Source organism: Amblyraja radiata, chromosome 13 (genome assembly GCF_010909765.2).
Source record: "Amblyraja radiata isolate CabotCenter1 chromosome 13, sAmbRad1.1.pri, whole genome shotgun sequence".
In the NCBI taxonomy this organism is placed as follows: Eukaryota; Metazoa; Chordata; class Chondrichthyes; order Rajiformes; family Rajidae; genus Amblyraja; species Amblyraja radiata.
Window position 1 is genome coordinate 55,788,279 of NC_045968.1, and position 217,708 is coordinate 56,005,986.

General features: G+C 41.6%; 4 protein-coding genes and 1 long non-coding RNA gene across 13 annotated transcripts; 3 read left to right on the top strand and 2 right to left on the bottom strand.

The window, feature by feature from the left end:
- Positions 1-6,502: 6,502 nt before the first annotated feature.
- Positions 6,503-56,606, top strand: prss56 (serine protease 56). The gene is made up of 17 exons (XM_033031017.1): positions 6,503-6,593; positions 9,640-9,798; positions 11,648-11,848; positions 13,566-13,619; positions 15,585-15,771; positions 16,651-16,759; positions 22,543-22,702; positions 23,772-23,914; positions 27,122-27,281; positions 29,521-29,709; positions 32,745-32,912; positions 39,063-39,156; positions 41,564-41,741; positions 46,999-47,152; positions 50,587-50,676; positions 53,388-53,494; positions 56,416-56,606. The coding sequence occupies exons 1-17, from the start codon at positions 6,503-6,505 to the stop codon at positions 56,587-56,589; spliced, it is 2,418 nt and encodes an 805-aa protein (XP_032886908.1). The 3' UTR covers positions 56,590-56,606.
- A 10,409-nt stretch (positions 56,607-67,015) lies between these two features.
- chrnd (cholinergic receptor nicotinic delta subunit) lies at positions 67,016-110,088 on the top strand. 2 transcript variants are annotated; one of them, XM_033032128.1, is made up of 12 exons: positions 67,016-67,574; positions 78,417-78,562; positions 80,424-80,468; positions 81,958-82,067; positions 82,769-82,924; positions 84,348-84,457; positions 88,044-88,244; positions 90,883-90,994; positions 99,340-99,454; positions 99,926-100,142; positions 106,628-106,752; positions 107,168-110,088. In XM_033032128.1, the coding sequence occupies exons 1-12, from the start codon at positions 67,523-67,525 to the stop codon at positions 107,348-107,350; spliced, it is 1,572 nt and encodes a 523-aa protein (XP_032888019.1). In that variant the 5' UTR covers positions 67,016-67,522; the 3' UTR covers positions 107,351-110,088. The 2 variants fall into 2 exon arrangements, with proteins under 2 accessions (XP_032888019.1, XP_032888018.1); XM_033032127.1 differs by having other exon boundaries at positions 67,018-67,574; positions 106,625-106,752.
- Positions 108,619-160,106, bottom strand: eif4e2 (eukaryotic translation initiation factor 4E family member 2). 7 transcript variants are annotated; one of them, XR_004413842.1, is made up of 9 exons: positions 159,987-160,102; positions 154,410-154,524; positions 150,947-151,081; positions 146,839-146,943; positions 144,525-144,677; positions 139,278-139,414; positions 127,760-127,834; positions 124,224-124,278; positions 121,420-122,016 (listed from the first exon to the last, which is right to left on the bottom strand). XR_004413842.1 is itself a non-coding variant. In XM_033032130.1 (9 exons), exons 1-8 carry the CDS (start codon positions 160,004-160,006, stop codon positions 134,179-134,181), a joined length of 759 nt encoding a protein of 252 aa, XP_032888021.1. In that variant the 5' UTR covers positions 160,007-160,102; the 3' UTR covers positions 128,142-129,620; positions 134,176-134,178. The 7 variants fall into 7 exon arrangements, 6 of the variants coding, with proteins under 6 accessions (XP_032888023.1, XP_032888025.1, XP_032888024.1 ...); XM_033032130.1 differs by lacking the exons at positions 121,420-122,016; positions 124,224-124,278; positions 127,760-127,834 and adding exons at positions 128,142-129,620; positions 134,176-134,232; positions 134,369-134,408; XM_033032132.1 differs by lacking the exons at positions 124,224-124,278; positions 127,760-127,834 and adding an exon at positions 108,619-108,737 and having other exon boundaries at positions 121,944-122,016.
- An 8,514-nt stretch (positions 160,107-168,620) lies between these two features.
- capn10 (calpain 10) lies at positions 168,621-211,928 on the bottom strand. 2 transcript variants are annotated; one of them, XM_033032125.1, is made up of 14 exons: positions 211,801-211,910; positions 206,796-206,848; positions 206,430-206,647; positions 205,072-205,203; positions 199,873-200,060; positions 198,243-198,451; positions 197,957-198,098; positions 194,281-194,447; positions 186,042-186,256; positions 183,669-183,871; positions 183,026-183,278; positions 180,890-181,086; positions 178,625-178,670; positions 174,226-174,992 (listed from the first exon to the last, which is right to left on the bottom strand). In XM_033032125.1, exons 3-14 carry the CDS (start codon positions 206,568-206,570, stop codon positions 174,912-174,914), a joined length of 1,974 nt encoding a protein of 657 aa, XP_032888016.1. In that variant the 5' UTR covers positions 206,571-206,647; positions 206,796-206,848; positions 211,801-211,910; the 3' UTR covers positions 174,226-174,911. The 2 variants fall into 2 exon arrangements, with proteins under 2 accessions (XP_032888017.1, XP_032888016.1); XM_033032126.1 differs by lacking the exons at positions 174,226-174,992; positions 206,796-206,848 and adding an exon at positions 168,621-171,870 and having other exon boundaries at positions 211,801-211,928.
- Positions 179,066-181,089, top strand: LOC116980057. The gene is made up of 2 exons (XR_004413844.1): positions 179,066-179,155; positions 180,068-181,089. It is a non-coding gene; the product is annotated as an uncharacterized LOC116980057 (long non-coding RNA).
- Positions 211,929-217,708: the final 5,780 nt, after the last annotated feature.

The window sequence follows — 217,708 nt, forward strand, 5'->3', positions numbered from 1 at the left end:
TCATAGACCCTTCATCAATGTTTGAAGTTGCAGAGAGAGATATTGGGCAATGGGAATCTCTCTTATAGAATGAGGCCAGGTCAGCTGTGCTGTTGTGCTGTCTGCCATTGTTCTGCTGTGTAAAAGTTCCACATGTGCATGGGGTCTGTTCCCGTGTAATTAATTTCCAATGTTAATTTCTTATGTTTTAAATCATCTGAACACGTCCAACACTCACCAGGTGCACACGTTTCAGTGCTCATTTCTTCCATGGCCGTTTTTATTGCCCATATATTCTCACAGCAATGAGAGCTTAGCATTGTAGGTCAACCACCTTGCTTAGTTTTTGTGGTTTCTGTCACTGCTTTCATTTCACTGATCCTTTTGACAATAATCAAGTGGCCAAACTTCCCAGAAAAAGCAATGAAATTACAAACTTTTGTTTCATATAATTAAAGTTATAGGAGTTGCAATTCAAATGATCCATTGTTTTGTAGATTCTCTCTAAATGCATGACCACTCATAGCATTTTGTGATTCGATTTTCCATTCTACTCAGCTCCAGTACCCTGGTCTTGAATATTTTAATGAATAATCTGCCAAAGATGTTGCCCTTGATAGAGTACAGTACCATCACATATAAACAAGTTAGCATCAACTGCCTTCCTTCAAAAGTATGTTGGAGCACATTTTTTTTTTCAAATCATTTATCTATATTGTGCTTGGTTCTGAGCTTCTGTTCTCTTTATCTATTTCTTTCTCATTTCAATAACACCTGACCTTTTGTTGAGGTTTCTAAAAATGTCAGTGCATTGAAAAACGTTCTTCCTGTCAGGTACCATTGTAATTAGAATCTCCAGTAGTTGCTATTGTGGAAACATAGAAGCAAATCCTCTAGTTATTGGATTATTTTATGAAATAGCTGTTTCACTCAAGCACCTTTTCATGAATCATCGTAATTATTTTTTAAAATATCTTTGCATCAGTTTTCACAATTATATATAAATTGATAATATTTTCATTTTTTCCCCCCTGCATCTCAGGGAATTTGTTTTTGGCTATCAAACCTGAAGAAGGGTCTCGACCCGAAACGTCACCCATTCCTTCTCTCGAGAGATGCTGCCTGTCCCGCTGAGTTACTCCAAATTTTTGTGTCTATCTTTGGTTTAACCCAGCATCTGCCGTTCCTTCTTATACAGCTTTCATTTGAGATCAGGTTGCTGCTTATCATTGCTTTGGATCAGAAAAGATTTTTGCCTTTCATTTACAAGTTGGGATAGAATGAAAATGTAAACATTTTTTAAAAAGCAGGCAATTTGCTACGATACATTTCTGTCCAAACAAGATGTTATTCTATCAACTCATTCAGTCTGAAAATATATATATCAAACCTGTACAATAATTATTAAGAGTACAAATGATCACTTTCCACCAAACCAACTAAAAAGAAAAATCTACTGAGAAAAGGATGAGGTGAATATTCATTATGATAAGAATTCTGTATTTTGCTAATGAAAAATAAGTTTGAACTGTAAGATACTTTCCAGCAACATCATCATAAAAATAACTTTTGAATAGAGTTTTTAACTGGGCCACAATGACGGTAAAAATATGATTCACATTTTTTTGCTGTCGTTAGTGCGGTAGGTTAGCGATGAATTGTTGATTGAAACCGTGGCACAGACTGGACAAAATAAGATTTTAATTATGTAACCAGGTGCTGCTTAGCAACAAAATAAATCCAAGAAACACAAAGAATTTTCCAAATAGGAAGAAACCCCAGCATGAAACAGTTTTTCACAATAGGGTCGATGTTAAAATGAATGCCCACACAAGGAGATTTTCACTGTGGGAGTAGGAGTGAACATTTTGGCTTCAGGGACTGGACCTCCTCCGTGCTTTTTAGTCCGTTGAAGGGAGTAGGGTGCTTTGAATTCCCTATGTAGTCCCTAGTCACGCTGCTACCTTGCAAAATATACCCAAATAACCAAAACACGCTTCTGCTTAGCTTTACAACATAGTTTCGTGTTTGTATTGTTGCATAGTATTTGCATTGTGGCACGGCAATATTTGGGGCAAATCTTGCAACTCTGCCCTACAGCATGCTTTGCCCTCATAGTGTTTCCATTTTGAGCATGTGCTGGTGCTCTGTTTATCCTGATCTAACTACAAATAAAGGAGCTTTCCAACTGGTTAATGTAATAGCTGCCCATACAATTAGCAAGAGTTTTGAATCACTCTGCTTACCAGCATTATTTATAATTCCAGCTTGGAATGAAAATACTGGCGACTGGTATGAATATAAATACACACAACCTGTCTGAGAAAAATGTTATATTAATCAGATAGACTTGCAGACTGAACAAAGAGTAACTTTATTATTCATAAGACTAACAAGCAAGAAAATCAATATTTTGGATATATAATAAATATAACTTCAAAGAAAGGAAAGTGCAATCCGTTACAGGCCATTTCGTAAATTCTGAACTTAAATTTCATGCTCTTAGTCTTTCATATCAGCTGTGTTTATATTTGCCTTAAATAAAAACTGCAAGTGCCGTAAGTACTTTGCAGAACAAGAAGCATCCGTGGAAAAATAAAAAAAAGTTAATCTTTCAAGTTGATGACCTCCATCAGATATATATCTGTGTTCTAATTAGGCAGGATGGCAATTCAAATATTCCATATTGTCTTCTTTAACAATGCAAATCAAAGCTGTAGTGCACGCCATTCACCAGCATCAACATACATTCCATAGTTAATAACAATAATATGTTTTGTTATAACTGAAAGTGCTTGCTTTTATGGTGAACTTGTGATGTGCAATTTGTTTCAATGTCTTTAGAACTAGCCAGGTGGGTGAAATTTTCCACCAGTTTACTTAGTGATCAACATTCATAAAATCCTTTGGGGTGGGAGATTGCAACCTTCACGTGGTCCACCCTGTTTCGACTAATGCAATCAACCCGACGTGCACAAACCAACAGATATAATAGAACAAGATGACCTCCAACTTTAGGCTGTGCACGCCATACGCAAGAAGAAGAAGATTGAAACCTTTGACTTGAAACCATTACTTGGGCACCAGACTTTGTGAAAGCAAAGCCATCAGGCTATTAAACCTGGCTCGGACAAAACTCTGATTATTAATAACCCATTATCTGTTATTTGCACTTTATCAGTTTATTTATTCATGTGTGTATGTATTTATATTATGGTATATGGACACACTGATCTGTTTTGTAGTAAATGCCTACTATGTTCTGTGTGCTGAAGCAAAGCAAGAATTTCATTGTCCTATCAGGGACACATGACAATAAACTCACTTGAACTTGAACTTGAAGCAAATATCTCAAAATCTTTTCTACATCTTATATACAGGGACATGAAATAAATATTTTCTCCAACAAGCAAATGGATGCTTGTTAACTTTTCATTTCTGGAACATGACTCACAGAAACTGAAGGGTCTTCATTGCATGAAAATGGAAATGTTTTGGGAGTGAAATTAATAAGAAATTAATATGATTCACCATATCATCCAATCTCTTCCAATGAGAAAAGAGAGGTCTGTTATTTTATGCAGGTGATGGTTGACAAGAATATACAAACTATTCTGATGATCTAAATGTAATTGGGACTGATGCTACATTTCAGCAAGGAATCACATATCATTCAGACTGGGGAGAGATATTAAATGAGTTGCAACTCTTATTCATGCCTTTGCATTGGCAAGGTAACGGAGTGGATCCTAGTAGACCCAGGGGAAATAGCCACAATCTGACAAATTATGCTCAACAACGAATTGTAGCATTTTGGTAATGCGGTACTGGATACATTTTGTTGCAAAATAATAGGGATTGAAAGAATTAACGGAAGCCACAATGACTTAGAAATTGGATGGGAAGGATATAGGGCTGTTTACCAATTTATAGTAGGCCCCTCTCGGTCATGATTGACCATGGGTGATGCATCCTGGTCGGATGCAAGCCTGGGCGATCTCATATGGAGGACAGGCTGTTGCCCATGCAGCACGTCCCCCCTCTCCACATCGCTGATCGATCCAAAGGAACAGCAGGGCCGTTACAGTTTGGCACCAGCGCCGTCGCAGGAGCTGCCAGAGCGAGGTTGTAGACAACGGTGAACTGCCTTAGGGGCTCCGACTCCGGATTTTCTTGAGGTTTACTCCTGGAGCCTTTTCCATGACTGGATATGGCCACAAGGCAGTGGAGGTTTTAAATCAGAGTTTTCCCTCTCCTAGATGGACTGCCTTCCCAGGCTGACGAGCCCCGACTGCCTGAGACTCGTGAGGACGGGAGCGTCTACCTTCCGGTGCAGGTCTACAGCACCTGCCCACTGCCCAAACCAATTTATAACTCCTTTACAAGTTGCATTAGTGGACATCAAGATTATGATTGTTGTAACTAATCAAATTGAAAATGAAGCATTTTAAACTTGCTGCAAATGATGAGGATGATTAATAATATCCAAGCGAGCTTAAAAATCATTTTCTTCTGTCTGGCAAATTATCCAGCTGAAACTTAGTGGAAAAGACTGATCCATTTAATGACTCTCTCTGGAAAATAGTCTGGTTCAACTAAGTTAAATATCCTGGTTGGACTCCAAGAGCCATACATTTTTCAACTGGTAATTTGCCATTGCAGAGAAAATTTACATGGAATATCATTCCTACGGCAGCTGAATATAAACCTGCCATCAGAAATCTTTGTTTTTTGGGGATATCTGACGCACTAGCTTTGATGAAATTTGATGATGAATTGCACAAAAATATTTCCGGGATGTAGACAATCTACTTTACATTCCACTTGGTGCCAGCAACTAAAGCTTTGCTCATTTCTCCAGTAATGTATTGTTTTAATCTTCAACCAAAATTGGCTTTTTTTAAATTGTACTCTCCTTTTAACAACCTGATACGTCACTCACTTTACACTTAAAACTCCTCTTACAAGTTGGATTGGTGGAGATCATGATCATAATTATTGTAAATATATAGATAGAAAATAAAGCATAAGTTCATAAGTTCATAGGTTCTAGAAGCAGAATTCGGCCATTCAGCCCATCAAGTCTACTCTGCCATTCAATCATGGCTGATCTATCTTTCCCTCTCAACCCCATTCTCCTGTCTTCTCCCCATAACCCCTGATACAGGCACTAATCAAGAAATTGGTTTAGAAATCTAATCAACTAATCAAGAAATACTTCACTGAAGTATACATATTAGAGCCGATTTGTGAAATTCTGGTGCAAATGGTTTGTGGATGGTTTTAGGGCAAACTATTCTCACATTAGTTAAATGTTGCAACATTGGCTTTGAAGAAATTTGGGACCTGTGTCAGCAGGTTGATCAAGCTTGATGGCATAGACCTGCTTTTGTGGTTGAAGATGACACAGTGTATCACGAGGGATGTCAAGTCCGTGTAGGAATAATTATATTATCTTTTGACAGCAAACATACAAGTCAAAGGACAAAAGCTGTCAATAGCCTAATTCTTTGTTTTTGGTCATGCATCTATTGAGTTTTATCCATTCTGTTAGGAACAACATATAACAACAGTGAGGTCCTAGAAGCTGACACTATCAGTTGTGTTTACAAATGTATTCATTTGTGCATGGAAGGTTATTATGCATAACACTACCATATGTGAGTTCTGTTTAACTTACACCAGTAAATTAAGCCCCAAATATCGCAAAGTAGCAAACCTTTATGTAGTATTTTGTTCAAAAATTCTTCAAAAATGTGTGAGGTATATGAGACTAAAAGCTTTTCCCTTAAAGAGAATTAATGATTCGGTTAAGTTGGCTTCTTGAAAGTTTAAACTTAAGAGAATCAATCACAACATTATTTCATCAAAACATTCCATATAAATCATTATAACCTCCATATAAATCATTCTGGTGACCAACTAGTCATTCCGTTAGCTCTTGGTGATTATGTAAAGTTTGGAATATAAAATGTTTCTAGTGTTCATTTGAAGTGCCTCTTTAAAGATGTTGAGCCGCAAGTAATTCATTATATATGTGTGCTTCAGATCAGGCGAGCATTGCTTAATGATTTGTTCGCCTTTTTCCTGACAAAATATTCCCTTGGACAAAAGTGATGCAAACTGACAATATTTTATTCTCAAAAACAAAAGGGTGAAAATGATCAATGTGAGCGCCCGGGCTCTTGATCATTAGTTTAGCTTTGATGCTGCCGTTTGGGCCGTGTTCAGAGCACAATGCAGCTATTCAGAGGCGGACAGACACCCCACAATCAGCCAGGTCTACTAACTGCAGTAATGAATTCAACTGTTTGTCTGTAATTCATGGGAAACTCCTGCTCCCCCTCAGCCTATATGTATAAAACTCTGCACTGCTCACACTGTCATCTCCAGCCCAAAGGGAACGTCAGCACAGCAACTAAAAATAAGACTCCCTTCTCAGCAGAAAGCAGCCTGTGTCTCAAAAGCTTGTTTTAAAAAGGAGTCTGAAAGAAGTTTTGAATCAGACTTGACACTGAGGAGGATGTTGCTGTATTTCTTATTAGCTGTGGACATCAGCTTGGCAGTTCCACTGAGCAGAGATGTATACAGACTGCCATCCAGTGCCTTGGAAGGTGAGACCATCCTTCATTATATATTGCTATGCACACTCACTGGTCTAAACTAACCTGTGCATTCATAGAAAAATTATTTACAGCTTGTGCATGTGTCGTTGCATGGAGATTATTTGTGCATGTGTCTGCGTGTGCATTCATTTCTTCTGACAACCAGGACTAAACCAATATTTTCCACCCAACAGAGAGTTGGGAAGATGCATATTATTAACGGCTGTCTGTGCTGATACACAAACTGTTCAAACCATGTTAGTTACTACTTTAAATGTGGCGAGCCGACTGACATTTCAAAGCACTTACCCTAACCATATGCAGATGTGCATGCAGCAGGTGTAAGTAAACATTGTATACCAACGTGCCAACACCCAGAGAGTAGCTGCTGGGCTTGGAATCACGTGGGCTTCCTCCTTCAGCAAATCAGTCAAATACGCAGACGCTTGCAGCACCTTGTAATGGCAGTGATTTCAGGCAGATAGGTTGCAAAGGAATCAAGCAGATTAGTTAAATTCTTGAAGGTTGAATAATTAGCGTCTTGGAACCGAAGAGAGTTTACTGCCACTTCAGAGAACATCAAGAGGCCACAGAACACTCTGCAAAGGCTGCAACCCGTAAACTGAGTGAGATATCTGAGAAGTGAGAAGGAACCATGGTATTGTGTAGGAAGGAACTGCAGTTGCTGGTGTACACCAAAGAGGGACACAAAATGCTGGAGTAATATCACAGAGGGGGACCATGGTATTGTTTGATCTTTGAGTCAAACGTTCTTACTGACTGAGATTTGGCACCGTTAATACGTAATAACTACCATCATGGGGAGATTTTAAATGGTTGTCCTTTATAGGTATGTTTTACGATCAAAAGTACACTATATATTTTATCCCAATCCTTCACAGCTAATGTGTAAGAAGGAACTGCAGATGCTGGTTTAAACCGAAGATAGACACAAAAAGCTGGAGTAACTCAGCGGGACAGGCAGCATCTCTGGAGAGGAATGGGCGAAGTTTGGGTCAAGTCCCATCTTCAGACTGAAGAAGGGTCTCGACCCGAAACGTCCCCCATTCCTTCTCTCCAGAGATGCAGCCGGTCCCGCTGAGTTACTCCAGCTTTTTGTGTCTACCCTTATAGCTAATGTTGGAATAACTGTGATTGGGCTGGTTGCAATATGTTTGTGGATCACGTGGATTACCAATAGATGTTGACCACATTTCCAGCTGGGTGGTGACATTTGTTCATCCAAAAATATCTGTTTTTTACTAGTTTGGGATAAAGCTATTTAAATGTGGTTTCATGCATTGATGCATGACAGCATGTTCAACCATTAAGCTGATAAAACATATGACACAAATTGACATTAATTGGTGCTTCTTTGGAAAGGTTTTAATTTGTCAAGCCTAATTTTGATTGCCATGTCAAAACAGAAGGGTCACTACATCTTGATTTATCATCAATATTGTCATTTTTAGCTGATTCATTACATGTCTGATTACAAATGAAGATTAAATGCAAATAAGGAAGGAAAATAAGATAGTTCCACCGACCTATTATGCCGACACGCAAAGTGAAAATCATTCACGTCTCTCCCGTGTTGGTCATCTGTTTGAAATTCACCCGGCCAGTGATGCTAATTGTATTAAGATGCGCTGACGTGTCTCACACCACCAATAGGGCTACATGTTAAGGCAGTTACATCTGCTAAGAGGCCATAGTAAAGATGTAGTGGAAGGAAATCAGAAGAAATTAGCAATGAGGTGAGTGAGGTTAGAGTAACTGCCTTTTTTCATTCCTAACATAAGAGATTCGATCCAGGTTTTCAAAGGATGAGGGGATTATGTTTTATGTAATATAGAAGTTTAAAAAAAATGGAATGGGTGATGTTTTGGGTCAAGACCCTTCTTCAACTGACCCGAAACATCACCATTCCTTCTCTCCAGAGAGGCTGCCTGTCCCGCTGAGTTACTCCAGCATTCTGTGTCTACCTTCGATTTAAACCAGCTTCTGCAGTTCTTTCCTACACAGAGTGAGAGTTATAGCATATAATCCTTTACATTGATTCTATATCAATCATTCGAGGTCTAAAAGGTAAGCTATGATAAAGCGTTCAGATTTTCTGATGATAAACACAAAATGGTGGAGTAAATGAGCGGGACAACATCTCTGGATAGAAGGAATAGGTCACGTTTCTGGTCGAGACCCTTCTTTCAGATTTTCTAAAGGTTACGATTTACTTGGCAATGTAAATAAGGTTAATGTAATATAATCTATTGTGAGTGAAAATGGTAAGGATGATACTAGTGGTAAGTAGTATCACATCATTTCTGGGGTAAGGAGTGCAAGATCTCCGAACATGGTGAATATTCAGGTATGTTGCCCATGATGATAAAATACATAATTGTTCCTCATGAGAATATACATTTGATTAAGGGACCCAGATCCGATTGAGCACAACCTGAAGTTGAATCAATGTTGCTTTAAACACAATTATAACTGAAAATAATAAAAATATTTCAAAAATGCTGTCCATGTCCTTAATAAAATAATTAATGGAGTTAAAGGGAATCATCGCACACAATTAGAATTAAAGTGAATTTTTTCAATGTTTCAGAATAATAAAAACATATTTTCAAAGAGTTTCCAGTATTCTAAATACAAGCAAACAGCGAAAGCATAATATATTCCTTAATATGAGAGATAGGCCTTGAGGAATATTAATGCAAGGTCATTAATATTCCAGATAGATGCCATATTAATGCAGATGCATCTTCAATGGACAACAATGACTCTATAGTACTTAAAATAAGATACTGTTTTGATTGATATATTTATACTGTGGATTGTGTACGAGGTAAATTAATCTCTGCTAACTCTTGCATTTCTATAGTGCCTTTTATAACCTCAGGATGTTCCCAAACACTTTCAAATATCCTCAAAGTTTAGTTTGTATCAACATGAGTATGATTATTTCACACAGCCAGCCATGATATTTTTAAGTAATTGATGAAATTGTTCAGATTATATCGGAGTAAAAAGTTTATTTTTCTCCGTGCAGAGTTGTCAAACAAGGGTACAATCATTTTAGAAGCAGCCTCAAAGAACGCATTATTACTGCTGGATGAGGTGCTCAAGAAACGTGATCTCCACTGGAAAGAATGTAACTACTGCCCAACATGTCTGTTTAAGAACTGTGGCAACAAGACAGCTCAGTGTGGTATGTGAAACTCCCAACAATGGAATTAAACAAACTTAGCTTCTCTGGCAAGACTATGTGAGAGTGTGATTCAACCTCAAGAGAGTTTCATGATTGAAAAGTCGGCTGAAGACCTAGAATCTTTGGGCTAATACTATTATTATTATTATTATTATTATTATTATTATTATTATTATTACTATTATTGAATTCCCTGGTCTGCACTGAACTCATCTTAATTGGCTCCCAAGGGGCTCTACAACTAATATCCATGCCCAATTTCCAGAAAGATGAATTGGATAATGGCCTTTGCATATTGAGACATGCTGGAACTGATTGTAGACCGGCATTGGATAAAGTCCCATTGCTTGTGATGTTTCAAAGTGTAACTGGGTTTAACTATTTATAAGTTGCACCATAAAAGTTGGATCTCCGGCAGAGTGTAATCAATTGGTTAAAGATTCAGTGTAGTAGGATATGTCTGGGGAAGGAGGACCACAATCTGGTCATTTGAGGACAAATTGCAGCTGTGAATAAATCTGAAGATTCTGCCCAACTGCCTTGTGCTTCTCAGCCACACCATTAACATTATGGTTAACAGGCCTCATTTAATCAGAAAATGTGGACTCAATGTCACAGATACACAGATCACACACTCTACTGATGTGAGCCATGCATCATGACCAGTAGATGACCCCTAAGGCCCCTGCATTCCAGAGGACAGACCGTAGCTAGTTGCAACTCTGCATGTGTACATCATCTGGGATATTGTTGACAGTGCCCAAGCATCTGCATACACCAAAGGCTGCATACATTTTGTCTCAGCCTATGTTTCCCATGCACCAGCCATACAACGCATACAGCTCCGGAGATCCTGGTTCGATCCCGACTACAGGTGCTGTCTGTACGGAGTTTGTACGTTCTCCTCGTGACTTGCGTGAGCTTCCTCCGAGATCTTCGGTTTCCTCCCACACTCCAAAAGCGTACAGGTTGTAGGTTAATTGGCTTTGAATTTTAATTGTAAAATTGTCTCCAGTGTGTGTAGGATAGTGTTAATGTGTGGGGATCACTGGTCGGTGCGGACTCGGTGGGTTGAAGGGCCTGTTTCCTCACTATCTCTAAACTAAACCAGCCCACCACACACATCCCTAAACTATCCCTGAACTGCACACACATTCCCAATCAGAACTATTTTGAAAACTCAATTCACACAAACTTCTGAAGTCAAACTGTACATGTTTAAAACATATATCCACATTGACATCCACATATATATATATATATATATCCACATCAACTATATCCACATTTCCTTGTCATTCACTACTTTACATAATGGAATTTGATTGAGTATTTGACTCTGAAATCATCATTGGCAGAGCATTGGTAACTTGTCTACATTGTTAAATATTCCCATCTGATATATTATTGGAATCTCTGGTGGAAACCAGGTTAGTACACGAATGAGACATTCACTGCAAACGATGCTCAGGGTGGCAGTACTGGTGTTTAAAATAGGCTTCTAAAATATTCCTTTCTGTGTAGAATGTCCTTTAGGTTCACTGATTTTTAATTGAAATTTTATGATGTGATCAAGCTATTTCTACTATGGACGAGCATCATGTTTTATAATTCGATGCATGATATTTCTGACCAGACTATTTGCATCAGTCTATGACTATAATCCAGTGTAAGAGATGTTTGAACCGTGTCAACTGTGTTTTTGCATCTGAACGATTTCACATAGTGGACAGGTCAGTTTCATGGTCCAGTAACATCTGGGTCGCAACAATTCAAATATTGATAGTTTCCATGTCATCTCATGTAATCTTTGGCTACTGCTATGCTAATTGCTTTGATTTCATTTCAGTTTTGGGGGCGATGCCCACGTCGGAGCCCAGCTGTGATATCATTCTGAAAGCACAGTTATTGGAACCAGAGGCCGAGCGAAACTGGGAGCTGAGTAAAGCATGCTGGTATTATCGAACCTATTGTCTTGAAGAAAGGAATCTGAAGGAAAACTGTCTAGAAAAGATGGAAGAATACTGTCGTGTGAGAATACATCAATGCAGTAAGTTTAGTGCACTGGTCATGGATATCATGTATCTAATAAATGTGCCTTTTACCAAGTAATTCTGTTCTAGGTTCATCATTGTCACATAATCTGGGTGTCACATATTGTCACATTTTCTGGTGAAAAGCTTTGTTCTGCATGCTTTCCAAAAAGATCAGATATAACGTACAATCAGTTCAAACTCAAGTACATCAGAAAGAGCAAAGGGGGAAGATACAGGGTGCAGAATTTAGATCTCAGCATTGTTGCACATCGGAGTGCATCAATTACTTAGACAAAGTCCAATATCCTCAATGGGGTAGAGGTGAATCAAACAGTACTCTCGCTAATGAAAGGACCATTTAACAGAGGGGATGAAGCTATTCCTGTGTCTGGTGGCGCGCGCTTCCAAGCTTCTGTACCTTTTGCCAGATGGGAGCAAGGAGAAGAAGGAATGACCGGGGTGGGTCGAGTTTTTGATAATGCTGACTGCATTTCCAAGGCATCATGAATTGTGCATCCGGGGCATCCGGAAGTGGCGGCGCTGGGAACGGCTCGCCTGCAGTCCGTTTGTCTTTACTTTTTTATGTTGTTCTTTTTCGTTTTGTGTAGTTACGTTTTTGGTTTTTAAGTTGTGTTTATGTGGGGGGTGGGGGTGGGGGGTTGAAACGGGGCTTGCTGTCTCCCCCTTCGGGGGAATACGACTTTTTGTCGTATCCCCCTTCTCTGCCTCCGTCTGCGCTAAGGCCTAATGGCGGAGCTGGCGACCTCGAGGCTCCGGAGGCAGAGCCAGTCAGGACTTGCCCTGGGCTCGCTCCCGTGAGGGTGGCCCAGCTCGGGGCTGGAACTGCGCTCTCGTGAGGACGGCCTGGCGAGGGGCTGAGACTCTCCCGTGAGGGGCTGTGGCACTCCCGTCGGAGTGGCCCAGCCCGAGGGAAGAACGGCACTCCCGTCGGAGTGGCCCAGCCCGAGGGAGGAACGGCACTCCCGTCGGAGCGGCCCAGCTCGAGGGAGGTACCGCGCTCCCGTCAGAGTGGCCCAGCTCGAGGGAGGAACGGCACTCACGTGAGGGCGATCCGGCTCGGGGCTGGAACGGTGCTCCGGTGGCCGGGACGGCGTTCTGGCGGCGGTGGCCTGAGTCCGGGGTTGAGCCGCGCGCCAGCGGCTGCATCCGCCGGACTGGAGGGCGGCAGCTTCGACCACCCTGGGCCGCGTTGTTTGAGCCGGCCCGTTGCGGGGTTCGGTGAACCGCGGGACTGTTTGTTACATCGCCCGGTGGGGTATCGCCTCAGCGCAGAGGGAGAAGAGGAGGGAAGAGACTGCAGCCCAAAGATTTTTGCCTCCACCACAGTGAGGTGTTTGGAGGACTCATGTTAATGTTGATGTTAATTTGTGTTTATTGTTGTTACTATTGTATGATTGTATGTATGACTGCAGGCACGAAATTTCGTTCAGACCGTAAGGTCTGAATGACAATAAAGGCATTCAATTCAATTCAATTCAATTCAATAGATGTGAAGTTCTAGACACTTGAAGGTGTGGATTGTGCAGGGTATGGTAATTATTTAGCAGACAGCTATAGATCAACATTTATACTTGTGAAGTAACTTTATAAAGTTCAGTTTGGATAACTACAACAATGACAATACTCAATAGTTTAAATCAAATCTGCTTAACCTCCGGGAGCAATATTGTCCCATAAAATTTGTAATAATGCTATTGTTGCTATTTGCAGCTGGGACAAACGACCTGAAAAGTCAGAATTCTTGGATAATCTCAGAGACAAAACGTAAGTAATAAATTAATTCACCTTAAGTAACAATACAGTAATGTGGCACAAGTGGCAACCTAATCGTGAGAATAAAAAAATATTAAATGGAACTTTGCTCATTTATTAAATCATAAACTCATTGTAATCCTCTAGAGTTTGGGAAATAATTATCGTTTTGTACATTAATGTACAGAATGTAAAGTGATCACACAAAGTAATGAACAACTGAATTAAACATAGATGAAACATAGACTTAAGATAGTTTCCCTTGATAATAATTTCCCAATCACCAGAACCCCCATCCACATTAACGGGACGGTGGTGGAACGTGTTTCTAGCTTCAGGTTCCTGGGAGTCAACATCTCCGATGACCTCTCTTGGACCCACAATACCTCAACTCTGATCAAGAAGGCTCACCAGCGTCTCTTCTTCCTGAGGAGACTGAAGAAGGTCCATCTGTCTCCTCAGATCCTGGTGAACTTCTACCGCTGCACCATCGAGAGCATCCTTACCAACTGCATCACAGTATGGTATGGCAACTGCTCTGTCTCCGACCGGAAGGCATTGCAGAGGGTGGTGAAAATTGCCCAATGCATCACCGGTTCCTCGCTCCCCTCCATTGAGTCTGTCCAAAGCAAGCGTTGTCTGCGGAGGGCGCTCAGCATCGCCAAGGACTGCTCTCACCCCAACCATGGACTGTTTACCCTCCTACCATCCGGGAGGCGCTACAGGTCTCTCCGTTGCCGAACCAGCAGGTCCAGGAACAGCTTCTTCCCGGCGGCTGTCACTCTACTCAACAACGCACCTCGGTGACTGCCAATCACCCCCCCACCCCCCGGACACTTATTATCACTTATTATTATTTATTCAAATCATTTGCTATGTCGCTCTTCCAGGGAGATGCTAAATGCATTTCGTTGTCTCTGTACTGTACACTGACAATGACAATTAAAATTGAATCTGAATCTGAATCTGAATCTGAATTACAAGGAGTTTATGATTTAATATTATTTTAATAATATTTTAATATTATAATTATTTTTGCTGCTTTTATTTTTGTAAAGAATATGAGATTACAGGAACAGAAGCATTCTATGGAGCTCCATGAACTTGCTGCAGTTTTCTGTCAGATCAGAGCTCACATTTTGTTTCACTCCATTAACCAGCCTTGTTTGTGCAACTATTAGCACCCAACCAAGAAACATCAATCAGCTTGAAAGCTTTAACTCTGTACACTACTGGTGAATCTAAACTGCTATACCTAGCCTCCAAGTTGTAGGACTCCAATGAGGACTAAATGATCCTTATATCAGTGCCAGGTCACGACCTTCTCATTGCAGGCCAACCTCCATTAGCATCTTTAATTATGGGCTACTACCGCCACTCCAAATCCCTTCCAGTCATCTCTAAAGGGCCTGTCCCACGAGCATGCGACAAGTGCGACCAAACCGGAAGCGGGGGCCGCGCGGGGGTCACGCGGAGGTCGAGTGATCCCCGTACAGGGCCAGTCCCACCAGCATGCGACTGCATGCGGCGAGCGCAACCAAACCAGAAGCGGGGGCCGCGCGGAGGTCGAGTGAGTGACGTGAAGTTCGAGTGAAGCCCGCGGGAAGTTCGCGCGTGACGTACGGCGTCAAGACGCTGCGTATGCCCGTCGAGGCAGTGCGTACGGCCTCAATGCGTACGGCTGCGGGCCGGCAGGCCGTCGCCGCGCGGAATTTTTGAACACTGTCGGTTTTCCGGAGCCCCGCGCGATGTCGGGACTAGCTCCATACGGCTCCGGTGATCGAAGTGGGACCGGCCCCACGAGGCAGTACGGCTCAAGCGACCACGTTAGGTCGCGCTTGCCGCATACAGTCGCATGCTCGTGAGACAGGCCCTTTAGTTATCCATTACAGGGTTCATGGTTGGAGCTTCCTAGTGTTGTTGTGCTGAAGCATGCCACAAATTGGATACGCTGATGGAAGTGTCTTTTACTTTCAGCCGCATGCGGTCAGAGAGCAGCAGTGCCCAAAGGCACTGTGGCCATGGGGAAGATTGTTGGTGGGAACATAGCTGCTCCTGGAAGCTGGCCTTGGCTGGTGCTGTTAAAACTAAATGGGAACGTGATGTGTGGTGGTGTCCTAGTGCAGGAGTCGTGGGTCGTAACAGCAGCACATTGCTTCACAGGGTAAGAATCTTACTGATATTATTGATAACCATTGAAAGTGACAACAAAATGAATCAAAAACTAAAAATGATTGAACTTATTGCCAACTTTGTAAATATGATGGTTTAAATATTGTCATCCAGTAAAATGTCGAGGTGAATAAATATAACTGAAGAAAGAACTGCAGATGCTAGTTTGAACCGAACATAGACACAAAAAACTGGAGCAATCCAGAAGGTTAGACAGCATCTCTGGAAAAAAGGAATAGGTGACGTTTTGGGATAAGGGTCTGAAAGGTCATGAAGGTGGGCGGGATCAGGGTCTGAAGAAGGGTCTCGACCCGAAACGTCGCCTATTCCTTTTCTTCAGAGATGTTAACTGAAGAAGAGCCTGTTTGACATAAACATGGTCGAAGCAATTTTAACCATGATCATAGGAGCTGGAGTAGGCCATTCGGCCCTTCAAGCCAGCACCGCCATTCACTGTGATCAGGGCTGATCATCCACATTCAGTACCCCGTTCCTGCCTTCTCACCATATCCCCTGACTCCGCTATCTTTAAGAGCTCTATCTAACTCTCTCTTGAAAGCATCCAGATAATTGGTCTCCACTGCTTTCTGAGGCAGAGAATTCCAGATTTACAACTATCTGGGTGAAAAAGTTTTTCCTCATCTCTGTTCTAAATGGCCTACCCCTTATTCTTAAACTGTGGCCCTGGTTCTGGACTCAGAAACCCACTGTAAGAACCCACTTACATGGATGTGGCAATGCTTTGAGTTAACCTCCCACCCACCCTACTCAACCCTGTGTCAAATAGGTCTCACGTGAAATCAGCAGGCTCAGCTGGAACTTCATTGTCTGTAGAAAGACTAAAAATTACCTGTCTTATGTTTTGCTTTAGAAACAGAAATGAAAATTATTGGCGAGTGGCCGTTGGTGAATATGATTTGAGAAAACAAGATCCTGAAGAAAGAATTTTCCAAATCAATCGCATCATCATCCACACCAAGGTACAAGCATTGCATTGACTTGCTCTCTGTCTCCACAAAAACTGCATCACCTGCCTTGTATTTATAGAAATTTCTGTTTATTTTCGGTATTATCGGCATCTGTAGTATTTTATATTTCTTCAGAGTTCAAATCCACAAGTTCTGCACAGATGCAGGAGGCAACCCCGATGCAGTTGTTGATGTAGCGGGGAAAGAGTTGGAATTGGTGCCTGTGTTTGTTTGGGACATTGTCTCTTTGAGGTAACCAACAAAAAAGCAAGCATAACTGGGGCCCATATGAGTGTCCATGGCTTCACCTTTAACTTGGAGAAAATGAGAGGAGTCAAAAGAGAAGTTAGAGGGTGAGGACAAGAACCGCCAGGTGGAGGGGAGTGTTAGTAGAGGGAAATTGATTGGGTCTCTGCTCAAGGACGAATCTGAGGATCTTGGGAGGACTTGGTGGAGGATGGAGTTGTAAGGGGGTTGGACTTCCATGGTAAAGATGAAGCAATTGAGATTTAGAAATTGGAAGTTATTTAAGAGTTGAAGAGTGTGTGAGGTGTCTTGGATGAAGGTCGGAAGTGACTGAACAAAGGGGAATTGGATGGAATCAAGGTATTTGGCGATGAGTTGAGGCAGGAGCAGGCGGAAACAATGGGTCTGCTCAGGCAGTCCTGTATATGGGTTTTGGATAGGAGATATATCGTGGGCAGTGCAGTGCCGGGAATGATTAGGTTGGAGGCTGAGGAGGGGAGATGTTTTCTGTCTGAAATTGTCAAAAATACTCTTTTCCAGTAATATATAAAAGCAACAACATAATGTGCCAAAAGACTAAGGTGGGTCTCAAGGAATTTCACAGGTAAAAAATGACTAGGACTAAGGAGGAAGTTATTAAGGTGGATTTGGTCAGGAGTGTGGTGGCTACCTGCCTAGTCAGTGGTAGGTTTTAAGCACAATGGTAAGAAAATAATTTTGATGGGTAGAACCCAGATGGCTGAAGGAAAGCCATCGATGATGAGGAAAGGGGTGTGGGATTAACATAAACCTTCACAGTTGGAGATATATATATCTCCGGGAGAATTGTGGGTGTTGATAGTGTCACAGTGCTGTACAGCACAGAAAAAGGCCCTTCGGCCCAACCTATCCATGATAACGAATTAGCCTAACCGAGTGAGTCCCTCTCGCTATTGTCGGGCCAATATACCTCCAAACGTTTCCTACACATGTTGTTATCCAAGTGTCTTTTAAATGGTGTAATCGTACCCACCTCAGCCACTTCCTCTGGCAGCTCATTCCAAGCATGCACCATCTTCTGCTTGAATAAATTGCCCCTCAAGCACTTTTTAAATCTTCCCCCTTTCACCTTTAAACCTCTTCAATCTTTCCTCTTTCACCTTTGACCTCCTAGCCTGGGGGGAAAAGGACTGTGGCCATTCACCTATCTCTGCTTCTCATGATTTTTATAAAGCTCTATTATTGTGGGTTGCTGTGAGGGTTGAGAGCATGACAAATGTTGAAATGAAGAATATTAAATCTGACGAATTAGGAAGAGGGGCAACAAAGCAGATCAGCAATTATGAATTATAGGTGATGGGAATAGAATAGAGACAGGAGGATAGAAAATAACTAGTTTCCTCCAGTGACTGGCAATCTAAATAAGGAAACCATTTGAATTCCTTTTGTTTTCATAGATTCATGTTCATAAGTGATAGGAGCAGAATTAGGCCATTTGGCCCAACGTCTACTCCGCCAATCAATCATGGCTGATCTATTTCTCCCTCTCAACCGCATTCTCCTGCCTTCTCTCCATAACCCCTGACCATATAACCATATAATAACCATATAACAATTACAGCACGGAAACAGGCCATCTCGACCCTTCAAGTCCGTGCCGAACACGTATTCTCCCCTAGTCCCATATACCTGCGCTCAGACCATAACCCTCCATTCCCTTCCCGTCCATATAACTATCCAATTTATTTTTAAATGATAAAAACGAACCTGCCTCCACCACCTTCACTGGAAGCTCATTCCACACAGCCACCACTCTCTGAGTAAAGAAGTTCCCCCTCATGTTACCCCTAAACTTCAGTCCCTTAATTCTCAAGTCATGTCCCCTTGTTTGAATCTTCCCTACTCTCAGTGGGAAAAGCTTATCCACGTCAACTCTGTCTATCCCTCTCATCATTTTAAAGACCTCTATCAAGTCCCCCCTTAACCTTCTGCGCTCCAAAGAATAAAGCCCTAACTTGTTCAACCTTTCTCTGTAACTTAGTTGCAGGCAACATTCTAGTAAATCTCCTCTGTACTCTCTCTATTTTGTTGACATCCTTCCTATAATTAGGCGACCAAAATTGTACACCATACTCCAGAATTGGCCTCACCAATGCCTTGTACAATTTTAACATTACATCCCAACTTCTATACTCAATGCTCTGATTTATAAAGGCCAGCACACCAAAAGCTTTCTTTACCACCCTATCTACATGAGATTCCACTTTCAGGGAACTGTGCACAGTTATTCCCAGATCCCTCTGTTCACCTGCATTCTTCAATTCCCTACCATTTACCATGTACACCCATACTAATCAAGAATCTATCTATTTCTGCCTTAAAATATCCGTTGATGGCCTCCACAGCCTTCTCTGGCAAAGAATTCCACAGATTCACCACGCTCTTCCTTTAGTTTTCAATCAGATGTGTTTAAATAACTTGATGATACATATGATCAAGAACCACATAACTATTAAGAGATTCGCAGACCTAAATAAAGTGGAGAATTTTTCAGAATACTTCATATCTGTTTTTAATACTGAAAAATGGACTCCCAAAATGTTTGCATCATCTTTAACAGTGAAAAAGACATGCCATAAAATTAAATCTTTTGCAAGTAATCCAATAATATTGGTACTTAGGGTAATGACACATGAGATGGGATACCTAGATGGCACTCGAAGCAAAGCAAGAATTTCATTGTCCTATCAGGGACACATGACAATAAACCCTCTTGCACTCTCTTGAACTTAATACTGCAAAAAATAATTGGCCATGTTAAATGTTAGGCTATGAGCTCAGTCTGAAGGAGTGTAAGAACATCTGTTTAAGAAGGGTGTAAGCCTGAATTAGTTAGTTCAACTTCAATTTGTAATTTATTAAAAGGTTCATAAGCACATCTAGTCTATGAACGGAAGTTTGTGAAACAAAATTTTGTTTCAGATATTGGGATGGTATGTACCTATCCCAGTGTAGCTTTTAGAAATACAAAAAGCTGGAGTAATTCAGCGGGACAGGCCGCATCTCTGGAAATAAGGAATAGGTGACGTTTCGGGCGAGACCCTTCTTCAGACTGAAAGTCAGGGGAAAGGGAAAGGAGAGATATGGAAAGTACATAGGACAGATGAATGAAAGATATGCAAAAAGCAGCGGTGATCAAGGAAAGGTGGAGCCCACAATGGTCCATTGTTGGATGTGGGGTAGGTGATAACGAGTTATACAGACAGTGAAACTCAACAGGACAACAGTGAAACGACGATGACAAGGGTGGGGGAGGGACGGAGGGAGAGGGGATTCAAGGGTTATTTAGAGTTAGAGTAATCAATATTCATCCCGCTGGGGTGTAAGTTGCCCAAGTGAAATATGAGGTGCTGTTCCTCCAATTTGTGTTTGGCCTCACTCTGACAATGGAGGAGACCCAGGACAGAAATGTCAGTGTGGGATTGGGAGGGGCGTTAAAGTGTTTTGCATCCAGGAGATCATGTAGACCAAGGCGGACTGAGTGGAGGTGTTCAGTGAAACAATCACCCAGTCTGAACTTGGTCTCGCCGATATACAGGAGTCCACACCTGGAACAGCGTATACAGTAGATGACGTTGGAGGAGGTGCAAGTGAACTTCTGCCTAACCTGAAAGGTCTGTCGAGGACCCTGGACAAAGTCGAGGGGGGAGGTATAGGAACAGGTGTTACATTTCCTGCAGTTGCACGGGAGAGTACCTGGGGAGGGGATGGCTTGGGTGGGAAGGGACGCGTTAACCAAACAGTTCTGGAGGGAACGGTCTCTGCAGAAAGGGGTGGAGATGGGAAGACGTGACTAGTGATGGGATCCTGTTGGAGGTGACGAAAATGTCAGAGGATTATATGCTGTACGCGACGGCTGATGGGGTAACTGGTGAGGACTCGGGGGATTCTGTCCCTGTTGCGACTGGGGGAAGGGGGAGCAAGAGCAGAGCCACAAGGTACTGATGAGACACATGCGAGGGCCTCATCAATTATAGTAGAGGCGAACCCCCGTTCCCTAAAGAATGAGGACATCTCGGATGTCCTGGTATGGAACATCACATCTTGAGCGCAGATGCGGTGGAGACGGAGGCATAGGAAGTAGGGGATAGAGCATTTGCTGGGGGCAGGGTGGGAAGAAGTGTAGTCTAGATAGCTGTGGGAGCCACTAAGTTTGTGATAGACGTCAGTCGATAGTCTATCTCCTGTGACGGAGACGATGAGATCAAGGAAGGGGAGGGAGGTGTCGTAGATAGTCCAAGTGAATTTGAGTGCAAGATGGAAATTGGTAGTGAAGTTAATGAAGTCCATGAGTTCTGCATGTGTGCAGGCCATAGCAAATCTTTGGAATTATTTTTCCAAGTGAGTCATGGAGGCAAAGTTTGCTACAAGAAAGAGATCAGCAGATTTTTAAAAGAATCAATGGATACACGGTCAGGACAGGGAAATGGCAATGAGATAGAAAATGAATCATGATCTTATTGAATGGTAGTGCAGGGATAAATGGCTAAATAGCCACAGCCTTCTCTATTTTGAATTTATGTATTTTCTATTCATTCAATTGGTTCAACGTACAGTAAGACAATGAAACGGGGAGATCCATATGAGGATTAAGAAAGGACTTCTAGGCTGGTGTTTCATTGATGACAGTAAATGTGTAGATTTTATGATTATTTAATTACTATATTTGGCGGAGATAACTGAAACTACGTGAACACCTTGCAGGTAATCATGGGGGAATTAAAAAAAAAAAAAAATTCTCCCCCATTCTGTGCTTCTCTGTATATTTAATGATCATCCATTACACACCCTACTATTGTAATATCTTTCAAGGCACATCAAATAAAATTCCTCAGTCTTTCCCAAAGTATCAGTCATGCATTGCCATTATCCATTGTTCACTAACCGTTTTAGCATCATTTAACACAAATCAGGATAATATTGCTGGTTTATTGTTCTGCATAGAGCCAACTCGACTAAACCTTACAAATAAAATACAAAGAAGCAGGTCCTATTCTTGGTGAGAAACATTTGAAAAAAGGGAGAGGGATATGACAACACACACCTCCAGATTTAGGGACAGTTTCTTCCCAGCTATTATCAGGCAACAGAATCATCCCCCCGCAACTAGAGAGTAGTCCTGAAATTCTAGCTGCCTCATTGGTGACCCTCGGACTATCTTTTATCGGACTTTACTGGGTTTACCTTGCACTAAACGTTATTCCCTTACCATGTATCTATACACTGTAAATGGCTTGATTGTAATCATGTCTTTTTGCTGACTGGGTAGCACGAAACAAACGCTTTTCACTGTACACGTGACAATAAACTAAACTAAACTGAAGTGCGGTCTCGACCCGAGACGTCACCTATTCCTTTTCTCCAGAGATGTTGTCTGACCCGTTGGGTTACTCCAGCTTACTGTGTCTACTTTCGATCTAAACCAAACTGAAACTGAATTCAATTTGAGTAGCAACAGAACCATGTACCTTCCTTAGAATATCAAACAATAATATATCTGTTTATTTCAGTTTAATCAAAGAACATTCAATAATGACATTGCCCTCCTGGAGCTGACAGCACCTGTAGCTATATCTGAGCATTTGAACTTTGTGTGTCTGCCAGAAAGTATTGAGGAGCTGCCTGCTGGAACAGCCTGTTACATTGCTGGATGGGGTTCACTGTATGAAGGTGAGGAATATTATAAGATCAAATGACAGTCGTATTGCTCTTGAATTAAGTATTACCACATTTAAGGAGGGCTCAACCTATGTGTAAAATGGTGATGGATTTCATTTTGAAGTTCAGCTTTTTTACATAAAGTATTTTTCTAAGTAATGGTGACCTGTTCATTAATAGACACAAAAAGCTTGTCTCAGCCTGAAGAAGGGTCTCGACCCGAAGCGTCACCTATTCCTTTTCACCAGAAATGCTACCTGTCCCGCTGAGTTACTCCAGCTTTTTGTGTCTATCTTCTGAATACTATTAATATTCAATTTTGATAGTCAACAGTTTTCTAAAAATCATTCTTGCCATTTTCACCACCCCTCATGTGCTACTAACATTGACCATTTTCATCTCTGTACAATATTTCCCATTATTTACATGATGCTTCATCTGTTATTACTCTGCCCACTCCAATTTCAGACAGAAAGGAATTCTTAGTTGTGCCTTGGTGGTTTGGGATAATTTACGTAGAGACTGTTGAACTGTGACATCTCTCAAGTGCCTGATGCACCTAATGAAACATTCAACCACCTCTTTCCTCTTCATTCCCATTGGCAACAGTTTTTTTGTTTTCATTAGAAAGCTTACACACAAAAATGTCAATCTTTTTTAGATTTTAGAGACACAGCGCAGCAACAGGCCCTTCGGCCCACGAGTCTGCACCGACCGATGATTGCTGGACAATAGCCTACACATGCCAGGGCCAATTTTACATTGATACATTTATACCAAGCCAATTAACCTACAAACCTGCACTCTCTTTGGAGTGTGGGAGAAGTCAAAGATATCGGAGAAAACCCACGTAGGTCATGGGGGGACGTACAAACTCCGTACAGACAGCGCCTATAGTCAGGATCGGACCCGATTCTCTGGCGCTGTAAGGCAGTAGCTCTACCATGCTGCCCAATGTTGATATTACCAGGTCTCCAGAAGCTACATGGAAAGTGCCTTCAACTGCAGGAAGAATCGTGCGTCTGTAATAATGTAAATGGGCACATGTTGACTGGTAATTATGTTTTATTCATGTAAACAGACGGGCCAAATGCAGATGTACTAATAGAAGCAAAAGTGCCTTTGCTGGGACAGAACACATGTAAATCCGCACTTGGGAAGGAGCTAGTCACCAACCAAATGTTTTGTGCTGGTTACCTAACGGGCAATGTTGACTCCTGCCAGGTAAGGAAGGAATGATACAATCAGACTACATTTGTAGCTGTCTCAAACCTAACCAGTACATCTTATAGAGGTGTATAAGATCATGAGGAGAATTGATAGGGCAGATGCACAGTCTCAGGCTAGGACTTAACTCCTTGGAGCGTAGGAAGATGAGGGCTAATCGTATAGAAGTGTATAAGATCATGAGGGGAATAGATAGGATAGATGCACACAGTCTTTTCCCCAGAGAAGAGCAACTAAGAACCAAAGGTTTAAGGTGAGGGGAGAAATATTTAATAGGAACCTAAGGGGCACCTTCTTCATACAGAGGGTGGTAGGCACATGGAATTAACTGCCATAGAGGGTAGTTGAGCCAAATACTTTAATAACATTTAAAATACATTTTTGTCAGTACATGTATAGGAAAGGTTTTGAGGGATATGGGTCAAACACAGGCAGGTTGGATTAGTGTAGATGGGGCATCTTGGTCGGCATGGATAAGTTAGGCCAAAGGACCTGTTTCCATGCTGAATGCATTTATGACTCTATAAAGAGACAGCATGATTGTCATTCAAAGTCAATGACACAACACGGCCTAAATTTGAAGTTAACTGAAGAAAAAAATGATAATGTTATTAGCAATGAAACAAAATTACAGTTGGTAACTTTAATATGAATGTGCTAATAATGGGTCAAATATCATGTTTTACAATGTTTTCCAATAATCCACAACAGCGATCAGCTTTAATGGTTTCTTTCCCTCTGTCAGAGAACACACATGTTAATAAAATGAGGCTGATGTTGTGAAGTAATGTTCTTGGCTTTGGTTACTAGAAGGACACATAAATCAATGGTTCTGCATGATTAATGAATGATGGAAAATGATATTATCAATCTGCACACATGCAAAAATATCCATAATAGATCCTTCTTTGCTTTTAACGATTTGGCTCCCAACTTTCTTATCTGATCCAGATAAAACATATATTCCAGTAGATGTGCTCAGCAATGTTCCCAATATCGTTTCCAGCAAATAAGGCTTCTCATTAGGGAATGATTTCATGCACAGGAAATGGCTCATCTTGCCTTGATACAGCACCTCCTGGAACATATATATTTTCTTCTCTCCAGAGATGCTGTCCGACCCACTGAGTTATTTCTATCTTTGGTTTAAACCAGCATCTGCAGTTCCTTCCTACGCATATATCTTTATGTTTTATCTGGATCACAGATCAAATATAGGGGATAAATTATTTAAAACAAATACATACCGCTGACAGGATTTATTAGTCTTCCTTGTAATATTTCTCTAGTCTCAGAGAAACCTATGCCAATTTTATGTGCCCTGGTTGAGTTTAAGCAGTTACTTTATATCCTAGATCTGGGCAGTCAATCTAACACTACTAGAACATGTTACAAGGTCAGAGAGCAGTAAACTACTGCTCAACAATAAAGGTTGACAAGCAAATGTCCAGTAACAATTAACATAGCACTTCAGTGTGGTACACTGGATATTTTATATCACCTAAGAAGGGATAATTCAAACTAATACTGCTGAAAGCAGACTACTGTATCTAATGTAGGCACAAAATACTGGAGTAACTCAGCATCTCTGGAGAGAAGGAATGGGTGACGTTTCGGATTGAGACACTTCTTCTGTCTGAAGAAGGGACTCGACCCGAAACGTCACCCATTCCTTTTCTCCAGAGATGCTGCCTGTCCCGCTGAGTTACTCCAGCATTTTGTGCCCACCTTCGACTTAAACCAGCATCTGCAGTTCCTTCCTACTGTATCTTATATTTGTTTCTCTCTGTTGCTGTTTAATACATTTGGCATCTCGTATATGCTAAAATATAGCCCTTTAAGGCATTTACTTTACAACCCTCCAAAGTTATGGAGGAGTATTTAATAGCTGACAATAAAAGCAGTAAGTTAAAATGATTTTAATTATTGACTCATGGGCTAACCACAATTTGCTTAGATACTAGGCAACTTATGAGAAGCCTTAATGGCTGGAAATATATTTTGGCAATAGCATATTTCAGGATATAATATCCAAAATGTGGCAGTCTGCAATGATATGTTACTATTTGGCATTCCTGGTTCTGTCTGTGAATGTTATGGTGCAAGAAGTTCATGCAAGTCCACTCAGTTTATTTCAGGACTAGGTGTTGCCAGCATTTAGAAAGTCGTTTTAAAAGGTGGAAGCAGTTAGAAGGTCAGACAGCCTTTGTTCATAACTTCATGGAGCTGAATTAGTCCATTCGTTCCATCAAGTCTACTCCGCCATTCAATCATGGGTGATCAACGGTGTTGGCTCAAAGGGCCGAATGGCCTACTCCTGCACCTACCAATTAACCTACAAACCTGCACATCTTTGGAATGTGGGAGGAAACCGGAGAACCCAGAGAAAAACCACGCAGGTCACAGGGAGAATGTGCAAACTCTGTGCAGTCAGCACCCTTAGTCAGGATCGAACCTGGGCCTATGGCATTGTAAGGCAGCAACTCTACTGCTGCGCCACTGTGCTGCCCTCAGATTATAATATATAAGACTTTTTGAAAGGGATTATGTCCATATCTATGTGTAGGAAGGAACTGCAGATGCTGGTTTAAATCGAATTTAGACACAAAATGCTGGAGTAGCTCAGCGTGACAGGCAGCATCTCTGGAGAGAAGGAAAGGGTGGCATTTCAGGTTTGAAGAAGGGTCTCGACCCGAAACGTCACCCATTTCTTCTCTTCAGCATGTTGTGTCTATGTCCATATTTATGTCTAATTGGCTTCAACAAACCTGTCCCATGGCAAGAAATAAACCCACCAGGAATCCTTGTAACTGCTCTGCAGCTTTATGTCATGAGGTCATAAGTGATAGGGGCAGAATTAGGCCATTCGGCCCATCGTCTACTCTGCCATTCAATCGTGGCCGAGCTTTCTCTCCCTCCTAACCTCATTCTCCTGTCTTCTCCCCATAATCTCTGACACCTGTACTAATCAAAAATCTATCTGCCTTAAAAATATCCACTGACGACCTGTACAGCCGGCTGTGGCAAAGAGTTGCAAGTACGCGAATGGCTTTTATACACTCGCTGACAAGGCTGCATTATATACAAGAAATCAATGGAATTTGGACTATGTTACCTTTGTGGGATAAAGTTGGCAGAAGTAAATATTGTTACTCACAGGTGTTGGTACTTGAATGAGATGTGTGTTATCTCATCCTGTTATAGGGAGACTCTGGAGGACCATTGACCTACATGAATCCTGTGTCGAAACAGTATTATCTGTATGGAATTACCTCCTGGGGAGATGGCTGTGGCCAGCGTGGCAAACCAGGGGTGTACACCAGGGTGCCAAGTTTCATCAACTGGATTAACAATGAAATGAAAAGTAAATATATTTTGTGCTATAATCCCCATTCTTCCCCATGAAAATTATATTCCAAGCTGAGAATAAAATAATTCTGGTGAATGTTTTAGTACAGAGACTTAAGCCCCTGTTCCACTTTCCTGAGTTACTCACGAATTCTCCTGAGTTTTCCCCTTGATTCAAACTCGGGGAATGTCCGTAGCGAGTCCATCTGAGGCCGTAGGAGTCCGTAGACATTTCGTAGCAGCTCGTAATGCCAGCCATAGGTACTCGGGGCATCAGGTAAATTGGGACTTTTTTCAGCATGTTGAAAAATGTCCACGAGTAATAAAAATAGCCCCTGGCATCTCCGAGTTTGAATCAAGGGGAAATCTCAGGAGAATTCATGAGTAACTCAGGAAAGTGGGACAGAGGCTTTAGTTAGCTTATCTACAAGATGCTAACATCCAAGAGATAGGAAATATTTTCAGAACTATTGGGAAAGAACAGAGGAAAGGGATCAATTGGATAGATCTTTCATGAATTGGAACAATAGATTAAATAGGCTCTTTCGTTGCTGTCGAGTTCCAAGAGTTTCAGAGAGGATTAGTGCAACATTTTTTTTCACCCAGTCAGGTTGAAGTCAGGAACACACAGCCTGAGGCAAGTAATCTTACATCATTGATGTAGTAGCTGGATGAGCACTTGAATCAGCAAAGCAGTCAGCTACAGACCTAGTACTGATGAATGTGATTAGTACCAATAGGCACTTGATGGTCAGCATAGAAATAGTGGGCAATGGGCCTGTTTCCTCGCCCGGTAATTGAAAATCAATGTCTCAGGCCATCAGCAATCTCTGTTTAGCGGTGAACAGGAAACCCTGAAATTACGTCAGGTAGAAGCACCAGAGTTCAATTCCCGAATCGATCTATCACAGTGCACATCACAGCAGTTTATAATTCTTGTGCACTTCAAGGTAGATTTAGTGTAAACTGTAAAAATTGTCCAACTGAAATTAGCGCTGTGGTTTTACTATGTAAATGTTTTACCCTGCAAAACCTAACTAAAGTTTTCTAATTTAGTTTTCCAATTTTAGAACTGTCGGTAAAAATTACTTCTTCTTCCCACCCTGCCTCCTGTAAGGACCCATCCCCCACTCCCAATTCCTCCGCCTACGCCGCATCTGCTCCTAGGATGAGGCATTCCACACCAGGGCATCTGAAATGTCCTCATTCTTCAGGGAACGGGGATTCCCTCCTCCACCATAGATGAGGCTCGCACCAGGGTCTCTCCCATACCCCGCAACACTGCTCTCTCTCCCCATCCCCGCACTCGCAACAAGGGCAGAGTCCCCCTAGTCCTCACCTTTCACCCCACCAGCCGTCACATACAACAAATAATCCTCCGCCATTTTCGCCACCTCCAACGTGACCCCACCACTCGCCACATCTTCCCATCTCCCCCAATGTCTGCCTTCCGCAAAGACCGCTCCCTCCGCAACTCCCTTGTCAATTCTTCCCTTCCCTCCCGTACCACCCCCTCCCTGGGCACTTTCCGTTGCAACCGCAAGAAATGCAACACCTGTCCCTTTACCTCCCCCCTCGACTCCATTCAAGGACCCAAGCAGTCGTTCCAGGTGCGACAGAGGTTCACCTGTATCTCCTCCAACCTCATCTACTGCATCCGCTGCTCTAGATGTCAGCTGATCTACATCGGTGAGACTAAGCGGAGGTTGGGCGATCGTTTCGCCGAACACCTCCGCTCGGTCCACAAGAACCTACCTGACCTCCCGGTGGCTCAGCACTTCAACTCCCCCTCCCATTCCCAATCCGACCTCTCTGTCCTGGGTCTCCTCCATTGCCAGAGTGAGCAACACCGGAAATTGGAGGAACAGCACCTCATATTCCGCTTGGGGAGCCTGCATCCGGCGGGCATGAACATTGAATTCTCCCAATTTTGTTAGCCCTTGCTGTCTCCTCCCCTTCCTTAGCCCTCGAGCTGTCTCCTCCCATCCCCCAGCCCTCGGGCTCCTCCTCCTCCTTTTTCCTTCCTTCTCCCCGCCACCCCCCATCAGTCTGAAGAAGGGTTTCGGCCCGAAACGTTACCTATTTCCTTCGCTCCATAGATGCTGCTGCACCCACTGAGTTTCTCCAGCATTTTTGTGTACCTAAAAATTACTTCAATGCTGATTCTCTGTCCTGTCTAGGAACTAAGCGGTAACATTTGGAGGATGTGACAGATTCTGTGTAATATTGTTTCAGTAACCAATGTGTCTTTGCAGAATCGCCTGGAAGTCGAGAGCCAACTTGCTTTGACTTCCACAAGCTCTCAATGATGCAGGGGACACAACGAAAGACTGAGATTTCTCGACTCTGTGCATTTTATAGCAGGTTATGTTCACCACTGCTGGAAGCTTCAGGCTCCGCTCAATGCATTGAGGAAAGATGCAAAATGAGAATGAATAAATGCGGTAAGCTTACCTTGCTGAACTGTCAGTTCCACAATACAATTAATTTGCAATACAGGGGAGTTGAGAAAATCAAAAATAAGCAGAATGTCAACCTATGGAATTTGTTATTCATGGGTGAGTGGTTTGAAGGTGGGGACTTAATCGGTCATTGATGGAGGTTTCTCCCGTATTAATCTAGAACCAAGGATAGAGGTGAAAACATTTGGAACTGTGAGGAGGAAACATGTCTTCACACAGGGTGGTGAAATGTGGAATTCTCTACCTTGGAGGGCTGTGAAACCAGGTTGTTAAATAAGATCAAGAATGAGGTGGATTTCTAGAAACAAAAGGCACCAAAGGTCATGTGGGGAGAGTGGGATTATGGTATTGAGGAACAGTCATGGAAATACCAGAGGGCCCTGATGCTGGAATCTTGAGAAAAACACAAAGTGGTGGAGGAACTTAACGGGTCGGGCAGCATCTGGGGAGGAATGAACATGCAACTTTCTCGGTTTGGACCTACTACATTTCTCCAGCACGTTGTGTTTTGCTGAGGACCAGTCATGACTGTATTGAATGAAGGAGCAGGCTTGAGGAGCTGAAGGCACTAATCTGGCTCCCATTTTTCTATGTTTCTATAACCTTGGACTTTTGCAGATGTTTTGAGGTTAATGGTTACCTTTTGAGAGTGATCAGTGGACTGTTGAAATAAATCCTCAACGCATTCTAGAGTCTGCATGATTTAATTGTAGTCAAACACATTCTACTCTACCAGATAAGTGCAAAAGGGATTGCAAGTAAGAATCTGCCCCCAAATCATTATTAGAAAAGTAAACGTGATTCTGTCATAGGTGCTTCCATAGTGGACTCTTTATAAAATGTACTCTTATTAACAACAATTTTTTTTAAAACAATCCATATTTGGCTCAAATGTTGCATCATCAGTGACAGGGTGATGGCAAACTATATTTACATTGCCATACGCAACTTAATCCCCTTGGAAGACCCGAATATTCTCCTGCAGGTGACCATAGGAAAAAGGGCAAAAGGTCTCCTATAAAGCCTCACTCTGGAAATTCATTTCCTGCTTGTGGAGAAAATGGAGCTCAATGTTCCTGACTTCCTTGTCCAACCAAGTATTTCAGTCCATCTTCCAAATGAGAGCACATCAAGGGGAGAACTCAATGGTGTGATATCTGGCTGAGATCTTAATTATACTCCCTGGGTTATGTTATTTTGTTCCCTAGATATTGATTAGTTCTAAGATTTTGTGCAGACCAGTTACTTGTAACCTATTAAATTGTAACAATCCCAATAAGCAAGAGTAAAACCGGGGGGCATAAGCAGGATTGTGAACAGGCCCAGCTCTGGAGTCTCATTGCCACATACGTTGAGTGAGTCATGGGTAGCCATGGCACTGTGTAGATTGGGTGACATCCCAATGGCTCTGGTAGCATTGATAGATAACTAACTCTGAACAACCCTGAACATTGACGACTGCTTTGGTGCCACCTCCTGCACCTACACACAACTGACTGACTTCATCCACTTCACCACCAACTTCCATCCGGCACTCCAATACACCTGGACGATTTCCGACACTTCCCTACCCTTCCTTGACCTCACCATCTCCATCGCAGGGGACAGACTCCTGACCAACATACATTACAAACCCACTGACTCACATGGCTATCTGGACTACACGTCTTCCCACCCTGCCCCCTGTAAAGACTCCATCCGCTACTCCCAATTCCTCCGCCTACGCCGTATCTGTTCCCAGGATGAGACATTTCATACCAGGGCATCGGAAATGTCCTTGTTCTCAGGGAACGGGGATTCCCCTCCGCCACCATAGATGAGGCTCACACCAGGGTCTCATCCATACCCCGTAACACTGCTCTCTCTCCCCATCCCCGCTCACGCAACAAGGGCAGAGTCCCTCTGGTCCTCACCTTTCACCCCACCAGCCGGCAAATACAACACATAATCCTCCGCCATTTCCGCCACCTCCAACGTGACCCCACCACTCGCCACATCTTCCCATCTCCCCCCATGTCTGCCTTCCGCAAAGACCGCTCCCTCTGCAACTCCCTCGTCAATTCTTCCCTTCCCTCCCGCACCACCCCCTCCCCGGGCACTTTCCGTTGCAACCGCAAGAAATGCAACACCTGTCCCTTCACCTCCCCCCTCGACTCCATTCAAGGTCCCAAGCAGTCGTTCCAGGTGCGACAAAGGTTCACCTGTATCTCCTCCAACCTCATCTACTGCATCCGCTGCTCTAGATGTCAGCTGATCTACATCGGTGAGACCAAGCGTAGGTTGGGCAATCGTTTCGCCGAACACCTCCGCTCAGTCCGCAATAACCTACCTGACCTCCCGGTGGCGCAGCACTTCAACTCCCCCTCCCATTCCCAATCCGACCTCTCTGTCCTGGGTCTCCTCCATTGCCAGAGTGAGCAACAGCGGAAATTGGAGGAACAGCACCTCATATTCCGTCTGGGGACCTTGCGTCCTTATGGCATTAACATTGAATTCTCCCAATTTGGCTAGCCCTTGCTCTCTCCTCCCCTTCCTTAACCCTCTAGCTGTCTCCTCCCACCCTCCCATCCGCCCGCCCTCGGGCTCCTCCTCCTCCTCCCCTTTTCCTTCTTTCTTTCCCCCCCCCCCCACCCCCCATCAGTCTGAAGAAGGGTTTCGGCCCGAAACGTCGCCTATTTCCTTCGTTCCATAGATGCTGCTGCACCCGCTGAGTTTCCCCAGCAATTTTGTGTAACCCTGAATCACTGCTAGGATTGCAATCTTTTGTGGGTTTAATGTTTTGCTCAGCTTACAAAATAACATCAGTCAGCTTTGTCAGCTTGTACAACTGATAAGATGAATACACGTCTTATGCTATGTAGTAGATTACACGCATTTTTTTGTCACGTTTCTTCCATTTGGCCAATAATAGTGGCTTCCATGGAACAGTTATCAAATCTGCGTCAGGATTTTAAATCAAGGAATGTTAGTTAAGGGAACTATTATTGCTCACTCAATTAATTTATTTTATATTACAGAAATCACGACATTTATACAGAACCTGTTGGACTTGCTTCAGCCGGTCGAAGAGTTTATCCGCAGTAAAGTCGACTTTTCGTTTTTGACACAGACGATCCCAAAATTCGTGGAGGAAATTTACACAAATATATTCCCTTCAAAAGAGTATTTGACAAAAGATGAGAAAGGTACAATATCAACTGATGGTATTACGTGGGGCTGTTAAAGTTAGCTTATAATTTTGCATGTTCATTTTACATTCAAGCCGAACACAGTGTGGTAGAATAAGAATAATCATTGGCCATTGTTACACGCACTCAATCAGAACAACAGTAGCCAACGCGCAAAGTAGCTGTTTGTTTTTCAGGTTATCCTAAGCCTTCTTCTTGATTTCACTGTCACTCCTCACACCTAACCAGTCTGAAAAAGGGTCTCGACCCATTCCTTCTCTCCATTGATGCTGCCTGTCCTGCTGAGTTACTCCAATATTTTGTGTCTATCTTTGGTGTGTAAACCAGCATCTGCAGTTCTTTCCTAACCATTTCTCATGATCTCCACTGTCCATAAGTGCTTAATATCTGAGTCATCACTTCACACCTACTTACATCCTGACTCCAATCTGCAAAGATGGGACTCTTCCCCACCCACTCCTCCCCAATCACCACTTCATACCCACTTACAGCCTGACTCCAGTCTGCAAAGACTGGGCCCTCGTCCACTACCCACCCCCTCCTTGCTGCCCAACATCAGTCTGGCCATTTCTCCATCACTAACAATAATAATTGAGGAGGTGGAAAAGCTATTCAGGACAACAAAAAGCCAGAAATCTCCAGGACCGGACAATCTTTCCCCCTCTACCATCAATCTCTGTGCCGAACAACTGGCACCAGTCTACACAGACATTTTCAATCGGTCCCTGCAAACCTGCACTGTCCCTGTCTGCTTCAAAGTCTCCACTATTGTTCCTGTATCCAAAAAGCCTAGGATTACTGGTCTTTATGACTACTGGCCTGTCACACTGACCTCTGTAAAGACTCTGGAAAGACTTGTGCTGGCCCACCTGAAATATATCACAAACCCCCTGCTGGACCCACTGCAATTTGCATACCGGGCAAATAGATCAGTGGATGATGCAGTCAACCTAGGCCTGCACTTCATTCTCCAGCAACTTGGCCACCAGGGGACCTATGCAAGGATTTTATTTGAGGATTTTAGCTCTGCATTCAACACCATTGTGCCAGAGCTACTACACTCCAAACTTTCCCAGTTGACGTTGCCTGAACCCCTCTGTCGGTGGATCACCAACTTCCTGACAGACAGGAAGCAGCATATGAGGCTGGGAAAGCACATCTCGGACCCACAGACCCTCAGCATAGAAGCACCGCAAGGCTGTGTATTCTCCCCTCTACTTTACTCTCTCTACACCAACGACTGCACCTCCACAGACACCTCTGTCAAGCTTCTCAAGTTTGCGGATGACACAACCCTGATTGGACTGATCCAGGATGGGGAGGAATCTGCCTACAGACAGGAAGTGTCATAGCTAGTGTCCTGGTGCCATAGCAACAACCTGGAGCTCAATGCTCTTAAGACAGTGGGATTGATTGTAGACTTTAGGAGAGCCCCCCCCCCACTCACCATCAACAACACCACAGTCACAGCCAATAACCTTCCTTGGAACCATCATCTCCAGGGACCTTAAGTGGGGGGCTACCATCGACTCCACAGTCAAAAAGGCCCAACAGAGGATGTACTTCTTGCGGCAGCTGAGGAAGTACAATCTGCCACAGGCAACGATGGTCCTGTTTTATACTGCCATCATAGAGTCTGACCTCACCTTCTCCATCTTGGTCTGGTTTGGCTCAGCCACCAAGCACGACATCTGGAGGCTGCAGCGAATCGTCCAATCAGCCGAGAAGGTTGGCGGCTGCAACCTTCCCCCCATTGACAAACTGCATGGGCCAGGAAGCGAGCTGGGTAAGCTCATCTCCGACCCCTCTCACCCTGGCCACAAGCTCTTTCAATCACTTCCCTCTGGAAGGCAACTCCGACTGTCAAAGTCGCCACAGGCGCCAATGCCAGATATAAAAACAGCTTTTTTCCACGAGCAGAAGCTCTACTCAACAGCCAATAGTCTGTAGCCTCCTTGTGCTCTGGTATTTTATTTAATTTTTCACATGTTTAAGTTATAATGTTATATTTTTAATTGTCTACTGTATATCGTGTTGTTACTTGCGAGCAAAGCACCAAGGCAAATTCCTTGTATATATACATACTTGACTAATAAAATGTATTCAATTCAACATAGGAAGATCTGTCTATACCCCTCATACTTTTATGAACCTCTGTAAGGTCACCCCTTTCTTCCCTCACTCCAGGGTAAGCAGTTGCAGCCTATCCAATCAATCCTCATAATTCATATGCTCAGTCCAGACGATATCCTTGAGAATCTTTGCTGCACCCTCTCTAGATTAGTCATATGTTTCCCATAGCATGGTGACCAGAACTAGTCTTCGATTGAAAAGTCGACGATTCAGTTACCTCCACAGATGCTGCCTGACCCACTGAGTTTCACCAGCAGTTTGTCTTTTGCTCTAGATTCCAGCATCTGCAGTCCTTGTGACCCCATTAGAATCCCAGAAAGGCAGCTCCATTTTATGAATTGGCCAAAATGATTGTTGCTTGAGTGATACAATGTATCCCTCCCAACAATGTCGCAAACAAATTAGTTTGTACTGCATTGTTGGTTTTTTTTTCTCTTTTTTCGTATTCTTTATCTTTCTATCTCTCCTTCTCTTTCCAAATTCTCTGTAACCCTTTTGCTCTCCCCTTTTGCCCTTTCTCTCCTGTCTTGCTTTTTCTGTTGTCACTTTTCATTCTCCGTTACACTATTTTAATCATTTTTCTTAATCATTTTAATCTTTTCCCTTTAATCCTTTTAAAATGTTTTAATCTGTTTCTTATTGTTCTCTGCAAGAAAATAGCAGGAAATGGAAGTAGGGGATGGCCAGTTGGCCATTTGGCCACTTCAACAGTCCTTGGCTGATCCATGTTGCCACTGATCATCACATACTTTGTTTCCCAAAATATCTAACAATCCCTGGCTTGAATAGGCTTGTCAAATGCACTCTGAGATTACGGTTGCCAACTTTCTCACCCCCAAAAAAGGGACAAAGGTCAAAATACGGGACAAATTCCTGACGGTAAATTGTTGACCGACTCGGCCGTGGCTGGGTGAATGATGAGTTGGCCCGAGTGCTGAACTGCACACAAAGCCTAGCCGGCGGGCCAGCTGAGGAGTTTTGGCCTGAGCCGCGCGACATCGCACGCAAAGTCCGGCGCCCCATCCAACTCGTGAACCGGTGATTGGCCATGAGAAGGAGCAGTGGTGGTGTTGGCGGTAAGCAAAGGTCCAAAGGTCAGACAGCTGGCTGGGCTGCCGACCAACGGAACTACGGGCGAGGCGCTGCTGCTGCACTCCATGGGCTGCACTACGTCGGGACGGGTGAGGCGGGGCCAGACACGACGCACCAACCCGATAGTCCCCTCGACCCGAGTAGTAGCAGTCAAATAAGGGACAAGGGCGGTCCCGTACGGGACGAACTAATTTAGCCCAATATACGGGATGTCCCAGCTAATACGGGACAGTTGGCAACTCTATCTGAGATAGAGATTACAAAGATTTACAATTCTCCATATAAAGTTTTTCATTATTTCTGGAAATAATTGGCCCCTTGAGACTATCAGCACATTTACAGTTTTAGAATTTTTAGTTTTAGTTTTAAGATACAGCGTGGAAACAGGCCATTTGGTCGCACCAAGTCCATTACTTTACTTGTACACTAGTTCTATGTAAGTAAGTTAGTAAGTACGTTTATTGGCCGTATTCACATACAAGGAATGTGCCTTGGTGCTCCGCCCACAAGTAACAACATGACATACAGTGACAGTTGCGAATTACTCAGAAAACACTAAACATTAATAATGATAAAACATTAATGATAAAACACCATTGATCAAGCATGTGAACCAACAAAATACCAGATCAAAGGGAGGCTACAGATTTTTGACTGTTGAGTAGAGCAACTACTCGTGGATAAAAACTGTTTTTATGTCTGGCTGTGGCAGCTTTGGCAATCCGGAGTCGCCTTCCAGAGGGAAGTGATTCAAAGAGTTTGTGGTCAGGGTGAGAGGGGTCAGAGATGATCTTGCCCGCTCGCTTCCTGGCCCTTGCAGTGTACAGTTCATCAATGGAGGGAAGGTTGCAGCCAATAACCTTCTCTGCTGATCGGACAATTCGCTGCAGCCTCCAGGTGTCGTGCTTGGTGGCTGAGCCAAACCAGACCATGATGGAGAAGGTGAGAACAGACTCTATGATGGCCGTGTAGAATTGGACCATCATTGCCTGTGGCAGATTGTGCTTCCTCAGCTGCCGTAGGAAGTACATCCTCGGTTGTGTCTTTTTGACTGTGGAGTCGATGGTAGTCCCCCACTTAAGATCTTTGGAGATGATAGTTCCCAGGAACTTAAAAGACTCCACAGATGTGACTGTGGTGTTGTTGATGGTGAGTGGGGTGAGGGGAGGGGGAGCTCTCCTAAAGTCTACAATCAATTCCGCTGTATTAAGAGCATTGAGCTCTAGGTTGTTGCGACGGCACCAGGATGCCAGCTGTGACACTTCCTGTCTGTAGGCAGGTTCCGCCCCATCCTGGATCAGTCCAATCAAGGTTGTCGTCCGCAAACTTGAGAAGCTTGGCAGAGGTGTCTGTGGAGGTGCAGTCGTTGGTGTAGAGAGAGTAGAGGAGAGGAGAGAGTATGCAGCCTTGCGGTGCTCCAATGTTGAGTGTTTGCGGGTCCGAGATGTGCTTTCCCAGCTTCACATGCTGCTTCCTGTCTGTCAGGAAGCTGTTGATCCACCGACAGAGGGGTTATCACTCTTTCACAACCTACACATAAGGGAAATTTACAGAAGCCAATTAACTGACCTGCAAGTCTACGGAATGTGGGAGGAAACTCCACACAGTCGGCACCAATTGTCAGGATCAAACCTGGGTCTCTGGCACTGTGAGGCAGCAGCACTACCACTCTACCACTGTGCCACAATGCTTCCCATGGTCTTATTCTCTTTCTTTGTGCCCAGGTGATTAAAAAAGAGCAAATTGAAGATATATTAACTATATGCTAGACTTACTCCAAAATGCTCTGTCTCCTTCCATTGTGAGAAGGGGTTGGGCCACCATTAATGATTACTGATATTAATGATATGCATCATCAGGATAACATGCATCGGTTGAGTCTATTCATAAGCAGTCAAATGTATGTTCCTGCGCATGTCCCTGACGAGTTAGTTACTGGATATCATTGCAATCACAAGGGCAAGTACCAACACATCAAGGTGTGTGGGCAGTTGTGAAAGGCTAATTGCTATTTGGCTGGTCCATATGCTGAAACAATATTCAAGTCCAGTGTGTTGGAAAATAGAGGGTTCTAATAGCTTCTAACTCACCCCTCTAATTCCAAAACACTTCAGAGGAAGTGTTACCAGATGTACAGAACCCAGAGAAGCATTCTTATGGTCATTGCCATCCTAATATAACAAATCAGATCAATATGTCATCAAGCAAGAAAGGGTACAGAGAAGATTTACGAGCATGTTGCCAGGTCTAGAGGGTCTGAGCTATAGGGAGAGGTTGAGTAGGCTGGGACAGGAGAATGAGGGGTGATCTTATAGAGGTGTATAAAATCATGAGAGGAATAGATCAGAGAGATGCACAGAGTCTCTTGCCCAGAGCTGAGGAATTGAGGACCAGAGTTGAAGGGGAAAAGATTTAATAGGAATCTGAGGGGTAGCTTTCCCCACAAAGGGTGTTAGGTGCATGGAACGAGCTGCCAGAGGAGATACTTGAGGCAGGGGCAATTGCAACGTTTAAGAAACAGTTATATAGGTGCATGGAAAGGACATGTTTGGAGGGATATGGGCCAAACACAGTCAGGTGGGACTAGTGAGTCTGGGACATGTTCGCCGGTGTGGGCAAGTTGGACCGAAGGGCCTATTCCACGCTGTATGACTCTATGACTCTATGAAACTATATACAAATCCCATTCTGAAGAAGGATCACAACTCAAAACATCATCTATCCGTGTTCTCCAGAGATGTTGCCTGACCTGCTTTTGTTACTCCAGCACTTTGTGTCTTTTGTTTTGTAAACCAACATCTGTAGTTCCCAGTTTCTACAAAACCCTTTTGTTTGGTTATGAATATTTTTTTGAGAAAAATGAAGATTTCCGGTTTGATTTGTTAATTAATATTTGTTTATATATATTTATACCATTAAAAGAACAGATACAAACAACTGCTGTAAAGGGAGAAAGACATGGGCGGTCTCTGGACTCGCATTTGGGCATAAAGGCTTCAGCAGATATCAACAACAGGTGAGGACAATTTTCAGTGTATCACATTTCTCGTACTGCCACAATACCTTTGAATTAGTCTTGTCAAGTGTCCTCCAACAACCCCTTCATATCTCAACACGTCTTGAGATATGAAGGGGACTCTAGGTAAAATTTTGGGAGAGTCCAGGACTAGAGGTCATAGTCTCAGAATAAAGGACCATTCTTTGAGGATGAATTTCTTTAGTCTGGTGGTGAATCTGTGGATTTCTTTGCCACAGAAGGCTGTGGAGGCCAAGGCAATGGATATTTTAAGGCAGAGACAGATAGTTTCTTGATTAGTACGGGGTCAGGGGTTAGGGGGAGAAGGCAGGAGAATGGGGTTAGGAGGGAGAGATAGATCAGCCATGATTGAATGGAGGAGCGGACTTGATGGGCCGAATGGCCTAATTCTTCTCCTATCACGAAATAAAATTCTTCCCAGTGCCTCTTCCACTCACATCTTCTTCATGTGTGAACCTAAATTGTGCAGCCCAATGAGATATCATAGCAGAGCCTGATGCTGAATATTACAGGAATCAAGTGACTTTGGGATAGAGAAGGAAACAGGAGTTGAGGTAGAAAATTGACGATGATCTTTTGAATGTCCCAGCAAGATTGAAGTGCTGTTCGGACTCAACTATCTATGTTTTCCATGTACATTCCTTGCCTAGCAGATGTTTTGTGACAGCAATGGAAGAAACATACTAGATTTCTCTTCGTTGTATGAATTCCTGTCAATCCCAGCTTGTACACAGTGAAGATCAGCTATGTCATCACATCATTGAACCTGGGACTTTGCTTTTCCCAGTCATATACTACCTTGTGAGAAGGCCAAAGTATAGGAGATGTGCAAGGCAACATTTTTGCAGAAAGGGTGGTGAGTGACTAGATGCAGTTGGAAGCAGATCTGGTGGAAGCAGACACGATAGTGGCATTTAAGAGACTTTTGAATAGGTATATGGATAAGCAGACAATGGATGGTTACTGATTATGTGCAGGTAGATAAAATATGATCCTGGTGTTATGTTCGGCACAGATGTTGTGGGCTGAAGGGCCTGTTCTTGTGCTGTACTGTTCCATGTTCTATGTTCAGCTACTGAGTCAATCACTTTACACCACTGGTTGAATGCATTCATCGGCCATTCGGATTAGGGAGTAGGTGAAGAGAAAACATCAATCATGGATCATATCAAAGATAGACGCCAAATGCTGGAGTAACTCAGCGGAAGAGATTCGCTGGAGAGAAGGAATGGGTCGAGACCCTTCTTCAGACTGAGAGTCAGGGGAGAGGGTGACTAGAGATATGGAAGGGTAAGGTATGAAAACGACAGATCAAATCAGACGATGATAAGGAAATGGATCATATCAGCTGACACTGAGAATAAGTCTAGGTGTGACAAACCTCAGATTAGAAACAACAGAGAAAACCTTTCAGTCAACTACTCCAAGAAACACACATGCTCTCTCGTCATTCCCAAGTAAGGCGATAAATTACATCAATAAATTACAAGGCGATAAATTTCCATCAACTTTCCACCCATCCTCTGCCTAAATATATGTATTACTGGACTGGTAAGACAACTCTCCCAACACCAGCTTAATGTCTCATATGGGCAGAAATGACACCTCTTCAATAATGCAATATTTTAAAGTCATTGGCGATTTTTAATAATAAGTTCTCTAAGACTGAGGCAGGGCATTTTGTGCCAACAAGCATAAACATATCTTGTGTGGGCCCTCAACCTTTAACAAGCATGGTCTTGTTCAGACAGAACCAACATTGCTGGGGCTACTGCTTCAATTGGAGCTACACATGGTGATCACTTATTTTGATGATGTGTGCACTGTACACAATACTGCTGAGAAAACATGAATTTAATCCAAGCAATTATACTTGGTGGTCTGCTTTTACTGGATCTTGACAGCTCATTTTGTTTTAAGTTGTACTTTCAGACCCTAATAATTCATCTAACTTATTAGTTGCCTTACAAGGAGTATAAATCTTGTTCACTCAGTGCAATATCTAGCCTTCACTTGTAGCCATCTTATGGTCGTTACTGAATTCGCGTTGATGGAGCCTAATGATCCAGAGACGTGAGACTGAACATAAATATTAGCTTTGGCACAATACAAGTCCTCCCCAGCTTAGGAATGCAGGCGTATGTTCAGCCCTTAGTCAATGAACAAGCCTTTTGGAGAACAGTGGGATGAATTTGTCGGCTGCTGCAGGATTGCAGGCACTTGTTATGAATGGTCTCAGCAACAGAAACTTGCCAAGACCAGAGGAGGACCTGTAGTGATATTTCCCACACATCATTATTTTCCTGTGTAGCTCATAAATGATCCACAATATTGTTAAATGGCTATGCAACCAAAATACATTTACATGAATTTCTCTCTTTTCAAGAATTGCAGAAGTGGGAACAATAGAGGCTGAAACCCTGTTCAATGATATTGGTCCAGATTTAGACAATTGGATCACATACTTCACTGAGGTGGCCGAGAGCGCTCAACCCGTAACTTTCAATGCTGAACAACGGGAACCGAAAAGCACAACTCAAGATGAAAGGCAAATCTTGTTTCAGGTATGGTATCTGAAAACTGTGATGTTCAGGTACAGGAAGAGCATCTTCCCTATAGCTACAGGCTATTAAACACGACGATCTGCAAATAAACTCTGAACTATATAGACTTGGGGGCATTGGTTTTGCCTTTTTGCACTATTATCATTTGTATTTTTTTTAATGTACGTGTTTGTGTGTGTATACTGTACATACACACATACACACACTCACACACATATAGATCTATTATACTATAACTCTCATCATGTGTGAGTGCATGCGTACCTGAATGTGATCTCTGATTTGGTTATGTCGTCAAATTACTGCAAAACAGTACACGATTGCGCTACAATTTTTGGACCACCTTTCTCACAATTGTCATGCGGTGGTTTGTATCAAGTTTCGTTCGGATTGATGTTATATTTTACAAGTTATTGACATTTAAAACTTTTTTTTAAATGTAAACAGCGCCCACACTTGCCCTTAGCAGCATATGATGTCACAATGGCATCTCATTTGCATAAACTGCCCATTAATTTACAAAATAATATTTAAGATTTTCATTGTGGGGGGTTGGGATTGGGGGAGGTGAACGCCGACATGTCACAATGCGATCTCATTTACATAAAAAGAACGTGCTGTCCCCGATAAAAGCACGCTGGACACAGACACGGACATAAACACAGACAGGGCCCTGAGCCGCGCTCCTCCCTCCCTCTCCCGCGGCTCAAGAACGTACTGGCTAACTTTCAGTTATTTTAAAATGCCGTACACGCTGGACACAGACACGGACACAGTGTGTGTGTGTGTGTGTGTGTGTGTGTGTGTGTGTGTGTGTGTGTGTGTGTGTGTGTGTGTGTGTGTGTGTGTGTGTGTGTGTGTGTGTGTGTGTGTGTGTGTGTGTGTGTGTGTGTGTGTGTGTGTGTGTGTGTGTGTGCGTGCGCATATACACACACAGAACTTTTTTCTCTCATTTATTATATTGTTTACAGTGTACTATGTTCACATATTCTGTTGTGCTACTGCAAATAAGAATTTCATTGTTCTATCTGGGACAAATGACAATAAAACACTCTTGACTCTTGATCCAGGCACATCACAATCCCAATTCTCTAGTAATAATAGGAGTCAGCATTATGCAAGTTGTGAGTAGAGAGTGCAGATATAGGTCCACCAGCAACACCGTATATTCCAACAGCGAATAATTGCACAGAATAAGATCAAACAGCCGATTGTGCAATTGCCCATCCAAGCTTTTCTAATTTAATGTACCTTTCCATGTATCACGTTGCCTTCTTTTAAAATATTGATCTAACTGCCTTTCAGGTGACGAGTGTCGGCTTGTTACTGTTACAATGCATTTTGATTATTACAGTATGTTTATCTATATAAATATTACTCAAATAAAAACAATCTGAAAAATGTAAGTTGCATTGAAAGGCTTGATTAAATCCAATCTTAATGTCTTCTTCTTCTTAAGCCTTTTGCTCCTCTAGCAGCATAGCCCATTGACAAATGTCCTCCACCTCACTCGCTTGTTGGCAGTTCTTTCGAGATCTCCCCAGTTGAGCCCACTCTCAAATATTTCTGTCTGGACATCTCTTCTCCAGCTGTTCCTGGGGCGACCTCTTTTCCTTTTTCCTTGGGGGTTTCATTTCAGGGCTTGCCGGGTGGCAGATGTTTGTGGCAAGTTCCTGACGGTGTGTCCAATCCAACTCCATTTTCTCCTTCGAATTTGTATATCAATGGGCTCCTGGCTTGTTCTTTTCCACAGGTCCCCATTGATTACTTTGTCTCTCCACCAGATGTCAAGTATTCTCCTAAGGCAGGTGTTAATGATTGTTTGCAGCCTGTTTGTAGTGTGTTTTGTTGTTTTCCATGTCTCTGATCCATACAGCATCACCTGTTTCACATTTCACAAAGATGTGTATTTTGTTATTGATTGAGATGTGTTTTGAGCTCCAGATCTTCCTGAGCTTGTTAAACACCACCCTAGCCTTATTGATTCTACTCTTTCTGTCTGCCTCTGCCCCTCTGGTGATGTCCACAACACTGCCTAGATATGTGAATGTTTCTACCTCCTCTAGAGCAGTGCTGGACATAAGGATAGGGTTGCTGGTTTTGGAGTGGATCCTCATCACATGTGTCTTTATTTAGCAGTTGCCAATTTAATCCATCAAATCCTTTTTATTTTAAAGTGTTGATCCTGATACTACTTGGGTTATTATAAAAACCCATTGAATTATATTTAAAAAAAACTTACCTTAATCAGATCAAGACTGACTCCAGGCTATTAACTACAAGACCCAATTAGACATGCACAGTTAAAGGGTTTCACAATGATTTCCCCATCCTTTGAATGAATAAAAACACAGTAAGTTGGATAGACCTTGAATTATAAAATTGTTACAGATCAGATGGCCATTCGACTCACTACCAACTCCTAAAAGAGCAATCCTAGCTCCCATTCCCTTCCTCTTTTTCCCCAAACCTCGCAACTTATCCCTGTCAAGTGACTCTCCCATTCCCTGCCGAGAGCTCCAATTGATTCTGTTTGCACCAACCCTTCATGCAGTAAATTCCAGCTCATGACTGCACGGTGGAACAAATATCCCCACAACACTTCTTATGTATTTTGCCCAATCTTTAAATCTTTGTCCTTCATTCTTCAACTGTCAGATGATGGGAAGAGATACCTACCTACACCAGTAATTGTCTTGTACACCTCCATCGAGTCTCCTCAACCTTCAGTGTCTGGTGAGACCTACCCTGGCCTCATCAATTTAACAGCATACCTGAAACCTTTCATCCCAGCAATACTTTCTGCACTATCTCTAGTACCGGAGATCTGGACCAATCTGGACCAATAATCTGGATCAATATGTCCAGAATCTCTAGGGTGGCACAGAGGCGCACCGGTAGCACTACTGCCTAACAGCACCAGAGACCCGGGTTCGATCCTGCCTACAGGTGCTGTCTGTACGGAGATTGTACATTCTCCCCGTAACCTGCGTGGGTTTTTCTCCGAGAACTTCGGTTTCCTTCCTTACTCCAAGAACGGTCAGGTTTGTAGGCTAATTGGCTTGGTAAAATTGTAAATTGTCCCCAGTGTGTGTGGGATAGCGTTAGTGTGTGGGGATCGCTGGTCGGTGCGGACTCAGTGGGCCGACGGGTCTGTTTCCACATTGTATCTCTAAACTAACACTAAACTAAACTAAACCATTATGCTCCTGCTAATTGGGCACAACACTCTGGTTGTTGGCTATCCATGTTTTATAAATATTCAAATTAACTTCTGTGATTTTGTATTCCATGCCTTTATTTATGAATCCCAGTATTCCTTGTACTTTTTTAACCAGTTTCACAACATGCCCTGCCACTTTCAAGGACTAACTCATATACTCCATAATTCTGTCTTCATCCATACACTTTACAACTATGCCATTTAGTCTTTAGTGTTTCTCATGTTATTTCAGACAAATTTGTATTAATCCCTACTTCCCTGTTAAATTTCAAACCTACTCAATCGGCCGGTACCTCCTGTGTATTGCAATACTCCTTCAACTTTACACAAATCTAAGCAACATTATCTGCACCTTATCATGTAAATATCATGTATAATTCAGTGGTTCCCAACCTTTTTTAGCTCATGGCCCCCTTGGGATTTTTTTAATTTTTCTGTGGCCCCCCCTGACATTATTAGCGGAAAAAAAGTACTTCAATATTATAATACCTTCCATAAAAATATCAGTGTCTATTAATTGCACATATATTCTTTTATTCTATTCCACAAACATCAAAATTATTTCAACTACATAAATTTAAATTTATTAGAACAGAAATTTAGGAGGCAACAGGGTGGTAGCTCTGTGGCCCCCTTCATTGAACCTGTGGCCCCTGAAATCCCAAAACTTTTCTGTGGCCCCCCCTGAAATTTGCCATGCCATATGGCCCCAGGTTGGGAATCACTGATGTATATATACACTGTAAATGACTCGATTGTAATCATGTACTTCAATTGACTGGATAGCACGCAACAAAAGATTTGCACTGTACCTCGGTACACGTGACAATAAACTAAACTGAAAATGAAAGTTTGCAAATTGTATCCTGCACATCCATGTCTGAGTCATTATTCCCAGGATTGAGCACATGGTCTAGCATCTGCCACTATTCACCGGAGAACAAAGAAAGTGGAGGAAAATAAACTAAGAAGTTAGCATGTGGATGTAAAAATATACTATTCTTCAGCTCTGAGTTCAATTTCCTTTATACATTGATCTCAACGTAATTTCTTCCATAGTATTTTCCCACATTCTCTTTCTAACATCTTCCAGCTTTGCACACCTCTCTCAGACTTAATTTTTTTTTAAATGCCAGTTTTTACTTCGGGTCATTATAATTCTCACCAGTCATAAACGCAAACAAGATTTTGCACAACGCTGAAAATCTCTCATTAATTCAGCATCCTTTTCCTTCAGGCCTTTGTAAGGCACATCGGGACATCTTTATTCAGTAAAGAGGCATTCAAGCTGCTGTAAAGAATTGTGTTTGATGAAAATTGAACTTAATTCCTCTCATGATAAATCCTTAGCACAATCTTGCTAGTTTGTCACAAATTGGCAATTTCCTATAGAAAAGCTTCTTGACAATTACTGTAAAACATGTAATCAACATGACATTTTATGGAGTCCAGTGTACAATGGGGAAGAGAAGTAGAATATACATTGAAAATATTATTATATTACTGAGAAATAATATTCAAAAATCACTGGATGCAGATGTTTACCAAACTGCTTTAATATATACAATATATATGCTACCACATGGGAAAAAATCAGTTGACTCAACTTGTCCATATTTCTGTTAAATATACCAGTAAATCCTGCCTTAAGACCAGTTATCCTGTTTCTAAATTCCTTCAACTCACTGTCAGTTCTCTTCCAAACTATTGAGAAACGGTATGTTTCAGCTTATTATTATGTCACTTAACAACTGATGGCGATACTCTTAATTAATGACCTGCAAGTACTTCGAAGTATTCCGTAGCACCTTTCCATGCCTGGTATAATCGTAGGATATTATAGTTACAATATTTTATAAAATATTTTATGGTAGAATAGGACAAAATATGTTTCAGTCATAATAAAGAACGCCACGTGTTCTTCAGTATGAAGTTACTATTTTAGAATAATGCAAGCAGGGTGTTCATTAGCACACCATTTGTTCATGCAAGTCAGAAACAATGTTTAAAGATGTGTCAATGTTTTATTTTTAGAGTTCCAAAAGCCAGCTGGAATCACTGAAGACACAGCTTCATACTCTGGTAACAGGCTTGAGGTCCCAGCCTGAGGTACAGCAGCTGCTGGATCTTATCCTGAAGTTATCACATGAAACAGAACGATTGTCCTTGGCATCTTCGGAACACAATGGTACATTTAAAACATTTTCACAAGTATTTACTTGAAGTATTTACAGGTCAATTACTTATTTTCTCTTCTATTCCTTCAATATTTGTGACTATAGCTGCTGCTTAGCAAATATAAAACAGATTGAAAATGTCTTCATTTGTTTTAATGTTAGGCAAAAATGGCAATGAGTGATCAGAACCATTTTACCAGCGTAAATTATTATTTAATCACACTTTATCCTGTTTCTCGGTGGAGACGGTAACAATTTGCAGTAAAATCAAAGTATATGTGTTTCTGAGAAAAATCCCAATATTACCCAACTGACAATAAAGCTTTCAGTTTGGAAAATATTTAAGTTCAAGTTCAAGTTCAAGTGAGTTTATTGTCATGTGTCCCTGCATAAGACAATGAAATTCTTGCTTTGCTTAAGCACACAGAAAATAGTAGGCATTTACTACAAAACAGATAAATGTGTCCATATACCATGATATAAATATATACACACATGAATAAATAAACTGATAAAGTGCAAATAGCAGAAAGTGGTTATTAATAATCAGAGTTTTGTCCGAGCCAGGTTTAATAGCCTGATGGCTGTGGGGAAGTAGCTATTCCTGAACCTGGTTGTTGCAGTCTTCAGGCTCCTGTACCTTCTACCTGAAGGTAGCAGGGAGATGAGTGTGTGGCCAGGATGGTGTGGGTCTTTGATGATACTGCCAGCCTTTTTGAGGCAGCGACTGCGATAAATCCCCTCGATGGAAGGAAGGTCAGAGCCGATGATGGACTGGGCAGTGTTTACTACTTTTTGTAGTCTTTTCCTCTCCAGGGCGCTCAAATTGCCGAACCAAGCCACGATGCAACCGGTCAGCATGCTCTCTACTGTGCACCTGTAGAAGTTAGAGAGAGTCTTCCTTGACAAACCGACTCTCCGTAATCTTCTCAGGAAGTAGAGGCGCTGATGAGCTTTTTTGATAATTGCGTTAGTGTTCTCGGACCAGGAAAGATCTTCAGAGATGTGCACGCCCAGGAATTTGAAGTTCTTGACCCTTTCAACCATCGACCCGTTGATATAAATGGGGCTGTGGGTCCCCCTCCTACTCCTTCCAAAGTCCACAATCAGTTCCTTGGTTTTGCTGGTGTTGAGGGCCAGGTTATTGCGCTGGCACCATATGGACAGTTGCTCGATCTCTCTTCTGTACTCTGACTCATCCCCATCAGTGATACGTCCCACAACAGTGGTGTCGTCAGCGAACTTGATGATGGAGTTCGCACTGTGGTTGGCTACGCAGTCATGGGTATAGAGTGAGTACAGCAGGGGGCTGAGCACGCAGCCTTGAGGTGCTCCCGTGCTGATTGTTATCGAGGCTGACACATTTCCACCAATACGAACAGACTGTGGTCTGTGGATGAGGAAGTCGAGGATCCAGTTGCAGAGGGATGTGCAGAGACCCAGTTCTGCGAGTTTGGTAACCAGTTTGGAGGGGATGATTGTGTTGAATGCCGAGCTGTAATCGATGAATAACAGCCTGACATATGAGTTTTTGTTGTCCAAGTGGTCCAGTGCGGAGTGGAGGGCCAGCGAGATCGCATCCACCGTTGATCTGTTGTGGTGGTAAGCGAACTGCAGTGGGTCCAGGTTTTTGTCGAGTAGGAGTTGATTTGCTCCATGATCAGCCTCTCAAAGCAATTCATCACCACCGGCATTAGTGCCACTGGTCGATAGTCATTGAGGCATGTCACCTTACTCTTTTTGGGCACCAGTATAATTGATGCCCTTTTAAAGCAGGTGGGGACCTCAGACCTCAGAAGTGAGAGGTTGAAAATGTCCGTAAAAACTCCTGCCAGTTGGTCCGCACAGGTTTTTAGAACATGACCGGGTATACCATCAGGTCCAGGCGCTTTTCGGGGGTTCACCCCTCTGAAGGATTTCCTGACGTCGGCCTCTGTGACTGAGACTGAAATGCCATCACAGCGAATGGGGGATCGGGAAGGCACATCAGTATACTCCCTGTCAAAGCGTGCGCAAAACGCATTGAGCTTGTCAGGGAGTGATGCGTCACCGACATTCGAGCTGCCTCCTGGTTTCGCCTTGTAGGAGGTGATTGCATTCAGGCTCCGCCACAGCTGCCGAACATCTGTCTCATCCTCCAGTTTGGAGCAGAAGTCCCTTTTGGCCTTTTTGATGGCCTTACCAAGGTCATACCTGGACTTCATGTAGGCCACTGTATCATCGGACATGAATGCCCTGTGTCTGGACTTTAGAAGAGTGCGGATCTCAAAGTTCATCCAAGGTTTCTGATTGGGAAACACTCGGAAGGTTTTTGTAGGGATGCAGTCCTCCACACATTTCTTTATGAAGTCTGTAACCACTGTGGCGTATTCGTTCAAGTCCGTTGCCGAGTCCTTGAACATTGCCCAGTCTACAGACTCCAAACAGTCCTGGAGTTGTTCTTCTGCCCCCCCCCCCCCCCGACCAGCTCTGTGCTGTCCGCACTTCTGGGGGTGCGCTCTGCAATTGCTGCCTGTAGGCAGGAAGAAGCAGCACCGCGGTATGGTCGGACTTACCGAAGTGAGGGTGAGGGATAGAACGATAGGCATTCTTGATGGTGGTGTAGCAGTGGTCGAGGGTGTTAGGTCCTCTGGTGCAGCAGGAGACATGTTGGTGGAAGTTGGGGAGTGATTTCTTGAGGTTCGCCTTATTGAAGTCCCCAGCAATGGTGGTAAATGCCTCGGGGTAAGACGTCTGGTGTTTGTTGACCACGGCGTGCAGCTCCTCCAGTGCCAGACGGACGTCTGCCTGGGGTGGGATGTAGACCGCGGTCAGGATAACGGAGGTGAATTCTCTTGGGAGGTAGAAGGGACGGCACTTCACCGCCAGATGTTCGAGGTGTGGAGAGCAGGAGTTGGACAGGACTGCCACGTCAGAACACCACGCAGAGTTGACCATGAGGCAGACGCCCCCTCCTCTCCCTTTCCCAGATGCCAGGGTACGGTCCATACGGTGGATGGAGAACCCTTCAGGCTGGACCGCTGAGTCTGGGGAGCTGGGGGTGAGCCATGTCTCTGTGAAACAGAACACAGAGCATTCCCTCGGCTCCCTTTGATAAAGCAGTCTTGCCCTTAAGTCCTCCACTTTATTTTCAAGGGACTGTACATTAGCCAGTAGGATAATTTAATTAGATTCTCCCAGCCCCCTCAAAGCTGGAGTGTGGTGACTTACTTGGAAAAGTGATACCTCTTTCCACATCTGCCCAGCTGTATAAATAAGGACAGGGTCAGCATTTACACCTCCAGTTTGGAGGAGATTAAAAAGTAAATAAAAGTGAAGAGAAATTTGGAAAATATTAAATTGGATTTACTTGCTGAAATTAAAACTGTAGAACATCATTGCTTCCTAGCTGATATTGGAGTATGCTCTTAAAGTAATGCTATTTTAAAACAATTATTTTTAATAGGAATGAACACATCAAAGACTGATTTGAGGATAAAGAAAAGAGATGTTTCTAACAACCTGCCAGACTCTGGAAACTTACTGAAAACAAACGGTAAGTCGTCAGCTCGTATACAACTAAATAAATATTAACACATGTTGAAGGGATTGTCACTGAAAGAAGCAAACCCTTTCAATGGGGCTCAGGTTCTCAGCCCGAGGCTTTGAATTGAAATATAATAATGTAATAACAAGTAACTGAAAACATAGATACAAAACAGCTGGAGTAACTCAGTGGGTCAGACAGCATCTCTGGAGAAAAGGAATAGATGAGATCCTTCTTTCATAAGTGCATAAGTGATAGGACAGAATTAGGCCATTTGGTCCATCAAGTCTACTCCGCCATTCAATCATGGCTGATCTATCTCTCCCTCCTAACCCCATTCTCCTGCCTTCTCCCCATAACCCCTGCCACCTGTAATAATTAAGAATCTCTGCCTTAAAAATATCCATTTACTTGGTCTCCACAACTTTGTGGCAATGAATTCCACAGATTCACCACCATCTGCTAAATAAATTCTTCCTCATCTTCTTCATAAAGGAACGTCCTTTTATTCTGTGGCTATGAAGTCTGGTCCTAGACTCTCCCACTAGTGTAAACATGCTCTCCAGATCCACTCTATCCAGGCCTGAATCAGTCTGAAGAAGAGTCCTGACCTGAAATTTCACCTATTCATGTCCTCCAGAGATGCTGCCTGCCCTGCTGATTTACTCACTTTGTGTCTTTTCACCTTAAAACTAGGGGATGGTGGCACTGGTCTGCACCAGTATTTGGTATTCAGCTTTGTATTGAATCTGGTTGATAGGACTGCCGGTCAAAATGAAAACAAAGCTGATGGAACCACTTCATATAAAGTGAATATATACAACCTGAGTGAGCCATCTTCATGGTGAATCTTTATTGGGGATCATGATCATGATCATATCTTAAAACATGGAGAAGCATCATACTATTTTGTGCCATACAGATGGCAGAAAAAGATAACCTGCATTAGTTGAGCGCATCAGAACCTATCATTCAGATTCAGCGCCACCACCTGTCTCGGTTCATGGATTTCTCCCCTTGTTTTGGCTAATAAGGCATTAAATCACTCATTTTAACATTCGAAAATCAATACAGAACCAAAATTCAGCTGGACCAGCCAAATAATTGCCACACAACCAGGAGAAGAACAGAGGTTTGGTATTCCAAATTCTTCCCATTCTTGTTACCTGCATGGCCCAATAAAGAGGTATAAAGGGGGACAGGCAGCATCTTTGGAGAGAAGAAATGGGTGAGACTCTTTTGGGTTGAGACTCTTCAGTCTCGACCCGAAACGTCACCCATTCCTTCTCTCCAGAGATGCTGCCTGCCCCGCTGAGTTACTCCAGCTTTTTGTGCCTACCTTTGGTTTAAACCAGCATCTGCAGTTCCTTCCTACACAAGAGGTATAAAGGGATACTCTCCATCTCCTAGATGATTGCAATTGTAACTAGATTACAGAAGCCACACACCCTCTAAAATAAAACTTAGCCCACCCTCATCATTATCCCTCACTGCTGCATTTAATAGTCAGGAGTCAGCATTTGTCTAAAGAAGAGTCCCGACCCAATATTCTCCAGAAATACTGCCTGACCCGCTGAATTATCCAAAGTTTCTGTGGTAGTACTTCCCAAATCTGGAATCTGATAGGATGATGGTAGAAGATGTACCCAGTCCCATATTTTCCCATATTTGATTCCAGAATACTATTTTGATAGTCATGAGTCAGCATTTGTTCTAGGCTGCCGGGACAAAATACTGAAGGTACAGTTACATGGGTAGGATAGGGATATGGGCCAAACACCGGCAACTAGGGCTAGTTTAATTGGGACATCTAATTAGCATAGGAACATATTGCACTTAACAGTAAACATATGGAAAGTATGTGATGACATGAAAAACCAATAACATCTTGTAGTTGAAAACTACATAGGAGGTGACCCATGTAGGAGTGACTTAAAGACATGGCTTTGAAGTAGAACACAGCAATAACTGTTCTGTTTCTTACTCATAATATATTTTATTATTAATTTGCCTGGCATTAATTGGGATAAATAGCACATGCCAGTGGGAATTTAGGTAAACACAAAAGAACAGAGAAATCATATGTCATGGCACCAGTTTTAGATTAATAGGAGTGGGAGAAGAATCATGACCTCCCACTGTTATTGGGTAGAATACACACTTGGGCCAAATGGTTCAGTACTTATATTCTCTCTACTTTGCTCACCATCAAGAGCAATATTTTATTAACATAGTTAAGAGCTTGTTCCACAGTACGAGGTAATTCAAGAGTTCTCCCGAGTTTTCCCCTGATTCAAACTCGGAGAATGTCCGTAGAGTGTCCGTAGGAGTTCGTGGATGTCTCGTAGCGGCTCGTACGAGTAAAAAGTAAAACATTTTTTCATCACGAGTATTTTTTTACTCGTGGACATTTTTCAGTGTTGAAAAAACTTCACTAGTTTACCGGATTTCCCGAGTACCTACCGTTACTCGTACGAGCCGCTACGAGACATCCACGAACTCCTACGGACCCGCTACGGACATTCTCCGAGTTCGAATCAGGGGAAAACCCGGGAGAACTCTTGAATTACCTCGTACAGTGGGACAGGCCCTTTTGCGGTGATTGACATTGATGTTTTCTATCTATATGTTAAGTGTGTCATTTTTGGGAGCGAATATTCGAGTATGTAACACCAGAATTACTCCTTTCTCTTGCTGAAAATATTGTTCTCTCTGTTCAGGCTGTCAGAGTGTAAATGAATCCCTGCTGAACATTAGCTTATTGATGAATGAATATAAATGGATTCTGGATATATCAACAGAGGAATTGTCAATGAGCTTTAAAGAGGTATGTATCGTTGCTGTCTCCTAAATGTTGGCAAATACAGCTCGACATATGGTGTGTGAATAAGTTTAAATTAAATTTGTAAATTAACTGTGGATATTTTCAAGTCATCCACCCTTTGAAAAATGGAAAGAGGGACATTTCCGTCCTGTTCCTTCCAACCTGTGAGCCTTGCACATTAGCCCAGCATTAGCTCATGCTCCAGACAGGAGCGATTCCAAATGTTATTTTGCTTTATTTTTGAGAAACACATGTATTGGCTGAACCGTCCTCATGCTGTGATTGAGTTAACTATTGTGGAAAGCCTACATCATGAATATTCCTCTTCCTGCATTATAGACATTTCTGTAAAAGACATTCTCATAAAGTGCTATAGGATAATGTGCTCTCCACTATGGATGGAATAATGTTTGGCCTTAGATAGACCCAAAAATCTGGAGTAACTCATTGGATCAGACAGCATCTCTGGAGAAAAGGAATAGATGGGGACCCTTCTTCAGACTCGACCTGAACGTCACCCACTCCATTTCTCCAGAGATGCTGCCTGATCCGCTGAGTTACTCCAGCTTTTTGTGTCAATCGTCGGTGTAAACCAGCGTCTGCAGTTCCTTCCTACACATAATGTTTGGCATTGCCGCCCATTCTGCCACTATTTCCGTTTTGGGTCAATCAATAGAATTCTTATCTTTGAATCAAAGGATCTGGTGTTTGGACTTGCTCCAGAGATATGATCATAAAATGCAGCCACACATGTTTGTGAACAGCTGAAAGATGTGCTGCTCTGCTGGAGTTTCTTTTAAATCTCATGTTTGATTAAAAAAAACACATCTCTTGATGCTCCTGAACACATCATCAGTGATGGATCCTGGGGTCATTGGGTGTTTTTAGTTTTTCAACATCAGACACCCTCTCCCAGGCGATCCAGCCATAGTTGATCAGACCACGACTTGTGTTCAGGTGACATTCGCTCCTCCCCATGGACCTCCTCTCCTGATTCAAAGCTAGCTCGAGGCTTTCTCCGCTGCCTCTGTGGTGTTCTTGATGGCCTTTCTCCTTGTAATTCCGTTAATGCCCAGTGCACTCAAGGCTTTGTAGAGTGATTGCCCTGCAAAACCTCTGCAGCCAACCTCGATGGGCATACACCTTGCCTTCCAGCCCTGCTTAGACAGGAGCTATAGGTCTATGACCAGCTCTTCATACTTGGCCACCTTCCTCTCGTGGGCCTCCTCCAGACGGTCCTCCCTCAACACTGTCAGTTCCAACAAGACGATGTTTTTGGTCGCCTCTGAGGCCAGGAGGATGTCTGGCCTCAAGGTTGGTTGTGGCAATGTGCTGTGGGAACTTCAGCTGTTTCATCAGGTCTACGGAAAGCTGCCAGTCCTGCGCAGTCGCCAGGATTCCTGACGAATTACAGGCTGCTGTGGTCCTTGGCAGCTGCACTCCGGCCTTCACGAAGGTGATCATCTGGGTGGTGGGGCGTTCTCGTCTGCAGCTGCTGATTCCTATGCTGATGGCTTCTGCAATGGGTTTAAGAACCTGGTCGTGACGCCATGTGTACCGGCCCTGCCCAAGAGCCTTTGGGCAACAGCTCAGGATGTGTTCCAACGTCCCCTTGCCTGAGCATTGCGGGCAATCTGGAGATTCCGCTTTGCCCCAGATGAAGAGGTTCGATGGGCTGGGCAGGACATCATACACTGCCTGGACCAGGAACTTGATGCGCTGTGGTTCAGCCTGCCAGTGCTCAGTCCATGTGACTTTTTGGTCCATGGCCTGCTCCCACCTTGTCCAGGCTCCCTGCTGCCTCAAGCCAACTGCTCTGGTACACCTCTCCTCCTCCACCACTGCCCTCGCTTCCTCCTGGACCAGCCTGCGCCTCTCATTCCCCTTGGTCTTGTCAAACTGGGGGAGTTGGGAAGATTCCCAGGCCAGCTCTTCCCCGAGTCACTGCTTCCACCAGGACTCTGTGGCGTATCCGAGACTCCGCTTGCAGCACGGCTTCGCCGGCTCTCCACTTCCTCCCAGTTTTCACCTCCATCCCTGCTTGAGCCACCTTGGGGTCGCTGGAGTCCCTGTACAGCATCTTTTCCCTAAATTAGGCTCCTGCCTTCTGTGAGAAGAAGCTTGATTGCATTATTTTGCAGAAGAGCAGGCAGGTTTCTCCTGGATTTACACCTAATCCTAATATCAACATTGCTAAAACAGGTGAAAGGATCATGATCACTTGTGGGAATTGTTTATGTGCAAATTAAATGTCATATTTCTTATATTAAACTACGTGGCGCTTCAAAAAGATGTCATTGACTCTAAAAAAGTTTTAGAAAGTTAAGGGTGAAAATAAATATATTTTTCCGTAGTCATCATATCATCTTACTCTGTTTTCTTCACCTGATTCCTCCAACAAATGGAGTTTTACTTCCCTTCTCTTCTTTCCAGAGGAAATCAAATACTCGTGATGATTCTTTTATCAATGTGGTTTCAACCTTTTCTTTCATTGTTAGTTTCCCATGCGTTATTAGTGAATGACAAATGTTTATTATGTGTAGGAAGGAACTGCAGACGCTTGTTTAAATTGAAGATAGCCAGAAAAAGCTGGAGTAACTCACGGAGTCAGACAGCATCTCTGGAGAAAATGAATAGGTGATGTTTCGGGTCAAGACGTCTAAAGAAGGGTCTGGACCCAAAACTTCACCTATTCCTTTCCGCCAGAGATGCTGCCTGTCCTGCTGAGTTACTCTAGCTTTTTGTGTCAATTATGTATGTTGTTCATGCTATTCTGTATTACTGGTGCATTTGCTTTGTGGACTGTTTTTATAATTCAAACATGAATTGTAAATTACTGTAGATAAAGTTAGGATAATCAACTGATTGCTAAGTGCGTTTTTGTTGAATGCTGCACTATTTGATCTGATTTTGTTCATATCCAGGTGCTGGTGGACACATCTTCCAAAAATGAGAAAGGACTATACAAGGCACGTGTAAAAGCTCTGGTTGGAGGTCACTCTGTGACATTTAACAGTCTGGTTGGACTGGAGAATGATTCCTTTTACAGGAGCATGGCACAGATTATTGCCCTAGCTCTAAATACTTTAAAAACATAGTGAAAGATGTATTTGAAGCATTCGGTCCTTTTGCTTTCAATGCCACGTAAGCATATTAACCCTTGTAAAAAGTCAAGAGAAATATATTGATTTGGAACATCTATATAACTATTACCACATGGAGAGGAATAAGTCACATGGCATCTCAAAATAGTTAATGATTTACCTATTAAAATGGGGTGATTGTTATGTAATGGAAACCCTAAATCAATCCAAGAAATACTGCTTCATCCTTTAGAGGTAACATCTGGCTCAGATCTGGCATCAAACTCAAAGGGGAAGGTCATTTATATTCATGACCAATTATGAACCTGCCACTTCAAAGGCCACCCATCCCTGCCACAAATATGGGTGACCAGATGCTCTTCAGATCCAGCTTTTCTCTACAGTGCTTCACTCTTGGACTCAGTTATTCATAAATTTATAAGATCATAAATGATAGAAGCAGAATTAGGCCATTTGGCCCATCAAGTCTACTCTGCCATTCAATTATGGCTGAACTATCTCTTCCTCTCAACCCCATTCTCCTGCCTTTTCCCTATAACCCCTGACACCTGTACTAATCAAGAATCTATCAATCTCTGCCTTAATAATATCAATTGACGGCCTCCACAGCCTCCTGTGGCAATGAATTCCACAGATTCACCACCCTGGGGTTGGCATTGTCCCTGACTTCCTTATTTCAACGTACAAGAGGGGAAATTCATGATGAACTGATCATGTAACGGGACAGAGGGGTGAGGGGTGCAGCTAGCATCTCTCTATGGAACCAACAGCTAAAGATAAGGATTTGGCCATTTGGTCCTCCATCTTGCAAATCTCATGTTGGTTGAACCGTTAACTTAATGTACAAATAACTATCATATACTCGTTAAGAGGAGGCCAAGGAAGTATAACCTCGTGTTCCATTATGTCACAAGATTATTTGAATACATTATATTTGTGAAACGCTGGAGGGAATTGTTTCGAAAGGAACCAATTGATAAGGCATGACATGTGAAATGCATTTCATTTCTTTGCCAGAGTTGGTCTTTAGTGTTTTCACTTGTGCTTAAAAGTTTCAACTCCGGAAGGTAAAAATATACCTTCCACCATACTATGTAAATGTATCATTGGTAGTTTTCTGCATCTGTCCCTGATTGTAAGAAATAATTGAGGAAAAAGTCAGTTTTTGAAACATGAGAGGAACCTCGGTTTCTGGGGAAAGGAGTTTTTGTGGTACATTTCCAAAATTATGACTTATTTTATTCTGTCGAAAAATAACAATTCCTGACTAGAATTTTCAATTATTGACTCAAAATGGTGGGGAAATCCAAACATTTATAAATTGTAATATTTACTTTGTGTATACATTCTAACATTATTGAAGCCCTTCAGAAGTATTGTGTAAATATCATGTAAAATATGGCACAAATGTTATTTTTTTATGTACAAAATTTCTTAAACATTGCATGGTGTTGCATTGTTGAGATTTAACCTTAATACCCCAAATAAATTTAAGAAACAGAATTAGTGTTGTATAATGCATTTGTCTCAGGCAGAATTGTGGTAGAATAATAAAATATTCAGCCAATATAAGTGGAGATAAATATCCATTGTCCTTTGTGTGATAGTGAGTGAAAAGTAATTCACAGGACAGCAGAGTTGCTGCCTTACAGCGCGGAGACCTCCACACCTAGCAAAACATCCCTATTACAATACACAATCAGCCTTCTGCTTTCTATTAATGACCAACCTGAGTATCCAGTTTCCCCATTTCACCCCAGGTGCATGGTTCACTCGGGTGCATGCATCCTTGAAGGTTGAGTCGCAGATAGATATGGTGGTCAAAAAGGCTTTTGACACGTTGGCTTTCATCAGTCAAAGTATTGAGTACAGATGTTGGGAGGTCACGTTGCAGTTGTTTAAGATGTCGGTGAGACCACATTTAGAGTATTGTGTTCAATTGTTGTCAAGCTTGAAAGGGTTCAGAGAAGATTTACGAGGATGTTGCCAGGACTAGAGGGTCTGAGCTATAGGGAGACGTTGAGTAGGCTGGGTCTCTACTCCTTGGAGCGCAGCAGGACGAGGGGTGATCTTATAGAGCTGTATAAAATAATACGAGGAATAGATAAGGTAGATGCACAGAATCTCTTGCCCAGAGTTGGGGAATCGAGGACCAGAGGACATAGGTTCAAGGTGAAGGGGAAAAGATGTAATAGGAATCCAAGGGTGGTGGGTGTATGGAACAAGCTGCCAGAAGAGGTAGTTGAGACTGGAACGATCCCAACGTTGAAGAAACAGCTAATAGACACAAAAAGCTGGAGTAACTCAGCGGGACAGACAGCATCTCTGGAGAGAAGGAATGGGTGACGTTTCGGGTTGATACCCTTCTTCAGTTAAGAAACAGTTAAGTCAGGTACCTGGATAGGGCAAGTTTGGAGGGATATGGACCAAGCACTGGCAGGTGGGACTAGTGCAGCTGGGACATGTTGATAAGTTGGGCCGAAGAGCCTGTTTCCATGCTGTATCACTCTATGACCCCAATTTAGAATTTCCTCCTTATGTAATTGAGAAGCATCGTAGATTCCTGACTGGTGTAGGCTGCAAATTGAACCACAGCGCAGATGGCGAATCAGTAAATTAGTCACTCAAAAGAACGAATGATTTTGAGCTTTCTTTACAGATATATACACTCTGTAAATTGAGTATCAATTAAGGAAGACCAAATAAAATTGCAGTATGTTAGAATCTAATTTTGAAATGAAATGCTGGAACAAACCAACCAGTCCAGCAACATCTGTTTGGGTCAAAGATCCTTCATCTGAAATGAGCATTTGGGTTCTTGTTTGAGTATCCATAATGCCAGTTTAAAACACTGGATTATGATTACGTTATATGCAAATATCGCCCATTCCTTCTCTCCATAGATGCTGCCTGTCCTGCTGAATTACTCCAGCATTATGTGGCTATCTTAGGTTATATGATTTGTTGGTCTTTGTTATATTAGGTATTAAATTACACATACTAGCCCAAGTACTTTGAGAGCTTGTAGGAGTATGTAAAAAAAGATGCGTGGAATTTCTAAGAGCAATTCTTATTTTTTTAAATTATATGTGTATGAACATATTTGTGTATATATGATATTTTTCTTCTTTGTGAATTGAAGTGCAAGAAAACATAATGCACTGCTGCTATGGCTGAAATGTTGACTTATTTATTCTTTGTACAAAGTATTTCATGTGGGTTCAAACTTGTGGCTGAAAAGCTAAAACCACTGAAAATAAAACTCATAGTAAACCAAATTTATTTTATTTGATAATTTTGTTGATGTTATCACTCACTAAGAACAATTTTGCTTTCACTGAAACATGCTGCAGACAGATTTTTCTATGGCATAGTTATCATTCAAATGCATTCTCAAATGTATGGAACTCATTTGAGGGCTCAGTAAGTTAAGTGCTGACACCTTGTAGACACACAGGTAAGGTTACATTAAAGACATGATGAGGTTGTATAAAGACATGAGGGTTTGTGAAGACTTGTAAAACTTTAAACAATCATAAAGTCACGCAGCTTAGAAACAGGCACTTTGGGCCCCAAGTCCCCAATAGGGTAGCCTGTGAAGGAAACATTTCTTTAGAAGAACAAGGAGTACCGCAAGGCTACTGGACCACTGTTGTTCCTGACGTACATTCATGATCTACCTGAACACATAAATTGTAAAACAAGACTCTTCGCAGATGATTGTCTTGCATAAACATCTGTCACTGATGTAGAGGATATGAACTCCTTACAAGAAGACCTTAAGTCCTTGGAATTATGGCAAAACACATGGAAGATGAGCTTCAACCCAACCAAATGCTCAATTATGGTAATTTCAAACAAGAAGAAACCACCTACTCGAGACTACGTCTTCTGTGGACAAATACTTCATTGTACAAGTTCTCAACCATACCTTGGAGTTCATCTTGATAACAAGCTTTTGTGGAGGGAACGCGTGGACAACACGGTCACTAAAGCCAACTAGGATTCCTTAGACGAAACCTGTGGTTCTGCCCAATGGAAGTGAAAACCACAGCATATACAACACTGGTTAGACCCTTACTGGAATACGCTTCATGCGCCTGGGACCCATACAAAACTGGTCATATTCACAAGCTAGAAGGGGTACAGAGGAAAGCAGCACGCTTTTGCATCGGGAACTTCAATAGAGGTAGCAGTGTCACCCAGATGCTGTCCGACCTGAAATGGGAAATGCTGGAAACAAGAAGGGCAAGGAACAGACTAACCATGTTGTACAAGATTCAAAAGGGGATCGTGGGCAAAACTGCAGATAGATACATAACATACTCAACAGAAAGGAGAACAAGAAAGAGTAAAGATATGCAAATAGAAACCCCATTCACCAGGACAGATATTTATAAGAACTCATTCTTTGTAAGAACCTTAAGGGAATGGAATAAACTAGACAACAATATAGTCAAATCACCTTCACTAGACAGTTTTAAGGGGGCACTAACAGCACGTTAGTATGCACGACACATCCAAGTTGGCGATATGCAGAGTACTGCCCTGCCGACTATAAATTCAGAAGATTCAGAAGATACAAGGTGCCCATTTTGCCCAGTCACAGTAATAAAGGAAGTAAGATATTTGTAAAGAAAATCTAATACTTTTTCTGTCATTTCTCTGTCATACTCCTCATTTAATCTTTGAGGTTCTGACTGAAGAAGAACATAATTTTAATCAACCAGGATCTATCCATCCAGTACCTGCAATTAATTGCCACAGCATTCTTGTTTTTAAAACTCAATATTTCTATTCAATAGATTCATAAAGTTATACAGCACAGGAAACTGGCCCTTCAGCCCATCTTGTTCATGTCGACCAAAATGCCTATTCAAGCTAATTCCTTGTGTCAGTATTTGGTTAATTACTTCAGCTTAGTTTAATATTAATTATTTGAGCCTTTAGATATTTTTTAGCTTGCTTTCTTAAACCTAGCCAATCCGATCTTAATAGGCTGTAAATGTCTCTATCAAAAAAATGTAAAGCAATTAATAGTCCCGCTCAGGAAGTTGGATGTGGTGCTTTACAGTGGCGGACTGGCTAGGTTGTCAGCTTGCCCGATGGCAAGTGGGCCCCTGATGAAGTGGGCCTCCTTTGTCTCCTGGCAACCAATATTTTTATACCCAGTCCGCTACTGGTGCTTTAGATCAGGCTGGGTTGGCCCTTTGAGCCTCTTCATCCAGGCACTAAATTCAAATGTTTGTCAGTCTTCGTTTCAAGATGTTCCAAAGATGCGCCAAAGATTCTTGATCCTCTACGACAGGGGTTCCCAACCTTTTTCGTCCTGTTTACCCCTGGCAACTCTAATATCACATAACAATGTTATTTCACTTATTTATGAACAACTAATGATGACAGATTGCCAGTATACCAGAACCAGAACACAGTCAGTCAATCAGAAAAAATATGTACAAATCCAGAATCAACAAATTTACCCCCTGGGGGTAACCCTTTCTCTACGAGCTGACATTCCTCCTGAAGAAGGGTTTCGGCCCGAAACGTCGCCTATTTCCTTCGCTCCATAGATGCTGCTGCACCCGCTGAGTTTCTCCAGCATTTTTGTGTACCTTCCTCCTATCTGTCTGGATACCGTACCCCCATTTGAGAACCACTGGTCTAGAGCCTAGATTAGAGCTGCAGGAAGAGAATGGGAACATCTGCAGATCCTGGCAATTAGGTGCAAAATGCATAGAATGGATTGATGAATGCGAACCAGACATACACACTGTAAATAATGTTGCAAAGCTTTACTTTGCTGGATGTTGATTGGATTAATTATTGAGCCTTGTCTGGGTTTCTTGCATATCAGGGCACATGTTGCGATGTTCGTTTCCTTTGAGAAACACTGTTTGAATACAATGTATTAGCGACTGTAATATTGGGTAGGAAAACGTCTGTCATGTACGGGGTTAATCGACATCTGTTATTGGACTGTAAAGAAACCACCCCCATATGGTTCGGCCCCTCGAGGTTTGGATACGTATAAAAATCCGCTCCAACGAGGTCCAGCGTCGATCTCCTGGGAGAACGCTTAGGACTGCGTGACCTTCTGGAGTGTCTCTGTTTGAGCGAGGCCAAGAGGGCAGATATGAGGATTAAACCCGCGATGGCTAGGTACAATAGTGGGAACTGTAATTGTGTTTTGTCAAAATAAAGTTTAGATGTGCAAGTGCTTGATTCAGTGATTTTTGACTGAAACTAGACTGGGGGGAAGCTTAGAACAAGCAATTTACAAACTCCTTCATCTCAGGAATCACCCAAGTGAACCTTCTTTGCACTGACTCCTGCTTTAGGTATGGAGAACAGAAGTGTAAGCTCCAGGTAGGGTCACAAAGGTGCCCTATACATCACAAGTTTCCCATTTATATATTTCATACCTCTTGCAAGAAAACGCATTGGGATCCCAGCTACAACTCAGCTTGCAGCACTGGAGCCTTTGGGCATTGATTCTGGACTAGATCAGAGTAGGTGTGGGAAGATTACAAGCAGTGTTTCTGAAGGTGAGTGTTAAGCCAGCTAGATCGGGCCCACAATAACACTTTGTACAGTTTTGTGAACACATTGCTGCCTCACAGCTCCAGAGAGCCCTGACTAGGGGTGCTGGCTGTACGGAGTTTGCACATTCTCCCTGTGACTGCGTGGGTTTCCACTGGGTGCTCTGGTTTCCTCCCACACTCCAAATGACATACAGGTTTATAGATTAATTGGCTTCTGTAAATTGTAAATTGTATGGGGTGATCGCTGGACGGTGCCGACTCAGTAGGCCGAAGGGCCTGTTTCTGCACAGTCTCTCTATAAAATGGCCAGGTTCAATCCCGACTACGGGTGCTGTCTGCACGGAGTTTGTACATTCTCACCGTGACCGCATTGGTTTTCTCCAAGATCTTCGGTTTACTCCCACACTCCAAAGACGAAAAGGTTTGTAGGTTAATTGGCTTGGTATAAATGTAAATTGTCCTGAGTGTGTGTAGATATATTGTTAATATGCTGGAATCGCTGGTCGGCAAGGACCCGGAGGGCCGAAGGGTCTGTTTCTGCGCTGCATCTCTGGACTAAACTAAACTAAACTAACATAAAAGCATTCAAGAGGGAACTGCAGATGCTGGAAAACCGAAGGTACACAAAAATGCTGGAGAAACTCAGCGGGTGCAGCAGCATCTATGGAGCGAAGGAAATAGGCAACGTTTCGGGACGAAACCCTTCATAGGTTACAAAACTGAAGCTGCTGTGTTCAGAATTATGATACTATTAATTACATTGATTCATCCTGTGCAGCTGTTCTTTCTTAAATTCTGGATCACATTACACAGCCTGAACACAAATCTCCCAAAATAAACCAGCACCGGACATTAGTTAAATACTATCCAAAAAAGAACCGTAAGAACACTAATGCTTTTGCTAAATATGGTTGATGTTGATTTCTATTTAATTAGAGAATTTCATTATAATTCAACAGCATGCATTCAGCATTCAACAGCAATAGGTGCAGGAGTAGGCCACTCGGCCCTTTGAGCCAGCACCGCCATTCAATGTGATCATGACTGATCATCCACAATCAGTACCCCGTTCCTGCCTTCTCCCGATATCCCTTGATTCTTCTAGCCCTGAGAGCTATATCTAACTCTCTTTTGAATGCATCCAGTGAATCGGCCTCCACTGCCTTCTGAGGCAGAGAATTCCACCAATTCACAACTCTCTGGCTGTTTCTATGTAATAGTCTAACCAGATTCAGCCTGAATGAAATCACATATTGAGTGAATTATTGTATATCTCGTGGCCCAAAGCCTCTGGTCGTGCACCAGAAATTGTGAGGCTGTAATATATCGAGGTGATTAAACAGAGCCGCTATGTAGCAGATCCACTGTCAGTGCTATAAATGTAATGGAATTCTCCTCTATTTAAGAAAACATTCGATGAATTCCTGAAGAATATTAAAACAAATTTTAAGGTGAAGGGGAAAAGATTTAATAGGAATGTGAGGGGTAACTTTTTCACACAAATCGTGATGCGTGTATGGAATGAGCTGCCATAGGAGGCTGGGGCTATCCCAATATTTAAAAAGTAGTTAGACAGGTACATGGATAGGACAGGTTTGGAGGGATATGGACCAAATGCTGGCAGGTGGGACTTGTGTAGCTGGGACATGTTGGCCGGTGTGGGCAAGTTGGGCTGAAGGGCCTGTTTCCACACTGTATCATTCTTTGTATGACTAAATAGTCTATTAGCAGGTTGATTGAATGATTAGAAACATTTTAATTAAAATAATGATGTTGACCAACATTGTACAAAGTCTTTCTTTGACAGGGGTGAGCCTGATTTTTGTTGTGAAAATAGGATATTATTTTGATGTTCACAAGTATAAAATATTACTTTTGTGGCCAGAGCAACAGTTAAATATGTGTAAAATCAAAGGGACAATTATCTTGGCTATCCAAACAAGCTCATTAAGAAAATCGCTTCAGCGCTGAGCTTGTGTGGACATTGGAATTTCTAATGCAGTACTGATATATGGACCTTATTAAATATCACTTCCGATTGAGGAAATATGATCTGCTTCAGTGCCCCACTGAAATGCTGTTCTAATTCCAGCATGATAAATAGAATGTCATTTAGCCATAGAATTAATATAAATATAATGTTAAATAAGATGGCAGAATGAATGAAATGATGGATGAAAGAATGGATCGACTGGGCTTGTACACACTGGAATTTAGAAGGATGAGATATAGAAACATATAAAATTCTTAAGGGATTGGACAGGCTAGACGCAGGGAAAGTGTTCCCGATGTTGGGGGAGTCCAGAACCAGGGATCACAGTTTAAGAGTAGGGGTAGGCCATTTAGGACTGAGGAAAAAACGTTTTCACCCTGAGGGTTGTGAATCTGTGAAATTCTCTGCCACAGAAGGCAGTGCAGGCCAATTCATTGGATGTTTTCAAGAGAGAGTTAGATATAGCTCTTAGGGCTAACGGAATCATTGGATATGGGGAGAAAGCAGGAACGGGGTACTGATTTAGGATGATCAGCAATGATTATATTGAATGGCAGTGCTGTCTCGAAGGCCCGAATGACCTACTCCTGCACCTATTTTCAATGTTTCTAGTCAAGATTCACAAAGCAATTATTGACCCATTTAATTTATTCATCTTAAAAACAGACCCAATCGTGTGATCCATTTGTCAGTCCTTCAAAACATTTGTCAGGTACAAAATTATACCACTCAGTGCACAGGGATGTCGTTCATTCTATCATTCCTATGTTGGCTATTTAAACTGCCAAGCTATTCCTGTATCTCTGCTATTTCCCAATAGCACAGATTTTTTTTCTCTACTTTAAGATCATATTAAATTTCTTTGTGGAAGTTACAAATTAACCTGCTTCCAGTATGTGAAATGATAACTATTTGCTGTGTAAAAAATAAAATAATACAAAACCTGTCTCTTATTCTGTGTAGGAAGGAACTGCAGATGCTGGTTTAAACTGAAGATAGACACAAAAAGCTGGAGTAACTTGTTCGTTTAAATATGCGAGTCTTCTCTCAACATGCTGAGCAGGTTTTATCAAAACCTCCAATATAAGTGAATTCTCAAGTGATAAATTGGATGTTTAAAATATAAATGACCTTCGAATGTTGATTAATTGATACATCAATAATGCAACAGTATGTGGGTCTGTGAATTTCAAAGAGGACAAATTACAATTAAAAAAAACACAAGCATTGCAGATATTAGGACAGGTGCCCAAATGTTTGGGTGAACAGATAGGATTTAAGAAATGTAATCATTAGTTTCTGATCTAATGGTGTAGGAAGGAACTGCAGATGCTGGTTTACACCGAAGATCGACACAAAATGCAGGAGTAACTCAGCGGGTCAGGCCGCATCGCTGGATAGAGGGAATGGACGATGTGTCGGGTCAAGACACTTCTTAAGTCTGAAGAAGGGTCTCGACCCATAACATCACCCATTCCTTCTATCCGGAGATGCTGCCTGTCCCACTGATTTACTCCAGCATTCAGTGTCTATCTTCTGATCTAATGGCCTTGGCAGCTAGTGGCTTGATTTAAAAAAAAAACGAAAGCTCAGAGATCTATGGGTTGGAAAGGTTGCAAAGCTCGAGGCATGAAGAACAAGGGCAAAGAGGTGTTTGAAAAGAAGAATACGGAGTTTAATATCGAGGATCAGGACCTAGTGTGAGGCAGGAATCACAGGGATGATAAATGAATAGTTCTTGGCACAATTTAGATTTCAAGCTGCAGTTTTGGATTTGCTAATGACGAGCATGGGAATAGTTAAGTCTGGAAGTGACGACATATGAGTTGAGCTGGGGAAGAACGATGTTAACAATGTGGTTGAAGGCAGTCTCAATGACAAAATGTTTTTGGAAACTTAACATAGGATCAAAGTACATAACAAGGCCACAGATTTAGCCTCAGCGACCAAGAAGAGAGATAGCATGGTGAGCAAGGAATATATTTATGGCAGGAATCAATATATAATTTGATGAAATATCTGCTCAAGGCTGGATGGCTGACAAGTAATGAAACAAAGTGGAGGGAGTGAAACACAACTACATCCTTAGTTTTCTCTTCTTCCTTGAAACTTCTTTCAAACAAAAAATGTAAGCAAGACCTGATCCTCTATCCTTCCTCTCAAAACATGCAATCAGAGTTGATGTTCAGGTGGAATATGAATCAGATTCCCCACCCATGGTTAGAGACTCCAGACCCATCACCATAGGAGGGGGTTTATTTTATATCCATCTGCACAAGCAGCTGTTTGTGTCAGTTTCCACTCGGGATCGACTTTCAGATTCTCTGTGCCCTTCAAAGAATAGCCAAATGCCATTCTGCGGCCGTTAAATTCAGAACTGCTCGCTTTCAAAATGAGGAACATTCATTTTGTTTATCTTCTTATTTCCTGCCTGTTTTATACGGGTAAGTTACTTCTTATTATTACTGAACAATCTTTCCTGGTGATAATGAAAATCTCTTTTGGTTTGAGTTTACAGTTTTATCTAATCCCAATCAGGCTGGAGCTATTGTGTTAAATGTAACATTTTCTTTCAAACTTCGGAGAGCTGAATTTCTACTGTCTTGTTTGAAACTATAAGGTTTATTTTAAAATAACAGAAGCTTAGGTACAAATAACTTTGACTTTTGTTTGTGTTAAATTTGAAACTCTTTACAGAACTAAGGATATCAAAATCTTATGTTGTTCACTGATAAATACATGAATTTCAAGTTTTTTCCAATTTGCTTGGTTGGAGGAATATTCCTGTATTCCTGATCCACACTCCTGTGTGCAAACTGTTATAACTAGAATTACATCCATATTTAGTCATCGCTGTTCACTGGTCAACAATAACCAACACTGGGGCTTACTTTTTGCTCATTGAGCTTCCACACGTTTAAATATCCCACAATGCAGAGAAAAACTTAGAAAGGAAATTTAATGCAGAAGATGGTACATTTTATACATTATTTCAAAGACATAAATCAACATCAGGACAATAGGGAGATCACCAACCACCACCAAAGGTTAATACTGTTGGACAATTGAAATAGTGATGTGTAGGAAGGAACTGCAAATGCTGGTTTAAACCGAAGATAGACACAAAAAGCTGGAGTAACTCAGCGGGACAGGCAGCATCTCCAGAGAGAAAGAATGGGTGACGTTTTGGGTCGAGACTAGTAAGCTGTGACAAGGATAAGAAAAGCAGAGGTAAAGACAAGTTAACTGAGTGGGCAGAAAGATGATCTTCTTCTTGCGTATGGCGTGCCCAGCCTAAAGTTGTAGAACAACTTGTTCTATTTGATCTTATTTGATTGTGCACGCCGGGTTGATTGCATTCGTCGAAACAGGGCGGACCACGTGAAGGTTGCGATCTCCCATCCCAGAAAGATGATCAATAGAAAGTACAGTGGCCCACCCAGCTAATGAGGTTTAATGGAGACATAATAGACTGCAGATGCTGGGACATTGAGCAAAAAACAAATGACCTGTGAATCACAGCAGGCCAAAAGCATGTGAGAAAGGAAATGGACATTTTGGGTTGGGACCCTTCATTGGCAGATGTATGGCTGATGCAGTTTAATGTGGATAAATGTGAGGTTATCCACTTTGGTAGCAAAAACTGGAAGGCAGATTATTATCTAAATGGTGTCAAGTTGGAAAAAGGGGAAGTACAATGGGATCTGGGGGTCCTTGTTCATCAATCTATGAAAGTAAGTATGCAGGTACAGCAGGCAGTGAAGAAAGCGAATGGCATGTTGGCCTTCATAACAAGAGGAGTTGAGTACAGGAGCAAAGAGTCGTTCTGCAGTTGTACAGGGCCCTAGTGAGACCACACCTGGAGTATTGTGTGCAGTTTTGTTCCCCTAATTTGAGGAAGGACATTCTTGCTATTGAGGGAGTGCAGTGTAGGTTTACAAGGTTAATTCCCGGCATGGCGGGACTGTCATATGCTGAGAGAATGGAGTGGCTGGGCTTGTATACTCTGGAATTTAGAAGGATGAGATGGGTTCTTATTGAAACATATAAGATTATTAAGGGTTTGGACACGCTAGAGGCAGGAAACGTGTTCCAGATGTTCGGGGAGTCCAGAACCAGGGGCCACAGTTTAAGAATAAGGGGTAAGCCATTTAGAACGGAAATGAGGAAACACATTTTCACACAGAGTTGTGAGTCTGTGGAATTCTCTGCCTCAGAGGGTGGTGGAGACCGGTTCTTTGGATACTTTCAAGAGGGAGCTAGATAGGGCTCTTAAAGATAGCGTAGTCAGGGGATATGGGGAGAAGGCAGGAACTGATTGGGGATGATCAGCCGTGATCACATTGAATGACGGTGCTGGCTCGAAGGGCCGAAGGGCCGAATGGCCTACTCCTGTACTCCTGTACTTATTGTCTATTGTCTATTTATTAGATGCTGCCTGACCTGTTGAGTTCCTCCAGCAGTTTGTTTGATTTCAGTAAAGCTTAATCTTGTCATTGGTGCTGTCTGTGTGGAGTTTGCATGATATTTCTGTCACTGTGTGGGTTTCCTCCGAGTGCTCCAGTATTCTCCCACACCCCAAAGACTTGCAGACTGGTGGGTTACTTGTAAATTTCCCCTAATTTGTATGAATAGCTTTTCATAGTGAGATATTCATTCAATGGGCACCCGAGTGGTGCCAATGCTGGTGGCTCTCCACTACTGGAGGCATTGGGGAATACATGGTCGGTCACTCAGGCAGAGCTGGCTTTAGAAATACTACATTGTATCTCTATCTAATCGATGATTAATATAGTCATGGACTCAGGTTTACAAACTGTGTAACCAGACAGTTACGTAAAACAGTCTGAAAGTGTAACTTTTTGCCAAGGTTCTCAGCTGCCCATATTTTCACCAACTATTTCGCCTGGGCCTTGGCTACATGTGTCAAAGTTGCAGCTCTCAAAAATCCCTGACCGTGCCAGATTAAAATGTCCTCGCACATGTTCTCTGTGAAGACCTTGCTTCCAGATTGTGGTGCCCGTAGACATGCCCATGGCTCGTGCCTCTGGTCGCCCCCATCAATAGCAATAACCCCTTCCTCTTCTCACAAATGGCTGCATTTCACTGTTCAGTGCCCTGCCCAAAGACCTTGATGATATCATTTGCCTTCAGAGATATATGCAGGGTAAATAACAGAATCTGCGCCTGTATTTCAAACTCTACAACGCATCGATAACATTCACTCTCAACGCACAATCACCAACACCAATCGTCAGGGCAATGAGTACAAGAGTTGAGGTGGCATGTTAGAACTATTAGATGTTGGTGAGACCACACATGGAGTATTGTACGCAATTTTGGCCACCTAGTTAAAAGAGCGATGTCATTAAGCTGGAAGGGGACAAAAAAGATTCACAAGGATGTTACTGGACTGGAGGGCTTGAGCTATAAGGAGAGACTGGCAAGGCGGCTTTTTCCATGGAGCTTATCGGCGTATATAAAATCATGATGGATATAGATAAGGTGAATTCTAACTGTCCATGTCTAAAATCAGAGGGCTTAGATTTAAAGTGAGAGAATAATTTTAAAATCTATTTCAACTTTTTCTCACAGAGGTTGGTGGGTATTTGGAATGAGCTGCGAGTTGAATTGGTTGAGGCGGGTACAATTAGAACAATTAGAACATAGAATACTGAAATAGAACAGTTCAGGACAGGGTCAAGCCCTTTGGCCCCAATGTCCATGCTGAACAGGATTTGAAGTTAAAGTCATCTTCTCTGGCTGTATGCGAGCTTCTCGATGGTGAAATCCGCAGGCCATGGTTGGAGCGTCGATCCCAAGCAAGGGATCGGCTCCGATGGTAAGTTCACGTCCCCACGGTGGGGCTCAATGTCAATCCCGAGCAAGGCCTCCAGCTTCACGATGTTAGGCCGCAGAGCGACCGGAGGTACGATCCCAGAAAACAATCGCATCTCCGGCAAGGTGAGAGATTGAAAAAAATGTTCCCCCCTGAGCCCCTCTCCCACCCTCCACATAAAACAAACCAGAGAACATTAACACAAACTTTAAAAACACACTAAAAATATCAAGAAAGACGAAAAGACAGAGAGACCGCTGGCGAGGCTGCCTTCGCTGACAGCGCCACCCGGTGGTACTTCTATCACATCTCCCTTCAACCTCTGACATTCCAGAGAAATCAATCCACATTTGTCCAATCTTTTCACTAATAGACTCTAATCTATGCATCATTTTGGTAAACGTCCTCTGCACTCTTTCTAAAGCCACATTATTCCTGTAATGGAACAACCAGAACGGCAATCAATGCTCTCTTCTTGACTTTCATATGCAATACCTGACAAATGAAGGCAAGCACACCGTACTTCTTCTTTACTGCTCTATCTACTTGTATTGCCACTTGCAGGGAGCTATGGACTAGATCCCCAAGAGCTCTCTGCATATCAATGCTGTTAAGTGTCTTGCCATTAACTGTCTACTTTCTCCTTACGTTGGACTTCCCAAAGTACAACACTTGCTCAGATTAATCTCTACCTGCATTTCACTCATCTATTTCTGTAGCTGATCGACAGTATATCCGGCTGAATCCTTTATCAGCCTTCCTCACTGTCCGCAACTACACCAGTTTTGGTGTCATCTGCAAACAATAGAGGTCTCCGAACAGTCCCCTGTAAAATGTCACTGGTCGCAGAGCTGCAGCCAGAATTACACTCATCCACCCCGAACCTCTTTCTTCTATGTGTAAGCCAGTTCTGATTCCGAACATCCGTCACTGTAGATCCCATGTATCTTAATCTTCTGGATTGCCATCATGAGGGACTTTATCAAAATCCTTACTACCATCCATGTAGACAACATCTACTGCCCTACCTTCATCAATCACCTTCATCACCTCCTCAAACAACTCAATAAACTTTGTAAGACATGACCTGCCATGGGCAAAGCCATACTAACTGTCCCTAATTAGCCCATTCTCTTCCAAATGAGAGGAAATCCTATCCTAAAGAATCCTCTCCAATAGTTCCCCTGCCACTCAAGTGAGGTTTACCATCCCTATGTTTTCTACTTCCCTTCTTAAAGAAAGGAACAACATTGACTACTCTCCAGTGTAACGGGACCATACCTGTGGTGAGATTAGATATAGTTGATAGACATTTGGACAGGTACATGGATAGGAAAGGTTTGGAAGCATTGGTTAAACACAGGCAAATATGACTAGCTCATGGAGGCAACTTGTTAAGCAAAGGCAAGTTGGGCCAAAGGGCCTGTTTCTGTCTGTATAACTCTGTGACAACAACAAATCAGCATGCCAAAGAATGTGCTTGTATAAACTAGAGCAGCATGTTTCTGCAGAGTTACTGCATGTTACTGTGGAGTCTGGCAGAGTGCAAGCAAGTAAATAAATTAAATAAAACTTACACTAAATATGCCAGGCCTGGCACCTATTCGGGGACGCCCTTTTTAATGAATTATACCACAGAAAAAACACTAATAAAACTTAATGGGGCTGAGTGCCAGGTGCTTCACAAAACCACCAGGATGAATTCATCCTGACAAAACTCCAAATCGGTGTTTTCTGTGTGAAATAACCTTATTACGTGTGATTTTAACCCAGAAGATGTATGTGATCATCACTATTGCATTATACATTTAAAAATATTGACTAGCATGTACACGATATGTGATTGAATATTCTTGTTTCTGTAATATTCTGCTGTTAAATTAGGACTGCATCACTTGAAGCCAAAAGCAATACTGTTTAATTTTGAATTAGCAGATCTCAGGTTAATCAAAGTTTAAGTTTTTATCAACATCAATAAAAGCTTAATATATGATGAAGGGACTTTCAGCAAACAACACTCTGAATGCAACATGAAATATCTGGCTCACCCCTTTTCAAGCATATTTATCACTTTTTAAGTTAAAAGCGAGAGGGATCCTGTCATCTGTATTGATTTTACTCGGTGAGGTAGTTTAGTTTAGTTTAGTTAAGTTTATTGTCACGTGTACAGTGAAAAGCTTTTGTTGCGTGGTGACCAAAGACAATACATGATTATAATAGTAAGATTAAACGAGAACTTACCAGTTTGAAGTTTGATCTTTATTTTATGAGGAGTTACGATGAGGGAATACGTGAAGAAGGCCCGTTCAGCCGCACGTGCGTCAATCTTCAAAGCAGCGGTGTGAAATCACAGATAATAATAGTGACTGAAGTATGATAGTAAGATGAAAGAAGACTAGAACTACCAGATGAGCTCAACGAGGGCTGGGAGCGGAGGGCACGTATTCCCTCATCATAACTCCTCATAAAATAAAGATCAAACTTCAAACTGGTAAGTTCTCGTTTAATCTTACTATTTTACTTCGGAGTCACGTGAGTGACTACGTGAAGATTTCAAAGCTCTGTGATTTCATGCCGTGAGAAAACAAGTCTACACAACCACAACTGCCTCATTGACAAAATGAGGGAAAACATTCCTAATGCATACAGTCATGACATAGATTTAAACATGCTGATGCTGTTAAATAAGCAATAACAATAGTCACATCTCTCATCCGGATGGAACCTGTAACAGAACATAAAATAAACTGAGAATACCTCTGGTCTCGCAACGGGTTATTATAACATGTTTGAAATATTGTTCATTTGACCACACTACAGCCGTTATGATGTGGTCCAGCGGAACGTAATTAACCCTTGCTGCTGCTGTTATAGCAGCCCTGGTGGAGCGAGATCCAGATCAGTATCTACTCCTGCATACCTCAACTCCGTTTTAACACCTGACAAGATCTGAGCAGATAGGTTCTTATAACGTCTTTTGTAATTAACAATCATAGTTAGCTCAGAGTCTCAAAGGCTCTTGGTGACCTTGACGTATTGTTGTATATGTGTGTCCCCACAAAACGAGAAATCCCTGGGTATGTCTTGAGCTATTTTGAGACCTGACACCCCTACTACTCTGCTTAAATTAATTATAGCATAAAATACTATGCATATATTTGCAGATGTAATCATCCTCTCCTGTCACAATAATGTAGCGAGTGACCTGTTGCGCTAACCAGCGCCAGGAGGATAACTACCTAATAAGGTCCGATCAAAGCTAAGAATGTAGCTGGAACTCCCTGGTTCAAATAGTGTTACACAATGTCAATCTACCATACTGCATTGTACTTGTCCTGGGAAACCTGTGTAACAGATATCCTTTACTAACTCGAAATCCGAGGTGAACCCAACAACTTGGCCCTTGTTAGCTGCAATAAGTCTGATGGAAAGCCCCTTGGCACAGTTAATGATCCTATAATTCAATATTGTCAAAGACCATTTAAATGAACTGCAATAACTCAGAATCTGTACCATTTTAAATATAACATGAGCGCTTCCCATCTCCTGAAGCAGCAAAGTACCGCTTTTTGGTACCATTCCAGCACTGTGAATATCTACAAAAATAGGCATTACAAACCCAAGCCGTAAGCAGTCTATTGAAAATCTGTAGAACATATATTGATTTTATCATGCAACGGCTGATCTTTCAAGCCGCAGGCTGGACCAGCAAGTTACGTTTAAATAACCATATAATGTTGCATTATTATTATTCCCGACAAATCGGGAATCAAACTGAATAGGCCAATTCCACAGCTGGAACCTAAGCGACTCTTGATGACTCTATTTCAAGACCCGACTCATAAAGCAAATTGGAGGAAGACATAAAAGACCATTCCTCATGCTTGTAGCGAGAATGTATCTTTCGCCACTGTTATGCCACACATTTTTTGCAACCTTTAATTGGCATGAAAACAATATATATTCGGTGTTGCATTAAATCAGATTTTCATAAATACTGCGTGGTCCAACACCCATTCTGTGTTGTCATTGATGTGTACTTAATGATATTCCAGTGGCAAATTAGATTATGTACCTTTTTACAGGATTTTTTCCCTGATTGCACCCTCGTGCTTATCATATGCCACATCTTAGTGTATCAACATGAAGTTGAGCATGCACCTATGCATATTCACTCAATCACTCTTTAACCCATAAATGCACTTCGGGTCTATAGATAGTTGATACCAATACTGAAGAGTTAATAACTCATTGCAAATCTCCTGCACCTCCGATTAGAGATGACATTTGCATGTTCCCACCTTAAGCCATGGCATCTTTTTTGCAATATAATGACATATTTATTGATCAACTACTGGAGCAATGCTAAATACTGTTTGTCCATCATAGTGGCTTTATTAGCTTCAGCTGGCAATAGCAAGTTGTATTATCAATGACCTTCATGACCCTTATTGTTTGTCATTTAGCATGCTGTCAGTTCTCCCAAAAGCACAGCTGCATCACATCTATTACATTGCCAGTTAGTCCAATGAATAGGAACTCCTTTATAACCACAAGGCTGTTCCAGGTTCTATTGATTCCAATCTGTTGCCCAGGGCGGAGTCACATGGCAACTATCCATTTGATAACAACCTAATTTACTGGATAGGAGAAATCAATTCCTCAATTAGCTTGAGACTGTGATTTTAGTCAAATACAGCATCAAAATATAATCCAGACAATACATCACAATTGTTTTTTAAACTCTGAGTAGTCCTTTGAATGATTTATTGTTATCATACTGTTTAACTTGCCTCATCATAACAATGCCTTCAAACATCTCTGATGATCATTGTACATGGAAAACCCTATGAAATCAGTTTGATCACCCTTCTTTCATAATGAACAGGCCACACCTGCCATAATTTCGAGTCTGCCCTGACAACAACTCTGGCCCGGTTCCAATAATTCTCACATGTCCCCAGACAACTCTTGCCATAATTCTGACCTTGCCTTGAAAGACAATTCCCCATATCTCCGAGCCTGTCTCGAAGGCAACCTGGCTAAAATACTGGACCTGGCTCAACACTCTTCAGGCCAAATTCCAACCTTCTTGGAATACTAGTATTGACCAGTTACCTGGTTAAAATGCCTCTGAGTAGATGGCAATGTCTCAGTTATTTGTGTGTTGCCCAACCAATTGTAAATCTTACCACCTTGTTCGTGGTAACTTAGTTGTAGAGTAACTCTGGTCAGCTTAATGCTGCTACCAGCTTCAGTGAACCGCTTCCTGCCGATGAAGCCATGGGGTGTGTTTTCCCCTAAACTATGAATCCTTACTCATCCTTCAGGTTTTGCCTGTGGAATATGTCTCACCTGAATAGAATATTCGGCAGGTGGCTCTAACTCCCCTGATAGCGGTGTTCACTGCACTGTGTTGTAATGGCAACCTTGCTGCCAGAATTCGTACCTCTGACATGTGCCCTTCATTCCTTGAGGTATGCTCCACGCTATACCCTCAGCCTCGGCATCAGATTACACTGACCCGGCATGTTCTCCTCTTCCATAAGGGAGACATTAAGCAGCCCTACTACAAGGCGCTGCTGGCATGGCCTCTCCAACAGGCCCACCCTTCAGGGTCAGAAAATGCCCCGGTAAGCTCACCTCCTCCATGAGGGAGACATCATTGCAGCCCTTCTACAGGTGCTGCTGCCATACATTTAAGCAGCCCTATACAAGGCGCTGCTGACACGGCCTAGAGCAATAGGCCGGCACTGCCATAGATTCGGCATCCCCATTATGCAGCCCTGTTACAATGCTCTCTCATCTGCCCAACACTGCCATATCCTGATGTTAGGGTGTATCTATCTTGAGCCTCCTCTCAATAAGGCTCTATCCTGGCCAACTTCCACATTATTTATTTTTACCGGAAAGGAACCCTCCCGACACCAGGACTGACCACTTGGGTCAATTTACCCCATATCTTGGGCACCTCTGCGGTCTGGGCACCGCATAGCTGGTAGATTTCCCCTCCCCCGGGAATCCCAGCACCCTTATATATTACCGGAGGGAACCCCCTACCAGCCCCAGGGCTGACCGTTCCGGTCTGTTTAACCCCTTACCTGGGGACCCCTGCGGTCTGTAAGCCGCATAATTACTGGATTCCCCTACCCGGGAACCCCAGCCTCTATATGATATCGGGGAAATCCTCCTGACACCCGGCATATATATTTACTCCTGGTCTCCTGGAGGTCCCCTCCACGGGAACACCAGCATAAATATTTATCTTGGGGGGAAAACCCCTCCAGACCTGATCTACTGGAGGTCCCCTCCACGGGAACCCCAGCATTAACGTTCATATCTTGGAGGGAAAAACCACTCCCGGCACCCGGCCTGCTGGCGGTCCCCTCCACGGGAAACCCCAGCATAAATATTCATATTGTTGGAGGGGAACCCCCTGCCGACTCCCGCTCTACTGGCGGTCCCAGAATAACTAGTCATATCAGAGGGAAATACCCTCTCGCACCCGGCCTACTGGAGGTCCCCTCCCTGGGAACCCCAGCGTCTATGTGCCTATCAGAGGGAACCCCTCCCGGCACCCTGAGCGCCTGGAAGCCACTGACCACCCGTCAGCGACCCACTTCGTGACACCCGACATTCTCGCAAGAACCGGGGTTTCCCCACAGCCCATAGCTGGTTCCCTCGTCGGGCCTCGCAAATCCTCCAGCAGGAAGCCTCTGGAACTAGAGGTTCCTGCAGGAAATAAAATAAGTAAAAAACAAGCTTACCTGAGGTTTAAGCTTACCGGGCTGCGGAGCTGCTGCTCCAACCGGCCGCCTGCACCAATGCGTCTGACGTAATGACGCACGTGCGGCTGAACGGGCTTCTTCACGTAGTCACTCACGTGACTCCGAAGTAAAATTGAGCCATTCACAGTGTACAGATATATGATAAGAGAATAACGTTTATTGCAAGATAAAGCCAGTGAAGTCCGATCAAAGATAGTCCAAGGGTCCCAAATGAAGTAGGCAGTAGTTCAGGACTGCTCACTCGTTGTGGTGGGATGGTTCTTCCCATGCTTCCCACAGTTTCTTCCCATGGTAACAGCTGGGAAGAAACTGTCCCTGAATCTGGAGATGTGTGTTTCACACTTCTGTACCTTATGCCCGATGGAAGAGGGGGGAAGAGGGAGTGGCCAGGGTGTGACTCGTCCTTGATTATTCTGTTGGCCTTGCTGAGGCAGAATGAAGTGTAAATTGAGTCAATAGAAGGGAGGTTGGTTTGTGTGACGGCCTGGGCTGCATCCACACAATCTCTGCAATCTCTTGCGATCTTGGACGGAGCTGTTCTCAAACGAAACTGTGATGCATCCCGAAAAAATACTTTCTACGGCGCATCTGTAGAAGATGGTGAGAGTTTTTCTCTGTATGTTCCCAATGACTCCCATTCTTTGTCCTTTGTTCTGCAGAATGTTCTGGAGTAAATGACGAAGAGAGGCTGATTTACGACCTTTTGGTGGCCAGCAAATACAACAAGCATGTACGACCCGTCCAGCATAAGGATGAAGTGGTGAACATTAGCCTGGGTTTAACCCTCTCCAACCTTGTCTCACTAGTAAGCCAGTTAATTATTCAGTGGGCAATAGAACATAAGAAATTTGGCGATTGGTGAAATTATTAGTAATTTTACCTTGCACTATCCGATGAAGAAAACATTAATTTTAAAGTGAAATGGGATTGAATAATACATAGTTATATCGGTTATATTTTTATTTCCATCTATTGGGCCAAAAATGCACAAAAAAATCACTTGCATGAGTTTACTATTTTTTGAGTAATTTTAATTTAGCTCCAGGGTGGAAAGAACTTTTTAGGTGCACTGAAGAACTTGAAGCCATTTCTTCTCCACTGTACCCAGTCCTGATTACTTCAACTCACTGTGGTTCCAGTTCAAAACGAAGATAGACACAAAAAGCTGTAGTTAAGGGCCTGTCCACTTAGGCTATTTTTAGGCGACTGCCAGCGACTGTCACAGTCATAGCAGGTTGTCAAAAAAGCAGCAACTGGACCCCCTTCAACATAAAATTTGAATTAGAATCATTAATTTAACAACCAAAAAAAAAATGAGTCAGCACTGGCGACAACCTACGTTAACCTGGCGACAACTACGACTAGCACCTATGTCAGGAGAAGTCAAGCTACGCTCATTGGCGTCAAACTCACTGTCGCCAACTGTCTCCGAAAATGTTTCAACACATTGAAAATCCAGCAACGATCAGAAAGACGCTACGACTCTTTGGGCGACTGAGGAGACTACTGACGACCATACACGCGACACACCGGCGACCATGTCACGACAGCCTAGTCACCTGTAGTCACCTAAGAAATAGCCTAAGTGGGACAGGCCCTTAGTTCAGCAGGTCAGACAGCATCTCTGGAGAAAAGGTATAAATTAAGTTTCGTGTCAAGACCATTTTTCAGGAGTTTCAACATGACTAGTGCCCAGAATACGGGAATTCCTCACGACCATGAAGGCGACTCCCCGGCAACCACCCGCGAACATGTGGCGACCGCAGACTCTCCTGCAGTCGCCTAAAAAGTTGCCTAAGCGGGACAGGCCTGTAAGAGTTTTGATTAATGCCTTCTAAAAGTCATTTTGTCACATCAACTGCATCCTCGCTACTCAACTTATTGGTCATTTCTGCATAGTCTCCTGCAGTTTTCTAAAAAGTCGCCTAATTGGGACAGGCCCATTAGTAGTTTAGTTTAAGAAGGAACTGCAGATGCTGGAAAATCGAAGGTACACAAAAATGCTGGAAAAACTCAGTGGGTGCAGTGTGGAGCGAAGGAAATAGGCAACGTTTCGGGCCGAAACCCTTCTTCAGACAAGGGTTTCGGCCCGAAACGTTGCCTATTTCCTTCGCTCCATAGATGCAGCTGCACCCGCTGAGTTTCTCCAGCATTTTTGTGTACCTAGTAGTTTAGTTTAGTTTAGTTTAGTTTTGAGATACAGTGCGGAAACATGCCCTTCAGTCCACCAACCAGTATTCCCCGCACATTATCAATATCCTACACACACTAGGGACAATTTTACATTTATACAATTTGAACAAACCAATTAACCTACAAACCTGTATGTCTTTGGAGTGTGGGAGGAAACCGAAAATCTCGGAGAAAATCACGCAGGTCATGGGGAGAACGTACAGACCCCATACAGATAGCACCCATAGTCAGGATCGAACGCAGTCTCTGGCACTGTCAGGCAGCAACTCTACCGCTGCACCACCATGTATACCTTGTATACAAACTGGCAAAAAATACCCTGCACAGATGAGAGTTTCAAAGAAATGGCTATATGTGCTGCATTAGATGTATGGTTCTTTGTAAATAAGTGTGGGATCTTTGTATAGGGCCAAATAAATTGCTACTAAGTACATTGCTTTTTAATGTAATTCTGGGATTTCAATACTTTATAGAAAGAAATTGATGAGACTCTTACTTCAAACGTATGGATTGATCACGTAAGTAAAATGAACTTGCCTTGTCTCATATAACAGAATTGTTTTTACATTTTGTAAACCTTGCACCAATAAGCACACTTTTAACAAATTTATTATCTTTGCTACAAAATCTGATAGTCGTCGAGACATTGCGCTAAACAATGGGAACCAGATTCTTCAGCTTCACTTGACCAAATTGCCATTTTGGGCTAGTCACATTTGCCTTAATTTTTCCATATCCCTCTCAAACCTCCCTAACCATATGCAAATGTGTTTCATGAAATGTAATTGCATCCGCTTCTGTAGCTTCCTGTTTGTTCCAGATACGAAAAATCCTCTGATCCTTAGGATTTCCTCTAAGCGAAAAAGTTTGACCCTGATGTCCCTCTTAAATCTCTTCCCTCTCACATGAAGCCGATGCCTTCTAGTTTTAGAATCTTCTTCTTTGGGAAAAAGAATGTGAGCATTCACATTATCCATGCCCCTCTCGATTTTGTACACTTCAATAAGGTCACTGCTCAGTTTCCTACTATCCAAAGAAAAAGGTCCCAGCTTATCCAACCTTTCCCTGTAACTCAAGCCCTCACAACCTTGTGGAAAAACATACGTTTAAAAAAAGATCTCTTGAAAAATTATTGAAAACTGTTCAAATATCTGTTGAATATCTATTCCAACATTCTGTTTCACATGAGTGACATGTTCTAATACTTTGGGATTATGATCACAAAACACTTTGGTTAATTGATTATTGAGGGCAATTTGGGAGCAAGAAAACAAATAAGAGGGCCAAGATAAACCTGTGAAATGCAGATTTAAATGTTGCTGAAACTAGGAGGAGAAATACCCAACAGATCAGGCAGTGTCTGTGCGGGGAGAGAATAACAGAATTTATGTACAGATAACCTTGCAGCAGAATTGGCCGGTTCTAAATGCAAACAGAAAAACAACATATGAAATTGTTGAGTTGAACCTTGAGTCCCAAAGAATAAAACATACCTGACGGAAGATGAGGTGCTGTTCCTCACTCAAGCTTATATTGGGCATCATTGGACAGTGTAAGAGACCAAGGATGGAGGGATCAGAGTGGGATGGAAAATAAGGGGACAGGCAACTGGAAGCTCGGGTCATCCTTGTGGAGTGAACAAAAGTGCTGTGAAAAGTGGTTGTCCAATCTACATTTGATTGTTGTCTATGTAGCCGAGACACTGCCACTCCTTTTTGCAGAACCTGCTATTTCCAGCCTTTTCTGTATTGTTTCATAAATTGACATAATGTAAATTACACGGATGGATCAGCAGATGCTTCCATAAATCAGTCAGAGAATGCGACTGATTGAACAATATTGAGAGAAGCCCATTCAATCAAATGTCAATGCACCAACGAAATAAAGACCAAGAATGTCCACCCGGGACTGGCATACATTGTTATATAAATAGTGGTTTTTCGTACGTTTGTTCGGTGATCTGAACCTCTATCTACTGGTGATAAGTTGTAATGTTTTTTGGTGTAGGCATGGCAAGATAGTCGGCTAACGTGGAATGAATCAGAATACAGTGGAATTTCCATCCTTCGACTGCCCCCTGGATTAATATGGATTCCAGACATAATCCTGGAAAACAAGTAGGAAAACCCGTTTCCTCAAACTATACCTTTTTGTCGGAAGAGATTTTGTTCTTTGCAAATGCAGAATTTGTTTACTTGGCAACATTTTGGGGACCCCCCATGATCTTCTAAGTAATGGGCATATTGTCAAGAAAACTACAAACACCTTGATTGAAATTCTCTATTAATGACTAAAAATCAAGTTCTAGGTCTGGGAGGTGAAGTGGATTTGATTTAAATCCGGGTGATTTGGCAGATTTAGTTCTGAATTTAATCTAGATTGTTGAGATAATAGTCCTTTGTCTTGGCCAAGATGCACACAATGAAGTGTATTTGGACAAATCTAAATTCAACTTCTGGAGTGCAAGGCCTCACAGCAAGAACCTGACCATTTTGATAGTGCTAAATTCTTTCATTCCCAGCCATAGGAGTGAATGAGAAATGGAAATAGCATTTCACTGGTGCAGTAGGGGGCGTTTATTTTTCTGGTTGGGCTTTAAGTGCATTTCTAAGTCAAAGAAAATTGAGTTGACAAGTATTTGAGGCGAACAGCTTGCTTTCAATGGTCCAGCATTAAAATCCATTACATTGTGAGTAAAGGCAATAGGAAATGGAATACGAGGCTGCAAAAATACCTGTTGAGTAGTTATTAAAGGTTTACTGAAGTATTAGCATTACTTGAACTGCATATCACATGATTTCTGTGCCTCAATCACCAGCAACGATGGGCAGTACAACGCCGCCTTTTTCTGCAATGTGCTGGTCAGTCCGGATGGATATGTTACTTGGCTTCCCCCTGCAATATTCAGAAGTTCTTGTGCCATCAATGTCCTTTATTTTCCATTTGACTGGCAGAACTGCTCCTTGAAATTCACGTAAGTACAAGTTGCCTTCTGCGTTTCATGGGAATCCTGCTTCTTTCTTCTGAAAATGGGAAGTAGTGGAGATACAGTTATAATTGACTCAACTGATAACACTGATGGGAAATACAATTAATTTTGATGGTTATGTTTCATTAGCATGCAGGGATAGCTGCATTGCCAATCGTAAAAGACTTTAAGAGAAGAGGAAATCTAAAGGTGTAGACAAAATGGTGACCAACACTTTTTGATGGGTCTGAGTGAAATAAGAAACATCAACAGCATGTTCCAGACTAAATGCATTTGTCTTGGTTTCTCATGACTGTAACTTCACTACATTCATGCCTAGACTACCCCTGTTTGTGGAGAATTAGCTCAGCTGCCGGAGAATCAATCACAGCGCTGCATTAATAGTTGCTGATTTTGTCATGAATCGCCTCAATAAGTAGCAGCAATGAAATGCTTCTGTAGGTTAAACAAGTGCGTACACTCACCAGCAGTTCCACTGGGAACTCTGTACCAGAGCCCAGCCTTGCCACAATTCCCTTCCTTTGTACCTTTAGGAACTTGCATCAGGTGTAGGATCTGAGACGCCTTTAATTATAATGGGGATTATAGACCAGATTTAAGAGGGGTAAAGGGATAGGTTAATTACATTTACTTCAATTTTAATCGTTTTTAATTCTCTGTGAATGGCAAATGACATTAAATGAAATTACAGGATTACAAGTTTTTCCAACTGTTAAATGTGGCTCCAGTTTTGCTAACTGACAAAGGTTGTCAGAGGTAGACAAAAATGCTGGAGGAACTCAGCGGGTGAGGCAGCATCTATGGAGAGAAGGAATAGGCGACATTTTGGGTTGAGACCTTTCAGTGGGAATGTTCTTAATAATGCCAGTCAATGGCCTGTCACTAGTTTAGTTTAGTTTAATTTAATTTAGTTTAATGATAGAGTGTGGAAACGAGCCCTTCGGCCTACTGAATCCACACCGACCAGCAATCACCTGTACAGTAGTTCTATCCTGCACACTAGGATGTAGGATCCTGGAAGCCAATTTTTACGGAAGCAAATGAACCTACTTTGCATGTCTTTGGGAGGAAACCAGCGCACCCAGAGAATATTCACACGGTCCCAGGGAGAACATGGAAACTCCGTACAGACAGCACCAGTAGTCAGGATCAAACCCAGGTCTCTGGCTCTGTAAGGCAGCAACTCTACCGCTGCGCCACTGTGCCACCCTGCTACGTGCATGTACACTGTGTGATATAGAGAGCCAGTGACATAGGCATTCCATATCCAGTCAGGGTAAGTGTAAGCATTGACTCAGGTTGGGAGATGAGGCTTTCATATTCCTGATGTTTTGTCACTCGTGTTAATCATCGCACTAACAGACATTCTACATTTTAACTTCAGTGTCTTCTTTCTTTTTTGTGAAAGCTCTTTGAATTACAATGCAGAGGAAATAAATTTGGAGCTATCAAGAGAAGTTGTAAATGGCAAAGAATATCCAATTGAATGGATTATTATTGATCCTGAAGCTTTCACAGGTAAAGTTTTGTCGATGTAATTTATTTTTAACAAAGTGTATTATTAAGCAATAAATTAATAGATACATAAGATCTTTTACTAATGTTGCTATTATAATATACTAACGTGATCATGCACCTTACAGTCTAAAAACATTAATTTATCTAACCGGAATAAGAGGCAGCCCATAGAATTGTTTAATGAAACAAAATATAGCATTAGTCAGAGACTCCATGCTGGTCACTTCTTTTATTTTGTGTAGGAAGGAACTGCAGTTGCTGGTTTACACCCAAGATAGACACAAAATGTTGGAGTAACTCGGCAGGATAGGCAGCATCTCTGGAGAGCAGGAATGGGTGACGTTCTGGGTCGAGACCCTTCTTCAGAATTGTTATTATATCAGTTGTGAAGCAAGAACTATTTCAACTCCATCACAAGTGGTTTCTTAAACAAGAGCTGGTATTCCCTGACAAAATTGCTGTCAAGATTCCAGTTTAGCCACACGTATCAATTTTGATGGTAAACTATTCAATGTAGCTAAATTCATGGTCAATAATGCCCCAAAGTTACAAGAACAGTGATGCCTCACTTGCACAGTACCTTACACCCAGAAAGCTGCAAATATAGATCTCACTCCTGGTTATAAATCGGGAAACTTCGTAATGCAGATAGATATTAGTCTCCCGCTTGCCCCATTACACTTGGTAGTTAAATGGAGACATGCATGTAATGTACTGCAGAACACAAATGTAAAACAAAATTGTTAGATTTTCTTTGAGATTTTCATTACCTAATTCCTGCCATTGGTTTGAATTTTACTGACTATCATAAAGTCAAAGGAATACTTTTTAAATATACAACTAGTATATCTATGCTACTGAGCACTGACTGAAACTTGCCATTTCCAATTTTTGCAGATTTCATTTTTAACATAATCCATTTACATTGGAATTTATGAATAGCAGATGTTATTTTTGTCCCCCAAGTATGCAAGTAAAACATATTGTCTCGTGGGTTTAGCGTGGCAAGTTGGAGTAACTCAGCGGGCATGGGGAAAGTCAGAGCTTCCCCTGACTCTCAGTCTGAAGAAGGGTCTCGAAACATCACCCATTCCTTCTAATCAGAGATGCTGCCTGTCCCGCTGAGTTACTCCAGCTTGCCAAGATAAGTTTTAATCTGCAATTTGAGAGGGAGAAGGTTAAATCAGAAGTGTTAGTGTTGCAGTTGAACAAAGGGGACTATGAAGGCATGAGAGAGGAGCGGGCCAAGGTCGGCTGGAAAAGGATCCTAGCAGGAATAATGTTGGAACAGCAATGGCAGGAATGAATGGCGGTGCTGGCTCAAAGGGCCAAATGGCCTCCTCCTGTACCTATTTTCTATGTTTCTATGTTTCCTGCTTTTTGTGTCAATCTTCGGTTTAAACCAGCATCTACAGTTTCTTCATACACAAGTAAGTGATGGTCGTCTTTAATGGGAAATCTTCACATAAGATTATTCTTCTCTTGATACTGATGGATTGTACTTTGCTGAAACAAATTAAAACAAATTAAATATATATGGTTGAAAGAAATGAATAAAATGGAAAAGAATTTACAGAATAGTTCAATTATAAATTTCAAATACAAGGTTGAAATGAAATGTATTACAGAACGTTACTTCGGAGCGGACGACTTTCTTGGTATAAAATTGTTATTGCAAGCTATAAAATATTAATGCTATTCAAATTTCAACAGAAGAATATGACAGCAGGAAATCCTTTCATTCACATTAAATTTGTAAAATAAATTCCAATTAAAGAATTAAAAGAAGAAAGGGGGAATGTAAAAATGACCTTGGTGTGTGATCTTAAGGACTATAATAATTTTGGGGCATTAAATAAATGACTCTATCCACATCAATGCGATTGACTGAACTGTGCTGTGAATTGGCAGGTCTCTCAGTTCAAGGGCAATCAGGGACAGGCAATGAGATCCTGTACATGCCTTCATCATGTAACTAAACAATCTTTAATTGTAATTAGCAAGAATCTGAGATTTTTAGAATAAAATTCGGTAAATTCAAATTGAAAGAACTAAAATTGTAGTTTATGATAAATTTTCATTTCTCTTCCCCACTAGGGGGGTGCCGCACGATGGCAGCCTCACCAGCAGTCTGTCTGTCTTTTTGTCATTTTTTTGATATTTTTAGTGAGCATTAAAAGTTTGTGTTAATGTTCTCTAGTTTGTTTTATGTGGGGGGTGGGGGAGGGGACGGGGGAAACGTTTTTTCAATCTCTTACCTTGCCGGAGATGCGATTGTTTGCCGGATCGTACCTCCGGTCGTTCTGCGGCCTAACATCATGGAGCTGGAGCCCTTGCTCAGGACTGACTTTGAGCCCCACCGCGGGGGCGTGGACTTACCATCGGAGCTGATCCCTTGCCTGGGATCGATGCTGCAACCGCGGTCTGCGCAATTCAACATCGCGGTGCTCGCAGTCTCGGATAGAGACCGAGTCGGGAGATCAAAAGTCGCACAAGATTCGACCAGCCCTGACCTGGGGTCCGATCCCCCGGCGCCACCCGAGGCAGGAGCTTGATCGCTCCAATGCAGCGGGCCCGACCGCTGGCTACGGGAGTCAAGATCGCCCCGTCAACGGAAGGCTCGAGGCCCCTGACTGCGGGAGATTAAAGAAGGGAAGAGATTTAACTTTTTTTTCGCCTTCCATCACAGTGAGGAATGTACAGGAGTCACTGTGGTGGATGTTTATGTTAAAATGTACTTTGTGTGTCTTGTTACTTTTTATTGGTATGACTGTACGGCAAATCAAATTCCTCGTATGTTGCAAAACATACTTGGCTAATAAAGTATGATTATTATGATTATTATTATTATGAATGAACAAATAAAATGAACATATAATTTAATCTCAGTAGCTCGCTACTGACAGAAAGCCTTCTGTGATCTGGTGTATAATCTATACACAGTTGTGAAGTTTCTTCAGATTTCCAGTTGTTTTTTTTGTAAAGTCTAGTGCGAGGAGTGCTTCTTTACAATAATATTGGAAATAATATTGATCACAGCATGTTGATAAAGGATCTTCCTCGGGAACAGCTGTCTCGGGATGATAAACTCACCCAACAAGAATATTTGCTTGATATGTCGATACAACGACAGAGGAAGAACCCTTCTTCCAGTTTGAAGACGAGCCCCGATCCGAAACGTCACCTATCCATGTTCTCCAGAGATGCTGCCTGGCCCGCTGAGTTACTCCAGCACTGTAAAACATCACCTATCCATGTTCTCCACAGATGCTGACTTGCCCGCTGAGTTACTCCAGCACTCTGTGAAATGTCACCTATCCATGTTCCCCAGGGATGCTGCCTGACCCGCTGAGTTACCCTAACACTCTGTGAAACATCACCTATCCATATTCTCGAGATGTTGCCTGACCCGCTGAGTTACCCTAGCACTCTGTGAAACGTTACCTATCCATGTTCCCCAGGGATGCTGCCTGACCCGCTGAGTTATTCCAGCACTGCTTCTTTATTTTTTAAGAATATTTGCTCTTTCTGTTTTGTGTGGCAATTTTCTTGCTTTGCTAATATCTTTATTTTTCATTTTACACAGGGAATGGTGAATGGGAAATTGTTCACAAACCTGCAAAAAAGAACATCCATAGAAATTTTCTCCGTAACAGCACCAAATACCAGGATGTCACTTTCTACCTCATAATAAGACGCAAGCCATTATTTTATGTTATCAACATTATTACTCCCTGCGTCCTCATTTCCTTCCTGGCATCAATGGCTTTTTATCTTCCTGCAGACAGTGAGTCTTCCTCTGTTTCATTGTATAAATTTCCACAGTCAGAATTTTTCTTAACCAACATTTTACCACACCAATTAAACGAGGCAATGGAATTATACATGGAATATAGAGTAAAATATGTATTTACCCTTTGTGGAGCTTTAAGTGATACAGGATGTGCTGAAGCAGTAAGCTGTAAGTGTTTTTTGTGTGTAGGAAGGAACTGCAGATGCTGGTTTAAACCGAAGATAGACACAAAAATCTGGAGTGACTCAGCGGGTCAGGCAGCATACCTGGAAAAAAGGAATAGGTGATGTTTCGGGTCGAGACCCTTCTTCAGACTGAGAGTCAGAGGAAAGGGAAAAACGAGAGATATAGACAGTGATATAGAGAGATATAGAACAAATTAATGAAAGATATGCAGGTGATTAACGGTGATAAAGGAAAGGCCATTGTTAGCTGTGGCCGAGGTGAAAACTAGTTACGGACAATAAGACTCAACAAGACGTTGAAGCTAGTACAAGAGAGGGGATGCACGGATTACTTGAAGTTAGAGAAATTATAGATCTCGACCTGAAACGTCACCTGTACATTTTCTCCAGAGACGCTGTGTGACCCAGTGGTTTTTGTGTGATTGGTAACTTCAGAGACACCGGTGATATGTAGATCCATTGATGAATGGCTAAACAGTGCACTTACAATGGTAACCTACTGTACACGATTACTGGCTGATTCAATGGCCTTTTATTTGGAAACCTTGGGATTGGATCTTCTACCCACATTGGGCCACATGCTGCAAGAGTGGTCAATTTACTGAACTAGCAATCTTGACACAGAAGTTCAAATCATACCATGCAGCTGAGAAAGTAATAAACCAGATAAATTCAGCAACCTAATTTCTCTCACATTCCCATTAATAGCTATTGATTCTCCTACCACCCATCTGTGGGTTACTTTTTAATGTGGGGGGTAGAGGGCAATAATATTTCTAGGTCCCTACCTGGTTGGTGAGGCAGCTTTTTCTCCGGGCTGCCCCGTCAACCCGTCCTCGTGGCCTACCAGCGGGCGTGGAGTGCCGTTTCCTGTCGGGGACCGCCCAGCACCTCAGCTTCGGTGGCGGCACAGCGCTGGAGCGCTATTGTGGAGCGGAGCGGGCGATGCCTTGCCTGGGTCGCCGCGCTGGATCGACGCGCTGGAGCTCCGGTGAGCTGTGACCGCCGTGTTCAACACCTCCGGGCTGCGGGTCTGCGGAGCGGAGCGGGCGGCGCCGACTCTAACATTGGGAGCCTGGGAGCTCCAAACCGGCGCGGCCTTGTCGGCTTCGGGAGCCGCGGTCCCCAGTTACGAAGCGGCCGTTCCAGGTGGCCCAGCCGCTGAAAGGACTCTCCCGACGCCGGGGCAACACCACCCGGCCAGAACGGCCAGGAACATCGGGCCTCCGTGGAGGCAATAGCGGTGGCCTCAATAGGCCTGACTTTGGGAGAACTGGAGATGGGGACTGGACATTGTGCCTTCCCCACAGTGGCAATCATTGTGGGGGGGATGATTTTTTTTGTGTGTAAGTTAATATGTTAGTCTGTGTCCAAGATGGCTGTCAGAAGGGAGAGTGGACGCTGGCGCGCTTTAGCTGCCGCTGCTCTCTCTTCACATTGTGTTTTAGATTTTTTGTCTTTGGAGCGATTTCTGTCTTTAATTTGTGTATTGGTGATGTCCTTATTATTTATTTTACTCCGACTATATGTTTTCTCTCTCTTGTTAATCTCTGTAAGGTGTCCTTGAGACTTTGAAAGGCGCCCGCAAATAAAATTTATTATTATTATCTACACTGACGGCACCTTACAGTAGTTAATTCGCCTAACAATCAGCATGTCTTTGGGACATGGGAGGAAAAGCCAGATTGCTGGTAAAAAGAGAGGAAGGGATGGGACAGTTGTTAAGTGATACATGGATCCAGGTAAGGAACGGCTGCTTGTCAGATGAGTCAGATGGGCTTGTGGAGGTCCTTAGTAGATCTGAAAGAGATGGTGGTGCTGGGGCAGCGGATTTCCTGAAATTTGACGAATGGTCATTATGGGAATGGGAATTGTTTCCAGGCTGTATCTCTAAACTAACCTAAACCTAATAAAAATTCACAAAAAGAATGCTTATGATTGTTGAGGCTTTTTGGATATTAAAATCGTTGCTTTAACATATTTCAGCCCTGTACCAGTGTATACCATAGAGCAGACATCAAAGTGCCTCGAATTCTCTGTCAATGTCGCTCCTTCTTTAGGGGTAACGAGTTACACAAGATAAATTGAGAATTACTGTACTTTCACTCTCTGGAAAGGCAAGTGATATTTGTTCACCGAAATGTTTAAATTATGACAGGTTGTTGGAAATTCTCTGTGGGACATGAGGCAGGTGAAAATATAGCTTTACACTACATTACCTTGGATTCCATTCATAACATTAGAATAACATGTATACGAATATTTTAAATATGATTTATTATGGAGTTGAAAAATATATATTTATATTCTGGAATAGGAAAAATATACAAATATTTTAAATATGATTTATTATGGACTTTTAAAATGTTTATTTTAATTCTGGAAAAGGCAAAAATGATGCAACTTCCCATTTATGGATTTTTTCTGTTGTCGGTGTTCTTTCTCAGGTGGTGAGAAGATGACCTTGTCTATATCTGTCTTGCTTGCTCAGTCTGTATTCCTGCTGCTGATTTCACAAAGATTACCAGAGACTGCTCTAGCTATTCCACTAATTGGCAAGTAAGTAATCATAAATTTGTGCAGTAACTAAAAAAATTCCAAACCTAACAGGTATTCAGAATAAATTGAAAGTATTGTGCTTTTGTTGTTTACTATGCTGAAGGAAGTTAAATGTTAGATTCTAAAGTTGCACATATTCAAATGTAAACAGTAATAAAAACAGTTTATTTATTCATCACTGATTCAGATATAAATCACTTTCTGTAGTATGTATAATTTTCCCAGCATAAGACATGTCGTTTTTGGACCATGTAACTCTGAGCCACATGAGAGAAAATGGGTAGAAAGAAAAAAAAATTGCAGAGCAAAGTGAGGTGGGGTGGCTTGGGGTAAGGTTTCTACAATGTTATGGGCCAGTCCCACTTAGGTGACTCTTTAGGTGACCGCCAGGGACTAGTTTTAATGGAATTCACCTACGACACCTGGCGACAACCCACGACAACACCTACGGCAACCTACGACAGCAAAAATTGTCACCACTGTCGCCAAAAATTTTTCAACATATTGAAAACTTTGCGGCACTCACCTGAAGTCACCCAAAAAAATCGCCTAAGTGGGACAGGCCCTTAGTCTTGGCAGCGGGGGCGAAACGAGGGGGTATAGATGGAAAGAATTTACTGGGGTTCTGCTTCAGACCAAACTCTTTTTATTACCCATTCCTCCTCTCCAGAGATGCTGCCTGTCCCACTGCGTTACTCCAGCATTTTGTGTCTATCTTTCTATTGCAAGTTGGCCAACTTGTGAGGCATCTGTCCTCTGGCAGAAGCTCTCCTATCCAAAGTTGACATTATTTTTCCCTCGGTATCTCTATCCCACATACTTTGTGAGTGCATAAGATGAGGTGAGTCATTTTTGTCACTCTATGCTCTAGAATACTATGTTTACCATGTAGATATAATAATAAATTCATGCCTCGGAGACCGTACTGGTTGCTATTTGGTATGTAAGCATAGGTTCACTTTAGCTCACTGGGGTTAGGGCTAGTTTCATTCACTTCTAATGTTTTCCAGTGAGTCCTATTACCCAGCCTTGCAAATCAACCCACTCTCTCATTACATTCTGCCCTGTTGGCTGTGACTTAGCCAATAGTCCAAAAGGCCCTAAATTTGCACCGGTCCTTATGGTTGACCAGGCCTTCAGAAGGGTCTCAGTACTGTATGTGCCCAATTCATCCCCAATTTAGAAATCCTCCAGAACAGTTCATGTAGTCCGAAGCTCATACTTGTTCCTCCTCGTTGTCCCAGTTTCCATCTTTATTTCAACTACAGGAGGAACTCAGTGGGCCAGGCAGCACCCTCCTTGGAAGAAAAGGACAGGCAACATTTTGCATCAGGTCCCATCTTCAGATTGATTACAACCCGAAGAAGGGTCCCAACCCAAAACGTTGCATGTACATTCCCTCCACAGAGGCTGCCTGACCTGTTGATTCCTTCCAGCGGTTTGTGTTTTGCTCAAAATTCCAACATCTGCAGTTAGTTTCTTGTGTTTCCTTATATATCAACTGTGGTTCTTTACTCACTTCATCAATAGCCATCATTCTAATCTACTATACCTAGACCTGCAAAAACAAAAATATGATCATCATAGCTAACCAACCATCACTGGAATATAGAAAATGATTCTAACTCGGAAGTGGATGTTGACATTTTATCCCCATTTCCTGGCCTTCTCCTACTTGCTTCCCTTGCACAATCATGCATGTGTTTGTTCTCCTCTCACACTCATGAATTAACTTTTGACCTTCATTTATCAGTGCCCTCCACTCCACATACATTGGTGGGATAGGTGTTATTCCATAGCCACAGACCTCATCACCGTCGTTCCGATTGATTAGGCCGATCTTTCCAGCCATTTCTTCTTTTGAAACTATCAGCCTCTTTTCTGTGATTGAGATTGGGTGCCTAAGCCAATGGATAACCAGGTTGTGCACTGGTAGGGTGGAGTTCAATCCTCCCTGGGCTGAGGTTGCCACGTAACACTTGCCCTGGGAAAATGCAACACTCGTGAAAGAGACATTGGTTTTTACATCCATTGTGAATCGAAATGCATTACAGTGAGTAAAGCCACAGGTGAATTCTACTGTGTTAATAACCTTGCCTGGACAAGTCCAATGTTACCCCTGTTATGGGCACAGGTGGGATCTTCCCAGCCCCCCCGGGATTTCTATGAATTATTATGTCGTAATCTAAGGTGTTATGCACCATGATTCATGCCCCATAATGTACTTGGTATTGAATACATGCTTTGTTTGTACTTGGTGAGAGACCTGCAAAGGTTATTCTATGTATTCTCCTTGAGGCCTGGTCTACCTGGATAGCTATTGTTAAAGCAGGAAGAGGGCAACCCGTTATGTTCCTTTGCTCCATTGTTCAAATTGTTGGGTTAATATCCAATTGTAAACTTGGCTTCCAGCCAACTGTAACGGGCCTCCCTGTCTCACATCCTTCAAAAATACTTGAGAGCTTCTCAAGAATACTTAAATACTTGTTGTAGAGTCATACAGCATGGAAACAGGCCCTTCGGCCCAATTTCCCTGCCTCAACAAGTCCCAGCTGCACTAGTCTCACTTGCTTGCGTTTGGCCCATGTCCCTCTAAACCTGCCCTATCCATGTACCTGTCTAATTGTTTTAATCTTTGTGATAGTCCCTGCCTCAACTACCTCCTCTGGCAGCTTGTTCCATACACCCACCACCCTTTGTGTGACAAAGTTACCTCTCAGAATCCTATTAAATATTTTCCCCTTCGCCTTAAACCTTTGTCCTCTGGTCCTTGATTCCCCTACTCTGGGCACGAGACTTTGCGTCTACCCAATCTATTCCTCTTATGATTTTTTTACAACTCTATAAGATCAGACTGATCTTGTTCATATCTTGGCATCCTGTGCTGCTACCTGTTTAATGTTATTCTTTAACCTCAATCTTATCATTTAATCCTTTGATATCCCAGCTACATATTTCACACCCATTAGCTCCACTAACACTCTTTGGTATCTGTGTCCAAAGCCCCTTCCCAGTTAACTGTTCCCACAATAGTGTTGAAATAATCAGAGAGCGGGACACCAAATAAGACTGTATAATAAAACCAATCGGCACGGTGACGCAGCGGCAGAGTTGTTGCCTTTACAGCGCTTGCAGCACCGGAGACCCGGGCTCGATCCCGACTCCTGGTGCTGTCTGTACAAAGTTTGTAGCCTGCGTGGGTTTTCTCCGAGATCTTCGTATTCCTCCCACACTCCAAAGACGTACAGGTATGTAGGTACATTAGTTTGGTATAAGTGTAAATTACCTAGTGTGTGTCGGATAGTGTTAATGTGCGGGGATTGCTGGTTGGTGCGGACTCGGTGGATCAAAGTGCCTGTTTCCACCCTTTATCTCTAAACTAAACCAATCATTTGTACATGTCGATAATATGGTCCCCGTGATACCTTCTCTCTGGTGGGTGACATCCAAAGAAACAAGCCAGAAAAAGTTGGAGACATTGGTCCATCATCATTCGGCAATTTGAGCGCCCTGGAGAGGAAAAGACTACAAAAAGTAGTAAACACTGCCCAGTCCATCATCGGCTCTGACCTTCCTTCCATCGAGGGGATTTATCGCAGTCGCTGCCTCAAAAAGGCTGGCAGTATCATCAAGGACCCACACCATCCTGGCCACACACTCATCTCCCTGCTACCTTCAGGTAGAAGGTACAGGAGCCTGAAGACTGCAACAACCAGGTTCAGGAATAGCTACTTCCCCTCAGCCATCAGGCTATTAAACCTGGCTCGGACAAAACTCTGATTATTAGCAACCACTTTCTGTTATTTGCACTATCAGTTTATTTATTCATGTGTGTATATATTTATATCATGGTATATGGACACATTTATCTGTTTTGTAGTAAATGCCTACTATTTTCTGTGTGCTTAAGCAAAGCAAGAATTTCATTGTCCTATACAGGGACACATGACAATAAACTCACTTGAACTTGACCAGCAACTTCCTCATCACATTCCTGTTGCTCTGTGGTAGTGGTTATTGCCCGTAAAGTAGTCATGGCAACGGTACAGGTAGTTTGTACATGTTATCCTGCAACTCTCCCCATTACTCTGCCACCAATCCTCTCCCGAATCGTTTTATCTATTCCCCATTCCAATTGTGCTAGGTTACAGTTTACAAGAACATGTTTACAGTTGTGCATTGATTAATTCAGTTATACTCAGTCTACAGGCACATTATAAGCCCTTCCTGGTGTGTGTATTATAGTTTATCATGGTGATAATCTGTTGTATCACCTCGATTCATCAGCCTAGGTGGGGCATGGCTTGATCTCATTTGATTATTTTTAGAGTTGTCCATTCTCTTAGGAGACAATGCAGAAAAAGATTTTGTTTCATAGGTTTTAACCTGCGACCAATGTCTCCAACTTTTTCTGGCTTATTTCTTTGGATGTAGGTGGATGTAGGATGGTGTTAATTTGCAGGGATCGCTGGTCTGCGCGGACCCAGTGGTCCGCTGCATCTCTAAACTAAATTAAATTGAGCCATTTACAGTGTATACATACATGTTAAGGGAATAACGTTTAGTGCAAGATAAAGCCAGCAAGGTCCGAGGGTCACCAAAGTGGTAGTTCAGCACTGCTCTCTGGTTGTAGTAGGTTGTGGTATTCAGTTGCCTAGTAACAGCTGGGAAGAAGCTGGCCCTTACGTTTTCACACTTTCGTCTGATGGGAGAGAGAAGAGGGAGTGGCCAGGGTGCGACTTGTCCTTGATTAAGCTGCTGGCCTTGCCGAGGCAGCATGAGGTATAAATGGAGTCAATGGAAGGGGGTTGGTTTGTGTGATGGTCTGGGTTGCGTCCACAATTCACTGCAATTTCTTGCGGTCTTGAATGGAATTGTTCCCATACCAGGCTGTGATGCATCCTGATAAAATAGTTCCTTCTTCTATGGTGAATCTGTAGAAGTTAGTGAGAGTTGTAGGGGACATGCCAAACTTCCTAACTCTTCTAAGGAGTAGAGGCAAGTGCTTTCTTGGTCATTGCTTCAATATTGCTGGTCCAGATGTTGTTGGTGATATTGACTCTTAGGAATTTAAGTTTTCAACCATCTCTACTTCAGCGCCATCAATGCAAACTGTTGTGGCGGGGACAGTCTAAACATCTTCCTGTTTCCTGATGTTGTTGATATTGAGGAAGATGCTGTTGACTTGACTAAGTTCTAAGTTACTAAGTTCTCTACCCCCTTCCTGTACTCGGTCTTGTCATTCTTCGAGATCCGGCTCATTACAGTGGAGTCATCTGAAAAGTTGTAAATGGAGTTAGAGCAGAATTTGACCGCACAGTCGTGAGTATATATCATTCTGTGCTGCTGCTGGCTACGATGGATCATCGTCCTATAACTGTTTAATGGCATGATCAGCAACATAATTGATACATTTTATTTTTTTTAATTAGATAATCGTTTTGTAATAACAATTCTATAAATTAGAAAATCTGTTTTTTAACTTTTTGGAGGTGTGTACTAGCGTTTATTGTTACAGCAAGGGTCCAAGAGCATATCTTTGCAGGGGATCAGCATTGATTAAAATGATACCCAATATATTTGCCTTTATTTACAGAGGCACAGCATAGAAGAGCTGGCAGGTCATGCCAGAACAGTAGGAAAGTCTAGTTCAGCAAGCTGCGACAAAACCAGATACAAGGGCAATGTGTCTAAAGTTGACATCTGAAAGGTTTAACTTGAGCAATTTTTTTCCCCAATATATCCTTTGGATATTTGGTTTGCTTCTCACCACTGGAGGAAGGTCCTCCCGTCTCGCTCAACCCACAACACCCCATGTTATGAACCTTATCAGGAATAAGAATGGTATTGCCAATGCAGTATTGGTGGGCACAATAATGCTGGTACACATATTATTACTTGCTGTTAATGTCTATGGATCGCCTACCTTTATTAGTCAACTTTATTATTAAAAAGGCAGTAATTTTTTGGAATAGTAAAAATTCTAAAAATTTGAAAATCTAGTTTTTAATTTTTTCGAGGTGCCGGTCGCCTTATTGGCACGTACCATCACAGATAAAGCACTGGGTATTCCCGGCATTGAAACCTATATCCTTAACAAGGAAAAGATAAAGCAAATCAAGAAGGAACCAAGTTGACAGATGCAGCATTTAATGTGGATACAACCTAAATGACGGACTGCAGGAGTGGGGCGCCATTGTGTATGGCTGCTCTGCCTGCAGTCCGTCCTTTCACCTTTTATTATTTTTAGTCCTGTTAAAACAAAATGTTTGTTGGAGGTCTTCTTTTATGTGGTGGGTGGGGGGAGGGGAAGGGGGAAACTTTATTTCCTAGTCCCTACCTGGTTGGAGAGGCGGCTTCCCTCCGAGCTGCTTCTTCGCCCCTTCCTCGCGGCCTACCATCGGACTGACAATAGACAATAGGTGCTGGAGTAGGCCATTCAGCCCTTCAAGCCAGCACCGCCATTCAATGTGATCATGGCTGATCATCCCCAGTCAGTACCCCGTTCCTGCCTTCTCCCCATAGAGAGACCTGCAAGAAGGGTAACCAAGTCTGAATAATGATAGAAATTGAGGCTCTAGTCAGGAAAAAGGAGGTATGGTACAGGTATAGGCAGCTGGGATCATGTGTATCATTGGAGGAGTTTTGGAAATTAAGGAGCTGACTTAAGAAGAAAACCAGGAGGGCAAAAAGGGGACAGGAAATAGCTCTGGCAGATAATATTAAGGAAAATCAAGAGATTGTATATACAACGTGAAAGAGAACAGAGCCCCTGAGAAACCATTGATGTAGAGTGGCAAGAGATGAGCACGGTCCTGAATGAGCATTTTCCTCTGTTTTTACCGTGGAGATCGACATGAAAACTGGGGAACTTGGGAGATGTCTTGAAGTCCATATTATGGTTGAGGAGGTGCTGATGTTCCTAATGTGGATAAATCTCCCAGACCTGATCAGATATATTTGAGGCCACTGTGGGAATTTGTTGGTGATATTTACACCTAGGCACTTGAAGCTCTCTACTTTGATGCTGACTGGGCTGTGTACATCACCCCGTTTCCTGATGTTGTTGATATTGAGGAAGATGCTGTTGTCTTGACTAAGTTCTAAGTTACTAAGTTCTCTACCCCCTTCCTGTACTCGGTCTTGTCATTGTTCGAGATCCGGATCATTACAGTGGAGTCATTTTACTTACTATATACTTTTATTATGAATAAAATGTATTTGTGGAACTGGAGTGGCGTTTCCTGTCGGGATCGGCCGGGACAACAGCTTCGGCGGCGGCACAGTGCTGGGACACCATCACGGAGCGGGCGATGCCTTACCGGGTCGCTGTGACCGCCGACTCCAACATCCGAGGAGCTGTGGCTGCGGAGCATCCAGATTTAAAACACCGCGGAGCCTGGGATCTGAGATCGCCAGAGTCGGAGCTCCAACCTGATGACTTTGGGTGCCGCAGTCACCGGGGAGGAAGCGGCCGCTCCAGACATTTTCCAAGCCGCTGAGGAGTGTTCACCCGATGCCGGAGTTCCATCTTCCCGGCAAGAAGGCCTGAAAACATCGGACTGGCTGCGGAGGCCACAAATAGGCCCCGACCTCGGGTGATCACAGAGGAAGAGGACTGAAACTTTCTGGTGCCTTTCCCCACAGTGGAAAATTTTGATTCTGTTGTGGGGGGACGTTCTTGTTGAATTCTATAATGTGTTGTGTTATTTTTCTTTTTCTATGGATGTATGGAAACTTAATTATTTATTTTATGTAAAACACTAGTTTCAACGCGAGTTGATTTAAACGTGCTATATGAATAACATGTACTTACTTACTTACTTGGTCTACTATGTCAGATTATCTTCATTAATTATACTGACAGCACAGGTCACATAAAGATGTTTGTGAGGAGTTGTACTGTATATGGGAGCAATGAACTATCCTGCAAAATAGCACCTTTGTCATCAAATGTGAATGAAAATGTGTATGAAGGAACTGCAGATGCTGGTTTAAACCGAATATATGACAGAAAATGCTGACGTAACTGGCGGGACAGGCAGCATCAGTGTATGAAAATGGTTCTTTATGGTTGAGATGGGAAGCCCCTTACTTTGAAATAAGTTTCCTAATGGTAACTAATAGTAAATGGTATCCACAGTGAACCAGAGCACTGCAATCAGACATTACTCCTCAATTAAGGACAACAATATTTGTTTAAAAATAGCCACCAAAGATTGAAATGTAGCTTTGTCACCTTAGCCAGTGTTTCTATCACACCACACCCTCATCATTATATTGTATAAAGAAAAAAATGATTTTGCTGAAAAGCTTTTTGTAAATGTGTCTGTTTTGTTTTCTAGGTACTTGATGTTCATAATGAGTCTGGTCACCATTGTGGTCGTGAATTGTGTCATTGTGTTAAATTTTCACTTCCGAACTCCAAGCACGCATGTTCTCCCAAACTGGATTAAATGGGTACAGTAACAACAATAAAGCCTTTCAGATGAATTGAGTTTCTGGATTTTAATGGCAAAGTAACAATGTACCATTCTTTCAGGAGGATAAAACCAAATGATGTTCATTCTTTTGCATAATTTGATCACCTTACACAATTTAGAGGAGTGAATTAGCTCTATCTATCTTTCTCTTTCAAGAGAGAGTTGAATGGAGCTCTTAAAGATAGCAGAGTCACGGGACATGGCGAGATGGCAGGAATGGGGGGGTACTGATTGTGGATGATCAGCCATGATCATATTGAATGGCTCGAAGGGCCGAATGGCCTACTCCTGCACCTATTGTCTATTGAATTAAGAACTCTGAAAATGTTTTCAAACAAAACTACTGTCAAGAATGCTTTGGGCGAAATTAGAAATGGATTAGAAATGGGGAAAATAGAAATTAGACCGGATTAATCCATACAATTAATTTTTTATGATGATTTTCCAGCTCTTTTTGGAGAAACTGCCACGGATTCTCCACATGTCCCGTGCGGTTGACAACGAGCCAGTAGCATGGCAGAACAATTTGATGCTGCGTCGCACCAGCTCCATTGGATACATTTGCAAAGCACAGGAATATTTTACCATCAAATCCCGAAGTGAACTTATGTTTGAGAAACAATCTGAACGTCATGGATTGACACCCCGAGCCACTCCAACTATGGGTAAGTATCTTTAAGTCGAACTTTTACATTTTTTGCTCCCAATATTTTGCAAGAGCCACTGGTTCGGGTGTTGGTGCAGCTGAATCTAGTAGCAGGCAATGTGGTGATGCAGGGCATCTTGGATTATCTGTGGTTTGGTTTTCCTGGCATGCACGCCAAAAATCAGTTCTGCAGACAACTGTGTATGCAGACTCTTGTAAATGTTAGTCTTTGTCACCTGTTACCTTGCTTGAATTGTCAGGGGAAGTGAATAATTAAGGGCCTGTCCCACTTGGGCATCATTTGCGACCGCGCGTCACTGCCTACGCCAGCACGTCTCACCACGCACCATGCGCGCATCACGTGCACATCACGACAAATAACGCCCAAGTGGGACAGGCCCTTAAAGTTACCTGGGCCAAGAACAAGGCAATAGTGCAGCTGGTCGAGCTGCTGCCTCGCAGATCCAGCAGTGTGGGGGGTTCAATCACAATATCTGGGGTTTGCAAATTCTCCCAGTGACTGTATGTGCTTCTCTAGGGAGTTCTGATTTCTTTCAACTGACCATTGTAAATGCTTTGCGTTGGTAAGTGATTGAATTTGGGGAATGGGGAGGAAGAAAAGGTTGCAAGGAAAAATAAACAGAATCAGAGAGTAATGCAGCATGGAAACAGACCCTTAGGCTCAATGTAGGAATGTTACAAAATTTTGAGATTTAAAAAATCAAGTCTGTAATTTATCCCATCAGATAAAGCATAAAAAGAAGTTTAATTTGACACCTAATTCACTTTCATATCTTCAGTTTTAACAAAGTTATGGCCATTTTCATACTCGGAAATTAGCATCTTGTTCCCTATTGCTTTTCCATTGACTTCACACAAAAGCTGTGATCAAGGACAGTCAAAAGCCCATAACTTTCTTAAAAATTAAGAGAACTGAAATACATTTTCAGTTATTATAGATTGAAGCATCCTGAAACAAATATGAAACAATCTTACTTGGATGAACTGAAATTAAAGCATATAATTAGTTGATTACCTAATTGCAGCTAATTCAAAATTCAATTACTAGATCTAAACATCTATCCATTTCTTAAGAAAAGATTAACATTTTTTAATAGCCTAAGTGTCCAAATAACATTCACACAAGAATTCACAATATGACATGATTTTAAAATCCCATTGTCATGAATTTATAGGCCAAATGGAAGGAATTTAGTGTTTAATTTCCGTAAATTAATGGCCATTTTAATCATCTTGCGAGTGGGCTTTTGTGGAAAGCGATCGATTAGAACGTTGCATTTGCTGTGAATTTAAACCCCATATCGGCAGGAAAACACTGCCGGTTTGTATCGGGCCTAAATCACCTTTTCGCAACGTAAAATGTGGATTAAGGTAATCCTAAGAAGCACGTTTATATGTAAAATAAACGGCTTACCTTTAGCTGTCCCGTACGGGAGATCCGTCCCCATTGTCGGCGTTGACAGCATTAGAAGCTGATTTTTAGTTTACTCCAGCGCTGAAATTGTCCAGCGATGTTTAAAAAAAAATTCACAGACCGGCAGTCGGAACAATTTTTCAGCATAAGCTAGCACCCCGAGAAAATAAAACTCTGGCAGGCAGGAGAAAACCGCATTTTACCCCCCCCCCCCCCCCCTCAATTACGCCAAAGTCGCGCACACGGCCAGTGACAGAACTGCAGCGCCGCTGAAGGTAAGTTTTGTAACATACCTACTCAATGTGTCCATGTCGATCAAGATGCTGACAAGATGCTAGTCCCATATATGCACCACGCTCGGTGTGAACACATTTCCCCACAGGTCTCTTTTAAATCTTTTCCCCTCCATCTTAAACATATGCTCTCTAGTTTTTGATTCTACTTCCTTGGGATAATGACTGTGCAATCATCTTGTCTATGCTCTTCATGATGTTTTACACCTCTATAATATCAGCCCACGGTCTCTTATGCTCCAAGGAATAAGCTACTGGGTTGCCCATCCTCCCCCTATAACTCAGGCCCTCAAGTCCTGGCAACATTCTCATAAAACCTATTGCTATTCGTTCCAGTTTAAAGACATTTTTCCGGTAGCAGAGCAACTCAAAATTTATATAATATAGCAAGTGCAGCCTTACCTTGGGCAGGCATGGTGGTGCAGAGGTAGAGTTGCTGCCTTACAGCGCCGGAGACCCGGGTTCGATCCCGACTACAAGTGCTGTAGTTTGTACGTTCTCCCCGTGACCTGCGTGGGTTTGCTCCGAGATCTTCAGTTTCCTCCCACACTCCAAAGACGTACAGGTATGTAGGTAAATTGGCTTGGTATAAATGTAAATTGTCCCTAGTGTGTGTAGGGTAGCGTTAATGTGCGGGGGTCACGGGTTGGGGCAGACCCGGTGGGCCAAATAGCCTGTATCTAAACTAAACTAAACCAACGTCTGTACAACTATACCACATAGTTATTTACCTATAACTATGACAACTCCTATCCCTTAGAATCTCCTTCAATAGCTTCCACACTACTGATGTCAGGCTCACCGGCCTTTCTTATCCATACTGCTCTTATTAGCTAATGTCACACCATTAGCCACCCTCCTCTCTTCTGAAACATCACCAGTGGCTATAAATGATGCTCATATCTTTGCAAGGGCCTCTGCAATTTCTTCCCTGGCAAGGTCCCAGGATGAACCTGGTCAGGCCCAGTGGATTCATCCACCCTACTGGGCTTTAAGACCACCAATACTCCCTCTTTGATAATTTGTATTTGGTCCAAGACATCACAATTTATTATTTATGTATTATTTATGCCTTAATACTTTAGCTTCCATGATCTACTCCACAGTAAAAACTAATTACAAGAATATTCATTAAAACACTCACCAGTCTCCTGTTGCTCCATACATAGTCAGCCACTGTGATCTATAAGAGGACTTATTCTCACACTAGTCAACCTTTAACTCTTCATCTAGCTGGAGTATCTCTTGGGATTTTCCTTTATCTTGCCTGCCAGTTCCATCAGATGCCCTATTTTTAGCCTTTGATTTCCCTTTTAAGGATCTTGATCAGTTGGGCTGGTGGGTCAATGGAATTTATCGCAGAGAAATGTCAAGTGTTGCATTTTGGGAGCACTCACATGAGCAGAGCCTACACAGTGAACGATAGGGCTCTGGGGAGCGTTGTAGAGCAGAGGGATCTAGGAGTACAGATACATAGTTTGCTAAAAGTGGCATCACAGTTAGATAGGGTGGTCAAAAAGGCTTTTGGCACATTGGCCTTCATCAGTCAGAGCATTGAGTATAGAAGTTTGGAGGTCATGTTGCAGTTGAATAAGACGTTGGTTAGTATTGTGAGTATTGTGTTTAGTTTTGGGCACCATGTTTTAGAGGAAAAATGTTGTAGTTGGAAAGTGTGCAGAAACGATTTACGAGGTTGTTGCCAAGACTCAAGGTCCTGAGCTGTAGAGAGAGGTTGAGCAGGATAGGACTCTATTCCTTGGAGCGCATGAGGATGAGGGGTAAACGTATGGAGATGTACAAAATTATGGAAAGAATAGATCAGGAAGACGCACAGATTCACTTGCCCAGAGTGAGGGAATTGAGAACCAGAGGATGGGGAGGGGTGGAGGGGGGGGGGGAGATTTAATAGGAACCTGAGGGGTAACTTAAAGGGTGGTAGGTGCATGGAACGAGCTGCCAGAGAAGGTGGTTGAGGCAGGTATTTAAGAAAATTTAAGAAACGTTTAGACAGGTACATGGATAGGGCAGGTTTAGAGAAATATGGGCCAAATGCCGGCAGGTGAGACTAATGTAGATGGGACATGTTGGCCGGTGTGGGCAAGTTGGGCCGAAGGGGCTGTTTCCACACTATAAGTCTCTAATACTCTAAGATAAGTGTAATCCTACACTTCTTATACTTTGGGTGGATCCCGACTGCCTAAACTTGATGTATGATTTTTTTTCTGAGCTCCCATATCTCTTGTCAACTAGTTACCCTAAACTTGCCAGCCTTTCCCTTCACCCTAACAGGAACATGCGGTTCTTGATTTTTTGTTACCACACTTTGAAAAAGCCTTTCATCTGCCAGATATTCCTTTATCTGCAAACAGTCTCACCCAGTAAACCTTTTCAAGTTCCTGTCTAATACCTCCAAAGTTGGCCTTATTTCAATTTAGCACACTAAACAGTCCTATCTTTAGAACATAGATTTGGCAGCACTGTGGTGCAGTGGTAGAGCTGCTGCCTCACAGCGCCAGAGATCCTGGATCGATCCTGACCTCTGGTGCTGTCTGTGTGATGTATATTCTCCCTGTGACCGCATGGGTTTCCTCCGTGTGCTCCAGTTACCTCCCACATTCCAAACTCGTGTAGGTTTGTAGGTTATTTGGCTTCTGTAAATTACCCCTTATGTGCAGGATGCAAAAGCAGGATAACATAGAACTCATGTATAGGTGAACGATGGTTGGTGCGGACTCAGCGGGCGAAAGGCCTGTTTCCACACTGTGTGTCTAAATTAAACAAAGAAACGTACAGCACAGGAACAGGCCTTTTGGGCAACAATGTCTGTGCCAAACATAATGCCAAGATAAACTCATTTCTTCTACCTGCACATGATCCAGTCCCTCCCTTGCCTGCTTATACATGTGCCTTATAAAAGCCTCTTAAACTCCACTATCATGTATGTCTCTTCCATCACACCAGGCAGCATGTTCCACATGCCCAGCAATTTATGGGTAAAAAATAAGTTATCCCACACATCTTTAAACTTTGCACCCCTCACCTAAACCTCTACCCTCTGGACTTTGAGAATTCCACCCTGGGAAATGGGTTCTGACTATCTACGTCTCGCATCATTTTTCATACCTATCAGGTTTCCCCTCAATCTCCACCGTTCCAGAGAAAACAATAAAAGTCTGCCCAATCTCTCCTTACAGCTAACACCCTCTCATCCAGGCAGCATTCTGGTAAACATCTTCTGCGCTCCCCTATAATGAGACAATCACAACTGCACATAATACTTCAAATGTAGCCGATCAAAAGTCTATAAAGCTGCAACATAACTTCCTGATTCTTATTCCCAATGCCTCAACCAACAAAGACCAGCATATCATATGTCTCCTTTAGCACTCTATCTACTTGTGTTGCCGCTTTCAGGGAACTTGAATTGAATCGAATACTTTATTGTCACATGTGACAAGTCCGTAACTCCAGCAATCTTGGTGCCGTCTGCAAACTTGCTAACTAATCCATCTACATTTATGTCCAAATCATTTATATACATCACAAAGCACTCAGCTCCTACAACAGATCCCTGTGAAACCTCACCGGTCACAGACATCCAGCCTAACTAACACCCTTCCACCACAACCCTCTGTCTTTTATTAGTTAGCCAGTTCTGAATCCATACGACCAAGTCACTGTGAATTGCACGCAGCTTAATCTTCCGAATAAGCCTACCATGGGGAACTTTATCAAATGCCTTACTAAAATCCATGTAGACATCATCCACCGCCCTACCTTTATCATCACCTTTGTAACATCCTCAAAAAACCCAACCTAGTTAGTAAAACATAACGTGTCCCATACAAACCCACATGACTCTGCCTAATTATCCCATTTTCTTCCAAATGCAAGTAAATCCTATATTGAGCATTCCTCTCCAATAGCCTCCTTACCACAGATGTGAGGCTCACTGGCCTGGAATCTCTCTACTTCATCTCCAGTCCACTGGGTCTTTACCTGTGACTAGAGAAGATGCAAAAAACTTTGCCAAGAATCCTGCAATATTCTCTCTTAAAAAGATATATCACCACATTAGTATTCCCCACACTGATCTCATTGTGCTCCATATCCATCTCCTTTGTGAATACAGATGCAAAGTACTTGTTCAGTATTTCAGTCCGCCTAAACCTACCTGATCTCCCGGTTGCTCAACGTGTCAACTCCCCCTCCCATTCCCTCACTGCCATTTCTGTCCTGGGTCTCCTCCAGTCAGAGTGAGGCCCAGGACCTCATATTTCACTTGGGTAGCTGACACTCCAGGGGTATGAATATTGACTTCCCTAACTTCAAGTAACCCTTGCTTTCCCTCTCTCTCCATCCCTCCCGCTTCCTAGTTCTCCGACCAGTCTGACTGTCCTCCTGTTTACATTTTATCTCTGCATGCTTCGTTGTCACCTTCTCCTCGCTAACAATGATCATATGGTCATAAGTGATAGGAGTAGAATAAGGCCTTTCGGCCCATCAAGTCTACGCCGCCATTCAATCATGGCTGATCTATCTCTCCCTCCTAACCCTATTCTCCTGCCTTCTCTCCATAACCACTGACACCCATACTAACCAAGAATCTATCTATCTCTGCCTTAAAAATATCCACTGACTTGGCCTCCACAGCCTTCTGTGGGAAAGAATTCCACAGATTCACCACCTGATCTTTCTACTTTTTCCTTGAACTGCATCTCCTTTGGTGTCTCATTTTCACACCTTATCCTTCCTTATCCCTCTGTTTTAAAGCAGGGTTTGGAAGAAGTGGCAATGATAACAAGGATATTTCGGACCAACTACATGCAGACATCAAGTCGGGGATTGACGGGACAAATTACATTGTGAAACACATAAAAGAAAAGAATGCCTATGATGAGGTAGGTCTGATCTACAAGGCAACGCTGCATTATTAACTGATTTGATTTTTACTGCCACTTTAACAGCCAATATATTTGTTTGGATTAGGATATGTTTTAATGGATAAAAGGGAAATAAATATGATAAACATCATCGTGTGCAAGTGCAAAATCCTGTCTTTCTAATATTTTATATATTAATTCCAGAAATGATTCCTTCTTTGCATTTTATGAAAATGTGGTTATATTATATTTAGTATAATATTGTACTATGCATCTGGAAATAAAACTGCTATTCTTTGGAATATTTACCTCAACTTTGCAATTCTAAATCCTTGCTTTAACTAAAGATTGCAATTTGATTCACTGCCATAACACAGTCAGTACAAGGGAATTGTGCGTAATCTTGCCTGCATTTTTTACCTATTTGTTTCAGGAAGTTGAGAGCTGGCATCTTGTGGCCCAGACTGTGGACAGGCTGTGCATGTTCATCATAACTCCAGTGATGATCTTTGGAACCATCTTCATTTTTATGATGGGAAACCTCAATCACCCTCCACCATTGCCATTTGAAGGCGATTCCTTTGAATATTCAACACATCGCACACAATGTATGTAACCTTCAGGAAATTGCAAATTACCCTGGGAGAATCATTGGACACACTTGCATACTCACACACTTCATTACACAAAAACGACGCAAACAAGAGGAACTAAAAATGTGATATGGACACTCAAGGAAATAATCTTTGGGCACATATGTCCCAACAACTACAAACTGCTAAGAATAGATTTTCATTAAGGGAAAGTTAGAAAATACTTGTGCCTTCAAATCTTAAAATTATTTACTTATTTTTAGACCAGCTACATCATTAATGATTTTCAATCTTAGATGTTTGTAATTGTTTGGACATATGTGGCAGCATTGTGGCTTGAGCTGTATAAGGAGAATATGAAATGATAGATCCAGAAGTAAAACCAATGCACTTTACCCACAAGATGCACAAGCAATCAGGTGGAGATGCCCAGCTGGCATTAGGTCCATCACACCCTATATTTCACTGTACCTCGGTACACATGACAATAAACTAAACTGAACTTAAATTATTTCCAGAAAGTGGGAACGCGGTCAACATCTACCAAACTCCATATTTAATTCAACTTTAATTCAAGTTGTGCATTTTTCACCACCCAATTCCATCCCAGTAGTTTATAGTACTTCCAAAATAGAGCCACAGTTGTTATATACAAAACATTAAAAATGAACATTTTTGAAAGCCATGCTCATAATCTGAGCATTTTTCAAACCTGGTGTATTACTCAGCAATTACAGTTGATATGGCAGCCTGGAATGCGGATTTCACCCTTTTTGTCAAACAAAACCATTGTTATATTTAATTCTACTGCTCATACACGTTTCCTGCAAAAAGTTCAAGAGATTTGTCTAAAATGCTTGAAATAGTCTTAGGTGATTTACACCCTAAGCATCTGCTACAATAGGACCTGCGCCATTCAGACCTGTTCACGAGCATGATACTGGGAAGGATGCTAGCATTTAAAGGCCTCCACTCCCACAGAAACTGGCTATAGGAGGGAGCTATAGTTGAGCAATGCAGAAATAAATTATATATTAACACAAAAATTGTCAGGGTGAACTACAGTCCACTGAACAAATTTGTGACAAGCCATTTTGGTAAGCGGATCCGATACTCAGTTATGTCATAATCATTGCAGTTGGATCTGCAAGATAGGATGTGAAGAACCCAATGGCAGGCTGGGCTCCTCCACCTGGCTGCTTGTGCATCTTGTGGGTAGAGGAGCCGTGGTTTTACTTTTGGATCTATCATTTCATAATCACCTTATGAGATCCACTCTTCTTCAAGGTGCTAGGAATCATATCATCTCCTCCACTCAGTTGTGAAGAGAGGCTGCGAATAATAAGTAGGCTTCCTTCTGTTCGTCTTGCTTCTGCTACTCTTTAGGGTCCATCTCATGGCCTTGATGATCTGAAACCAAATATCCATGAATCAGGAACCTGCTGCAACTGTTTGGAAAGACTGTATGATGAGAATTCAATTTTTAAGGATCAGCACAAAAAGATTGATTCAGGCATAAAAGTGTGGCCCTGGTATTCCCTGGAGGATATCATATGCTTCTGTAATGATAGCCTTGGCAAAACCGGTTCATCAGAGCCCAGGTAGTATGTGGTGTTTCTGAAGACTCAGTGGTTTGTTGCTCCCCCAAGATCACCTACACATCCCAGGTGGCCAATCGTTGCTTATACTGACACTTCCGGTAATAGACAGATAGTAATGAGCATGTCAGTAGCAAAGATTCAGATAGTTGGAGTCATGTTAGGAGCGGATTGTGAATTGCCACCATCACTAACTTCTGCTGTGCCGTGAAGCGGAAATCACCTAACAATAAAAGACACAAAGTGCTAGAGTAACTCGGTAAGTCAGGCAGCATCTCTGGAGAACATGAATAGGTGACACTTCGGTTTGGGACTCTTCTTCAGTTTCAGAAGGATACCGACCCAAAACGTCACTTATCCAAGTTCTCCAGAGATGCTGCCTGACCCGCTGAGTTACTCCAGCACTTTGTGTCTTCTTTTGTAAACCAGCATCTGCAGCTCCTTTTTTCGAACAATGTGTGCACCTGTCAACCTTCATCCCATTCTGTATGATAATCTATAAAAGAGAAACTATGCACATTTATCTTAAACATTAACTTATAGAAATTGTGCATCATTTAGATATATACATTGCTATACGTACATAAATCCTACTGTGGTTGTTATATGCTGGAATATGAATATAGCAAAAAATGATTTGGACAAATGTACACATGCAACATGCAAATATATTATATCCACTACAGCCAAGGAACAAGTGAATGCTGAAAATAATAAATTCCAACAATCAACCAAATAACTCAAATATATCAAAATGAATGTGCATTAAATGTTAAGACCTTAGTGGCAATCAGCATATTATGACAAATATTTAATTATGTATGCAAAAATGATTTATACTTGAATGTTGTGTAAAGGTATTCTTTTCTGTTATATTTCATAGAGTAGATTGTTGGTGGCAGCAGCTCATCAAATAAAATGATAATATGAACATTTATTTAAAGTGTGCCTGAAGGACTTGAATCTTCCTTGTTTCTTGTCTGCTGTACCTTTTAATTTCAACTCAAAATAGCATTTTATGTGGTCAAGTCTATAATCGATCTCCTTTTAGATCATCTAATAAATAGTTTTGCAAGTTTGATCACTCTAATTTTAAACTAATAAAAATTTAGATGTATGCAAATCTAGTTGTGGTTAACTAATAAAAGTACATGTTATGCCAATCATGTTGTGATATTTGAAATTTGTTTAGAAAATAATTTTCAAACTGCAAAGTTGCAACAAAAAGACCCAATATCAACTTACACTGAAAATCTATTTTCTGGTTAAAATAAAAGCATGCAAAAGACAAATTTACACAATATGCTTCACCCCAGTTAAAATTTTGTGCACAGACATTTGCAAATTAGAGCATGAGTACTCCTTGTGTGACTTTCAATGAGGAGGGGGGAAAGAGGAGGCGGGGAGCCAGCCGGGCGATGGGGCTTCGAGCGGGCTGCGTGTCCCACGGCGAGCGGGGCCCATAGCGAGTGGCGACCAAATGACTGCGAGTCGGGGGGGGGGGGGGAACGTAACTAGCAGCGTGTGGAAAACAGTGCGCAGTGGACCCATTGTGATGTCATCAGCTCCTTTATTTTTTAAGATATTTGACATTTTTGAACATTTTCATAAATAACTCGAGAAATAATGCATGAAATTTCAGATAGGTAAAAATTTGACCGTTAGCGCATTGTGTTTTCGAGGAGATGTGAATCGCACACGAACATCACACAAATAAATACACATCCAAGATCAGAGTTTTATAAGTATAGAGATTACAAAGGAGGAGAGGGTAGGATCACTAAAGGAGCTGTCCCACTGCGGTGACCTAATTGGCGAGTTTAGGAGAGTTTGAAAAAATGTCATGTTGAAGACCTCCTTCGACTATGTAGAAGACCTCCTTCGACCTCCTTCGACAACGTTGAAGACTAGCTTCAACTAGCTATGACTAACTTCGGGAAAATTGGAAACCGAATAGTGGAGAGTAAAGACGATCTCCTTCGATCTCCCTTCGACTATGATGAAGACTATTTATGACTACCTTCGACTACCTTCGATTACCTTAGACTACCCTCAATTACCTACGACTAACATGCCGACCTACTACGACTAAACCTACGAGTACAAAAAGTATCGATTTTTTCCATGGCGACCTTTTTTTACTCGCGGGTATTTTTCATCATGTTGAAAAGTACGCTGCGACCTAGTTGAGGCCTCGAGTACATGGGGACTACTCTCGAGCATGAAGGAGAGTTACAAAGACCTCCTAGGACCTCGTGTCGACCATGCTGCGAGTACGAGTCGAGGGCAAACTCAACAGAACTCGCGGATTAGGTCGCCCAAGTGGGACAGCCCCTTAAGGATAAAGGAGGGTGGGCTATACTAATATGGAGGTCTAGGTAGAGATCAAGAAGGTGGTGGTGTTGGGTCTCTTGAAGAGCATTAAGGTGGATAAGTCCCCAGGGCCAGATTGGATTTATGAAATAGATTGTGAATAGCTTGTGCCCAAGCACAGAGATCTGTGCTAATGTATTAAATACCTGGTAGGGGTCCATTTATTGTTATTCATTGCTTTTAATTTGATAACCAACTATCAATCCACGTCAATATATTTGCACAATACTGCGGACTCTAATCTTGTTGATCAACCGCCTGTGTGGTATAGAGCCATAAACTTACACAGCAGGTCTCCCAGCCCTCCATGGACATCAAACGTCCATTTACAATAATCCTCCTCTTACACTAATCCCATTTGGGATCAAGGAAAGAGCGTTCACGTTGTGGCTCTGTTTCCACCAATCTTTCCATCACCACGCACAAGAAGCGCAAGACAGACACCATTGTATGCAAATGCCGAGAAATGTGTTCAGCTCTGGCTGAACAACTTCTAATCTTGTATGTGGACTCGATAAGAAGAAGACTAATCCCATTTGAGTTTCCTCAGATTCTCATCAACGCTCATAGATTCTACTTTTCACCTACACACTAGAGGCAATTTACAATAGACAATTATCTTCAGCCCACACATCTTTGGGATGCAAACAGATACCAAAGCACACAAGGGAAAAACAAATGGTCACAGGGAAAACTTGCAAACGCCACAACAAAACAATGAATATCAGGATTGAATTTTGGTTCCTGGAACTGTGAATTATAATTAGAAAGTCTTCTGAAAATCTAAATATATGACAGCCACTGGTTTCCTATTATCCATTCTAAGTTTTGTATTATTAAAAATTCAATTTCTTGGTCTTCCTTTGTTGAGCTAAAGTACTCATAACTTTCAGGTCATCTTCTAAATCAGTCATCTTTAGTAGCATTTTCCTTTGATTTAAATTTATCTTGTCAGCCATGAAATTATCACTTTTCCATATGTATTTCGTTATGAAATGTATTTTCCCAATTAGCCACAGCCAATTCTCCTCTAATACTGGACATAGTATTCTTTGTTAAGGTTTCAGATTAATTTACAACATTTCCAAATTCAATATAAAATACTTCATATTATACTCACTCATTGCTAAAGTTCCATTACAACGAGATAATCAATCAACCCTTATAAAAGACAAAAAGTGGAGAACGTGGTTAGCTGAAGTTTCAGGTCCGAACCCTTCTTCAGACTGATTATGATGGGGAGAGGGGGGGAAGGAAGAAGGTTGGAAGAGGGGCAGGACAAAGTCAGGCAAGTAATAGGTAGATACAGGTGAGGGGTAATGATCATATCGTTTACTCCCATCTGTGCCATGAATTCTTCTTTGTTGCAAAATGCTATAAGTTGTAAACAGATATTGAAAAATTCCATCCATGAAAAAATATGGTTTCAGTGATGGTACATGATTACAATCGATCCATTTACAGTATGTAGATACCTGATAAGGGAATAACATTTAGTGCAAAGAAAAGGCATTAAAGTCCGATCAAGGATAGTCCGAGGGTCATCAAAGAGGTAGACAGTTCACCACTGCTCTCTGGTTGTGGTAATATGATTCAATTCCCTTGCTTCAAATTAATTTCATGAAAAGACTCAATCACTTCCTTCAACAACAAATTGGAAGCCCTCCACTTACCAAGAACGATTAAAACAAAATGGGAATAAACCTTCACTTATGTTTCCCTGAACATGTTTCATGGTAAGGATCATTACGGAGTTGCATTTAATATTTAAACTAAAAGGTAATAATTTTGTATAGAGTTTCTATTTAGGTGTTGCGTGCGATCCTGGAAGAACATCCCAACAAGGTGAACAATTGTATGTGGCTTCAGAAGGTAAATCAATACTGCAGAGAGATGGAAAGGAATCACATGAATGAAGATAGATACAAAAAGCTGGAGTAACTCAGCGAGTCAGACAGCATCTATGGAGAAAAGGAATAGGTGACGATTCGGGCCGAGACCTTTCCCCTTAGCCCAAGATGTCACCTACTCCTTTTCTCCAGAGATGCTGTCTGTCCCGCTGAGATACTCCACCTTTTTCTGTCTAATTTTGGATTAAACCAGCATCGGCAGTTCCTTCCTATTAAATTATATAAATGAAGCAGCATCAATTGAATGACAGCATATATGTCAAAATAGGTGCATAGACATCATAGGGCCACACAGTGGCACAGCAGTTTAAGCAGTTGTGGCTCAGCTCCCACTACCCAATTTCTATCCCACGTTTGCATGCTGTCTGTGGAGTTTACATAATTTCATGTAACTGCATGGATTTCCTGTGTGCTCTGGTTCCCTCCCATATCCCAAATAAGTGCTGATTGCTTAAATGGCTACTGTAAAGTGCCTGTAGTGTACATAGGTGGCGAAGAATATCAGAGGAGTTGACTGGTATGTGAGAATGAATGGATTGGGAGGGAGTGGAACTGATGGAAATGTTCCAAGAACAGGGAAAGACTTGAAGGGCTGACAAACCTCCTTCCCTATGGCAAGAAAACATGAATTATGATAAGAATCACAAAAAAAAAATTTCTTGAGATAAAATGACAATTAGAATGGAATGCAGAGTCAAGGTCATACAGGACAGAAACATGCCTTTGGCGCATCATGTTCATGCTGGTCTTTACGGCCATCTACTCTAATCTCATTTGCCTGTATTTTGGCATCCTTCTAAACCGTGCCTATTTAAATGTCTCTCTAAATGTTTCTTAAAGTTATTAAATGCATCTGATTTCACTTCTTCGGCTCTACAGTTCAATTCTCACCTCCGTTCTCATGACATTTGATTTTCTTCAAAAGATTGGCTCATGTAAGAAAGCAGAGGGTGATGGTGGAAGGATGCTTCTCGGTCTGAAGGCCTGTGACTAGTTGTGTGCCTCAGAATTCAGTGCTGGATCCATTGCTGTTTGTCATCAATATAAATGAATTGGATGAGAACATACAAGGCATGATTGGCAAGTTTGCAGATGACACAAAAGTGGGTGGTATTGTAGGTAGTCGATGCAGTCAATGGTTGCCAAATATTGCAGCAGGATCATGATTGTTGGGCAGGAGGGCTGAGGAATGGTTGATGGGCTTTGAGAGAGATGTGAGGTGTTGCATTTTTGGAAGTCTAACAAAGGAAAGGAAGCTCTGGGGAGTGTTGGAGAGCAGAGGGATTTAGGAGTGCAGGTAAATAGTTCCTTGAATGTGGCATCACAGGTAGATGGGTCAAAAAGGCCTTTATCAGTCAGAGTATTTATAGTAGTTGGGAGGTTATGTTACAGTTATATACGATGGTGGCGAAGCCACATTTAGAATATTGTGTTCAGTTTGGTCACCATGTAATAGGAAAGATGTTGTCAAGCTGGAAAAGGTGCAGAGAAGATAGACACAAAATGCTGCAGTAACTCAGCGGGAGAGGCAGATTTACGAGGATGTTGCCAGGACTCGAGGGTCTGAGCTATAGCGAGAGGTTGAGTAGGCTGGGACTTTAGTCCTTGTAGCACAAGATGAGGGGCGATCTTACAGAGGAGCACAAATTCATGAGATGAATTGCATTGCTTATCAGGGAAGATATTACAGCAGTGCTTTGGCAGGATAGATTAGAGGGCTCGTCTAGGGAGGCTATTTGGGTGGAACTGAGAAATGGGAAAGGGGTAGCAACACTTATAGGGGTGTATTATAGACCGCCAAATGGGGAGCGAGAATTGGAAGAGCAAATATGTAAGATTGCAGATATTAGTAGTAAGCACAAGGTAGTGATTGTGGGAGATTTCAATTTTCCACACATAGACTGGGAAACACATTCTGTAAATGGGCTGGATGGGTTGGAGTTTGTAAAATGTGTGCAGGATAGTTTTTTGCAACAATACATAGAAGTACCTACTAGAGAAGGGGCGGTACTGGACCTCCTGTTAGGAAATGAGATGGGTCAGGTGGCAGAGGTATGCGTTGGGGAACAGTTCGGGTCCAGTGATCACAATACCATTAGTTTCAATATAATTATGGAGAGGGACAAAACTGGACCTAGGGTTGAGATTTTTGATTGGAGAAAGGCTAACTTTGAGGAGATGCGAAAGGATTTAAAAGGAGTAAATTGGGACAGTTTGTTTTATGGGAAAGATGTGGAAGAGAAATGGAGTACATTTAAAGGTGAAATTTTAAGAGTACAGAATCTTTATGTCCCTGTTCGGTTGAAAGGAAATCGTAAAAATTGTAAAGAGCCATGGTTTTCAAGGGAAATTGGACACTTGGTTCGGAAAAAGAGGGAGATCTACAATAGTTATAGGCAGCATGGAGTAAATGAGGTGCTTGAGGAGTATAAAGAATGTAAAAAGAATCTTAAGAAAGAAATTAGAAAAGCTAAAAGAAGATATGAGGTTGCTTTGGCAAGTAAGGTAAAAGTAAATCCGAAGGGTTTCTACCGCTATATTAATAGCAAAAGGATAACGAGGGATAAAATTGGTCCATTAGAGAGTCAGAGTGGCCAACTATCTGCAGAGCCAAAAGAGATGGGGGAGATATTGAACAGTTTCTTTTCTTCGGTATTCACCAAGGAGAAGGATATTGAATTATGTGAGGTAAGGGAAACAAGTAGAGTAGCTATGGAAACTATGAGGATCAAAGAAGAGGAAGTACTGACACTTTTGAGAAATATAAAAGTGGATAAGTCTCCAGGTCCGGACAGGATATTCCCTAGGACATTGAGGGAAGTTAGTGTAGAAATAGCAGGGGCTATGGCAGAAATATTTCAAATGTCATTAGAAACGGGAATAGTGCCGGAGGATTGGCGTACTGCGCATGTTGTTCCATTGTTTAAAAAGGGGTCTAAGAGTAAACCTAGCAATTATAGACCTGTTAGTTTGACGTCAGTGGTGGGCAAATTAATGGAAAGAATACTTAGAGATAATATATATAAGCATCTGGATAAACAGGGTCTGATTAGGAACAGTCAACACGGAGTTGTGCCTGGAAGGTCATGTTTAACTAATCTTCTTGAATTTTTTGAAGATGTTACTCCGGAAATTGATGAGGGTAAAGCAGTGGATGTTGTGTATATGGACTTCAGTAAGGCTTTTGACAAGGTTCCTCATGGAAGGTTGGTTAAGAAGGTTCAATGGTTGGGTATTAATGGTGGTAGCAAGATGGATTCAACAGTGGCTGAATGGGAGATGCCAGAGAGTAATGGTGGATGGTTGTTTGTCAGGTTGGAGGCCAGTGACGAGTGGGGTGCCACAGGGATCTGTGTTGGGTCCACTGTTGTTTGTCATGTACATCAATGATCTGGACGATGGTGTGGTAAATTGGATTAGTAAGTATGCAGATGATACTAAGATAGGTGGGGTTGCGGGTAATGAAGTAGAGTTTCAAAGTCTACAGAGAGATTTATGCCAGTTGGAAGAGTGGGCTGAAAGATGGCAGATGGAGTTTAATGCTGATAAGTGTGAGGTGCTACATCTTGGCAGGACAAATCAAAATAGGACGTACATGGTAAATGGTAGGGAATTGAAGAATGTAGGTGAACAGAGGGATCTGGGAATAACTGTGCACAGTTCCCTGAAAGTGGAATCTCATGTAGATAGGGTGGTAAAGAAAGCTTTTGGTGTGCTGGCCTTTATAAATCAGAGCATTGAGTATAGAAGTTGGGATGTAATGTTAAAATTGTACAAGGCATTGGTGAGGCCAATTCTGGAGTATGGTGTACAATTTTGGTCGCCTAATTATAGGAAGGATGTCAACAAAATAGAGAGAGTACAGAGGAGATTTACTAGAATGTTGCCTGGGTTTCAGCAACTAAGTTACAGAGAAAGGTTGAACAAGTTAGGGCTTTATTCTTTGGAGCGCAGAAGGTTAAGGGGGGACTTGATAGAGGTTTCTAAAATGATGAGAGGGATAGACAGAGTTGACGTGGAAAAGCTTTTCCCACTGAGAGTAGGGAAGACTCAAACAAGGGGACATGACTTGAGAATTAAGGGACTGAAGTTTAGGGGTAACATGAGGGGGAACTTCTTTACTCAGAGAGTGGTAGCTGTGTGGAATGAGCTTCCAGTGAAGGTGGTGGAGGCAGGTTCGTTTTTATCATTTAAAAATAAATTGGATAGTTATATGGATGGGAAAGGAATGGAGGGTTATGGTCTGAGCGCAGGTATATGGGACTAGGGGAGATTATGTGTTCGGCACGGACTAGAAGGGTCGAGATGGCCTGTTTCCGTGCTGTAATTGTTATATGGTTATATGGTAATAGATGCTCAGACTTTTGCCTAGAGTAGGGGAATTGAGAACCAGAGGACTTAGGTTAAAGGTAAGGGGAGTAAGATTTTATAGGAACCCGAGAGGTAATGATTTAACATAAATGGTGGTGTGTGTATGGAACGAGTAGGTAGTTGAGACAGGTACTATCGCAACATTTAAGAAACATTAAGACAGGTACATGGATAGGATCAGTTTAGAGGGATAAGGTGGGACAAGTGTAGATGGGACATGTTGGTCGGTGTGGACAAGTGTAGATGGGGCATGTTGGTCGGTGTGGACAAGTTGGGATGAAGGGCTGTTCCCACGCTGTATGACTCTAAAGAGGTTTCCTGTACAACCTGGATCATGTGAATCTATTGACAGTCTAAATATTATAAGTTTAGAAACTACATGTAAGTGAGGCTAAAATAATGACTGGCACAGCTTGAATACCGATTTTCCTTCACCTTTGGTTCCAGAGTTTTTCGGGATTATCTATTTTTTTCCATACCAAAAGGCAACGTGATAATGAAACGACAATATACCCCCAGCCCGCTAATGACACCCCTCCCGCGTCTCTAAAGCAGCATGGAGTGCCAGAAATGTAAATACAACAAATATAAAATGTAAACTGATTGAGAATGGAATGAGCTGCCAACTCATCCCCGGCTCACACCGTCACCCCAGCCATTTAGAGCTCCGACATCCGACCCCACTCCTGACTCGCAAGGTGCACCAGCGAGCCCTTCTTCACCCACTGCAGTCTGGTGACACGGCTGTTGTTGTGGCTCACGTTGTAGGCCCATGTGACAGCTCTTTCTTCAGGCTGCCACCACTGACAGGATGAGCTTGGTCACTGTGGGGGCCTCCTCCCCTCTCACTGGCTGCTGTTTCTTGCTGTTGGCCGTGACTTGTCTACTCTTCCTTCTACCGCTGCCGCCTGTTTCTCTCGTCGCTCTGTGCACTCGGCTTCTTTCCCTTCCCTCCCCCCACTGCCACTGCCTTCCTCATTGGAGTTGCTGACATGGTAGCGATAGCAGGTGAGAGGGGAGGGAGCCCAATGGCGACCGAGCGTATTCCGTCGGTGGCCCAAAGACAGCACAGCCCCCAGGGGCTACAAAGTGAGCCGCAACAACAGCCGTGCCACCGGACTGTACGATGGGTGAGGAAGGCTTCGCTGGAGCACCTCATGACTCGGGTCAGAAGCTGGGGCTCGAAACGACTGGGTAACCAATTGGAGCCGGGAATCGGTCAGCAGTCCGACCGTTATATCCAAAATCTGTTATAAGGGGGTTATTCAAATGAGGAATTACTGCATTGTCTTTGAGAAACAGTTAGGAGAAAAGGGATGGTAGAAAAGGGATTTTGGGAAGCAGCCTTTTAAAGGTGCCCATTAAATTCGTGAAGGCTTGGCAGGATGTTGAGAGTTCCAGCGGGTAAGAACAAAATTGAACTGAATGGAGGGAGGAAGGGCTGTGGGATGGTGCGTGGGGGCCAGGCAGAGATGAAACTCCAATTATATCAATAAAGGAAGATAAGATTGTTCAGAGAATCATACAAGATGGAAACAGGCCCTTTGGCCCATAATGTCCATGCTATCAAGTGCCTGTTTATACTAATTTAATTTACCAGCACTGTCCGTAACCTAATATACCTTGGCAATTCATATGCTTGGTTAGATGTTTCTCCAATATTCTGAGTGTACCACTCAGTTAGGCAGTGTATATGAGATTCCAACCACATCATATCGGCACTAAACCCTTTATCCCTCACCAAAGATCTATGCCATCTAGTTTTAGGTACATCTCCCATGAAGAAATGATTCCTATCTACTCCATGCTATTCATAATTTTATGATCTCTCTACCTGGTCCCCCTTCAGCCTCCAAGAACAAACCCAGCCTATCCTCATAACTTAAACACACCATTATAGACAACATCCTGGTGAACATTCCCTGCATAAGAGAAGATGATTTTTGTAAGTAAGTAAGTTAGTTTATTGGCCAAGTATTCACATACAAGGAATTTGCCTTGATGCTCCACCCACAGATAACAACATGACATACAGTGACAGTACAGAAGACATACAGAAGATATTTTAGGGCTATTCAAAATTATAACGCTTTTTCAAAGGTTATTTCTATCTGCAAAAACTATTGGTAACCAAAGAACATATATCAGAAATAATTTGTGAAAAAAATAACTGTAGTGGACAAGAGAATTAAATCAACACAAAGTTCCTTCTTGAAAACATTGCCGAAAAGATATACTCGAAACACTTTTAATTATAACTTTCAAAAGGAAATTGGATATACTTGGAAAGTAAATTAATTTAAGGCTTGCATGGAATTTGGAAGCAGTGAATAGGACTGGTTAGATAGTTCCAAAAGCTAGTGCACATACCCTAGGCTCAAATCCGATTTAAAAAAATCTATCATGGTTCCCCCACTCCTCCGTTGTGGAATATTCCATTTTTTCCCTCTGTATGTTCCTCACAACATAAAAGGCCTTTAAACCCATGAAAGGCCATTTAGCCCATCGTCTATGCCAGTAATCTCATTACCCTACTTATTTATCTACCTATTCCCTGTCACATACCGATCAACTCCACCCTGATTCACCTTCCACTCCCTACATTAGGGATAATTTATACAACCCTCCAGCACATCTTTGGGAAGTAGGTAAAAACTGGAGCACTTTGGGGGCAACCCTTATGATTACAGGGAAAATGTGCAAAGTCTACACATCCAGCACCAGAGATCAGGATTGAATCTGTGTCACTGGAGCTGTGAGCACTGCGTCCCTGGTCTGGTTGAAATAATATTTGAAAAAATAGCTGAATTTCAAGATTTGTCAAGAATTAATTAGGAAGGACATTATTATGAGGAAAAAAATGTGAGTATAGCACTAAAGATACCTTACTGCAGTTATGTGGAGCTACAGCAAGACCGCACCTGATGTATTTGGTACAGTTTTGGTCACCTTAATCCAAGGAGGAAATGACTGTTATACTGAGATCACAAAGATGATTCATCAGATTGATTCCTGATTTGAGAGGAGAGCATGTAGAGCAAGCTTAAAACCGCCCCAGTTTGAAAGAATGAGAGATCTTAATGTCACAAAATTCTTCCAGGGCATGCCAGGCCGGATGCAGGAGCAGCTTTCCCCTGCCTAAGTTTAGAATCAAGAGATTTGGTGTCAAAAGAAGGGTAGTCCCTTAGGACTGGAATTCCCTTCATATCCAGAAATATCAACGATTAAAGGCTGAACATGTGCTAAAAGCAACATGAACTATCCTTGTATTCTTAAACAGATAACATAACTCACACAAGGAGAGAACTCCTTTAAAAATGAGCAATACAATTAATATGAAGAAACACATGATGTATTTATTATTTCGTAGTGAAACTATGCAAAAATAATAGTTTATAACAGTTGGCATTGATACGAGAAGTGTGCTACCATGCTGTTTTAGCTTAATTAACCATTGTACATTTCATAAGTATAAAAGGACAAAAAGTGAACGACCAACAAACTAGATTTAAGTTTCTCATCATGATAATTGTAAAATATATATACACCACAGATCTACTCTAATATTATGTTTTCTTTAATGGAAAATAGCATTTTAAATACTTGTTGCTATTTTATTTCTCCATGGAACACACGTTTAAATAACCTGTCAGTCTGAGGGAAGGTTTCGACCCGAAACGTTGCCTATTTCCTTCGCTCCGTAGATGCTGCCTCACCCGCTGAGTTTCTCCGGCATTTTTGTCTACCTTAAATAGCCTTTTCTGTCATAGTCATTAAAATCATGCAACTTTTTCATTCAAAATCTCTGGGCTTAAGTAGATTTAACACACAACACATATCTTTCAGTCATAAAGTGCTCTTTATTAGAAAATAGCACCAGACAGATAAATCCTTATGATCTAAACACTTAGTCCAGGAAAAAATGAATGGTAGCATTTTTTTCATTAGCATAAAAAAATTAAATTTATTAAAAAAAAGTAAACGTTGAAAATAAATTACAAAGGTCAATGACAATGAAATATCAGAAGGTGGGCAAAACCATTAACATATAGGACAGCAAGCAGACTCATTTCCCCAGTCTACCACAATGTATTCACAAAACACCAACATTTACAATATTCACAATTAAAAAAAACTAAGGTAGCTGAACTGCATAGAAACAATGTACATTAGCATAAAAGAACCAGCCTGACAAAAAAAAAAACAATGCAATTCATTTTGTGAAAACAACCAAAAATAGAGTAATTCTTCCCTGAAATAACAATGTCTTTTTGTTGGGATTCACACTGAATACTATCCCTTTCTGAAGTACTGGTATTGGAAACAAAATTGTGGCAGTTCCTTTAGAATAAAGCATGCCATACCTTCCAAATAAACAATTGAGTGCAACGGAGATCTCATAATGTGATTTTTGTATTTCGAAAACTTGAATTGTCTCTGCAAAGGAAGAAGAGAGAATGCATTATGTGACTCTTTGTAATTACATCTCTGCATGAGATTTTAATTACACATGAACTACAAAGAGTTACAAATATTATGCCTTACGGTATGGAATTACATCTCAGTATGAGAGTTTAATTACAGGTAAGCTACCGATGATTACAATATTAATGTGTTTAAAATGCATTGTTTTCAGTTACAAAATATGAATTTTTCAAATATTTGAAACAATACGCAGCAATAAATCAAATTCATATATGCTAGAAGGGCTGTATTGAAAGATGCCATGCCACATGGACTATTGGACTAAAAAAGTCCTTTACAATCAAGGCTAAAACAAATAATGTTTCAAATTTCCACAAGGAATAACATAACCTATCATCTTAATTTCAATGCATACATAATTCAGACCTCATGCAATAGAGGGCAACAGTTGATGTACCAAAAATATTCCACATTTGATTACTACACAGGCCATTTGGCCATCCAATTCCATTCCCCAAATGATTTTCCCTGCAACTTGGAACTTTTTCCCTGTTCTCCCCCTAATCACATCACATGGATAGGCAGGGAATTGAGGTATATGGATTATGTGCAGGCAGAGTTGGTCTTGGCATCATGTGCGGCACAGACATTGTGGGCTGAATGGTCTGTTCCTGTGCTGTACAGTTCCATGTTCTATACCATTGATGACTTCCACCCGAAGATTCTGCTATTCATCTACACACTATGGCAATTTAAACCGACACTTTTGGGAGATGAGAATAAATTGGTGTACTAAAGAACACCAATGTGGCCACAAAACAAAGTGTAAATCAGCCAGAGAGCATCGAAAGCCAAGATTGAACCCGGGTCATTGGAGCTGTGAGGCTCACCTTGATTAGCTGTGTCACTGTTAATATTGCAAAATTACAAGAGCAATATTATTGTTGTCCTTAAGAATACTTAGGGACCATTGAAGCTATTAGCGTGACAAAGATGACCATCTTCATAATTTTTGAATGTGTGAAATGTTGTTCAATATTATAGTATTAAAACTAAAGAAATCTGGCACAGCTTCAGATTATTGCTCAAGACGGAAAGTCTGGCTAATGCAAATGCGAGGCTTCACAAAATCTGTTTGGAAAAAGTTTCTACTCGAACTTTGAATGATAGTGGAGGTCCAGTAAGGGATGAAAGTAGGAGAGAAATCAGAGTGGAGAGAAATTAGGTAGTATCACTGAAAGGATGGCAATGAGAACAAAAGGGGTCCAGAACAGCCCCTTAAGGAACGTCAGAGATATTGGTGTAGCAGCGGGGAGTGGAAACAAAGACAAATTATTCTCTCCTTCATTATATAGCATGCCAGTTTAGCTTAATAAAAGGGGTGTTGAAAAGTGTAACCTCATTGAAATAATATTTCAAATGGAAAAGTAATCTAAGTCAGAGTCAAAACAAGACAGGGAAAACAATATATCTATAGAAAAACAGCCCAATCTAGAAGTTCACTGTTTCAATGTATTTTCCAGCATTATGCTTCAGAAAGTTTATGTTTTCCCAGGATGAAACATCAGAATTCAACTATCTTTGGTAGTAAGTTACCCTAGCACTCCAATATGATTTAACATTAGAGACACATGGAACATCCATGCCATAACCCTTTCGGATATAACGTGGATTGCGAATCACGATTTCCCACTGGTGAACACAATTGGACACCAGGGTCTTTCCAGCACGACACTGGGATACCTGCGTGTAGGTTAAATTAATTTCTTACCTTCATCTCGCACCTTCTCATATTCTGATCCACTCTAATTCTAGATTTCCACTCAACAGCACCAACAATCTCTCACTCTCGTTCCTATCCACTGACCAATGCCCATTCCCACCATAATAATCTCACTCCCAATTACGTTCCAGACCTCATTCAATTATCTGATTCAAAGTCATTGGTATCTCACAGGTTATGTCCAGTTCTTTTTTTGTAGACTAAAACGTGTTGGTATGCAACAAACCCATGTCACGTTGCTGGAAAATGATATAATATTTAACATTTTAGAGGTGCCGTTATCCCATACTGGTGTGTACTATCACAAAAATGCACCGTGCATGTTCTTGCAGTGCATCCATTATGGTGCGCTGGAACTGACAGTAAAATGTTACTTTATTCACTTTTCATTCATGTGCTCTCCACAAACAACTGTATCAAATTACTTTTAAATCACCTTTGAGATCTCCTTGCGGAGATCCTCCTCCTCCTCCATCCTTCAGGACACCAATCTAAAATTTATATTTAGGAAAGACAGTGGAATTATCCACAAACGTGTTTAGGAACACAAATCCAGACAATATTTTCTTAACATAAAAGATATGGGCCAGAATGTTGTTAGGTCATTATCAGTACAGGTTTAGCCAGATACAAACAATATTAAAAACATCAGTTTATTTGTGTTGTTAAAGAAGGTGATTATAAACCAATAGAATTACTTCAGAAAAAGATATTCTAGGAATAAAACAAAATATTGGAATTGTTTTGCGGAAATATTTCTATGTACCCAAGGACAATTTAATCTTGATATAATTCATGATAGGGTTTAATTCAGCATTCATTTCTTCAGCAGATTATAATGGCAGAAATCTTAGAGTGCAAGTAATTCCAATGCAAAACAAGCATGAACTAGAATTTAAAACATGAAAGGATCTGATTTTGTACATTCAAGAACTTCAGGCCAGTTGGAGTTGTGCAAAATGGAGAACAGACCAAGCACATGTTTTTTTTAAAAAAGGGTTGTGTAAAACAGACAAAAAAGACCACAAAAATCAAAATTAAACCTTTCCACTCTTTACTCGATGCCAATAAATTGGAACATTTTTGCCCCATATTTTCAAGAAATCTGCCAAAGTGACCCTGTAACATCTCAAACCTCCAGAATAAAATGTCTACTGGCATCTTACTTTGAAATAATCCTGAAATTCTGATGTGTTAACTAATTATTGAAAGATGAGTTACAAAGCTATTTTAGGAAAATTCAAATTTAATGGTACTTTTAAACAGAATAATCCATTGCTGATGATTATATTTAAAAATTGAAGTGAAAGTTGAAATATTTGTATCATCCAAAATTAAGATGCTATATATCTAATCAAATTGTGAAACAATGTGATATAATTGCACCATTAATCAGTAATTCCACAACAGATATTAACTGAAATTAAACTCTAACAGTGCTGGCATAAAATACATTTTCTTCTCTTTCAAATTTTACCTTTAAGAATAAAACTATACCAGTTTGAGTATTAAAACAAAAACAAAAAGTGTCAGCAAACAGATGAAGGCCAGCACCACAAATTATGATAGGAGATAAATAACTGGACTGGTAATCCAAAATCATGATCAAATTGCACTACAGCAGTTACATTCCATAAATCAGTCTAATTGCAAAGTTAATTTCAACATTTTTGTTTAACAGCCATGAACAGCGACATACTTCTGAAGGATCTCGCCCCGAAAAGTCACCCATTCCTTCTCTCCAGAGATGCTGCCTGTCCCGCTGAGTTACTCCAGCTTTTTGTGTCATACTTCCAAGGTAGCTAGCTGTCTGTGTAAAGCAGAGCACAACTTGCAGGTGATGTTTCTTGTTATTCCTACCTTGATGCTTCTCTTGGAAAACTTTTCTACACTGCCTAAACTAAACTAGGAATAGTTCTTAGGTTCGATGTAATTGGTACAGTGGGTCTTGAGGTTCTGACTTCAGCGGGACATTTTATAAGGTTCCGCATGATGGACTGCACTGGAAGATTAGTTCGCATGGAATCCAGGGCGAGTTAGCCAACTGAATAGAGAATTGGCTTCATAGAAGAGGGTGATGGTGGAGGGTTGTTTTTCAAACAGGAGGCCTGTGATATATGGTGTACCTCAGGGATCAGTGCTGGGCCCTTTGCTGTTTGTGGTTTATATCAACGATTTGGTGAGAATGAACAATGCACGATTAGCAAGTTTGATGATGACACAAAATGTGCTGGCATCGTAGATGGTGAAGATGGTTATCAGAAATTGCAGCAAGATCTTGATCAGTTGAGCAAGTGGGCTGAGGAATGGTTAATGGAATTTAATACAGATAAGTGTGAGGTGTTACATTTTGGGAAGTCCAACCAGGGCAGGGCTCTGGGGGGTATTGCAGAGCAGAGGGATCTATGAGTGCACGTACGTTGCTCCTACCAAGGTAGACTGTGTGGTCAAGAAGGCTTTTGACAAATTGGCTTTTATCAGTCAGAGTATTGAGTGTAAGAGTTGGGAGGTAATGGTGCAGTGGTAGAAATGGGTGGCACAGCGGTAGAATTGCTGGCTCACAGTGCCAGAGACCCGGGTTAGGTCGTGACTACGGATGCTATCTGTACGGAGCTTGTACATTCTCCGCGTGACCCGAGTGGGTTCTCTCTGGGTGCTTCGGTTTCCTCCCACACTCCCAAGACTTACAGGTTTGTAAGCTAATTAGCTTGGAAAAATTTGTTGATTGTCCCTAGTGTGTGTGGGATAGTGTTAGTGTGCGTGGATCACTGGTTGGCCTTTACTCAGTGGGCTGAAGGCATGCTCCCACACTGTATCTCTAAACTAAACTAAGGTTATGTTGCAGTTGTACAAGACATTGCTGAAGCCCAATTGTGTACAGTTTGGTCACCCTGTTATAGAAAAAATGCTGTTAAACTGAAAAGGGCGCAGAAGATTTGAGGATTTTTCTAGGACTCAAGACCTGAGCTATAGGGAGAGGTCGAGCATGATAGGATTTTATTCCTTGGAATGCAGGAGGACGAGGAGTGATTTTGTAGTGTATAGGATCAAAAGGGGATTAGATAGTGTAAATACACAGTCTTTTACCCAGAGCAGAGAAATCAAGATGCAAAGTACATAGGCTTAAGGTGAAGGGCGGAAGATTTAATAGGAACCCGAGGGGCACTTTTGATTTTACACAAAGGATGGTGGGTATATGGAACGAGCTGCCAGAGGAGGTAGTTGAGGCAAGTACTATCACAACATTTAAAATACATTTGGACAGGTACATGGATAGAATAGGTTTAGAGGGATATGGGCCAAACATAGGCAGGTGGGACTAATGTAGGTGAGGCATGTTGTACAGGGTGGACAAGATGGGCCTGAGGGCATGTTTCCACACCCTATGACTTTATGACTAGGGTGGTACACATTTCTGCTTGTGGGTAATAGCAGTTCAAAATTATGTTTTTATTATAGTTTGCTTTAATTTTGGGATATATAAATATTTCAACTTTAGTGGTTTATTGAAAAATGGATAAAGTGTGGGAAATTTACCTCCTCATGCAGCTGGGGCATAAGTATGAAATTGCCACTAAATTGCAGAGTTTAATAATGAATACCTAATAATTCTTTAATCACAGTTATCAGAATTGAAGATTTCATGTTCTAAAGTTCCACTGGGTGTAATTTTCCGCTGCTACTACAGTACAGTAATACTACCCAACAATGTGGAAAATTGCACAGGTATGTCCTGTTCAAAAAAGGCAAAACCATTCTATTTACTCAGAACAAAACAAAGTGCTGGAGTAACTCGGCGGGTCAGACAGTATCTGTGGAGGGAATGGATAGGTGACAAATCTTCACACTGATTGCAGTACAGGGGAGAAAGCTGGAAATAGAGGTGAGGGCAGGACAGAGCTGGACAAGTGATTGGTGTATACTTTAAGATTATGTTTTATTACTAAATAGTTACTAAAAACACAAGCTCACCTGTTTTTAAGATCACTTACAGCTATTAAAACATTTAATTATCCCGTCTTTTTTTTTAAATTAGTATGTTTAGTGCTGTATATATACAAAGTAAAAGTTGACATTTGCAAAAAAAATTGAGCAATCCAAAATGTAATTTTATTGAAAAAATTCAGATGTCATCAAATTTTTAGACATTTGTATTTTGAGAATTGCTTCATACTGCATTCAACATTAATTACTTAGTCCACTCGAAAATATTCTGCACATGTTCAATTAAGATAGAATTAGCTGATTCTGTACTTTATGAGTGACAGCAAACCCAAGAAACTACATAGTTCAGTTTTTCTCTTGCTGTTGGCAGGAGTCCCTTTGCTTTAGCTTTGTTGTAAGAATCCTATCAAACACCATATATAATCTGTACATTGCCAGACCTGCAACATTTAAATATTTAAAACATCTTCCTCACCAAAATAGAAACAATTGTCTCATTTGTTCCTGAGATCTATTAAATATTACAAGACCTTAAAAGTCACAATCTATTTCTTCCAAATTGTTTTAATATAGATAAATTCCTGCAGCACAGCAATCCAGTGCGGAGAAAGTATCATTTGTTGGCAAACATTTGTTATGTGAACCGAAGATAGACACAAAATGCAGGAGTTCTTCAGTCTGAAGAAGGGTCTCAACCCGAAATGTCACCCATTCCTTCCCTCCGGAAATGCTGCCTGTCCCGCTGAGTTCAGTTCAAAATGTCCAGCATTTTGTGTCGATTTAAACCAGCATCTGCAGTTCTTTCCTATACATGTTATGTAAACCATTCCAATTAACAGCATACTACCTCAATTTTGGTGCTTGTGCATCTGGAGTTACCTGCTGACTTTTGGTTAAAACCACTTTCTGTTATTATATATATTTAAGAACAATCTCATTGCAAACACAAATAATCCACTTTTCTTCCTCACCTCAAAAAATTGTTTAAAAAGCACTGCTTTGTTACGTTGATTTTCCTCTTAAAAGTACATTTAATTTCATTTTAAAACCAGAACATTGTAAACTCAGTGAAAAATAGACCTATTGTAAGAAAGAAGGCATCAAGAGAAAAATTAGTTTCTGTTAAGCAGTAGTAAGAAACTTTCAACCACACAAGGTTAGACTTAAAAATGCTCTGAACTCCAGATCTAGTCGCAGGAACAGAATGGCCTATATTTCTGTGTGAAAAATGCCAACAGGTAGTTGGGAATTTGCACTTGAACAAATCATGAACTGCAAGGCAGCTTTTCATTAAAAGTTTTATTAATATTAAAAAAGGTTTTGCTGATTATATCCCCAGCATTATTTGCCGATTATATCCCCAGCAAAAAAAGCATTAACAACATGCAATTTCAGACACTTATGCTTCAGAATATCCCCTGTTGAGCTTGTGCCAGAGGTGGAATAATGGATTTTGTAAATTATTTTTTCAAACATCATGTTCTAAACCCTTTTAAAACAGAGATTTTGCAACTCCATTCAGTTCAATACAGAGAGGAGTAGCTGTGAGGAAAAAAGGTACATTTTAGGTAATTTAAATAATTAAAACATTTTAATAAATTTAATTCATAACTTTCCATGCATTATTAATAATCTAGATATTATTGTTTGATTAACTTTGAACATCATTTTATTATTTTTGAATGCTTCCAAATGTCAGAGAAGTTAAACAGGCAATGTCTTTGCTTGCCCATTAAACTAGGGATGAGGCTTGGCTGGTTGTCAGTTTTTCAGCAGTGTGATCTAGGCTCAATCTAGCTCTGTCCCAGAATAGCCGATGGATCCAGAAAGACACGCACCGCAAAGGACATTGCTGTTGGATGAGGTTGGAGAAAGTTTGTTGAGGAAACTGCGGTTGGAAGAAATATTAAAATAATTGTCTAGTTAGCAAGAAGGTGGGCTGTGGTTCTGCATTTGTTAGGACATAAGCACATACATCTCAAAATTATGAGGTGCTAGTTAAACACCATCCTGTTTATAAGTCGCTGATACAAGGAACGGCAGATGATGGTTTCCCAAAATAGACTCCAGTACTGGAGTGACAGAGAATCAGGCAGCATGTGTGAAGAACATGGATAAGTGATGTTTCAGGTGTGGACACATCTTCAGACTGATTGTAGTAAGGGGAGAAAGCTGGAAGAGAGGTGGGAGTGGGACAAAGCCTGACAAGTAGGCGGAAACAGGTGAGGGCGCTTTTTGATTGGCACATGGTTAGACAAAGGCCAAAGATGAAAAGACAAAAAAAAATGCGAGATAAGGATAGAAAAAGCATGAAATGTGAAGCCTGGGGAAGGGGAAAAAGGGGTGTGCATCCAGGTGAGGCACAAGGAAGAGAGCGGAAAAGGGGGGAGGGAAGCAGTAAGTTACCCTATATTGGTACAAACTCAACCCAAATGGTATGAACATTGAATTCACCAGCTTTAGGTATACAAACCTCCCCCCTTTCTTCCTTGTGCCTCACCTGGATGGCCACCTATTTCTCCCTTTGCCCTTCCACCTGAATTCCTTCCTTTGGCTTCATATTTCTACCATCCTTACCTCTCACCTTTTGTATTCTCAGCTCTGGTAATTTTTTCAACCATCTGCCAATCAAAAAACCTCCTCACCTGTATCCACCTATCACTTGCCAGGCTTTGTCCTCTTCCAGCTGTCTCCCCCCCCCCTGCTGCAATCAGTGTGAAGAAGGGTCCCGACCCGAAACTTTGCCAAACCACGTCCAGCACTTTGCATCTGTTTATAAGTCTATTGCTTCAGTCATAGAAAACGATTGCACCAGCACTAATTATTCTCTAATATTTCATCTGAAAGGCTGTAATTCAAATGCAACATTGCACATCAAGTAATACAAATAACCTGATTCGAGGAGAGGCTAGAGGAAATGCTGGATAATTATCATGAATGGCAAGTCTGAATATTATACCTTTCCAAATCATGGTGACCCTAATTGATCAATGGAAAAATGACACAGTGCCCTCCATAATATTTGGGACAAAGACCCATCATTTATTTATTTGCCTCTGTACTCCACAATTTGAGGTATGTAATAGAAAAAATCACTTGTGGTTATCGTGCATATTGTCAGATTTTATTAAAGGCCGTTCTTATACATTTTGGTTTCACCATGTAGAAATTACAGCTGTGTTTATACATAGTCCCTCCATTTCAGGGCACTATAATGTTTGGGACACAGCAATGTGATGTAAATGAAAGTAGTCATGTTTAGTATTTTGTTGCATATCCTTTGCATGCAACAACTGCTTAAAGTTTCCGATTCATGGGCTTTGTCCCAAACATTATGAAGGGCACTGTATGTTTACATGGCAGCTGCCATAGCATCAGGCTATTTTATTTATTTAATTTACATCCATTGAAATACATTTGGAAAGTAAATAGTTTTGAAACGCCTTCTATCTATTTCTACAAGTGAGTAGCGTTTTGGGGTTTGGCCACTTATGTGACGTTACCCTTTCTTTTAGGTGACACCTTCTTTAGGTGTCAGTTCTCAGGGATCTCCAGCAGCACCCGTCATCACACTAATAAGTTTAAAAAAGCTTTTAACTAACATTTTACAAACTACAAAAATGACTGGAACAGTTGTAAGTTCAAATTTAATAACAAGCAGAGCTGAAACATACCTGAAAACATTGATAATCCATTATCATAAAGAAACTGAACTAGGCCATAATAATGATTTGGTACCATTAAAACATGTCCAGAATCTTTTTAAAAATAGTTTAAATCAATTATAAGTTCTCAACATTACAAGGGAAAATATTGCAAAGCAAAGCACTTTATGCAGAAGCAGAGATAGGTGTCTACGTGATTATGAAGTAGCAATAAGTTTCAGTGTTGTGACAGTGCAAGTTTCACTTTTGTGACAAATGCAAAATTATTTTTTATAAAATGTTTTTGTATACTACCAAATAGTTTTCACATTACAACCTACAATGAAGATTTGTAATGAAATGATCTATGGGGAAGGAGGCTGGTTTTCATGGGGAAATTAATATTCATAACCTTATGCATCTGGATCATTTGACTTTGAAAGCAACACAGCCACAAAGCTTTTAAAACTCGAAAAAACAGCATTTACTTGCATCCTCACTCATTGCAGAATTTTGTTTTGGATTACTCTCCGCGATAGAAAATGATTGGAATGGATCCGTCAATGGCAAGGAGCCTGAGGAGGTGTAGATCTTAAAAATGCTGCAATTATTTGAAGCTACTATATACAGCTGTTTGGATGGAAAAGTTCCAGTATTTTGGCCCACTGGGCCACCACAGAGGTCATTGGGCTTTTGTCTTTTAAAAAACAGCGATGCAGGACAAAACCTTTGTAAGATGTTCTATGGAGATTATACAATGGCGGCGATGCAAATTTACATGTTCCCCCTCCCACTGGAATTGTGCAATATGGTGCATACTTACACTTGAATACAATATATATGCTTTAAATTGGATTGGAGCGTTTTTGAAAGGGGGGAGGCTGTGCGATCACTGATCACTGGCCTTGGGGGTACCTGGTGAGGGAGTGGAGCAACCGAGTGGGGAGAGGGTGCGGAAGAAGGGGGTCCCCCCTCCAAGGGTAGTAACTTTTTGAAATTTGATGTATTAAAATCATGTTTTAGTGCACTGTAGAAGTATGATTTCAATGTTTTTTGTATTAAGTATTTTTTAAGAGGTAACTTTTTAAGGGGTAACTTTATCCACACAAAGGGTGATGGGTGTATGGAACAAGCTGCCAGAGGAGGTAGTTGAGGCAGGGACCATCCCAATATTTAAGAAAAAGTTAGACTGATACATGGATAGGACAGGTTTGGAGGTATGGACCAAAAGCAGGTAGCATAGCTGGGACATGTTGGCGGGTGTGGGCAAGTTGCACCGAAGGGCCTGTTTTCACACTGTATCACTCTATGACTACATTATACCTCCACCATGCATGAATGCTTCAAAATCAAGTGATCGAGTTTTATTGTCATATACTCAAGCATAGAAACATAGAAAATAGGTGCAGGAATAGGCCAGCGGCCCTTCGAGCCAGCACTGCCATTCAATATGATCATGGCTATTCATCTAAAATCAGTACCTCTTTCCTGTTTTTTCCCCATATCCCTTGATGTTGTTAGCCCCAAGAACTAAATCTAACTCTCTCTTGAAATCTTCCAGTGAATTGGCCTGCACTGCCTTCTGTGGAAGAGAATTCCACAGATTCACAACTCTCTGCGTGAAGAAAGTTTGTCCTCCATCTCAGTCCTAACTGCCCCCTCCCCCCCCCTTTATTCTTAAACTGTGACCCATGGTTCTGAACGCCCCAACATCGGGAACATTCTTTCCTGCAGTTACAGTAAGTGAAAATTTAGCAGGCAAGCAGGATGCTTTCTCCAACCACCCCCATTTGAAGTCCACTATCTTCCACCGTTTCTACCCAGTGCTTCGTACTTACTTCCAGCAATCACTGGTTGTCCTCCAGGATGCACTCTCTCCTCTCAACCCCCCTCTCTCTCTCCCCTCCATCTCTTTCCCCTCTCTCTCCCTCTCTTCTCACCACTCTCTCCCCTGTCTCCCCCTCTCACTCTCCCCTTCTCTCTCTCTTCTCTCCCCCCTACCTCTTTCCCCCTCTCTCTCTTCTCTCTCTCCATTCACCCCCCCACCCCTCTATCTCTCCCCTGTCTTTCCTCTCACCCTCCTCTCTCTCTCCCCCGTCTCCCCTCTCTCTCTCTCCACCTCCCTTTGAGAGTCTGTCCCTTCGGCACAGAGACTCTCGCGGCAGTGGCGCTTCCGACGGCCCGGGACACTCGCACTGTCCGGAGTGCTCCATGGCCGAAGCTGCAGCGAGCGACTCGCTAGCCGCGCAAATACTCGTCAGCCCTGCAAACTCACCAGCCCCGGCTCCCGGCATCTGTATCCGCCCGCTGCTTCCATCCCTCCCTCAGCCCCGGGTCTCAAATACCCGCGGACCATGCAGTTTATCCGAGTTTTGAAATGTTTGTTGATCACAGAATTTCTCACCACAGAGCGTGAGAAATTTCTGATCAGCGTGAGGGCGTGAGAGTTTGCCTGAGGGCGTGATTCTCACGCTCAAAGCGTGAGAGTTGGTAGCCCTGTCAAGAGTCATGTCCTAACAGAGTAGAGAGTTGAATTGAAGGTCAGCCATTTTTTAAGAATGGCAAAACAGGCCAAGTGGTTAAACCTATTAAATATCCAGTTACAAAGGGAAATAGCTATACGTTGGGGCCTAGCGCTACAGTGCTTGTCCAAACTTTTAGCGAAGGACCCTTTTTAAAAAGGGTTAGGTCCTCCGTCCCCAATCTAAATAATACCATACAATAATCTATATGTGTGTCATGGTTACACGTAAAAAGCATGTTCTGATAATACTTTTAAGAAAATAGGTATTTACTTACAGATCAGTGAATTGGATGTGCCTGCTTCTCATTGTGGAATCTGTTGTCAAATGGCAGCTGTGATGAGGTATTTGTTGTATTCAATATGGAGACAAAGATTTCAGGCTTTTCAATTTTTCTCCTAACTTCAAGCAACACAACTGCATCAAGGCAGTGTTAATGAACTGACGAGGTCTATGATTCGCATACTCACTTTGTTTCTCTTCCTTGCATCACAAAATCTGGGTTTGATCCTGGCACGAAGAGAGATTAAACGGTGGACATAAGGAAATTGGTGGAGAGTTTTATAATCGGTCAGCTGCTCTTTCTTGAAACTAAGCAAACAGGCCATTTATTCATTTACTCCACTACTACCCATTCTACTCACATCAACTAATGTTCCTATTTGTAGACCTTTCAGTCCAGGAATACACCTCAGCAGTAAATGTCCACTTAAAAATAAAAAAGAGAAGCAGTTGGAGCCTGAAATGTGCAAACCCACTGGCACTACATGTACAGTGGTAAGCAGATAAGTAGAATAGGATGAGTATTTGGGAATGGAGAGAAGGGCAGTACTTAACAAAGCTAGCTCTGGAAACTCTGTCTAGTCCAAGCACCCAGTTTTAAATGAACTGCTTCACATAATTAGTTTTTGATTATCAATCCCAAAGAGTTTTTGACCAGGACTGTCAGTTCGAAAACATTCAAAAATTGCATTTAGCCTGAGCACATCTCTTATCTCAAAAACATTAGAACCTCAAGGAAATCTTGACTCAATTTCTCTAACTTCACCCCATCAAAAGCTTAAACAGATGGAGTTCAGATATCCTCACAAATCATCTTTAGTGCAATAATCTTGTCAAAACAACTGATGGCAAAACTTTCTACATAAACAACACTTTTAGCTACTGTGCCCTCCATAATGTTTGGGACAACATTTGTTTATTTGCCTCTGTACTCGGCAATTTGAGATTTGTAATTTAAAAAAAATCACATGTGGTTAAAGTGCACTTTGTCAGATTTTAATAAAGCCAGTACCTTCAGCAGCCTTACATGCCCATGCCATAACACCCCCACCACCGTGTTTCACAGATGAGGTGGCATGCTTTGGATCTTGGGCAGTTCCTTCTCCATACTTTGCTCTTGCCATCACTCTGATATAAGTTAATCTTCGTCTCATCTGTCCACAAGACATTTTTCCAGAACTGTGGTTGCTCTGTTCATGAAGTCTTCTGCGGACTGCGATCATTGACAAATCCAAATCCACACCTGACTCCTGAAGAATGTTTCTGATTTGTCGGACAGGTGTTTTTTTGGGGATTTTTCTTTATTATAGAGAGAATTCTTCTGTCATCAGCTTTAGCGGTTTAAGTTTAGTTTAGAGATGCAGCAAGGAAACAGGTCCTTCGGCCCTCCGAGTCTGCACCGACCAGCGATCCCCGCCCATGAACACTGTCCTACACACACTATGGACAATTTACATACACCAAGCCAATTAACCAACATATCTGTACGTCTTTGGAGCGTGGGAGGAAACTGAAGATCTCGGAGAAAACCCACACGGTCACGGGGAGAACGTACAAACTCCATACAGACAGCACCTGTAGTCGGGATCGAACTCGGGTCTCTGGTGCTGCAAGCGCTGTAAGGCAGCAACTCTACCGCTGTGCCACCGTGGCCGCCCTATTCCTTGGCCTGCCAGTCCCTTTGCGATTAGTAAGCTCACCAGTGCTCTCTTTCTTCTTAATGATGTTCCAAACAGTTGATTTTGGTAAAACTAAAGTTTGGCTGATGTCTCTAACAGTTTTATTATTGGTTCTCAGTCTCATAATGGCTTCTTTCACTTTCATTGGCATAACTTTGGTCCTCATGTTGATAAACAGCATTAAAAGTTTCCAAAGGTGATGGAAAGACTGGAAGAAAGACTAGGTGCTGATCTCTCTTGTACCTGCATTAAGGAGGCAATTAAACACACCTGAGCAAATACAAACACCTGTGAGACCATGTGTCCCAAACATTATGGAGGGCACTGTAATTGTTTAAATAGGCAAATTATTCAATGTTATTTAACAACTGAGTGATAGGGAAGTTATCCGAGATGTCTTTACAGCACAAGGGAAATTTCCACATTGTTACTCTAACAATGTGGAAAATCAGTCATCCTCAGGATCGCCATGGGTAATGCAATGGGAAAGCCACAAGATTAGTGGTTCAGAATCTGCAGTGAAGCAATAGGGCCTCGTGCGTACCTCAATGCACTCCTAAAGATCTGATGATCTAAGCTTTAAGAATTACTTCTTTTTGGAAGGCTCTGCTGTAGCAATGTTACAAAATTTTGAAATTTTAAAAATCAAGTCTGTAATTTATCCCATCAGATAAAGCATAAAATGAAGTTTAATTTGACACCTAATTCACTTTCATATCTTCAGTATTAAAAAAGTTATGGCCATTCTCATACTCGGAAATTGGCATCTTGTTCCCAATTGCTTTTTCATTGACTTAACACAAAAGCTGTGATCGAGGACATTTAAAAGCCCATAACTTTCTTAAAATTTAAGAGAACTGAAAGAAATTTTCAGTATTTTAGATTGAAGCATTCTGAAACAAATATGAAACAATCTTACTTAGATTACTTGATATTAAAGAATATAATTAGTTAGTTACCTAATTGTAGCTAATTACAAAATTCAATTACTAGATCTAAACATCTATTCATTTCTTAAGAATAGATTAACATTTTTAAATAGCCTAAGTGTCCGAATAACATTCACACAATAATTCAGAATATAACATAATTTTTAAATCTCATTGTCATGGGTTTATAGGCCAAATGGAAGGAATTTAATATTTAATACCTATAAATTAATGGCCATTTAAATCAACTTGCCCGTGGGATTTTCTGGAACGCAACCATTTGGAATGTTGCGGTTGCAGTGATTTAGTCCCCATATCGGCAGCAAATACACTGCCGGTTCTTCGGGGGGAAAAATCACCGTTTCGCAACTTAAAATGTGAATTAAATGCATCTTAAGAAACACTTTTATACATAAAATTAAACTACTTTCTTTTACCTGTTCCCTACATAAAATCCGGCCCGTTGTCGGCGTTGACGGTTTCAGAAGCTGATTTTAAAATCACTCCGTCGATTAACTTGGCGGGAGAATTTTTTTTTAAAAACACACAGAACGGCCGTCGGAACGATTCTTTAGCAAACGCTTGCACTCCAACAAATATAATCCAGGACCAGGTCGGAAAAAAAACACGTTTTAACCCCGCCCCCCCCCCCCCTCCCCCAAACGCGCCAAAATCGCGCATACGACCAGTGGCAGAATTGCAGTGCCGCTGAAGGTAAGTATTGTAACATACCTACTCTGCTGTCAGTTCAACAAGATCTCTGGCACTCAACTACTGCAATGTCACCATGCTGGTTGAGCAACTATCCACAATGAAGATTTCTCATTCAGGAAACTTGTTTTGAAACACTTTATAAACAGTGCAAGTTACATTGGAACACAATCTCAAGAATAAGTACATTTTAATCATCATTCATTTTGAAATAGTCAAGTACAAAATATACAATAGACAAAGATAAAATTAACTGTGTAAGAAGGAACTGCAAATGCTGGTTTACACTGTAGACACAACATGCTGGAGTAACTCAGCAGGACAGGGAGCATCTCTGGATAGAAGAAATGGGTCAGTGTTACACAATTAACTGTGTATTTGAGTAACACAAAGTAACTGTTTTGGGCCAAATTAAATGCCAAGCAGCAATGATAGCTTGTGGCTTCATTCGCGGACCACATTCAATTAAGATAAGATATTCAGGTCATATTATAGTGGGAGTAAAGATCAAAACTTTATATTTCAATATGTTACATGCTTCATTCATCATGTAGAATCATCAATGGCAGCTGTGGGATTTTCCTGCTAAAAGTACATACTATCACTTTCATGAAGTGATGAAGGAAAACAGTGGTAGATTTGTTATCATTATTTTTGTAAAATTTAGCTTAAAACCAATTCCACCATTTTATGAATTATTATCAATCTTAGTTTAACTAAACCTTTAACTGTGCCTTAGTGGACACAGTACAGCCAGGATGGTTGGATGGTATGGAGTGAAACTCTGGGGAAGTAAATATTAAAATATTATTTTTAGTCTTGGGAGTGAGTATAATTCCTGTGTTTATACTGTTGACCATCAATATGCATTTAATCTCTTTAAATTTCTAGTCTGTTCCAACATTAATATGACATTTGCAATATGTGGGTAGATTGTGATTATTATTAGAAAATTGACCATTTTGGGCTCTTAACACCAGCAACGTATTCTCAAGTTAGGCAGAAGTTTTAGTGTAAAAAAAACGAAACAACAATATTCCTCGGCCCAGTTACAGATGGACATCATTCACTGACTGTATTTTTCCATTTCCCGATAAATGCTTCCATGATTTCTGGAGAAAGAGAGCATTTAGTATAGAGTTTGATGCAGTTTAAAAAATAACTAGGACTACTGTCCACTAAAAAGCCAATTAAGAACTTTCCAATTAAAGTTTGTCCTTCTTTTGCTGAAGGTTTTTCTGACATGAATACATTCTGTGTTAGTACTACCTACATTAAAAGCACCTGAATCACTATCTTGATTGCATCTTTTAAGGTTCGATTCAATTATTTAAGTATATATTTTACATGTGTATCTTACTCACATGATGATCTGATGACACATTATAAATTCAAAGCAACACATGAAGCAAATATGATTTTTGCACCCTTAGATCCTTCAGGCTATAATTTGAAATGGATTAAAAGCAAGAAAATTAAACCACTTCACAAGTTTGATTGAAGAAACAAGGAGTGAACATTCAGAGAATCAGCCATCAATGTGTACCTGTCAAATCGTTTCATTTTACCATCTTAATCATGTGCTTATGATCACACTGACACGAACATGTAACCCTGAGTACCGTTCATTGTTTTATTATTTGTTAATTATTTGGTTTCATATTTCCTCATATGACCCAATTTTTGTGTATTTTTGTGCAATGTTATATTAAAAATAATGAAATCAACATCCAATAAACATTTTGTATCAAGCAACTTTGTTAGCAGGTCATACTCACTTGATGCTGTCAGTGTGAGTCTTGTATTCCATTATGGTATTGGGTGGCAAATTTAGAACACGTCGTAATGTGTCCCGTATTCGTGCTGTTGTAGCTTGGTCACTGGCAGTTTTATTCCATATGGAGATAATATCTTCCTAATATTAAAAAGAGAATCCAGAGTGAATTCTGGTAATCTACTAATTGACAGTAGTGTCTAAATGCATGTAACCATCAGAAATATACCAACAACAATTTGCCTTTTACTATAGCAGCATTAATATAATAACTATCGGAAAGTTCCTCACAAGTAGATATAATAAGTGATGTGCAGACAAGGTGGCTTGCCCATTGGAGTTGTTCAAGTATGAAAGACGCAAAGCTGGAGATGGTAGCCATCAGAAAGTGGCTACTGGCAGATTTTACAGAATGCAACATTGATAACCTTTCTCCACATCTCTTTACATTGTCTGCATCGCCGATTCATACAATAACTGGTGTTCAATAGACGATGACCAGAATGATGTTTAAGGTCTTGCTCTCAGTTCCTCAGATGGTCAAAGGCAGTGGTGGATTTTTTCTGTAATATTTTGCTCAAGCTGCAAGTTGGCTTCCTTGCAATATGAAGTGACCAGGGTGTAATAGTGGAGGAGAGCAGGGAAGAGGGCAGGGCAGAGAGCAAGGAATAGGTGACGTTTCGGGTCGAGACCCTTCTTCTTCAGAAGAAGGGTCTTGACCAGCATCTCCAGAGAAGCTGCATGTCCTGCTGAGTTACTCCAGCATTTTGTGTCTACCATGGAGTAAGAGGATGGTGAAGAATCTTTTTCTGAGGATTCTCCATAATTACGCTCAGTTGGAGTTGAACATCATGCCCATAATGCATTTTTGACAGACAAAATTCATATTGTGACTCTGGAAGTAGTACATCAGCTATGGGACACCAAGGAGAGGTCTTGCAATGATTTTCTTCATGGCAGATTGCAGGGAGAATCCTTTATAATTAATGCAACTACGTAAAGATATTCAAGTGTGTTTTATTGTCATATGCCCCAGATAGATCAATTAAATTCTTACTTGCAGCAGAACAACAGATTTTGTAAACATCGTATACTGTAAACAATATAATAGACGAGAGAGAAGAGAAAGAAAATTTTAATTAAATCATCCCTTTAAATGATGCAATCCTTTTAAATTGTTATAATTTATAGGACCCGAGATCCACTAGCATGCTTTCAAGTTCTCTGATGAGAACATGAGATTGCACCAGAAATGCTTCTCCGCCTCGTTTTCGTACTTCAGATTTCATTTGTTCTGGAGATGTTATTAACCAGTGTTTGACTCGTTCCATGTTGGGAAGTGCCTAATTGCAGTAGTGTGCTGCGGAATTAAACCAGGCGCACTCACGTCAGAGATAAGAGTCCTGATTAAAACTTTCAAAGCTCTCCTTCCAGCAGAGCTGTCCTCTGCTCTTGACACTCAATGGGCAAGTTCTTAGGTGCAAGGACGATAGGCAGTTTAGACACCACTGGAAAATGAATGTATTGTGTGGGCATCGGTTATTGTTGGATCGGCCATACTTTTTCCATCCACCATCAGTTCAATGGAACACAAGGTTTTTATTGTTCCTCTGTCTCCAAAAGTTGCTTTCTCTACCCTCAAGCCACAATAATGCTACTAGTCTTGAGAATGCTTGGCACATATGATGAATTAGAATCCGGTTTGGTCATTCTCATCAAACCAGTCTTGGCGTTGTCAGAGACAGAAATTGAATCTCTTCAAGGGTGACAATTATAGATGATTTTTGTGCTTTCTAAATATAATGGGACAGTTCTTAGATGTGGGTCATTAGGATGGCTACGAGGCACCATTAAGTAGTTCTTTTCAAAGGGTCTTTGTGTTTTGATATTGCATTTCCTATAGCACATTTCAGTTGCCATTTAGGAGTAATGTTGATGGAGATTTGAAAAGGTAGATGAGAAGGCAGTCGTAGGCAGTAGATGAGAAGGCAGTCGCAGAAGGCAGAAGCCCAGTCGTGTTCAGTCTGTCACACATATGTCATTGTGGCCTTTTCATTGTATGATAAGGATGCCTCGGGAGATATTGCACGTGCATCTGATGGAATAGGGCAATTGTTATGAAATGGCTATTTCTAAGCATTTCATCAGTGGTACAGCACTACATATTAAATTTAGAATTTCCCTCTACTTCTCCACTAATGATACCTTTCAAGAGCTTTAAGTCTTTTACAACTTTTGCATTGAAGCTGCCAAGGAAAATCAGGTAATCTTCCTTTGGGACCTGTGTCAGGGATTGATCAAAATTGGAGTGGAATTCTACTATGATTGTTCCCAAAAGCTTGCCGACCATTAATAAATATTTGCATCGCCTTGATAACAAAAACATGAATCAATTTTACAAAGCTCTATCTTCAACATTTGTGCAGTTTGAAGGCCTTCCTTTGTTGTTTCTAGAGTTGGGGAAAAAAGCACATTGATGACCAAAATGTATTGGTTGTACAACAGAACGAATCAGGCGATCATAAAATAGCTTGGAAACAGGCACTTTGGCCCCACATCCATGCTGACTAATGGGCCTGTCCCACTTATGCAACTTTTTAGGCACTACAGGAGACTATGAGGTCGCCACAAGGTCGCCACATGTATGCCGGAGGTTGCCGCGGTGTCGCCTGCATGGTGGCGAGTGGTTCCCGCCTTCTCAGAACAAGTCGTGGCATCATTCTAGTCACCGCTAATTTTTCAACATGGGGAATTTTTACGCCATGGAGAGTAGCGAGAATTCTCGTGCCGTTGGTGCAGTGGTAGTGGGTCACCAGGAGGTCGTTGGTTGCCGTACGTTCTCGTAGGTTGTCGCCGGTGCTGACCGGTGAATTTCATTGGCTCATTGGAAAAAAAAACGTAAACAGTAGTTTTCAGAACCCAGGATAACCGACAATGTTAATGCCCGCCAAGCTTCACAGCCGTGTATCTCTGGCTTCTTAAAAGTTGTCTCCACTCCTTCTTCCCACCCCGTCTCCCCCTTCTCCCGCCCCCTCTTTTAAAGGACTAGAGTGACCCTTCCCATACACTGTGCTTTCACCGTCTTAAGTACAGCGCCAACCTTCCTGTTCATCGTGGTGTGTGTCTGTATCACATTGGCTTTGCACCGTGTGAATTTCACTCAGACAGTGCTCCCCCCGCTTGCCCTGTCCCCCGCCTCCATAACTGGCTGGTGAAGGAAGCGATGTGTGTCTGTGTTCCAGATTTTTCAGTCGTTTTTGATATCACATGGAATAAATTATGCTGATCCATATTTCTCTCAGGCATATCTAGCCATGTCCATGGAATCTAAATGCACAAATCAATTAGCCGCCTTCTGCAAAGCTACAAATTCTTATGAGCAGAGTTTATGTCTAACCTGGTACTCTTGGAAGCTGGTGCATTATTCTCAATAAACCCCGATGACATGACAATCTCCGTCACAGAGATCGACATCAGAAGATCCTTCAGGAAGATGAACTCTTAAAAAAATGTCTGGACCTGATGATATACCTCGTCCCATTCTCAAAACGTGTGCAGACCACCTGGCTGGAGTTTTTGCGGACATCTTCAACCTCAGGTATGAGGTTCCCATCTGCTTTAAAAGGGCATCAATAATACCAATGCCCAAAAAGAGTAGGTGACATGCCTCAATGACTATCGACCCGTTGCACTAACATCCATGGTGATGAAGTGTTTTGAGAGGTTGGTTATGGCAAATATCAACTCCTACCTCAACAACAAATGGACCCAATACAATTTACCTGACGCCACAACAGGTCAACGGAGGATGCGATCTCGCTGGCTCTCCACTCTGCACTGGACCACTTGGACAATAACAACATAAATATCAGGCTAGACAAAAGTGCTGGAGAAACTTAGCAGGTGCAGCAGCATCTATGGAGCGAAGGAAATAGGCAACGTTTCAGGCCGAAACCCTTCTTCAGTCTGAAGAATGGTTTCTGCCCGAAACGTTGCCTATTTCCTTCGCTCCTTAGATGCTGCTGCACCCGCTGAGTTTTTCCAGCACTTTTGTCTACCTTCGATTTTCCAGCATCTGCAGTTCTTTCTTAAAAACATAAATATCAGGCTGTTGTTCACAGACTACAGCTCGGCTTTCATCACCATTAACCCCTCCAAACTGGTTACCAAGCTCACAGAACTGAGTCTCTGCGCATCCCTCTGCAATTAGATCCTCAACTTCCTCATCAACAGAATAAATCATTACAAATTTGCAGCAAGGTTCCTGCTCGATAACCATCAGCACAGGAGCACATCAAGGCTGTGTGCTCAGCCCCCTGCTCTATTCACTCTATACCCATGAATGTAGCCAGACACAGTTCTAACTCAATGTTCAAATTTGCTGACAACACCATGTTGAATTACATATGATGAGTCAAGAGTAAAGGGAGATCGATTGACTGATCTAATGGTGCCAGAACACCAACCTGGCTCTAAAACCAAGGAACGGATTGTTGACTTTAGAACAGGAAGGCTGAGGATCCACAAACTTGTCTTCATGGACGGGATGGCAGTGGAGAGAGTAATAACTTCAAATTGCTGGGTGTGCATATCTCTGAAGATCTATCCTGAGCCCAGCACATTGATGAAGTCATAAAGAAAGACCATCAATGTCTACTTCCTTAGAAGATTCGGTATGTCAACGAATACTCTCCTGAATTTGGCAGGTGTACATATTGTCTGTTTGCATCATGACCTCAAATGCCCAGGAATAAAGAAGATTGCAAAAATTGGTGAACACCGCTCGATCCATCCCCATCAAAAGGATCTACAGGAGTCGCTGCCTCATAGAAGGCAGCCAGCGTCATTAGAGACCCACACCGCTGGTCTTACTCTCATCTCACTCCTGCCATAAGGAAGAAGGTATTAGGAGCCTAAAAATGGTAACATCCCGGTTCAAGAACAGCTACTGCCAAACAACCATCAAGCTATTACACAGTACAACCTCCAACTAAGCTCTGAACTACATAGACTTGGGGACATATTTTTGTCTTCAGCTATTATTGTTTGTTTTTAATATACTGAACTTTTTTTTATTGCTTGTTATGGTGTTTACAAAGTACTATGTTTACATATCTGTTGTGCTGCAGGAAGCAAAAAATGCATTGCTCCTTTTGGAGACATATGACAATAAAACACTGTTGGATGAACATTATGCCAAACCTCAAATAAAATTAAGACTGGCAAACAACTTTCTCCAGAAGAGGGATACCTGAAATCGAACGGAAACAACAGCTCCACATATCTCCTCTCCAACCATGAATTGTTCCCCCAACATTGCCAAAATCAAATTTTCCCAGCAGCGTGATGCTAGTCCCTTTCGCAAACGGATAATCCATTTTCCACCATTCTTATTAGCTTCATCCTGGAAAGACAAAAAATGATAACTTCAAATATATTAAAATATCATCCATATTACTGTCACCACTCACCCTCAAAATCTGCTGTGACTGTTCAAAATGATTGTCTTGGCTACACTGAGCAAAAATACAAACCGTTGGAGGAACTCCACAGGTTCGGATGAATCTGTGGAGGGAAATGTGCAGATGACATTTCGTGTCGGGAGTCTTCAGATGCCTCTTCATTTTCTTCAACATCTGCTGTCTGATCCAATGAGTTCCTCCAGCAGTTTCTTGCTCAAAATTCCTGCATCTGCAGTGCTTGTGATTCCATCTTGGTTACTCTGTAGCCTTGACAGTCAAGCAGCAGGTTTCCTATCACTCCTTGATATTACAGATTTCCATAACCTAAACACAACTGGTGAAAGCCACCAGTATCATTATGTATGATTGAAAGTCCCAGTTTTCCTTATTTCTTGTAACATTTAAGCACATGCATTCCATTCTTCATTACATCCCAGCATCTGAGGCCAAGCTCCTGTCTGAAACCAGTAGTTCCGACTCTTTGGCAATTAGCAAGACGGAACAAGATGCTGCTCCATCATAATTCAAAAGTCAAATACAACATTCTAGCCATCACCAACCCCTCCTGCATCAGCCATCTCTGCTCTTCATTCATTCCTACTGTTTGAACAACACTTATTCATAACAATTTATCCCCAGGAAAAGACAAATTGCTGGAATAACTCAGCGGGTCAGGCAGCATCTCTGGAGAACATGGATGCAGAAATGGATCTTGAAATTCATCAAGATTACAAGGCAACAACCTCGTGTGTTTTTGGAAATGGAAAAATTATTCATCGGTGGATAGAGAATCAAAATCAATGATCCGGATGCTTAGCCTTAAGATGATCTAGAGGTAGCTCAAATTCTCTATGTAGACTTTAAAGTTAACAAGGACTAAACATAGAAAACACATCACAAATGTGGAAGAGATGATTTAAGCAGAGCTGCCAAGTGTTGTCAGAGCATTTCAGTATTCTAGTACCTGAAAATAAGAATTTTGCTGAGGAAATTGATATTTTTACTCGGAGGCATTTTGCTGAAAAAAAATGTTCGTTTTTATGTGCGGTCATACCCATGTGAGAGTACAAGAATGCATAAATTCTCTACCAATTGACATGTCTTCTACGCACCTTACTTGACAGTGCATTCATTGCCATCTCTTTGTATACTGCTCTTTGAAAGGCTTCCTGCTTTTAGCAGATGACGATGTAGACGCTACTTTGGATTTTTCTCTCTCTCTCTCTCTCTCTCTCTCTCTCCCCCTTGAGCCCACCCACCGTTCTGTAAAATCAAGGCCAATCCCAATGTAATTGCAACCCCACTGGTAACCTTTCACCACTAGGCTTATCCAGAATCCTATCACTACCTGAAAAATAATAAGGCTCAAAGAGAATTCCAAAGACTCATTGTTATACGAGAAGTGATGGCGCATAAATGCCCAGCTTAAACCACTGGATGTGTTGCTAATCTATCCTATTTAGCACACTGGTGCTACACAACATGATGGAGAATGCTCTCAATGTGAAGGGAGAACTTCAGCTCCACCACACTGTTGGGGGGTGGGGGAAGAAAAAGAGAAAAACAAAAACCACACTTTCTAATATTATCATAGAAAAGTACATCCTAGCAGTTAGATTGATGAGAGAGAGGTGAAAGCAGTTCTCCCTCCATCTTGGGTTTTTCATCACCTTATTCTGGTCAAGACTGCCAATTATATCCTTGAGGCTGGGACCAGCTCGGTCAGGGTTAGGGTTATTGTTCAATTTCACAAAGATCACTGAAGTTTTACTGTTCTCAATAACTCTTACAAAATGGAGTAGCACCAGAAATAAAAAAATGTGTCATTCAGAGAGGATACAGAATTTTATGTAAATAAATTAATATGGGATTTTTCTCAGAGAAGAATTATACATGGCTTCCTCCTCTGGCAGAAGAGTTAGTAAAATTGTTCTAATACAGTCTTAGAAAAAGTTAATAACCTGAAACAAAAAAGTTACAAATGTTACTTTAATATACTCTGAAGTAAACCTTTGCATTAAAATTGCACAAGCATTAAAAAACATTTCTGAATGAAAATGCAATTAGTCACCTTTACTTTACCCAGAAATGATATCTGCTCACCTCCCACATTGGTTTAATGCCATCTTTGAACAGGTGAAAGTCACTATGCCCTGTGAGGTCACCAGGTCGAACTAAATGGCTATAAAACCTCCAGAACTGTTCAACCTAAAGAAAGGAAGGAAAATATCTGATTAAATTTAAGCATATTTGCTACGGTATTAGATTAGATAGATCTAATCTAATTGATCTAATCTAATAGATAGATTAGATAGCCTTTATTGTCATTCAGACCGAAGTCTGAACGAAATTGAAGCAGTCATACATACAATACAATACAATAAAAAACAACAATAAACACATATTAACATCCACCACAGTGAGTCCACCCAACATCTCCTCACTGTGATGGAGGCAAAAGTCTTAGGTCTCCAGTCTCTTCCCTCCTCTTCTCCCTCTGCGCTGAGGCGATACCCCCTGGGCGATGTTACAACTGTCCCGCGGCTCAAACACCGCGGCCCGGGGTGGTCGAAGCTGCCGCTCACCAGTCCTGCTGACGCAGCCGCTGGCCCGCGGCCGAACCCCGGACTCAGGCCACCGCCACCAGAACACCATCCCAGCCACCGGAGCACCGTTCCAGCCCCGAGCCGGATCGCCCTCACCGTTCCAGCCCTCAGCCGGATCGCCCTATCCCGAGCCAATTTAACATTGTGCATGGCACAAAGAACTGAGGATTTTTAACTTTATATAAAAATGAGTGTGGCATGACGGCAGGACCAAATTAATTATCTGATAACTACTGAAAGAGACCAATAAGGACTTCCTTTGATTCTGAACAAATTGATAATGAAGTGCATAAATACGGAGAGTGCGATTTTTTTTTGTGTCTCTGCATGTTAAAATTTCAGCGTATATTTTCAATAATAATCAGACCAGTGTCCGACTGGACAGTTTGTAAACAATAGCAAAATACATTTGTGATCTTCCATTAAAAATTTAGCATAATACCCGTAAAGACCAATCATTGTTACTTTTAGCTAGTTAAATAGATTCTCATCTATGAAACTGAATATATACAGTGATAATTAGTTCTTCATTAAAATAATAAATTGCTAACGTGGCCACCAATGAATGTTATGACACCTCCTGCCAGCAAATTGAAGAAAACAATTTGATTTCACTGCTGTTTCACCGAGTCTGCAACTTTTCATGAACTATTTTTGTAATCATGTCAATTCAATCCCTCAATGAGATTATTACTTCGTATAAACTCCCTGTTTTAATTTCATACAGCAATTATTATTCCTCTTAAAATGTAAGTGTATGTTTTGGGTCGGATTTAAAAGGCTCACACTGAGGGTGCGGTGTGAATCGAGGCAAGTTCTCTCAACAAAATAGGAGAAGTAAACATTTTTTTAAACTGCATTACAGAAGAACCTGAATCATCATAGTTAGATAAGAAGTGTTCAAGCTGATTAATGAAAATATGATGGATAGACATTCCATCCTAAAACTAGGGAGCATTGTATGTCTTAAATATATATAGTAACAATTTACATCCAGTTCCTTCGAAATGCTACTATTTCTTCTCTATATAGAATGCATGAATTTACCTGCAAATAAACCTGATTCTAAGAAATTTAACATACCTTTCTTTTTACGTAAATTATTCTCTAGTAGTAAATGCAGGGCATGCAAGCAAACCAAAATTGTAAAGCAAAAAAAAAAAAATTGCAGATGGAAATCTGAAATATAAACAGAAAATGCTACAGATAGTCAGGTCAGTCAGAAACAATGATTCAGGTTAATGTTTCGGAATTAATGATTCCCTCTCTACAGATCACGCTAGTACCTTCTGTTTTTATTGCAAACCAAATGTTTCATATAACAAATCACATAGGTTATCGTCAAAGATTCCAGACTATTGGACCAATGAAAACTGCAAATAAAAATGATATTAGTAGAAGCATAAATGAATTGCTAGTAGATTTGACCAGGTTTCACTTCAATACAAACTAAAAATAAGGATATTTTTAAATCATTTTAAACAGTTTATTCAAACTTGCATCCCTGATGAAAAAAATGTAAACATTGAAAGTTTCCAAGCTGTACAAAGATACAGCAAATACTAGACTCACCAATAGATCCACTCCTACTTGTTTCTCTCTTTTTATATGCAGTTCGAATAAAGACATCCCTCATTCACAATCAAAACACCTAACAATCACCACTTTTTGGAAGGCACTGGCCAATTTCAGTTATCAAACAAGCAAATACCACTGCACAACAAAAAGATGGGAGTCGTGCTTTCAAGGTTAATGCAACAATTGATAACAATTTCTATTACCAATGCCAATAGACCTAATAAAAATCTCACACTTGGCTATGTACAGAAATAGGACAAACAGCATGCAGGTCATGTGAAAAAAGCTGTAATTATTTATTAAATTCACTAAATGCTCTATTACATGTAATTAAATCGTTAGTTAGAGCACTGAATCATCCGTGTCATTATAATTGGCAAGCAAGAACAAATGTTGCATTGGCCACTTTCAATTTGGCTAGGAACATTATAATTTAAAATAAAGAATTAGATTAAATATAATCTATAATATAATTTTTTACCAATCTTTAATATAAAACAATCCTTTTTAATTTGACATTTATTGACCCAGGTCCACTTAAATTATTTAAAATAATTCAGCTGAAAAATGTAATTGGTCTGCATTATGAACTACCAATGAAATCATTATTTGCAGTTTATCTTTTGGAATAATCAAATGAGGAATAGTCAGCATAACAGATGAAGAAATAAAATTGTTGCAGTATGATTGAAAAATATTAACCTGGTTGATAGTTTGTTCATAAATACCTTAATTGTAGAAACAGGAAACAGGCTCTTTGGCCAACTCTTCCATACTGACCAAGGTGCCCCTTCCAAGCTATTCCTATTTACCAGCGTTAGGCCCATATTCCTCTACACCTTTCCTATCCATATACCTGTCCAAATTACTTTTAAATGCTGTTATTGTGCCTGCCTCAACTACTTTCTCTGGAAGCTCGTTCCATATACCCACCACTCACTGTGTAAAAAGTGGCCCATCAGGATCCTATTAAATCTTCTCCGTCCACATAAACCTTGTCCCTCTAATTCTTCTGAAGAAGGGTTTCGGCCCGAGGCATTGCCTATTTCCTTTGCTCCATAGATACTGCCGCATCCGCTGAGTTTCTCCAGCACTTTTGTCTACCCTCTAGTTCTTCATTCATCTGTGCATTCACCCAATCTAATCCCCTTATAAACGTTTACACCTCTGTGAGATCACCCCTCAGCTTCCTGCACTTAAAGGAATAAAGTCCTAGTCTGCCCAACATCTCCCGACAACTCAGGCCTTCGAGTCCTGACAACATCCTCATAAATTTTCTCTACACTTTTTCCACCTTAATGGCATATTTTCTTTAACAGTATGACCAAAACTGAACACAATACTCCAACAACTAATAGCAAAAACACTTCCCAATTCTAATGTGGTTGGATAATATTCAACAGTAACATCGGCGTTTTGCACTCTACTTTTGAAATTCATTCCATTTACTTTGAGGCAGAATACAACATACAAATGTTACTGTGATAGTGGCTAGGATTAATTTCAAGACACTTTAATATTGCGCCAGAGAGTAACATAGAAACATAGAAACATAGAAAGTAGGTGCGAGAGTAGACCACCAGGTCCGTCGAGCCCGCACCGCCATTCGCTCATGGCTGAACACTAAACAGACACACTTACCCACAAACAGTAGACACAAGACACAGAACACAAGACACTACCCTCCCCTTTATACCGCTATCACCCCTCTCCACCCCAAGAACCGCGTGATCTCCTGGGGGAGGCAAAAAAACGGATAAAAACCCAGGTCCAATTCGGGAAAAAAATCCGGGAAATTCCTCTCCGACCCCAATCCAGGCGATCGACACTTGTCCAGGAGATCACTCCTGGACAAAAATTATATTATTTCTCTTGCTTAAAATTGTCCTGAATTTCTTTCCAGCAAGATCATATGCAATGCAAAGCAACAAGGACAAGAATAAAGAAAATCCAAGAAATAAAATCTCATATCCGATAACCTCGCCCTAGTAAAATCCTTAATGGCTAGTAAAAAACGTGCTGCTCACAGATGCAAATGTTCCAATCTGTTTAACATTTTGCTCATAGCTCTGAGAGCTGGTGGGTCGACCTGGCGTACGTCTGGAATACCAAAATGTATAGTTGTACTGTAGAGGGTGTTCTCCTGGGCCAGGGACAACTGCCTGTGGGGAACAAAATATTACAATGAAAATGCAGGATTTTGTTGTATGGTTATGCTCCTGATTTTTAAACAGTAATTAATACTTTCTTGACTGTAGCAAGCTGCTTTAAAAGTCAATTTGACTTCCTTGTTACTCATATTTCCACATTGCTTCTGCTGCCTGGTTAATTTATATTTTTCCACACTAGTAAAATGTTTGTATGTTAAACCAGACCTTGTATACATTTAAAAACATCAAAATTATATAACATCCAGGAAAGTTAACACATTATTTCCCCATTTTTGCATTGGATTTACATTTCCCACAAGTTATTCTTTTCACAAATTATCATCCAAATTTCATGTCAAAGTTCACAAAGATACATCTTGCAAAGTCAAAATTGTTATATGTCAATTTAAAGCAGAGCTATTTCACAAAAGCACAAATATGATAGAACAGACACACTGAACACCATTTATTTGGCTTTATATTCAAACTTGAGAAAAATATTTGAACAAAGTATCAAATTCTCTTGGAGCCGTCTTAGAGCGGCTGCTTGACATCCTCAAGGGCAGTAGCCGGAAGTTGTGCATGTTGGCAAAAACGATATAGGTAGGAAAGAGGAAGGAGGTTCTGCAACATGAGTATAGGGAATTAGGTCAAAGGCTGAAAAGCAGGACCTCCAGACCAGTAATCTCTGGATTGCTTCCAGTGCCATGTGCTCATGAGAGTACCACAAGAAAGAAAGGGAAGATGAATGTGTGGCTGAGGGATTGGTGCAAGGGGCAGGGATTCAGATTTCTAGACCATTCAGATTTCTAGACCATTAAAGTTGGTACGGAGGGAGATGAGAGAACGTAGAGAGGACAGAATAAGCAGGAAAAAGGCAGAGAGCCTTTTCACCCTTCACCTCCCCCCTCGACTCCATCCAAGGTCCCAAGCAGTCGTTCCAGGTGCGACAAAGGTTCACCTGTATCTCCTCCAACCTCATCTACTGCATCCGCTGCTCTAGATGTCAGCTGATTTACATCGGTGAGACCAAGCGTAGGTTGGGCGATCGTTTCGCCCAACACCTCCGCTCAGTCCACAATAACCTACCTGACCTCCCGGTGGCTCAGCACTTCAACTCCCCCTCCCATTCCCAATCCGACCTCTCTGTCCTGGGTCTCCTCCATTGCCAGAGTGAGCAACAGCGGAAATTGGAGGAACAGCACCTCATATTCCGTCTGGGGACCTTGCGTCCTTATGGCATTAACATAGAATTCTCCCAATTTGGCTAGCCCTTGCTGTCTCCTCCCCTTCCTTAACCCTCTAGCTGTCTCCGCCCACCCTCCCATCCGCCCGCCCTCGGGCTCCTCCTCCTCCTCCCCTTTTCCTTCTTTCTTTCCCCCACCCCCCATCAGTCTGAAGAAGGGTTTCGGCCCGAAACGTCGCCTATTTCCTTCGCTCCATAGATGCTGCTGCACCCGCTGAGTTTCCCCAGCAATTTTGTGTACCAGCGAGGAAGGAATGTTAGTTTAAACTGCACGTATTTTAATGCAAGAGACCTGACTGGTAAGGCAGGTGAGCTTAGGGCATGGATAGATATGGGCAACTGGGACATTGTCGCCATTACAGAAACCTGTTTAAGAGAGGGGCAGGACTGGCAGCTCAATGCTTCAGGAGAGACAGACGTGAGGGTAACAGAGGAAGGGGTGTTGGTTAAGGAGGATGTCACGGCAGTTGTCAGAGGTGACATTACGGATGGTTCATCTAGTGAGGCTATATAGGTGGAGCTAAGGATCAAGAAAGGGATGATCACCTTGTTGGGGGTGTACTACAGGCTTTCTAATAGTCAACAGGAATTTAAAGAACAAATATGCGAAGAGATTGCAGAGCTACAGGTCAAACAAGGTTGACATAGTAGGGGTTTTTAATGTTTCCAATATTGACTGGGAATATCAGTGTGAAAGGTGTAGATAGGGTACAATTTGTCAAAAGTGTTCAGGAGAGTTTTCTCCAGCAATATGTAGAGGACCCCATACCAGAGAGAACCACACGATCTAGTCTTGGGAAATGATCTCTTCATCCCAGCTAGACAAAAATGCTGGAGAAACTCAGTGGGTGAGGCAGCATCTATGGAGCGAAGGAATAGGTGAAAAAATAGTCTGAAGAAGGGTCTCTACCCGAAACGTCACCTATTCCTTTGCTCCATAGAAGCTGCCTCACCCGCTGAGTTTCTCCACCATTTTTGTCTAACTTCGATTTTTCCGGCATCTGCAGTTCTTTCCTAAACTCTTCATCCCAGCCATTACTGGTCTAATCGTTATTCTGAGACCATGGCCCTTGGTCCCAGATGAATTCTACAGTTGCAAAATGTGATTTGAACTCTGCTCTGCTGCTTAGAGTCAGAGGGACGTTCATTTGAATATGACATCTCATATCAATAGGTGGCGAACTAATTTCAACAAAAGAGCATGGTACTGGGAAGTGGAATTGTTTAGAAGTTTATATTTTATACACCCAAAATATAACCCTACTAACAACATGCTATTTCATTGAGGTGGTCTTCCCACTTGATAGAACACTGCACAGCAACTACTGAGATTGTACTTGACATTTACAGTGCCTTTGATTCACACTGAAATGCTATTCAAAACTGTGAATTTATATGTATTAAAATAAAAACAAGTTGAGGGTACAGACTTCAGGGAGAGCAAGGAGAACAGAAGCCTTGTTTGCTCAAAAAAGAAAGTATTAGATCAAAGAAGTTGCAATTTTAATACTTTATTGGATATTATCTTAAATGTCAAACCTCAGCCATGAAAGCACAAAAGATGGCAAATCATGACCTGGACAGTTACCAGCAGAGAGACACAAAAATCTGGAGTAACTCAGTAAATCGGACAGTCAATGCTATCTGTCCAGCTGAGTTACTCCAGCTTTTTGTGTCTATCTTCGGTTTAAAACAGCATCTGCCGTTCTTTCCTACACAGTTCCCAGCAAATGTTGGGATGAGGACCACAAAGGCTGCAGTCAAGAAAGGGTGATCTGGTCAGTCATCAGAAGTAAGCAGACTATCTGTAGATTGATTCCTGAATATGAGAGGCCCAACTTGTAACATAGAAGGGTAGAACAAAAGGCAATGGGTCTGCAGTCAGATTAGCGTAAATAAACTCTCAACCTTAAGTAAGGAATATCGCCATTAAATTATTTGTGCAAAGTTTAGACGTTGACAGGCAAATAAAACCCACTTTGAATGCACACAAATCAGCTATCCACAGGTTTGTTTCACCAAGAAGTCCATGAGTGAGACAGTTGGCAGTTGTTTAAGCTCTCTTTTTCTTAAAGCAATGTGTTATGCTCCTACCTTCCTTTTGGTAATGTTTTGAGTCTTCTCTTTATCTGTTTTTTCTTTCTCATTCTCTTTCTGTGAGTGGTTATTCTCATGATGTTCTTGGTCTCCACTATCATCATCTTTTAAACTGCAAATGAGGAAAGCATTGAAAATACTCTTCAAAAATAGTGTAACAATCATTTTCTATTATATGGAAAAAGAAGTGGTTTATCGGTAGGTTAAATGGTCTTTGCTTACAACATCATCTGGCAAATAATGCCATAAACTGAAATTACAAATACATAACCAGTAGCTCTGAAAATGTTCTACATATGATCTTCAAAAATCACAAGTTGCACAATCTGTAAACCGGGGTGGGAGATTGCAACCTTCACGTGGTCCACGCTGTTTTGACAAAAGGGCCTGTCCCAATGTACGAGGTAATTCAAGAGTTCTCCCGAGTTCTCCCCTAATTCGAGCTCGTGTAATGTACGTAGCGGGTACGTAGGAGCTTGAGAATGTCACGTAGCGGCTCATACGAGTAAAAAGTAACAATCTTTTTCATCACGAGTATTTTTTTACTCGTGGACATTTTTCACAGTGTTGAAAAAACGTCACGAGTTTACCGGATTTCCCAGAGTACCTACCGTTACTCGTACGAGCCGCTACGTACATTACACAAGCACGAATCAGGAGAGAACTCGGGAGAACTCTTGAATTACCTCGTACAGTGGGACAGGCCCTTTATGCAATCACCCGATGTGCACAAACAAGATAGAACAAGTTGACTTACAACTTTAGGCTGTGCACGCCATACGCAAGAAGAAGATCTGTAAACCGTGTGTGAGGAACATTCAATTAATGTATTCACATGTTCAAGGCACAGTCTGTCTTCAAGTGAAGACATTCTTTGCACCCTAATCTCTCAATCACCCACATACAGATGCAATTATTAATAACTGTAAAGTCATAGATTGTTGATTATGATTTTTTTTCTTAAACTAGATTATATAATAGAGTTAATCACACCAATTACTTGTCACATATAATTTACTGTTTGGTTCAATGGCACTGATTGGCCTGCTTAATTCAGGACATTCAGTGCCATTGAGCCAAACAATAAATTGTATTTGACAAGTAATAGTATGATAAGTTTTCACTCCATTGATTGGGAATCGCCTTAAGATTCACTTGGAAAACAGATCAGGTTTCCGCTTTCCATTTTTCCAAACAGCATTGCAGGATACCATTTCAACCCATCAATTCTATGCTGACTCGCTGAATAATCAATACTATTCCAATACTAAATGTTTCCCTATAACCTGTTCTGACCCCAGGGAAATTTACAGTTGCCAATTAACCCAGTATGCTTTGTGGAAAGAAACTGGAGCACTTGAACAAAACCAACATTATCACCGGGAGAATTTGAAAACTCCACAAAGATAGCAATAGAAGTCAGGATTGAATATTAATCTCTGGAGCTATGAGACAGTAGCTTTACCAGCCATATCACTGTGCTGCCCAGTTATGAGAAATGAGTAAATAATCTGAAGCAGATTTCAATGGACCAAGAAAGTTAACAAGAGATCTGATGATGACAAGGCTTTGTTTTAAATTAATCAGAAAAAAGTTTTACGAGCCAGTGAACAAAATAATTTTATGAGCTACTAAAGGACATTTTTTAGGACTTCAAATCCCTTACCAGAAGCAGTGGTAAATGCAGAATTCATAACCATGCAAAATGGATAGATAAATATTTAGTAGATAAACAGTCCGAGGGGGGGGGGGGGGGGGGGGGGGGGGGGGGGGGGGAGAAACAAAGGAAAGACGTTTGTGAACATATTTTCAGAAAGCCAGAAATGATGCAAATTCTATGATTCAAACTTAAAATATAACACATCTCTTCAGCAGATGGACATTCCTTTCAGAATTCAGTCTGAAGAAATGTCCTGACCCAAAACATCACCAATCAATTTTCTCCAGAGACGCTGGCTGGCCCGCTACGTTACTCCAGCATTTTGTGTCTATCTTTGGTATAAATCAGCATCTGAAGTTCATTTTCATTACATCTCTTCAGTACATGTACCCCGTTCCTGCTTTCTCCCTATCCATTGATTCCTTTAGCCCTAAGAGCTAACTCTACCTCTCTCTTGAAAACATGCAATGAATTGGCCTCCAGTGCCTGTTGTGGCAGAAAATTCCAAAGATTCACAACTCTCCGTGTGAAAAGGGTTTTCCTCGTCTCAGTCCTAAATGGCCTACCCCTTATTCTTAAACTGTGACCCGTGTCTGGACTCCCCCAACATCGGGAACATTTTTCCTGCGCCTAACCTGTCCAATCCTTTAAGAATTTATATTTCTATAACATTCCCTCTCATCCTTCTAAATTCCAGTGAATAGACGCCCAGTCGACCGATTCTTTCATCATATGTCAGCTGCACTTCCTCAATGGCAATAATGTCCTTCTTCAAATTAGGAGACCAAAACTGCACAGAATACTCCAGGTGCGGCCTAACCAGGGCCCTGTGAACTGCAGTAGGACATCCAAAACTCAAATCCTCTCACAATGAAGGCCAACATGCCATTAGCTTTCTTCACTGCCTGCTGTACCTGCATGCAAATAGTTTGAAATAACTATTTTATGACACCAAAAACCCACAAGGAACAATTATTAGATACATCATAATTCAACTTGATGTAGGAAAACGACGTGAATATTATATGTTCTTGTGGTATTGTTTGAAACACTGACTTGCTATTGGAGAAAAACTGCAGGAGAAAAAGGAGTCATGATGGGGCTTGATAGATTATGAACTCATTTATTAACGCTCGGTGCCAACAACAGCATAACAAAATACTAAATAAAAATAGCACCAATTAATCGGCATGGAACAGAAGAGCAGCTGAATGACTGGAATTGCTAGTTGGTTTTCCTCTGTTCAATATATTGGTATTGGTATTTTATTATTATTGTCACATACAGAGATAGTGAAAAAAATGGTTTTGCATGCTATTCGGTCAAACCATACCATACACGAGTACAATGAAGCCATACACAAGAGCAACAAGTAGCACAGTGAAAAATAATTAGAATGCAGAATATAGAATGGAATACTTTATTGCCACACGTGACAAGGCACAGTGAAATTCTTTGCTTGCAGACCCATGGTATAGTATTATAGCTCTTGAGAAAGTACACAGAAAAAAGAGCAAGGGCAGCAATGAGGTAGGTTGGGAGTGCGGGGCTAAGACCTTAGATTATGATAGGTTTGTTTAGTAACAGTCTAATAACAATAAGGAATAATCTTTTCCTGAATCTAGTAGCACGTGCTGTCAAGCTTTTGTATTTTCTGCTTTCTGGGAGAGGGGTTAGAGAAAAGAGGAAATGATTGAGGTCCTTAATTATTTTGGCATCTTTTGCGAGGCAGCATTAAGATGGAATTAATTTGAGGGGGGTGGGAGGCTGATTTATATGACAGTCTATTGCTCATCCACAACCCTCTGCAATGTTTGCAGTCTTGGGCAGAGCAGTGGCCAAACCAAGGTGTGATGCATCCTGATAGATTACTTTGAACTGTGAATTTTATTTTTAATTGATAAGGGTTATTAGAAACATGCCAAATGTTCTTAATCTTCTGTGGAAGGAGAAGTATTGGTGTGTTTTCTTGGTTGTAACATCAAAGTGGTTGGGCCAGGAAAATTATTGGTGATATTTACACCCAAGAACTTGAAGCTCTCAACCATCTCCACTTCAACACCATTGTTGCTGACTGAGATGTACATCATCCTGTTTCCTGAAGTCGATGACTAGCAGCTTGTCTTGCTGACATTGAGGGAGAGGTTGTTGTTACCATGATACTAAGCTCTCTTAGGGTTACTTAGTCTCCTTCCTGTACTCATCAGTGTTCAAGATCTGGACCGCAACAATGGTGCCATCTGCAAAATTGTAAATTAAGTTAGAGCCTAATTTGACCACATAGTCATAAGTATAGCAGGGGGTTAAGAATGTATCCTTGCAGGGCACCAATGTTGAGAATTTTCATGGAGGATGTTTTGTTGCCTGTTGCTATTGATTGTGGTCTATGGCATAAGAAGTCAGGGATCCAGTTGCAGTGGTGGGAGGAATGGGGCTGAGTCGCATGCCCGGGAACCCCAATATCTCTCATTTCCCTTTCCCCTGACTCTCAGTCTGAAGACGGGTCTCGACCCGAAACGTCACCTGTTCCTTTTCTCCAGAGATGCTGTCTGACCCGCTGAGTTACTCCAGCGTTGTGTGTCTATCCCAGGTCCAGGGGGTTGGAATGAATTATGATGCAGACCAAATTTTGCAAAGTCCATAACTACGGATGAATTCACTCATTGTGATTACAGATCCACAAACTGATAGGAAGGCATGAAATGTCAAGTCACCTGCGTAAAAGCCAAAAATAAACACTTGTGATCAACACAAAATGCTGGAGTAACTCAGCGGTCAGGCAGCATCTGAATTATGCTGCCTGACCTGCTGAGTTACTCCAGCATTTTGTGTCCATCTTTGGTGTAAACCAGTATCTGCAGTTCCTTCCTACACAATAAGCACCTATGGATATACAAGAATGCCAATGTTCATAAGCGCCTTGAGTACTTAAGCGCCTTGAGTATTAGAAAGGCGCTATATAAATCCCATCCATTATTATTATTATTCATTTCTAGCTTACTTCAAAGTTGCTGAAGCCTAAAATTTGAATGGTTTATCCGGGATTATTCAGGAGTTACAAAATTATGTGGAAGTAGCAACCATTACTTCAAAACCAGTCTTCGGAATTTGTTTGAATGTTTATTGCAAAGAATAATCAGTTTGAAATTAAAAGCACAGCTAAGCAAACAGACAAGTTTTCTATTCTAGTTGGCATCAGCCAAATGTAAGACAATGGGTGATGTTAACTGGCCAACATCATACCAGAAATGTCAGACAGTATATGTGGAGGGAGATCACCTGGATCCACCTATTCCATGCCCCCTCGTCTCTTTATACAGGCTATCTCCCCTCCATTCCTTCAGACCTGAGGAAGTGTTCGACCCAAGATATCAAACGTCCATTTCTATTCAAAGATGTTGCCTGGCCCACCGAGTTCCTCCACATTCAAGCATCTGGCAGACTTTCGTGCCTCTATCTTTTTGGCATTCATAATCTTTTACTGGAAAATTGTCAAAACGCAAAACCATCAAACGGAATGCAGTGACAAAAAGCAAGCAGTTTATCAGATAATAAAGGAAGATACATTGCAACCGGACAAGCTGGTCCCTTGAACATTGTATTTTACTTGGCCAACTTGGGCTGCCTTGATTTACAAAATAAGAAAGTGAAACCGTGAACATAGCGCAATGTTAACAGATGAAGACGCTGTTAAACCACTTGGAGATGGAAGTGATTCTAACTGCAGCCCTGTTGCCAGCGTTTGGTGGATGGATGAAGGAAGGAAGGAAGGAAAGAATGAATGGAGGGAGGGAGGCATTTGCAGCAGAGCGGGGCGGCCGGGCATTTTTAAATGGATGGACTTCGCGAACAAGGCCGCCAGCAGCGGAGGTAAAGGGATGAGGAGGGGATGGGGTAAGGAGCCAGTTACTCACGCGTCGAACTTGTTGTTCATGGCGGCGGCGACTCTCCTCGTTGGGGGGGACAATCCCCGTGGAGCGGCGGCTCCAGCTGCGCCTTTACCCGCGGGACTGGACGGTGCGGGCGGGCACATCCGGGGCACCGCGCCCGCCCGCCCGCCCGCACACGTCACGCTCCATAGCAACGGCCGCCGCCGGTGGAGGAACACGAAACGTCGCCCATTCCTTCTCTCCAGAGATGCTGCCTGTCCCGCTGTTACTCCAGCTTTTTGTGTCTACCTTCGGTTTAAACCAGCATCTGCAGTTCCTTCTCACACACTTTAACCCCCCCTGTCTGTCCTGGGCCTCCTCCACTGTCAGAGTGAGGCTCAGCGCATATTGGAGGAACAGACCTCATATTTCGCTTGGGCAGCTTACACCCCAGCGGTATGAACATTGACTTCTCTAACTTCAACTGACCCTTGCTTTCCCCCTCTCTTCATCCCTCCTCCACCCTAGTTCGACTAGTTTCACATCCTCCTGATTAATTATGCCTCCTCAGCTAACAATGAACCTTTCTACATTTCCTTAGCATTTCCCTGACTCTCAGTCTGAAGAAGGGTCTAGACCCAAAACGCACCCATTCCTTCTCATCCAGAGATGCTGCTTGTCCCGCCGAGTTACTCCAGCATTTAGTGTCTTATCTTTGGTTGAATGGAGGAGGCGGGGAAAGACCTGTATTCTCATCGCGAGTTGCAGTAGGTTCCCCCAAACACTTCACAGCAAATGTAGCAATGTTACAAAACTTTGAGATTTAAAAAATCAAGTCTGCAATTTATCCCATCAGATAAAGCATAAAAAGAAGTTTAATTTGACACTTAATTCACTTTCATATCTTCAGTATTTAAAAAGTCATGGCCATTTTCATACTCGGAAATTAGCATCTTGTTCCCTATTGCTTTTCCATTGACTTAACTCAAAAGCTGTGATCGAGGACAGTCAAAAGCCCATAACTTTCTTAAACATTAGGAGAACTGAATGGAATTTTCAGTTATTATAGATTGAAGCATTCTGAAACAAATATGAAACAATCTTACTTGGATGAACTGAAATTAAAGCATATAATTAGTTAGTTACCTAATTGTAGCTAATTACAAAATTCAATTACTAGATCTAAACATCTATCCATTTCTTAAGAAAAGTTAACATTTTAAAAAAGCCTACGTGTCCAAATAACATTCACACAAGAATTCACAATAAAACATGATTTTTAAATCTCATTGTCATGAATTTATAGGCCAAATGGAAGGAATTTAGTGTTTAATTCCTGTAAATTAATGGGCATTTAAATCATCTTGTGAGAGGGATTTTGTGGAACGCGCTGGTTTGGAACGTTGCGGTTGCAGTGAATTTAAACCCCATATCGGAAGGAAAAATACTGCCGGTTCGTATATTTACATAATGACATTTTCACAACGTGAAATTTTAATTAAAGGCAGCCTAAGAAGCAAGTTTATATGAAAATATAAACAGCATACCTTGCCTTGTCTCCTACGTGAGATCTGTCCCGTTGTCGGCGTTGACGGCATTTGAAGATGATTTTAATTTTACTCCAACAATTAAATTATCCAGCGCTAATTTTAATACTTAATAAAACGTCAGTCAAAGCGATTTTTCTTTAGCAACTAAACAGCCTGAAAGAGATCGATTTGAATAGGCTGCAGAAAAATCGCATTTTAAACCCGCCCCCCTCTCAAAGGCGCCAAAGTCGCGCACACGGGCAGTGGCAGAACTGCAGCGCCGCTGAAGGTAAGTTTTGTAACATACCTACATATTGGAGGAATTGCACCTCATATTTCGCTTGGGCAGCTTACACTCCAGCGGTATGAACATTGACTTCTCCAACTTCAACTAACCCTTCCTTTCCCTCTCTTCATCCCTCCTCCACCCTAGTTTGACTAATTTCACATCCTCCTGATTAATTATGCCTCCTTGACAACCCCCCCCCCCCCCTCAGCCAACAATGAACCTTTCTACATTTCCTTGATCAGCATTTCTCTCGTCTCCCTCTCCCCCTGACTCTCAGTCTGAAGGGTCTCGACTCAAAACGTCACCCATTCCTTCTCTCCAGAGATGCTGCCTGTCCCGTTGAGTTACTCCAGGATTTAGTGTCTATCTTTGGATGAATGGAGGAGGTGGGGAAAAACCTGTATTCTCATCCAGAGTTTTAAGAGATTCCCCAAACACTTAACAGCAAATGCAGTAATTCTGCAGTGTTGCGAATGCACCAATCAATTTGCAAACAATTAGTTTTTATAAAGAGCTATACAGTGGAAACAGGAAAAGCAGACATGCACCTCTTTAACATGCTGACTTAATTATTGGAGGAAATCTATAACTGCAGTATAATGAATAATCTTTTGTGCAATATGAATTGAGTAATTAAAAATTTGAACATGATTCTAGAGATAACATCCTTGCTCTTTTTGAAGTTGTGTCATAGGGTCCGTCATACTCAAATGACAGAGAATTAGTGTCTTGCTTCAACGTTTCATTAATTTTGACTTTAACTCATCAGCCAAACCATGCACCCATCAATCGTTAACTAACTACTCCCCTTCCCATATCGACCTTTTTATCCTTGGCCTCCTTCATTGCCAGAGTGAGGCCACACATAAAACTGGAAGACCAGCACCTCACAAACCAACGGTATGAACATTGAATTCTCCAATTTTAGGTAACTAACTAAACAACCCCCCCCCCCCCCCCCCCCCCCCCAACTTCATATCTCTTCCCCCACCCCACCTTACTTGAAGCTAGAAAAATAATATACCATTTGGTTGTAAGCTGCCCAAGCGAAATATGAGATGCTGTTCCACCAATTTGTGTTTAGCCTCTGACAATGGAGGAGGCCTCAGACAGAAAGGTCAGTATGGGAATGGGAAGGCCTCCTCCATTGTCAGAGTGAGGCTAAATAGCATCTCATATTTTGCTTGGGCAGTTTACAGCCCAGGGGTATGAATATTGATCTCTCTAACTTCCCTCTCTCTCCATCCCTCCCCCATCCAAGTCACACCAGCTTTTCGTTCTCACCTAGCTACAGCTAACAATGACCTGTTTCCTTTATCATTGTTACTTTTTTGCATATCTTTCATTCATTGTTCTATACCTCTCGACATCATCTATATCTCTCGTTTCCTCCCCATGACTTTCAGTCCGAAGAACGGTCTCGACCAGAAACGTCAACCATTCCTTCTCTCCTGAGAGGCTGGCTGTCCCTCTGAGTTACAGCATTTCGTCTCTATCTTAGGTGAGATAGAATCAGGAGGAGTTGATGAGAATGAGCGGAGAATAAATAGGAATCCGTGTAATTGTGTTTTTGATGGTCAGTGCAGCCTCAGTGGGCTGAATGGCTTGTATAACACTGCAGAATGAAACAGAGATACAAAGTGCAATGAAAGGGATATAAAGCCAAAGAAGATTACATATCTTGTGGACTGAAGCCCATAGAAGCTAAATACTTAGTTCTAAATTTTACTATGGATACCAAATTGGGGGTGAAGATTTATTATTAGGGAAGTTGAAAGGGGAGGAGGATTGGATATCAAATACCACATTCAAGATTCAAGACCATGATTCGATAAGGGCTTTACAGTGCCATTCATATACAGTGAAGGTAGAGCTTCATAACAGAAAGAAGCATGTAAAAACCACCACAGCATAATGGTGCAGCAGGTAGTTCTACTGCTTCACAACTCCAGCAATGAGTTTAATCCTGAAGTTTGGTGTTATCTGTGTGGAGTTTGATGTTCTATTTACTATGGATTTTGTTCCAGTTTTCTCCTGGATGCCAAAGACATGTTGTTATGTGAACTTCAGTAAGTTACCCCTAATATGGTTGGTGACCAACGACAAGATGTCGGTGCACTGAGACAAGAGGGGCAAGATATCAGCCAACCATAGTGCAAATACTGCGGATACAAACATGAGAGGAAGAAGGAGAAATGTCCGGCATCTGGCCAGGAGTGTTTCAAATGCCATAAGAAAAATGAACTGCAACCAGAAGCAGTAAAAGCAGAGAGTTTGCACAGTGTTGAGGGTAGCGAAGGAAGTAAAATTCCAGGTGGACAGTGGAGCCACATGTAACATCATTCCCAAGATGCATGCAAAGGATGTGGATGAAACCAAGCAAGTATTGTCGATGTACAACAATACGACTGTGGTGCCTCTTGGAAAAAGCAAGGTGAAACTAGTGAACCCAAAGAATGGAAGGAAATACAAAGTAGAATTTGTAGTCCTGGAGGAAGACTGCATTCCAATTCTGGGAAGCAGGGCAGCCCAGCAGATGGGGCTCATCTCAGACTGTAAAGAGAACATAATGACATTGAATGGCAGTGAAATTCCTCTGAGCAAGGAAAGACTGATGGCCGAGTATGCTGATGTGTTTGAAGGGACAGTTAAATTTGAGGGCAAGTACCATCTGCAGCGTAACGTCGGTGATCTAGCCACCATGAAGAGTTCCTGTAGCCTTACAGAATAAGCTGAAAGAGGAGTTAGACAGACTAACAGAAGCTGAAATAATTGCCCCAGTAGAGACACACACTCCATGGGTATCCAGCCTTGTGTGTGTAGAAAGAAAATGGAAAGTTGAGAGTGTGTTTAGATCCGAGGGATCTGAACAAGGGGTTGAAAAGAAGTCATTACCCAATGACGACGATCAAAGACGTCTTCACAGACCTGAATGACGCCAAGGTCTTTAGTACGTTTGACGCCAAGAATGGGGTTTGGCATGTGGAACTGGATGATGAGAGTTCACAGCTTACGACATTTAACACACCAGATATACCAGATATAGATGGAGACGCATGCCATTTGGTCTGTCCACGCCCCCTGAAGAGTTCCAGCGACGACATAACCAAGTGTTGGAGGGCCTGGAAGGAGTGAGGTCTGTTGCTGACGACATCCTAGTGTTTAGGAAAGGAAAAACTGCAGAGGAAGCAGAAAGAGACTATGACAGGAAGGTCAGAGCTCTGATGGAGAGATGTGGTGACAGAAACCTGAAGCTCAACATAGAGAACGCAAAGCTGAAGGTGAAGGAAGTCACTTTCACAGGACATGGAGTCCCTGCTACAGGACTTAAACCAGATCAAGGAAAGGTAGAAGCAGCGCTACAGATGCCTAACCCAACAGATGTCCAAGGAGTTCAGCGATTTATTGGATTTGTTAAATACTTCAGCAAATTCCTTCCTGGATTAAGCGACCTATGTGAACCGCTACACAAGCTGACACAGATGGATGTAGTTTGGTGGTGGGCAGAGGTGCATGACAGGGCGGTGATGGAAATAAAGAAGGTAGTAACTGCAGAGCCAGTACTCAGATACTATGATCCATACAAGGAGCTGACATTACAGACATTACAGAAACTGGACTTGGTGCGGCGCTGATGCAGGAGGGCCATCCAGTTGCCTATGCCAGCAGGGCCCTGACGGATGTGGAGACCAGATATGCACAAATAGAAAAAGAATTGTTGGCAGTGGTGTTTGGTCTCGAGAGGTTCCATGTGTACATATATGGAAGTCCAGTGAATGTGCAGTCAGACCATAAGCCACTGGAGATAATCGTCACAAAACCACTTCATCGTGCACCAAAAAGATTGCAGAGGATGCTGGTGAGGCCGCAGACATATGATGTGACAATAAGATACAGACCAGGGAAGGAGTTGCAGCTTGCGGACACACTGAGCAGAGCATATATTCAGACTGGCAAGACCATGAGAGAACTGGAGACTGTAAACCTAGCAAGGGACATCCCAATATCACAGCCTCTGCTAAATGGCAAAAGGATGCAACAAAAAAAGATGAGACTATGCAGAGACTGCAAGAGGTAATCAAACGAGGTTGGCCAGAGAACAAGAAGGATGTTGACCCAGAACTTATCTCCTATTTCCATGTGAGGGTCGAGCTGAGTGTTGGAGATGACCTCATCTTCAGAGGAGAGAGAGTAATCATCCCTAAAGCCAGGAGACGAGATATGATCACACAAGTACATGATTCCCACATTGGTGTGAATGGCTGTCTAAGAAGGGCAAGAGAATGTCTGCACTGGCTCGGAAGTGCAGAAATCAAGGACTTTGTACAGAAATGTGAGACGTGTCAAGCTCAAGCGAAAGAGCAACCAAAAGAAACACTGCATTCCCCTGAAATTCCAGAGAGGCCATGGACGAAGGTGGGTGCAGATTTGTTCCACTTGGATGGAAGGAACTATTTGATCACTGTGGACTACTTCTCAGGATATTGGGAAATAGACTATCTAGAGAAAACACTGGCATTTAATGTCATCCAGAAATTCAGTTCGCAAGATATGTTCCTGCACCAACTTTCCCAAGTCCCTTTGCACTTCCGATTTCTGGATTCTCTCTCCATTTAGAAAATAATCTATGCCTTTATTCTTATTACCAAAATGCATGACTCCGTACTTTGCTATACTGAATTCCATCTGCCACTTCTCTGCCCACTTTCCTAACCTGTCCAAGTCCTTCTGCAGAGTCCTTGCTTCCTCTACACTGCCTGCCCCTCTGCGTACTTGGCCACAATGCCTTCAATCCCCTTATCCAAATCATTAATAAACACCGTGAAGAGAAGCAGCCCCAGCACCGACCCTTGCGGCCAACCTGAAAAGGTCCCTTTTATTGCAACTCTTTGCCTTCTGCCATCCACCCAACCCGCTTTCAATGCTAGTATCTTCCCTGTAATAACATGTGCTCTCATCTTCCCTATCAGCCTGACGTGCAACACCTTATCAAAGGCCTCCTGAAAATCTTGGTAAACAATTTCTACAGCCTCCCCTCTGTCTGTCCTGCTATTAACTTCCTCAAAGAACTCCAGCAGATTTGTCACTTCGGCCTATTTTATCATAAACTAAGTACTGCGTAATCTCATCCTTTATAATTGAGTCTAAAATCTTACCAACCAGTGTAGTCAGGCTAACCAGCCTATAGTTTCTAATAGACTGCAGGGAATAAATGGAGGAATGATGTTGCTCTGCGGGCTGGAATAGGCTTAATGGTCTATATGTTTCTCCCTATCTTGAAAGGAAAATTTAAGTATAGATTAGATTATTTAAGAGTCGCAAAAATACAAAATACAAAAAATACGTAAAAGGAGAACGGCAGTGAGAAAAGATAATTTCTGAGAAACATGGGAAAACAGGCAGGAGGTTTTTGGGTGATATCCCATAAATTTTGACCTGTCTTCTGAACAGGTTCAGCTGTCATAATCAGCAGGATTAATCTTCTTGGTGCCACATGATTGAAGTCCAACTGCTACCTTCACTTGTGGCATTTAGGGAACTAACAGAACATAGAATATTAATAGCACATGAACAGGCCCTTCGATCCAATGTCTACACTGACCATGATACCAATCACATCTGTCTGCACCTGGTCCCCATCTCCCAATTCCCTGCCTGTTCACATGTCCGTCTAAATGCCTCTTAAAGGTTGATAATATATCTGATTCTGCCACTCCCACCGATGACACGTTCCAGTCACCCACCACTCTGTAAAAACTTTGCCCCTCAAATCTCCTTTAAATTTATTCCCCTCATCTTAAACTAATGCTTTTTGGTATTTGACATTTCCACCGTGGGGTAAAGACCATCTACCATATCCATGCCTCTTAGAAATTGTATATACTTCTATCAGATTGCCCGAATGATACAATATAATAATACAGCACAGAAATATTACATTCCTGCAGGCATCAACTCCTAAAAAGGGTTCTCAAAGTTGTTCCATACCCACCAACCTCTTCCCAAATTCCTGCCAAAATTTACCCTCCAGCAGTGGAATCAGCATGAACCAAAATAGTTCCTGCCAGGCAATGTTAGTGCTCTGGCCAGAAAGGGGTGGGGTTTTTTCAGGACAGACCAGACAAAAAGTTTAATTCTCCTCATTGGCCATGAGACCCCGTGAATTCCTTATGCAGTTTCTTATAGTACTAGGCACTGTACAAACTTTTAATACCGGCCATCCAAAAAAAGTGCAGGATTCTGCTCGCCCAGGGTCTTTGCTGTAGGAATCTCACAGCAATCCCTCTCCTGGATTGAACTTGTTGCCCGAAAACTTCTGCTTCAACTCAGTCCATCGTTCACAGTCCGTATTTAAGAAGTGCACTCCCTGCTGATCTTAAAGAAACTTGTCTACAAATATTAAATTGGCTTTGTTCAGACGATTTTCCCGTTTCCTACACGATTTGCAATCAAACTTCAGCAGGGAATCAAAAAACAGTGTTAGAGGAACTCAACTAGCCAGGCAGCACCTGTGGAGGAAATGGATAGATGACACGTTCCAGTTCCAGTACTGGAGCCTTTCTTCAGACTGATGATGGTGGTGTGGGGGAGGGGAGGTGGGGAAAGGGGAAGGGGGAGAAAGCTTCCAGAGTTCGTCCAGCACTGCTTTTGTAACAAGATTCTAGCACCTGCTGTTTCTTGCATCTCCTGTCCTGAAGTGTCCATTTCCCTCCACAGAGGCTCCGTGATCTGCTGAATTCCTCGAACACTTTAATTTTTTCCTCAAGAATCTCATATCTCCATCAGCAGACAAATCAATCAGTTCTGTCCAATCTCAACAAGCTGGCTGAATAACTAGGCTGAAAAATTCACATAGCAAAATGAAGTAAAAAGAGTTGATTTTATTTAACTTTAACATTTTACAAACATGAAAAGAACGATTGACATACACATAAAATGAAGGCAAAATAAATATTAAACATTAATAATACAAATTAATCTTTGTTAAAACTACTTAATTTGAAAAATAATTCCCAAAGGAATGGCAATCATACATTTATATTTTTAGCCCCAGAGGATGTAGTATGGTCAATGGTAATAATGCCTGAACATGTCATTTGGAAACTCAGTTATACCTTAAGGTGTAACATACATGCGTTGACGATTTTCTAAATGGGGTGAGAATCCAGAAATCGGAGGTGCAAAGGGACTTGGGAGTGCTGATACAGGATTCCCAAAAAGTTAATCTGCAAGTCGAATCAGTCGTAAAGAAAGTAAACTCAATGCTAGCATTTATTTCAAGAGGACTTGTATACAAAAACAGGGATGTAATGTTGAGGCGCTGGTAAGGCCGCATTTGTATTATTGTGAACAATATTTGGCACCATATCTGAGGAAGGATGTGCTGGCTCTGGAGAGGGTCCAGAGGAGGTTTACATGAATGATCCCAGGAATGAGTAGGCTAACTTATGATGAGCATTTGTCGGCAATGGGCTTGGACTAGCTGGAGTTTAGAAGAACGAAGGGGGACCTCATTGAAATATACAGAATAGTAAAAGGTTTGGATACAGTGGACGTGGAGAGGTTTTGTGAGTCTAGTGTGAGAGTCTAGGACTAGAGGTCATAGCCTCAGAATTAAAGGACGTAGTTTAGGAAGGAGATGAGGAGAAATTTCTTTAGTCAGAGGGTGGTGAATCTGTGGAATTCTTTGCCACAGAAGGCTGTGGAGGCCAAGTCAGTGGATATTTTTAAGGCATAGATCGATAGGTTCTTGATTAGTACAGGTGGCAGAGGTTATGGGAGAAGGCAGGAGAATGGTGTTAGGAGGGAGAGATAGATCAGCCTTGGTTGAATGGTGGAGTAAACTTGATGGGCCGAATGGCCTAATTCTACTCCTATTCCTTATGACATATTACAAAAAAAGCATATAATTAAAAAAAAGGTTACATCTAATTATTAAATTAACCTCATCTGACCATAAACTGTAAGCAATTATTTTTTGGAGGAAAAGTGATTATAACATTTTTTTGGATTTACACATTTATCTACTCTAATGCAACTTCCTGGAGATGGTAGCCATTTTGCAGATTAGGGATACATTTCAAATTCTTATAGTTTTATCATAATTTAATTCTGAACTTATTCAGTAAATTCTGAACTTATTCCTCCACTGATGCAAGTTTTCTGGCTTTAGAGATACTGTAGAGATACAGTACGGATACAGGCCCTTCGGCCCACCGAGTCGTCACCGGCCAGCAATCACCCCTTACACTAACACTATTTACACACACGGTCACAGGGAGAATGTACAAACTCTGTGCAGACGCACCGATGGTCAGGTTTAAACCTGGGTTTCTGGCGCTCCAAGACAGTGACTCTACCCCTGCTCCACTGTGCCGCCCTTTTCTGCTCATAGGCAAATGCTATGACAAGAATCCAAGAATTTTAGGTTATTGTTTACAAACTTATTCAGATTAATTCCAACAGTTTGATAGTTTAATAAATATAAATTAACATAAAATGACAATCTGAGATGCAACTTATCCATTGAAATAATTCTTGATCAAGCTTCATCAGCATGCTGTAAAATTAGATCAATTTTTGCACAGTTGTGCTTCATTCCCTCTAAAAATACGAAGATTATAAATATTCAGTTGTTAATTATACTACTTCATGGCATTCCCTGAAAGGAAAGACAAGTAATTAAAAACAAAGAAGAATGTTACTTGTTAGCAATTATTTGGATGGCTTAATTCCTCGAATCAGGCTATATAATTTTACATCGCTTTCAAAAAAGGAAATAAAATTGTGCTTGATACAGGGAACTGCGGATGCTGGTTTACAAAAAAAGACAAAGTGCTGGAGTAACTCAGCAGCTCAGGCAGCATCTCTGAAGAACATGGATAGTCAATGTTTTGGGTCAGTAACCTTTTGAAAGGTTTAACTTTCACTAACTACTTTTGGTTCACATAAATGGGATAAATCATTTTGTGATTTTAGTTTCTAAAATATTTTAGAATCAGTGGAATTAACTATTAAGATGATTTATAAAATACAAAGAAAAGAGTTTTGTCCTTCCATGCTTGCCAACATGGGTTTTCCTCGCATGTATTTTAATGGTTAAAGAGTATTAGGCTGATAAAACTTGAAAGACAACAGTTAATACTTATACAGAAGAACTTGTATCAGCTTACTGAAAATTTCATTTAAAACTGGATCAAGAATTGATCCATTTTGGGCACTTTTACAATATAGAATGTCTATAACTACACTGGGAATATATTTATTGTACCTAATCTATTCCACTGTAACTTAATTGTTAGAGTGACATCAGGTAAACAATGTCTGTCAGTATTCAGTCTGCACAGGTAGCGATGATACATTATTCATACATGTAATGTAGTGCCGAGGTCACGTTCAATGCTCAATGGAACAAACCCAAATAATGTCACATTGACTTAAAAACCAAATACTAAATATTTTGTTATTGATTTGTCTCCAACCACACAGAATTTGCTCACGCTGAAAAACATAATGCAATGCTATTCATGCACTAAAAGGCACTGTACCTTTTTTGTTCATATTCTACCTTAATGCAATCCAATGTCAAACAAATTGGGAGAAGAAAAACAATGGCATCAATGAACAACAGCCTAAGTTCCAGTTTTGCTAAAATGATGGAAAAATCCAGCCCTGAGGTCACAACACAGCAGCTTTAAAACCCAGTGAACTGTGTAATACGGTGTGTGCTGAAAGTACAAACTGAATTTAAATGTCATTCTCATTTACCTTCAATAACATCAAAGCAGCAGGAGACTGATCGGCTCTTTGTCCATTGCTGCGTGCAGAGCTACTAACTCTTTGAAGTAGCGTCCACTTCTGGGGCAGCTTTTGTTCTTACTTCTGCGCAACAAGCACATTGCCAGCTTGCTTAAAGCAGAATTGCTTATTTACAATGACGAGTCCTGTCACATTTTATTAATGCAAAGGAGGCTGGGCATTGTGATGTGAAAATTGTACAGTGTGAATGTCTCCAGAATGACTCTTCTGATTTTTTGTTGTTGTTTTCAGACTGGCGCTTGTGGGATTTGGAATCTGTATCCTACCTCTGCATCACTGAGGTATAGGAGACCTCATAGAAATAAAAGAGAAAGTTATTTATTAGTACTTGTAAATAAATATCAAAATCTCTTCACTGTAGAAAAATCTTCATACAGGTATGGAAGTAGCAAAATCTAACCTTTGGTCTAATGGTAAAATTAACCTACCAAAAATTAGTGGCACTTCATTCAAACACTGAATGTTCATTAATAGCCAAGTATGAAAAATCAATGAAAATTGGCGTTACAAAACACACATAAAAACTACCAAAAAAACATCTTACAGAAAGCGTCTTAAATGTCAAAAGTGATTTCTTGCTTTGCTACAATTCATTGAGTCCCTTTAAAGCACCCAAAAATATAATTATCTTTCAACGCACAAATGTATAATTCTCTTTCAACACACACACTTTTTTCTTGAACATATTCTGGAAATATGTGTAGGTTCAATATATCAATTTATTTTTTATTTCAAAACTATTTCTCTCTACTAACTCCACATGTCCTCCCAAAACAGTAATTCAAACCTGTATTGTAGACACAAAATGCTGGAGTAATTCAACGGGACAAGGCAGCATCTCTGGAGAGAAGGAATGGGGGACGTTTCGGGTCGCGATCCGCCTTCAGATTTAAACTTGTTCTTTTTGAATGAATAAGCAGTGTTACTACCAACAATACCTCTTCTGCTTTTCAGTTTTATGGTAAACTATTTTGCGTTCATGAAATGAATCTCCAGTGAAAACAGAATTACAAAAGAGCAAAGCTGATTTCAGATCAAAGGTTTTGCCTTGATTTTAAATTTCTCGACTGTTTGAAACCATCAACGCTGCATCCTAAGTCTGTCGTGTTATTTAGTTCTCGAACACTCCAAATATCTACACTTTTCTATTCCTCTCTAACATATCCTCCGTACTCCTTTAATTTGCTTCTTAAAACTGTCTAATCAAGACTTTTGTGATAATCCTTGCTGTATCTTAATATTGCTTGGCATCATTTATTTTGTTTACTGAACTTTGTTGCAGCTGTGTAAAAGATGCTATATAACGGTGGCGGTTCTTTATGGCTAATATGTTGCAAGATGGCATAGTGAGAGACAAACAAATATAGAGTCATCAAGTCATACAGCATGGAAACAGGCCTTTCAGCCCAGCTTGCCCATGCCAACCAAGGTGTTCCATCTACACTTCCCACCAGCCTGCATTTGGCCCATATCGCTCTAAATCTTTCCCACTCATGTACCTGTCCAAATGTATTTTAAATGTTGTTATGGGTTCTGCCTCAATAACCTGTACCTCCTCTGGCAGCTCATTCTATATACCTCCATCCTCTGCATGGAAAAAGTTGCCCCTCAGATTCCTATTTAATCTTTTCCCTCTCACCTTAAATCTTTGTCCTCTGGTTCTTGATTCCTTAACTCAGAGGAAAATACTCTGTGCATCTACCTAATCTATTCCCCTCATGATCATATACACCTCTATAAGATCACCTTTCATCCTCCTGCGCTCCAAAGAACACAGTCCTAGCCGGCTCAACCTCTCCCTATAGCTCAGTCCCTCAGGTCCTGGCAATATCCTTGTAAATCTTCTCTGCACTCTTTCCAGCTTAACATCTTTCCTACAGCACGGTGACCAAAACTGAACACAATACTCCAACTATAGCCTCATCAGTGTCTTGTACAGCTGTAACATAACATCCCAAGTTCTATACAACTCTCAGACACCTTCTCCTACTTATCCTTGGACCATAATCCCACAGACGAGCACCAGCCCCTAATATCACACACCATTTCTGATTTCATTACTCCCGCTCTCTGCCCTCTAAAGCCTTCAGCCTTATCGTTACTTCAAGTAGCCCTTGCTTTCCCTCTCTCTCCATCCCCTCCCCCTTCCCAGTTCTCCCACCAGTCTTACTGTCTCCGACTACATTCTATCTCTGTCCAGCCCACTCCCCTGACATCAGTCTGAAGAAGGGTAGCGACCCGAAACGTCACCCATTCCTTCTCTCCAGAGATGCTGCCTGTCCCGCTGAGTTACTCCAGCATTTTGTGTCTACCTTCTATACTCAATACTCTGACTGATGAAGGCCAATGTGCTGAAAGCCTTCTTGACCAAGAAATGTTAACACATCCTTCTCCCTGGACAGTTCCTCAGCGTCGAGGGTGATTTGCTTCTACTTTGGTTTTGTGGGTTCAAATGTGATTTATACTCCTAACATGATACTGCAGATAATTCGAGATGGACCAGAAGGAGACTGACAAGAGTGGGTAGGTACATGGTTTGTGAGGTTGGTGCTATTCTTCCACTGCACTATATAATGTGCTCCTTTTGCATGATGTTGGATTTCTCAATGCTGTGCCAAATGTTCCATCTCCACTTTGTGTGGCCATGGGTCAGTGATTCTTTGGAGTAGGTGGGGATGTTGCATTTCATCAAGGAAGCTTTGAGCAAATCCTTGATTCCTTCCCTCCATCTTCCTGTGACAGAGCTTGGAAAAGAGTCTCTGTTTTGGAACTTAATGTCAGACATACAAATGAAGCTCATGCAATGTACCTGGCCAAGTGTAACTGGGACGTCAGTGCTGGTGCCTGGGAGATGACATTGATGTTGGGAGGTACTTCAAGTCTCAGGGGCATAAGAGAAGGGCAGATCACCCCTTCCTGGTAGATCAGGAGATTTGTGTTGGGTTTGAGGTCTTTCTCTTCAAATATCCCTTTCCTCAGCAGATAAAGGGTGTGCTTGTGCACTGATGGCAATGAAGAATTCCATCATAGTTGCTTTCTGAGAAGTGGCTGCTAAGATACAGGAAATGGTCCATGTTTAGCCTCCCACTGTGAACATTCACTGCTGGAGGGCTTTGTGTTGCAGTGGACGGGAGGTTGGCCGACGACCTTTGTCCTGCAGATGTTGAGCGCAATGCCCATTCTCTTATATGCTTCAGTGAACGAGATGACACGGACCTGGCACTTAGCCTCCAACCACGCAAAAATACAAGCATTGTCTGCATACTAGTGCGACCACAGAGGCTTGTGTGACATTCCCCCGTGTTATACCCCATTCTTCAACTCTCCATCCGTTCAAACGACCAAATAGCTCTCCTCCTGGAAGTCCTTGATTGCTTCCACAACTTCATCAAGTTTTCTGCTTTGTCCCAGCATCTAAAATAATTTTTATATATCTGTCTTTAACGGTCACTCCCTTCTTAACCTGACGGCAGTGTTCAGCATGACTCATAAGATAATCTTTGTCTAAATCCTCTCCAATGTCCACATCAGTGGGGTTTCCCTCACTGGATTCTGTTCCGATTCATCAAATCATAATCAGATAATCACCTGCAAGTTATTCATGTTGAATGGGAAAAATAAATTGTTTCATACCAATCCTATACTTTCAATGTAAATGGAATATGAATGGTTATCTCAAACAGTGTCTTAACAGATTAAAGCAATTAAAATACAGCACTGAATTCACATTAAAAGTACAACAAATGACCAATATCAGAAAAGAAATGCTGCTGTGCTTTCAGCCACTTGACCATACCGTAGCAACAAATCTTGGGCTACAGTGCACTCTTCTGGAGGAAATAAGGTATTGTTAGTACATTTTGAAAAATAGTATTTATATAATGCCAGTAAAACATGTCACTTTGGGGACATTGTAATCACATATTTTAAAAGGGTGATACATAGACTTTCCTTTTATGAACTTTCCCCACAAGTTTACAGCTCTCCATCTAGCCAAAAGCATTAATACTTTGAACATATTTTGCTGGTTTAAGTCTTTTCAAGCCACATTGAAGTGAAAAAGATATGACAAAGACTAATAACTTTAAAAGAGAAGGATTATAACCAACAGTTTATCAAAGTAAAAAGACACAAGCAAGAAAATGCACAGCTACCCAATGAATTTGCATCTTGTTCTTGAAGTTACAATGAAGTTACAAATTACACTTGCAGCTACATTCCCCTAGTATTTCGTCATAGGTTTTGTGAAGGGAAGATCTTGCCAAACGAATCTGCTGGAGTTCTTTGAGGATGTTAATAGCAGGACAGACAAAGGGGAGCCTGTAGATGTTGTTTACCTAGATTTTCAGAAGGTCTTCGATAAGGTGCTGCACGTCATGCTGCTAGGGACGATGGTATTAAAGGGAAGATACTAGCATGGATAGTATGGTTGCAACCGCAAGAAATGCAACACCTGTCCCTTCACCTCCCCCCTCGACTCCATTCAAGGACCCAAGCAGTCGTTCCAGGTGCGACAAAGGTTCACCTGTATCTCCTCCAACCTCATCTACTGCATCCGCTGCTCTAGATGTCAGCTGATTTACATCGGTGAGACTAAGCGGAGGTTGGGCGATCGTTTCGCCGAACACCTCCGCTCAGTCCGCAATAACCAACCTGACCTCCCGGTGGCTCAGCACTTCAACTCCCCCTCCCATTCCCAATCCGACCTCTCTGTCCTGGGTCTCCTCCATTGCCAGAGTGAGCAACAGCGGAAATTGGAGGAACAGCACCTCATATTCCGCCTGGGGACCTTGCGTCCGGATGGCATTAACATTGAATTCTCCCAATTTTGCTAGCCCTTGCTGTCTCCTCCCCTTCCTTAACCCTCTAGCTGTCTCCTCCCACCCTCCCATCCGCCCGCCCTCGGGCTCCACCTCCTCCCCCTTTTCCTTCCTTCTCCCCCCCACCCCCCATCAGTCTGAAGAAGGGTTTCGGCCCGAAACGTCGCCTATTTCCTTCGCTCCATAGATGCTGCTGCACCCGCTGAGTTTCTCCAGCAATTTTGTGTAGCATGGATAGTGGGTTGGGTGGATGGCATAAGGCAGAGTGTTGCACTAAAAGGCGCTTTTTCAGGTTGGCTGCCAGTGACTAGTGGAGTTCTATAAGGGTCAGTGATGGAGTTGCTCCTCTTCAAGTTATATATTAATGATTTGGATAAGAGGATTGAAGGCTTTGTGGCCAAGTTTGCAGATGATGCTAACATTATTATCTGAATGGTATAAGATTAGGAAAAGGGGAGGTGCAACGAGGTCTGGGTGTCCTTGTACATCAGTCACTGAAAGTAAGCATGCAGGTACAGCAGGCAGTGAATAAAGCTAATGGCATGTTGGCCTTCATTGCAAGAGGATTTGAGTTTATGAGCAAGGAGGTCCTACAGCAGTTGTACAGAGCCTTGGTGAGACCGCACCTGGAGTATTCTGCGCAGTTCTGGTCTCCTAATTTGAGGAAGGACATTATTGCTATTGAGGGAGGGTAGTGTAGGTTAACCAGGTTAATTCCCTGGATGGCGCGACTGACATTTGATGAAAGAATGGGTTGACTGGGCTTGTATTCACTGGAATTTAGAAGGATGCGAGGGGATCTTATAAAACCATGTACAATTCTTAAAGGATTGGACAGGCTAGATGCAGGAAAATTTTTCACGATGTTGGGGGAAGTCCAGAACCAGGGGTCGCAGTTTAGGAATATGGGGTAGGCCATTGAGGACTGAGATGAGGAAAAACCTTTTAACCCAGAGTTGTGAATCTGTGGAATTCTCTGCCACAGAAGGCAGTGGAGGCCAATTCACTGGATGTTTTCAAGAGAGAGTTAGATTTAGCTCTTAGGTGCTAAAGGAATCAAGTGTATAAAATCCTGAGAGGAATAGATCGGGTTGATGCACAGTCTATGCCTTTATATGGGGAAAAAGCAGGAACGGGGTACTGATTTTGGATGATCAGCCATGATCATATTGAATGGCGGTGCTGGCTGAAAGGGCCAAATGGCCTACTTCTGCAGCTATTTTCTATGTTTCTGTAGAGTGGATGTGGAAAGGATGTTTCCATTGGTGGGAGAGTCGACGACCAGAGGTTTTAGCCTCAGAATTAAAGGACGCTCATTTAGGAAGGAGGTGAGGAGGAACTTCTTTAGCCAGTGGGTAGTTAATCTGTGGAACTCATTGTCACAGAGGGCCTTGGAGGCCGTCAGTAGATATTTTTAAGACAGAGATAGAAAAATTCTTGATTGGAACAGGTGTCAAGGGTTATGGGGAGAAGGCAGGAAAATGGGATTAGGAGGCAGAGATCAGTCATGATTGAATGGTGGAGTTGACACGATGGGCCAAAACTTGTGAACTTGTATTTATCAGTACAAGGAATTCATGTTTTTGGTGCTTATATTTATCATATGACAACTGCAAAAGGGAAATAACTGAATATAAATAAGAACCACAGGTTTGAGGCCTAATAATTATTTTAAAAATATTGTTGTGCTAGTGAAGAGCTGCCATATGGGAGCACAGTTTGTTTGCTGAGACTGCTATGAAAACAAATCATGCTACACAATCTCCTGGTCATATCTATAGTGTGAACAAATTCTCCTTTACACTTATTTGTCCTCAGTTGGCTCAACCAAATTCAATCTGGGATTTATTTTCACAAGTGGGGTTCTTTTGGGTCCTGGATATCAACTTAGAATAATAAAATCAAATTTTGAAGAAAAGAGTAAAAGGTAGGCAAGGTAGAAAAATAAGGACCTAGGTTCCCTTGGGTATTGTAGGGGACAGACGTCACCACAAAATGGGAAAAGCACTGTCGATGGAGCTGATTGAGAATAATATTTGCTGAAATGTCTTTCCCTGTCAGAAGGTAAATAATTGGTTTGTTCAGTGAGATAGACAAAAGCAGAAATAAAATTAATTATATCTCGTACTTTCCAGAATACAGTTAATTATCGAATAATGCAGTGTTCCATTTTGTTTTGCTTGATATACTAGTGCATGTCTCAAGAGAATAAAAGATCCATCATACCTCTTTGATTATTTCTCCTAAGTTCTCCTGACATTGGAATGGCTCCCTAAATCCACAATAAACATAACATTATTTCACATCAAATAATCTATTACATTATATAACCTAAAATAATACTGATTAATATCAGAACAAAAATTTTGTAAGTACAAATCAACCCAATTTGTAGTAATGGAGTGCCTGGGGTGTGACACTCCAGTGACTCGATAGAAAATAGGCAACCAAACTGAACCAACTCATTCCCAAAGAGTAGCGTTGTTACAAAGTCCTACCATCAGTGGCACTCCAGATCTGCCCACTGCCTGTGTGTACGATTCCGGAGGTTGTGGGGGCGCGGGGGGGGATTAAAATGCAGGTTTGTATTGGTTGTCGGAGAGGGATTTGCTCGGACTACAAGCTGATGAAGAAAATTAGTTCTGCGATCCTGTTTTTTTAAAAATGTTGCTGGTCGATTGCATCGCTGGATTAAAGTTAAACAAGACTTCTAACGCCTTCAACATCACGGATCGCAAGTGCAGGACAAAACAAAAGGTATGTCGTTTATTTAACATCTTATCTTGCTTTTTGGTGTAATTTCATTTTAATCTGAAGATGTGAAATATGTTATTTAGGCCCCGATATCGGCCGTGTCTTGCCCGCTGATATCGGGGCTTAAATCATGGCAGCGGCCACATTCCGATCTATCACAATCCAGAAACATCCACTCTCAAGATAATAAAATTCATTATTTTTCTGCATAATCATGTCATGAGAACATCTAAATTATCTACATTTTGTGTTATTGTCTATCCATGATCAATATTTGCATACTAAATATCTGACTGAAAACTTCCACAGTACATAGTTTTACTGTCTGACGTTTAGTATGAAAATATTGATCATGGATAGACAATTACACAAAATATAGATAATTTAGATGTTCTTATGACATGATTGTGCAAAAAATAATAATTTTGATTATCTTGAGAGTGGATGTTTCTGGATTTTGAACAAATGTCTGTGTAAAACTGCCCTTGCCTGCTGCAGTGTTATAAACCAACAGAGTAAAATTTATGGGAATTAAAAATTCAATTCCTTCCATATGGCATACAAATTCATGACAAAGTGAGTTTTAAAAATCATGTTATATTGTGAATTCTTGTGTGAATGGGATCAGTTTGTTATTTGGATACTTTGGCTATTTAAAAATATATATTTTTAGCCTTTTCTTAAGAATGGGATAGATGCTTAGATCTAGTAATTGAATATAGATGAATTTAATTAATTTGATGACACTGATGAATATGATTTTTTTGTTGGGTAATTACTATTTGTTTTAACGTTTAACTTGAGTTAGGCATTTTGTTGAACAAAATCATTTCTACTTTTTTTTTTCTAAAACTGCAAATAATAACTTGTTTCTGTTAATGCTGTTCAGTGGGTTTTTCGTTACATTTTAAACAGATGCCTCCAAAACAGAAATGCAAAATTGTCAATCCAAATGCATAGCTAGAGCTCATCTTGAAGTGAATTTCTCTCTCATGCCCAAGGGATCTTAAAAATGGACACATCTTGTACTTGTATACCTCGTTTGGAAAAAGATTGTCTGAAACTGAGAGTCGGCTGAGTTCACATTTCTCTTTGTCGGATGCAGAAGGCTATTCATTTGCTGCTATTAACTCAAGGGTGAGGACTCTCGTTAGAATGTGGGAGGAAGCCGGAGCAGCCAGAGAAAACCCACAGGGAGAACATACAAACTCCACACAGACAGCACCCGTAGTCTGCCTCTCTGGCACTGTAAAACAGCAACTCTTCTGTGCCGGTCTATGTTTCAAGAAGAAATTAACTTAGTGGACTTTGCCTCTAACTCTAACTGTTCATATTTGGTCCAGCTCTGATTAATATCTCTTCTCACTGAAAGATGTGAAGAATATAGTGTCGTGCCGGAGGGAAAAATAGGTATAAATCTATGATGGATGCAACAAATAAAATCCTTGTCTCTCCCAGGGTGATTGGTTGAAGCTAAATGATCCGACTATTCTTAAATCTTGATTGTATTTTTGTAACAGATTATACTATTCAAACTGTATTTTAAATTTGCATATGGTTTGTATTGGCACATGGTGTTTGGCCACAAATTGAATGATATCTCATGCAAATGGAAAAGGACAACAATATTAACAAGCTGAGGGAAATATAACAGTGTTATTTTTAAACAAAATTTAAGAAATCAATACCACAGGTCAATAAGAAAGTGTATGGATTGAATACATTTTGTATTCTCACCTGTCTATTTTTATTTCTATGGTGACTGTGAATTGTGCTTCACTATCAGGTAGATATGTGGAAGGAACAATCACATAATTTCCTTCTGTCAGACTGCAAAGTTGGGTTACTTCTTGCGTGTATCGATGAGGCACGCAACTCATCACTGGTTCCACAAGCTGACAAGATACTTGATTTATATTTTTCGTGGTGTCGATCTGTACAAAACAACACAAATGAAAGACAGCACCACCGGTTAATATTGAAGCAGTAACTTCAGTAACTAAGGTGGAAATGGGCTCTTAACCCACTGTAAGAACAGGGGAGGAACAATGTAATGGAAATCAGTGATGCAGAATACTAAAGGAATTAAATAAAACAAGACTTGGAGGAATTTTAGGCAAATTATTCAACGCATCTTGTTCAGAGTTGCTATACAGAGTCGCGGGCAAGTCAACAGCTGTATTTTCTGAATACAAATGAACCAAAAGTAGAACTTTTAAAATAATTAATTTAATTTGGGTTTGACTGTGGGATAACATTAGAAGGTTTATTTATTATTTTCATCTTTATTGAGATAAAGGAGGTTTCTTTATTGCTCTTTCCATCCTCCCATCATTATATCTTGGCAAAGTAAGACAAAGTCACTATCAAGGGAAGCATTAGTAGTATTATTTATTGTATCCTTCATAGAGTTCCCCAGGATTGAGGATGGCCTGCTTCTATTCCAATTCTGTGGAATGTGAAGTGACCACAATTCCCATGCAGGATCTATCAACTTTACGCTGAGCAGAAATAGTGGAGGTGGGTTGATTTGGTTATTGCATGTTTGTAGAAGAAGAGTTCTCTAAATAGCTCAGTGTCTCCCCAACTGCTTCTCCATCAAACTAACATGTTTAGGCTAAGATTCCCATGAGTCAGTTAGGAAACACATGTTTTAAGCCACAAAGATTGGGGATGTCTTTGAAGTGCTTTTTTCTCTCCTAATGAGAACTCGCTGGCTCTGACAGAACCTACAATGCTAAAGGGCCTGTCCCACTTTCACGACCTAATTCACGACCTCTGCCGAGTTTGTCCTTGACTCATACTCGCAGCATGGTCGTCATGAGGTTGTAGGTAGGTCGTAGCAGGCCATGATGCTAGTCGTAGGTACTCGTGGCATCAAGTAGGTCGGGGCGTGTTTTCTAGCATGACGAAAAATGTCCACGAGTAAAAAAGGTCGTGAATTAGGTTGTGAAAGTGGGACAGGCCCTTAAGCATGCTGATGATGTGGCCTGTGAATAAGGATATTGGAATTGGAGGTAAAGCAATGAACAGGACAGTATTATTGTATTCACTGACCAACACTTGATGCCTGAGGAACTGACATTAATTTACTTTCCACATTTAAGTCCATTCACGGTCCCTCCCCTTCCTCTACCTGTAATCTCTTACAGCCCTAAACCACCGGAGTAGTGGCCAAAGTCAATTTTATTCGTCACATGCACTCGAAGGTGCAGTGAAATGCGTTTCAGTGAAATGAATGCCAATAGGGGCATTGAGTTTTATAAAAATTGTATCACTGATTATTTTTAATGAATAAAGCAAACTGGCAGTAAATATAAAAATTAGAATCAATATTGCTGTTTAATAAACAGATCTAAATGCCAGCAATATAAAATTAAAAATAATAAATTCAATAATCCAATGGAAGTTGCCTGTTCAAAAAAATAAACATTTTGGTTTTCTCGAATAATTTTGGAACATTTATTTAAATGTTCTGCAGAACTATTTAAGTTTTCTTTTACCTTTCTTATGTTTCTACTGTTAGAAAGGAAGACTATTTCTCGATTAACATCACTTCAAATTAATCAGAATACTTTCAATCAATGATCCAATTCTGATGTGGTCCTAAACTCCCACCTACCTCATTGGAGATCTTTGAACTATCTGTAATCAGACTTTACCTTACACTAAATGGTGTATGCTTTATCCTTTACCTGTATACTCTGTATGGCTTGATTGTAATCATATATAGTCTTTTCTTTGACTGGATAGCATGCAAACAAAAGCTTTTCACTGTACCTCAGTACACTTGACAATAACACAATAAATTAAACCAACCCATGGTCTCATCTCAGCCCAGTTAGATTTTCAACCTCATGTAAAATATATTACCTGAAAAACATGGAATCCTATTGGCAGCAACTGTCGATCAAAGTGTTCCTGGCACAGTGTTATTCTAACGTTCCTACTGCCGGTATTGGAGAGGATTGCGAACGGCAAATGTGGATTTGTGTTGTAAGTTGGAAAATTCCTACTTCCACCTCCACTCTTTCCTTTGATCCATGAATCCGTGAAATATATTATCTCCCACTCTCCTTCAGCATTTTGCTCAAACTTGTTCAGTAGATGAGATGCTTTGACTGCACTAAGGGTAGAAAGCATTTTATGAATGTCATTTTTTTAAATATGATCATAGATATTGTTTCACAACCCACGCAAAATATTATTAGTGGGACAAAATAACACGGGGTGTGAATTCACATCCCCTACGTTACATTTCCAAACATTTTGTCCATTAAATCATCCAAGGATTGTTTATTCCGACATCAATTTGTCAAAAACTCAGTAGAACAAAAAGACAGAATTTGTCTTAATTGAGTCATATAGGCATGTAGTTCATCTTTTATAATACCAAATCAACCCATTTATGAAGAGAAATTGGATTTGATAATTAGTAAAAGTTACCTAAACAGTTTGAAAATTAGTAAAGATTCCACTATTAGTTAATGTCTGTGCTGAATCTCTCCATTCTTACCTCAGTGAAATTTTAGATGTTGAAAACACACGCAGTAGAAATTCTCCATCTTCATCTTTCATGAACGTACTGGGGATGACTAGGTAGTAGCCAGGTGTAAGATCACAGTGCAGTTTTACTTCTCTGTCATATGTATGGCATTCAGTTGAAATGGTGGGTGGCTTGCCAACAGTTTTCTGCAAATTGAATCGCTTTTTCTCCACCTAAAGTTTCACACAGAGAACAGAACGACAAAACTCTTCTCCTTTTCAAAAAAAACGGAATATCCTGACATTAACGTAGTCCACACTCAATTCCTGCCTAGACTTAATCTCTTTCAGTCAAGAAATGTTTAAACAGGGAAGTAGACTCAGTCTTTAGCAGGATAAAGAGCAAATGCCATATTGGGCAGAGCATTGATAGATAGAATTTAATCTTGACATGTGCAGGATGATGCAGGTTGAGAAAATGAATAGAGGAAGGACATGTACAGTAAATGTGTACTAACGAATGTCCATGAACAGAGAACTGAGGAGTACAAGTCCATAGTTCACTGAATGTGGCAGCACAGGTTAACAGGGTGGTGATAAAGCAAATGGTATGCTTGCATTCATAAGTCCGGGTGTGGATTACAACAAATATGATATTATGTGTATGAAAGAACTGCAGATGCTGGTTTAAACCAAAGATAGACACAAAATGCTGGAGTAACTCAGCGGGACAGGCAACATCTCTAAAGAGAAAGAATGGGTGACGTTTCGGGTCAATAGACAATAGACAACCGGTGCCCTTTGCAACTGTAAAAAAAGATGAAAATGTCTAAAAGTGATTGTCCACCCACTCCCCCTTCTCTCCCAGTCTCTCACCAGTTTTCGGCAGAATTTCTGGCAGTTTCTGAGCTGCCAGTCTGTCAGGCTTGAGTTGCTGAGCTGCCAGGCCCGAGTGACTGAGCTGCCAGCCCAAGAATCCAGTCGGCCCACAATGTCCATACTAGCCCTCTGGAAACCAGTACCTTCGGCCCACAACACCCATGCTAGCACTCTAGAAAGCCCCCCACCCCCCACACTGGCCAGCAATCTTGGTGGAATATTGTGTTGGGGGACCAGCCCACCCGTGTGAAGCTGAACCCAACGGGTCGTACTTAGTCTAGTAATCTTATATGTTTCAATAAGATTCCCTCTCATCCTTCTAAACTCCAGAGTGTACAAGCCCAGCCGCTCCATTCTCTCAGCATATGACAGTCCCGCCACTCCCTCAATAACATGAATGTCCTTCCTCAAATTAGGGGGCCAAAACTGCACACAATACTCCAGGTGTGGTCTCACTAGGGCCCTATACAACTGCAGAAGGACCTCTTTGCTCCTAAACTCAACTCCTCTTGTTATAAAGGCCAACATGCCATTCGCTTTCTTCACTGCCTGCTGTACCCTGTCGAGACCCTTCTTCAGACTGACGTCAGGGGGAAGGAGATAGATAGATAAGGAAGTTTGAAGGTGTGAAAATAGGGCAAAGGGAATAGAGATCAAGGAAAATGTAGAATAGATGATTGTTAGATGGGAGAAGGTAACAACAAAGCAAACAGAGATAAAATGTAGTGGGAGACAGTCAGAGAACTGGGAATGGGAGGAATGGAGGGAGAGGGAAAGCAAGGGTTACTTTAAGTTAAGGAAGTCAATGTTCATTATGTTGACATTATGTGGCATTATGTTGCAAATTGACAAAACAATGGTTTAGCTGCACTTGGAAGTATTGTGTGCTGTTCTAGTCTCCACACTATAGGAAGGATGGGAGAGCGCTGGAGAAAATGCAGAAGAGATTCGCCAGATGCCACCTGGATTCGAGGAATAATGGGGAAAGACTGGGCTGCATTTGTTTTCTTTGGAGAGCAGAAGGTTGAGGGTTGACATGTTAGATGTATACAAGGTGTGGAGAGGCATAGATAGGGTAGATAATCAAAATATTTTTCCATCACAAACAAGAGGGGATCTGTTTAATGGAAGGAGTTTTAGAGGGAATTTGACACGCAAATGTTCTTTTAACACGTGAATGGTTGAAATCACAAACATTTAAATGGCATTTAGAAAGGCCTCTAAATAGGCGCAGTATAGAAGGATATAGTCGTGATATTGATAAATTAATATAGATGGGCAAAATGATTGGCATGGACATGGTGGGTTGAAGGCTTGGTCAAGAAAGACATTTATGCTTTGTTATTCTACAAAAATATCTGCACTAAAATTCAAATTTGCTCTTAAAAGCATTGAATAATTTTACTAATGCAGTTTGTCTGTACCATTACAACCTAAAAAGTAAGAATAAGTGACAATGTGGTTTACATCTACACTTTTCATTGGACTATTTACTTCTGGTATGAACAATTTGAGCTGCAAGTACCTTCCACACATGTAGTCCTATGGCACGGTAACGTTTCTGTTGGAGGCCATCAGTGGTGGTCCTTTGCAAAATTGAGATAACCATTTCACCTGGATCCAGGATTCGCAGCCAGAATTTAGGATTACTACAAAAACTGGAGTTATTGCGGCAACCTCCGGCAGATTGATCTTTGACCCACTCTCCTGAAATTTGCAGTGTATGGCATAAACATTTACCTAAACAAAAGAAAATAGAATTTTAACCACAAGCACTGTCAATTGTATACATGAAACAAATAGAGTTCCCTCAAGTACAGTAGCACACACTACAAACTAGCTATTATCACTGGTCTTCTTGCTGTACAGACCAAAATATCCGACTGAGCTTTTATGATATGCATTTAAATATTTTAATGATTCATATAATGATTGTTAAACAGAAGATGACTATTTCACCCACCAATCTTATGCAGTCTCCTTCAAAAATATGTACAAATTAGTTTGTGTGTAGGAAGGAACTGCAGGTGCTGGTTTAAACCGAAGATAGACACAAAATGCTGGAGTGACTCAACGGGTCAGACTGCATCTCTGGAGAAATTAGGTGATGTTTCGGGTCGAGACCTTTTTTCAGACTGAGAGTCAGGGGAAAGGGAAACGAGAGATATAGACGGTGATGTAGAGATATATAGAACAAATGAATGAAAGATATGCAGAAAATTAACGATGATAAAGGAAACAGGTCGTTGTCAGCTGTGTGCTGGGTGAGAACGAGTACAGACAATGAGACTCAACAAGATGACTTTGAAGTTGGTACGACTAAGGGTGGGGGAGGAAAGAGAGAGGGTTACTTGAAGTTAGAGAAATCAATTGTCATACCGCTGAGTTGTAAGCTGCCCAAGCAAAATATAAGATGCTGTTCCTCCAATTTGCGTTTGGCCTCACTGGAAGAGGTCTAGGACAGAAAGGTCAGTGTGGGAATTAAAGTGTTTGGCAACTGGGAGATCAGGCAGGTCCTGGCGGACTGAGTGAAGGTTTTCAGCGAGACGGTCGCCCAGTCAACGTTTGGTCTCGCTGATGTATACGAGTCCACACTCTGAACAACAGATACAGTAGATGTGGTTGGAGGAGAAGCAAGTGAACCTTTGCCTAACCTGAAAGGACTGTCGGGGTCCCTGGACAGTGTCGAGGGAGGAGGTGTGGGGACCAGTGTTGCGTCTCCTGCGGGTGCAGGGGAAGTACTTGGCGAGGGGATGGTTTGGGTGGGACGGGATGAGTTAACCAGGGAGTTGCGGAGGGAACGGTCTCTGCGGAAGGCAGAAAGGGGTGGAGAAGTTGCCACTAGTGGTGGGATCCCGTTGGAGGCGGTGAAAATGCTGGAGAATTTTATGTTATAAACAATGGCAGAAGGGGTGAAAGGTAAGGACCAGGGGTCTCTGTCCCTGTCGTGATTAGGGGGAGGGGGAGGGGGATCCAGAGCGGAGCAGCAGGATACCGAGGAGACACGAGTGAGGGCCTCATCTATGAGGCCCCCTAATCACGACAGGGACAATGAAGGAGTGGGGGGGGGGGGAATTTCAAGTGCGCTCTCATAATTCTATCTTGTTTAAAGGAGGTGCCGGTCTACCAGTTGCTGGAACATCGATCGTGGATCTGTAGTAATCCTAAATAGGTGGATACATTCATTATTCAAAACAGGAAAACTAAAGAAATAACGAAGAAGAAAAAAACGGAGGAAAATTAGTAAGAAATATAAAATCTGACATTTTATTATTATTTTTTTTAAATTTAACCTTTTATTTAACCAGGAGAAGTCTCATTGAGATTTAAAATCTCTTTTACAAGAGAGTCCTGGCCAAGACAGGCAGCAGCACAGTTCCACAGTTACAGACAATAATTTAAAAACAACAGAGAACATATAAATAGTCACAGTCAGAACAACATCAAACAAAGCATGTACAGACAGAAGAGCCCGCTTCAACATCATTAAGAAGGGATTTAAATCTGTTTATAGAAACCAGCTCCTTAAGTTTCAGTTCATTCTGCAGCTGGTTCCATGCGAAGGGAGCAGCATAACTAAATGCCCTTTTCCCCAGTTCAGTACGGACTTTAGGTACAGTTAGTAAGAACAAGTCCTCAGAGCGGAGCTGATAAGTTCCTGTGCTTTTTCGAATTACATACTTCTGCAGGTATGAAGGAAGAACACCGAGGATAGTCTTATAAATAAGGATATGCCAATGATGGAGTCTGCGGGTGGACAGGGCAAACCATCCAACTTGAGCATACAAAGAGCAGTGGTGCGTGAGGGTTTTAAAATTAGTAACAAATCTCAGTGCTCCGTGGTAGACCGTGTCCAAAGACTGTAGGCATTTTTAAGATGCATTCATATATAAAACATCACCATAGTCCAACACAGACATAAACGTTGCAGCAACAAGTCTTTTTTTGGCTTCAAAAGAAAAACAAGATTTGTTTCTAAAGTAAAAACCTAATTTTATCTTTAGTTTTTTCACGTTGCTGGATATGAGGTTTAAAAGAGAGAGAATCGTCAATTATAATTCCCAGATATTTATATTGAGACACAGATTCAACCACAGAGCCCTGCAAAGTGGTGATAGGAGGGAGGTCCGAGGGCTTTGATTTAGCTTTAGTGAACAGCATGAGCTTTGTCTTGTCAGCATTTAAAACAAGTTTTAAATCTTGTAAAACAAGTTTTAAATCACACAGGTTACGTTGCACAGTTAAAAGCAGTTTGGAGCTGACAGAGAGCCTGATTTGGTGTAGACGCAGAGCAATATATCTCTGTCGTCAGCATAAAAGTGAAAATTTGCGTTCAGAGCTTTATGATCTAGACTATTAATATAAATAGTAAATAATAAAGGTCCTAGAACCGATCCCTGTGGCACACCCTTGGATACATTTAGAGAGCTAGAAGTAATACCTTCTGCTCGCACACACTGGGATCTGCCTGATAGATCGTTTTTAAACCAACAGACAGCTTGATCAGACAAACCGATGCTGCATAGTCTTTGTAACAATAAGGCATGATCCACAGTATCGAAAGCCTTTGATAGGTCAACGAAAAGGGCTGCACAGTGTTGCTTATTGTCTAAAAATTTTTAAAGCAGCTGTTGACGTACTATATTTTTTCCTAAAACCAGATTGAAATTCAGATAAAATACTGTTAGTTGATAAAAAGTCCTTCAGTTGTTGGTTTACAATGGATTCCAGCACCTTAATTAAAACAGACAGTTTGGAGATGGGCCTATAGTTGTTTAGCACAGTGGGGTCCCCCCCTTTTAACAGTGGGAGAACAAAGGCAGATTTCCAAATAAGGGGAATTTCGTTTGTCTCCAGGGATAGATTCAAAAGATAAGTCAGAGGCAATGCAATAAAATCAGCGGCTAACTTTAGGAAGTAAGGCTCAAAGTTGTCTGGACCTGCTGATTTTTTTGTGTCTAAACATCTCAGGGCCTTATGCACCTCTGAAAGTGTAACAGTGTCAAAAGTAAAGGCTTGTCCCTCAAAAAAACAACTACTATCAGAGCAAGCAGAGGAGCCTTGAGCTGTGTTTTGAGAGTTGAAAAGTGAACCAGAGGCAATGAAATGCTCATTAAAACAACCAAGCATGTCAGCCTTTTCATAAATTTGGGTAGAGTCTTTGACAATGCATGGAGGTAGCTCAATAACATTTTTATTTCCAGTTATTGATTTAATGGTTTTCCAGAATTTCAACGGATTGTTTAGGTTATTTGAAGTTTCAGTAAGGAAATGATCAGCTTTGGCTTTTCTAATTGCAACTGTGCTTGCATTTCGCAGCTGCCTAAAGAGCAACCAGTCTGATCCAAGACCAGTACTCCTGGCTGTAGACCATGCCACATTGCGCTCATGGAGTAAAATGGATAACTCTGACGTGAACCATGCATTATCCCTGCCCCTTATTCTATACTTCCTAAAAGGAGCGACATTAAGAGCTCCTTTACAAACAGTGAACATAAGTCCCTTTGAGAATGGAGAATTGGGTTGGGGTGGGAGGGGAGGAGGGAGAGGGGAGAGAGGGGGGAAAGGGAGGAGAGAGGGGTGCGGGAGGGGGTGAGAGAAGGTGGGAGTTGGGGGGAAAGAAGGTGGGGGAGGGGGAGAGAGGAGAGAGGGAAGGGTGGATGGAGGGGAGGGAGGAGGGAAAGGGGGAAGAGTGTGGAGGGGTAGGGGGGAGAGAGGGGGAAGAGTGTGGAGGGAGGGGGCGAGCGGAGAGAGGGGGTAGAGTGGGGAGAGAGAGGGAAGGGAGGGGAGTAGAGAGGGGTGGGGAGGGAGATGGGGGGAGATAAGTTGAAGAATGGGGAGGGAGGGGGAGAGGGGTAGGGGGAGTGGTGGTAGAGGGACAGGGGGTGTGGTGGAAGAGGGACAGAGGGGTATTGGAAGGGGTGGGGGAGAGAGGGGTGGGCGAGGGAGAGGGGTGGGGTAAGGGGGAGAGAAGTGGAAGAGTGGGGAGGGAGGGGTAGGGGGAGTGGTGGAAGAGAGACAGAGGGGTAGGGGAAGGGGGCGGGGGGAGAGAGGGAAGGGGTGAGGTAGAGAGGGAAGGGGGTGGGGGAGAGAGGGATGGGAGAGGGGTGAGGAGAGGGAGATGGAGAGGGGGATGAGAGAGGGGTGGGGAGGTGAGGGGAGGGGGAGAGAGGTGTGGGGGGGTGGGGGAGGGAGGCGAGCGGGGAGATGGGGTAGGGGGTAGAGGGGGAAGAATGTGGATGGAGGGGGAAGGGGGTGGGGGAGAGAAGGAAAGGGGTGGGGGGGTGGGGGAGGGAAGGGGGTGGGGGAGGGAAGGGGGTGGGGGAGAGAGGGATGGGGGTGAGGAGAGGGGAGATGGAGAGGGGGAGGAGAGAGGGATGGGGGAGGGGGAGAGAGGGATGGGGAGGGGGGAGAGAGGTGTGGGGGAGGGAAGGGAGGGATGGGGGAGGGAGGGGATGAATTGAATGCAACATCTCCAAGTTTACGGATGACACGAAGCTGGGGGGCAGTGTTAGCTGTGAGGAGGATGCTAGGAGGCTGCAAGGTGACTTGGATAGGTTGGGTGAGTGGGCAAATTCAATTCAATTTTATTGTCATTTGGACCCCTTGAGGTCCAAACGAAATGCCGTTTCTGCAGCCATACATTACAAACAAATAGACCCAAGACACAACATATTTTACATAAACATCCATCACATTGCTGTGATGGAAGGCCAAAAAAACTTCTCTCTCCACTGCACTCTCCCCCCCCATGTCAGAGTCAAAGTCAAAGCCCCCGGCGGGCGATGGCGAATTGTCCCGTGGCCATTAAAACCACGCCGGGTGATGCAAGGTCGCACACCGGGTCTTGGTGTTAGAGCCCTCGGCGCGCGCTCGCAAACTCCCGCGGCCATTCCAAGCCGCGCGGGGCGGTGATGTAGGCCCCGCTCCAGGTGCTCTTCAACCCCGCAACTCGGGCGGGAGAAGTCGCCGCTGCGGAAGCCCCGAAAAGCGGTCTCCCTCCAGGGACCAGCGGGCTCCCGGTGCCGTCCGCCAAACCCGCAGTTGCAGCCACCGAATCTCCAGGGGTCGGGTCGCAGCAGCGTCCACCACAGCTCCACCCGCTCGGGACTCGGCCAGCTCCGCGACGGTGAGTAGTCGGCATCACAGCCCCCGGTTTTCCTGTTGGAGGCCGCTCCTCGTTGCAGCCCCAACGACAATGGAGACCCGACAAAGAAAAGGTCGGGTCTCCCGTGCAGGGAGAGATTTAAAAGTTACCCCCAACCCCCCCACACCACCCCCACCCCCCCACACACATACCCCAACAAAAAATAACAAAAACTACATTAAAACATAGACATAAAATAATAAAAACGCAGACGGACTGCAGAGGCCGCTGCAGACGAGAGTCGCGCCGCCTACCGGATCATGGTAGATGCAGTATAATGTGGATAAATGTGAGGTTATCCACTTTGATGGCAAGAACAGGAAAGTAGACTATTATCTGAATGGTGGCCGATTAGGAAAAGGGGAGATGCAACGAGATCTGGGTGTCATGGTACACCAGTCATTGAAAGTAGGCATGCATGTGCAGCAGGCAGTGAAGAAAGCGAATGGTATGTTAGCATTCATAGCAAAAGGATTTGAGTATAGGAGCAGGGAGATTCTACTGCAGTTGTACAGGGTCTTGGTGAGACCACACCTGGAGTATTGTGTACAGTTTTGGTCTCCTAATCTGAGAAAAGACATTCTTGCCATACAGGAAGTACAGAGAAGGTTCACCAGACAGATTCCTGGGATGGCAGGACTTTCATATGAAGAAAGACTGGATAGACTCGGCTTGTACTCGCTAGAATTTAGAAGATTGAGGGGGGATCTTATAGAAACTTACAAAATTCTTAAGGGGTTGGTCAGGCTAGATGCAGGAAGATTGTTCCTGATGTTGGGGAAGTCCAGAACAAGGGGGTCACAGTTTAAGGATAAGAGGGAAGTCTTTTAGGACCGAGATGAGAAAAACAATTTTCACACAGAGTGGTGAATCTGTGGAATTCTCTGCCACAGAAGGTAGTTGAGGCCAGTTCATTGGCTATATTTAAGAGGGAGTTAGATGTGGCCCTTGTGGCTAAAGGGTATGGAGAGAAGGCAGGTACATGATACTGAGTTGGATGATCAGGCATGCTCATATTGAATGGCGGTGCAGGCTCGAAGGGCCGAATGGCCTACTCCTGCACCTATTTTCTATGTTTCTAATCTTTCAAAAAACCCAACATCAAGCTCATGGTCAACAGAGCAGCAGCAAACACTGCCCTCCTGATTCTTTAGATTAATGCACAGAAAAAGCACCACCAATAATGTCTCTGCAAACTCCTAAAATCTATTGTGTTCAAGAAGGAACTGCAGATGCTGGAAAATCGAAGGTAGACAAAAATGCTGGAGAAACTCAGCGGATGCAGCAGCATCTATGGAGCGAAGGAGATAGGTAACGTTTCGGGCCGAAACCCTGAAGAAGGTCTGAAGAAGGGTTTCGGCCCGAAACGTTACCTATCTCCTTCGCTCCATAGATGCTGCTGCACCAGCTGAGTTTCTCCAGCATTTTTGTGTACCTTCCTAAAATCTATTGGCAAGTTGTGCAAACCAATATTTGTGTTCTTCCCAGGTCAACAGCAAGGTTCTGTTGCAAAAACAAACTGCTGCAGGATCTCAGCAGAAGCTGTGGTGGGAAATGGACAGACAACGTTTCAGGTTGAGATCCTTCTTCAGGCCGAAGGTGCTGATCGGAAGGGGGGGTCCTGACCAGAAAAGGCGTCTGTCCATTTCCCTCCACAGATACTGCCTGACCGATTGAGTTCCTCCAGCACTTTGTTTTTTGCTCAAGATTCCTGCATCTGCAGTCATCAAGGCTCTGTTCTCACTCAGTCAGATTTGGAGTGAGGGCCACTATGTCTACATGTTGGACACCAGTCCCCAAACAAGCTCTATTACTCCAAATTCCATCAGATTCCAATGGGAAAAAATAGTTCTTAAAAAAGTCTTCTTGAAAAATGCAACATTCTTCCTAACTCATATGCCTGTGACCAATCAAAACATAGGCGCAGCATCTGGAGGTCACTGAATATCTTGCATCTCCACAGGGAGCACACAATGGTAAAAAGCAAACAGCACGCACACATGCATACTGTACAACACACTGACCCACCTCATCAAGCAACACCTATCTCTGCTTGGGCACAGTCTGCAGATTCTGATTAGGACTCATCTGCCACTTCCAGAGAATTGGAGTGGAAGAAGGTAGTCCTCACTGCTGAAGAATTCCATCAGAAGATTCAGTAGGGAAGAAGGCCGCAATGGCATTTGGACAACAACATCATTTCTCAGCATTTCCGCAGTAATGTAAGCACATTCATGAAGCAAGCTAGTAAGCTACTATTTTGCAAGTCTGGTGGTAAGATTTCAAGCAGCCTATCGGATTATATTTTTATTTCTTTATGGCTGTATTCAGAATTTCAGATGGCTTGGTGGCAAGAATCTATCAATGCCTTTTTTCGGCACAAGTTGTTTATCGTTTTGCACAACAGTTTTCAACTGCTTGTGCCTCTGAACATGGTTTCTACAAACCTTAAACTGCTCCAGCACTGGCAGAATTTCTGTCCCTACAATAGATGAATCGCCGGCAGTAAGCTCAACAGATCTAATTCATGATCTCTGACTGAAAGTTGCCACGTAGAAAAAATATTGAAACATTTGATCTTGACAAAATTGTGAAGGATTTAGATATTTAAACCTACCTGTTAAAAGACTGAGGATGTATCCCTCTGTATTTATCGGATAACCAACCGTCACCTCATCAAACTCCCTGAAAAACTCTTGCTCCTCCACCCAGAACTCTCCCTCTTCTGCCAAGGACAGTAACTGTGCAGCCACAGCGGCATCAACTTTGTTCCAACCATCACCTCTATTACAAAATAGCACCAGTTATAAACAGAAAACTTTACAATGAAAGACTTGCATAAAAACCTAATGCAAAACAGTATCAAAGGATTATGGGTGGAGTGGAGGTTTAAAGGAAGTATTGGAATAATTGTGACAAATGTCACTCAATTTGAATTTTATTGTTGAAATACCTAACTTTTAACGAGTAACATGTCAAATATTAGTTCAGATTATATACATTTTGTATCTGTAAGGGAGAGGGATAATAATTGAGGGATGAGTCTGGATAGTAAATATTATGTTCTGCTCAATGGCACGAATAACAAGGTACACAAAAATGCTGGAGAAACTCAGCGGGTGCAGCAGCATCTATGGAGCGAAGGAAATAGGTGACGTTTCGGGCCGAAACCCTTCTTCAGACCCGAGTAACATGTTGTTTAGTGAAAGCTGATAAGAGATTTGCTTTTCATGCTCCATAGGTATGGGATGGATAAAGAACTGTGGGGAAAATAAATTTAATGTTTGCTTGTGTACCAGGTAAATGTGGCAAAACAGTTGAATGAAGGAGGGAACAGGAGGAAGTCACTGCTTTGTGGAAAGTGAGGAATTGTCTACTTTCTATTGCAGTGGATCAGTGTCATTAATTATTTGCAGAGACATTATTTTTTTTAAGTAATTTCCTTGGATTGCCTTTAACTGAGAGTTTTTACCATTTGGTTAACATTTGGTTTCAACCAAGAAAGAGGGAAAATAATAAATCAAACCATCTACAAGGTAAATGTGGCAAAACAGTTGAATGAAGGAGGGAACAGGAGGAAGTCACTGCTTTGTGGAAAGTGAGGAATTGTCTACTTTCTATTGCAGTGGATCAGTGTCATTAATTATTTGCAGAGACATTATTTTTTTTAAGTAATTTCCTTGGATTGCCTTTAACTGAGAGTTTTTACCATTTGGTTAACATTTGGTTTCAACCAAGAAAGAGGGAAAATAATAAATCAAACCATCTAACTTTACAATGAAAGACTTGCATAAAAACCTAATGCAAAACAGTATCAAAGGATTATGGGTGGAGTGGAGGTTTAAAGGAAGTATTGGAATAATTGTGACAAATGTCACTCAATTTGAATTTTATTGTTGAAATACCTAACTTTTAACGAGTAACATGTCAAATATTAGTTCAGATTATATACATTTTGTATCTGTAAGGGAGAGGGATAATAATTGAGGGATGAGTCTGGATAGTAAATATTATGTTCTGCTCAATCTTTCCTTCGCTCCATAGATGCTGCTGCACCCGCTGAGTTTCCCCAGCAATTTTGTGTACCATCTAACTAACCTCAACAGGTTAGACCCAATACACCTTCTTTGTGTATTAGAAATAAATTAACTGTTTTAAGATTACATTGATTACCTAGAAATATAACTCAAACCTGTAGTCTCCATCAAAATTCATAATTTGTCAGTGCAGAAATGATCAACAAAAATCACTCAAACGATTTGAATAAGTATTAGTAATGCTATTCTAGTTTACTGTAGAGATGTTGGTATCGGTCCAGTTTTTGGCAATATTTTTACGGCTTAAAAACTGACAAGAGCTTATGATGGGGAAAAAAACAGGTCCCACAGGCCATTGACTGTTCCTTTAGGCTATGGCCATTGCATCCTGTTAAGGATAGATGGTGATATTGGTCCACATATCAAATGAGCAAATAAGCCCGTTTGACTGAATCTTATTTCCAATTTCAGCTAAATTTGTGTCATTGATTACAGCTAAATATTTTAAGCCATAGTTCAGATGTAACCAGATTGAGCCTTAAAGACTAATTTTAAACATACATCATTGTACACAATTTGGAGAACTTTCCTAGGATGTTATTGGTGTGTCAAATATTGAAGATGGAAGATCATCTCCAATATCACAACTGAGATGTTTTTCAGAACGCTCAAGAAAAGCTCAGCAGATTTACCAGAAGTACAGAGGTTATTTAATGGTTGAGTTTCATTTTTTTAGTTTTTAGTTTTAGAAATACAGCGCGGAAACAGGCTTTTTGGCCCACTAAGTCCGCACCGACCAGCGATCCCCACACACTAACACTATCCTACGCACAATAGGGACAATTTACATTTATACCAAGCCAATTAACCTACAAACCTGTATGTCTTTGGAATGTGGGAGAAAACCGAAGATCTCAGAGAAAACCCACGCAGGTCACAGGGAGAACGTACAAACTCTGTACAGACAGCACCCACAGCTGGGATTGAACCCGGGTCTCTGATGCTGTAAGGCAGCAGCTCTACCCTGCGTCACCGTGCTGCCCAAGGCACCGGTGAGAATTTGTTGGATAATATATTGGAATAACCATTCTCTTAATATGTTTGATAGAAAAATAGATTGTTCAATATTTTCTTTCCATTAAGATATAAATAAGTCATGACATTAAAGTAATTAATTTGACAGGTATATAAAATTCATTTTATTTGTTAGTGAAATAGAAAGGCACTGGATTCAACCAATTTGTAAAGAGATTCTATTCTGTTAGGTAAAATTAAAGTACAGTTAGGTAGAATTGAATTAGGCAGAGTCTTGGTTTACACTGTGAGTGACTAATATTATTGGAGCACAAATCTCTCCAAATTTGAATGCACAGTAGATTATATGCATTTTGTACCAGTGTAATATTATAACTGCATGGAAAAACTATTCTAATTATACTTTCTGATCAACTAAACTACCAAAAATTATTAGTAGGAAGGAACTACAGATGCTGGTTTACACTGAAGATAGACACAAAATGCGGAGTAACTCAGTGGGACAGGCAGCATCTCTGGATAGAAAGAATGGGCCCATTCCTTCTATCCAGAGATGCTGCCTGTCCTGCTGAGTTACTCCAGTTTTTGTGTCTATCTACCAAAATATATTTTTGGTTTATCTTACTTGAGCAGAAGTTTGTTTACAGGGGTAAAAATAGTTTTCAAACAATAAGGCATATATATCCCAGAGTTATGTTAGAACAAGAGTGTAATGAAATGAAGTAAAGCTTGAATACAAATATTCTCACTGGTGACACATTGGAGCAGCTGCTGCCTGACAGCTTCAGAGACCCAGGTTTGATCCTGACCTCAGGTGCTGCCTGTGAGGAGTTTGAACATTCTCCATGTGACTGCGTGGGTTTCCGCCAGGTGCTCTGGTTTCCTCCTACATCCCAAAGACATTCAGGTTTGTAGGTAAATTGCTCCCCCTTGTGTAGGGATGAGAAAGTGGGATAGAACTCCAGTGTGAGTGGGTGATAGATGGTCGGTGTGGATTTGGTGGGCTGAAGGCTCTGTTTCATGCTGTAACTCTAAACTAAATGAAATGGAGCTCAATTGTGCTCTCCCACTAGATATACAAAATAAAACCTCAAGCTCTAACATGATTAATATCAACAATGTGATTATTGCCTTTAATAGGGTGAACTAACAATGAAAAAATATGAAAGGCAAAAACACCTCTGACCTCATTTGATTTGAAGACAATATTTACTGCATTACCCTTCCTGCCAGGAGCCACTCCAACATCTTCTATCCCACATGTTTCTTATCCTTAGTAAATTGACATAACTGTCTTTGAGTCCATCAATTTGCTTCACGTCACTAACACTGAAGGCATGAAATTCTGCACGTTCAGTGAATCCTGGAAGCCAAATAGCATAAAATAATGTTATACACAAAGACAATTTCATTATCTGCCAACCATCTCATTGGTTGATCACAATCTAAGTTAAAACTCCAGATCAAAATCTGGAGTTATCTTCTATTTTTAAAACTATTGATTTACCTTTGTTGGACCCATGAACGGAACAGCTTATAAAGCTCTTATCTTTCAAATCCCTCATCAACTCAAATTTGGATTTTTCAGGGAAGCTGACATGGTCATTGTTTTTTCTATAATTCTTTACAGTCCATCGATCAGCCAGACCTCCTGTGATGTCCACCAGAGCTTCAGCCACTTGTCCAGCCCAAAGCATTTCATAACAGCCATGGAGTCTTTGGAAAGTATATAAGTGGCTATGTCATGTCATTGCCAAATAGTTGCAATTCAAATTTAATTTACATCTTAATTACAACAAAGCACTTTAATCATATATGGATATGGCTACCAAATATTTTAATAATGGAAGAAACATTTCAGGAATAAACATTGGTTAATTCTACTTGAAAATTAAGAAATGAGTCTTGCTAATGGCTTTTAAGACATTTGCAAGATAAAGATGATTAAAACACTCACTCAAATTCATCTTACATATAAGTAGGTCTTACTTGCAGGATTGGTGGGGACAAAAAATAACTATAACATAGAAGGTGGCAGAGAAAGGTTCAATCTCTTGCCCAGAGCAGGGGAATAGAGGACCAGAGGACATACGTTCAAGGTGAAGGGGAAAAGATTTAATAGGAATCTGAGGGGTAACTTTTTCACACAAAGGGTGGTGGGTGTATGGAACAAGCTGCCAGAGGAGGTAGTTGAGGCTGGGACTATCCCAGCATTTAAGAAACAGTTAGACAGGTACATGGATTGGACAAGTTTGGAGGGTTATGGACCAAAAGCAGACAGGTGGAACTAGTGTAGCTGGGACATGTTGGCCGGTGTGGGCAAGTTGGGCCGAAGGGCCTGTTTCCATCCTGTATCACTCTACGACTAATAACAATGAGAAATTGAAAATATAAGGAGAGAGTGAAAAACAAGCAATAAATGTTAAAAATAATCACTTTTTAGTGAGAGAAACTTAAGGATCATAAAGCAGCAAGGCTTGAAGGTAGAATAAAGAACACTTCATTTATCCAGGCATATCTAATTTATGATATTCTGGTCTGTAGAAAAGACAAGAAGCTCTGAGACGTTAAGGACAAAATATATATTCAGAGATGTAAAATTTGCAACATATATGGCCAAAAATAACAATAACCCAGCAGAGTGCAAACAGCAAAAAGATAGACTAAGAATGTGTTAGTGCTAGCTTTGGTTTAACACTCGGGTTTGTCCTAAGATGAGGGAAGAGCAAAATCAGTGAACCAGTTCTCCACACATCCTATGTGGCCCTGTCCTCAGACTATACTCGACTCAGGCTAACCTATCCCTTTATACTTAGCACATTGTACCTTTACCAATTCCCTCACCAATACATTCTAACATTGAATATTAAACCAGTCCTAGTATTTTAAAACGTTTCTTTATTCTGATGAATAATACAGTAAAATAAGCATAAATCTATTTAGGAAGAATAACAAAAACAACTTGAAAAGCTACGACAAGATCTCATTTATATAAAAAAGAAAATACATTAGAGCTTGCATATCTGGAAAAAATCAAAACAGGAATGTGAATTCCTTTATATGATCCCACTTCAATGCAATAAGTGTGCAGTAAAATATCACAGTTAAACATTGTTGGATTGCTAAAAATTCCTTACTTGGCATATGCTTTTTCCAATAATGGTAGCCAAAAAACCTCTTCAGAGCGACAACGAGAAAAACAGAGCTTGCATCCGATACATGGCAACCGGTTGTCTATTATAACTTCAACCCATTGTCCAAATTTCCAAAATCTACATTTTAAACATCCTGATTGTATCCATGAATCCTGGCCTGGGGGTATCACCTAGGTTGTATAAAAAGAAGGTAAGATTTAGAACATACTACATGAAGGTAAAAGCATTTTGTCAAGAATGTTAACAACATTGCACTATTAAACGATGGATGAGGCCTTATATCTCGGATGTCAGAGATTAGTCTCCCACCTCCAATATATTCTTAATTAATGTCGACTGCTCCACCGATAAGGTAATAGATCTTCCGCTGTCCTGGATATTATGACCTGCTTTCCCTTGGACCAAATGTTTGCCCCCGCATGGTGCTGGGCACTGTCTTCCACAGGAGGCCCAGCTCCCAGCAGATTCATGTGTTGCAGTGCTGATCAGTGACTGTGTCCTGCTGCACTCAGAGTCCCGTTTTGATAGCCAATGAATGTCAAAAACATTCACAAGCATTTCAAATAGGTTTCTTTACAAAAATGTTTTAAAATTAATTAAATCTTTTGAAAGGTTGACTATTGAAAAGCACAGAAACGCAATATGTAAAAATATTTCTAAATATTAATTTAGTCAAATCCTCAATTATCAACCTAACAAAAGAACAGGCCCAGAGGGCACATTTCCCAACCTGAATGCTGGGAAGTTTGTAGATGTTGACTTTGCTCCATGGGACACCGTGATAACCCGACCAGTGCAGCACAAACTAGCACTCGGTTGAACAGAAAATTCATTCAGGGATAGCCAGCTACGGGCTTAACTGCCAACTGATTTTATACACAAAATGCTGGAGTAACTCAGCGGGACAGGCAGCATCTCTGGAGAGAAGGATTGGGTGACCCAAAATGTCACTTATAGAAACTTACAAAATTCTTAAGGGGTTGGACAGGCTAGATGCAGGAAGATTGTTCCCGATGTTGGGGAAGTCCAGAACAAGGGGGTCACAGTTTAAGGATAAGGGGGAAATCCTTTAGGACCGAGATGAGAAAAACATTTTTCACAGAGTGGTGAATCTGTGGAATTCTCTGCCACAGAAGGTAGTTGAGGCCAGTTCATTGGCTATATTTAAGAGGGAGTTAGATGTGGCCCTTGTGGCTAAAGGGGTCAGGGGGTATGGAGAGAAGGCAGGTGCAGGATACTGAGTTGGACGATCAGCCATGATCATATTGAATGGCGGTGCAGGCTCGAAGGGCCGAATGGCCTACTCCTGCACCTATTTTCTATGTTTCTATATTTCTATGTCACACATTTCTTCTCTCCAGAGATGCTGCCTGTCCTGCTGAGTTACTCCAGTATTTTGTGTCCACCTTCGATTTAAACCAGCATCTGCAGTTCTTTCCTGCCAACAGATTTTGTCAGATCTCAGAAGAAGATATGCCCCCTTTACATTCCCGAATGAAAAGTATGCAAGTTGCAATCTGTTTTACAACTAATGGCAAGAGGCGGCTGATAGCATATGCAGGTGGGAAATCACCCCAACACTAATTTCTCTGTAATGATCTACAATTGTGGAATGTTCTATTTTACCCCTTTCATATCAGTGAAGTGGAAACCATGTCAAATCAAACCATAAAAAACAGTTTCCAAGCTGCATGCAGCAGCCATTCTAGACACTTTACTGAGCCACAAAAAGAACACCATGTGCCATTTCTGGCAAACTGACATTATGAAATCTCCAACCAATTGTAAAACATAAGCCACATCGTATTTGTGAACCATGATAATTACTTTAAGTAATTAAATTAAATTTGGACTGCCTTGCAGCAAATTTGAAAGGTTTCCAAGGTAACTCTGTACGATTTATTTTCATAGGATTAAACCAATTTTGGTTTCAATAGTTTGAATTAAATTCTAATAACTACTTTCCTCCTGTTTTCAGACTAGACAGCATGCTCAACACAAGCTTATACCGTTGATTGAAACAGCAAGCATGCTACATAAATAACATTTAATAAGCAAAGTAATGGAACATCATCAATTTAAAATGAGAAAAGAAAAATTGCATCAATGCTAAATCCCATCTCAGGTCACATTTGGAAGTTTCGCGAGTATAGTCTCACAAATAATTTTGTTTTCCAATTGCTTTTCTACTGAAACATGAGATTTTATGCGGAGAACCTGAAATCAATCTAGTTAATACCTGCAGAATTTTCTTTTAGAAAATACGCAATAAAAAGGCATAGTACTCTTCACAAAATCAGTACAACCATCATGGGTACAATCTTCCCTACCATCAAAAGCACCTGCACAAGGCGAAGCCTCAAGTAGGTGGCGTCTATTATCAAGGACCCGCACCATCTGGGCCATGCGCTCTTCTCACTGCTTACGAGGCCTTGCCCCACACCACCAGGTTCAGGAATAGCCTTTTCTTAAAACTATCAGTTTCTTGATCAAAAGAACAAAATTAGAACTATTGTTTAAACTAATCATATAATAAGATCAAGTTTATTGTGAAATGCACAAGTACAGTGAGATGCAGGTACAATGAAAATCTTGCATGCGGTGGCATTACAGACACAGACTCAGGCAATGCATACAAACTATTAAAAATATTACACAAAAATTACATAGAAATTCTGAAAGACAGGTAAAAGAATAAAGACAATGTAAAAAGCAAGACATTAGTGCAAAATTTACAAAAAGCAAGTCCACGGTGGTGGAAGTGGTGCTACGTAGTGTTCAGTTGCCAAGGTGGTCACCCTAGTTGTTATTAGGGTCACACAAGTTGTTTCAAGAATCTGTTAGTTGTAAGGAAGTAACTGTTCCTGAACCTGGTGGTGTGTGACCTCACCACAGGCTTCTGCCCTCTTGCCGGTCGGTAGTAGCAAGAAGAGCCATGGCCTGGATGGTGGGCATCCTCGCTGATGGATACCACATTCTGAGGCAGCAACTCATTTAGATGCCTTTTTTGGTGGGGAGGACTATGCCCAGGATGGACTGGGCCGAGTCCAGCAGCCTCTTACATCCTGTACATTGGAAATGCCATAACAAGCAGCCAGTCAGGATACTTTATACAGTGCATCTGCAGAAGTTTGTTTAGAGATTTCGGTGACACGAAAAAATCTCTTTAAATTTCAAAGAAGGCAGAGGCATTGGCACGCATTCTTTGTCTGTATTTCATCTGTGTGCTGGTCTCGGTACGAGGTATCAACGTTCATGAGCTTAAAACTGCTTATTCTTTCCATCCACTGATGACAAATGGCATGTGGTCCTGACTTCATTTTTCTCGAGTCAACAATTAGCTCCTTGGTTTTTATGATGTTGAAACGAGAAGTTGTTGTTGCCTGCATTATTCATAATTTCAAGGGAATCTGTATCTACAGGAGGCAGAGGTACGAAGCTAAATAGATAGAATGGGTGAGTAATTCTCATACCACTGGATAATTAAAAACCCAGTGAAGTGGCACTAAATTTGATCACAGGACAGTGCAATCTACTCTGCAGCCAAATAAGATTTTTTCAAAGTGTAATAAGAACTGAAAGTGCTGGAAACACACAACAGATCAGGCAGCATCTCTGAAAATGAAAAATGTCAGAACTTGGAGAGAGGGGAACCTTGTTAGATTAATGTTGCAGAGAGGATTGAGTGAAAAATGGAGAGCACAAAAGAGTATTTGACAGAGTGGGGCCAGGGTGAACTGGTTGATGAAGTCACCAAGTTGAAAGGTTAACAAGAGATATGAAGCTAAGTTCATAGGAACAAGTCGACATGAATCCAAATTTGAAATCATGTACGAAATTCTAGTCATACCCCACCCGAAATCTGACGACCAACATCATCTGGTATACCCAAGAATGTTGGGAAGTACATTCCAATATATTAGCCTTACACACTAGCCAAATTACCATTATCACTCCCTACATGACCTCTCATGGTTAAGGCGGGGAACTGGACATGGCAAACAAGCCACATGTAAACCTGTAACAGGGGCTAGCTAAATGGACTTGTCCCAAGAATGTATCACTTTAATTCTCCATTCACTCTGCCCTTTCTGTCTGCAGCCTCCTGCCCTGTTATAACAAGGCCCAATATAACCTCTTCTGACTTGACACATTAGAGGCTTCTGGGCTCAAATTTAATAATTTAAAAGTAACTTGCTTTCTCTGTTTCTATCTGGACAGACCAGTTCTGCTGCAAGTCATGCATTTGAAATGTTGACTCAGATTTCCCGACTCCACTGGCACGCCCTGACCAGCTGGATCTTTCCTGCAGCTCTGCCTTTCACAGTTTTGAACATCTTTCTTTGCTTCTAGTCTCTCTCCCTCATTTCCTTCCATTATTCCAGCAACCAGATTACTTCATCAACAACTTATCACCATGGCAACCCTGGCCTTGCCCAAACAGAGAAATCCCATGTGTCTTATACATCCCTTCCCAACAATCTCGGCAATTTAAAGCCGACTTGTGTTTTTTTCTTTCCCAGTTTTGTTGCAGGGTCTTTCACAAGAAATGTTAACACAGTTTCTCTTTCCACAGATGCTATCTTCACAATTTTCTGATTGAATTTCAGATTTCCAGCTTCAGCAGTTTTTTTTGATTTTCACTGTTGAAAGATTGACACTTTCGAGGCAACATGACAATCTGCCGTGGGGTGTAGACGGTCAGATATATTCTGGTCAATGCACAAAAGGGAGCATCTCTTTACATCTTCAAAACCCATGACATCTCCTCTAGAACCTGAATATCTTTTGTGAGAAACAGCACCTCCAATAATACAACATCCTTCAATTCCACCTTGAAGTATCAGCCTTTTGGACTGAGATTCGAGTCCACAAGTACAATCACTGAACCACTCGGTGGAAGAGTGATGGAGCACTATGCCCCCTCATACACACTTATTTTGTTGCTTTTAAACAACCATGCTTTATCACCTGTGGTGCTCAAACATTTCAGAATTAAATGGTCCAGGCCAAATTAACATACTGTTAACAGCATCAGCTTATTCTTGAAATCCTAATTAAATGGAGACTCTTCTCCAGCCCCAAAATAGCTGTCAAAGCAGAAGGTAAAAGGATTACAAGTAAATGTTCTGCATTCCTTTCAATATTACAATTGGCTCTAAATACTTTCAATTGAAGTACCTTTTCCGACAGCAGTCTGTTTTTATGCAAAGCTTCACATGCACATAAGAACCAGCAATCTCCTAAAAGGCCTTGCTTGATCTGTCCATCCTGCAGTTTTTCTGAGAACAACTGAGGGGATTTGGCAATTTCCTAGAAGTTCCAAATAAATAAAAGTCAGATAACATACAAAGTCAGCAGAGGACTCAGGCCCCAACTTACTTTAAATCATGCAGAACAATGACCTCTTCAGGCATTCTTTAAAAATGTGAACAGCACCATATTTAAATTCTAATGTAGATTCAAGATTAGAGTTAAGCTTAAGCAAAAGGGCTACTTCATTTAAATGTTTCAAAAATATACGTGCAAAAATCATTCTTTAATAAAGAATGTTAAAAAATTACTCACATGCCCGAAGGAAGCTGTAAGCCTCAATGTGCCTTTGCCAATTCAAGTGTTCAATTCATTCTCATTCTCCTGATATTTCCCCATAAGCTCCTGCTGAATCTGTTTTCGTCTGCCTCTCTGCCAATCTCATTATTCAGTATTTCTCCTTATCACATCAGATTAGTTTGCCAATTTTTGTAAATTTGTTACCATGTTTCCAAGTAATAAAAGGAACTTCACCTTATTTACACAAAACATAATCTCTCACGATTTGAACAACATTATTAAATCACTCTGAACCTTTTCAGTTATGACAGCTTCTCTCATCACACGTTGAAGTGTCTCATTCTTGCCGAATTCACCTCTGAATCCTCATTACTTCTGCAATCTAGTGCCCCGATTTGATGGGAATACTCAAAATGCTGCACAGCCAGGTGATTTATAAAGCTTTTTAAATAATATTCTCCCCTTTTTTTCTATGCTTCCATCTGTATGGAAGCAATCTTCTTTAATGACTATCAATGTATTCTGCCACCTTCAAATATTGGTGTATCTAAAAACACAGATCACAACACCTGCCCCCTTGTTAAAATTATACCGTTTAATTTTAATCACCTTTCCTTCTCATTCTTCATCCCAAATTGTGTGAAACACAGAATAATCAGATTAAATCAATCATGTGTCATTTTATTGGGTCTGCTATTACCCACATGGACTAAAGTGCCTGAATGAGAACTACCAATAATATTGTGTAATTAGATTATCTATCTATACATCCAAAAGAGTCACCTGGGAACTTAAACTTCTCCCCATTCACTAGGAAGATAAAATTCAGTATCATAGATGTCATTCAATTGCTCTATAAACTATACCAAACATCAGTATAGGATATTCAAGAATATAAAAAGGATTTACATGTACGCAATGTAACCACCAACAACTACACGAGCCTCTGAAAGCATTCCCGAGACACCTTTAAAATAGATTCACACCTGTGGTCGCAACCATGAAATTTCACCAGAGAATTTGGCAATGGGTGTGGAATAACTAGAAAACAGAGACGTGCTGGTGGCAGGGAAGTCGGCATCTTCAAACTGGAATTTCTCTGGAGTCTCCATATCTGAAATGATCATTGTCACGGACGTTTTCACACATGTTCAAAGGAATCTCAGCAGGATGGGATTTTGGCTTTGCCAGTTTCTTCTTTAGACTGAGAATAAAATAAGATCATTATAAGGTGAATGGCTGAAACACAATACAATTTTTTCAATTATGGACAAATGATCAGGAAAATAATATCACAATATCTGCACAGGCCCACAATATCGGTGACAACTATGAAGCCAAATTGAACTAACCTCATCTGCCTGCATGTGTTCATTATCCCTCCATTCTGTGCATGCTCATGTTCCTGTTCAAATGAATTTTAAATGTCAGTATCATGTCAGGCACTTGCATCACCCACCATGGCAGGACGTTCCTGAAGGCTACCGCTCTGTGTAAAAAATATTTGCCTCTCACATCTCCGTTAAACTTTCCTTTGCTATCCTTGGAGCTATGGGCTGCAGTATTTGACATTTCTACCCTGTAAAAGAGACTATTTACCCTATGTCTCATAATATTATAAACATCTTATTAGGTTTCTACTCAGCCTTCGATACTTCAGCGAAAGCAATGTGAGTTTGTCCAATCTCTCCTCATAGCAAATACGCTAGCCCAGGCAACATTCCAGTGAACTTTCCTGCACCTTCTCCAAATACTTCACATCCTAACTGTAATGGGACGACCAGAACTACCACATTTGTAATCGAACGAACATTTTATACAACTGTAACATGACTTCCTGACTCTTATACCCAAAAGCCCAACCAATGAAGGCAAGCATACCATATGGCTTCTTTACCACTTATCTATTCCTGTTGCCACTTTCAGAGTTCTGGACATGCAATCAAGATTCCCCTGTCCATCAAGCTCCTAAAGGTTCTGCCATTTGCGGTATACCTTTCCCTTAAATTTGATCTCTCAAAATGCAACATCTTACACTTGCCCAGATTAAACTCCATCTGCAATTGATCTATATCCTGCTGTATAATTTGACAAGACAAAAAAGGAAATGGAAAGTAATTAAAAATATTCTGCATCAGTCTTCACAGTGAATGACACTGCAATGATTACAGATGGACAACAGGGGAGACACAAGGAGCTGCAGATGTTGGTTTACAAGAAAAAAGACACAAAGCGCTGGAGTAGCTCAGCGGGTCAGGCAACATCTCTGGAGAACGGATCTATGCTCTTCAGAGATGCTGCCGAACCGATTGAGATTCTAGCACGCTGTGTCTGTTAACAGGTGGACTAGTTTTAAGAGAATATTGAAAGAAACAGATGCCATCAGGACCAAAAGATCTGTATTCAAGTGTTTTGAAGATCTGTATTCAAGTGGCTGCAGTGATAGCAGAATGATTGGTTGAAAATGTTCAGAAGTTTATGGTACAGTAGGGTGCTGGGAAAACATTTATGAGAGGAAAATCATGGTTAACAAACTCATGGCCACACAACAAATACAATGTGAGGAAGCTTGCAGATAGATGCATTGTATTTAAATTTCCTGGTGGCATTGAATAAGGTGCCATGTGCTGGTGCATAATATGACCTCGTCATATTGGGGAAGTATGTTAACATAGATTACAGGATGGTTACCACACAGAAGACTGAATCAGAATTAGTAGGTCTTTCTCAGATGAGAAATATGAGAAATATGGGGGCAGAAAATCCTCAAGGGCGAAGGTGAACAGCCGGAAGTGGTAGTGCATGTCGGCACAAACTATGTCGGAAAGAAGGGGATGAATATTCTGCAGCGTGACTTTAGAGAGCTCGGAAAAATGCTGAAAAGCAGGACCTCCAGGGTTGTTATCTCCGGTTTGCTTCCAGTTCCTCGTGCTGGCGAAAGCAGGAACAAGGAGATACGGGACCTGAATGTGTGGCTGAGGAACTGGTGCACGGGGCAGGGATTTAGATTCTTAGATCACTGGGATCTGTTTTGGAGTAAGGGGGAACTGTACAAAAGGGACGGATTGCATCTTAACAGGTGGGGGACCAACATTCTGGCAGGCAGGTTTGCCACTGCTACACGGGTGGTTTTAAACTGAATAAAGGGGGTGGGGTGTCAAACGGGATAGTCGAGGATCGAGTTAAAGGGAAAGGGTTTCTTAAATGCGTGAGCAGAGAGACAGAGGGGTGTAAAATGAGGGTAGAAGCAATAGGTAGCAAGGTGAAAAGTAAAAGTGGCAGGCAGACAAATCCAGGGCAAAAATCAAAAAGGGCCACTTTTCAACATAATTGTATAATGGGTAAGAGTGTTGTAAAAACAAGCCTGAAGGCTTTGTGTCTCAATGCAAGGAGCATTCGTAATAAGGTGGATGAGTTGAATGTGCAGATAGCCATTAATGACTATGATATAGTTGGGATCACAGAGACATGGCTTCAGGGTGACCAAGGCTGGGAGCTGAACATCCAGGGATATTCAATATTCAGGAGGGATAGACAGAAAGGAAAAGGAGGTGGGGTAGCGTTGCTGGTTAGAGAGGAGATTAACGCAATAGAAAGGAAGGACATTAGCTTGGAGGATGTGGAATCGATATGGGTAGAACTGCGAAACACTATGGGGCAGAAAACGCTAGTGGGAGTTGTGTACAGGCCACCTAACAGTAGTAGTGGAGTTGGGGATGGCATCAAACAGGAAATTAGAAATGCGTGCAACAAAGGTAAAACAGTTATAATGGGTGACTTCAATCTACATATAGATTGGGTGAATCAAATTGGCAAGGGTGCTGAGGAAGAGGCTTTCTTGGTATGTATGCGGGATAGTTTTCTAAACCAACATGTAGAGGAACCAAAGAGAGAGCAGGCTATTTTAGACTGGGTATTGAGTAATGAGGAAGGGTTAGTTAGCAGTCTTGTGCGTGGCCCCTTGGGCAAGAGTGACCATAATATGTTTGAGTTCTTCATTAGGATGGAGAGTGACATAATTAATTCAGAAACAAGGGTTCTGAACTTAAAGAAAGGTAACTTTGAGGGTATGAGAAGTGAATTGGCAATTGATTCTTAAAGGGTTGACGGTGGATATGCAATGGAAGGCATTTAAAGACTGAATGGATGAACTACAACAATTGTTCATCCCAGTTTGGCAAAAGAATAAATCAGGGAAGGTAGTGCATCCGTGGATAACAAGGGAAATCAGGGATAGTATCAAAACAAAAGATGAAGCATACAAATTAGCCAGAAAAAGCAGCCTTCCAGAGGACTGGTAGTCCAGCAGAGGAGGACAAAGGGCTTAATTAGGAAAGGAAAAATAGATTATGAAAGAAAACTGGCAGGGAACATAAAAACTTACTGCAAACATTTTTATAGATATGTGAAGAGAAAAAGATTAGTTAAAACAAATGTAGGTCTCTTGCAGTCAGAAACAGGCGAATTGATCATGGGGAACAAGGACATAGCAGACCGATTGAATAACTACTTTGGTTCTGTCTTCACTAAGGAAGACTTAAATAATCTGCCGGAAATAGTAGGGGACCGGGGATCAAATGGAGGAACTGAGTGAAATCCAGGTTAGCCGGGAAGTGGTGTTAGGTAAATTGAATGGATTAAAGGCCGATAAATCCCCAGGGCCAGATAGGCTGCATCCCAGAGTACTTAAGGAAGTAGCCCCAGAAATAGTGGATGCATTAGTACTAATTTTTCAAAACTCTTTAGATTCTGGAGTAGTTCCTGAGGGTTGGAGGGTAGCTAATGTAACCCCACTTTTTAAAAAGTGAGGGAGAGAGAAAACAGGGAATTACAGACCAGTTAGTCTAACATCGGTAGTGGGGAAACTGCTAGAGTCAGTTATTAAAGATGGGGTAGCAGCACATTTGGAAAGTGGTGAAATCATTGGACAAAGTCAGCATGGATTTATGAAAGGCAAATCATGTCTGACGAATCTTATAGAATTTTTCGAGGATGTAACTAGTAGAGTGGATAAAGGAGAACCAGTGGATGTGTTAAATCTGGACTTTCAGAAGGCTTTCGACAAGGTCCCACATAAGAGATTAGTATACAAACTTAAAGCACACGGTATTGGGGGTTCAGTATTGATGTGGATAGAGAACTGGCTGGCAGTGACTAGTGGGGTACCGCAAGGCTCAGTGCTGGGACCCCAGCTAATTACAATATATATTAATGATTTGGATGCGGGAATTGAATGCAACATCTCCAGGTTTGCGGATGACACGAAGCTGGGGGGCAGTGGTAGCTGTGAGGAGGATGCTAGGAAGCTGCAAGGTGACTTGGATAGGCTGGGTGAATGGGAAAATGCATGCAGATGCAGTATAATGTGGATAAATGTAAGGTTATCCACTTTGGTGGCAAAAACAGGAAAGTAGACTATTATCTGAATGGTGGCATATAGCATACTGCTACGACATATAGCAGTACTTCGCCCCGATTAAACTATCAACATTACACTGTTTAAGCATCTATTAAAGACCATTTTGCAACCACTCCTTACATCATTGCTGTTCCGGCTCTACATGAGAAATGCAAGTCATCACTGTTCTGCTGCCAATGCAGTGACATAATAAATTATCAAAAATGAACAGTTAAAACAGATAATCACCAAAAGAAAACAAATGAAAGTAATGTTTTCAGAACTGTACAGAATTTGCTTTGCTGATTCTATCAACCTGCTGTAAGGCAATTATAAAAAAATTGCATTGCTTATTCTTTCATAAGCCTTACTGTATTGTACCTGCAGCATCACACTTCATTGTTTTGTGCAACACAATGGTAGGTGGCACCAACTAATACTTCGTCGAATATTATGTAATGTAAACAGAATCGTCCTGAAATGGCCTTTTTCAGCGGAACCACTTTATTTTTCCAATGATACACGTGCATGATATGTATCATTTTGTCAATGATACAAGTTGCCTCTGTTTTCGGTACAGTGATTGTTTGCAGGAAAGGTTATAGAGGAGCTCATCTTTGGTTTGCAGTAATGTGTAGATTGTGATTTGGGCATATCTGGAATTGTACTCGTTGTTACATATTGTATACATATTACACACTGGACGGTGCGCTGTGTGGGGGGTTCAGCTTCCCGTGTACTATTCTCACTCTTGGGACATGAATCCTTCAGCGTTGGCTCATTTGTTGAGAAGCCGCCTGTGGTCAGCATCTGCCAGGCTCGCATCCACTCGAGCGCCGAGGATTCGGGGCCCGATATTTCTCACAACACCCGGTCCCTTTCGGATATTTCAGCGTTCGGTGTCGGTTCAGACAGAGCAAGAAAAACAAGGCGCAATTTTTCAGCACGGAACTGATTACCTGAGGCGGCAGCGGCAGGGTCTGTCCGCATCTCCGCAAGATATTCCTCGGTTGGTGGACAAGCGCCTTCAGTCGCCCCGGGCCATAAGAGAGCCTGTGCAACGCCCTGAACTACAACGCCCTGAACTGCACCGCACCTCCCCTCCTCCCCTCTGTCAAACGCCTGCATCCAGATCAGAAATGGACCAGTGCTCATGCCACCGCAATATGAACCGCCAGAAATCACCACATTTATTGGGACAACCTCAGGCTTGCATTTAAATAGAATATTGCACAATAGATTTAAAAAAAACCTATGAGGTGTAGTCTCGATTGCAATTTGGAGGATGCGGCAGCAAATGTGTGCGAAACTTCATGGCAAGTGAGCAGAACTACTTCCCACTGCTTGCGCTAACCCAAGGGATAAATGCACACATATATTTTAAGGATTCACCGGTGGCAATTTCCTTGTAGGTCAAAAATAGCCAGGCTTCACGTGGCAGCAAAACCAGGCGTATATCACCACTTGGGGAAGAGGGTTCACCAGTCCCACCCACACAAATAAACTTGTCCCCAAAAAAACACGCATAACGCTGATACATATCATAGCAATGTTACAAAAATTTGAGATTTAAATAATCAAGTCTGTAATTTATCCCATCAGATAAAGCATAAAAAGAAGTTTAATTTGACACTTAATTCACTTTCATATCTTCAGTATTAATAAAGTTATGGGCATTTTCATACTCGGAAATTAGCATCTTGTTCCCTCTTGCTTTTCCATTGACTTAACACAAAAGCCGTGATCGAGGACAGTCAAAAGCCCATAACTTTCTTAAAAATTAAGAGAACTGAAATACATTTTAAGTTATTATAGATTGAAGCATTCTGAAACAAATAGGAAACAATCTTACTTAGATGACTTGAAATTAAAGCATATCATTAGTTAGTTACCTAATTGTAGCAAATTACAAAATTCAATTACTAGATCTAAACATCTATCAATTTCTTAAGAATAGATTAACATTTTTAAATAGCCTAAGTGTCCAAATAACATTCACACAAGATTCACAATATAAAATAATTTTTAAATCTCATTGTCATGGATTTATAGGCCAAATGGAAGGAATTTAGTGTTTAATACCTGTAAATTAATGGCCATTTAAATCATCTTGCGAGTGGATTTTTCTGGAACGCGATCATTTGGAACGTTGCGGTTGCGGTGAATTTAACCCCATATCGGCAGGAAAAACACTGCCGGTTCGTATGGGGAAAAAAATCACAGTTTCGCAACGTAAAATGTGAATTAAAGGCATCTTAAGGAGCACTTTTATACATAAAATAAACGGCTTTCCTTTACCTGTCCCGTACCTGAAATCCATCCCCGTTGTCGACGTTGACGGCTTTAGAAGCTGATTTTAAAATTACTCCAGCGCTGAACTTGTCGGGCGATTAAAAAAAAAAATACACAGAACGGCCGTCGGAACGATTCTTCTGCAAAAGCTTGCACTCCAACAAAATATAATCCAGGACAAGGTATGAAAAAAACGCGTTTTAACCCCCCCCCCCCTCAAAGGCGCCAAAATCGCGCACACGGCCAGTGGCAGAATTGTAGCGCCGCTGAAGGTAAGTATTGTAACATACCAACATATCAGGGGCTATAAATGCCCATTCAAAAACTAATATCAATGAATCAAAGCGTTTTTTTAAACTAAAATGTTTAAACTCAGTTATTTTCAAATCTGCTAATACCTATGTCTGTCACAGCAACTTATCTGCATTAAAATGAACCAACTTGCTATTTTGAACAAAGTGAGCAAGACTCAAGTGTAAATGTGCAGGTACGGTTGCAAGTTTGTGCTCTGCCACTGAATTTCAATTTAACTAACTGCAATATCGTTAGCAAAGTTCCGTGAAAAGTGACCAGCAACCCTGGGACTCAGAAATTTGCTTGTGTTTTCCAAATATGGTGTTATAGCGAGACACGTGTAGTCAACCAAAGTGATCTTTATTAAGTTAACACATAACAGCTCTCAGAACCACAATAAGGGGCAAGGGTGTTACCAGCAATATATATACCCCGGAGGGGGGGGGGGACACACACACGACCCGTGACCCACTCTTCCCGCCATACCAAGTCACATGACCCAACCCCAAGAGCCGAGGGTTCGCACCACGAGTGGCTAACCACCAGGACCCCCTCCCCAGAACCAGAGGCACTGAACCGAAAGGGATGACGAACGAGGCGGCCGGACCTTGTGCACAAATCCCCACACACAGGGCACCCACCCGGTGCAGACGAACTTGGGACGAGGCTGGGCCACCTGGACTGGTTTGCCAAGGTCCAAATGGGCCGGCTTCAAACGAACCACAGACACAGGCTCACACCGACCCCCCATGTCCAAAACAAAAGTACTAGGCCCATGCTGCAGCACCCGAAAAGGACCCTCATATAGGCGTCGCTCAGGCAGCAGTGGCGAACGCAGCAGGGCGCAAGGAGATCGATTCGGTTGTAGAAGTATTGCCCTTCACATCGACTAACAGTAATTGAGCCTAGAAAATTGGCGAATTAGAAGATGGAAGGAAAAAATAGTATAAAAGAAGGGCAGTCTGAGACGTCAGCATCGACAACCTGGGAACAACCATCGCAAGGAGGAGGAAATTAAGTTTGAAACTTAGAGACTACCTCCTACCAAAGAGTGAATCTGGCCAATTCATTCCTACGGGTGATATCCGAGTCCAATTCATGAGTTTTGTGATTTAGTTTAATAGGTGTTAAGTTGGAATAGTAAAGCAAGTGAGAAGATATTAGAAGTCAATGGTTTGCATGCATGCTAAAGTAACTTGCGTGTTAATAAAGATTAAGTTGTACAAAAAGTTGGTATGGAGCATTTTGTTGGACATGTCAGTTGATACCATATAGAGAAAATAGGTTCAACACCGAATACTAGGTACTTTGAAAATCTGATAGAACATGGGAGATAGTCAGAACCTTTTTCTCAGGGTGGAAAATGTCCAACACTGGAGGACATAGCTATAAAGTGAGAGGAGGAAAGTTTGATGGAGATGTACGGGACAAATTATTTTACACAGTGAGCAGTGTTTTTTGGAACCTATTTTCACGGGTGATTGTGGAGACAGATATGACAGTGGTGCTTTGAAGGCATTTTAGGTACGCACATGGAAGTAAATGGAATAGAGGGATAGGATCATGTACAGGCAAATAACATTAGTTTAACTTGACAGCATGTTCAGCACAAACATGATGGGCCGAACCGCCCATTCCTACACTGTACTGTAGGCAGGTAGTTCGTGAAGTTTTGATTTTATTTTTAAGACATGAAAATTTTGTAGACTTCAGTGGCCCGTTATGCAACATTTCAAATTATCACCTTCGAATCCTTTATAGTTACCTCAATCCTAAACTTGTACTCTTCAACATTAAAATCTTACAACACATCTGAATCCAGACCTGTCCACTTAAATAACCAAGCTTTTAAAAAGTTCACGGTTAGAATTCCCATTCTTTCAGAACATCCTTTTCCCTAAGGCTTTGATCAAGATTTTTTGTCATTGCCCTCAACATCTCTTTATTTGACTTAGTGACAAAGTTTGCAAATAATGATTTTGTGTAGCCTTTTGTGTAGTATTAAAGGTATTCCATGCAAATAAAGACACTATTGTTTGCCTGAACATTTCTTCCACCCCCTTTCATTGATGCATTCCAGTTGCATTGTACTGAAGTTGAGATCAGAGATTGAGCAACCTCAGTCCAATTCTGTACAAGTTCAAGTGTTGAAGCGGACCAAAACTTATTTGTTTAGTCTGAAGAAGGGTCTCGACCCAAAACATCACCTATTCCTTCTCTCCAGCATTTTGTATTGATCTTTGATTTAAATAAGCATTTCCTTCCAACACCAGAACTTATTCTTTGTCTTTTGTAGACAAAAGTCCTGGAGAAACTCAGCGGGTGAGGCAGCATTTATGGAGCGAAGGAAATAGGCAACATTTCGGGTCGACCCGACCCATGGCTATCTGGACTACACTTCTTCCCACCCTACTTTCGGTAAGGACTCCATCCCCATCTCCCAATTCCTCCATCTACGCCGCATCTGCACCCTGGATGAGGTGTTCCACACCAGGGCATCAGGTGTCCTCATTCTTCAGGGAATGGGGGTTCCCCTCTTCTACTATAGATGAGGCTCTCACCAGGGTCTCTTCTATACCCTGTAACTCTGCTTTCACTCCCCATCCCTCACTCGTAACAAGGGCAGAGTCCCCCTTGTCCTCACCTTCCACCCTACCAGCCATCACATACAACAAATGGGACATTGTCGCCACCTCCAACCACAGGATCCCACCACAGCCACATTTTCCCATCTCCTCCCGTCTGCTTTCCGCAGCGACCGTTCCCTCCGTAACTCCCTGGTCAATTCATCCCGTCCCACCCCCTCTCTTTCCCTTGAAACCGCAGTAAATGCTACACTTGTCGCTTTACCTCCCCCCTTGACTCCATTCAAGGACCCAAGCAGTCTTTCCAGGTGCGGCAGAGGTTCACCTGCAGCTCCTCCAACTTTATCTATTGCAACCACTACTCTAGGTGTCAACTGCTCTACATCGGTGAGACCAAGCATAGGCTTGGTGATCGCTTCGCCCAACCTGATCTCCTGGTGGCTCAGCACTTCAACCCCTCCTCCCATTCCGAATCCGACCTTTCTGTCCTGGGCCTCCTCCATGGCCAGAGTGAGGACCACCATAAATTGGAGGAGCAGCACCTCATATTTTGCTTGGGCAGATTACACCCCAGCGGTATGAACATTGACCTCTAATTTCAGGTAGTCCCTGCTTTCTCCTTCCCTTCTCAGCTCTCCCACAGCCCACTGTCTCCGCCTCTTCCTTTCGCCCCCCCACCATCACATCATTCTGAAGGGTCTCAACCCGAAACGTTGCCTATTTCCTTTGCTCCATAGATGCTGCCTCACCCGCTGAGTTCCTCCAGCATTTTTGTCTACCTTTGATTTTCCAGCATCTGCAGTTCCTTCTTAAGAATTATTTTGTCTTTGTGTCAGTTACAATAAAGCACTTTAATAATTGCCTTCCCTTTTCACAAATATTTAAGTTTTTAAAAGTAACTCAGGCTTCACATTAAAATTACTGCCAGCAGACCCAAAATCGTCAAAGCACTGTTAGGATCTCTTGTTTATTTTTCAAAATTAACAAAATTATTTCAAAACATAAGCAATGTTTTATATGTATTTACACAAAAGACAATTTGTAAGTGATAATTTCAATATCATGAACAGAGTGGTTTGATATCAGACTAAATTACAAATGAACGGTCCGTGCCTCAGCTGCAACATTGTATCATGATTTAAAACTAAAAATTATTCTACTAAGGAATCAAATGTGATTATTTAAAGCATTTGAAAATGTTGAGTTTAATAGTTCTTCATGTTAGTTACTGTGCCAATGGAGGCTATGGAGTTTCTAATTTAGATTTTTAATAATTTCATCAAAAAGCAGAAATGGTGCTTGAATACATTGTGCACAATAGCACAAAGAGAGTTACACTGAGAGGCTACTACAAATAGGATATTTTAGAAGTATAACCAGCAGATCATATAAAATGCAAGAGTAACGGCGATCGAAGTGGGACCGGCCCCGCGAGGCTGTACGCCTCAAGCGACCACGTTTGGTCGCGCTAGACGCATGCTATCGCATGCTGGTGGGACAGGCCCTTAAGGGATGGTCCTCAATAGGTGTCTGTACAGCAGGAAAAAAAAGGGACAAAGCATGATTACAAGCATTAAATTGGTACTAAATAATTAGCTGGCCATTATACTCTCTCTTCCTGGTATTCAACTGGTTCAACTGCAGCTGCTGAATAACAGAACATCGATTTTAGAGAAAATATCAGAATGCAATGAAT

Coding starts and splice junctions, on each gene's coding strand:
- capn10 (XM_033032125.1), bottom strand. CDS start 206,570: ATGATCATTTCAGATATGGAGACTCCAGAGAAATTCCAGTTTGAAGAT. Junction 198,099..198,242: donor CGTTCATGGGTCCAACAAAG/GTAAATCAATAG, acceptor TTTGGCTTCCAG/GATTCACTGAACGTGCAGAA. Junction 183,279..183,668: donor ACATCTAAAATTTCACTGAG/GTAAGAATGGAG, acceptor TTCTACCCTTAG/TGCAGTCAAAGCATCTCATC.
- chrnd (XM_033032127.1), top strand. CDS start 67,523: ATGAGGAACATTCATTTTGTTTATCTTCTTATTTCCTGCCTGTTTTAT. Junction 82,925..84,347: donor AACTGCTCCTTGAAATTCAC/GTAAGTACAAGT, acceptor TTTTTGTGAAAG/CTCTTTGAATTACAATGCAG. Junction 84,458..88,043: donor TGATCCTGAAGCTTTCACAG/GTAAAGTTTTGT, acceptor CATTTTACACAG/GGAATGGTGAATGGGAAATT.
- prss56 (XM_033031017.1), top strand. CDS start 6,503: ATGTTGCTGTATTTCTTATTAGCTGTGGACATCAGCTTGGCAGTTCCA. Junction 15,772..16,650: donor GCAGCACATTGCTTCACAGG/GTAAGAATCTTA, acceptor GTTTTGCTTTAG/AAACAGAAATGAAAATTATT. Junction 50,677..53,387: donor AAACTTACTGAAAACAAACG/GTAAGTCGTCAG, acceptor CTCTCTGTTCAG/GCTGTCAGAGTGTAAATGAA.
- eif4e2 (XM_033032129.1), bottom strand. CDS start 160,105: ATGTGCCCGCCCGCACCGTCCAGTCCCGCGGGTAAAGGCGCAGCTGGA. Junction 151,082..154,409: donor AAAACATTACCAAAAGGAAG/GTAGGAGCATAA, acceptor TGTTCCCCACAG/GCAGTTGTCCCTGGCCCAGG. Junction 144,678..146,838: donor GCATTAAACCAATGTGGGAG/GTGAGCAGATAT, acceptor TTGTCTTTCCAG/GATGAAGCTAATAAGAATGG.